At 43.9% G+C, this 253983-nt stretch overlaps 3 protein-coding genes and 1 pseudogene across 6 annotated transcripts in view; 2 read left to right on the top strand and 2 right to left on the bottom strand.

The window, feature by feature from the left end:
• Positions 1-30636: 30636 nt before the first annotated feature.
• PLG (plasminogen) lies at positions 30637-72407 on the top strand. 4 transcript variants are annotated; one of them, XM_072966346.1, is made up of 20 exons: positions 30637-30759; positions 35638-35773; positions 37182-37288; positions 41755-41869; positions 43262-43401; positions 44769-44889; positions 46377-46495; positions 47660-47822; positions 48654-48799; positions 49059-49064; positions 52209-52368; positions 54526-54707; positions 56306-56454; positions 57841-57934; positions 61735-61855; positions 63760-63834; positions 64404-64544; positions 66112-66218; positions 71372-71517; positions 71995-72407. In XM_072966346.1, the coding sequence occupies exons 1-20, from the start codon at positions 30645-30647 to the stop codon at positions 72154-72156; spliced, it is 2505 nt and encodes an 834-aa protein (XP_072822447.1). In that variant the 5' UTR covers positions 30637-30644; the 3' UTR covers positions 72157-72407. The 4 variants fall into 4 exon arrangements, with proteins under 4 accessions (XP_072822447.1, XP_072822446.1, XP_031535762.2 ...); XM_072966345.1 differs by lacking the exon at positions 49059-49064 and having other exon boundaries at positions 57841-57931; XM_031679902.2 differs by lacking the exon at positions 49059-49064.
• Positions 39698-41256, bottom strand: LOC116281653 (ubiquitin-conjugating enzyme E2 E1 pseudogene; annotated as a pseudogene).
• A 599-nt stretch (positions 72408-73006) lies between the features above and the next one.
• SLC22A3 (solute carrier family 22 member 3) lies at positions 73007-157699 on the bottom strand. Its single transcript, XM_072966130.1, has 11 exons — positions 157247-157699; positions 115301-115404; positions 112564-112718; positions 110641-110809; positions 109652-109769; positions 91083-91180; positions 90749-90963; positions 82788-82896; positions 81926-82038; positions 77937-78036; positions 73007-74574 (listed from the first exon to the last, which is right to left on the bottom strand). The coding sequence occupies exons 1-11, from the start codon at positions 157679-157681 to the stop codon at positions 74514-74516; spliced, it is 1677 nt and encodes a 558-aa protein (XP_072822231.1). The 5' UTR covers positions 157682-157699; the 3' UTR covers positions 73007-74513.
• Positions 157700-225249: 67550 nt separating this feature from the next.
• The window catches only part of SLC22A2 (solute carrier family 22 member 2), a 34989-nt gene continuing 6255 nt past the window's right edge, over positions 225250-253983 (top strand). The window contains exons 1-10 of the mRNA XM_072966344.1: positions 225250-226000; positions 227325-227428; positions 232840-232994; positions 235105-235273; positions 239194-239308; positions 240914-241020; positions 242300-242514; positions 243341-243449; positions 243956-244068; positions 247035-247134. Coding sequence (XP_072822445.1) covers positions 225590-226000; positions 227325-227428; positions 232840-232994; positions 235105-235273; positions 239194-239308; positions 240914-241020; positions 242300-242514; positions 243341-243449; positions 243956-244068; positions 247035-247134 — 1598 coding nt within the window. The 5' untranslated portion in view covers positions 225250-225589. The remainder of the gene's footprint in view (positions 226001-227324; positions 227429-232839; positions 232995-235104; positions 235274-239193; positions 239309-240913; positions 241021-242299; positions 242515-243340; positions 243450-243955; positions 244069-247034; positions 247135-253983) is intronic.

Below are 253983 nucleotides of genomic sequence, written 5' to 3'. Positions count from 1 at the left end.
GGGGGAGGCGGGGTGTGTGGCAAAGAACAAAAGCTTTTTTGTTCAAGAAGTACAACACTGGTCAAGGCAAATTTTCTGATCTAAAAATAATAGGAGGAGAGGGGCAATTGGGCTACCCAGAGTCCCTCTTCTTTCCCGATTCTAAGTCAGCAGAGACTTGAAGACTTTCACACCCAGTGTCAGTGCAGTGACATGGTTTTCCTAGGCTGTCTGCTATCTCAAAACCCAGTGGTTCATCCACACCCAACAGGAAAATGTAGCAGCAGGAAGCACTGAAAAGCTGAAGCGCAGAAATTAGATGTGATTTATGACCTGAGCAAATTATACCATAAAACAGTTATTAATCTTAATAAACTGATGATTGGTCATGGATTTAGGATACGGCTTTTCGAACTGGTTAGTGCCACGATCCTAACTCAGTGGAAACTATGAGCGTACAATCCATTTGTACAATCCAGAGCCAAGCCCTGCGCTGGTAGGACAGGCAAGTGGCGTAAGCAGAGAGTATTGAGCAGAGGAGGCTGACGACCCTGCCTTCAAGAACATAAGACTCAAAGTTAATGAAATGGAAAAGAAATCTCAAGACACTTTGGGTATTAATAAGTGACATTCAGAAGCGGCAATGCATCTAGAAAACAGTTACTCAGATGGCAAGGGGATAGAAACTCAGCTATAGAAAAAAAAAATGACTGAAAAAAAAAAAAGAGGGCTTCTGAAAACCAGAAGGCTGTGAAGGGCACAGTGCATGTGCACATGGGACTAGGATACGTGGGGGAGTGGAACGTGATTGCTGTTTTCAAATATTTGAAAGCATATGTGGAAAAGCCTTAATCTGTGGAAAAAGCCTTAGTCTGTGTTCCTGAGCCCAATGGGAGAATACGCAGCAGGAATCTACAGCAGGGTACTCTCGAGACCCTCCATTTGGTTCCCATCTTCTCCAATCCCTGCAGTTAGGCAGGACCATGTGACCAGCTCCAGCCAATGGGGTCTGGGGGGAAGTGACAGGCATCCCTTCCCAACGAGGCATAGAAGAGACATGGGCTGCTTATCACTGCAGCACAGCCATCACATCCTCACTGATCCAGAAATTATACGGAAGCAGATTTGAGACTGAATGCAAACTATAAGAACTGTTCAACAGGTTGTTAGCTAACTACATTGCTTTGTTCTACAAATGTTCAAGGAGAGGCTGAATTTGGAAAGTAGAGTAGAAGTCACTGACATGGGCGAGTAGATTTCATTACTTCTGGAGGAAAATAAAGGCAGGTTAAGGCCTTACCTTTAGCTATGCATAAAAATAAATAACTTTAAAACAGTTAAAACTTAGAAATCTTGAGTTATAAACTATATACATATACAGATGTATATTACTTTCAGATGGCAAAGAATTTTCTAAATTTAATAAAATGTTAAAATTTATAAATCATATAATGCCATTATAAAACCAAAATGCAAACAACTTGGGAAAATGTTTATCCCAATTATGACAAAATATCAATATTCTTACTGCATGAGTGGCTTTACCAAGTGACAAATAAAAATACATGATTCCAACATATTGATAAAAGACATGTACAAAATCTATATAAAGCCATAAAAAGCTCACGGGAAAAAGTGAACTTCACTGAAAAACCATTTTTACTGTATTGTCAAAAAAATTGAAAAATGACTGATACACAGTGTTGGTGAAACCACAATAAAACAAGCATTCCTCTTTTACAAAGCTGGTAGAAGCAAAAATCGGTACAGTCTTTCCATATGGACGTTTATAATGCGTATACACTTTTGAGCTTGTAACTTCAGTTCTGGGAGTTCATACTGAAGACTCAAAAGATGTACATCATGATGTATATACAAAGCATTATTTACTGAAAAATTGATATAAACATCCAGCAGTCAGGGAATAGTAAGCAAATTATAGCATATCCATGACATGAAATACTATGGGGTTGGTAAAGCCACGCATGGGAGTTATGATTAACGACATGGAAAATGCTTCATGAAGTAATGCCAAGTTAAGAAAGCAGATACTGTCCATATGGATGCCTACACTTTGTACCTATACACACACACACACACACACACACACATTTGACCTAGAAGTACCACCTGACTGACGGGATCCCACCTCCTACTTTATTCCCCAGCTTCCTGGACCCCACTCCCCACTCCCCTTCCCCTGGGTCACACCTTCCCACCCTCCTCAGCTGGTTCCTTGGCGTCCCCCAAACTGGACAATGTTGGAGTGCGAGGGGCTCTCTGACCTCAGATGCTGCCTTGCTTATACACACTCTCCAGATGATTCTACCCACTTTCATGGGTTTAAATAGCATCTCTGCACTGATGCATCCTGCTTGTCTCCAACCCAGACAGGCCCTGGGCTCTCGCAGACTCACGCCTGTCAACGTGCCTACAGGACCTCTTCACTTGGGTATCTTATCAACATCACATGCAACCAAACTGAACTCCTGCATCCTTCAAAAAAAAAAAAAAAAAGAAAGAAAGAAAGAAAGAAAGAAAGAAAAAGAAACAAAAATCAGAGCAGCGAAACCAACAAAATCCTGCTCTAGCTGCAATCTCTCCTTTTGGGGAAACAGCAACCCCATTCTTCCAGCGGTTTGAGCCAAAAGCTTGGAGTTCATTGTTAAGGTGTCTGTTTCCCTCAAACCCCACTTCCAATCTTTCAGCAAAATCTTTCAGTTTTACCTGCAAGATATATCCATCATTGAACCACTCTTCAACACGTCTGCTGCAATGCATCCGGACTCACCTGCCAACACCTCCCAGCTGGAGCTGTTGCAAGATCCACTCTCCCTGGCTCCTCCTCCTCCTTGCTTTCATCTACTCAACACAGCAGCAGCTTGATCACCCCTCTCCTAAAAACGCTCAAGGCTTCCCATTTCACTTGGAGTAAAAATCAAAGTCCTAGAAAACCAGCCAGGGCCTGACCTCTGCCCATTCTCTGACCACCTCTCCTACACCCTCGCACCTGCTCACCAAGTTCCAGCCACTCTGGCCTCCTTGTCATGCTTCCAATAGCCAAACATGGTCCTGCCCCAGGGCCTTTGCACTTGCCGCTCCCTTGTTGCAACTCTCCCCAGATATCTGCAAGGCTTGCTTCAGTCTCTGCCCAGATATCACCTCAGTGAGGTTTTACCTGATTTCCTGACATCAGGTAGCAACATCTGATGCCCCTCGCCCTGCTTCATGCTTCTGTACAGCAAAATTCACTACTTGGCATATTGCACATTTACTTGCCATTGGTTTAGTGTCTTTTTTCCTCCACTGTAATGTATGCTTCATGAGATTAGAGACATTGCTGTATTCCCAGTGCCTGGAACAGTGCCTGGGTGTACAGAGCAGTCAGACACTCATTGCATAAATTTTAAAAGGCTGTAAGTGGTTAAAAAAAAAAACACCCAAACCCAAACTAAACAAAACAAAAATCTCTGACCTGGAGCTTGGGACACCTTGTAGCCACAGGCAAATCATTTGGAACTTGGTACTGAGATTGAGGGTAGCTGCCCTACCTATTCCACAGGGCCACTATGGGGTATCGATAAATATGCAAGATGCCAAGACTTCAAAGGGATGAGGATGGAAATAATAAGTTGATGGAAGGAAGCGTGTGATTTATCCTGGGCGAGGGGAGCCAGCTGGTTTCCCTCCTAAGGGCATGTGGTTGCATAGCTTTCCTGCCTGCACTGCTCCAGTCTCCAGAGGGGTCCCGACAGGTGGCGGGCCACGGGTTTCCAGCAGGAAGTAGGCTCATTTGGTGGCTTTTTTAGAGGTCTTAGGTCATTGGGACAGCTGAGGCCGCCTCCAGGACGGCTCCAGAGAATGACATAAAGCTCATGCTTATTCCATTTGTGTGGCAGTCGTCAGCGTGGGCAAGGTACTTCACACACGTCATCTCTAACCCTCACAACGATGGCAGGTGTCGTTACGCACGTGCATCTGAGGCCACATCTGAGGACAAATGCACTGCTCCCTTTCTGCCACCTTCTGTTCCTCCCTAAGATTAGTCCTCGACATCATGATCCCTTTTGTTATAAACCATGTCCTTGCTCTCTGGATACAAACCACTTTAAAAGTATAGACATTGATAGACTTTACCCTTACTGTATCGGTTTAAATTATATAGGAAGGGGAGGGAAATAGCTCAGTGGTAGAACGCATGCTTAGCATACATGAGGTTCTGGGTTCAATCCCCAGTACTTCCAATTAAAAAGTAATAAAATCATGTAGGAAATAAAAATTTGACTCTATTTAGATTACATATGAAAAGTACCGAATTATTCATTCACTCATTCAGTAAGTATTTAGAGCCCTTACTGTGTGCTGGTGCCATGCCGGGCACTGGGGACACAGCAGCTAACAAAGCAGGAAACACTTCTGCCTTCACTCAGCTACCTTCCATTGATGAAGACGATGCATGATAAATAAGCAAATATAAGGCACGTTAGAGGGTGGTAAGGGCCCAAACCAGAGCAGGGAGAGAGGAGTCACAATAAATGGAACCATGGAAAAAGATGTCAAAGGTTCCTGCCAGCACTGAACACCTGCATCCACAAATGTCTCAAAAGTTTAAGGAATCTGCCTTCAGAGTTTTCTGGACAAAGAAGCCTCTGAGCTTACGTTCTTTTCTACGGAGTATAATGATGCTTTGCAAGAAGAGGAAACCATTTACAAGCAGAATCAGTGCAGGGCTTCTCAGGGACAGAGAGATACAGACGGCAAAAAAGAGTTTGCAGCCGTGCGAGGCTGCTGCAGGGGAAGTCGGGCACACGCTGCACACGCCGTGCATGGGGCCGTCTCATTTAACCAATTTCTTCTCCTGATCGACCACTGGAACCATAAGACCTTAGGACAATGGCAATGCCACACCAAAACACACAACAAACATCACTCTTCAGCTGATTTCCCTTTAATTTAATATGTCCACATACATCCCAAAAAATTGGAAATAGTGGAAAGTTTAATGGCAAGTATACTCAGAGTCTGGGCTTTTTGTTTTCCTGAGGGTTTTTTTCTTTTCTTCTGCTCAATAAAGTATTTAATGTATTCGTATTATTTTTCTCTTTTTGGCCAGTCCTATAAAATGTCTTCCTTTCCTGTAAAACACCTGGATTGGGCAGGACCTCAGGAACCATGCCTGCCCATATTCCTAACTACACTCATGAAGAAATGATACCCAGGAAGGGGGTGAGTCCCCTGCCCCACATCACAGACCTGGCAGGGGGTGGGACTGGGACTAGAAGCCAGGGTTACTGGTGGGACAGCTGCGGCTCTTTATCAAACACCTTCAGGGCTGTCATTAAAAAAAAAAAAAGACCATACAGAAAACTATCTGAAAATGTATGGCTGACTCCGAATTATGATCTGAAAACGGAACTCAGCCCTTTGATACGTATTTATTGATGGGCCAGGCAGCCTGCTCACATGGGAATGAATAACGAAGAAAGTAAACACAACCCCATTCCAAGGAGCTTACAGTTTAGTGAGGAAGACAGACAATTAGACACGCAATTAAGATGAAGTGCAGTGGTGTTTCTGTAGGAGAAGCACGGTGAGCTTACGGGAGCAAGAAAGAGAAGCTTAAATAGCATGTGTGTGGGGTCAACTGCAAGGTGACGGATGGTAACGAGGCTTTGGTGGTGATCACTGTGTAGTACCCACAGAGGTCAAATTATAATGCTGGGCACCTGAACTTACATAATAAAAAAGGTGTGTGTGTGTGAGAGAGACAGAGAGAGAGAGAGAAAGGTGGGGAGCGGTGTGTGCTGTGTGTGTTGGGGAGCAGGTAGAGGGAAAGTCTCACTCCAGGCAGACCCTGATTTACTCTCTATCTTGCCACCTTGCCATCCATCTGGTCTCCTGAGCTGGGGTCCTGGGAGTCACCCTTGACTCCTCTTGCTCCTCCATCACTCATACCCAATCGGTCATCACTTGCCGGCCATCCTATGCCGGTAATTCTCTAGGCTGTCTCCCCTCTCCTTTCCTAACACCCCCTCATCCATCTCACCACGACTATTGGCAGAGTCTCACAACCCTTCTCCTGGGGTTCAGTCTTGCTCTCTTCAATTCTCTTTCTCTGCAAATTGCTCTGCCTAAAATGCAATTCTGACCACGTGACTCCTCTGCTGAAAACCTTTGATGGCTCCCCACTGGCTAAGGATAAAGTCCAAGTTTATTGACACTGCCCTGAAGCCTCCACAAGTCAGTCTTACCTATTTTTCCGATGTCTTCCCTTGCTTCTGCCCGTCCCTCACTTTATATGTCAATAATGCCGGCTACTCATACTTCCTGGGTGTGCAGCAGGCTCTTTAAGGCATCTTTGTGGTCATTCCTGAGGCCCTGTCTCTGGTGTCACTGCCACCCCCTGCCCCTGTGCTGAGGCTCCTCCTTCTCTGACTCCCTCCATTCAGACATCCTCCCTCAGGAATCCTTCCCCAGTGCCCCTCCCACACCAGGTGAGTTACATGGTACCCTGCGCACATCCTAAAAGTTACCTGTTTCACATGAAAGGACCATCACTTGTTTCTGGCTCTATTGCCCTCCCCAGCATTTGACCTCAGGGAGGAAAAGGACCCCTTTGTGCATCTTTGCAAACTTAGCACCTCACACACTCGTGACCCTTAACAAGACGTCAGTGCATGTTTGTTCAGTGAAAGAATGGTCATCGCAGATACTACATGTGGGTAGTTCTCAACCCAGCAATTGAAAGTGGTATTATTATATGTGGAAGTAAAAGAACGGGGTTTTGCGTTCTCCAAAGTGGACCCCCCGAAAGGAAAAACTGATTTAAGTTTCCTGAAAGTGACTGGTTTGGGCTAGACAGATAATAATATCTCAACTTGTCTACATTTTCAAAGTACAATGGTTCACACTGTTGTGTTGCTAAAGAAATAGAAGCTCATTATATACCCTGGTGAATTATTTTAGGTGTTACAAAATAGCACGGCACTAGTCCTGAGTCATAGCCTAATTTGTTTCTAGAATAGTTTGAGGTAAACAAACTGGTAGGAGACCAGCACCTGGGCAGGGTTCCGTGCATGGCGTGACCTGGTGATGTCACCATTCAAAATAGCAAGTTACCAAGATCACAGGCATTTACCTTCAGATACCCTGGCCCCTCTCCTAGTAGATAGGCCTGTCTTCAAAATTAGTTACGATTCTGTAAACATTGATGGGAAGTTTAAGGAGGTCTTGGGGAGGAGAGAAGTCTCAGGAAGTGTTGGGACGGCAAGGAGAGGATAGCTGGGTTTTTGAATGATGACCATAGAGAGGAAAGCACCTATAGATGCTCTAGAACGTTTATAAATGAAAATTGACTGTACTTCTCCAACCATGTGTAACCTGAACTTCAAATTATAAACTATACAATCACTATGATGAAATTTGTGGAGTCTTTTTTGTTGTTGTTGTCATGAAAGCCACCAGCCCCTCCCTACAAATGCAAATATATATCCCACTTTTCTTAATATAGCGCACATGATTTAGTTTCAGCTCAGCGAGTGTTTGGAGGATTTTTTTTTCCCCAGTTGTGTTTATTTATAATACGGGTGTGGAGTAAAATATCACATCACAACACATTATATACTTCCATACAAGCCTCTCCTTTCTGCCCAGAGCTATTTCTACACCCTTTCTTAACCTCAAATTTAAAAAGTGTATCTTGTCAAATTGTGATAAATTGTTAACCTGAGTGGCAAAGAACTTGCTAACTAGAATAACCTCAGTCTTCTCAAAGTACATCCTTTATGTAACAAATTGAATCTACTCTTTGTACTCCTGTAACCTTGAAAAAAATGGGAGGGGGCTCAGCAAAACGGTTGGACTATTCCCAGGAACACTTGAACATATTTTCAAAAAATATTTTGAAGTGAAATATTGTTCCTAACTTAAAAAATGAAACGATATAGTTTGGCACAGAACTCATCAGAAAAGAGGTCTTTGGTGCAGCTTTCCACCCGTAGGACTAAGGCTGTGTGTTTATGTGTTTGTATGTTTGTTTGTACTTGCCCACGCGTGCCTGCATGTTGTACTGCATGGTTGGAAAATGGTGACTTGGGCTCAAGAAAAAAAAATTTTTTTTAAAAGAGGCCTTTGGTGAAGTTCTTCAACAAGAAATAAAATCTAAATATTTGTTGAAATGCTTTCAAGCAATTATACGCATAGTAAATAATCATTTTGTTTCATAAACTCAAAACTTCAAAGAGTATCCAAAACATAACCAAGCAAAGCGAATCTGACCTTTTATGTCTGGAATAAAAGACTGAAAAATGTTTTGTGAAACCTAAATACATGTTCTCTTTCAATTACTGATTATCTTTTGCTCTTTTGAATCTAACTCTGGTTTCAAGATCTTCCTTTGCTGTTTTGTTTCCACTTGTCGAAAGTTTTGCTTTGGGGTGGGACGGTCCTTTCATTTTAAGGACAAGGGGGGAAAACCCAGGTAAATATATGTGTTGCAGCAGTAGCAGGAGATGAGAGGATGAACGGGCCTTTTCAGTATTTAATGTGCTTATTTGTTGGTTACTTTGGCAAGATCGTTAAATTACAAAAATAAACATTTATGTGATTTTGTTAGTGTATTTCTTTCAAACAAAATACACAAAGAGCTAAGGGGCAAAAGATGGAAGGCTTAAGGATCTGCCACTGTAGGTATAATGACAGCATAACTGGAGACCTTTCTTACTTGCCTAACAAAAAGAATAGCCCATGATAATCCATAAATATGCCTTTCCAGGTTACTGAGTGCTATAGCTTGTGAATCAACGTTCTTCCTGAAATTAAGACACCTCTTAGTAATAATGTAATTGGCCAGAAGACCATCATCCAAAGCAACTGTAGAAGTATCTCTTAGATTTAACTAATCATTTTCAAAATCTGGCCAAAAAGCTTACTTATTTATCCCATAACTACTAAGCAATAACTATTCAACTCATTAGGGTAAAAACTGGGAAAATTGTGAAATTTTAAGATGTCTAGATTCCTAACTCAAAAGGTAAAGGAACCTTTGAGGTAGTTTCAACATGTGACATTGGACCCTCTCTCTTATTGACTAGAAAAAAAAATTGGTGATGAAAGGGGAAGTGGTTTCATAAAAGACAAAGAAGAAATGAAAACATCCTGTTATTTGACTTGTATTAGAAATACAGGTATTCGTGTATTAGAAATACTGATAAAAAATTGTCACCTTTCCCCTGGATATGGTATGTTGACACAGGTATAAGCAATCTGTGATCTGTAGGCTTTACAAAGTAAGAAATGATCTGCACACAGACTAGTCTCCCTTTGCTTTGGGAAATGCATTTGTCAGAAATCTGATAGATTACATATAGTTTTAACAGTTGCTCAAATACATACGGAGGTCACAGAAAATTTTGGTATTCAAAACATACTGATAGTTATATTGACCCAAACAGGCAAAGTGCTCAATAGCAAATAGTTCATGGTAATGCCTCAAATCTCTCTGACCCAGAAGCCTAGGAACTGTTTTCCAGTGGCATTTTCTATGAACTTTCAGAGAATCTGCTGCCCCCCATTTTCTTACTGAAAAAGTGGAAGGCCAACTCATTATAGAGTATATTTTAGTCTCTTTAAATTTTTTAAAAATTTTAACTTCTTTTGTTATTGTTGTTGGGGGTAAGGTAATTAGGTTTTATTTAATTATTTTTAATGCAGGCACTGGGGACTGAACCCAGGACCTCATGCATGCTAGGCATGTGCTCTACCACTGAGCTATACCTTCCCTCCTAGTCTCTTTTTATTTATGATCAAAACCTTCCCTTTAATAATACAGGGGGAACTGGGTCAAAATAGAGGTAGCAAAACAAAAATCTACAAAGAAACCGGAGCCTGTATTGAGCACACATAGGAAGAAAATCTTGACAGAATTACTCAAAAAGCTGCATGGAAAGGAGCCCCGTGATGATAAAAGCCATGTAAATGACATCGAAATAAGCAGCTCGCCTGAGGAGTGGCTCAAGGTCTGATGGTAAAAGAACATGGAACCAACAAGAACAGGTAATCCAGGGGAGCAGGCACAAAGCCGTCACTCAGAGGTGGTTCCGTAGAAAGCAAACTGGAGCTTTGCTGAAGAAGTAGGGGAAGGACAAACACCGTTATCCTTTGTTACACCTTCTAAGTCTAATGCAAGTGCTCTTACACTGGCTGCAGAGAGGAGGCACCTCAGAGGGAGAGCTGTAAGATGAGGAGGAAAATGAGCAAATACATTACAACTGGGAAAAAAGGGACTGGGTAAGGACGGGGTGGCTTCTGAGTCAACTCAGAAATCCTCTTTTAACTGGCTGGGGGCAAAGTGATGCTGACTAATACAGCACGACAAATAATTAGAGATGTACTGGATCCAAGAAACAAACAAGCAGTCCATCAGCAGATGGCTGGATGAAGAAGATGTGGTATCTGTATACAATGGAATATTACTGAGCGATAAAAAAGAATGACATAATGCCACTTACAGCAACATGAATGGACCTAGAGATTACCATATTGAGTGAAGTAAGTCAGATAGAGAAAGACAAATATCATATGATATCACTTACATGTGGAATCTAAAAAAAATAATACAAATTCTATTTATAAACCAAAAACAGACTCACAGATAGAAAGCAAACTATGGTTACCAAAGGGGAAAGGGTGAGGAGGGATAAATTAGGGGTTAGGGATTAACAGACACACATTACTATATATGAAAGAGATAAACAACAAGGACCTACTGTATAGCACAGGGAACAAAATATTCAATTTCTTATATAGCAGAAAAGAATCTGAAAATAAAAAATATATGTATGTATATGTATAACTGAATCAGTTTGCTGTACACCTGAAATTAACATTTTAAATCAACTATACTTCAACAATTTTTTTTTTTAAAAGAAACAAGCAAGCAAAAGTAGACAAAAGTTAGGGTCAACACTTACCCAATGAACTGACTGTTTCTAGGTTGATTTCCTTTTCAACTTCCAGAGCTGATTTAAAGCAGTTAGCTAAATGGCTACAAGGCTGGCCCATTTAGATGATATAATTATGATATAATTTCATAACTTTTCTAATAGAATTGCTACCAAAATCCTTGGTGGCAGACTTCAGACATTCAACCCAAATTTCCCGGATTCTCTCAGTCATGAGACCCATGGTTTGACCCAGCGTGCCTCCCACATGCAACAGCTGAACCCCCAAAAATTTATTCCACAAGGATCTCAGGTGGGGTTCCCAATCCTCTGGGGTGAGCCAAGATGTCCACCCATGGAGGTCTGTCTCTGGGCCCACCCTCTCCGCAGAGATGAACCTCCTGTCTCCTGCCTGGGGAGGGGGCAGGATGCCAGGGAATCTGTGGCAAGGAGCGAGTGCAGGAAGGACTGTTTCCTACACAGACTTTCAGTGACTCCCTTCTTGATCCTGGGCCATCCTTGGCTGGAGCTCTGCAGAATTCCCAGGCTCCCCCTTCTCCCGCGTCCCTGCCTTGCAGTCAACAGAAGCTATGCCCTCTTTCTTCTTCCTGCCACTGGACTATCTCTCCCACCCACGGTTTCCCCTCACACTCATCCTTGTGAAATGAAGCTTTTTATAAAAAGTCTTTACGACTCTTTTGGGGGCCTCTCTCAGGGCTGCAGTGGGGGGCTACACGAGTGTGGATGATCAGAGATTTTAAACAAAAGTTTCACAGTTATTAACACTTTCATATCTATAATTAATACACTGTTTTGGTCACTGATGCCATTACTTCTGTGTTTTGCTTTGTCAAACAGATGGTAAGTTCTCAAGCCGGGGCTAAGGATAAATCTTTACACCCACAGTGCTAGACAAGAAAGCACTTGGTCTGTTTTTGAATCTCAGAAAGAACATAAATTGTCTGCACAAATATGTGCAACCACACCCCTGTGTGTTGTTGGACCTGTAGCATCGTATTCTACTCATTTTGTCCCTAAAGGCCTGGCCATTCCTCCAGTGTCACCTCTTTTCCTGAACCTCCCGTCCCCTTGATGTTGCTGCTCCTCGGAGATGGTGCCCTGGCCTCTCTTCTCCCTCCACGTGGACACTCTCACCCACTCCCTTGTCCTCAAGAAACCTCCCATGCTAATGACATCCATGCTTCTATTCCTCAGACTCGATTTGCACCTGATATTTATCTACTGGTTTTGACTTGGATGTCTTACTAGCCCCTCAAATTTCACACGGTCCCCACCCATCTATGGCTCTTCCAGGTTCCTTACATCAGTGAGCACCCGTCACCCAAGTCAGAAACCTAGGCTGTGTGCCCCGCCTCTTCCCATTCCTCACCCACCTCACCCCATCCCCTAACCCAACCATCCAAGTCTATCCTCAGCCACCCACTTTCTCCGTGCCTGCCACCACTGTCCTGGCTCAGGCCACTGTCATCCTGCACCTGCAGTATTTCAACAGCCTCCTAACCAATCTCTTCCTGAAGCATCACACCACTGATGTGTAAATCCAGGATGTCACTCCCTGGTATTTTGTAAAGACCTTCACCATCTGACCCTGCTTTACTTCTCCAGCCTCACTTCCGGGCAATCCCCACCACGTACGTACAATGAGTTGTGTTTCTTCCTTCAGTGAACGTGGTTTTCCATTAGTTCTGGACCTTTGCTCATACTCTTCCCTTTGTTTAGCAGGTTATCCTTCTCATGTCCATGCCCCCCATTCACTATCGCTCATGTTCTTCCTTCAGATCTCGCCAAGAGATCTGGAATCTGGAAATGACTCAAGAAGTCTCTCTGACCACCTTACCCTCCACCAGTCCGGGTTCAATACCACCTATGAGCACCTGTAACACCCTAGGCTTCCCCGTCATGGGTGTCATCACAGAGGTGTGTGACTGCCTCCTTTCTCATCTGTATCCCCACTGACTTGTAAGCTCAGGGCGGGCAATGGCCACTCTTGCCTGTTCATCGTTTTCATTTCATCCCAGGGCTTAACACCTGGTAAACAATCCATATATATTCGTTCAACAATACATGAAACAATAACCAATATTTTATTGCTTTAAATGAAAATCTTTACTTTCCCAATGACTTTTGATTTCTAACACAAAGTATTTATCATGTAAAGCTTTCAAAAGGCAAAATTTACCAAGATTAGTTAATATCTTTTAAAAATGTTGGATGTTGGCATCTGTATTTATTCCATCATATCCCATTCATTCCTTAGGCGACTAAACCAAGGAAGAGAGCTGCCCTAACCAGTGAAGCCCCAGAGAGGTCCAAGAAGAGCTTCCAGGGCTTTCTCAGGTGACCCCCCATGAGGAGATGCCACCAGGTACAGAGACGATCTGGGAGCTTGCCGTCCCTCAAGTGAGGCATCTAGATGAGGTGTAGATTCCAGCCCACTGGCTGGCGTTCCTTGTACAAAACAATGTTTGTATTTTCCAAAGGTAAAGAAAGTGTGAAAGGTAAAGAAAGGTATGAAAGAGATTCCTACCTAATGAGCTTTTTCTTTTTTTTACTATCAGATAACTATGCACAAAAGTAATAAGTTGGTTCTCCCTTACCTTCAAGATTGTGTGTGTGTGTGTATGTGTGTGTGTGTGTGTTGGGTGGGAAGACAATTAAAATCTTTTGTTTATAATTTAAAAAAAAACCTATACACTCCACTATTCAAGATTCTTCATTATTTCTAATTGACTGTTATTTTAAGTCATGGGCTGAAACTGATGCCTATGTAGATTTCAGGAGAAAGTTTCCTAAAGGCATGATAGGTAGAAACCATTCACTAATTAATTCTGATGATTCAGTTTACTAACACTAATGACGTTAAGAATTGGGCTGTTAAATGCCTTATTGAGGATTTAGAAGGAAAGAGGCGATTGCTCAGAAAAAGTCAGGGCTAACTGATCATGAGTGGCACTGGGAAGTGGTGGAAGGAGAATGGCTTCTGGAATCAGATAAAACTGTGATCTAAACTAGCTCCTTGGTCGCTCTGAGCTTCATTCCTCTAATCTTTAAAATTGTGGTAATAATAGTCTATTTTAGCGGGTGCTGTGAGCACTAGAGATATTGCAGGAAAATGCATGGTGCCTTGCAGCCACGCAGTAAATGGTAGCCATTATTTCCTTTCTCAGTCTGATGATTTAGCAGGTAGTTGAGAAGCATGCTACAGGGTAATCCATATCCGTTTCCCAATAAGGCATTTCACAAAGATGCTCATACTAGCCTTAGGCAAAAACAGAAACATGAAGTGAAATTATAGCACATTAAGTCACTGAATCTGAAAATTCTGCATGGATAGATGACTGTCCACCCTAAGATGGGTTTCCAGGGGCATGTCACAAGGCCCTGTCATTGGCTCAGTTCTATTCAGTACTTTTATCAATGCCTTGAAAGAAGAAAAACATTGGGAGGTAGAAGTAATATTTTTACAAGCAAGTCAGAATATAAAAGTTCTCAATAAACTATTAAGAAGAAATCTCGCAGAAATTATGTCAAATCCCTGTTAATCAGGAAAATCAAATTTGAATAACAATGAGAAAAAGTGCATGTGTGTGTGTAATAAGAAACACAACAATCAAATGTCATATATGATCATTGATTAGCCCTGAAAATTAGCAACAACTGTAGAATAAATTTTGAGGACAATTATGGATGTTATTTTTAATTTTTAAAAGTATGTTCAAATATTACATTATGATTATGTAAAAGCATATCCTTACGTTCTGAGGTAAAATGTCAAAATATATATACACATAAAATATGTATGCATATATAATTTGTTCATACACATAAATATAGACATTATAACATTTCAGTGATATATAGTGCTGATCATATACATGTGAACATATTTGTGTGTCCTATTTCGAAAGTAAAATAATATTTGTACATGTGCATGTATAATGAAGACCAAGAAAAATTCCCAGAACTGAAGGACATGGCTTTGTATGTTGAAACGGCCTGCTCAGAACACAAACCCACGTGAATGGCATCATAACAAAGTATTCAAATACTGCGGATAAAGAAAATATTCTGCAAATTACCAGAGAGAAAACACAGGCTACATGTAAAGCATAATGAATAAGAATGAAATCAAACAACCAAACAGCAACGCTGGGAGATAGAAAACAACTCTGGGGAAAAAATGAATGCTTTTACCCAGCCAAACTGTCGAGTAGGTGTAAAGATAGAGTTAAGACATTTTTAGACACAGAAGATGTTAAAAGATCTATTTGCGTCAATTGATTTTCAACAAGCAAGCCAAGTCCATTCAATGGGGAAAGAACAGTGTCTTTAACAAACGGTGCTGGGACACGTGGACATCCACTTGCAAAAGGATGAAACTGGACTCCTACGTCACACAGTACACAAAAATTAACTCCCAATGTACAAACAAGCCAAATATAAGACCTAACACCATAAAACTTTTAGAAAAAAACATAAAGGTAAATCTTCATGACCTGAGTTTGACAAAAAATTCTTAGCTATGACACTAAAAGCACAAGCAACAAAAGAAAAACAGATAAATTGAACCTCGTCAAAATTAAAAACTGTTGTGCATCAAAGGATGTGTCCAACAGTAAAAAGCAACCCACAGAATGGGAGAAAGTATGTGCAAATCAGATATCTGTTAAAGATCTAGTATCCAGAATACATAAAGAACTTTCACAACTCACCATCAAAAAGACAAACAACCTGACTAAAAATGGGCCCAGAATTTGAATAGATATTTCCCCAAAGAAGATATACAAATGACTCACAAGTACATGAAATGAAGCCCAACATCATTAGTCATGAAGGAAATACAAATCAAAAGCACAATGAAACACTATTTCACGCCCATTAAGAGATGTGTAATTGAAGAAAATGGAAAATAACAAGTGTTAGTGAGGATATGGAGCAATTGCAACTATTCATTGCTGGTAGGAATATAAAATGTTTCAACTGCCATGGAAAACAGTCAGTTCCTCAAAACATCAAGTATAGAATTACCATATGACGTTGCCCAAGGAATTGACAACAGATACTCAAATACTTATTGTACACAAGTGTTCATAGCAGCACTATTACAATAGTCAAAATGTGGAGGCAATCCAAGTGTTCATCAGTGGATAAGTAAAGAAACATTGTAGTGAATACACACAGTGGAATATTACTCAGCCATTAAAGGTAATGAAATATGGATACACGCTACTACCTGGTTGAACCTGGAAAACTTTGTGCTAAGTGGTTGCCAGAGGCTGGGGGAGGGGAAAATGGAGAGTAACTGCTAAATGCGTATGGAATTTAATTTGGGGGTGATGAAAATGTCTTGAAACTAGACAGAGGTGGTGGTTACACAACATTAGGAATGTATTAAATGATAATGAATTGCTCACTTTAAGGTGATTAATCTCATTGTGTGAATTTAACCTCAACTCTTCAATTTGAAAAAAAGCTCCACATACCTTTTCTAAGGATGATACTGGAAGATTTGCTCCAACAAAATGAGGAAGTGATAAGTAAAGAAGAGGAAGATGTGGCATCCAAGAAACAAGGGATCAAATATCAAAGAGGCAAAGGGACCTGCTGATGACCGTAGATGGAGATCACATGGCAACTGTGCAGCACACCTAAGACACGCCCACCCAGCCCGGGCTGGAGCGGGGCGGGAGCTTCCAGAGGAATGTTCTCCAAGAAGAGAAGACCATTAGACTACCTAATGGATTTGGACGTATATAAAAAAGATTTGTCAACCTGGTGTAGAATTTGGAATGGAATTAGTGAAAACAAATAAAAACGCTTTCAAAAACAGCAATTATTACTTCCAGGGAAAAATGTAAAAGTATACCATATGACTCAGCTGTAAATAGCATTTCACAGTCATTAAAATATGAACACAATATTTATGTAACCAAAATTACAATGTAATTATATAAATACACTGGGAACCAACAGGAAAAGGACACATACGTGTATGTGTTGGTGGCGGGGAGGTGATTTTAGCAGGTGCATCAAAGAGAGTTAAATCCTAATATTCCAGATGGGAAGTCAACAGATAACAATTAAAACTGAAAAAACTCAAGAAGCAATAGGATCAGAATGTTGTTTAGAGACTTGAAGGGAAATACCAATAGGATCAGTTTAAGGGGTTCGAAGAGGTGGCCTCTGGCAAGAGAGGAACACAGGTGCTTCACTGAACTTTTTGACTCTATAAACTATGCGCAGAGGTTGATTTAAAAAACTAAATTAAGTCAAAAGAATTTTAGAATGCCAAAACAGATTGGAGGGGTACACCTTAGACACTGTGGGGGCTCGGGTTAGGGGCTGGGGAGAACAGAGAAGATTTCATCCTTTTTTTCTTTACAAGAATGATGTTAAAAGGATGAAGTGTTCACAATTGTTAATTCCAGGTTGTAGGAAAGCTGGTAAATTTGAACAAATTTCAGTGGTTGTTCAATCTGCCCTTTTCCGTATAGATAACATTTCTTAAATTAACATAATGTAATGAACTATACAACCAGTGACACAGCTGAGTTCGTGGAGAGCTAGCTTCAGGGCTGTTTACACACAGGACAGCCAGCTACCAGCTCAAAATGAATGGTCTTGTAGCAAATGACTGTAGAATTAATAGAAATAGGGCACCCGGATCAAGGGATGCATATCAATAGACCCACAGGGCTCCGTTTCCGTTCTCTGGACCACACCTGGAGAATACAGCAGGGTCCTCTCTAAGGGTGTCACATTTCCTCAGGATATCGCCGAGGGACAAGAGAAGACCTGCAGCCCCCGGCGATGCCGGGTCTGGGAACGCGGGCGCTGGCTGCAGAAACCTGCGGGACTGTCACCTAGAAGAGGGACGGGGTGAGCGATGACTGGCCCAGCCCAAGTGATTGTCATTGAAATCAGGGCGCTGCGAGTGATTAAATTTCTACTTTCCTAAATCCAGTTTTGTATACTTGTTTTCCACTTTTGTGAGAAAGACAAACAACAACAACCAGTAATCTATTCAATAGAGCAATTTCCAAGGTATGACATCCACAGAATTCACTTGATCTTAGCCAAAAGGCCGAGAAGCGATCACAGAATTCAGATCTAGGTTTTTACATTTTCCAGCAATTTAATTGGACTATGATGATCACTGGTAACTACAACTTAATGCACCAATGGCATATGTTGCTACTTTTGGGGGGTTTTTTGGTTTGTTTTCTGTAACCACAAAAACAAAAGGTTTTTGTTCTTGTTGCTTTTTTCACAGGTCTATATAACCCACTTTTTAAACTTAAAAGAGGTCTTAGTGAAGGGCAGGAAAAGTAAAAACTCAGTACAAAGTATAATATAGCTTTTTCTCATAAAGATACTTATTTACCTATTTATACACACAAACGCATGTATGTCAGATGGGTCAAATGACTAAATAGAATAGAATTTTTAGAAATTGGAATTTTTCTGATTATTAACCATATTAGCTAGTTTTTGAGTGTTAATTTCACTGTACTTATATTCATTTATTGCAGCTTAAACTTCAGACTAGTGGAGGGTAAATGTCAAACTGATCTAAGCAAAATGGATTCTCCTTTATCCCTTCTTCTGCAAATAAGGGGAGGCTCAAAAGTACAGGTATTAGAGCTCTTTGACCGTCTCTTCACCTGCCTTCACGAGAAAGGTGTTTAAGCAGGGAAACGCAGGAAGCTGCACTCCTCCAAAACATCGCCCCTGGCCAGTTTCGAAATTCGAGGTTCGGTGGCTGAGGCACTGGGGCTCTGCAGCACCGCTCGTGGAAAGTGAAAACCCCCCTCACTGAAAACTCCATTCCTCCTCTTCCACACACATCGCTGTGCTCCGACGCGGAGCCAGCTGTTGGACCGAGGGGGCCTCCCCCGCCCCCCGAGGACCAGGCGGGCCACGCGCGAGAAAACCCGGCCCAGCCGCGCGGCGGAGGCGTCTCCTACCTTTGCTGCCGGCCTGCGCATCCTTCCGCCGGGCGGGCCCTGGCTCCCGCCGCCCGGGCACAGGCGGCGAGGCCGCTGGCGCCGCCCCGTGACTTTGCCGGAATTCAGGCAGCTGCTGCCTTGGCCCGCAGCTCCAGTTTTCCAGAGTAGCTTCCGCCTCCCCATCAGAGGCATAAATTGTCCACAGGAATTGGCCACGTGCCGACACCAGCTCCCATCCCTGCCTTGGAATTCTCTCCCTTTCAGCCTGAGTCTGCAGCCTCAGAAGCGAATTAACCCATCTGCTGGTGGAGTCACTGAGGATAAAACCTGCGACAGGTTGAGCGACCTGGGGACTCCTACCTGGGGGCGCGGGCGCTCCGCCGCCGCTGCGGAAAAAGCTGGGGTCTGCTGCCCCCTGCCGGCCCTTGTCGGCTTACGCGTCTGTTGCACTTGCCCCTAAGTGTTCCGGCCAGTAGAGCGCTTCAAAGAGAATAAAGGTTGTTTGCGCTTCTGTGGGTTGGAGTGAAGTCTTAACTGCGTCAGAGCGATTGCCTCGAGGCGCTGGGATCGCCCAAGGGGAGGCAGTTTCAGTGTTTCGGAATCTCCAAGCTCTTGCATGAAGCCAACTTTCCACATTAAGCATGTAACATAATCTACCTTATCTCCTATGGTTTGCCCAGCTCTCCAAAGGAGCAAGTCTCTGCAGAATTAGACTCACGAAATTTTTTTAGGAGAAGAAATCGTTGGGTGTCCTGATTCCTGGGTGTGGACTACATCGAAAGCTGATGCCCTTAAAGGCATTTATGGCTGAACAATCAATAAGGGAAAAGACTCAAAAGGGTAGGTTTCATTCAATTTCATTTACTCGAGCACCAACACCCCCTCTGCAGGTTTGGGAACATAAGACGGAAACACAATGTGCAGAGCAAGTTTAACTTCTGCTTCGTGATGTTCATCCTACAAACAGAAAGCAAACAGAACCCTGCATAATTAAGTGCCAAGCTCAATACAAGACACTGAAATGCGCAAACCCAGGCAGATGGTCCCCGGGCAGCATCCCCAGGGTGAACATCCCTCCCAGGCTGGTCCAGGCAACACACTCCAGGCCTTAAAGGCATTTATGGATGAACAATCAATAAGAAAAGAGACCAAAAAGGGAAGGTTTCATTCAGTTTCCAGGACTCTGCCTTGAATTCTGCTCTTTCTACTAGTGCTGGGCTTTGCTTCATTGCTGGGGCTTCCAGGGAGGTCATAGTCCTGCAAATGCGGTAGGTGCTCAATAAATGCTGATTCTGGGTTCTGCGATTGATGACTATGGCAATGACAGGAAGCCAGAGAGCCGAAAGGTCTGGCTCTGGCATTTGATGCCCCGTCAATCCCTGCCCCATCCAGCCTCACTATCAGCGTGACACCCAGCCAGTTACTGAACCTCTCCTCCTTTCTTTATCAGTAAAATGTGAATGATAACAACAGTATGTCCCTCTTGGGGTCAGGCGGAGGAGGAAATGAAATAATTTACCTGAAGTGCTTGGGACGCAGCCATTCGTCAAGCAAGTGTAGCTGATGCTATTGTCGTGCTGCTGCTGTTCCCTCTTCCCAGAGGGAATTTACAAGGCAGCGGTTAAAAGCAGTCACTTGAGATCCAGGGACTGGGGATACTTTCCATCAGCATAACTTTGGGCAAGTGAGTTTCAATTTCCTGATTTATAAAATGGTAAAAAATAATAATAGAGAAAAGGCTGCTATGGGGTTTTACTGTCTGTCCTCAATTCATCATGGTGTTTGCGCCCGGCACAGAGCGGACAAGCCTACAATAAAAGGTATTTGGAAGTAAAATGTGTTTAAAACGATGTGTTTATACGAGCCACCTGTGATTAATTGTCCCTGAGCAATCCATGCCTTTATCTTATTTCACTTCTCCGCTAATTTGTGTCTCAAAAGGCCAGTTCTCAGTGAATCGCCTGTGTCTGCACCTGTGACTCCTTCCCAGCAAAGGCAGGAATGTCTGTAGGACTTTCTTTCAATGGTTTCCCTGCAGTGTCTGACGTGCAGACATTTCCAAAGAAGGGCCTCCAGGACTTTCCATGGGATTACTGCTCATTTTGGCCTGGGCAGGTGGAAAGGCTTCTTGAGAAACCAAATGCAATGACCCTTTAGCTTCCATAGTTAATCAGGTGGTGGAACTTGGTTTTGTAAAGTAGGTCAAATGAAACTGAACAACGTTTGCAATAATCCGTTGCTCCCTGAGTGACAGGGGAGGGCTCTGGGAGAAATCGGGCTAGAGGACCCCTGCAGGAGGCTGGCAGGGAGATGCAGGTTAGCCATCCCTTGACTGTGTATCCTTTAAGAACAATATCCGTTCAACTTATTGAACTGAAATCTCAACTTAGTGGATTTCTTTTTCTCTCTGGCCATTCTTAGGGGACAAGGAAACCAGGTGGGGATGATTCAGAAAAGGGTTTTTTAAAATCCCGGGAACTACTTCCTGCTGCCATGCTCTAAGACTAAGAGCCAGAGCAATTCTATTCTTTCATGAAGGTCAAATGACCTTAGAAAACGAAAACCTCCTTTTATGCATAACGTCAGCTTTTGCTTTTCCGAGGAGCCTGGAGCTCCTCAGTCTGGGGTACTCTCCGCCCTTAGCGGCATATCATGCTCTTTAGGTTAAAATCCACAATACTTGACAAGCAATCAACCCTTTCCCCCGAGCCCCCAGTCATCTGGCGCCAGTCTCATTTTCCTCTCTTATCCCTCCACCCCCAAAGCTCCTCACTTGCTTCTTCTGGTCCAGTTCTAGTCCAGTTCTGGTCCAAGGGGTTTTAAACTCAGATGCCTCCAAGGGCCAGGCAGGTGAGATGAATTCTTGGTGAGAGAGACAAATAGAATTTTTAAAACCACAGCCATTAGCAAACAGAATCACTGTCACGCCTCAGTGTGAGTCCTGCAGCCATACAAAGCCACGCTCACTGTCGCTCTCTCCTCCGAGCCCCCTCCACTCCCCCTCCTCCGCCGGATTTGGCCAGAGCAGCCCAAGCACCCAGTACTCAGCCAGGTGAGGCCAGTGTCCTTCCAACCATCAGAGACAGTCAGTATTTCCAGCGAGGAGGAAGGCACTGGAAGCCAAATAATTGGCCTGTCCTCTGGGATGGGGCGCCAATGAGAACACGATCACACCAGGTCACGCCTCACCTTCCCAGAGGCTGGCGGGTCCAGACCACATCTCCGGGCAGCCGTCCCCTGGTGTTCTGCTCCCTCCCTCTGTGAGTCTCTTCAGGTGCAGCTTCAAGACTGCCCTACTTCCTCGTCTCTGGTACCCAACCTGCCCGAAATGCCGATGAACACACGGTCTGCTGTGGGGAGGAAATGGACCCTGAAGGAAACTCCCTGCATTTCCCGCCTGGCGGGGGGGGGGCGCAAACTTCCTGCAGCCAGATGGAGACTCTCCTTCTTCTGGGGCTTCCCTCCCTCGCCCCTGCCCTCGCCCTCCCCTCATTTACCAGCAGGTGGGCGCTCCCCTTGTCACCCTGCGGTGTGGCCTCGACCGCAGGGCTCCCTCCAGCTCTGGCTCTCCCTCTTCTCTCTGCCTTCATTGCCATTCCCGGGAGACCGCCCACATGCATTCCTTCCACGTCATGTTCCACCAGCTCTGTCCCTGTGGCCTGTCTCCTCCTCCCACCAGGATGCTGACCCCCCCACCGTTGCTAAGTTCAAGGAACATTTTCAGGCCTTACCTTTATAAAGGAGCATTTTGATTGCGTAGAAACAGGCGCTCAGACAGCGCTGATGAATGAACGGAGCCGGGGTGTTCCCCTCCAGATGCTCATTTGGGGCTTGAACGCTGTTGGGAGTTGGGAGGTCCCTCCTAACACTCTCTTCACACACCCCCTCGTTGACTGGGGGTGGGGGAGCTGCCTGGGAGGAAAATACTGGGATGCTGGTACTGCAATGCCTATTGAAGTCCAAGGATAGAAAGAGGTGACTCTGGGCTAAGGGGTGACCAACTTGTTGAAAAACACCCAGACTTTCTGAGAGAGAATGTGCCATTAAGGTGAAAAGGCCCTGCAACCCTGCAGGGGTTGACCTAACACCATGATGTCAGGTTGGAGGGACTATTGGCTTGAGAGAGAATATGGGGTTAATTCAAGAAACCCACTCCAGCCAAAACGCACACGTGGGTCTGCTTTGTGGATGAAGGACTGATGATCATGACAATCAAAGACTGAAGCACTTTGGACCCCCAAGCAGCTTTGTGGTGGTACAGCCCTGACCCACATAAGGGGGAGGGTCTCCTCCCCCTCAGCGAGTCTCCTTTTCCAGGTACAATGACAGATCGGAGTTTATGGGTGGGGGGCCACCCAGAATAGAAAGTCCCTTTACCTAGCAAAGACACAACGATGGTGGAGAATTCTGACACCACCAGCAGGGATCAGAGGGGAGGACACATTTCTGGCTGGACCTTCAGTAGAAGCAGATGTGCTTGAAGCTACTTGGGCAAACTCCAAGGATTTGATCTGTGTCAAGGTGGGAGAAGGAAGAGTTCCAGGGGAGTGCTGGTGAGAAGCTATGGAGGGGCTGAGTTAGGGACCACAAGTGAACAGATCCAGATTTACAGTGAAAAGACTGAAGCTTAAGCTGCAAGGCCCTTCCTTCCATGGGTCCCATGGCAGATGGTGCTTTCCAAGATGGCAGCAACAGGACTGCCCTTCATAAATGTTCCTCTTACAGTGAGGTTGACACTCTGTATTTTCCCCTTGAGTCTGGGCAGGCCTGTGAATATGGTGGGGGTGATGTCTGTGACTTTCCAGGATAGGTCATAAAAGAGATGTAACTTCTACCTGATTCTCTTGGAACCCAGCTGCCATGCTGCCAGGAAGCCCAGGATCCAAGGAGAGGATGCAGGTGCCCTGGACCACGGTTCCAGCTCAGGTCCCCAGTGACAGGCAGGATCCACCCTGAGACGCGAGCATGAGGAAACCTTTGAGAAGATCCCAGCCCTGACCACCATCTGCCTGAAACCTCAGAGGGACCAACGGTGAGAGAACCACCTGGCTGAGCCCAGTCAACCTCCAGAATTGTGAGACCATAAAAAGATTGCTCTTATTTTAAGTCACCATGTTCTGGGGTGACTCATTCCACAGCAATAGGTGACTTCAGTGCACCCTCTGAGTCTCTGGAAGGGTCCTAGTGATGCATTCATGTAGTCATATGCTTTTGTAAAATTCACAAAATAAAATATTTTAGACGCAGTTGGTTACAATTGCTGTCTCTCTCCCCACTCACTTTCCCTCCATCTCTTTATGTTAAATGGCATCAGAGTGGGTGTGGCACTTTGGGGATTCAGCGAAAGGTGAGTCGAGTTTGGGTTCCGAGGGACGCATTTCTGTGGCATGGAGCCACTTCTGTGGAAGTCACTGTTAGCTGTCCCAGTGTAAAAGGGCTTCCAGAACATTCCAAACATCTGCTATGCTGACTTACCCAACGGTGCAACAAGAACGTGCCGGACCATGGATTAGATCACGATTATGTAAACTGATGTGTGGCTTTGAGACGTCCCAAGCTAGAAGAGAGTCCTGGGAAGTTTTCCAGAATCTTACAGCTCAAACATAAAAAGAGTTTGATGGAGGCGTCCCTAAATTTGACAACAATCCTGAAAAGTTGTCTTTCATTATCAATAAGAAGTCATGATGCTGCAAGTTTGAAGATCTATGGATAAGAAATTCTAGAGAAGGGGTGAATTATTTTTCTATTCTCTCACAGTGTTTGATGTTACAAAATCATCACTATAGGGAGAGTCGGTCAAAGTATACGCAGTGCAACAGGTTCGGGCAAGAGCGTTACAGAGATAGGTCAGGAATTCGCTTAACAAAATACTCTGCTTTCCTGGCTTTCGTTTGTATTTGGTGGTAGTGGTGGGCAGAGTCGACTTCGCCGGGAGCCTGAGATTTGGCTGAGCAAGGTGTCGTGACCTCTGTTGTTCTCTGCCGTCGGGACACACAGGGTACATCTTCCTTGAATTCTCAGAAGCATCTGGCTCCATCGACCACTCCCACCTTCAAAAAATTTTCACTTCCCTTGGCTTCTCCGAAGCCCCACTGTCAGTTCTCTCCAGCTAACTGTTTATCACCGCAGAAGACTTCCCTTTTCCACCCCAGGTCCTCCCTTCCTCTCTTGGGGTAATCTCATCCACTTCCCCTTGTTTTAGTGTTATGTGTACCTGCCTCCACATCTCCAGCCCAGGCCTCTTTCCTGGGCCTGAGACCAGGAATCGGCAGACAGTTCCCGCGAAGAGCCAGGTAGTAAACACCGCGCAGGCTCGCTGGCCAGCGGAGCCTCCGTCTCAGTTGCTCACACGCCCTCGTCGCGCAAACGCAGCCACGGCCAGCAGCAAAGGGACAGGCCTGGCTGAGCCCTACGACTTTATTTACAAACACAGGAGGGTGTCCCAGAGGCTACCCTTTGCCAGCGCCTGCTCTAGACCCAAGCAGTAAGCTGCTGTTCACGAGGTCCCAAATATAACGTGTCTCCAAACAAGCTCACCTTTTTCTTTGCCCTGTGTTCCTGCTCCGTGGAGAAACCACTATCCACCAGGGAGCCAAGACAGAAATGCGGGCTCCAGCCTTGATTCAGTCAGCCACAAAATCCTGTCAGTTCTGCTTTCTGATGTCTCCCTGATCCAGGCCTGTCTCTCCACCGCCTTTCAGAGCCCTCTCGTCTCCCACCGCCTTCCTCCATGCTCACCACACTGCAGGCCGAAGGATGAGGCCTCTCTTCCATTTTGGACCCCTTCCAGGGTCGCTGCTGTCTGTGTTGACTGTGTCAAGAGGCCTGGTGGCTTCTCCACCATTTCCAGTCGCAGCCTAAATTACTTTCAGTTGCCTGGATGGAACTTTTGCCTCTGTGACTTTGCACATTGATTCTTTCTGCTTAGAACACGCTGCTCCTGTTTCTCATTCCTCCTGCTTGTCTCCATCTCAACTTGATGTCCCTTCCTCCAGCTGAGCGCACGTCCCTCCGGGGCTCCGCGGAGGCTCCAGCTTAAACCCGCACGGCCCCCACCCGGTTAGCTGGAGAACTCCCCGAAGCTGGGTTAGTATCTCCCCTTGTCTGCCCAGCGCTAAGCACGGGGCCGCAGACACTGACAGAGGCATTGACTGCAGAGTGGTGCCCACCTCAGTGCTTCCTATTCTGAAACCCTGCTCCCGCCCCAAGTCCACGCTTCCCTCAGGGACCTTCAGACACCTTGGCTGGACTGTGCAGCTGGTGGGGGTGGGCAGGAGATGAGGGAGGGATCATTACTTGGGGTCCAGTTGTGATGCGGGGGCTTCGCTTTAGCTGGTGTTTTATATCCGTGCAGAGATGGTAGGTCTCCGCTGAGCACCTGAGGGGCCGGAGCAGGCCTGGGCTCCTCCAGCCTCTGGATTCCAGGTCCAAGTGCGGAGCCGCTGCTGCTCAGGTGACATCAATCCGGCCTTAATAGTCTGGGCAGGGGAGGCGGGGCGCAGTGGCGGGGGAGGGGACCTCTCCCATTGGACCCACACTTCTGAGCTCTCAGAAATCAGCCAAAGTTCGGGTGCAGCTCCCTAATTTAAAAATTCTATAACTTTAGATTCTCCCTTCGCAAGTTTCTGTCCTTTGGGAGTTCTCTTTAATGTTACAGAAGCATTTACGTTATCCTGGGTCCTCTTAAATATATATCCAAATACATACATATGAGCCAAATATATACACATATAGTAAATACAAATGCACATATCTAAATACATATACCTAAATATATACATAAAGCTCCAAATATAAATGCACATATCCAAATATATACATATAGATCCAAAAATATACACAAATCAAATATAAACACATTTATCCAAATATATACACACATATAAAATATGAATAGACACATCAAGTTATACACATATGTACCTAAATATATACATATATCCAAACATATACACATGTATCAAATATAAACACACATATCCAAATATGTACATATATATCCAAATATGCACATATGCCCAAATATATACACATTTAGCAAATACAAACACATATATTTAAATACATATACCTAAATATATATGTATCACTCCAAATATATACACATATATTCAAACATATATATACATATCCAAATATATACGTATGTACAGATATAAAAACATATATCCAAATATATTTTAATATACTTATATTAAATGCAGATATATGTGTTCTTACTTTTATTTTGAAATAATTATAAACACACAGGAAGTTACAAGAATAGCGCCGAGAGGTCTGGTGTAAACCATCACCCAGCCACGCAGCCTCATCCAAAGTTAGCACCTTGCATAACTGTAGTTCACTATCAATACCAGGAAATCGCCATTGGCACAATGTAACGAACAAGTCTGCAGACCTGGCTCAGATTTCACCAGCTTTTATATGTATTCATTATTTTTTCCTTAAAAGATGTCAATGTTCTCTATATGTCTTGTCTCTCTCTCTCTCCCCCAAATACTGTGAAAAAAAGATCTTTGTCATAATTAGCTTAGAGAATAATGAGTTTTAGGGGCGGGAAGGATGATTTGTTTCCTCTCTTTGTTTTGTCCATAGTGAATCTGGACGTCAGAGCACACACCTGCCTCGTGCTGACTCAGAGCTGGTAAATTATCAGAGTTACTGTCTTCTTTTCTGCTGATATTTTTCATAAGCATTTAGTAAGTCTAAGGAGATGTCCGATGAAAACCGCTTTTTTTCAAAAACGAATAAACATCTTGATTTTTGTAAGCACAGCTCAATTAAGGAAATACCCCCTTGCTGGACACTGAGTTGCTCGGTCAGGTCTTGCTTAGAAACTGCTCCTGGGAGGGTTACATTTTAACTCCAGTGCTGGCTGAGCAAGCCTGCTATCTCTTCACGAGGCCTCAGGGCTGATAAGTATCTCATCCCATGGTCCCAGGGACTGAGGCACAAAGGCGAACAAACAGGAGGGAAAGGTCGAGTAAAGAGAGAAGAGCCACCTTCAGATGGATGAGAACGTGGTTCCTAGGTCTTACGCCCTAATAAACTAACACAGTGAGAGCAACCTGCAAACTGGCGTGAGGGGCAAAGATAAACTTCCTAAGAACCTTCGCAGCCGGGAAAGCATACTTTGAGCCCTTAATAGAGTAATTATTTTGTGTAGTTTTTGCTTTGCAATGACATGGTTTTTTGGGGGGGAGATTCAAGACGTCCCTGGTAAAGAAATGGGCTGCCTTAGAACAACAGTTCCCAGATGGCAGTGCCCGGGCTAGGAGGAGCCGACCTGGGGCTGGAGGAAGGTGGGCTGTTGGTGAGGGGGGAGGGAGAAGGTGACAGGTGCGGACATTGGGTCAGCGTCGCAAGGGCCACACAGGCTCACCTGGGATGATGTCACCTGGCCACCGCTCCCACCTCGAGCAGAGTGGGTGCAAGTGAGACCACCGGGGGCTCTACCCAACTCCCCCGATGAGGTCGGCTGTCCCTCGTGTTCATCACTTTTCTCGTAAGGTGCTTGCAAGGAGTTCACCATTTTCATGCCAGGATGGGAGAAAGTAGCTCAGTCTTCCCTTCCTAAGGGAACCAGCGTGGATCTTGGGTGCCAGCCCCTTGCTGGGCAGCGCCTCCTTCTTGTTTTTATGTCCTTACCCCTGGCTACAAGTACAGTCGTGTCCTCCGCAAGTCTCAGGTGCAGAAGTTTCCTGGGGTCCCTTTAGGCGGAGGCTGCAGCGGGGAGGGGCCAGTAGAGACTGTGACGTGTACCTTTTATATAATCCTAGAAGAATCTAACCCCTACGTGGCCAATAAACACTGAATGAACTGAACTCAGTGAGAACACACATCTCGGAATTTACTCAACCTGCCGATGCTCTACACAGAGGGCCTCTATCTCTTTCCTCAGTTTCTGCCATTTTTCAAATGGAAAATGACTTACATTGAATGAATCATCTTTACAGTCTTGGGCAAAACCACTGCCCAACATCCCTCTAACAGCCGGTATGGGATTCCCATGCAGGATCTAGGAGAGTCTGTGGCTACATGCCTACCCTGTGCCTGTGAGGCTGAACCACTTAGAGCCGTGCTGAGGTGGAAATTCTACGGACCCACACCGTCTGCTCCCAAGCCACGCATCCCCCTTTGTTCTTCTCTTGTCACAGGACAGAACAGGGCGCACAATAGCCGAACTGTGCTTCGTTGTTTACCTGTGTCCTCGTGACGCTCATGCGTCATGAAGGAGTGAAGGACACATAGAAGGACATCGCAGGGCAACTTCATTTACAAAATAACATTTGTAGAACCAGATATATTCCAGAAGCTTCCAAGAGGAAAGAAGGCAAAAGGCATACCACCACCACCCATATTAAAACAATAAACAGGAAAAGGACATTTACGTGGATGTAGATTTTCTGACAACATTGTTCCCAAGGTGCCGTATCCATGAGGCGGTGTAGAAGTATTTTAAGTGGAAATAAATGCATAGTGGAAACATCATGTGTTACTAGAGTCTGTTTTGCTTTTTTTTTTTTCCCCAAAGGACTTTCTCAAACATACTGGCATAATCCCCCTAAGAGATATTTCGGGTATTTTAAGAGAAGCGTCTTCCTGGGGCTGATTTCTCAACTTGCTTCCATCTTGAGTCCCCTTTAATAAACTGGGCCACTAGGAGGGAAGAGGAGGGAAAAGCCAGGACGCAGTGGGAAACCAGGAAACGGGCCAGGGCATCCTGGTCCTTCACGGTGGTGCTGCCTTCTTGCTCTCGGGCACGTTTTGTTATTGAGAATTCTGCGCACACGGTACTTCAGTCCCGGGCAATTCTAGAGGAAGTTCCACCCAGGACGATTGGTACCCACCTCTACATTTTGCTGGTTACTTTATAGAAAGGGATTTCACAGCCTGGAGGAAGGAGTGTTTTTAGTTCTTATTTCACGATTAAAATAGAGTCCATTCCTGAATATTACTGAACACTCATGTAGGAGTTTTAAAAGATGGACTAGTTGGTCATTCTAGCCTTAAGCCAGGGAACATGCAGAACCAACATTTAAAATGGAGACATTCTTTAAACTTAGTTTAACCACTCTTGCTTTATTTCCTGAGGATGAGAATGTGACACCCTGGGACTTCATTTGGGGGAAAAGATCAACAAACATAATTTATAATCATGGTAAACATATGAGTCCACTGGACGTAAAGAAATTTTGATAACAGTGGAATATTTTAACTCACGCAGTGATTTCTACAGTTTGGTAGGATGTGGGGATGGTAACAGGGATGCTCTGGCTTCAGGTTGTCACCTGAGGCCTAAGTAGACTGTGTCCATTCTCTGCACCCCTGGTGAACTAAGGGACCTTGGGAAAGATACGCTTTCCCAGCCTGAGCCACCCTCTCTGAAGCGGGGATGATAATAATGATGTTGCTTGCTTTGGAGGTTTTTTGAAACAAGGCAGAGGGTCTGACATAGGAAAGTTCTCAGCAAGTGTTAGTTATCAGTGAGAAAAAGAAGGAAGGAAAGATGAGTAAGGGGGAGATGATGGGCTAGGGGTGTACGCAGACGCAGAGAGAGGCGGGAGAAACGCCGCGGGGGCGGGGCCGCTCCACCGCTTCCCAGCATCTATTGCAGACTCCGCTCTCAAACATTTTGTAAGATCCTCCAGTCAAGGTAATGTTTGAACCCTTCGGAGCACAGTGGCAATGGGCAGGCAGCTAAGAGAATAATTAACCACGTGGGATTATCTTCTTTGAGGGTGCGTTTCCTGTCATGCAAGTCAATGACATCTTGGGATTGGGACATACTGTTTTCCGGACACTGCTGTCCAGTCCCAAAATGGAGCATAAGGAGGTGGTCCTTCTACTTCTTTTATTCCTGAAATCAGGTAAGATTTAAAGATTTTTTTCCACTTTAATCAATATTTTTTCCCTAGCAATATATTAAAAATAGGTACATGATGGTTTTAGGTGCCAATTGTTGCATTTCTCTTTTTGACTCATGAAATCTAAGACTGAGGAATTCTTCAAGACATAAATTTAGTTTCTCTTGTGTGAATATTGGAGACAAATGGGCGGGGAAAATAATAAATGACATTTTAAATCTAAAAGATGGAGCCCCGGTAATGGGTTATTTTAGTTGGAAAAAAATAGCCCATATAGCCAACAACCCCAAAAGTTGTGAGTCTCTTTGCCTGGTTCTCAGTTTGGTTAATTTAGACCATAAAAGGTACCGTACTCTTCTGATTTTCACAGGTGAACAATGAAATGTCTCTGACCACAGTCTTTGACCAGTCTGTGGTTGTGGTCACCAGTTCCCTGTTTGTTATGGCTTAAGGAAGGTTTTCCACACACATAACTTTGCTTCTGATGCTGGAGACATCGCATCGATTTGTAGGATGGTGCGCATGTTCAAGAAATCCCCACTGGGTGCTCACCGCCGGCCAGGCACGTTTTTATCCATACATGCATGTGTGTGTGTATGTGTATGTGTGTGTGTGTGTGTGTCCTTTACCAAACACCAGCTTATTTAGCTAGTGCACTAGGTATTGTCCCCATTTTATAGGTGAGGAAATCTGTCCTTAGGAAAATCACCATTATTTGCCTAATGACCGAACCCCCAAATCCAGGAAGTGAAGAAACCAGATCTTAAGCCAGGGCTCTCCGAGAAGGAATCTGGCGCTCTTCTCACTTTTTCAACGTTGTCCAAATCTTCTTTAAAATAGTCCAAGCAGGGGGGAGGGTATAGCTCAAGTGGTAGAGCGCTTGCTTAGCATGCACGAGGTCCTGGGTTCAAGTCCCAGTACCTCCTCTAAAAATAAATAAACCTAGTTACCTCCCCCCACCAAAATAAAATAATAATAATAATTAAATAAAAAATAAAACAGAAAGCTAAAAAAAAAAATAGTCCAAGCACATCTTTGTAGTCCCTTTTTATGGTCAGCTTTATGAGGTACAATTTACGTGCTATGCAATTCACCCATGAAAGCATACAGTCCAATGGTTCTCAGTATATTCAGAGCGGTGCAACCATCACAGCACTTTTTAGAACATTTTTAATCTCCTTCAGATAAGCTCCACACCCCTTCGCTGACACCTCCAACCGTCTTCTCCCCTCCCCCACCACCGCCATCCCCATCCAGCCCCTGGCCAGCACAAATCTACTTTCCGTCTCTGCCTTGCTTGTTTTAGATATTTCCTGTAAATAGAATCATACATTACGCCAGTAGTTCTTTATAATAAATAATGTATAGATATTTGAAATTTGATTTATAAATAGCCAGACAAAATTTTACAAGTTGTACTTGATTTAACTTTCCTTTTTTTTTTTTTTTTAAAAATGAAGTGTTTCATCTTTCCAGAGCACTGCAATGACGAGGGAGAGGAAAAATCTACTGAGGATTGAGCCCAGGACCTCAAGTGTGCTAGGCATGCACCCTACCCCTAGGCTATTTCCCTCCCGCCTGTGCTTTAGAGTCAAATACATTTGAATTTAGTGGAGACATACAAAGAAATATCAAAGGAAAAGACAGAGCAGAAGAGTGTATGAAGAGGTTTTTGTGGGAAATGGTAGTGTGGGGGTTCAGAGATGCACACTCTATTTTAGCCTCTGGAAAGCAGGACCTGGAACTTGGACTAATTCGGTGGGTCACACCCAGATGTGAGAACAAACTTCTCGGCAGCAGGATTAACATACGTCTTCGCCAGCTTCGGAGGAAGTAGTCTTTCATAAGCTCTTTTTGAAAAGAAGGCATTTACTCTGCCTTTCCGTGGAAGCGTTTCCTCTTTCCAGAGCGCTGCGATGACCAGGGGGAAGAGAAAGCTTCCTTTACAGCTGTCCTCAGTGAGAGGGAATAAATGGTTTACATTTCACAAACTGCTAATTCTTTTCTTTCAAACACACAAGCATGGGTGCACATATACACACCACAGTGATGAAACCAAACCCCACGTTATTATTATTTTTTTTAAATGGAGGTACAAGGGATGGAACCCAGGACCTTGTGCGTGGTAAGCACATGCCCTACCACTGAGCTACACCGTGCCCCCAAACCCCACATTATTAAAAAAGGGTCCTTGCTTTGGTAGCAATATACATCTACATTCAGCCTAGATTATAAAAGCACTTTTCTTTCTAAAAAGATTTGTTTCGTATTTCTGGGTCAATAAATAAACTGTATTATACCACATTGCCATATGCCTTGAAGTTAAAGAAAGAGAATATTGAGGGAAAGCTTTCCAAACTAAAAAGAAAAAAAAAATTCTTTTTTGGGATATTTCTTGGAGCTCCTAAGGTGAGTCTCAGTGGCTATATGCTGTGGAACATAATAACATCACATAAGCAAAGATAAATTAACTAAAGGGCGATAAAAATGGAAATGTTCTTGTTTTGATATCACTTCTACCCCTGACCTGCTCTGCTTTCTAAGAGCTCTTCCAAAGATGTAATGTTAATCTTTACAGGCTCCTATGCTTGTTTTTAAAATCACGTTTTGATCTATAGAATTTACCAAAGCACAACTCTTCCTGGAAACTAGAGCTCAAATTGGGAGAAGATGCTGGGCGAAGATGTGGGTATGGGCCTAAAACATCTGTTTCTCCATAATCTTTTGATATATGCAAAGGTGCTTTCTGGGTACTAAAGTTTGATGACATTAGTCAACTTCCTATTCAGAGGTAGAAATATCCACCCTTCCAGTTTGGAGAACCTTAAATTGAGGCAAGATGATGAGCAGATAGGGAAGGAGTAGACTCTGCAAGATGGCCTTGCTTCATCTTTGAGAACACGTCACCCCCGTGCAGGCTGAGTGTGCTCAGGGGGTCAGGGACGTCCTTTCTGAGAATGAGGATCTTACCCTTCATGAGCCTTCCTCCTGGATAATTGTCATCAGTATCCAAACACACTCTAGGAGATTTTATCTTTTTTAAAAATATATTTTAATTCAATTACAGTCAGTTTACAATATTATGTCAATTTCTGGTGTACAGGACAATGCCTCAGTCATATAGGAACATGCATACATTAGTTTTCATATTCTTTTTCACCATAGGTTACTACAAGATACTGAATATAGTTCCTTGTGCTGTACAGTATAAACTTGTTGTTTATCTATTTTATATATAGTAGTTAGTATTTGCAAATCTCGAACTCCCAATTTATCCCTTCTCACCCCCTTCCTTCCCTGGTAACCATATGTTTGTTTTCCACGTCTGTGAGTCTGTCTCTGTTTTGTAAACAAGTTCATTTGTGTCATTTTTTTTTTTTTAGATTCTGCCTATAAATGATATATGGTATTTTTCTTTCTCTTTCTGGCTTATTTCACTTAAAATGACAATCTCCAGGTCCATCTATGTTGCTGCAAATGGCATTATTTCATTATTTTTATCGCTGAGTAGAAGGTTCCATCTTGAAGAAACTTCTGAGACTGCATGTGCCCTCAAGGAAACGCTCCTTTCACAGCCAAGCTTCTGAAGAGAACTGCCCTCCCCCGCCGCTCCCACTGCCTGTCCTAGTCACTCTTTCAGCCACCCACTCTGGCTTTAGTCCCCACCTCCCCCCTCAAAGTGGTCAAGGTTACCAGGTTGCCTAATCCCATGTAGATAAACTTCAGGAAACACTGCTGTTTCCATTTTATTAACCTCTTTTGGCCTCTCACCCTATGAAAATGCCTAGTGTTCCGTCCCAGAAGGATGGAGGCCGACACCTCCAAGCTTGGAATAGAGCTGCCAGAGCGATCTCAAGGGGCATGTGGCGCCTTGGAACGGGGCGTACTCTCCGAGCCTTGTGCTGTGAACATGGCTAAGGCCCCCTCCACCACCCAGTGCAGTTGCAAGGGGGCAGAGCAAACTTCAGACAGAGTCTTTGCCTCAGATTTTATCTCAGAGGAAAACCAAAACCATGGTTTGTCCCAGGTTCTGCCCTTTCACAGTCTCCTCAGAGATGCCAGAAATCTGTCATCATCATCATGGAAAACATGATTTCCCTTAAAGAACTGGTGCGGTGTCACTGGACTAGGTTCAGTGTGAAAATGACCGTGTGTTGTGAGACCTGGTTCAGGCCCTTTTCATTCTCAGCATCATCAGCTCACCAGAAGTTTGTCTCCCTCGGTGGTACCATTCAGAGGATGCCCATCACATCAGTTTAAGTGACAGTGTCACAACCCAAGTTCATACCGGTGGAAGGAAAGCAGATTCTGTTTATACCTGGGAATGGACAAATCAGCATGGAAACCGCCACTGTTGGTCTCTTACTGTTGTGTCAGAACATGTGCTTATAAGCAACCAGATCAAATTCATTCTTGTTTCAGGTTTCATGCCCATTAACCCAGCAACGTGGAAGTTGTCAAACAGTTCTAGTCTATTAATCTATCAGTCCAGTTGGTCTTTTAATCCAGGGTGATCTATGAATGAAACAGATTTTCTTAAAAATATTGTTTTAATTGAATTACATCCAATTTACATGTGTTAATTTCTGGTATACAGCGTACTGATTCATTTATACATGTTTGTATATTCCTTTTCATATTCTTTTCCATTATATACAATGTACTGAATATAGTTCCCTGTGCTGTACAGTAGGACCTTGTTATTTATCTTAGAGCTAATTTTCAGACTCATCATTTTTATTCTTAGCCACCCATTCTGCTTCCAACAGAGCAGTAAGTTTTACTCGGTTGATGCAAAACAAGTTGTTTACACCTTCGTGATCATTAAACAATGGTGTTGATAGATGTATCCTCTGTCCCATTCTTATCTTCCATTTGTAGGTCTTGGAGACCCCTTGGAGGACTATGTGAATACCCAGGGCGCTTCCCTGTTTAGTTTGACCCGGAAGCAGCTGGGAGCAGGAAGTGTAGATGAATGTGCAAGAAAGTGTGAAGAGGAAACCAGCTTCATTTGCAGGTATTTTCATTATCACTGCGCTGACGCTGAAATCTGGCTGTTTGAGACACTATTACTTTGATCACGAGAAATTTGCTCGTGGATTTATCAACAAAAATGAGATTCAAGAGGAAGGAGGAGTTTCACGGGATCAGAGTTTGGAATCTGTATTTGCTCCTTGTGTCTGAAACCATGTAGTTTCTTGTTAAAGGTCATTCATGTCCCTTTAGAAAAATGTCCCCAAAGGAAGTTATTCACTTTTGCAGGTGACATCATCAGTTCATATTATGAACTCTAGTTTTTGACATCATTGTCAGTAAATATTTATTAAGGATTATGTGATGGAGGGGTCCTAGACCCTAAGGAGCAATGAAACACAGATCTAGTGACCCAGTTGATAGGCTATATATCAGGATGTATGGTAGATTTTTGTGTAGATACAAAAATCCAGTGTTTGCCCTTTTGCATTTATGGTGTAGTCACAGAAACCGGATAAAATGTAAAAATTAAAAAATATCTGTGAAGCTAACGTGAGGTATTGATAAGTGACATCATCAATATGTACTCTAGAAAGATTCCGAGGAAAGAACAATCCTAGACTAGGGGACTGAGTGGACTAGGGGAAACCTGGGGAGGAGTGGGGAACTGAGCTGGGCTGTGAAGGGTGAGATCTTGGTAAATATTGATGAGGCAGGAGGCATTCCAGGCAGAGGGAGCAGCATGGCCAGGCACCTGTGAGAGGCACAATGATGGACCAAGTCAGCTAAAGCAAAGGATTCACGTAGGAGATGGGGCTGGAAAGGAAGCCGTGGACGGCTCTGACGCTAGGCTGAACGTGAACGCAGGACCAGGTGCAGGGGCAGGGAGGTGTGAGGTGACGGGGGTAGAATGCAGAGGTGTGGTCAAGGGCAAGTTGCAGGAGTCCATGCGGACCGTCTTGGGAATGGGTTCAATGCCGTGGGTTGTTTCTTTCCAACACAAGGCAAATATTCTGGCACTTTGTTAAGAAAGTGAGTGAAGAAAGAGTCAAGCAGCTGAAACAGAAAGAAAATTTGGAGGAGGAGAAGGTAAAGGCAGAAGACAAGAATACCTACCATGTTGACGCACCCTTTCATGATGCTTCATTGATACTGTGCCGTATTGAATGGAAAGTAACGACTCTGAGCTCCTAGATTCATCAAGAGATAGTTGTCTTTAGAGTCTCTTACTTATTAATAAAAGTTTGCTTTCTTTATTTTTTTGATGGAGAGATAATTAGGCTTATTTTTATTTATTCATTTATTTTTAATGGAGGCACTGGGGATTGAACCCAGGACCTCATCTATACTAAGCACAAACTCTACCGCTGAGCTATTAGCCTCCTCCTAAAAAGTTTGCTTTTCTTAAACAAAGGAAAACATTTGTTGTGTTTCCTGACTCCCTTCTGCAGGGCATTCCAGTATCACAGTAAAGAGCAACAGTGTGTGATCATGGCTGAAAACAGCAAGTCTTCCCCAATCCTCAGGATGAGAGACGTCGTTTTATTTGAGAAGAGAAGTGAGTACAACGTTTTCTTCTTTCTCTTCCTGTTCTTCCCCTTCCTTTCCCCCTCCCCTGGTTGTATATCTGTAACTTATCAGACCAGAGAATGGAAGCGCTGTGGCGTCACGGAACTGAATTTCGAGTCAGAGGATTTGACCACTAACCCACTATGTCAACTTGAGTGCATTACTTCCCCTTTTAGGTTTCATTTTTCTTGATTTAAAAATGATGGGATTGGATTTACAAAGTCACTTCTACCTCTATGACTCAGAAAATAAGATATTCAAAATCGTATTTTGTTTTCAAGGAGAAGAGGGAGAGTCTGTTTCTCATGATGTTGGATTTTTGTTCTGCTGGGATCATGATCTGTGGTCTGAAGCCTAGAGAAATAGAAAAACTGAGATGTTTTCAGTCTGCAGCAACATTTGAATAGAGGCAATATCCTTATTTTTATTCTTAAAAGTTTCCCCTTTTTTTTCAGGCATGGTCTGTATTTCCCTTAGATTCTGAAATGTTGTCTTTTGAAAATGCAAGAGTTGCAGTTCTTTTTCCATAGTTGTCTTGAAAATTCTGGATCTCTCACTGTTTAGGGTCATGGGTGGCCTAGACTCCTGCGGAAATTGCATGTCTTCTTAGATATGAGAAAGTTCATTAAACATGTTCGAAGATTTAAGTGAATGTGTGATGCTTTTAAAGCTACCTCCTATTCTCTGTTGTTGGCTAGATATTAAGACCATTTGGATTACAGTTTTGCTCTCCAAATATTCTGTATCACAGGTGTTAAAAACAACCAGAAACATCCTATTTCATGTATTTTTTGATGATGACTTATTCTCTCTAGTCTTCCCACAAAACTCTAAATAAGATTTTGAGAAGCATCTCTTTAGGTAAGGATTCTATTTACGTGTTGGTTCACCTTCTCAGGTTTAATTAGCGGAGTGTCTGCTACTCACTTCCTGTCCACTGTGTAGCTCTAATTCTTGAGACTAAAGGGCAGATTAAATCTAAAGTTTATCTATTGAAGTTACTAGTTCTTACAAATAGTGAATAAAGGAAGATATAAGATTCCCCACTATCCATCCGTTTTCTTTTTTAATAAAAAGGCTGGTGGGATTCTCCCTGCAAAATGCTAACATTTAAACAAGTCGTTTGTAAATTGTTAACCAGAAGGATCACAGGGGTGACTGCTAGGCTCAGTATGGATGGTTGGACAGTGGCTTGTTTTCAAGGTGACGGAAGGAAGCAAAAGGTTATATACACTTTGGAGGGTACATACAAACAAAAGAGAGGTAAAAAGTCAAAAGTCAGTCATTTTTGGGTGCTTGTTTCCTTACTGTGGAATATTGACCTGCCGCTAAATTACCTGCCAGGGTTTTTCTGGGAACAGCCAGTGTCAGATTACAGACCTTTCTCCACTTGTCGCCACGGCCACTGCCCCACTTGGGTCTAAGCCGCCATCATCACTGGCTGGGCCATGGCAGCGGCTGGTCTGTAACTTCCCTGCTTCGAACCCTTTGTGCCCTTAGAATGAAATCCAAATACTCACCGTTTGCTACAGGGCGCTGCGTTAAGACTGCCTCGTGCGCTTCACTCAGTAGCTGCTCTACACTGGGCTTCTCTCTGCTCTGCCAGCTGCCAAGCGCACACCCCTACTGCCCGGGACCCTCCTCGGTTCTTCCAGCTCCTTCTCATCTCCCTAGTCTCAGCTCAAGCATCACCTCCTTTGAAAAGTCTCCCTTCAACCCTGGCCTCCAAAGTTCCTTGAGTTTACATTTTTGATGAGTGTAACGTGTCTACCGTAATAACATATCTCAATGAAGATATGTCCGCAATCTTTATACACAGTGCTGGGTTTAAAGCAGAAGTTGCTGTAGCTGTGTTAGAAATACTTTCCCCGGATAATTTATCAATTACTTTTTTAAAAATGCCTTCAGGAGCATGTTTATTGTGTTTGAGGTGATACATCAGGTGCTCTCTGAGCTGCAAAGGGAAAAAGGAAATCCTTTCATTACAAACTGACAAAGGTAAAAGGTAAAACATTTTTCACCACAGCATGAGCCACATATTCAGAAACAGATCTGGGTTTAATGCAAATGACCATAATTCTTAGTCATCTCCAGCTACTTTTATAACTTCATACAGATAATGAATTGGGCTGAAATGCACTATAATATTTGGTAGACTTCAGGACCAATATCCTTAGTACATCACAAAATACATTTTGATACACCAAAGAAGCAAGACTTGCAAGTAGGCATTTGTTTGTTTGTTTGTTTGTTTGTTTTAACGGAGGTACTGGGGATTGAGCTCAGGACCCTGTGCATGTTAAGCATGTGCTCTACCGCTGAGCTAAACCCACCCCCTGCAAGTGGACGTTTTAAAAATAACTAATCTATAGCTACAAAGTCCTACTCTTGATAGCATTTACCTTTTTGGAGAGCTTCCCAGTCTCCAAAGGATGAAAGCAGAGAGTGGAATCAGTATAACACATACACAGAAGTCCGTATTGCAAAGGCTATAAAGATTCGCAGCGCAGTGAGAAGATGCCTTCTGCTCCGTCACACTGCATACAAACGATGTGAATGACGCGTATCTCTTGGTCCACCGTCTGGCTATCCTATGATGTTCTCCTCTCTTGGTCAAATAGTGAGTGGCTATGCTTCCAACCAGAGGATCCACAGGGTTGCACTCCATCAAAAGAGAACAAACTGACAGCTTTGAGAAAGTCAAAGCAGGACTCCAGTTGTCTTTAAGGATGTCCAGGCAGGTGACTCCCTGACTGCTGATGTTGCAGGGACAGATTCTGGTGTGGAAAGTAACCTTTAGTGGCTTAAAAGGATAAGCAGTGAAAATGTGGTGTTCAGAAAAAACACACCACCTGCATATACAGAACCTGGTGGACCAAGTGTGGTCAATCTCCAGTCACAAATGTTACCTCCTGTAGACCCAGTCGGCCGTTAGGAGGAAGATCAAGGGTTATTTCAGCTAGTTCCTTCTGAATTCTGTTAATCAATCAATTACTTCAAAAACTTGGCTTCAGTGGGGAACCATGAAAGATGATAAAAATATTCCTTAAATTTTTTATATTTTCATTGAAAACGCAAGTTTATGTTGGCACCTTTTGATGTAAAGCAGAGGCTTTTTTTCTTTGAATCTGGGGCCACCAGCAGGAGTTATCTGGTTCATTTCTTGCATAAACCACAATCCAGTGAATCGTCTATGATAATCAGAGTCCTTCTCTTTGAAGTCGAGCAGGCCTAGAGGCATCCATCCATCACTCTGACTCTATAGTACCTTTATATTTGTATGATGCCCCTTCCTTCAAACTCATATCAACTCTGAGTGGATTGCACTCAGTGGATTTGATAACAGCTTTTAAAACTGTTCAACTCTTTCAAGTCCTTGAAAATTCAACTTAGTATATAAAAAGCTGTTTTTTATCCGTATTCATTTCTCAGTTTTGATCATTTTCAATCAAACAGAGCCATATAGAAAGTTTTGGAAATAAAAATAAATGACTTGGTAAGCATATAACCAAATCGATGGAAACAGAGTAGAAGGGAGCACCAGGCCACAGGCGGGCACCTGACAGCATATTTTAAAGACAGGATGAGGCCCACTGGCTAGTCAGTGAGTTAAAGTGAAGGCTGGTTGACAGCATTCACTGTAAACATTGAAAGTAGACCACAATTGTATCGCCCTGTTTAGCACTTTTTCATATTTGAAATACTACTGGGCGCTCCCAAAGTAGAAATGGCTTGGATAACTTTCAACCTCTGGAGCCTGCTGCCACCCTGTGGAGAAGCCCCCACCCCTTTCCCATCCACTCTCTCATGACGCCATTTATTTCCTGTTACACCTGTCGCCACGAGGTTCTCTCTTTCACAATCTGCGTCCTTGATTACTTCCTGTAACCAGCCCCCCTGACTCCACTGGACTGTAAGCTCCATGAGGCAGGGCCTCTGCCTGTCTCTACTCCACATGTCCCCAGTGTCCCCAGTGATGCCCAGCACACGGAGGGTCTGTAGCTTTGAAGAAATGAATCCATGCCCCAAATGGCTTAGCTAACTGTAACTCTTACCTAGATGCAAAAGGCTGTCTTATTTTTTTAACTTTTTTTTGAATTGAAGTATAGTCTGTTTACAATGTTGTGTCAATTTCTGTTGTACAGCACAATGCTTCAGTCATACATATGCACACATATATGCGTTTTCATATTCTTTTTCATTATAGGTTACTATAAGATATTGAATATAGTTCCCTGTGCCATACAGAAGAAACTTGTTGCTTGTCTATTTTATATATAGTAGTATCTGCAAATCTCGGACTCCAAATTTATCCAAGGCTGTCTTTTTAGATAGTGCGCAATGGCGTTGCCTGGTTTACAAGTCCTTTCTCTCAACATGTCCGAACGGTGCAGGGCTTCTTCATGGTTTGTTTTGTTGTGGAAGGGTTTGACCACTGTTTGAAATTCATTGCAGTATATCTTTCGGAGTGCAAGACTGGAAATGGAAAGAACTACCGGGGGACCATGTCCAAAACGAAAAGCGGTGTTACCTGTCAGAAATGGAGCGACAATTCTCCGCACATACCCAAGTAAGACTTCCTCTCTCATTTCTGTGCTCACCCCTTATGCTTAGAATGATTCCACTACTTCTGACCCAAACCAGAATTTGCGACTAGCAGGTACAGGGAGAACCTTACTGATTACTGGCATGGAGTGGTTCCATTATTTATGGCATAGGAGTAGAAAATGGTTGCTTTCCATTCATTCTTGTGTATATACTTTTCTGGAAGACTTAGAACCATACAAAAGGACAATGAGTCTATGCGTTCTAGGCTGAGTCTGAGCAAAGACCAAAGATGACTCCTTTTAGAACTGAATTAGTCCAAAGAGAACACAGTACGTGTTAACCTCAACAGTGTAGAACAGAGGAGTAAATAAAATATAAATGAAAAACAGATTCTCTTGCAACTTGCCTATTATTCACTTTAGTGTCATTCTCTTGGTGCTTTGCCCGGTATGGTCTTAGGTGGCGCTAAGTTTTCATTAACAGTGTTACCACTGTTGTTGTCTTTTACCCTCCCCCGACAACCCCCAAACAGATGGCCTTTAAGTATCCCGATGAGGTGGGCAGTTCTCATATGAGGGCTCGTCGAGGTTAAACGATTAAGCCAGTGGCCAAATCATGGATTGTTCAGGGCCTTAGAGATAATCTAGGCCATTCCTGTCCTAACGGATGTGGAGACTGAGGTCCTGAGAGGACCAAGTCTACCAAGAACAGGGACCAAGAAGAACCCAAAATCAAATCTGCCATTTTAGATTCTGAGTCTTGGGCTTTTGATCTGCAACTCACCTCTGAAAATGAGCCTAACTCCAGCCTCCCACTCCCATTCACTCTGGATGCAGCTCAGAGAGGACACGGAGTTTGGAGTCAGGCAGATCTGACTTTAGACTCTTGAGATGCTACTTATGAGTGGCTCAAGCTTAGGCAAGATTTGACTTGTTTTACATTGCTGGGCCTCTGTTTTCTCATCTGTAAAATGGAGTTTATAATAGCACTTTCCTGATAGGGGTTTTTATTAGGACTAAGTCAGAGAATGTATGGACAGATTTTAGCATAATGCCTCGTGCAGCGTTCACACAGACAAAATGGAGAACTTCCGTTATTTTTACGGAAAGGAGGGTGCCTGACAAAAGCAGGTGTTTGGAATGCATCGTGAACATGGCAGGCTTTTGAGGGCTTGTGCATAAAAACAATGGCTCAACTTCTAAGACTTGACTGTCCACACAGTGATAATGGTAATATTAGCTACTCCTCTGAAACTCGCTTATCACTAGAGAAACTGAACTTTAGACAACACAAATGTTGTAGCCGAGACGCATTTGGATGACAGATGGGAAAGAGAGGGCATTTTATTCTGCCTTGCTGATAACATGCTGACTTTAAAAATATAATCAAAGTGATTCTTTTCCATCCTCCACAGCTATTCACCTGAAAAGTTACCTCAAGCAGGCCTGGAGGAGAACTACTGCAGAAACCCAGACAATGATGAGAAGGGGCCCTGGTGCTACACCACAGACCCCAACACTAGATTCGACTACTGCAACATCCCCGAGTGCGAAGGTTGGGCACAGCTCTAGAAAATGTTTTCCTGTCTGCTCTTTGTCTGCGGAGTAATTCGCTGTAAATCGATTCCCTCCAGGAATATTAATAATCAATCAGTGCCATATGTGACAAAATCGAGTAATGTATGACGTCTTGGAAAGGACTGATTTTGCCACAGTTTCCATTATTGGCCTGAATTATTTTTATTAAAATGTACTTCAACATGTGCAAATATGAAGCCAGATATAAACTTTAGATACAAACTTCTTATGCTTAAAGCTCTGACACAGTATAAAGCTGAAAACATATTTGCTACTAAATTGTTAAAATAAGACTACAAAATCAACAAAATTCAAATATGCAATATTTATTTAACATGGTAGATTTTGCTGTTTCCTTGAAACCAAGCGGGAACCAGTTTTTAAGTCAGCAATCTATTATTTGAATAGACCAATCAATTAAATGGAGCACCTCAAAAGTCAATGCTAAAAAATGTAAAACACACTATTGAAAAATGTTCTTCATTTCATAGTTCCTGCTACATTTACTGATGCAAGAGGGGAAGGGAGGAAGGTGGGGTTTGTGCAACCACCGTGTGACACGTACCATGTACGTACCGTGTGACAGCTCAGCGCCCCCATCGCTTGGTCTGTTTCAACCATAGGGATCGTTTATTTGTACACTATGTTATGAGGTCACTGGGCCCTTAATTGACATGAAACTATCATTTTCGTACCAAGTTTGCTTCTGTCTTCCTTATTATCGCATAAAAGTTAAAGTCTTATAGTACTCTGCTGCACTATGTTATTTCAAGAATTCCAAATCGAAGTTTCAGATTTTAAGTGATGTGAGGGTGAGAAAATCAATCCGTCATGCTTCTCAGTAATACAAAAAGAGAAACACTGTCATTGCAGGTGAATATTGTTCTCGGTGAGATCACCAACACGCAAAAACCAGCACTAAAATCCTGAGAGAGTGTCAACTTATTTAGCAGTCATCCCTACAATCAGAATAATTTCAATGATTTTTAAATATCATTATTGAAACGAAAACCCCAAATATTAAAACATTCTAGTAGAGGACTTACAGACTTCTGAGGTTATGTGCAACCTTCTCGTCCAGCCCCCGAAACCACCCACCCAGGGCCACGCATCCCAGTTTGAGGATATAGCATTACAGAGTTTCTGGATTTGGTCATGACTTGAGAAGATATGGACCAAAATTTTACCATTTGAGAAAAAGAATGACATTTTAGACTGTGTTAGAAAATTAAGTCTTTGTTGCCAAGTGATTTTTGGGAAGTACAGATTACCAAGTGACAAAGGGATTTGAGACATTTGTAGTGAATTCATTTCAGTTTCTGTCTTCCTTTTTTCTCCATCCAGATGAATGTATGCATTGCAGCGGAGAAAATTATGAGGGTAAAATTTCCAAGACCATGTCTGGACTTGTTTGCCAGTTCTGGAACTCTCAGAGCCCACATGCTCATGGATACATCCCTGCCAAGTACGTCTCACTGGGAGCACCATGGCTAATTAAATGTTCTTTAGTTATTTCAGCATTCCTCAGCAAGTGACCATACCTATGTTTTTGAATTTTAAAGTTCGCATCTTCCCACGTGACTGCAAATGAAGTATGCATTCTTACTACTCAAAATGTGGTCCACGGAAGAGTGATACTATCTGAGAGTTTGTTAGAAATGCAGACTTTCAGACCCTCTGATTCTGAATTTGCATTATAACCCAATTCCTGACTGATTCGTATGTGAATTAAAATTCAAGAAATACAGACACACCTTGCTTGTGTATTTTCCAAATATTTCCCTCATCTTTGTATTCCTTTCCTCTTCCTTCAGATTGATGAGGTTCAAGGCTTCCTAACAATCCATGGACGGGCTTTAGTATTTTGTGAATCCCTCAACAGCTTATGTGTATTTATATCAGTGCATTTCTCTGGGGATTCCTAACTTTCACTAGATTCTCAAAGGGGGATCATGAGTTTGTAACAGAGTCCCTGACCTGGAAAGTAACGGTAATTTTTAGAGTCTTCTATTTCACATTAATTGTACTGTAAAACACCTCCCTCTCTGTAGCTGCTTCTGGTCTTTTTCTTCATTCCATGACAACTGTAGGGTTATAACAAGGCTTAGAAAAACCTATAAGAAATGAGACTAAGTCGCAGACTTCAATGTGGAAAACAGCTCCACTGCATTTCTGTCCCTCCCGTTCCAAATAGCTCTGTAAAACACAGTTTTTGCTCTTTTCCTTTCCCTACTGTATTCCAAAGAAGAAATACAGAAAAAGCCTCAAGTCCCAGAACTGAGTTAAGTTTACTTTCAGGAAACTGGAAGAAGGGGATGGCTTAAGCCACTGCTAGCTTCTCTGTCCATCCTGACTAAGCATTTATAGTCTCAGGAAGAGACGTGCAGTTCGCTCAGAGGGGCACAAGGTGTAGTGTGCATTTCACAGTTGTAGCCACCGCTCCCTGCTGAGGGGGGCTCACTGGCCTGGTGCTTGCAGGAGCATAGCTTATCCCTCTCAGTTTCTACAAACTTAGAAGATAGCAGGACCAGAACCTGGTAGACCAGAAGGACCATTCCTTTAAACTATGATGACGCTGACTTCCAGGCTTTACTGCTTACTAGATGACTGTCTCTAGCCGGTGAGCACTTTGTGTTTTAAAAATTGATATTATTTGCAGTTGAATTACTGGCATTGGCTTACATCAATTTTCCAGATGGCTAAAGTGATAAAGTTGGTCCTGTTCCATAATTTTTGCACGTGTAAACTCTTAGAAACACAGTTCTTAGAATACTTGGCTAATCTTTCTTGTGAGATTGTCATCACTTTTTTGGATAGCCTTCATCCAGCCACCTCCTTGGCTGACTGCCTGTGCCTAGCATAGAGCAGGTGCTCAATATTTGCTCATTCGGTATGATTCTCAACCATGAATGTAAATGTTCAGTGCTGTTAAAAATCTTCTTGCACATTCAGATTTCCAAACAAGAATTTGAAGATGAATTACTGTCGCAACCCTGATGGAGAGCCCCGTCCATGGTGCTTCACCACGGATCCCAACAAACGCTGGGAATACTGTAACATCCCAAGATGTAGTAAGTATGGCTCATGCTTAGTCCTCAGGGATCGTCACTTGTTCTCTTGGAATCAAGAGTGCTGTGCGTGAGTGCGGTGCTGAAAAAGTTCCCTACAAGTCTTGTGGGATATGATTGCTCTTTTAAAATAATTTATTGGTTACGGTAGGTAATTGACCAGAGCATCTACTTATATACATATTTTTCCTCCCATATCAGAGACTTCTGCCTCCTCTGAGTATAGCTGGATGTAGCCTTTGGGGAGGTATCTCTGCTTCCTACTTTTCTCTAGTGCTAAAGGTAAATCAGACCCCTGCCTTCTGGTGCATGGATTTCACTACCAACCAGAAGTTCTTTCTGATTGTTTCTTTGTAAGCAAAGAGGTGTATCTGAATGTCGTGTTTTCCAGTACGCCCAACTTGTGAGGGAACAGCAGGAGAAGAGAAGTTAGGAGGAGACGATGGAATGGCAGTCCTAGTAGGAATGACTTGGAAGAAACAATTTTATTATATTTTTTTTCTGTGAGAATTTGAAGCAAGGACTGAACAAAGACCTCTGAGACTGTCAGAAAGACTTGGCGGGCCATGAGGCTGGCTGCCCGCTCTTTGCTCCGACGGCCACCCTCCGGGCTGCTGAGCTGCCTCAGTACTCTTCTTGAGGAGCACCAGTCCTCTTTCTGTCATCTTCTTTCCTTAAGACCTTCTTGATTTCTGGCTGCACACGCTTTTCCTTGGAGACACTGTTTTCCTTTTCCCCATGGACTCTCTTTGTTGCTTGGGTTTGTGGAATACTGGGTGCCATTCAGTTATGTTTACTTAATGAACAATTTATTCTTCACAAAGGATGTTGGATGGTTGGTATATGTGAAGATTTGAGGTGGGATGTGACACCTGCTGATCCTCACCACATGTGATGGACTGAGAGTAGAGAAATAAGAGAGTATTTCTTATTCTACTCCACGGGGCTTGACCTGGGAGGAGTTCCTCATAAGATGGGCTTGTAAACATCAATTCTGCCACGTTCACTTCTGAAAAATGACAAACAACTTTCAAAAGCCAGATTCTAAGAGGATGAGCAGAAAAGAAGATAGACTGATGCTCCCTGCATCCATCCCCCCAAAACATCCATCTGTAGATTTTTTTATTTAAAGAAAATATTCATTATAATGTATTTTCCCCATTTAAGCAACACCCCCACCACCTTCTGGGCCAACATACCAGTGTCTGAAGGGAAGAGGTGAGAACTATCGAGGGTTGGTGGCCGTCACTGTATCTGGGCATACCTGTCAACGCTGGAGTGAGCAGTCCCCCCATAAGCACAACAGGACCCCAGAAAACTTCCCCTGCAAGTGAGTCTGCTCTGGTTTCATTCCCTGTCAGCTGGATGGAAAGTGAAATCCTACTGACTTGACTTTAGTTTTAGTGACTATGGGAACCTAGGTTTAAAGTATCTGGGCTTGGGTGGGAGATGGAGCTCAGCGGTAGTTTGTGTGCTCAGCACGTGCAAGGTCCTGGGTTCAATTCCCCGTACCTCCATTAAAAGTAAGTAAATAAATAAAAACATAATTACCTCCCCCAAAAGAAATTTTTAAAAAATAAACTATTTGGGCTTGAAAACTGGTCAAGTCACACACAAGGGAAGTGAAACTTAGCACTGATTTTTGTATTACATTAGTTCTCAAAGGCATCATCAAGAATTTGTTAGAAACGCAAATTCTTGGACCCTATTCTAGATCTACTAAATCAGTAACTCAGAGTGGGTTTCAGCAATATGTTTTAGCATTTGCACTAAATGTAAAGTTCGAGAACAGTTAAATTCCAGGACTGTGACACTTAAATTTCAGGGCTATAATATATACTTTTTTGAGGCAAGAACAGTGTAAAACAATACCCATTGTGTTTTCAGCATTTATCACCGTGCCCAACACATAGCAAAGGACCTATTTTGCTTCATTCTACACAATCAAGGAATATATTTTAATCATTTATCCAAGAGAAGCAACTGTACTGTAGTTCTCGGGAGTTCTGCTCTGCTTAAGTGTCCATCCGTCATTCTGTTTTGTGTAATTCTAGAGAAGTAGCTGGACACACATCCAACGTCACCACTAACAAGCAAGTGTGCACTGTGTTGTTCCTTTAGCCTGTCTGGAAAGGCTAACGCACAGTCACTGCTTTTTCAGAAACCTGGATGAAAACTACTGCCGTAACCCTGACGGAGAGACGAGTCCCTGGTGCTACACAACCAACAAGGAAGTGAGGTGGGAACACTGCAATATACCACCCTGCGGGTCCTCCCCGGTATCCACAGAGCACCTGGATGCCCCGGGTAAGAAAGGGCAGCGGGAGCTTACTGCGGGCTCCCAATGCTGCCTGGGTTTTTCTACTCCAGCAGAATCACAGTACGCAGCAGCTTTGTTTATAGTTTGATTGTGCTGTTGTCAGAGAACATGATTTCATTTATTTTAAATTTGTTGAGGCTTGTATTATGGTTCAGAATATGGTCTTCTTGGTGAACATTTTGTATGCTCTTTTTTTTTTAATTGAAGTATATAGTCAGTTACAACATGTCAATTTCTGGTGCACAGCTTCATGTTTCAGTCATACGTATACATATATATATTTGTTTTCATATTCTCTTTCATTAGAGGTTACTACATTATAGGTTACTACATTATTGAATGTAGTTCCCTGTGCTATACAGAAGAGATTTGGGGTTTTTATCCAATTTACATATAGTAGTTAATGCTTCATTCCATGTGCTCTGGAAAAGAATCTGGCTCCTGCTGTTGCCGGGTAGAGTGGTCTATAAAAGCCGATTAGGTCAAGTTCATTAGTATTTAGCTCTTCTGAATGCTTGATGATGCTCAATCTCCTGTTCTACCAATTACTGAGAGATGAACGGTGACATCTGCAGCATTAGCTTTTCATCTATTTAGTACTCATCTATTTCTTTTCGGTTTTATGTTTGTTTTGTATGTTCTGGAGCTCTTTGTCAGGCACAGATATGCTTAGCATTATTAAGCCTTCCTGAAGAAATGAACCCTTTATCATTAGGTAAATGTTCCTCCTTGTCTCTGGAAATATTCCTTGTTCTAAAGTCTACTTTTGCTGATGTTAATACGTTCCTTGCTTCTTGATTTTCACTAGTGTTTGTATGATATCTTTTTTCTCAGCCTTTTAATTGAGATGTTTAGACCATCTGCACTTAATGTAATTGTTAATATAGTTAGATTCAAATCTACTATTAATATAGTTGGATTCAAATCTACCATCAACTTATTTCTACTTGTTCTATTTGAATTTTGTCTCTTTTCCCCATGTTTTTCTGCCTTTGCATTAATTATTTTTGATTGTCTTCTATCAGCACTGATTTTAGTATTTAAAAAAAGTTTACATATACATCTTTAACTTATCACATTCCACCTACAAATGATATTATTTTACTTGAGGCATAATATAGGAACCTTATAACATTGCCCTATTGTTCTCGAAGAGTTTACTTCCATTATGTTATATATCTCACACTAAATTGACACTGTTTTTGCCCTGAACAGTCATATTTTAAAGCAATTATAAACAAAAATATCTTTTATATTTACATTTATTTATTTAGTTCCACCATTTCTGCTGTGCTTCACTTCTTTTTTGTAGATTCTCCAGTTCCCATCTGCTGTCTTATTCCTCCTGTTAAAAACTTAACTTTTAATATTTTTCATAGTACAAGTCTGTCAGTGATGAAGTCTTTCAGCTTTTGCATGTTAGAAAGAATCATTATGTTACCTTCAGTTTTAAAAAAGAATTTTTGTTGGGTATAGAATTCTGGGTGGACAATTTTTTCCCTCTTTTACCACTTTCAAGAAGTTATTCCATTATCTTCTGTTCTGAATAGTGTCTGACTGGAAATCTTATTTGTGTTTCTCTGTACTTAATATTTCTTTTTTCTCTGGCTGCCTTTAAGACTTTCTTTGGTTTTCAGCAGTTTGATTATGGTGCATCTAGGTGAGTCTATCTGTTTGTTGCTTATTTATTTATGGTATTTTTCCTGCTTGAAGTTCTCTGAGCTTCTTGTGTTGGTGATTATTGATGTTCATTACTTTTGTAAAATTATCAGCCATTACTGCTCAAATACTTCTTTCTCTTCTCTTTCTCTCTCTCTGTCTGTCCACTTTCTTTTTGAGGGGCCCCGACTGCCCAAGTGTTAGACCGTTTCACATTGCCTCACACCCCATATGCTAGTTTCACTTTTCTTCCCCACTCTTTTTCTCTCTTTGTGTGTCAGTTTGGATAGCATCTATTAACTTATTTTCAAGTTCACTGATTCTTTCCTCAGTTCTGTTTAGTTCTCTGATCAGCCCATTGAAGGAACTTTTCACCTCTGATAATGTGGTTTTTATTTTTAGCATTTGCATTTTATTCTTTTTTTTTTTTACAGTTCCCATCTCTGCTGAAATTCTTCATCTATCCATGCATACTGTTCACCATTACACGACTATAAATAAAACTCTTTAGTGTATTAATCATAGTCATCTTGCCATCACAGTCTGATAGTCTCCACATCTCAGTCTGGCTGATTCTGAGTCTGTTAATTGTTCATCACTCAGCAGTGGCTTTTTTTCCATGGCTTTTTTTGGTATTTCTTGTAATTTCTTTTCAAATGCCGGACATAGTTGTAGAAGAACAATAGATACTAAAGTAAATATTAGTTACACTTTGAAATGGGCGTCCTTCTTTTATCAGTATGTTATGTGGGTAATTGAATCAACACAGTTAGCAGATGAACTGAATTTGGGTTCTGTTGTTGCTGCTTTATTGTAAGTGGTTTCAAACCCCCCGGTGGCAGGGTGTAGTTATCTTGTACTTAGAGAAGGGTCTGGAGTGTGGAAGAGTTCCCTCAGTATTCTCAATCCCTCCTCAGTTTTTAGCAATCACTGCATGCCTGTGCCACAGAGAGCGTTGCTCCATGCTTTTAACCTAACCCTAGTGATGGACGACTATTTCTTGATACCCAGTGCCAAACTTTTAGTGGAGGTAGGCATTTTCTATCTTCCTGGTCCACCCTCAGCCTTAGACAGACTCTATGCACCTGGGCTTTGAAGGTAACACTTCTCAGTACTCTTGCCCCTTTTTCCCATGGAGCTAAACCCTAGCTTGTATCTGTGGGGAGTCTTGGGTAGGAGAGCAGCAGACCCCCACTTTGTGTTGGTGAAGTATCCTGGAACAAGAGGACTTCCTGCACCCCCACCAGGGTAACGGGCTTTCTGCCTCTATCCCTCCCTGAGAAGCAACGGACTTCTGCTTAAGGTTTTGGCTTTGCATAAGGAGAGTCTGGGGGAGATGCACAAGGTTTTCATGTATTCCTCGCTGGCAACCAGTCACCACCTGCAGCCCACACCAATGAGTGTGTCTCTCTCTGGAGGCCTGCCTAGTTGTTCTCATGAATACTCAGTGAAGAGCCATAAAAGAGAGCTTTCACATGACCGCAACTTCCAATTATAAGCACTCTTCCTGGCTTATTTTTATCTGTGTTCTTAATTAAATAGTTACCAAAAAGTTAGGGCATTGACATTTTAGAATGTTATAGATCTACTGTTTTCTTTGCATGTCCACCTGCCTGCCAACATGTAAAAGAGTACAGTGTTAGTTCCAGAGATGACTCTTCTATTTGTGTCGTGAATTATTTCACACATTCCTCGGTTCTAGTCATTGTGCACTGATTTCTTCTATTTCAATTTCAGTACCACCCGAACAAACCCCGGTGGTCCAGGACTGCTACAATGGAGACGGGCAGAGCTACCGGGGCACATCATCCACCACTCTCACAGGGAGGAAGTGTCAGTCCTGGTCATCTATGACACCGCACCGGCATCAGAAGACCCCAGAAAACTACCCAAATGCGTATGTCTTTGACTTTTAACCATTGGAGGAGCAACAGCCAACTTAAATGTCTGTTGAAAGGGCCATGCTTGAAACTTACTTCTTAGGACCAAATTTCCCTTGGCTCCAGAACGTGAGACAAAATGTCTCCACACCTTACTTTTGAGCAAAGTTTCTGAAAGTTGGGAAGCTAGAGGCTTCCATCGTTCCCGGGTAGCCTTGCGGAAGCAGGGTATATGGAAGTGCTGAGGTCGTGCTAGCAGAAAGCTCGGAACAAATGGCTAAAGGCTTAGAAATAGTATCGTTCCGCAGCGTCTGCTAGAGATCAGTGCAGTCTTTCAGCTGTGGGGTTTTACCATTTCACCCTCCAGCTCCCGAAGTGAGGCTTGTGTTCGTCTGTGTAGACACACTGGGTCCTGACACTGGTGTTCCAATGTGAGTTACCAGAACATTAGGAGCAAAAGCAGGGAGGAAGATGAGATCAGAAAGTATGCAGATACTGATGGGCAAAATAGACAGACAGATGCACAAAGACGAGGTCTGACCAGACCAGCTTTTCTGCCATAAATGGCCGTAAGATGTATGAAAAAAAACCCCCTATTTTCACTTGATAGACAATAGACAGCACAGGACTTAGACTTTCCAGAAGGAAAAATAAATTCGATCGAACTTACAATGACCCTGTTTTTCTTTTTGGAGACATTTCCTGGACTGCAGTGCAAGGAGACGGAACCAAAGCAGGCCACAGCGGCCTGGCTGAACTGGGGAGACGGAGACGGGGGCTGGGGCTTCCTGAGGCGGCTGGGGTTGGGCAGACTAGGTGCTAATGAGAAAGGACCTGTGCAGAGAAGGGGCTCCAGAAACATGTGCAGGGTTCTCCTTCAGTATTGGCTGTTGTGCTTCTAACCTGATGATGCCTTCAAGAACCAGTGGGACATGAAGGTCAGTGCAGCAGAAGTTGACCAGTGAGCCCAGGGAGCTTTGTGGGGCACGATGGACATGCTCCCCATCACAATAGGGCCATGGATTATATAGCATGTGTGTTTATCAGAACTCATCAAAACGTTTGAAAAAAGAAAAAAAGAGCAGGAGCCTGTTCCATATGATGAAGCTTTTAACACATCCAACTGCTCAGAGACCTGCTGAGCAGTTTCCCCAGGTGCTGGGCCCACGCCCGAGGCTGGCCCTTGTCTGCAGGCCCACAGGTACAATGCTAGGGTCCCATAATACGTTGTTTCAAGTGATCTCAGACAGCCATGGGTCCTGGGTCTAAACTGTAAGAAGGATTCCAAGGATGAGCGTTCTGAGAGGTTGGGGCAAAGTTCTGGGAAGGCCTCAGGGATCCAAGTCGCTCCGTGAGCCCCAGACTCCTTGTCTGCTGTGTCTTTACCCAGTCTCCTGGCTCCGCTCCTTCAGGGCCCTTCGTCTGTGCGGCTGTCTCCTTTCTCCCCCTTCCCTCCGTCCTCAGCTGCAGCTAAAGGGTGTGCTGCTTCTCCCCGTCTCCCCCAGAGTATATCCCCTAGGAACCCCACCCTACCTGGGAGCTGGTTTTCCAGGACAGCTTCCACGAGCCTTTCAAATCCTGAACCCAAACCCACTTGATCTACATATGATACTTACAGTCTTACTGTCATGATTTCTTCCATTGTAAATATACAGCATTTTAGCTATCACATGAGGTAACAGACTAAGGGGGCTGGCCCGGGACTGTCATCTCCTTGTAAGTATCTTCCCTGGGAAAACACGTTTCAGTTCCAGCGTACACGGCCCCACGTATTCCCACAGAGAAAGTCAGAGATACAGGTATAGTTGTATGTGCATAGAAAACAAGTCTAAAATACATGCTTCAGAATCCATATCGGTTATCCCTGGGGAATGTCTTTAACACTCCCATGGAAAGGAGGACGGTCTGATTCTCTCATACATTTATATACTATCTGTTTTTACATGCAGTATATATTACTTTTGAGTTTTAGAAGTAAAAGTTATAACCAATTTTGTACGACTTACCCCAGCTGTTTAGAAGTTGAGGCCCCTCTGTGTTTGTGACGTTATAATAACAATTGGAAATATTTCAGTCACTTGTTAACACTTCGTTGTAACAAAATTCAGAGGGTGTTGGGGGACCCCTGAAGATTCTCCCACCTGTCGTGACCTGTGTTGCTGTGGAATTTACAGGGGCTTGACCATGAACTACTGCCGGAATCCAGATGCTGACAAAAGCCCTTGGTGTTACACCACTGATCCGAGCGTCAGATGGGAGTACTGTAACCTGAGGAAATGCTCCAGCACGGAAGTGCTTGTCACACACTCTCCGGCTGTTGGCCAAGTTCCAAACGCAGAGGCTCCTTCTGAGGCAGGTAAGAAGTCGAAGACCAGACATCTATATCCTCGGGCACTGGGGGGAAAAGAGATGGGAAATCCTGCGGAGGCAGGGGCTTCCCTGCCCGAGGGAGCGCGAGTGCTGCTGCGTCTGCGCTGTGGAAGGAGGCCTCAGCACATCACCTGGGGAAGCCGGAGCTGCTCTCGCTGGTGTCACGTGGGTGGGCGGTCCCTCTAGGACTTGAAAACTAATCAGTTGTGAGGGGAAGATAACATTTTTGAGCCTGGGTGGATTACAGGTTGCTGGTGGTGGCTTTGGCCGAGATGGGACATTCTAGAAAAGCAAGTCTGACTTCTCCGTGGAGGAATAGAAATGATTTGACTTGGTTTTGAATGTACTGAGCTCAGCGTGCTCGTAGGTCTGTCAGGTGATGATCTTCAGCAAACACTTGGAGAAGCAGCCATGTAGCTCTGAGGGTTTGCGGTCTGAGCATGAGAACGTGCTTGCCATCTGTGGTGGGAGGGAAAATAATCACACGCCTCTCTGCTTCCCTGGCCCTTCGCCCGTGTGTCTCTCTAAGTGCTTAGCCCCTGGTCCCGTGGCTGTCAGGTGGCAGGACGTGCTCTGCCCACGCCCAGGGTGAGGAAACAGAGGGGCTGGCTCCCCACTGCCCCGACATGAGACTCATTGGTCCCACGGCTGGTCCGATAATCCAAAATCCTCTAAACAGAAATGATTACGATGAGACCTTGGTTTCAAGTTGAGACCCCTCTCCTTCTGGACCTGGGCTTGCCTGCCCGGCGATGTGGGAGAATCTTGTCTACTGTCCCCTACTGGACACTGGACACCTGCTGGACAGGGCGAGCTCATCTCCCCTCCCTCGTTCTTGGTGAGACTGGGGCTTTGTGCTCCAGCTGGATGCCCCTCTTAGAGAAGACCTGACGTGGCCTCGCATGGTCCTCCCATGCGTGATGCCCCACATTTGGTGCATGGGGAACTCACACAGCCTGGTCCTGGCAAACACCGGCAGTACAGGCTGCCAGAACAACCTAGCTTCTTGGCTGAGAAATCAGCTGGCCCAGCTTTTGCTCTGTGGGTTTTCCGAGTGGCCATCAGAGCACTGTGCACTGGGCCCCTCATCAAGTTCTTTTAGGGGTCCCACTGAAGCCCCCATCCCCAACGCCTGAGATGATAGACAAGCTTGGGTAAGGGGTCTCTAGTCATCTCTTTATTATACTCCTCATCCCAAAACCCACAGCACAGCTCTGGCCAAAATAGTATTTCTTCTAAAATCTTTTTCAATCTGCTCTCTTTTTCTCCATCCTTGTTGAGACTGAGGTGTTCAGGAGTCATCGAACAGTTTCCAGCTGCGTCTGTCTGACCGCTCAGCTCGTTACAGAATCGATGACGTTAGTGTCCTAGCCAAAGTTCCCCTTCTGACATCTCGGTGTGCGATTATTTCTGAGCAGTGTTTCTGCTAACTTGTTAAAATAGGCAGCGCCCTCTGAAGTCTTCCGCGTGCCAGTGCTCCGAGGGAGTGACAGTCTGCCACCAGAGAGACCTAGCACTGCGCTTATTCCTTGTGGTCCCGGGTCTGGGCGGTGCCCCGTGACTGCCGTTTTCTCCTCCCCACAGATTGCATGATCGGGAATGGGAAGGGATACCGGGGCAAGAAGGCAACCACGGTGGCCGGCGTCCCCTGCCAGGAGTGGGCTGCCCAGGAGCCCCACAGACACCGCATCTTCACTCCAGAGACAAACCCACGGGCAGGCCTGGAAAAAAATGTAAGCCGCTTTGGTTTGGGCTCAGTTTCGTCTTTTGTTGACCAGTCTTTGCAAACCGAATTGATCCTGTGTTGCAGGACGTCAGCCTGCTGAGCTTTCTGTTGAATAGTCAGTTTACAGTGTGTGTTAATTTGTGATGTATGGCATCCTGACTCAGTTATACTTATATATGCCTTTTCATATTCTTTTCCATTATAGGTTATTATAAGATATTGAATAGAGTTCATGTGCTATACAGTAGGACCTCGTTGCTTATCTATTTTATATACAGTAGTTTGTATCTGCAAATCCCAAACTTCTAATTTATCCCTCCACTCACTCTTTCCCCTTAGTAACCACAGTTTGTTTTCTATGTATGTCAGTCTGTTTCTGTTTTGTAAATAAGTTCATTTTTTTTTAGTTTTTTTTTTTTTTAGGGAGGGGAAGTAATTAGGTTTATTTATTTATTTTTAGAGGAGGGACTGGCGATTGAACCCAGGACCTTGTGCATGCTCAGCATGAGATCTACCACTTGAGTTATATCTTGCCCCTTGTGTCTGTCTTTTTGATTCCACATATAAGTGATATCGTATGGTAGTTGTCTTTCTCTTTTTCAGCCTGACTAAGCTTTGGTGTGGGGCTGGGGGAAGACACTCAGGAGTTTTGAGAACCGACCATCTGACCTCCATTTCTTCTCAGTTCCGTCTGCAACATTTCCTGCTGGCTTTTATTATTAGGTGCTGTTTATAGTTCCCAGTGTTTGTCCTCCAGGTTCTGATGATCAAAGATGACCTTCACGACATTTTAGTTGGATTTTTCTAGTAAAACATTGGAAGGGCCATTAGGGCTCCATACAGTAGGGTTTCCCCTAGTCTCACACTCTCTCTGGGACAGTTTCCTTTGGGAGTGGGGATGTTTAGGGAAGGAAAAAGGAGACATGGTCTTTCCATGGTTGACCATGGAGGGTGCGCAGTCCAGCAGAATAAGCAATTCCGAAGCAACAGCAAAAGGCGCCGTTGAGTAGAAGACGGCAGCGAACCGGGGTGAGGTGAGTCAAGCATGCCCACAGCCCTCTGTTGCTGCGTCCCTAAGGTCTCCACTGACACAGCCTGCCTTTGCGCAGTCTCTACCTCAAGACCCTTCAGCGTCTTCACTCTTTCTCCAGCAGAGTAGCCTCCTGGTTGGGGCTCCTTTTGAACGAGCAGACGTGACTGATGGCATACACTGAGTCAGAGGCTGCATAAGCATCCTGGAAAATAACCCTGTCCCCCACCCCTGCTGAAGGGGCGCTACCTTTCATCTTCTAGGGACAGCAATGAAATAAATGTCTGTGCCTCAGGATACAGCCTCTCCCTCTACTGCCCCCGTGTGTGCCACCCCCTATACTATACCTGCCTCTTTTTTCAGTACTGCCGTAATCCTGATGGTGATGTCAATGGTCCCTGGTGCTACACGACAAATCCAGTAAAACTTTTTGACTACTGTGATGTCCCTCAGTGTGGTAAGTCACTTTCTTTTCTTCTCTTTCTTTCTTCCCTTTCTTCCTCTTCTTCTTTTTCCTCTTCCCCTTCTCCTCCTCCTCCTCCTTCTTTTTTTTTTTTTTGGAAAGAAATGACTTCTAAATAAATGCAACATCACCTCCTTAATATGGGTCTGCACGACAAGAGTCTGGGCTGAGTGCGTCTGGGCAGGAGAGGGCGCTCTCTCCCCCTGAGCCCCTTTTCATGCGCCTCTTGACTCTCTCCTACTCTCAGCTCTGTTGGTTAGGCTCTCCTCCTCCCTCCGTCACCTTAAATTAAATAGGACAACCTCCAAAAGAGCAAGATCAGAGATAATCTAATCAGTCTCCCGCGGTTCCACTGAGCTCTCCGATGCCTGGCATGGGGTGCGCGAAGACCAAACTTAGAGTCACCCAGACAGGATGGCTTTCTCTTTCAGGAGCTGAGAAGTAAGAAAGCAAATACAAATAGCAGGAAAAAGCTAAACATGTAATGTGCGTTGTAAATGTGCACGTTGTTCTCCTGAGAATTTAATGAAAAGAAATGAAGCTCTTTCTTAAGCCCCAACTTCCCTTTGTCCTACGATGACAATTCATTAGCCAGACAACTCAGAGGGAGCTTATCTGGGCTCTCTCCTCATTTGTCTGAGACTTTTCTAGGGAACGAGAAGTTTGGCTCAGGGAAAGAGGAGTGGACATTAGTTCTAAAAAGTTGGGGATGACAAATCCATGGGTAGGTCTGTACAACAAAGCAAAGCACTGTGACTGGGTCCCTGTTTCGCTTCCTGCTGACCCATCTTGCAGACGGCGTCGGCCCTGGCTCCCCGTAATCAGCCTGGACTTCTCCTTTGCACAGTTTGAGGGTGTGCGCTGGGGTCTGACCCGTGGAGGCACAGAGCTGGAGGGGAGAGGCTGACTCTGCAGAGCCACTTAAGTCCACGTCTGGAGGTGGCTGGGGAGACAGTTTGGGGAAGGGGTTGTGAGCCTGGGGCCACACTCTTGAGTAAAGCAGGGGGTGGAGGGAGAAGCCAGGTGACAGGAAAGATGCTGCCTGGTTGTCGTTGCTGTATTCTCTGGCCTTCAGGTGAGTTTACAGCTGACTCGTTCTCCAGTGGGCGTTTTCTCTGTTCTGCAGGAGCTCCCTTGGTGGCCCTCCCTGGGTGGGGTTAGGGCCTCCCCGCTGCTCATCACTCCTGCTCTTCAGCTCTGCCCCTTCCCACCTGGACAGTCCACCCTGGATAGGCTGCCCGCTTGACCAGATTGCCTTTAAGTTGTCACAAAGCCTGATATTCTTGCCCCACGGCTGTGCCTGGGATTCACCCACCTTTGATTCCCGTGGAAGGGAAGTACAGGAAGGTCCCGGGTGCAGCCCTCACCTGCTGCTGGGCTCTGTGGGCTTCCCAAGTGTGAGTCAGGCCTGGGGCCCCACCTTCCCCAGGAAATGGTTTTCAAGATCAGACCAAGTGATCACACGCCCACATTGGGATGAAGTGGGTGACCTCATGGTCCACTGGGAAAAAAATCCTTCTTTCCATTCTTTCTTCTTTCTTCCATCAATAAGAACCTGATTCTTTCACATCCTTGACTTGGGTGAGGATGCTAGACTGTAGAAGAGGCCGCTTGCCTTGAAGTCTGCACGCAGGGGTTTGTCTTACACCTCCCCCCCCCCCCACCGCATCTCTGGGGCCTCAGCGGAATCCTCCAGTGCCACATCTTCTCACATCCCCACCCATTAGGATGTAAAGATTACAGACCTCAGCTGTTTCCTTCATTCTAGTGTTTAGAGCAATGTCTAAATAGAGACAGGCTCTCTATATATTTGAATACATATTTGCTGAATGAGTAAATTGAATGAAATCTCAAATCACAGTTCTTCATCACATCAGGTCAGGACTTAAAAGGTTAAGGGAATTACTGTGTGTGTACTTGCATGTTTTTTCTAATTTTATTCAGATTTTTCAGAATGTGGAATCTCTTCGAGGTCTGACTTTGTCTATTAAGGTAGTTTTCATTCTCTCTCTCTCTTTAATTATTGCTCACTCCCCGGGAGATTTTGGATTTCCTTTATTTAAGTGAGAAATTTCCTAATAGTAATTTTCTGAACTTTACATCATGCATAATTCACAAGGAAAATTCATCTTTAAAATGAAAAAGTACCATTGATTAACTTTTTAGTTCACACGTAAACTTATATAAGCAACTCACCTGAAAAATTTGTATAAACACCCTGTGTTATTAAAATAAATGGCACCATGCAAACTGCACACAAGTAGAAATACAAGAAAACAAACTGAAATCAGAAGCACATCCTCTTTAGGCCAGGGTTCTGTTGCTCAGTTTTACCAAGGGATGGTGTGGTTTTTCCCTTTAATACTAACTTTAAAAATTGAAAGAGGCCCACTTTAAACATCATTTTATTTATTTATTTATATTCATTTATTTAAAATTCTACATTTTTGTTAATTGATTGGATACCTCATTTCAATTCCACCAACACAATCAGTACAAATAATAAGTAATTTAAAAGAAATAGAACTTCAGTTTTGTTTTGAATAATAAGACCAGGGTCCTGTAATCTCTGTAGTTGTTCTTCTCTTAGTATATTTATGTTACGTCTACTCCATGTAAGGTACAGTAACAGAAATTAAGGTCAGAGTTAGTGATAGGATTTCATTATATTGTATGTTTCTTAAAAAAAAAAACTTCTATACATAAAGTCTAAGAGTAGGCTAAGACAAATGGAAAGGTATTAGGAAAATTCAGGTTCCAGATTCACTAGAGAATAGAATCTCTGGTTGATTAAGACCAAAAAGTTTCCCCTTGTAATACTGTTATTAACAATGACTGATGCTTCTACTTTTGAAGACCTTCAAGAGCTCCAGACAATGGAGAAGCACTCTGTGAACACCCTGTGTCGCCCCTGATTTTTTCTAGACGTTAGTGAGTGGTACCAAAGGTGGGGCACTAGCCCTAACCTCCAGAACCCTGCAGGCCAGGTGGAGAGGGCAAGCAGGTAGGAGGTGAATAGAGAGTAAAGGCAGGTGAGCGGACGTCATCTCCCTGGCATCGGGTTAGTCTCAGAAGGCTCCCCGGAAGAGCTGTTGTGAAGCCGGCTGAGAGAAGGCATTATTTCAGCTGAGTACTGTTATCCTTGCTACCCACATACACACACACACACACACACACAGAGATTCACACTTAAAAAGAATACTCTTAGTGCCTTTCAATGGGGCTGACAAGCATGGTGCTGAGCAAACTTTACAGGGTTCAGATGACGACCGTGACAATCATACAGTCTCTAGATATATTTTATTACTTTCTTTTTAAAGCATTTTTATTGATTTTTGGGGGGGAGTAATTAGATTTATTTATTTATTTTAATGGAGGTACAGTACTGGGTATTGAACCCAGGACCTTGTGCATGCTAGGCAGGGATTCCCCCGCTAAGCTATACCTCCCCCCTTCTAGATATATTACATCAAGTTAGAATAACAATTGTGTTGGTCAAGCTCCTCTCTGAAAAGCTTTCATTCTAATGCCTAACTTACCAATTCATTTAATCACTTCCCCAAGGAAACAGGTAAAAAAATACTCCTATTTTCTTGAAAGCAGAGGATTCTGTGTTGTTGACTACCACTTTTGAAACTTAGAAAAAATATTCCAAAAGATGCTTATGATTCTACTATTTCGTCTGGGCTTTGAGATGTCAAAAATTCAGTGCTTTGGCCACGAGCCATGAATTTATCATGAGTTGTTCTCTTTCACGTCTTCAAATGCAACTTTTTCCCCACTTTGTGCCACAGTGTCCTCTTCATTTGACTGTGGAAAGCCCAAGGTGGAGCCGAAGAAATGTTCTGGAAGGATCGTAGGCGGGTGTGTGTCCAACCCACATTCCTGGCCCTGGCAAGTCAGCCTTCGAACAAGGTAACACCGTTTCCAGAAACAATTTATCCATCCTTCTGTGGAAGCCCTGCAAAACTTTTCTACACTCACACTAAATATTCACAGTTCGGGTATCAGCACCTGCCTCTAAGTTCTGCTAAGGAGGAAGGAAAACTATAACATTAAACAAATGTTTTTCTATATTCTTCAGTTTGAAAATAGCCAGAATTAGAACCTTTTCCTTGATTTGGGCAACTATCATCAAAATTTGTAAATGTAGCCATTTACACTAAGTTCCAATATTGCAGGAAAATTATGGAAGCGGCCCCAGGGGTTTATGTAGCTCTTTACTGTTGCTTTGTAAAATGAAGAGAAAGGGATATTTTAGAAATGAGACACGTGTATGGAGGGCAGTAAAGGTAAATTTATCTGTAAAATTTCATAGATACAGAGTCATTTTTCTTTCTTTTTCAGTTTTGTGAATTACTGAATTTCACCAAAGGGTGCCCACGTGTTCGCAAACACGTCTCTTTCAGTGTAGGACAGCTCACGAGCGCCATCATTTAGGAATGATCAGTTCCAATGCTCTGGTACCCAGACGATTCGGATAACCGTTTCCGTGGCACTCGCCTTTAAGAAGTTCGGTTTTCCCGGGTATCCCATCCAAAGCACACACGGAGGGAAGCGGGCTCATCTGCTTCTTGGTGGTGCGTCCCCTCGCGGTTCCGCACCAGTGCGCATGCGCTCACTCTATCTCCGCGCTCAGTGGTCTTCCGCCCTGCGCTGGTGAGATGCCTCTGGTAGACTTGGTTCCAGTATATTTCATTCTGTGATTGAGCTGGCTTTTGTTTGCCTTGCCTTATTATTTAGTAACTCATTGCTATATAGCCTTTACCTTTCATGCATTTCAAATCCCCTCTTTCCAAGCTGCCCTGTGGTCTCTTTCCTGATTGATAATTGCCTGGCCAGCTACCCTTCACTCCACTGTTAGTGTCCCTTTCATTAAGATGGGCTTCCAAGTGGCTCACACAAGCTTTCTGAGCTACCACGTGACTAAGCTGTCCTATAAGGTAAATGGTTTAGGGAGTATCCCCCAAAACGAACTTTCTCAGGTAAACTAGCAGATGCCTGTCAATCACATTTGGCCCCATGAAGAATGACTCACCACAAAGAGAAATGGAAGGGACCTCATGGAGCTGGAGTCCAGGGCTAAGGGTCGAAGCTAGGGATATGGGCCTCCTGTTGGAGCCGCGTGGACTGGCCCTTCTGTGGCGAGGCCTCTCCTGAGCCGCAGCCGCCTTGCGGAGCCATGTGGGTGACCCCCCTGGTGCTCTGCCCGGGGTTCTTGGATTCCTTAGTCAATAGACATTGATACGAGGCCAGATGAGAACTTCAGGCAAGGCTTTCCTGGGACTCGTGCTGCAGCACAGGGAGTGAAAGCAAGCAACAGCTTCCCTAGCTGGCCCCTTAAATGGGATGAGGGGCGGGGCAGGCCCAGGGCGGGGCCGGAGGGCCGGCTTAGATAGTCTGCCCGTCCCCTCGGGGGTGCTGTATGCACAGGTCATGCACAGTGCCCTGCTTTTGCTCCCGACACCTCAGAAACGGCAGTTGGGTTTTTAGTGTTTTTGTATCTTGTTCATAACTTGCCCCAACTGCACATATATGGAGTTATTTTTAGTCCCTTATAGTTTCTTTGTATTCTGTTGCTCAAGGAAACTTTGTCCAGGTGCCAGCACTGCAGCCTGGGGTCCCAGGTGCCAGGTCCCAGCCTGTCTTAGTGGAGAATCTGGGAGCACAAGTTCAGGCCCCTGCCATCCTGGTGATAAGCTGGTAGCCTCGTCCTTGGGAACAACCGATGTTACCAAACAGAGTGAACTCTTCTTTCTGGCTTTCTGTGGACTAAGTAATCAGATTTGAACTAAAATCCTGGCCCTTTTTCCTTCTAGAATTCTAAAGCACTTCTGTGGAGGGACTTTAATATCCCCAGAGTGGGTGTTGACGGCTACCCACTGCTTGGAGAGGTATGTTTAGGGGAGACCAGACCCCAAGACTTACTTGCCTTGAAGATTTTCTGCCTCCTCCCTCCCTCCCTTTTTTCTTTCTTCTCCCCTCCCTTCCCTTCCTCTTCCCTTTCCTTCCTTCCTTCCATGGCAGTGACACTAGGGACCAAGGAGTGGATGTGAAGGAGCTGAGGCAGAATTGCCAGGGCCATTGGATTACAGCCAAGGGGGTGTTTCTAGAGAGAATGAAGAAGACAGACCCAGTTCTGGGGGTTGCAGACCTGGGCAGCTGGCAGGACAGAGCCATTCACCCTCACGGGCACTGGCCTCCCCAGGCTGCCCAGGGTGGGTGTCTGTCCTTGTGCTGACCTCAGTGTTGGTATCATCCTCCCCTGTGCTCAGGCCAAAAGCAGCCCCGAGAACATTCCTGACAGCCAGGTTCAGGTAAACTGTGAACTTGGTGTTTTGCCACTGAGAGGTCTCTGATTGTCAGTAGTCGAGCGGGGAGAAGACACCCATTTATGGCCCAGAGAGCACACCTGACAAAGGGCTGGCCCGTGTTCTGCTCCGAATGTCATCATCTCCTCTAGGTCCTTAAGGCCGACATCATACAAGGTCATCCTGGGCGCACACCAAGAATTCAACCTTGAAGCGGACGTTCAGGAACTGGAAGTGTCCAAGCTGTTCCGAGGGCCCCAGGGGGCGGACATCGCCTTGCTGAAGCTGAGCAGGTACTGGCTCATCGGTGGTCTCCACCCTAAGAGGTGGGGCTTTGGGAAGAATATTGACCTTCCAGTGAGAAAATCTGGCTCAGCCCCGTCTGCCTCCTACTGGTTGTGGTCGTAACAGAGGCCCCAGGACTCAGTTTCCTCATGTGGAAGAAGAGTGAGTTGAGAAAGAGTGAGGTGCAAGGGTTCCCCCGACAACTCTCTCACTGCGTGTTCCCCAGTCAGTTAACGCACACCCATAGCAGAGACTCATTCAGTTATTCTAGGTTGATGTTCTCTTTTCAGCACAACAATGTATTTGGGGGAATCAAATGAGATTATGTATTTCAAAGCACTTGAAAAAAGGCAGTGTAGACACACACACTCACAAGAGCAAATTCATCTTCGTCTTATCTTTCATTTTATGTTTCCTGATGAAATGGCATTTTATTATTCGGCCTGATGAAATGATACATTTATTTATGGCACTTAAAGTTAATGGTACATGGAAATAGGTCTGGATGGAGACCACTATTAAACAGACGGCTGCTTTGAGAACAGGCACACTCGGGACAGTCAACAAGGCACATGGAGGACATCAGATGTGCCTGATGGGTTCCAGATGACAGGGATGCAGCCGACAGTGATGAGCTGGCCAGGCCAGCAGCACAAGGCCGGCCGTCAGGAGTCCAAGTAGGGCTCTGCTGGGTTTGGTTGGAAACACTTCCCAAGTTTTCTGGGTCCGTAAACTGAGAAGTGACTCCCTCGGGTATTTGGATATTCTAGAAAGGAAAGAAAGGGCTTTTTCATTATAGATTATTACAAGATATTGAATGTAGTTCCCTGAGCTATATATTAGGACCTTGTTGTTTATCTGTTTTATATGTAATAGTTTGTATCTGCTAATCCTAAACTTCTAATTTATCCCTTTTTCTCTTTCCGTTTTGGAAACTGTAACTTTTTCTATGTCTGTGAGTCTCTTTCTGTTTTGTAAAGAATTTCATTTGTATCTTTTTTTTTCGATTTCATATATAAGTGATATCATATGGTATTTGTCTTTCTTTTTCTGACTTACTTCACTTAATATGATAATCTCTAGGTCCATCCATGTTGCTGCAAATGGCATTATTTCATTCTTTTTTATGGCTGAGTAGTATTCCATTGTATAAATACATCACAATTTCTTTATTCAGCTATCTGTTGATGGACGTTTAGGTTGTTTCCATGTCTTGGCTATTGTAAATAGTGCTGCTATGAACATTGGGGTGCATGTGTCTTTTCAAATTAGAGTTTTCTCTGGATATATGCCCAGGAATGAGGTTGCTGGATCTTATGGTAGTTCCAGTTTTAGTTTTTTAAGGAACCTCCATACTGTTTTCCATAGTGGCTGAACCAAACTATATTCCCACCGATGGTGTAGGAAGGTTCCCTTTTCTCCACACCCTCTCCAGCATTTATTATTTGTGGACTTTTTGAAAATGGCCATTCTGACCAGTGTGAGGTGATATCTCACTGCAGTTTTGATTCGCATTTCTCTGATAATTAGTGATGCTGAGCATCTCAAATGTACCTTTTGATGTTTTCCTTTCAGCCCTGCCATTATCACTGACAAGGTAATCCCAGCTTGTCTGCCTTCCCCAAATTACGTGGTTGCTGACCAGACGGTGTGTTACATCACTGGCTGGGGAGAAACCCAAGGTAAGAGAAGTTCTGTGACTCACATAGTGAATTGGTTTTGACCCGCAGTCTATATGAGAAAATGAGCATTTGTACAAAGTTCTATCAGTGAATGAGGTACATCCCCTCCTGACTATGTCTGGGCACCTGCCTGTGTCTCCACAATCAATGACCAAGGGGCACAGATTGGGGAGGGGCACTGTTTCTCTGAGACTCTTAGCCCATAAATTCAATGTTAATATTGTGGCCGTAGGTAAGCCAGGTTTTGACACAAGCTACAAATTAACGGGGTTAGATTATTTTTTATGTGCAGTTAACCAAGCAGAGTTCCCAAACATGGTGCAAAACAGCAACAAAAGTTGTAGTTAAAGTGGTCTCCCCAAGTACCACTTGTCTGGTGTCTGTGTGGACACGCTTTGGCGGTGGGCAGACAGACAGCTGGGGGAAAGAAGAAAAGGTCCTGGTTCTAGGATGGGATTTGGCCCTGGTCGATGGGGTGAGGGTGAGGGAGGAAACATTCATGCAGGGTCCCATATCAGCACCTGCGCTACATTGTGAGAATCCAGTCTTCTCTTTGCAGTATGGCCCGCATTATATTGTCAGCATCATGATAACTGTATCCTTCAGACTCAGTCCTAGGAACATTGAAAGAATGTCCCAGATCTCTGCCTCACTTTCTTGGAAGTGTCAGGGAGGGCACCGGAGTGGGGGTCAGGAGCCCTGGAAAATAGTTCCGGCTCTCCACTAGCGGGGCAGACCGGATGAGTCACCTCACCTTTTTGTGCCACTTGGCATCTAAGCCCTCGCTGGTGAAATCAGAGTTTTCAAATTGTGTTCTCGCATTAGTCTTTTGCATAAGCTTTCATTTTAAGAAAGGTTTTGTGGCTTAAAGAAAAGGTTAAAAACTATTAGTCTTGTTCATTTCAAAACTGTCTTCCTTCTTTCTGCACTTCACCTACTATTTTTGAAACCTCACCTCCTGGGTTTCCCACGGTCCCCCTTTCTGCACTTGGAGTCTGTGAGCCTTGAGGGAAAGGAAGGGGGAACTTGGCAAAGGACGCGTCCCTGGGGATGTGCCGGGCTGCTCCAGAGTTTTGCATTTAAAAAAATTTAAATGCCACAAACCCTTGTGAGTTGGATATTTTTTCCCCCAGTTTTGCAAATGAGGAATCTGAGGCTCAGAGAAGGTGCAGAGCAGTAGCAGCAGGGACCGCGGGCCCCGCCGCCGGTCGAGGGGCAGATGGGCCTGAATCAGAGCCCCGACTCCCACTGAGGAACTGCAGATCCAGAGAAAAGTCACAAACTCTCTCCGAACCTGTTTCCTCAGCTGGAAAGCGGGCTGCAAGGCTGTGTGAGGGAAACGATGCCAATGTGTGCAGTAGGCACCGCGTGCAGCTAAGCCTTGTTAACGATGGGCTACACTCTTTCCTGCACGGCTCTGCAAGTGGCAGAAAATCCAATGCGGGAGGAGGGTGGAGCTTGGTGGTAGAGCACGTGCTTAGCATGCACGAGATCCACAATCCCCAGTATCTCCATTAACAAATAAATAAGTAAAAAACCTAATTTCTCCCCCCTCAAAGATCTCAAACATGTTTAAAAAAAAAGATGAAAGAAAATCCAATACATAAAGGGAAAATCCTTGGTAAGCTGCAAATTCTGCTGGCACTTACGACGTCCCCAGGTCCACGTCCTCTCCTACCCCGCAGAAGGCGCCATTCATGGGCACAAAAGGCACATCCTTGGCGGCTCAGGTACCACTGCTCTACAAAGAGGAATAAAGGCGGCTGCTCCCCAGGAGCTGGCAAAGTCCGCCCAGCTCTGATAGGTCTGATGGGTCACTCCCCGCCCCCGAACCAATCCGTGACTGCTCAAACCTGTGTCACCTGCGCCCGAGAGAACCACACACCCCCACAAGGTTGGATCCCTCCACAGGATGTTGGGATGTAGGTGAAAGGCTACTCGAGAGCCAGAAAACCAACAGATGTTCTCTACAGTATCTAACTGATTAAAGCACGAACTTAAAATTATACAGATTTGGGTATGAGTCCTGGCTCTACCATGGACACTGGGAAATTAGTTTTCTCATCTGTACCACCCTATAAGTTCACTGTGAGGATATAGACAATGTATATGAAGTGCTCAGTGCTTTGGAGATGGTATTTTAGCAGCTCCTGTGCTTCTTATACAACCACAAGCACCATTACCATCATTAACATCACTACCACCATCTCAGCATCATCTTCATCATCACCATCATCACCACGATTACCATCATCACCATCACCACCACCATCTCAGCATCATCTTCACCATCACCATCATCACCATCACCAACACCATCATCACCATCACCACCACCCTCTCAGCATCATCTTCACCATCACCATCATCACCACCATCATCACATCACCACCATCACCACCACCCTCTCAGCATCATCTTCACCATCACCATCATCACCACCATCATCACATCACCACCATCACCACCACCCTCTCAGCATCATCTTCACCATCACCATCATCACCATTGCCATCATCACCATTGCCATCATCACCATCACCATCATCACCACCACCATCATCACCATCATCTTCACCATCATCACCATTATCATTTTCACAACCATCATCATCACCATCACCATCATGATTAACCCCCAACCCTCCCCATCATCACCACTATCACTATCATCAATAAACATCACATGGCCTGTGTGTAGCTGAGCCCCAGTGGAACCCAGGCCTGCCAGACTCCAAGGCCCATTCACTGCTTTCCTGTCTCACCCACCACCCACCACCCACCACCCACCACCACACTTTTCTAACCACCATCCTGCACTGGGCTCCCCTGTCTTTCCAGGCCTCCTTTGAATGTCTAACTGAGAGAATGATTCTCAGTGTATTCATTGGACTAAGAATCACCAAACATGAGCCAGATCTGTTTACCAATTTTCTATATGTCAATAATGACATCAAATAAGAGTTCTCAGCCTCTCCGTGTGAGGTCAGGTTCTCCCCTTCAGTCTCAAGACTTTCCCTGACTTCCATGTGCAAACGCAAGTTGTTGATGCCAAGGGGGTCATTCAGGCCAGCCGCTCATCAGCAATCGTGGGGCGCTTTCAGGGACCTGCTTCTTTCTCCCCGGGCCCCATCGGGTCCCTAGGTCCCCCTCAGCCTCAGACCCTCAAAAAAAGTGCCATCTGTTCTGTGGCCACAGGGTGGCAGCACCTCTGCACAGACGACAACCACTTCCCTTCGTCAGCAGTGGATTTGTCCCCAGCATCAGAATATCTGCCTGGCTCAGAAAGCAGATTAAGTACAGGACACTTGAATAAATTAATTTTAGCAAACATTTTTGAGAACGCTGCTCCCTCCACATATCTACTCAATTTAAGTAATGCACCCACCACCCAGTTCTTCTGTGGTCAGGAACTTCCTCCGCGGTGGCTCTGCCCGGCCAGGACAGGGACAAGCCCCTCCTTCCCCATGGTGGTCCTCTTAGGTGCTCCTGTCCGCTCCAGATCAAGTGTAAGTCTTCTGAGCTCAAGACAATTTCCCAAGTGTACTCAAAGTCTTTGGCGAAGAAATAATTCTTTATTTCTTGGCTGTGCCAGACTGGCAAAGCAAAGATTTTGCAAAACTCATGAAAGCTGGGCTTACAAAATTGGAAAACTGGATTCCTTGTGAAAACACTGAGATATGCCTGGGGGTGTCCATCTGGGGAACATCATTTCTTCTTGAAATTTTGTAAGGATTCTATTTCAATTTACCAAAATAAAAAAGCAGGGTTTTTCCCCCCACGAAAAAGGAAACACAGTGAGTAAAGCAAAAATGTGGGAGAATGTTTACTGACCCTAATTGGAAAAGAAATGTAAACTAGAAAATGAATTAGGACAATACCACCTATTACATTAGTAAATATTTAAAAAATATTAGAAACCACACACTTAGAATGGTGTGTTGTGGCGAGTTTTTTTCTTGTGACATTTTGCGCTGTCACAGACGTTTAGAATATATTTGCCAATGTTATTGGGAGCCATAAATATGTCTATATAATTCCTGGGAACTTAGACTTGAGAAAATAAGGGATAGGAATAAACTGTATGAATAAAGGTGTGATACATTGAGAGCAACTCTAGAAGCCAGTGAGCATGGTGGTGAAGAATTTGGGCAATGACGTTGCAGATCTGGGTTCAAATCCCAGCTCTGCCACTTACTTGCTGGGTGATCTTGGGCCAGCTACACACCCTTCCTGAGCCTCAGTCTCCTTAATTGAACAAGAGGAATGACAAAAGTGCTTATGTCACAGGACAGTTGTAAGGATTAAATAAGATACACCACATAATGAGCTTGTGCCTGAAAATGTTAATTCTCAGTAAATGATAGTTCTTCTTTTTTTTATACTGTGGTAAAATATATATAACATAAAATTACTCTTTTAACTAGTTTGAAGAGTATATAGTTCAGGGGTATTTCATACAATCACAACATTGTGCAATGATCACCGCTCTTTACAGAATGCTTTCCTTACCCCAAAAGGAATCCCAAACTCAGCAAGCAGTCAGTCCCCACTAAAATACTGATTATAAAGATTGCAGTATTAGAGAAGCCCTTAAGCTATAACATTGTGTGAAAAAAATCTATGATATGATATAAGTAGTAAAAAAAATCCTATAAAAATCCTGAAAGACAATAATATATCAAATGGTAGCAGTAAAATTAATCTCTCTTTCTGGATTAAAAATACATTTCTTCGGAGGGGGATGGGGTATAGCTCAAATGGTAGAGCACATGCTAGCATGCATAAGGTCCTAGCTTCAATTCCCAGTCCCCCGATTAAAAAAAAAAAACTAATAATAAATAAATAAATAGACATACTGACCTCCTCTCCAAAGTAAAATAAAATAAATTTTTAAAAATTTCTTTATAGTTTTAAAAAACGAACCTCAAACTCTCCCCAAAGAAGCCCAGATTAATTAAGTCTAGGTCATGGGAACAGGAGATCTTATATAATGTTTACACTTTCAAGGATGAAAAAGAAAGAAAGAGCTCTCCATCCAACCTCACAGACAAACAAGAGATCTGTCATTGCTGCCCTGTTGTTCTAGAGGTTTCCTTGGGGACGTGTTTTTCATCCAGTAACCATTTCTTTAATCTTTTTATTAAACACAGGCACTTCCAGGCCTGGCCTGCTCAAGGAAGCCCAGGTCCCTGTGATTGAGAACAAAGTGTGTAATCGCTATGAGTATCTGGGCGGGAGAGTCACATCCAGTGAGCTCTGTGCAGGGCACCTGGCTGGAGGCACCGACAGTTGCCAGGTAAGAAGAGACTAAAGCGACCGAAGTTCATCTCCTGTTGGCCTGGGTTCCAGACTGGTGGTGAGGGAGTAGTTAGGTCCCATCCCAGCCACGGCCCACAGGTCTCTGACAGGGCGCTGGCGGTGCGACCCCAGTGGTGGCCTTTCCAGTGGGGAGGAGAGGTTGGCAGCTGCACTTCCTTTACGAGTGCTCTTGGGGTCACTGTGCCTACGAGAAACCCCAAGGCAGGAAGGGGTGAGTACAGTTTTCACAAGGGGTCCCCCCCCCAGGAAGCACTAAATGGTTTTGTTGCATAGACTGTGCTAAGTGCTGAAGCACAGCAGATGTTCAAACGATATGTTAATAAGTTCCTTTCTGATGGGAATGGAATGTTCAAACACCAGGGAAACTGACATTTGGGTTATAGAAGGATGACACCCCATGATAAAAGGATGGACGCTTAATCCTCACTCGGCTTTTCCCCTCCCTCTGCAACAGGGTGACAGTGGAGGGCCTCTGGTTTGCTTCGAGAAGGACAAATACATTTTACAAGGAGTCACTTCTTGGGGTCTTGGCTGTGCACGCCCCAATAAGCCTGGTGTGTATGTTCGTGTTTCAAACTTTGTTCCTTGGATTGAAGAAATAATGAGAAATAATTAATTGAATGGGAGACAGAGTGAAGAATCCACACCTCTAGAAGCTGGAACATGGGTCGGGAATTTAGCATGCTCAGAAATAATTGACAGTAATCAAACTAAGACACTGTACTTAACTACCATCTTCTGCCAAACCTCAACGTTGTTTTGTATAGTTGTGGATAACTTTTTCCTGTCCAGGGACTGCTGGATTCCGTAATAATAAGGCAATACAGCTATGACATTTGCTGAAAATAAACTCTGTACTTCTTTTAATTTTTTGATTTTCATTGTTTTCACGTTCTTTGTTCATCCTACCAATTTTAAATGGTATAACTCTAACAGACTTATTGATTTTGTCCTTTCTTATAAGGAAGAGTTGCATAAAAGATGAAGATGCTGTAGGGTCATAGAGAGGTCCTAGTAAGTCACCCATATATTTACCTTGTCAGCGAAAGACGCCTTGACACACATCTTTAGTGTCTTCATTTCTGGCACTGAGATGGATGTTTTCAAAGCTGCAATGTGTGTGGGGAATCGTGAGAACAAATTCTATTCTTGGGCATGAAATCTGTAACTGACAACTTGACTTGAGCCCAGCACAGGGGACACTGGGCGGAGAGTTGTATATTGAGAAGTAAACCAGGCAATGGAAGAGTGACACAAGACCAGCAAAGGGTCTTGAATGTCTTTCAGGGTCACATACGAGTCTAGGAACAGCGCCAAGAGCCTGCAAAGGAACAACGAATATGTGTTGAAGGTGGACCTCTTAATTTCCATCAGTAGTTGGCTGTCTGGGTATGCAGCACACTGTTACGTGGGACAGTGTTTATCAGTGAGTGACACGTGTCCAAAAAGAAGAGAAAGAGTGAAAATTGATTTTTCTTGACAATTAAAATTTTTTTATTGTTACCAGAACCAAAATGTCAACTCAAAATACAATTCAAAGGTGATCATGTCAAGGAACCACAGTCATCTCACAGCAAAGAGCAGTGCCAAGAAAGCAAAAATGCGAGTGTGTGTGAATGAAAGGGGAATGCAGCAGTGCCTCCTCAAAGAACTGTGTTTATTTCATTGAGAAATAAAACATTCATATTCAATTCTGGTGAGCTTTAAGGATTGAAAACTTACTTTACAAAGAGCACACACATCGTACATATCATCACGTGCTCACATAGAAATTTTCTTCCTCATTGGCAAGACTTCCCTTTGGCGCCCATTTTGCCTGTCCACACACAAGAATCCATTAAACAGTTCTGCATAAGAGACATACTGAGTCTGAAAATATAACAAATATAACATACAAAGCAGAATATCATAAAGAGAGCATATTTGCATTTAAACTCCACATTTCAAAAGTCTCAATAACAAAAAAGATCAAATGCCTTATTAGTATCTATAAAGTCACTTATAAAGCTTCTGCTAATTCTTTTAAGCATGGATATGATTGCTGTTTCTTTTAAACTAAAATGTAAGCTTCTTCCCAAGACAAGTTAAAAGTGTCAAGATTGAATGAGATCTGTCCATCTTTTTCACTCTTGACCATGGGCACCATTATAGAAATGAACCTGCAAATGTAAGATCAATATCCCTTTATGATTAAAATCTGAAGACCCATGAAATCATGACCCCTGGCTTTCATCAGTAAAAAACTGAGTACGTGGCTCTGGGTACCACTAAAGGAGGACCAAAATTACCCTGAATCATTTCAGGACCAAACCTGATTTTCTACATCAGAGCCACATCCCCAAATTGTACAGCAGATTTATTCTTATTTATGAAGCAAGTCCTGGACGTGCCTGCAACCCCAGCTGCTGCAGGGGTTCGTGGAACTCAAGGGGAGAAGAAGCAGCAAAGGCTCAGAGCCATGTGGCCCGAGGTCCTTGGGCTTAGTCTCTTCATTGACAAGATTCCCAAATCTTCATCCTTCATCCTTCATCCTGCCTGGAATCTCCAGCACACTCAGTTGAGAGCCTTCGTTTCTTGATCTGTATACTTTCCCCAGATCCTTGATTTGCGCAGCCTGCATTCTTGATGGAGCTGTCGTGAGAACTGGGTGGGGCTTCTCTTGTCTGTCTCCAACCTAGTGGGTCAGAGACCCTGCCCCAATGTGAGGAAAAGCTTCCAGAGGAGCTGTGCACACAACAGGCTCTTTGCTAAACCAGCCACATATAACATGTTCCCAGGAACTTCGACAGCATGATAAACCCTAATTCATCCAACATTATATAAAAATACTCCGGATAGGCTGAAAGTCTGTGAAGTCTGAAGAACACTGGGAGCCGCACAGCTGAAACGGACACACGTGTGCCTCTGCGAGGCACGTCGGTTCCTCGGGGGGCCCCCCTGCAGAGCTCTGTCCCCGTGTCTTTGGCCGGGGCCTCAAAGGCGAGAGTTAGAAGCTTGGCTTTTCCTTTTCCTGCCACATTTATAGGAATGTGGACTAATAAAACAAAGGAGAAAAAAGAAAGTCCTTATGAAAGATTATACAGCCAGTTAGAAGGAAGGCTTTTTGCTGCAACTATGGAATATTATTGCTGGTTTTGATCGAATACACTCATGCATAAGAGCTCATAAAATCCCAGCTCAAAGGGAACAAAGATCACTGTCTTCAACCTCATGTTTCACCTGCTCTCAGATCCGAGGCAGTGGTTTATAAGCGTTATGGAATATATAAGTTCTTTATAAATTTCTACTCAGTAACAGATGATTTAGAAATGACCTGCTGATGTGAACAAAAAAAAGCAGAAATGATATAATGGTTAAGTGCCATTTTAGAAGGGATAATATGAATGGGTTTCAGTAACTTAGGGCTAAATCGTTTCTTCTCCAGAGTAAGTAACTAGAGGATGCAATTAATGTGCTTGACGTGCAGAACGGTAAATCGGACTTTTATCAGATGCTTTCTCAGGAGTAGGGGCTAGGCATAATTAATTAATCTACCCATTTTTTATTGTGAAAAGTTACAAACAGAAAAAAATTAGAAAAGATTGAGTAACTTGAATTTTTGTTGACATAATTCTCCCGGTTTGTATATTGGTTGGATATTAATTTTCCCTGCACACCGTTCACATGGCCCTCGTGCTTCCAAAAGCCATCACCTCCAGGTGTTTAACTCTCATTTTAATACGACTGAATTTGTAGAAGAGCCCTGGTCTCAGATCATTCTCAGATCTCTTCCTCTGCTTTTCCCTGATGACTTTGAACACCTGACCCCTGCCTGGCGTGGGGAGTAAGACGGAGTACGTCACTCTTGCTATTTAAGCAGAAGCCCACGCAGCAGAGAATGGAGCGGAGTCAAAAAGAAGAACCCAGCCCCCCACTGGAGTGTTGGCCCAGGGCACAGCCACAGGCTCGGGCAGCGACCGTGCAGGGCAGGGGCTCGGCACCACTGACAGCTGGACGTCCTGAAGCTCCAACGACACAGTCACGGTCACCAGTGGTCAGCACTGAGCTCCGTCTTACTTTGACCCTAAAGGCCTGGCCGGGATGCTCTGCTGGGTATCCCAGCCCCGAACAGGTCCGTCAGGACACGTTGGCCCATGAGAAGTTACCTGGCCGTCAGACTTGGAGACAGTCCTTTTCCCTTTCTCGCCACTTTCCCTGCTTCGTTTCACCTTGAATACGCCGCCTCCCTTCGTTCTGCTGGCCCGCTAGCGTTGCTGCCGTTGCGCTGACAGGACTGGGCACCTCTTACCCAATCAGGGACCCCCCACCCTGATACAAGCCAAGTTACTGTCTGTGACAGGACAGCCAGCAGGATGTTTATCCTTCCTGGATGGAGCGACACCCTGCCAGGTGTTAACACTCATGACGACTTCACATGGTTTTAATACTGTTTATAAATTGCCTCTTTCTGGTTTACAAAATGGCAGCGTCTCACAGAGAATCTCCACCTCGCCTCAGACTTCCTGAAGCATTGTTTTAGAGTCCAAAGTAGGCAGTTTTGGTTGAGGAAGAGCCTATGTTTACTTACAAACAGGCGTAGGAATCTGTTTGGGTTACTTCATGGGACGCACAGCCACCTGTCCTCTGACGGGCCAGTCCTGTTAGAGGTCAGCCACTGGGATGTGAGCTCGTGCTTTGGTTTTGAGGATATCGATAAGGCTTTCTCAGGGAAGTTCTGAGATGATTCATCAGTCTTACTTTTCAAAATAGCATCAAGACACAGGACAGTGAAATCACTGTATCGATTTTAAATATCTGGTAAAATGCTCATGAGATACTTAGCAATGCTTGCCCATCTCTGGGGAGAGGGATGATACCTCATTAAGAGGAGCTATGAAGAGAGAAATTTCTAATCCTACCAGGGAGAGGCTCACTATCAAAATACTGATAATCAAGTAGATACAGCACAAGGTAATAAAACTGCCCCGAACGACAGAGTCACACCTGCACACCGGATAATGCTAATCTCGGCCCTAGCGTGTAAAAGTTGTGAAGTCTTTCTGAGCATTGATCTCCTAGTATATAAATAAGTGAGGATAAGAACCTGGACAAAATCACTTTGACTATTAAATGAAATGACATATGTGAGTGAACCAATCGCTCATATATATAAGAATGGAAAAAAAAAGTCTCTTTTCACTCTCTTCCCAATTTACCAACTGAAGAATAAATCTGCCCTGAGGTTACTAACATTTCAGTCTTTTCATAGATATTTTTGATATATTTAAAAAAATTTAGAGATCCCTGCCCTTAATTTCCAAGTCGTTGTTTAGAAGAAGATTGATTTCTTATTTTTAAAATAGCTGTTAAATTATTGTTTTTAATTCACAAATAATACAAGACCACAGGTTGCAATTAAAAAAAAAATCAAACAGTTCAAAAGTCTGTAGAGTATAAAATTGATGTCTCATCTGCATTCTCTCCCCAAGCCATTTCTATTCCCAGAGGTTTATTTTACCACTTTAGATCTTTTCCTATGCATTCTCATTTCCAAATTCTCTCTTCCTATCTTTTTATTATGAAAGACTTCAAAAAGAGAGAGTTAGAAAGAGTTTGTGTAATGTGAATTTTTGTTTCTATAAAAAAATATATTTCATGTTTCTGTGTTGGTTGGATATTAACTTTACCTGCACACCACTTAGACACCCTTCCCTCAACTCAGTCTCTTTCGCTCTCTCCTTCCTCCATCTTCCTTCTGGCTGTCTACCCATAACGTCTCATCTGTCTGTCCATCTACCGTCATGGCTGTCATGTAGCTTCCCATCCAGCTGTCTGAGGGATTGCTCTGGGCTTTATTTTTTAATAAATACTATAACACTTTGTTCAGCAACTTTTCACTCTGTAATCAGTCTTGAAAATCTTACCATGCCACTCCATATAGATATATTTCAATTATTTTAATCTCTGTATAGTAATCTATGGATATATGATAATTTTCACAGTCAGTTGCCTACCAATGCCCATTTAAATGATTTCTACTTTGTGTGGCTGGGACACTGTGCTGTGCACTGGAAATCGACACATTATAAATGACTGCACTTCAATTAAAAATTTTTTAATAAATAAATTATTTCTACTTTGTCAAATCATCAATCCCTTTCCTTTAGACTCCCTGTGAGTTTTAACACCTTATTTGGAAATGTTTCCCTCTTCATAATCACATATAAAAAATCAAATATATTCTTTTAGGTTTTTTTATGTTAACCTTTTTCATCTACTTTGAATTCTTTTGCTTAGGATGTGAGAGGGATTCCATATTATTTTTTCCCCATGGATATTCAGTTTTCTCAACACCATCCTTTCCCAGTGGTTTGAAATGCTGCCTTTCTTCAGGAGGCGCTGAATTTCGGACCATACCTGGCAAGTTTTTCTACGTCGTCCACTGTCTCTGGCAGGGCAATACCCTTGGTTTCAGGCAAAAGCATCACGAGACCACCGCAGACAGATGCCAGGATACCTACGGGACAGGGGAAAGGCGTTGCGGTACTAGGACACACAGCCGGCCCCTCTCATCCCTCCCTCCCTCTGGAAGCCTCACTACCCTGAACCAGCCTCACCTGCAGCAGCTCTCTGGTCACTCTAACAGCCTTCCAGTGTTCCTTCATCGTGGTCTCAAGTGTTGTCTATGCCCCTCCAACCCTGGATGGTCCCATTGCCCCTGTGCACTTGTACATCTGTTCACTCACTCATTTGACAGCTGTTTATTGAGGGCCTATTAAGTGCCAAACACTCAGAGAAGCCCTCATCTCCTACTCACGGGGGAAAGAGAAGCTGCTAGAGGGGAGCCCCTCAGCTTCCTAGAGCCTCAGCACACCCCCCCCCCCACCTCGAGCTCCACTGCAAGACTTGTCCTGACATCTGCCCAAGGGCATCTTTTGGAGTCCTTTAGGGGTCCTCACTGGAGGGACACAGCCCCTCTCTCCAGTACCGTTAACCCACTTGTGGAAGCACCAAAACGTATTCAAGTCTCTCCTCTTTAAAGAGCCGTCCATCAACCTCTTCTTTTCTCTGGGCACCATCCTCCCTCCTTCTGTTCCTTAGAACTGAAACTCTTGAAACGCCATCCTCTCCTATTTTCTACGCATCTTCATATCCTAGTGGTGTGCCGGGAAAGGTGTAACAACAGGCTTTCCTGAAAATAAAGTCCTGATTGACAGTGTTTGCCTGTTTCTAGGGCTTAAATACACCCATCAGGGATGCACACCATTCAGACAAGCAGCCCAGGTTGCCTAGTGAGGTGCTGAGGAGACGGGGAGCAGTGCACCATCACCCAGTGTCTCCACCGCAGATGGAGCTACAGTAGATGCAGCTAACCTCACAGCCAGATATAGTAACATAGCGACGAATGAGGAACTGGGGAGTTTTGAGTATTTACTACTTCTGTTTTTAATCTATTAGATAGTCTATTTTTAATGATGGATGTGTCTAATAAGTAGGTCAGAAATTCTTGAAAACTTAACACTTGGCCATGGTGGGCTGGAGCCAGCACCACTGCGAGCACCCTCCACCTGCTCTAATCTGGCTTCTGCTCAATGTCCCCTCTGGCCTTGCTCCAGCCAAGTGGCCAGTTGCTGCCACTACCAGATCCACTGGATCTGCCTGACATGGCGGCAGAACCTACCCACAGTCCCCTGCACCCACACATTCCTGATTTCCCTCCTGCTCCCCCACATCCCTTCTCAACCCCCAGCCACCTCCTCTCATGCAGCTCATGTTGGATGCTCTGTGACTCCTCAGGTCTCCATCCGGACTCTGTTCTTCCCTCTCACTCCATCCTATTTTCTGTGGGCAGGGGTTTCGGTCACTCCCACAGTTTCAGTGGTTATCTACATCCAGTTAGCATCTAAACTTTTATCAGAAGGCCACACTTCTCTCCTGACTCAGCTCATCAAAGCCTCCCATCTTCTCACAATTTCAACTTGCATTTTTCAGAGGTGTCTCGTGCGACAAAGAGCCCTACAGAACCCCTCCATGTCCTCTGGCAGAACTGCCCCCTGGCTTCACTAGACTGTGGTCTGCACCGCCATGTGCGGTTCTCCCAACCAGGAGCCTGGGCCCCCATCTCCCCGCTCCCTCTGGTCCTTGCCCAGTCCATCTCTCCATCTTGCCAATATGACTTCTAATATATTTTGAGGGGTCCATCCACTCCTCAAAAGTCTCAGCGCCATCACCGTGAGCCCACTCTTCATGCTCTCTGGCCTGATTATACATTCTTTTCATCATCTCACACTAGTATGGTCCCCCTCCAACTCACTTGCATATCTGCCATCAGAGTCCTGTTTCTAAAATGCAAATCAAACACTGTCAGCCCCAGCTTAGAACCCTCCACAACTTCCTGCTGCTGTCTGGATGAAGAGCAGACCCTTTGTGCATCCGAGAATGTTAGAGTAGGCAGAAAGCTAGTTATAAACAGAGAAAGGGGGACACAGGCCAAATGGCAGGAAACCACACATCTTGTAAACAACGGGGTCCTTGGGCAGACAGAGAAAAGCAGGAACCTCTGGACTGACAGGAAATTCCACAATGTGGGGTGACAAGGGTCCTGGAGGCAGACAAAGAAAGGTGGCGAAAGGCAGGACTCTCTGGAGCCCAAATGTTACCTTTTGCTCATTATGACCTCATTACAATAAAATCAGCCTTGCAGATCAGAAGTACCCATCAGGCACCTACACTATGAAACTTCCGATCCAGACTAAATAAGAGCAAGAATCCCTCCTCTCCTCGGGGAGGTGTAGCTGGGATGAAGATCAGGGAATATGATCAACAAATCCCTCCCTCCCTGATGGGTATTCTGCCCATTCACTTTTATGCCCCATGTAACCAGCTTGCCAAAGAAACTCAGTGCAGCTGCTCACCTGAGTCTGCCTGCTCTCCCCTGAGAGTGTACTATCACTTAATACATCCTTGCTTTGCTTTCCTGGCTTCTGTGTCTTGTCTGAATGACCCTTCATCGTCTGGCCCCAGCTCGCCCCCACAGCAGCTTCACCTCTCTTTAGGCCTCACCTCACACACCGTGCTCTGTCCTTTAACTTCCTGGGGGTCAGAGAACACCTTCCTCTGCTTTCTCCAGGCCTTCCCGCTGCCTGGAGCCCGACACCCCTCCCGTGGGTAATTCCTATTCACCCTCAGACCTCAGCCGAGGCATGGCTTCCTTGCCCCCTGACCTTCTCCCCTTGTCTCTGGGGGTCGGTGAGCCCTGTTCTTTGCCGCAACAAGGATGTGTAGCATCCTTGTTGATCACGCTCTCAGGTGACTGGCTGTTTGGAAATGCAGCTGTCTCCCCTCCCCAGCCAGACTCTGAAGGGAGGGCCTGCACCGCAGCGCCAGTGCCAGCTTAGCCAGCCTGCCCATCTTGAGAGCCTGGGCCCTTAGACCACTCTGTCTCGGTGGAACAATGCCCCGTCTTTGCTTTCTCGTGCTAGCCGCAGAATCAATGCCACACTTGTTTATCAGATCCCATGAGATCATTTGAAATGATCCTTTATTGAAGTCACTGACATCAACGGTTAGAAGCTGACTTTCCAGTCCCAAACACTACTCAAGGACTTTTGCGTTGCTCAGGACGTATGCCCTCACGGACTTGATGTTTTCATTGGAGTTGAAACTGCTGAGCAATGAATGAAAATCACTCTTTGCCAGGAGTCAGGAGGGGGAGGCAAAGGAAAGGTAGGTGAGAAAAGGGCCAGCCTGCATCCTCTCTTGCTGAGAAGGGAAGAGGAGGGTATGACGAGGTCCAGGCAGAAAGGCTGGGACGGCACTCGAGAAGCGCCACCCTGAGTTACCCCAAGGTCCCTCCCTACACTATGGCTCTATCCCGTCTTGCCTTCTGCGAAGACTGAGGTGGGCAGGAGGGTATGATCTCAAGGCACATCAAAGAGACTATGGAGCGTGTGCAAGGGATTCTGTGTCCTCTGTTCTTTCAGCGCGGCGTGCTTAGCACCAAAGCAAATGAAGATAGGATTTGAGAGATGTAGAACGCTTAACAATACAATTAGTTTTGTGGCTTGTTTCTAAACATGCAGAAGGTCCTATTTGGTCCCCTGAAAATTATTGGCTATGAGCCACAATATCATACACGAGCTTCATTGTATTTGATTTTAACTCAGAACCTCCAATAAAGTTAAGTGAAACACTTTTCATCACAACCCTTTAATACAAAGTACATTTAAATGATGTACGGTCCACATTTCACTGTAATCAGAGTGGTTCCTCAGAACCAAAACAGTTGTCATAAAAAGAGTAAATAGATACCATTAATATCAAATCTGATCATCATCACAGGGTTCTGTTAAGGCAAAGAACGTGGATGAAAGCATTTAAGAACAGCATGCAGAGTGAGTTCTCACCAAAGATGATAAGAGGTAGTTCTAGCCAAATGGCCGCGAGCCGGAAGAGCAGAAACGGGGCTATGATTCCCCCAAAATCACATAAACCTGAACACAGTGAAACGCCGAAGTTTCTGCAGGATTAAAAAAAATGGGTTTAAACAAAAACTATTTAAATAAATTCAAGATAAGTACACTTTTCAGATATATAAGTAACACAGAGATTGTAACAATCCTTCTCACTTCCATAGCTTTTAACTTGGAAGATTCCTGCTCTCTCATACCCTAAGCAAAGCATTTTCAGTCCGCACCAGTTCACATCTGGGTAAGTGCTGAGCCGCAGTGAGGCTGGTGGGGGGTCTACAGTGTTGGCGGAAATCTTCCACCAGCAGCTCGCTACCCGGCCCGCTCTGTGGCGCTGCTGTCCCCTTGGCACCCGAGATTGACACTAAGGTATGTCCACGGATATAGCCCCAGGAAAGGCGGCCAACTTGCACTGGCTCTGCATATTGTTACGTCTGGCCCTTCAATAATTGGCTGCTCACAGCTGCAAGACAGGGAGTGTGGTCAGAACGGAGGCTGCAGCCTGCAAACCGGGCAAGGCTGATGAAGACAGCTTTAACTCGTGATGCAAGCACACCAGCCAGATTTTCTGATTTCCACTCTAGTGCCTTTCCACAAAAACCCGACTGTGTATAGAGATATTGACGATAATAATGCAAAAAGCAGCTACAACTCTAAACGGATCTTTTTCACTGGCTGAATTCAGCCCAGGCTGATATGTCGCCAAGGAAAGAAAACAATTTCATGGTTTTTAAGTCAACTTAAGACACGCGGCTGCAGAATTACTTAGGAGATACCGTGATATATATGTTGGAATTACCGTAATGTTGTTGGGTACAATTCTGAATTTACCAAATAAACAATTTCAAAGGCCATGGTTATTCCGAGTCTTCCCAGGGTAGCAACCATGGTCCTCAACCATAGTATTCCTGCAAACACAGAAAGTTTGGAAGCGCAGAGTTAGAGGTCTGCTCTCAATGCAACTTTACAAGATAACAAAAAGCATTTGCTTAGTGTTCTCCCAGCCCTAAGTCAGCTAATTTTAAGTGCAAATGATAGACACTGTCTAACACTGTAGCCAAGTGTCAAGAGCCACAACAGCCACCGGGGCGACAGGTAGTATTTTGTTCACTGGCTGCCCTCCTGAGCAGGGTTGGATTACAGAAATACAATTCAGGCTGTTTGTGGTGTAGCCACTACCTTGAAAACAATGCTCCAAGCGATGCCTTCCTAGAGGGTCTGAGCACACTGGCCTTCTGTCTGGAAGGTAGTCTTGGCTTGCGTCCTTGAAAACCATCACCATAGTCAGGTGCCCAGTTGTCCTCTTTCTGTTGATCCAGTGATAACACACAGAATTGCTTTTCCGAACAGACCAGGGAAAATCTGGACATGAAACTGACTTTGGTTTCTAGAGAGCAGCAAGGCTCCGAGGACCGGCATCTTTGGAAGGGGACAGCTATGCCGGGAGTTACCACTAGGGTGTGTGTCGGTCACTGTCTCCCTCACCCCAAATCTTGCACCTTTGCCTAAGACATCATCCAGAAGGAGCCAGATTCTTTACTGGTGGGTTCATTCATTTAAAAACAAACTGTTTTAAGGCTGCTTTGGTATGTGAGGAAACTCTCTTGTCCTTCGTAGTAACTAGTGGGAAATACCAAATGTTCCTCATTAAATATTTTCTTTTTTCTGTGCTTCAAGGGAAGAAGGAGCCAACCATTTTTGTCCTAAAAAGTTAGTGTTTTAATTTCTTAAGAGTTGTATCGTTTAAGACTTACGGGTGTAGAAAATAAACTACGGTTACCAAAGGGGAAAGGGCAGGGAGAAATAAATTAGGAGTTGGGGATTAACAGACACACATTACTACGTATGAAATAGATAAACAACGAGGACCTACTGTGTAGGGAACTATATTCAATTTTTTGAAATAACATATAATGCACCAGAAATTGACACATTGTAACTGACCACACTTCAATTAAAAAAAATATAATGGAAAAGAATCTGAAAAGAATATACATATACATATATATGTATATGTATAACTGAATCACTTTGCTATACACCCAAAACTAACATTGTATATCAACTACACTTTAATAAAAAAATTTTTAAGTGATTAAAAAAAAAGTTGTATAGTTTATGCCATCCTTTCTGAGCAGACTTGGGATGAGGACATACGACCGCATGAACGAGAGGTAATCTGCTCTCCAAAGCAAAGCCAAGGACGCTCAGCACGTGCCTGACTTATGTCTTTGAAAAGGAAAGCTTTCCGTTTTACACTCATACTTATTTATGCTCACTCAGCAATGAATAGTCCTCTGGTCTTCTAGAATTATTGCATTTTCCTGAATATATCATTTCTTAGTAGAAAAGTAGGCACGAATGAGAATGAAAGAAGAGAACCAAGCTCAGTAGATGTAATGTGTTCTCTTTAGAGAATATTCAACCAATTTTAAAACAGGCTAAAATTCATTAAATAAAACAATTCTCTAGGAGGGCAAGCAGAGAAAAAGAAGGTTCTTGAATCCGGATCACTGCTGGGAGGCTCCAGTTTATGGCATTGTGATTGCAAACTGGCCGAGGACGTCCTGGTGTCCTCCATGTTTTCCCAGATGAGAACACCTGTAGCTCTCGCATTAACAGTCACATCGGGGAGGGAGGAACATCAGAGATGTGCTGAGGCACTGGGCTGCCACCTGCTCTGGTACAGTTGTAAACATGTGTTTTATTTAGCCTGCACTTTTTCATTAAGGCCAGGGAGGGGGATGCGGAAATGCATTCCACCCCTTCCTTCAGTGAGCAGGTGGTGCAGTGCCAGGTGCCGGGCAGTGGAAAGTGGCAGCTGGTGCCCAGATTCCCTGGGTCCCAGCCCGACCTGCAACCTCTCGCTGCTCTCAGGCTGCAGAGGACGCCGCCTGCTCCCATGGAAATAATGTGATTATCCAGGTTAGGTTCTTCAGCTATAGCTTTTTCTCCTGAATCAAGACTCCTCTGCAAGTGAGTCCCACTGACAATGTCAGTGACAATTTAAATTTACAATTGATGGTTTGCTGGGAAAAAAAACAAAACAAGAACAAAGAAACCAAATTAAAACACACATGCACCATCAAAAAACATCTGTGGTTAGCTCAGTGAATACAGATTAACTAGTCAATTCGGTAAAATATTAAGAAAATGCTGTCACGTTTTCTTGAGAAAAACTCTCGACTCTGTCCAAACAGTAGAGGCCAGTATCAGACTGCATTGGGACAGAGATTTTACTGAAATGTGTAACAAAAGAGGAGTCCCACTACACTGCCCTGTTCATTTGAACTAAAGAGTATAATGAAAACAATTTGTAAGCAGTGTAAGTCATGTGTGACTATTACAGACACACACACAAAAATGGTCATCCCAGGGATAGGCCAAGTCCATCCTGGAGTGGCAGGAAACATCTTTTGGCAGCAATGGCAAAAAACTACAAGACAATTTAAGAATGAGGACTGAAGCTGAAAGCATCACCCATGGAGTCCTGAGAGCACAGAGAAGGGAGTCCATCTGATGGGGATTTGGTCAGGCTACTGGAGGTGACTGGGACTAAAATCTCAGGTTTTGAAGAAAATATGCAGGATTTTACTTATTTATTTATTTATTTATTGGTGGGATTAGGTTTACATATTTTTACATATTTATTTATTTTTTGAGACACATTTTTTATTTTGTATTATTATTAAAAAATTATTTTAGGGGAGGGGGTAACTAAGTTATTTATTTATTTAAGTTGAGGTACTGGGGATTGGACCCAGGACCTCGTGCATGCTCTACCTGTGCTCTACCACCAGGCTACACCCTCCCCCATAAAAGGATGCAGGATTTTAAACAAACACAATTTTACATCTCCTCTGAAGGCATCACGTGCTCTGAGTTATGAAATACAATGTACTGAAAATTCCGAGTAAGATAAACGGACTTTTTGCTTAAAGAGCAAAAAAAGTCAAAGACAACTTTTTCATTTCAAAAAGACTTACCAAAACTGCCCAGTTTGTAGCCATCTTAAGTAAACTGAAATTAAAGATGGCAGATGAGTATGAATTTTTTAAAAGCTCTTTACTTTTCAGGCTTTACTGAGAGTTCAAAAATTTGGGTCAAAAAACAGTGAGTCTTAGATGAGGATACAGCCTGAAGGACTTTCTTATCCACAGTTTCATTCATCAGACCATGAAAAGTCGCCCTAGTAGAGGGGAAACCAGCTAAATGGTTTTCTATGAGATGATTTTAGAGCTGATTCCTCTAAAAGACTAATCAGCATTCTGCTCAGGGGCAGTCATCCTGCTGATGACGGGGCAAGAACGGCTGAGAGGAAAAGTCTTTCTAATGTTAATTCGACAGTCCAAGTAACCAAGTCCAAAAGCTCCCTAAGTGGAAGTAAGGGCTGTCAACTCAAGTGAGGAGCGCCTGCTAATATTTGGTATTCACACCGGAGCATCAGGGAATCGCTGACCCTTGCTGATCAGCTATGACCAACGTGTGACTACAAAAGCAGCCGAATCTGCAGAACACACAAATAAAATGTGTCCAGAAGAAGAGCAATTTGTTTCATTGTTGCTAAGAAAAATAAGTTTTGCACAGCAAAGGAAACCATAAGCAAAACAAAATGACAATCTATGGAATGGGAGAAAATATTTGCCAATGATGCAACTGACAAAGGTTTAATTTCCAGTATATATAAACAGCTCATACAACTTAATAACAAAAAACAAACAACCCAATCCAGAAATAGGCAGAAGACCTCAACAAGCAATTCCCCAGTGAAGACATATAAATGGCCAATAGGCACATGAAAAAATGCTCAGTATCACTAATTATCAGAGAAATGCAAACTAAAACTACAATGAGGTATCATCTCACACCAGTCAGAATGGCCATCCTTCAAACGTCCACAAACGATAAATGCTGGAGAGGGTGTGGAGAAAAGGGAACCCTCCTACACTGTTGGTAGGAGTGTGATTTGGTGCAGCAGTTATGGAAAACAGTATGGAGATTCCTCAAAAGACTAAAAACAGACTTACCATATGATCCAGCAATCCCACTCCTGGGCATACATCTGGAGGGAATCTTAATTCAAAAAGACACACACACACCCCAGTGTTCACAACAGCACTATTTACAATAGCCAAGACATGGAAACAACCTAAATGTCCATTGACAGATGACTGGATAAAGCAGTTGTGGTATATTTATGCAGTGGAATACTACTCAGCCATAAAAAACAATAAAATAATGTCACTTGCAGCAATATGGATGGACCTAGAGATCGTCATTCTAAGTGAAGTAAGCTAGAAAGAGAAAGAAAAATACCATATGATATCACTCATATGTGAAATCTACAAAAAAAGGGAAAAAGAGGACACTAATGAACTCATCTACAAAACAGAAATAGACTTGCAGACATAGTAAACAAACTTACAGTTGCCAGGGAAGAAGGGTTGGGAAGGGATAAATTTGGGAGTTTGAGATTTGCAAATGTTAGCCACTATATATAAAAATAGATTAAAATAATTTCTTCTGTATAGCACAGGGAACTATATTCAATATCTTGTAATAACCTTTAATGGAAAGAATATGAAAATGAACATATGTATGCATATACATGACTGGGACATTGTGCTGTACACCAGAAATTGACACATTATAACTGATTATTCTTCAACTAAAAAAAAAAAAGCTCACATTGTGAAATTCTGTCTACAAAATAAAACTGATCAGACCAGACAGAAAAGTCTATTCTTTGCTTTATATTTTCTGATATATGAAAATGTTCTCTATGAAGTGGTTGCTTCCCACACACTTGGTTATTTCAATATTGGTTTGGACACATGATTTTCAGTGCTTTCTGGGATCATGCTGAACGCAACGCACATTAAAACCATCCCCATCAGTCTAGGGCCTGAGGAAATCTTTTAGGGGAGGTTACGTCATGAAAAGATGGGCCACACTTCAGTCGTTCATCTTGCTCCCCTCTTTCCTAATTTCGCATGCAATGAGTAAAAAATTAATATTTAATTCCTATTCCAATGCAATGAGAAGAGAAGGCCCTGTCTTAGGGAACTACATTTAAAAATTAAACCCAACACTATACAGGGCTGGAGTAGAAATGGAGGAGTGAAGTCTCAAATGTTCCTGATTTGTCAACTTGGACTACATTGTGCACAAAACCCGAGGACAGGAATGATGTCTGTCTCATTCACTGCACTATCTCCACTCCTAGCTTAGTGGAGGCAATGAATAGATATTAAATAGACGTGTATTAGCTGATATCTTCCCTGACTCTTATAATGTGTTAATTCAGTGTGGTAGTTTGAACAGTATTTTCCAAAGTTCATGTCCATCCAGAACCTCAGTATGTGACCTTATTTCAAAATAGGGTCTCTGCAGATAGAATGATTAAATTAAGGCACAGAGATGCAGAGAAGAGAGGGTCATGTGAAGATGGAGGCAGATATTGGAACGGTGTCAAGGAACGCCAAGGATGGCTGGCAAACACCAGAGCTGGGAAGAGGGAGCGGAAGCCTTCTCACCTGGAGCCTTCAGGGAGCGCATGGCCCTGCTCACACGTGGACTGGAGACTTCCAGCCTCCGAGAGTGTGAGAGAACGAACGTCTGTGTTGCAAGCTACCCAGTCTGTGCTCCTTTGTCACAGAGGCGCTAGGAAACTAATACGCTCAAGGAAAGTGAGATAAACGTAGCAGTGAGTTCTGTTTATCATCAACCATTCTAATGTGACAGGACTTCCCATTTTTTTCCCCTTCTGTTCTGAAGATGGGCATTTCTGTAATGTTATTTAAATAGGGTTTATCTGATGTTTGGATTTCATAAATTTTTATATAATTAGTACACTCCTCTGTAAATGTCTGTTTTGACTTCCACAATATTATCAGTTCTTTCCTGTTCTTCCGAGGAGTCTCAAATGAAAAGATAGCTTCTCCGGTGCTGACACAAAGGGCTACCAGAGAATCCAGCTCTCCCAGCAATCTCCTACCCCACACCCCCTGGAATGCGGAAATAATTAACTTGCCATAAACACACTTCCCCTGGGAGTTGGAAAGGCTTCCTCTGTCCAGCGCCCGCTGCGCTCTATGGCAGAGGTAAGTGGGGCTGTGTTAACAGTGCATCTGGAGTCACCCACAACCTCTGTGCCACGCACCAGTCCTCAAGCCCCCCCAAATCAAATTTAACTCCAAAACATCCCTGAGATCGCCCTGTCCCATCCAGGCATGGCTGCTGTGACCTTAATTCCTGCTCTCAGCATCTCTCCCTCCTCATTGCCATTGTCCAAACTGCAGCAGCTACGGGGAGGCCACCTGTCCTCCACTGGAAGCTCACAAGACCATGTCCAAGCTCTTGGCTTGGCTATGAGGCCATTGCCACTGGTGACAGGTGATTCCTCAGCTTCCGCCAGGATATTCAGGGGAAAACAAAGAACATTTGGCTCCTGAAACATCCAAAGTCATTCATACTTCTGAGAACCATGCTTTGCTTTGGAAAAATCACTCCTATTCTTCCCGACTGTATGCTCCTTTCTTTTCCTTCTTCATACATGCCTGGTTCTCACTTCTGGGAAGTTTTTCCTACCCAGTGACTATACCCATGGATTGATCACTCCTCATACCATTTTTCCTATTTCTAAATCTTGTAAGCAAATGTATTATTTCATGTATCACAGTTTGTTGTGAGAGCATTAAAGTGTCTCTACCCCTTACTAGGTTGTGAAATTTTGAAGTCAAGAAATATGTTTTTCTTCCTTTTGTAACCTCAGTGTTTTACGTGGGATTGGTGATACGGCAGATGGTCAGGAAGTGTGAAACACGGTTGATAATATCACAAAAGTAAGTCCAATAAAGGTGACCAAAATTAAACTGTATCAATTCCATGCCTGGTTGTATATAGAAAAAGGCCAAAAACATTAATTTGAAAATTATGTGCACCTCAATGTTCATAGTGGCATTGTTTACAATTGCCAAGATATGGAAGTAAACTAAGTGACCACCAACAGATAAATGGATAAAATAGATGTGGAATGTATATACAATGGAATACTACTCAGCCATAAAAAGAATGAAATGTTGCCATTTGCAGCAACATGGATAGACTTGGAGGGCACTATGCTATGATGAAGTAAGTCAGACAGAGACAGACAAACACTGTATGATGTTACTTATATGTGGAATCTAAAAAGTCCAACAAACTAGTGAATATAACAACAACAAAAAAGCAGACTCACAGATGTAGAGAGCACACTAGTGGTTCCCAGTGGGGACAGGGAAGAGGGGAGGGGCAATATAGGGGAAAGGCGTTAAGAGGTACAAACTATTATGTATAAAATAAGCTACAAGGATATATTGTACAATATGGGGACAACAGCCAATATTTTATAATAACTATAAATGGAGTATAAACTTTAAAAATGGCAAATCACTACATTGTACACCTGTAACTTATATAATATTGTACATCAACTATGCTTTAATAAAATTTTTAAAAAATAAAGTACATCACTACAAGCTAGATTTCACACATGTATTTCATCCATAAATGAACCTAAAAACGGAGAAAAGAGAAAAATCTATAGAACCACTCTCTTATACTCCAAGTTGTCATGCTGATTAGGCAGAGAACAGCGTGACCTCACTAGAGTGGGCCCAGCACTAAGATTTTGATACATTTTCTAAAGACCCTCATTCACGATTACTTTAATATTTTTTTCAAGTTCTTGACGGCCAAATAGACTTGGGGGACAATTACCTTCTGGTAAGAATGCAGTGACAAGGCATGCCACGCCTGCCACTATATTGCTTGCTGCAAAGGGTAGGCGTCGACCAAAACGTTCAATGGTTAGTAAGATCAGGACGGCTCCAGGCAGTTCCACAATTCCTGAGATGAAAAAGTCTATGTAGAGGTTGCCTCCTATAATTCCCAGGCGCATGACGAGTCCTTGATAAACCACTGCACTCGTGAACCTGGAGCAACACGGGAAGGCAGCAGAGAACAAGTAAGGGATAACTTCAACCTGACTGGAAGAAAGAGATGCGTTGTAAACTTGACACAAGCTTGTGAATCCATCACAAGCCAAACTTACCAAGCAAACATCAGTATAAGTGTGCACTTCCTCATTTGGGGAGTTCTCACCAGATCTAAAAAGGATGGATTACTAATTTCCTCATCTGTAACAGTGATCTACATAAAAGAAGCAGATTTCAGTAGTGATACACAGCATATTATAGGTTTGTCATTGACCCGATTCAAAGCTACCAAATAATCTTGAACTGAACTGACCAGGGTCTGTCTTTATTATATCTTAAAACCTGAGAAGAAAAAGGTTGGTTCTCTAGCCTTTGGAATAGGTCAAAATTCACAAAGATCTGGTTGCTGCACGGAGAATCTATTCCTAGGCTGACAGCAGCAGCCCTGTCAGCTAAACTGTTCTGAGTGAACAAGGAACAATGGTGTGTTCTAAAGTAAAAACATTTGTGCGTTTATTAAATTGGAGAAAACAAGCATTAAAATGATGAAAGCAGGTGGCACCCGAACAAGTTCCTTTCTCTATTAAATCCTCAGACCTTGTGCTGCCACATAGGCTAGAGTGATGGTAAATTCAAGAGCAAGCTATCCTTTTGCGACTGTCCATTTACTGGAATCTAGCATCTTTCTGAGCCAGGAAAAGTCCGCTCTTCTCTATCTGGCCGTGTGAGAAGTTGGTCTTTTCTTTGATTCAGTTAGATGAATACTGCTGTTTGCTTACTATGTATAAGGCACATAGCCTACTATGTCTGGTCTAGTGCATCAAAAAATTCATAACTCAATTCCCTGAGCGACAACTGTTTCACATTTCCGTGCTCTGGCATATTCCGTTACCTCTGCTTCAAGAGCCCTCGGATTGCCCTGGTCCTGAGTTTGCCTCCACTGGGAGGGCTTCCCGAAGCGCAGGTAGAACTGATCACCCCCAGTCTGTGCGTCTGCTTACCAGGCTTCAGTCATAGCACCACACAACTGCATGCCTTTATGGTCTACTTATGTCCCTCTCTCTGCGAGCTCTGGAGTTTCTGGAGGGCAGGGCCTGCACTGCAGCACCAAGCAAAGTGCTCGGCGTCCAGCCAATTTTTGGGATGAATGAATGCTGAAACAGGAAGTCAAGTGCCCTGACCACGTCTGTTCCCTCAGAGTGTTGCCCTCAGTCTTTGTCCTTCTGTTAGGTGAGAACCCTGGCTGGTAAAAACAGGGCCCTTACTGTCTGCTTACTCAACCCCAGATCTGGTCCAGATTGAGTGGAAATCTAGGCAAAATTTCCCCGAGCCTTTGAGTCAAAATCTTTCTACCTGCAATCACAGGAATTTGACTTCGAGTAAATCCATTGTGATGGTGTCTCGTCATCACCCGCTCTAAACAGAAGACTCTGAACAATTTCCTTCTGCTCAGGTCCATCCCATTGTCAACATCCCAGAGTTTAAGGGAAATCATATTTCACATATTTCAAGATCTCTTGTCAATTCAGATAGACAACTTGACATTTAAACATCTTTGTAGATTTCTTAATTCTGATAAAATAAATGAGCATCTCTTGCCTTCACGTTAGCTCTGCAGATATCACAGTTCTCTGATCAGATCTCCAGGCTAGTTAAGTTACTACACGACAGAGAATTATGACATGTTAGAGCTTGCCAAGACAAGAGAGGTCTGATGGTCTAACCCAGCAAACTTTTTCTGCAAATGGCCAGACAGTTAAGTACTTTGGGTTATCAGGCCTCTGCTGGAACTACTTAACTTTGCCATTGTAGCATGAAGCAGCTGTATATGGATACAGCAATGGATGACTGTGGCTGGATTCCAGTAAAATTTTATTTACAAAAATAGGCAGCGAGCCAGCACTGGCCTAGCCTACAGGCTGGAGATTGCCAACCTCTGAACTAGAGGATTAGTGCTGGAGGAACTTATACAGGTATTATTATTTTTATTATTTACATTACAAGGAGGAAGAAATTTTTAGGCCCAGGAAAGCTAAGTGGCTTACCCAATGAAGACACACAGATCACAAGAAGAAGAAACAGGAGGCTGATCCCCAAGTCTGTAGCGCTGACCATTATGCATAGTGTCGGCAGCAGGTAGAGTATAATACTTATTTGATTGTTTGAAAGTATGCTTGTATCCTTTCATTCATGGTTCTCACAGGGAAGTGGGACTATAGTGACTTTTACTTTCTTCTTTTCAGCTATAAATATTCTCTTAAAATTCAAATTTAAACCTATATTACTCTTGTAACAAGAAAAAACCCAGCTCACTTTTAAAGCAGTGGATATAAATTAGATATCAGTGCACCTTTTTTGTTGTTGACCCAATATCATTCTCCCTTTCTCTTAATAGAGCCCCCACCACCCCGCCCTCCTCTGCCAAATACACACGTCATCAATTCATGTTCTCAGGGAAGCTGACTCTGTTTCCAGTTGCAGATGGATGTCTGATTACCTAAGGGTAATTCTATCCTTTATGCCAACGACTGGGCATGTGACCCATTCTGAACCAATGAGAAAAGGGCTTCTGGGAAAATCCTTCATCACCCTTAATTCAGAGACTCCTGGAAGAATCGTCTCTCCCCTCCCCTGGGGAATTAATGAGGAAATGGTGAGCTCAAACAGATCTTAGCAGCCACCCTACTCCCAGGAGAGAACCAGCATGAAGATGAAGCCACCTCGTCAGCACAGTGGAGAAAGGGAGGAGGCATGGTTAATGTGAAGACCTGGTCTGGAGAACCCAGGTGCTGCTCTAACTCCAGAATTCTAGATCCCCAAGCCAGGAACTGTGCCTGTTGTCTAAGCCCATTTCAACTGGTTTTCTGTAACTTGTTGCCAAAAGCAATATTATATCTGTAGGATTCAGTCCAGAGCAATGCTTTGGCATTAATAACAGAATATTTCAGGCAAAATAATTTTGTATTAAAAAATGACAATATCTGCTTCAGGACTTCAATCTACTCTGTAAAAATATTTAGCCTTACTCTTAATTTCAAACTTCTAAGATTTAGAATCAAGCAGCCACCTGATCTCTGCTTTTCCAAAGCACAAGTTGAATGCCTAATATATATCCTATACCAAGAGATTATGAAATGCTGGTAACAACTGAAGGTAGTCAAGACCGTAAAACCAAGCTTCCCTGTGCAGAAAATGAAAAGATTAATAGTACTTCTAAGCAAGCATTTTGCCAATTTAAGAACAAATCCAGCTGGTCTTTGATTTACTAACATGTTCTCCACAGTGACGCAGATATTCTGAAAGATGACCCACTTTCTGGGTGTCCAAAGACCTTGAGAGACTAAAAGCCATATCTCGGCTGGAATTCATCCAGTGAAGTCTTGGCAAGTCGTGTGCGGTGACTGCCGCAGCCCTCATTCTTTTACAACAACCTCTAGCTCTGTATTTTGAAGTGAAACTTGCTTCTTTTCAATTGCCAAAGGGCTACCAAATTTTGCACAGTCTGAGTCAGATACAAAAGAATAGAAGTGCCATATCTAGTTATTACAGATAGATAGATTTAAAATTTGCTTTACTGAAATATAATTTATGTACAATAGGAGTCAGCAAATTTGTTACAATTCAGTGAATTTTGACAAATGTGTAGAGTCATATAACCACTGCTGCCATCATGACACAGAACATCTCTGTCACCTCCCAAATTTCCTCCTGGCTCTTTGCTGTCAATCCCTGCCCCAACCTTTGGCCTCTGACAAACCTTTACTGCTTTCTGTCATTACAGTTTGCTTTCTTAGAATTTCATATAAATGGAACCATACAGTATATTATCTTTTTTTTTATTTAAAAAAAATTGGGGGGCCAGTAATTAGGTTTATTTATTTGTCTTTAATGGCAGTGCTGGGGATTGAGCCCAGGACCTCATGAATGCTAAGCAGGTACTCTTCCACTGAGCTATACCCTCCCCCCAGTATGTTATCATTTGTATCTAGCTTGGCATTTTATTTTATCATATATTCATCCATCTAAGTGATGTCTGCCTGCTTTCATTTGGAGCAAAGGAAGATGAGAAATGCCTTTGGTAACATTTGCCTGTTTGGAGTCTGATTACCTAGTAATGTTACTCATTGAAGAAGGGGTTGCTCTCAGGTAAACCATACATGTTGCTTTCCTGGTATTTATTTACTGAGCTGATGGCAGGCTATTTGCTCCATTTGTCTCTTGATTGTCTTTTAATTCTGCCAAGACTTCTGCTTTACATCAACAGTGATGTTGCCTGTGTGTTAAAAGAGTACTTTATTCCTCTTTCTTTGATTAATCCAGCTCTCTTTACAATTCTTCCTGGTGCCTTTTCTGAAACATTTCTTGGAGTTGACATTTTAATTTAAATTGCCAAGGAGGAGAAAGACATTATAAATAGCGATCTGTTGTAAATATGGTGTTCAGAGCTCCCCTGACAGGGGACTGGTTTCTGCTCAAAAGACAACCAGCCAGGATCAGGCCAGAGACGGTGTATTTCACTCGGAACATTTTCTTACTGGCACATTATTTAAAATCTCATCAGTAGATGCGAAGAGAAACACTTCATTAGTATTTTGAAGATTCAGTTAGACTATGTATACATAATGGGTAAAGGAAGAGATTTAAATTGGAGTCGGGACGCCGTGAAGGGAGGCTTGCAGGCACATAGCCCACACCCCAGCTCACACAGGGAGGAAGAAAGATTCCCCCAGGCCTCAAGAACAGCAAAGTACCCGTCATTTGCCATCAACGTGAAGCCGCCACAACCCCAAACTCACTTTCTCCTCCAATGAACTTTTGTTCAAAACCTGCCTCCCCAGTTTTCTCCCAGAATCCCATAAAAGCCAGCCTTCCCTTGGTCTCCTCAGACTTGGAGCCTTTGCTTGTCCTAAATTGCAATTTCTCTGCAAATTCCCAAGTGAACTCATCCTTGCTAAATAATAATTGTTAGTTTTGTTTAAGGTCAGCAATGTATACCCCTGGCACCCAGTGAGTACTCAGAAATGGAAGCAGTCAATGTTAATATTATTTTTTACAAGATTTCAGAGGTAATTTACTCCCAGATAATAATTCATTTGGTACTTTTTTTTTAAAATCATTTTGGTTAGTAAACTGCAACATGCTGTAATGCACAAGCTAGGGAGCTACTTTTAAAGGTACTCTGACACAAATCCTTTTGTAAAGAGAACTGTCCTTGGGCATTAAAAAAAAACCTAATTTCTTTTTATATTAGATTTTCCTGTTTGCCAGGTACATTTAATGTTAATTTGGCACTGTTGATCTCCCAGGCCCTAGGCAGGGTCATTTTTCAAGAAAGTACACACAAGCAAGTGACACTTGTAGAACCTTCTGCTCAAAGTGTGGTCCATGAATCTGCAGCGTGGTCACCAGGGAGCTTGTTAACTGCGCTCTACCTCAGATGAGGCCATCAGAATCTGCATTCTAACAGCATGCGAGGAGACTTGTTTGAGAAGCACAAATGGTCCATGCCTCATATGCTGATTCCAAGTGTTTATTCTTCCTCGGCCGAGAAGAGGCGGGGGTCCCCTAGGTTTAGGTGGAAGGACATGGCCGATAAGCAGGGTCTGGCATGGGCAGGGGAGGGGACAGTGGCAGGTGTGGCGTTTCCAGGCTTGCGGTTTCACCTGGTTGTTCTCAGTGGGTGGATTTTTCAACCATTGCCATTTTTCATAAGGAAAGGTGAAGCCACTGATGAGAAGGGGGTTTATCTTCTTGAGTCTAACACTGATTTAGTCAGTAAACGTCATCGCAAATCCCCACCGTGCTCTGTTCTCTAGAGACTTGTACTCTTTCAGCAGTCTGTGTGAACAGGCTTGAGGATTTGGCACTCACTGGTCTGGAGAACCAGAAGCCACCCTCAAAAGTAAATGACCTGTAGGGGCTGGAGGACTTGGGTGGGTCCAGGAGGAAGGACACCAGCGACTGCCGTGGTGTTCCCCGGCCCCGACCCACCGCCTCATGGGCACCCCCATCAGTCAGAAGGCAGCCAGAACCAGCAGGTCCAGGAGTAAATGTTTAACATCATAGAACTCTGGCCGCCTTCTACGTGGCGACAGTGCTACCTGGAATCCATAAAAGGGAATTCGCCAAATTACCCACAGTGCTTTGGGAGAACAAGAGTAGATAAAATATTTACCACACAGAGTTCAGATGATAAAGAAATGTTCATAATTAAAATTATCATGACCTCTTGATGCTTATTGCAGTGGTTAAAAAACAAATCCCAGTCACCCAGATCAGCGCTGTCTGATAAAAATATAGGGGGGCGCGTATGCCAGTTTAAATTTTCTAGTCGAAACATTAAAAAGGTAAGAAGAAACAGGCAAAACTAACTTTAAGAATATGTTCCACTTAATCCACTCTATCCCCAATGCTATTGCTTCAACATGTAAGCAACATGAAATTACTGATGAGATGGCTCGGGTGCTTTATGTTGGTCTGCATCTTTGAAATGCACTGTGCAGCTCACCCTGCCATCACATCTCCGTTCAGATTAGCCACAGCTCAGGGCTCCACTGTCACATATGACCAGGGACTGCCGTCCTGGACCTCGGGCTCAGCTAGCCCTTTTGTGACGATGCGTTTTGGAGGAGATGTTTATTATGAGCGTTTGAGGCTGGGCCGAGAGAGCCCCTCCCCTGCCCTCCCCTCCATGACTGGGCTGGGTGCCTAGCACAGCAAGAGTGCATCTTTCTAGAGGTTCCCCCAGGAATCCAAAGTGCAGCCCTAATATCAGCAAAGGTTGACGGGCTGCAGCTGTGGGTCATGTGGTGGAACATTTTTTCATTTCTTAGAAACAAATCTGAGACTTTTGGGGGGGGAGGGAGGAGAGGTGTTAAAGTAAACGACGGGGGGGGGGAGGAGACTGCATTCTCAGTTCTAAAACTCTAACCCTAAAGACTCAGAACTTGGTGGGGGGCACCAAAACTCAGTGTGAGTGGATGGGATCAGACACGTCACTGAGCCCTCTGATAACACCGATAAATGTCACTCATCGTTGCTGAAGCAGAAAAGTTCTAAATATCTATCAAATGATAAAGAATGTCCAAAGTCTGAAGCCATAGGAGCGTGTTTGGATATACAAATTTTTAGTTCTCTAAATAGGCAAATTGAGTGTCTGTAAGTCACTAGTTAGCCAAGGATTTTTTTTTTTTTTGAAGAGGAGAAAGCTAGTGGGAATTAAAGCAAATTACCTGCTACGTCACAAAGGAAAGCCAGACCACATCCCCACCACCAGCATCCTGACCACCGCTTCCGTGCAGCCTTTGCAAGCTGTTTGAATAACACAGATAATAACAAACTGTCAGCTCCTGAGGTGGCCTTTCTCCTCACTAGCTGGGGGCTATTTTCCACTAGACTCACAATCTCCTTCTGCACTGATGGACATCTGCTCATACATGGTCACCTCCTTCTGAGAAGTATGGAGGGCAGGCACTACTCTCTCAGAGAACGAGCCTCGTTCCTTAAAGAATCTTGAGTATCTTGGGGGGATATTCGCAACTCTTCTGCCTTTGCATGACTGATGAGCAGGCTTTGAAGAGTATTTCTGCTTCCTTCCAGTGACGAGCAGTTAGACAGCAGAGTCCAGAGTCAGAAAGTGTGTTTTAGTGATGAGTATTTGGGCACTTGCTAACAAAAATGTATCTGTCTTGTAAGGCCAAGAGTGTGACGATGTCAATTAGGTAGTGGAATTCAAATCTGGGGTCTCACTGCTCTGACTAATTATCTAGTTCCTCACTGCATGGAGCTTCACAGGTGTGTGCCACCCACTGATGACACTGGCAACCAGCCTGCATCATCGCGCCAGTCTGCCACACAGGTGCACTTGTGTAAGCTACTAATTATTGGATTCCCTAAAAACAGTAGACAGGCTTCAGACTGAAAACTAATTTAGACTCAGAAAGGGGAACTTGGCAAAGGATGAATGTGCATATTAGCTGGTGCTCAGAAAACTGGCTCAGTATTGAGTCTAATAAAGGTGGACCCCTACCTACTTCATGGCGGAAATGGTGGCACAGTGCAGGGACATTCAGGCCTGAATATGATGATTACAGCCATAAGCTATAATCGGAACATATCTGTGTGGCTTTGGGGTGCAGTAGAGTATTTCTTAAACAAAACCCATAAATCAATCAATAGGCAAAAATATACTGATCTGACCATATCAAATTAGTTTAAGGATTTAAGAATTTTTGGTCAATGGGAAAAAAATAGGCAAAATTAATGAGGAGCTAAAACGTTGAGGGAAAGATACCTGCAGTGTCTAGAACCAACAATGAGGTAAAAACTATAAAAGGAGATCCTATAAACTGAAGGAGAAAAATCCAATCTGATACATCCAACAAATCCAGAAAACCTGTTAGGCAGTTAGAAATGAGCACAGGGCAGGGGGAGAGGAAGCGGAAAGGAACAACCTGGAAGATAAGTCAGGATAAGGCACTCCAGAAACTTTTACTTTCTCTAAATGAGGGCCAGCAAAAGAAGCCAGCTAAAATCAAAATGCTGCAGCTGCACAGAGAGAAGGACCCGGCGTAACTTGATACAGTGCTCATTGCAATTAACGTTATAGCTTGAGCCCCCTCAGGTAGGTTTCTCTGTGTCCTTCACGGGTAAGAACCTGCCCCAAAGGGGATGGGCGTGCCAGAGCACAAGGAACCCGAGCTGTCAGCCAACCTGAGCACAGGGAACCTGAGCTGTCAGTTGGTCTGATCACTCAAAGAACCTGAGCTGTCAATCAATCAATCAATCACAAAAAAACGCCCCTAAGCCAGGATATAAGATGGAAAACAAAGGAGCAGCGCCAATTCTTCCTCTCTTGGACTGGCCGACTCTCAGTCTCGGGAGCGTATTATCTTTTACTACCTTTTTACTTTACTAATAAAACCCTTGCTTGTATTATGCTTTCTGTCTCTCGTAGAAAATTCTTTTTTTTCCGGTGACTAAGAACCGAGGTAGTTCTTATTTCCCTTTTCCTGGTAACTAACCCAATACACTTGGGCAAGGATACAGAGAGGCCACCCACAGAGGAGGAACGCAAATAGCACAGCGATGCGCACAAAGACGTGTTGAACCTCGCTAGTAACCAGCGACGTGCAACTAAAAACACCCAGGAGGCTGGCCAAAATTAGAAAATTGGAAAGTCCCAAATGTGTTTGTGGGGCAAACGGGACACCAGTGGGTATACACAGAAAGCAGCCTGTCATTGCTCAGGGCAGGACCCCATAGTTCTACTTCTAGTCATTAAACTCCACAGGAAACCTCACAAAGGTACAACGGGGGCAGGTATCAAAACATTTATCATGATGATTGGAAGCAACCCTGATGCCCGTTATCAGGATGATGGAGACGTGAGATACAGCAGAGGATACTGACAAGAACCACACAGCACTCCCATGTGGGCAACGTGGGGAGACACCGAAAACATACAGCTCCGTGAACAAATGAGAAAGAAAACAAGTTCCAGGGCGGCACAGTGGTATTTATGTCACCCAAACCCTCACACACAGCAAGCTCTAGTCCACACGGCACACACACATCAGAGGGCGTACATCAAGCACATTCGACTGGGGGCCTGTCAGAGGCAGGTGGGGAGAGCAGATGAAGTGAACATCAAATCACACCAACGTGAGAGGGATCTGCCCAATGACTGCTGGGCCGTGCACAGAGAGGCCCGATTAACTCAACTCTGCGCTCAGAATACAATGACAACCACCCAGACCACCCCGTGGAGAGTTAACTGAAAGTCATCTCAGAATTTCCTCTGCTTTCAGTGCTTCCTAATTTGCCAACTATCTAAATTTTGCCTGCTTTCTGCACTTCAGAAAGCCTTTAGTTTCATGTTTATTCATGTGTGTTTGGGGACGCTGAGAAGTTTTCCAAAGAAAGTTAAGCCGAGTTGAGCAGTTAAAAGAGCAGTTGACATGTGCCCCAATAAATACATAGTCCTTGGTGTGTCCTAGAATTTGCAAACTGCTCCCTTCTCTGTTTCTGGATCTGAAAAAAAATTTTTTGCATGCCATTACTTATTGTTCATTGGTATGCCCTTGATTATTCAGGCAGAACCATCTTTAGAGGGAGATGAGATGCTTTTCTGTACAAGCCACGAGCAGGTGGCACACGCCGTGCCTGAAGTTCTGATTCTGGAAGTTTCTGATTGTGAAGCATGTTCAGTCTCCTGGCTTCAGGCTGGACCACAGTGATGTGCATTAATGCTCTATTGCGTTCACACTCTACCCTAACTTTGAAATGTGACTTGCTTGATTAGATTCCTATATATAGGTTAGTTTCCATCAAGAACAGATGTACTAACTGGGATCCAATTAGAATATCTTCCTATAAACAAATGCCTTCAAGTTTAAAACACACTGAAATGGTTTCCAAACACTACACATGAGATTTAAGCTGTTCTTCAGCTTTAAATGAGAGGGGAAATTTATATTTAGTTCTACTAAAGTTATCTGTATGATGAAAGTGAGTATATTTGAATAGGTAAGGAATGATTAGCTGGAGGGAGGGCCAGGAAACAACCCCAAATTAAAAAAAGAAAAGAAAAGAAAAGAAAGCAACTGTAGAGCATTGGAAAAAACATAAAGCACTTTGAAGGCACGTTGGGGGGCATTTTTGAAAGTGAATATTGCACAAAAGTTGTTCAAAAGTAGGTATTTTGAACGAGGAACTATTTGCTGACTAAATGGATGAACAAATGAAGATGGATTTGCGCTCTGTTGTCAGTGTACTTCTGTTTCTGGGACCAGCTCATGTCAGTTACATTCAAATGGTTTTTCTAAATATGTGGTGAACAAATAAAGTACTCCGTGATTCTGTTTGTAACGTGAAAAGTATTTTCACGGCAATAATGAATAATCGAGTTGAACTTCAGAGGCTGGTTATCCTTAGAAAACCAAGTGCACCATATAGTTTACAGAACTGTGGGGAGAAAGGAGAGCAGAAGAAATGCTGTGTGAAGTGAATCCTATATTTCACTCAATTGCCATCAAAAAGTCTGTCCCCTGCTCATGTTAGGGTAGCCTGTATAAATACAGCATGGAAACTCATGAATTGCGGAGTGAATACTTGAATTGTCTTTAGTAAAAATCTGTCCAACTCAGGTTTCAAAGAGAAGCGTTTAAGCCTGGAGACGACACCAGTGCTCAAAACATGCAGGTAAGTATTTAATCTCTCTTGCTCTCTGTGCCATAGAAATAATCGTGCTGAACAATCATTCAATAAGCCTTCCTCCATCTTCCTCAAAGTCTACACGGTGAGTGGTGTGTTGGCTCTGAAACACAAACAGGAAAAAAACAAGGATCCTTCTTTGAGACAGTAAGACAACTGTACCCCGAGTTCCTCAACACGTAGAACTTGTCCTTAAAGTGAAAGAGCAGAATATAAGGAACTTGAGTTTATTTTATCAAATCCAAAAAATGAACAGATCTTGGGTGTTGTCAAGAATTCTATGTTTGTCAAGACTGTGTCATCAGCTTCTCCTGAGACCACCATTAACTCTGGGTGCTCAGGCAACGGCTGTCCAGTGGATGGAGACTAACCGTATGTGTGCTCACTGATCGGTGACTCTTATCCTTACTGAGGATGAGAACTTCCGGTTAACGTCAAAGAATTTCATGGTTGCCCGCATGATAGGAATGGTGCTTTTAATTCTGTTCATTGAGAACACACAATAACACAAATTTACTATGAACTTAATAACGCCTTTCAATTCATTAGTAATTATTCATCACAATGGCATCTATGTTCATCTGAAAAAATAGTACATTTTTATCCAAGACATATTAATTCATTCTACAGGCAAGGCTTGGTTGCAAATGGTTTGTGGACTTTTGCAGTAACTTGATGGTCCCCAAGGATCAGTGGCCCACTGGGACAGACTGCCACATGATTCTTCCATCAACTCTGGGGCTGAGGTCATAGCTGCTGGGAGGCAGGGGTGTTAGCAAGAACGCTGCTCTCTGGTCACCCGCCACGCCCATTCCTAGAGAAGGTAATTTGCTTTTCTAGCATAAAAGTGTCCTTCGCTCAGGCCATTTTCCCCAACATTCCCTAAGTTCTCTTCCTTGGGAGGATATAAGGACTTCTTCACTCTTTGAGACTTTCTTTATGCAGCCACTGTGAGAAAGGTACTTTCACTTGTTGGAGAAGGGAGGCTTCCTCTTAATTAGATCTCCTTTCTGTACATTAAGTTATACTTCCTTCCTTCCAATGGCACTAGATTCAAAGGAAAATGAAAACAGCACAGGTCCGTATTATTTGTTCTAAACCAAGGAATCTAGCCATCTCTGGATTGCATGGACTTGGTCCTGTCTGTAGCTATACCCACGTGAAGAAGTGTCGCTATGGCAACACAGCCTGGATGGTCTTCATCCAGTCATCTGTTAGATGCATCTCAATTTTTCTTTTTCCAGGGAAGGGAAGATTTCACCCTGGAAAGTCTAGCACTGGATACCTTTTATACCATCTACCTGGACGGGACCTCTCGGGATTGAAACAAATGGACCCCAGTGTGTTTTCCTCATTATTATTTAGCACAATTTCCTCCTGGGCTTATCTGCATCAAAGGGGCATGTCTGTGTCCACCAGCAATCAACTTAGCCCTGGAGAACCGACATGATTTCACCGAGGCTCCATCTCTTGTCTTAGGATTGCTTCCTGAAGAAAGGCAGTTTTCCTGGTGGGCTGAAGATCCAGCAAGCAGCACTGCCATGGTAACAGCAGCTCTGGATTAGGAATAACAACCAGGAATTCCTGCCAGGGAGCTGGACGTGCAGGGTTCTGGGAGGCACCCATCACTGCCTCCACACAGGGAACACTGTCACAAAGGGCTAGTATTTTCTCATTTATTCCCAGTAGGGAGCGCAGGCATTTGGATTGCAGAAACTGGTTACGCCAAAAACACAAGAGTGGGCCAAATGGCACAGAAACAGAACACTTGAAAAAACTTTCGTCTTCCTCTCTCACACACACAGAAGGCGATGATTTCAAAGGCGGTCTTCGAGGCCCGTTCTCTTGGCAAATGTTCAAAAGAGAAAAAGAAAAAGCGAACTCACTCCCTATTCTCTTAGAGAGAGAGACCCAAAGTTAGAATAACTGCTTGAGGCCTTTTCACAATTCCCACAAAAAAAGAGCAACTGATATTAACAGAATAAAATAAGCCTGCCTGGCTTATTCATTTTGTTTTACATTTTAATTAATTTTGTTTTCAATGCCACCAGGGCTTGGGCTAGACCAGAAAAAAGCGAATGCTTCTCTGTATCACCGCCGGCGTGTTGGGCCTGGAAGGGAGGACTGTCGCTCTAAAGGGCAAGGATCAGCCTTTGAGAAGGAAGGAGGGAAGAGTCCCTGGTTCCCAGGTTACATGAGTAATGAATGACGCATTGGGATGACTTTAAATGTCACTATGTAAAGCTTGGAACTGTCCCCTGTGTCCGCAGTTTTGCCTGTGGGGTTGGCTGGAATCTCAGCATTAGGGAGAGCAGAGCAGGTGCAGATGGAAGTGCTTTGGCTCAGCGTCTGGACCAAGAATGTTCCTCCAGGTGGAGAGGCCAGTGGGGGAAAGGGGACACGTGGGTCTCCTGTGGGTAGCCCTGCCATCAGGTGTGGGACCCCCCTGGAGAATGGGTTCTCAGCAGCAGCAGCAGTCCCTAGAGGGAGCAGCAATTACCAGGAAGGGCTGCATCTAACTCTAGGACAATGCGTAAGTCAAGACATAAGCGACAGGGTCCCTTGTGAAGGAAAGGACAGGCAGCAAGCAAACAGGAGACCAGGGCTCTGGTCATACAGCTGAAGCTCTGGACCAGGTTAAGACTAGAGCAGAGCATATACAACAGATAAACAACAAGGACCTACTGTACAGCACAGGGAGCTAGATTCAATTTCTTGTAATAACCTACAATGGAAAAGAATCTGAAAAAAATATATACATGTATGTATATGTATAACTGAACCACTTCGCTGTACACCTGAAACTAAGATTGTAAATCCACTACACTTCAATAAAACGCAAAATTAAAAAGGAGACTAGAGTGGAAATTGGATATTGAGCAAGTTGTACATATTAAACGTGCACAGTTTTTTGCACATCAATCATACATCAATAAAGTGGGGGTTTTTAAAGGAATATTACTTCATGCTGGAGCTTCAGATAAAGGCCGTGAATGTTTTTTTAAAAAAAGAAACCAGAGATTGAGAAAGAAAGAGGAAGACTGGCGGGCACCGGGGGCTGGACAGCTTGCAGCTGACTTTGGGAAGCCCCGACCCCATCCTCTAGCCAGGCCAGGCATCCCCACAGGCACCAGGGTCCACAGTGGGCTGGGAGGGGCTTGTGAATCTGGAATATATAAATCTTTGGTGTCTTCCTCCAAGTATAGCTGGGAAGGTGAAGCTTGACCTGGTCTCAGGGTGACCAAGTCAACTCCAGTTGCCTGAGACTTTCTTTGGGTTTAGCTTTGAAACTTCAACATCCCAGAAGTCCTCTCAGTCCTGGGCAAACAGGGACAGCTGATCACACTACTGGTCGCCACCCGAGTCCATGTTGTCCCGGGTTCTGCAGATCCAATTGCTTGTTAGTATTATGATGTCATCAGACACCAGGACTGACTGATAAGATGGACCGCGTGGAGTTTATGAAACAGTGACGCTGAGCATTTTCCTTTCACATTTCTGATGACTACTTTTCAAGCTTTAACTTGTATTTAAATAAAAGTTAAGATTTTATCAAGAGTATATAGCCTAGCTATTTCAAGAGGGAGTCTGGGAGGTAAGAGTGAGGGAGCAGGAGACAAGGCCATTTAGGGTTCCTCACTCTAAATGCTGCTCTGCGGGGAGGCACCCTGAAAATCTGCTCCAATGCAGAAAATCTGTTCCTCATTCTTTAAGGAACACGTCGCTTGGGTTTCTAGTTCAGTTAAAGCCATATGATGCTCTGGAACATCCTCTCCTTAAGATGTGTACAGGATAAATAAGAGTCCACTGACCTGGAAGATTTTAGGTTGAATTTCCTCTAGTGGAAGACACTTACTATTTAATCACCCAGCTTGGGAAAGGAACTCACTCTGGATTCAAAAAAATATCAGTGCTGTTTTTATGGCTTTTTTTTTAAATAGTAGCATAAATTCTTTCCCCTTTTCATGCAATATTGTCCTATTTTCAAGAAGTTAAAGACATGGGAACTAATTAGAATAACCCATGAGAATATAGACCGCTTCTCGAACTCGGGCTACTTCCAAAGATGAGTTTCAGTCGGGCACTATGAAATTAATTCTCAGTTCCGAAGGTCCATTTTATATTTGGTATTTGAAGTGTCCCAACATTTGTTTTGCATTCAAGAATATTCTAAATTAGAGCTAAGGTACTAGGTGGCATGCTTATTGCAGGAATCACTCTAGTGTGTCATGTTAAGGATGACGGCTTTGCAGGTACAATCAACACCATTTATTCCGTGCAAAGTCAAAGAACAAAGATTTGCTCTTGTTAAAGGAAACTCATTTTCCAATTACAATCTTTTCCAATGTATTTGACTATTTTCTGGGTGTACATCTTTCCCGCTCTCGACACGGGCACTGCCTGGGCCTAAATTACTTTCTCTGGATCTTTTGAAGGTAATTCTATGCAGAGAGTTTTCAAGTTTCAAGTCTGAGACAAGAATTAAAGACACCAGCTAACACTTGGACTAAAATTCCACACCAGCCACATGGGAGTCATGCAAGCCAGCATCATGCTGTGGTTCCTCTTTCAGAAGAACAAAAATCATGTTTATAAAAATCCTCTTTTGAAAGGAAATGTCCGAAACAGACATTTTCAAAGCTGGAAAGTCTCTCTCTGTAGCAATATTGATGCTTGTGTGACAGTTCATTAAAATACTGAAAATACGGTAGCTATTAGGAGTTGGAAGTCTCTCTGGTAACTAAGGATGTCTAAAAATTAGCCTGACACTAACCTCTAATGAGGGTTTTAAATTTTCTGCTTCTGAAATACATCAAACAGTGGGATCATGTAAATTGATGCTGGTCCCTTGGGGATCAAAAAGCTCGAGTACCAGTTCTTGATGTCACCTAAACATGTTACCATGGGAACACCCATGCCTGTGTTTATGCATGAATAAGTATCAATTTAACATCTGGTGCTTACATTTTTAATAAGCTGTGATTAGCTATGAACAATGAACTCCACAGGCATATCATAAAAATAAGGAAATTACAAACAGGCCTTATAGGTTTTTGAGCCAACAGAGCATAACAGTATCACTAACAAATACAGACATATTCAGTTCTGTAGCATCAGAGGCTCTTTGTTAACTAGAGTTGTAACCTACTATTTTCCATGAGCATATCCTACACAAAGACGAAAGGGAGAGGGTTAGGGAGAGGAGAGGGAGCCTTAGGATAAGGGGCATCAAAATCCTCTTTCAAAAAAAATGAAACCAGAACTGCTGCCAGTGTTACTACCTATGTAGTTGAATAATCCAGGTCAGTAAGTGACAATGGCTATTTAATCCATGCATCAGCTGACTATTGGTAAATAATGCTGTGTAACCACCATTGTAATCACATAAAATAATAAATATTCATTTAGCTCACACACTTGTGGGCCAGCTGGGAAACTGCTGATCTCGGTTTAGGGAGGTTTGCTAGAGCAGCTTTCTTCCAAATGTCTCTCAGCCTCCTCTGTGGTCAGTAGGAGAGCCTGGAAATATTCTTCTCACAGTGATGGCTGAAGCCCCGAGACAAGTCCAATCACACAAGCAGACTTCATGACTCTACTGTGTCACATCTTGTCACCTACCATTGGCCAGAGCAACCCGAGTGGCCAAGGCCAAAATCAAAGGCCAGGTGATACATGCCACCCAGCATGAGGCCAGAGCAAGTGACACTGCTGTGCCCACCATCGGTGGAGCCAAGAAGTATTTTCATCCATTGGAAATGAGGGAGAAGATGTGACTATTTCAAACAATAACCTAATCTACCACAATCCAGTGTCATCTAGATGGTCAAAAACGTGCTAGATCACTAAACCCTGCTCTGGCAATTGAACCAGGACTGTCATGATCAGCCTCATCCGTGAGCTCTGGCCACAACCATGTAAAGAATTTAAGTACTTCCCTGCTAAATGATCTCTATCTTGCTCGTGAAACTGAAGCAGGTCAGCGGGTCTGTGGGCGCAGCGTGGAACTGGACACTCACAGGACGTGTAACCAGCTCCTGTTGGGAATCACCCTCTGGCCTCTCAGCAACACTCATTATAAGACACGACGTGCCTGGTTAATGCGGCATTTTCTTTCTTAAGCCATCAGCATATGCTATTTTTGTGTGTGTTCTTAAAACCTTGATTTAGATCTTATACGAGCTTAGCTCTGAGACTACATGGGCAATGTTTTCAGGACACTGCGGAACGAATAGCAAAAAGATTCATCTGGCTATTAAAACTGAGTTCGAAGTCTCATGTATTTGATCCTGCTCTGCAAACCAAGGGCTCCTGTGATGAGGACACACTGAGAGGGCAGGATGTTTTTTCCCCCTAAAAGCACAGCTCAAATGTGCTCAAGGAATGACAAGGATCAACTCATCTTCGTGGTTGAAGCAGATCATGTTTTATCTTTACCGTATATTTCATGATGTGTAAACCTCAAGGTACACCATTCATCTACTTCCAAGGGTGACAACTGGTCAGTTGAAACCCTTGTAAACACAGAGACCACTGCTTTCTGCTCCGTGTGAGAGTGAAAGCGAGTAGAAATCCAGATATATCTGACCAGGCTCTGGGGAAAAGGAAAGAGTGGGTGACAATAAAACCAACCACACCCATTTTTCTTAGAACATTTTGACCAAAACAAGCTGAATGCAAAGGCAGAAACAATGTTAGCAATATTAATATTAAAATTTTAGAATCTTCTCTACTATTCCTTTTATAAGAGTCTTTCTGTTATTCTGCATCACTGAGTCTTTGGAGCTGAAGCACTGTCATATTTTTTTAGTATGCTACTCTTGAATTATTCAGGAGTTGTTTCAAATATATGTATATGTCTTCAACTGCAAATCAAATCTTCCAAAAGACAAAGAATGAGCTTTTCATATACCACCTCCCTTTTCTCTGAGTGCAATGATACAGAGGGGCCCAAAAAGCCTTTGCAGAAGGAAAGAAGGAATGATGGGAGGAAGGAATGCAAGAAGGATGGGAAGGAAAGCGGGAAGGAGGGAGGGAAAGCAGCCTGCGTGTGTGCACCTAACGGCTGAAATACTACATCACTGCTCTCTGGTTGGCATAAATAGTATTTCCAAGACAAAATTTAAAGTCAATACTTTAGACTAAAATTGAATGTCAAGAAAAGATTTATACTTTGTGCAATTAAAATGAATGAATGTTTAAATGCTACGGGGCCGACAGTAAGTAAAGTATAATGAGTCAAGTAACTTGGCACAGCTATTAAAACACGGACTAAACGACCAGTTCACCTCAGCTATGCTGCTAGTCACTCTGCAACGATGTCTAATACACATTGTGATGCTCCCCAAGGTGTATTTCTCTTTTTTAAATCCAAACTACAAATGATCAGTCAGGTGTTTGATGATACGTGTATAGGTGACAAATTAATTCACCTACTTTAACAATACCTGTTACTAGTAATATATGAGATTACCTCCGAGTAACTTGGCGAGAGATATTTCCCATTGCATTTGGCAATGCTCCTCAGAATTTTTAACGCTTTATCTCCTTTCTTCCGAGTAATCAGCCAGCGGGGAGATTCAGGAACCACCCTGGTGAAAAGAAGACTTTTTGGAGTTATGCCTACGAATTTCAAAACCGAAAAGTTTATGACTTGAGTTTCTCTATCAAAATGGATCTTGCAATTAGATGCATGTTTAGGAGATTCTGAGAATTTAGAATTGGCCCTCTGAAACATAGATTCTCTTTGCAAGTTTATAACAAAAGGGAAAAAATGCCCACTTGATAAGTGAATCACCGCTCGTGGTCAAAATAATCAGTATTACATTGTTTTTGCAAGAAGGCTATTTCAGAATAGAACATGCTCAGTTACACATATGAGAAGAACTGGGATTTAATGGGCATTTAGGAAAAGGTTAAGAGCCCAATTTATGTAAACTGATTTGCCCATATGTCAAAATTAAACTAGAGAAATGATTAAAATATGTTCACTCTAATAAGAATCATATGCATACACCTGTAGCTTTCTAATACATTTAACATTTCATTATTCCTCAGAGAATTCATGAGTAATATTAATTTGCTTCATAAAACATACAGAGAAGCAAACCCATTTTGTTGCATTTAATCTGCATGCTGAAGTACTGGCAGATATGGTGTGTTGCCTTGTAGTCTTCATAAAGATATTATAAAATACTACAAAATAATAAAACATGATTAATACTCTATTTAGAATTTTGTGTTTTGGAGTTTTATTAATTTATTTTAATAACAGCTATTAGTCAGCTAGCCAATAAATAATCTCTATAAATTCTCAAATTCCCTAGAAATTGTCAAAGCCCACAGCCATTCTGGAGATGTCAGGAAATCTCCATTGCTTTCATTCTCATGTTGGTTTAGAAGCACAGATTCTACATTTCTGTGGAATCAGAATAAATTTGATAATGACCAAAACCACATTACCAGTAATAAAGGAGGAAGAGAAAGTTGGGCAGCGTTATGGCTAGCTGGATCCCTTGCCAATTGGGGATAAAGTAGGCAATTCCTGGGAGAATTATGATTCCGAGGGTGAAGAACATTTGAATGGCTATTCCCACAATCCTCCTTTGCTTTGAACCCACTATTTCTGTCACTGAAGGAAAACAAACACAGAGGTTAGGGAAGCTCAAAATCAGCTCCAGAGCAAAGAAACAAACGAACAGAGAGGTGACACCTGTTCTATCCATCCGTCAGCACTGCTCGAACACTACAGGACCCCTGCGGAGGCCGCGGGCTCCGTCCGCGCTGACGTGGCGGCGCTGTGCCCCCCGAGTACCTCAGTGCCCCCCCTCCCTCTCCTCTCCGCCGGTCACCAGCAAGCGCTTGCCGCGCTCCTCCCGCGCACCCAGCCCAGCACTCTTCCTTCCGGGCGTACAAAGAATGTACGCGCTGGAAAGCTTGGGTGATGACGATTTTGAAAGGTATTAAGTGCTCAAAACGTAAGTGGAATAAACTGGCTGGATTTTATCACAGTGTCTAAAGATGTGTGTCTCACAGGCTCTTTAAAGCATTCATCATGAACATTAGATTCTACAGGTGGTTTTCTCACTCTCAGAAGATAGTTTCTATCAAATGATAATTCTCTTCACAGTGTTGGACTTTTATGTGATATTTCTGTAAAAATCATGTGGGGAACTTTAGTGCTGGCATCCTTCCCCTCCTCCCTCCTCTCCCACAAATTGGTTTCTATCTGTCACTAATTCTATTCTAATCGTTTTGGGATAAGCTACCTTATTGTTGCCCTAAGATTACAGCTCAGAAAATTTAAATGGACTTGGATCTCCTTTAAAAACACTTCATGGCGGTGGGTGGAGGGCAGGGTTGGTGGAGAGGTGCAAGGGAATAGCTCGGTGGTAGAGCCCGTGCTTAACATACACAAGGTCCTGGGTTCAATCCTCTGGACCTCCATTAAAAAATTAAAAAAACAAATCTTAGTCCAAAGTTACTCCTTCTGCCCCAGCTAATGCCGTCAGTTTGCCTAACTCTCTCTTTCCTTCCCCACCTGCAGAAAAGATCTTCAAAGGGTCCCCAAAAGGAAGCCTTCATGTTTCCCTGGTCACGAATCCACCATGACTCTGAGTAGGTGCTGATCCCGGACACTACTGGGAAGGTGGCAGCCAGGACCTACCCCAGGAATAGGAGCCAAGAGCAAAGCTTTTCTTTCTTTCATACTCAGAAGCCAAACTTTCTGGTTATGGAAGACAGCAAAGGCTTACAAATGAACTTCTCATTTAAGATCCTGTGCCCTGCATTGTACAAAGTTGTCCATTTGTCCGGAAGGAACAGAATTAAAGAAAAAAGATTTGACAACACAGGAATGTTATCTCAAACTGTATATTCTGTATATCATAGAAATACACAGAAGGTGCTTTTAAAAATGGTTCAAGGAACAAATACATTTTTTATAAAAATTAATCTCTGATAAAGCAAAGCAGGCAGCCATGTGATAACACTCTGGCAGTGCTAGAAAGCGGTTCACCCAGTACTGGATGATCTATATTTGGTTCCGAGGGAGGGTGGGGGCAGGGTATAGCTCAGTGGTAGCGCCCATGTTTAGCGTGCATGACGTCGTGGATTCAATCCCCGTTACCTTCATTTAATAAATAAATAAATAAATAAATAAATAAATAAATAAATAAACCTAATTACCACCCCCTCCCCCGAAATTTGGTTCCCAAAATAAGGTGAAGTTTTAATTTCTAGAATTAGAATCTTGCCCCTGCACCATCCTATTTGCAGAAGTAATGAAGCCTCTCCACGCATGCAGGAGGAAGGCTGACCAGCCGGCGCATGTCAGGCGTCTCCCCCAGGTTCTCAAACAGACAAGGAGGCGTAGCCATGGCTTACCAATCACGTAGCAAGTTATCCACGTCCCCTTTCCAAACACACCTTGTAGGAAGCGGAAGACCACGAACACGGGGAAATTGGGTGCAAATGCCACCACAACCCCAGTGACGCCAACACCGAAACAGGAGATTAAGTAAATGACTATTCGGCCGTACCTTTTCAAGAATGAGAGAGGAAGAGATCACATTAAACATTTTCTTTAATACGATGAGAAGACTGTCATTGTCAGGGTTGTTAAAAGAGATTTAAGAATAGAAATTTTGTCCTCTCTAACGTCATTACTACTATGTAAAAGACTGCTGGAATAATTATCCGCTTTGGCAAATAAAAACATATGCCTCTGAAATGACATCACAGTTTAAAGCATGGCATGTATCCTTTGGGGTGGCAGTTTCCAAAGAGATGGCTCCTCTCTAATACAACTGTTTTTTTCACAATCGCCCTGGTGGCACAGCTTGGACACTCCTAGCGTTTCTGTGATGGCATCAGAAGGAAGAAGGGAGAGGGAGAAGCAGCAAGGGTCATGACAGCCAGGAGATCTGCGGTCTCTGCTCAGCCACCCGCCAGTCATGCGCCACGCCTTTGGGGAAATTTCTTAAGCAATCCAGGACTCAGGTGTTGTTCGTTTGCTTGTGCGTGCATGTGTTTTTTCTTTTACTTTTTCTACAGTGAGGCTGTAGAGATTCAAGATGCTAATGTGAAAGCTCTTTACAAACTGTGAAGTTCACAGCGAAGGTGAGTTGTTCTCAAGTTCCGTGCTTGTCACCATTTACACAGCCGTTCGGAAAGCACTTTGGAAAAGACACAGGTCATCGTGGCGACGTTCGGAGAGCCTGACATTGGACGGTTCGGGACAGCTCTGCCGAACTGTTAATTGCGGAAGGCCTGTCATCGAGGATGGAGAGGTTGCTTCAAAGACATTTTCCTACAGAAATTTCCACCAAGTCCACACATCCAGCACCTTGCTTCGGTCAGCAGGGTGGAGACAGAAGTAACCTTTGTTTATCCAGGTTTTAAAATTCACCCTCTGCCCCTCCTAATGTCCTCTCATAGACATACGACCTGTTAAATTGTTTCTCTTCCTTTCCTTCAAGGATATAAAACAGAAGGAGGCGAAAGATGGTGGGCCCGGAGGTGAGGCGGCATTATTCACGGCTCACTCTTGTCTGGAGCAGCGGGTCATCTCTGAGGACAGATGCCCAGCCCCTCCGGGAACACTGGTGGGAAAAGCCCCCTCCTTTAGTCAAGTTACTTTAGTCTGAAGATATGTTTATTGGTTGTGAAAGAGAAACATGCAGAGGCAGCAAAACCTAAGGTGTAAATTAGGAAGAGGAACAACAGCATGAAAGACACACATATTGAAAATCTCTCACTCACTTCCGCACTGTATACAGTAGGAGAGAGAGTGATGGGTGGGGAGATTAAGGAAGGAAAGGTGAATTGAAGGGGCTGCTGGGAGAAGCAGTAGGAAAAGACACAGATAGAAGAGGAAAAGGAGGTGAGGGGTCTAGCTCAGTGTTAGAGTGTTGCCTACGCCAGGTCCTGGGTTCAATCCCCAGTAACTCCAATCTGAAAAAGAAAGAAAGAGAGAGAGAAAGGGGGAAGGACCACCAGACACAAAGGGTTAAGGAGAAAGTCACACGCAGAAGCGGGCTGGAGGGACAGCACAAGAAAAAGAAGACAGAGGAAGGGGCAGAAAAAGAAACCAAAGGTTCAAACCATTTTGAAGTCCTGGGCCAGTCAAACGCAGATCATCAGTTGCCTACAGGATTTGGGGTGTTTTGTCTTGAATTAGCTAATTCATGGCTGGCTGCAGCTCTCTAAGATGTGCCCTTGGCTCTGCCTACTGCAAGCGTGGTCACAAGGACCCAGCGAGGCTGGGCTGGAGGGACGCGAGCAATAGTAAGTCAGATACGGCCAAGGACCAAAGCTTTCCTATCTCTGTGCTAAAAGGGCAGAGAGAATTATTAAATTACTGCAAGCATGTTTATGCTTCGAATTGGGATAAAGGAACAGTTAAACAGGAACACAGTAACCAACATCAATAGTGTCTGAAACACAAATACTGGAATACAGAGCATGACAGTCTTGACTATAAACACTTGCTGTGTCTGCCAGTAACTGGCACACTTATGAATGTTCAATAATAGATAGAGGTCTTTTTTCAATGGAGGTGCTGAGGATTGAACCCAGGACCTCGTGCATGCTAAGCATGTGCTCTGACACCGAGCTATCCCCTCCCCCCAAGAAAATTCTTTTAATAGTTTTTGGAAAACTTTTTTTTTTTTTGCAGAGTTTTTACTTTGTAGAGTAAAATACAAAATTAAAAAAAAAAACTTAAGTGAAATGAATTTGTAAGGGGCTGACCTTATGACTAAACTAACCAAGCCACAAGCAGGGAGGTACTGAAGGTCGTGGAATCAACTCCGCAGCATCCAGCCAGCCATCGGCTCCACCACGAAGTCACTGCCTTGCTGGTCTGTGTTTCCTTTCAGATGCATTCAGACCCACTGGGAGGAGACCCAACAGTTCGTACAGTTCAAAGAGTAAGGAGACGCAGTTTAAGAAGGAAAGAATTAGTCCAACCGAACAAGCGTGAATTTTATGAGTGGAGGAATTAAGATTTTTTTCCCAATGTAGCAAGGACACTTTTCTAATCATAAACATGAAACCTCTTCCTCTCCACACGTATAACGTCATATTTGGGATGTAGAGTAGCTGTCGTACCCGTGCCTACCTGTCCGCTGCGTAGCCCAAGGTGAACGCCCCGGCCAGGAAGCCCAGGTTTAGGATGGCTTGTGTGAGGTCCAGCATCCAAGCATTGACACACACGAGGTCAAACTGGGAAAGCAAAGAAAACACACAGGAGATGTGCGGCAACACCCACCCTCAAGACACCTGGTCTCTTGTCTAGATCAGTGATCTATAAACATTTTTGCTCGTATACTCCTTAAATAAAAAATTTCAGTGTATCGCAACACATGTTTTTACAATGATATAGAGATATCTTCTTTATCGGTTTCAATATCTACCAAGGATGCAATTTCCAGTACATTATAGACACTGACATATCACTCTTTTGGCTGTATCCACTACAGTCCCTCAGCCAGGTGACACCTACCATCATCCAGTGAAAATTTGAATTCTTTGAATTCCTATTTTTGTTCCCACATACATATATCCCAAAGTTTTATGTAGAAAATATATTATTGTGTTTTGTGTTAATGTGTATTGTGTTAACAGAAAGGTAAATAAATACTTCTGCATGCAATAAATTATATCTATAAATTGACATTTAATTAAAATTTTTTCCATGACAATGTTTCTCAAAATTAGAATCTTTTCTGATTGGGTTATAATTACAGTTACTTTTAGAACATAACTGATAAAAACATAAGATATAATGAATCCTGAAAAAAAAAACTCTTTACACAGGAGTAAAATTTTTCGGAAATGCACCTCTGTTTCCAGAAAAGTGTTAAAAAGCCTGGGGCTTTCCAGTTAGTTCATGTAATCTGTGGATGAAGATTGTTTATTATTATAATTAGTTAGGGCACAACATCAATTCTATTCTTGTTTTTCATTTTTATAAAGTTATGAGCCAAGAAAACTTGTCTGTATAAATAAATTCATGAGAATGGAAGTTTTTTCAAACAATGTTACTTAATTCTTTTACTTCTTTCTCAACCATTTGCCAAGATTCCCATAGCAATCTATCATGAAATTATTTTGACTTTTTAATGTGCCATTAAAGTCCTTTTATGGTCTTGTTATGAGGAAAGAAATGGAAACCACCTGACTTACAAAAAGTGGTTTAATCAAATCATTAGGGTCATTATTTTCTTTCTTAGTTACTTAGTTACTTTCTTACCAATATTCCAAATTAGCCCACTGTTTGGTCTCCTACAGGTTCAAAACCACAGGTCAATACATCATAGTAAGATGGAAGCGTGGTAGAATTATTCTCACAAAGTGGGAGAAAGACATTAGGGAAAGCACGTGTGTCCTCGTCACATTCATATTCTTAGCCAGGTCCATTTTGGACATATATGAGTTGAGGCTCTGAAAAATGATTCCCTTCAAAGTATCCAGGCCCTCCACCCCTGTGACTGTCTTTGCAGACCTCCAGATGACATGCTTGCCCCAGCTGGAAGACCACTGCTCTAGACTGTAGCATGAAGAGAAAATTAATGTTGGAACAGGAATTGTGTGTCATTTTATAGACACACGTTCATAAGCAAACTGCAGTATTTCTCTGTAGAACCTGACTTCTTGTCTTGGTTCTACAGCTGATGACCTATTGACTAACATAGCTGGGGGAAAAAACCAAAACTGGGGGCAGGAGTACCTGGCCCACCTTGCAGAGCTGCTGAAAAGATTCTTGGAGATGAAAAAAGTAAGAAGACATACATGTTTGCATAGTAGTAGTAACTTCAAAGAGATTTATCATCAGTGTAGGTACTGGTTTCTCAAAGCACAACAACTTCATTTTAAGTAAACTTGTAGATGATTCTCTGAAATAATTTCCCATTGGAATTAAACATGGAAAGAATGCAACTAGAATTAAAGTACATAAAATCTCAGAAGTCAAACAGGTGATTTTACTGCCAGAGAAAACATTTTGATTCAGAAAAGTATCAGCCAGTATCAAATATAAACTCCCGAAGGGCAGGATCTGCTTCCGACACCTGGGTTAGCTGCAGATGCAGGAATGCTTTTCATACATGACCCAGCAAAGCCCAGCAAGAGCTATGTTTTTAATGCATGTGTTCAGCTGCTTTTGAATTGTGTGAATTAAGATGCCCCAAAATAGTCTTTAAACACACAAAATATTCTGTGATATAAAACCAACGGTCTTTTTCACTTTCCCATAAGACAAGTTGTCAAAAAGATTTTTTTCATACTTTGTATCAAAATAAAATTAATTTAAAATACATGTTTAAGTGGTTGAAGTGCCCGATAACTTGTTTCTAAAGAACCAAGATGCCATCTGGGCCGCATATTATGTGTCCTCTGTGCTTTGTTCTGCATCTCAGAGGCTGGAGGAGTGGAAACAACATTTCCCAGAATCCTTGCCAGGAGGGTAGGGGGTAGTCTGTTTAGGTTCTGCCAGTAGAGGGCGCCGATGCAAGACTGGAGGAAAGTAGTGGCTTAGCTGCAGCACCAGCTCTGTTCATGGCAGTGACAACAGTCAGTGCTTCTAACCACTCGTGGCCACATGAGGGCCAAGGGACAGGTCCCACAGCTCTGTAATGCTGTGGAGCAGGGCAGGGACTATCTGGGAACTGCCCTTCTTGACCTATCTGTACCTCCTTGCTTTTCTAACTCTTCTGAAATAGCTCAAATCCAAATCCTTTTATTCAATCCCTTCCTGCTTGAAATACCTAACCTGGTTTCTACTTTCATGGCTGGGAGCCTGCCATCTTTCAGAAGCACAGAATAAATTAATTTAAACAAATTATATACCTGTAAAGGAATGCGCGCGCGCACACACACACACACACACACACACACACACTCTCACCCACTCTTAGATTCCCAGTATGGGGAAACAAACGCTGCAGTCATGAGGATTCCAGGGCTTGGTCTGGACTCTTGCTCATACAGTCAGAGGGTAGACCCCTGCCTCCTGGGGCTAATGCTTCCTAATCTGGGGCTGGTGTCGCCAAAACAGCTATGTGACATGTTTTTGTGTCTAAAGAGTGGTCAGCAGGCACCAAAGCCAATGAGTGTTGTAGGCTAAGGACTTTTTCCTAAAATAAAATACTAAAAGCTTGTTGTAGTGCCTGGGGAGACCTAAAACCCACCTCTTGTCAAATTTACTTAAGTTTGAATCAAAGACACAAGCGTTTATGTCTTTGTCCTAAGGCAATCTATCAAGAACAAGGGAGGCTATTTTTAAATGCTCATAAATCCATGTGTACCCATCCTGTTAATTTTCTTTTAAAGTCACTTTTATTTAAATGTAAAGTCATTTTTATGCAAAGAGAATTCCTCCCCTTGGCATGAGCAGAAAGCCAATCTGATAAAAGTTTCAAACAACTGTTCATGTAATGCTGGAGGGACTGCACTGCCTCATTCTGCAGAAAGCACAACCCTCTCCTAATTAGATACATTTGAAGGGCTTCCAACCAAGTGCTTTTCTTAGCTTTTCCTAGTTGTTAAAATCCAAACAGACGTTATGTTCATTTAAGTTGTAATGATAAAATGCTGGAGCAAGCCATTACCTGATATATGCTAAAGTTTTGACTTCTAAATTATCCTGAGAACTCGTGCAACAGAGTATCTTCACTATACAAAGGTCAAAGGTAGGAAGGAAGGTAAAAATAAAAATGCAGATATGCAAAAGGTTTAGGAACTCAAGAGGGGGCTTGCCTGCTCCTTAAACCACTTGATGGTCTGGCAGCTGGCTTTTCCATAGACATCTCGTTTAGTTGTCTTGAATAAACCCTCACGTTAAGAGAGTCTAAGTTTAGAGGACATCACAGTATTTGACCTCAGTTGTGGCCGTGGGAAAAAGTACTCATTCATTGCTTCTATTGTTGTGGGAGGAAGGGAAGTCTCTGAAGTCCAATGATAAGCTCCAAGTGCCTCTGTTTTGATTTTGTAAGGATGGGTCGTAAACCCAGCCATTCCTAGTCAGGTCTCAGTTAGAACTCAGCAGCCGGTAAACTCTTCATCAGTGTTAAAAACAGAGCCTTGGGTGTGGGGGGCCCTGGCTACATTCAGCACTGGCCAATCACACAGCAACCTCTGTGGATAGGTTCCACTGCTAATCAACAAGCCACCGTAACAGAGCCTAACATAGGTTCAGAATACTGTAATCACATTGGACACTAAGTGAAGAAAGTCATTTATAAAAAGAAGCAGACTCAAAGACATAGAAAACAAACTTATGGTTGCCAGGGAGAGATAAATTAGGAGTTTGGGATTAGCAGATACAAACTATTATACATAAAATAGATAAACAACAAGGTCTTACTGTATAGCACAGGGAACTATATTCAATATCCTGTAATAAACCACAATGGAAAAGAATATGAAAAAGAATAAATGCATATGTGTAACAAATCACTATGCCGTACAGCAGAAACTAACACAACATTGTAAATTAATTATACTTCAATAAAAAATTAAACATTAAAAAATGTATAATCATAAAGGAAATAATTTGGGTTGGCGCTCCACGAGGGGAAAGGGTGTCATTATTAATTTGTTTTAATGAAAATTTCTTTAACATGATTTGATGGCATGATTTAGGTATCTTAATACCAAAAAGTGGATGCTCTTCTGATCTGTTTGAAGCATCACGATGAGCTGCAGGCATGAAAATTAATCATCGGGTATTCATAGCTTCCAGTGATGTGCTTGCATCACACAGATGCAGCCGGGAGAAATACCAGTGATGAGCATGCTTTATTTCTGCCTCTGTGAGGAGCTTATTCCATAGCTTGGAGAGCCAGGGTCAATTTATGGGAAGCAAATGCAGAGCAATTGAGATCTGAACTGAATGGGACTGACTATAAATGCAAGAGGGTCTCAGAGAAAGAAATGACTGCAGAGACCCAGAGCTGTCAGATTTATGAGGAAGGTGGAATGTAAGCAGATCCTTCAACTATGAGGTGTATTTAGAAGGGGGAAAAATATAATGAAAAGCAAGGTATTTGTGCAGGGTGGGGGACGCCGTAGGCACAGGAACAGGGACATGGGTGACTGTGGGGTTCAGATCTGCCTGCCATACGTGGGGGTGCCAGGCTCAGATGGTAAGCTGAGGAACCACTCGTCTCTGCCCCCAGTGAAGGAGGGAGAGCCGGTCCAGGCGGATGAGACGGTGAGTACCAGAGGCATCAAGAGGGCTCAGGACACGGGAGAGGAAGTTCTGAAGGACAGAAGAAGAGTCTGGAAGGCTTCAAATGGAAAGGCCTGGGCCTGGGACAGAGTGAGATTCCAAGGAAATGAGAGCAAGACCAAGAAACAAGAGACGGGAAACCCAAGAGTCTGCAACACTGACTTCACCGGGTGTGAAGAGGTACCACAGTGTGACGACAGGTTTATAGAGCATCATTGTCACATAAGCTGTTCCCCAAGGGGATAATAGCCATGCATTAATGTATAGTTAGACAAATAAACTTCGAAATATAATAGAGAAATGTCCCTTAAATGAACAGCTTTTTGTCTGAGCTTGTGAAGTGGAGAGAAATGAAAAAAACTAAATGTACTTTCCTAATCATAATGCCTTGTCATTTATTAACTTAAGACCTTCGTGACTCACTCTCAAATCTTAGAAGTCCAAGCTGTTTTAGTTCTTCATAGTGAAGACAAGCAGTTACTCATCTTAAAATGTTTACGACTTCTCTAAATAACTGAGACCATCTGAAGACGAGAGGAAGATGAAAGGCCCTGAATCTGTACAGACCTAAGGGCAGAGAGGAGCCGCCATTCCGGAGTCACACAGCCTGGTGTCTCCACCCGCCACTCCTAGCATCGCGTCCCCTGGTTACTTTCTTAACGTCTTTAACCCTCTATGTCCTATCTGTAAAATGAGGGTAAGAAGTGGATGGATGCTATCATTCAGGTAATATACGTAAAATACTTCGCCCAATGCCTGAGACATTAAATATCCAATAAACGGTACCAATTGTACTGCTGGGGGACAGTTAATTTTTGCATGTTGTGCTGGGTTTGAGTAGTGGCCCCCCACCCCTCACTCAATTTATGTCTATCTGGAAGCTCAGAATATGACCTCATTTGGAAACAGGGTGTTTGCAGATGTAATTAGTCAAGATGAGGTCACACTGGATCAGGGTGAGCCCTAATCCAAGGACTGGTGTCCTTATTGGAAGAGGAAGCAGAGACACAGGTGCACACGGGAAGACGTGGGCAGACACTGCAGTGATGCTCCTGCTAGCCAAGGTACTCTGAAGGCTGCAGGTGTGTAATTTTTTCACCTTTCACTTTCTCTTCTTTTTTTAAATTAAAGTATAGTCAATTTACAATGTTGTGTTAGTTTCTGGTGTACAGTATAGTTGATTGCTTATACATATATATAGTTGATTTGCTTATACATATATATATATAAGCATTCCTTTTCATATTCTTTTTTATTATAGGCTATTACAAGGTATTGAATATAGTTCCCTGGACTATACAGTAGGACCTTGTTGTTTATCTATTTTATACAGTATAAGTTTTATATATAGTATAAGTATACTTATAAAATAGTATGTTTTCTTTCTTTCTGTGAGTCTGTTTCTGTTCTGTAAATAAGTTTGTATCTTTTTTTTAGATTCTATATATAAATGATATCATATGGTATTTTTCTTTCTCTGTCTGACATACTGCACTTAGTATGACAATCTCCAGGTCCATTCATGTTGCTGCAAATGGCATTACCTTATCCTTTTTTATGGCCGAGTAGTATTCCATTGTGTATATATACCACATCTTCTTTATCCAATCATCTCTTGATGACATTTAAGTTGCTTCCATGTCTTGGCTATTGTAAATAGTGCTTCTATGAACACTGGGGTGTATATATCTTTTTGAACTAGAGTTTCGTCTGGATATATGCACGGGAGTGAGACTGCTGAATCATATGGTAAGTCTATTTTTAGTCTTTTAAGGAATCTCCATACTGTTTCCCACAATGGATTGCCTGTGTATTTACTTGCTAGGGCTGCCATGATGAAATATAGCTTAAACAACAGAGATGTATTTCCTCACAATTCTGCAGGCAAAAAGTCTAAGTCAAGGTGTCAACAGAGTTGGCTTCTGAAGCCTCTCTCCTTAGCTTGAAGGCTGTCTTCTTTCTGTGTCTTTATATGGTCTTCCTCTGTGTGTATCTACATTCTAATCTTCTAATAGGGTCACCAGTCATTTGGATTAGGGTTCATCCCAATGCACTCATTTTGACTTAATTTCCCCTTTAAAGAGTCTATGTCCAAATATAGTCACATTCTGAGGCACATATGAATTTGGAGGGAAGGATCTTAGCCCACAGCAGCCATCAACCCTGGAAGTTACTAGAGAGGCCTGGAGCAGATTCTCTCCTGGAGCACGGAAGAAGCAGGCCCTGCTGACACCCAGATTTCAGGCTTCTGGCCTCCAGAACCAGGAGAGAATGAATCTCTGCTGTTTTACACCACCCAGTTTGTAGTAAACTAAAACACTTATCAATTGGGATATTTTGAAAGTTTCTGTATAAAATGACATGCCTGTACTATTTACAATAGCCAAGACATGGAAACAACCTAAATGTCCATCAACAGATAGCTGGATAAAGAAGTTGTGGTGTATTTATACAATGGAATACTACTCAACCATAAAAAAGAATGAAATAATGCCATTTACAGCAACATGGATGGACCTGGAGATTGTCATATTGAATGAAATAAGTGAAACAGAGAAAGACAAATATCATATGATATCTCTTATATGTAGATTCTTTAAAAAAATGATAAAAATTCTATTTACCAACCAAAAACAGACTCACGGACATAGAAAACAAACGATGGTTACCAAGGGGAAAGGGCAGGAAGGGATAAATTAGGGGTTGGGGGTTAACAGACACATGTTACTGCATACAAAATAGATAAACAACAAGGACCTCCTGTATAGTACAGGAGATTATATTCAATTTCTTGGGGTTTTTTTTTTTTTGTCTTTTTAAAAAAAATTACTTCATTTTATTTTATGTTATTTATTTTGGAGGGAGGTAATTAGGTATACTTATTTATTTTTGGAAGAGGTACTGGGGATTGAACCCAGGACCTTGTGTATACTAAGCATGCACTCTACCACTTGGGCTATATTGTTCCCCCTCAATTTCTTGTAATAATATATAATGGAAAAGAATCTGAAAAGAAAAATATATATATATATATAACTGAATCACTTTGCTGTACCCTTGAAAGTAACATTGTAAATCAACTACACTTCAGTAAAAATTTTTTTTAAAAATGACATGGCTGTTCTGAGGTGCAGACAGTCCACACATCCTCCTAGGACACCCCAGAAGAGTGAGCATCAGAAGTATTGCTGTGAGGTGTGGACAGCATGGGGCCCCACCCCTTGATTTGCCCTCTCTCCTTCCCAACCTGTTCCCTTTTTCCCTTTCCTCTTCCTTCCTGAGGGTTGAAACTCCTGATAATGAATATGTCAGCTTTTGCCCCAGGCTCCGTTTTCAGGGAACCCAGGTTAAGGAATGCAAGTGGATCATAATCATTTCAATGAGCACCACTCTAGTTTTTCTTTATTCAACTATAGTCAGTTACAATGTGTCAATTTCTGGTGTAGAGCATAATGTCCCAGTTACGCATACACTCTATTTTAACCTTACAACTCTGTGTTTGGAGGAGTCTATTAAAAATTATTCATTTTGCAGTGCTGAGTCATCAGTTTAAAATTAACTGAAGAACACAAATACTGCCAATCAGAGCTCCTGCTTTCCATGAACTAACCATTCTGACTTAATCACCACTTTAATTTACTGCAACTCCATCTAACAGGAAAGACCCATCCAAAGTCTCATCCAGGAGCAGGTATTTGAGACCTCACTCTCCAGACACTGCCCACTTCTGTGCTGGAGCCAATTCCAAGCAGGTTCAAGAGTATATCCTCAGATCCCAGACCTTCTAGCAGGACCTGTGGCCACAAACCTGGTATTACCAAGGTTTGCTCCTTTCCAGAAAGGGGGCTCTGTATTAAACCAGGACATGACTGACGAACTGAGCCTTCAGCCTGGCCATCTGGATGTGAGCATCTTCACTGGGAGGAAGAATACGCTGAAAGAAACACATATCTTACCAGCTATAACTATGGGATGGGGGAGAGAAGCTTGACAGGATTCTAGACAAGGGCCAGGGACCCCACACAGGCCCAGCAACCCTGCTCGCTCCTCTAGTAACACCGCCCGACTGATTTTTAGGGAGTTGCCCCCCACACTGTGAGCAGGAGCAGGGGCTGTCAGTTGAAGGGTTCTGCCCTCCCTCCCTACGGCTCCCACATGGCCTTAGCTGCTTGAACTAGAATTAAATGACAGAATTAATATTTAACTGCTTGACACCCTGGACGATACACGTTTGTTCATTGATTGATTCAGTCAGTTGGTTATTCCAGAAAAATGGTACGAGACAATCAATATTAGTACAAGATTTAAACAAAATGGTTCATGACTGAGGATCAGTTGTACAGAACCAGGTCCCATGACTTCTTTATTTTTTCACCAGAAGAAAATGAGCTCTGTTTTATTATTATTATTATTATTATTATTATTATTATTATTATTATTATTATTATTATTATTATTACTATTACAGCATAGTTGATTTACAATATCATATTAGTTTCAGGCATACAACATAGTGATTTGGTATTTTTACAGATTATTCTCCATTTAAAGTTATCCCGTGTCTTCTTAATCAAGTGAGATTACCGGTCTACAATCTCAGATACTCATCATGTCAACCCTGACAATGAATGTTCTAGAAAGAGGAACAAAAGGACTGCTCAAGCCAGTGAGTATCTAATGCATTATTTGGGGGAAACAAACAGAGGTCATTGCTCCTTGGCTTGGGATGACTGACAGCCACTTCTCTGTAGCTCCGTTTTGCTGGATTCCTGTGATTTCTACTGCAGGTCTCATATCTTTACTGTTAAGACACCGTGGGCTTTGGAGTTATTCTTTCTTTTTCCCTCGGGTCTTCAGTAAATAACTGTAATCAGGTAACATCTTTAATGATGTTTATTCTGGTTGCAGGCCATTGTTGTTGACTTCTTAGACTATATTCCAAAATAACATACATGCACTTTCTGATAAAGCCAATTTCTAAGGAAACAAAAATTATGAATAACAGGAGTCATACTCCTCAAAGGGAAAAATGACTAAATTCAGAAGAATGCTGTAGAGAGACAACTAAATGGGGGATTAAACTCATAATGAAATACATCTCTAGGAGCATTTGACTAGAAAAAATTTTACTAGAAAAAAAAGCAAATTCTTGCAGTCCATCTCCAACCTGTTGAATCAGAAACTCTGAGACTGAAACCCAGAAACCTGTGCTTGAACAAACCTTCCAAAGGATTCTGCTGCATGTCCAAGTTTGAGAATCACAGAATCTAACAGTGTTACGTTTGTAATTTTTCAAGTTCAACACTCTGACATGGACTGTTGGCCCCCCTAAGGAAGCTGGAGGATATTACTGCAGGCTTCTTGAAAGAATGCATGGGCATCGTATTAGTTTTGTTTAGTGTATTAGTCCTCAACTGCTGTGTGACAAATGACCACAAACCTAGTGGCTGAGAACACCCCCTCCCCACTCATTATCTCACAGCTCAGCAGGTCAGAAGTCTGGGCAGGTGTGGCTGGGCTCCCCGCTCAGTATCTTACACGTGCTGTCGGCCGAGTTGGGCTCCCATCCAGAGGCTCGGGGAAGAATCTGTTTCCAAACTCATCCTAGCTGTTGGGAGAATCCAACTCCTTGCGGCTGTGAGATTGGGTCTCATTTTTTCCTGCTGGTTGAAGATCAAGAGTTGGTCTTGGTGGCTGGAGACAACTTGCAAGCCCTCTCCACCTTCAAAGCCAGCAATGGTGTCTCAAGCCCTTCTCGGGCTCGAGTCTCTGACTTCCTCACCCACTACCAGCCAGGGAAAACTCTCTGCTTTCACAGGGCTCATGCGGTTAGGAAAGCCTCCATGGGTACTCTTACTATCTTAAGGTAGACTGATTAGTCACCTCAATTACATCTGCAAAATCCCTTTTGCTCTGTTAAGTAGCATGGTAACAGGAGTAGCACTGCGGGCAAAGGCCAGGGGGGCTTCCTTAAAATTCTGCTCACCACTCCAGCTTAAATACTTCTTCTGATCTAGACATTAGAACTGTATTCACAATCAGAGTTTCCATGATTTGAAAATAATGCAGAAATGTTACATAATCTCAAAAGAAAATTGGAAATATCCTAGTTTAAAGCTCTTTATTAACGAGGACAAATTGCTTTACTTATTTACATCTCATTTTATCAATGGTTCATTTATATTTTAGGGGGTGTTAAGAGAGTAAAATACATGTCATAGAATGTAAATTACATGTTTTCCCTGTCTCCCTAGTGCAAACAATAAAGTATATGAAATATAAACTGGAGAGAAGTATGTAGGCTTTAATTTAAAAACTAAAATATTAATGAAGTAAGTATAAAACACACTTGAAAATTTACCCATAAACATCGAGGTTTAAAAATTGGATGATTGCTTACTATTACAATTGTATTAAAAATTCAAAATGGAAATACTCTAAGGGGATCTTTGTGTTACAGTCACACGTGATTTCCAAGGTGGGAAGGCATTTTGAAAGTTGGCTATCAAACCAAAGGCATTCTCTATTGACTGACCCTACTGCAAGCTTATGCACCACCCATGAAAATGTGTACATTTCAAAGTGAAGAGGGAGCTCCAGGGGTACTGTAGCAGGACTCACAGGGCTTCTGCTGAGCTGAGCTTCCTTCTCAGGGCACCCTGGTCTCCATCTCTGCAGCTCCAAAGCCAGTGGCCTCTGGCCCTGAGCAGCCTTGCCTGTCTATCCCAGTGCACCTTGTAAACATCACAGCAAGGAAAAGGTTGTGAAGCACTGTCCTAAAGAATATTAATTAATATTTCAGAAACAACTATTTGTTACATACAGGACTTCCCATAGATTTAAGTGAATCATTCACCTGGAAGAATTAAACGAGGAATATAGAAACACAGTCATGCCCATAATAAAAGGAATTAGAATCCATATTCAGAATTCACCCCAGGTGATGGACACTATGTCCAGGACGTGGATAAAATGTGCATGTTGTCTTGGAATGATGTTAGAAGACCTATTAACTGAGAACTTTTCTGAATGTTTTGTTCTGTTGTTTGCTTGCTTTTCCCTTGGAAAACACTGACAGCATTTCTGAAGACATGAAAATAAAGCTAGAAACGGTCAAAAAAGTTTGGAGCATCATAGCCTAAGATGAATTCCATGAACACGACTCCCATGAGGTCGTATTTGGGGTAAGATGGCCATGCATTAGTAAAATGCCCAAGATACACCTTCTGAATGAGACCTGGAATTTCCATGAGCGTGGTGAAGGCTCTGAGAAGTCCTGCAGTAAAGAAGTCTATTTGCATACGCCAAGATTGCCTACATTTGTTTCCTAGGGAACCCTAGGAAATGCATTCAGTGGACTGGAGATGCCCTATCTGTTAGACCCTTTGTGAAAATCTATTTCAGTTAGCTCCAAACGTTAAACATCCTAATTGTAACCACATACCCTGAATTTTCCAGAAAAGTCCCAATGCCATAATTTTTTTGATCTCTAAAGTAAACTTAGTACTTCTCAGACTACATGTCCCTGTTTTTTGGTTGATAAACTCATTTACTACAACATCATCATACTGTCTCATCAGATTAAAAATCTGAAAAAAAATAACAAATTATTTTTAAAGATCATTGCCCATAACTTTAAAAAATTATTTTTAGTTAAGCAACATAGTGACAATATATAAATTAGAAGAAAAAATACCCAATTATTATAATCTCCTGCAATTCTACTCTGATCTGAATATTCTTCTAGACTTTTATCCAGGCAAATATACATAAGTATATATTTTTTAAAAATAAGGTTATATTCCTTGTATTTTATAGAGTCTGCATGTGATTCATGAGTTTGTGAGTTTCTCTTCCATACTATTACTGTAAAAGTCTATTGCATATATGCTGGATAAAGGATTAGGTAGTTGTAATTTTTTTCACCATTATAGAAAAAGCCTTATTTTAAAAAGAACTGCTAAACCAATGACTTTTGAAATATAGTCAAATCATAGTAAGCAAAAATATATGCATTTTGGGGTGAAAAAATTATAATTTCAAAAAAATTATTCCAATCTTGTAATAACTTATGATGAAAAAGAATATGAAAATGAATATATGTATGTTCATGTACGATTGAAGTACTGTGCTGTACACCAGAAATTGACACACCATTGTAAACTGACTATAATTCAATAAAAAATATATATATATATACACCAAAAAAATTCCAGTTGTTTTGTTAACCTTCCTATATTCCAACTTATTACAAATTTTAAAAAAATATTATGTAAGCAGCTTCCTAATTTATGTAGGTTATAGATTCGTTTGTAAAACTCCTACATAGGCTTCCTAAAATAAATATACATGAGCATGTTCCATAGAAATCCATTTTTCCAACAGAGGTTTTCAACCCCAGTTTTTAAGAAAATAAAATGTAGGATCCATTTAGATTAGCCTCATTGTTAATTAAAGGGATCAGAGGTTCTTCCTGGAATTGATTTTGTATCCCTTACATGGTAACAATCCTCTGGAATAATTAGGAGATGTAGAGACGTTTAAAAGGGCATGATGAATATATGAAAATGACTCAACATTTTAGAAACAAGGCTGTCTAGACTAGACAATAGGAAAAAAAACAGTGACATAGTCTGCATGTATATTTCAGATAGATTTATCTGCATATGATTTGTGAGCACAGGTAACAAATGATGAGGTACAAGGTAGAGACAGCGACAAGTTCAGAGCTCCCTGATTTCTTAGGACTCTAACTGCAGTTACCCGTGGGGGTGGACTTGTATTTGAAACATACGATAATCAATGCAAAAAAATAGGCCTACTATTTCATAATTATAAATACTATAAGGAAAAACAGAGTTTATCCTGCCTTTATGATTCTTTGGTTTGGGAAAAGGAAGGTGCCAAATCAACCTAACATGAAGCAAGACCTGGGACTTTCACAGATACAAAGAGTAGTTCTATCGCCTCTAGTTGGCATTTGAAGACAGGGCCAGGAGCTATTTTGCGACTAAAACTGTTCCTCAAACACAGACAAAGTGATAGTTGGCAGCTTTCTAGGCTGTAAGACCCCATGGAACCTACAGGGAGCATGTTAGAAGCCATCTGATTGCAGGCTGGGTGAAAGCGGCAGAGGAAAACTATTGAAAAGAAAGTAACAGCAAGAATAGTAATAAATCCCACAGCGAGCCTAACCATGCCTCCTGGGAGCAGTAAACACACGATCCTCTCCGTCCTCTGGAGAGAAAGACTCCGCCCCCACTGCCTCCCATGGAAGGGCCCGGTGTAGAAATTTCAGGAGGCTGCCGTTCTGAGGTGTCAGGGACCTCCTGGTATCCGTGACTGTCCGTCAGGCCTTCCGTGAAGAGGCATTCTCGGGTGGAGGAGACCCGTCGCATCTCACCAGATCTCAGTTTCTGTGTTTCAAAATTACGGGTAACACGTTTTCCCCACTTGGAAACCACAGCTGCCAAAGATTTTCATAATCTAGTCAGAACATGGAGTACCATGTACACCTTTCAAAGACTGCCAAAGCCCATATTTTCTAATAGGACACAGGCAGCCAAGCTGAAGGAACATCATAAAAATGCCGCATAGAAATCGACCTCCCCGGAATACAGAAGCTGGCCTACGGGAGTTAAATGCTGTGCGCGTCTTCCCACTTGAACACGTGTCTTTCTTAATCTTCTAAAAAAACTTTGATTTTGATACAGGTATTAAAAAGCCTTACTCTAATCCCACTACACTTCCTGACTTTGACACAGCATTCTAGAGTTTTCTGAGCCTTACTTTTGTTCACCCATCAAAATTCGGGACACTGAACAGTCTTGAGGCCCCGTGCTTTCCTGTTTTGCTATTTTCTGTCCTGTGAACATGGAGTGAGTGTTAGACTCACCAGGTTACTCATATCAGCAAAATAATTACTCTTAGATTAGGAAAGAAACAACACGCAATGAAAAGTTTTAGAGGGGAAACAGAATATTACATAAACCAGTAAGAAAAGCAGAAGTTATTGTAAGCGTAAGTCAATAAATGGCCACAAAGTTTAAAAATGGTAAACTGATTCAAACAAACAAAAATCTTTGTGCCAAACCTAAGCTTTCTAGGCAGGTGGCCTCTTTCTCTGTTTCTGGCTTGTGTTCACTTTCTGTTTGTTTTTTGTTCTCTCAGTGGTTCGTATTTGAGAGCAGGAATAAGTTGGACTTGACAACAGAATTATTTTCATAACATTTCCAATCAGTTGGAATCAGAAAAAGAGGCTTGAGAAAACCTTTAAATTTAGGAGCATTTCGGCCAGGATTTTTGGTACAGTGCCTCAAGGAAGTCTGGGGACAATGGGGTTATTGACTAAACTCCACCTGGAGAACACGGCTTTGCAAGTGTTTCCCTGTTGTGACTGCAGGGTTCGTAATTCTTCGATCCAAAGCACAGAACAGACTTTGAAATCCATATTACTCTGAAAAGTGTTTTTAGCACATCCACCTCCCCTCAAACAGCGTATTTCCCAAAGCACGATTAGGGTGCCCAGAACTGCCCTTGCCCAGCTGTCAGGTATTTTAGAAGGAAGATCCTAAAGGCATCCCAGCTCCGTCCCAGGCCCGGGCTGCAGTCTGACCCACGGGCTCCAAGACATAGCGACATCTCCTCTGGGAAGGCCAGTCAAGTTCGTCATGGGACCCGACACACCATTACCACTAGTTATTCAAGGCCCCACGCTGAACATCTTTGCTGCTTTTTGCATCTTTAAAACAAATTGTTTTCCTTATGACTACTTGGGCTTATTGAAACAAGAAAATGTGGATGGACTTCAAGAAGACCCTGTTTTCAGGCCCCTTAAAGGAGATGTCAGTGAGGGTAGTTTCCTGAACACAAGTAAGTGGGACTCAGTGACGCAGCATCTCGGCAACCTGGCCGTGCACGTCCAGGTGCCCAAGGGATTAGATACACAGATGATGTCTTATTGTAAGAGCTCTGGCAGGCTTCACATATGGAATCCAGTGGCTGAAAACAATTTTTATTGACATCTAACATGGACTGAGTACTCTGCAGCCAGGCTTTTAGTTAGTTGTATACACGATCTCATTTAACACCCCCAGCCACCCTGTGTGGTAGACATGATTACTATCCTCATTTGACAGATGAAGAAACTGAGATTAGGGAGATCAGAAAGTCAGTCGGAGGTTGTACGCTAGTCAGCAGGTGGGGAGGAGGCTGAGCTGAGGTGTCTAACTCCTGGGTCCACCTGCTCTGACACCTTGATACACCCTGACCTGCTGCTACCTTCCCTCCCTACCCTTTTAGGCTCATACAAAGAAATGCAGTTCTTAAAAACTGCTGGAATATACATTTTTTATTTAAGTAGGTGCAAAAGATCATTCTTTAACTGCTTTTACTTAGATAGATGTATACAGCAGCAAATATCCAAAGCTGTCTTGTTTTGAGATTTTTTTGAAGACTCTTACCATTTTTCTTTAAATAAATGTGTTGATAATTACACAGACTTCATTAAGTTGTCTCCTGTTAGTAAGTGAGCTATTTCCATCACATTTTTCCCCCCGGAATATTGCCTGACAATTGCTGTAAAATTTTCTGTGACTGGTATAACGTTAAAAAAAAAAAGTTGGTAGCATTCCAGTCTAGTTTTTCATTCTCTTCAAACATTACTCTAGCAATTTCATACTGCTCTCAGAACCAGTTGTTCAGGGCAGAAGAAAAGTGCAGCTCTTGAGAACAAGTTATGTATCTTGGTCTTAAAACTGTTTGTTTGGAAAAGGGAGGAAGGTTCTGGAGTAGAGCGTCACCTTGGCTGGGTGTATCTTTGTGTTGGCTCAGACCAGGCTAAACAACAGGAAAACAGCCCACTGCTAAGACTGCTCTTCTTATGTTGAAGTGACAGGGCATATCTGAAGGGCACTGGTGCTGGCTTGATGCACTGACATGGGTCTGGCTGTGTGCAACCTCCCCCTTCACACCACATCAAAAAGCTTCAGCTCTGGTCTGGTAAGTTTCTGGAGAGAGACACTGCCACCAGGGTTGCAGGTGACCATGTGGTCTTTCTGGCTGTGCTGTCCACCTGCCCACTTGTGAGAGAGGCAGGTACCAGACTTCCAAAGCCAGACACTCAGCAGACGATGTGCACCCACTGTCTGTCCCTTCGAGCGCACCTGGGAGGCAGAGATGCTCCAGCACTGTCACTGCAGTGCTTACAAGTGAAGCTGGAGACAAGACACACATTCATTGATTTTAATTACTTCATGCTTAAACCGGAGGTTGGCACCCATCCTAGAAAAGGCCTGAATGGCCTCCCCATTGCCAAGTCTTTTCTCTTTCTTGTGGTTTTTCCCAATCCACATCTGCTCCAAACTGGAAAGTGCAGCCGCCACTGACAAGCCCTGTGGTGCTGGGATGGGGAGAGTCCCAGGAAACGCCCCTGTCAAAGGCCAGCGTCCCCTCACCAAACCTGGGTGACTTCGGGTATGGTGGGTGAGAGTTCTCTGTGCCACCAGATGTTGAAGGCACATCCAGGTCTTGTATTCTGCACCACCTGGGAGCAGCCAAGCAGCTGAGCATGGTGAGAAGACTTGGATAGTCTGCCCCTGGGTACAAGATGTGTTGTGGTGCGGTGAGAAGGGGTCAGGGCTGGGCTCTGGTCTGCTAGAAGCTCCCAGCTGAGCACCAGTGATGTAGGTCATGAAATAGGATACAAGGTGGAATGTGCTTAAATCCCACAAGAGAAACACAGAATGCTACGTACGCAAGCACAGAGCAGAGAGAGAGTTCCAGCAGGGGTGGGTGCCAGGGCCAGCTTTGGAGGAGGCAGTGTTGGAGCCCGGCCCTGAGGAACTGGTTGTATTTGGACACACAGAGAGGAGACGGAAGCGAAGAGAACAGGGGCACCAGAGAGATACGGGATTACGGGTCGGGCAGGACTGCGGCATGAAACAAGCTCACAGGAAAATCAGACTGAGTCTTAGTAGTCACTCGCATCTTAATAGCTCTAGACGGTTTCCAAAGCATTTTATTATCCACCATCTGATTTGATTTGTACAAAATAGCAACTTAAGCCTTCAGATTCTTATCATGTTTTCTTTTCACGAAGCTTCAGCTTAGGGAATAAACGTGCATGTGGTTTAAACACTGTAAAATGTGACAGTAAGACATGAGTACTTATAACTAATGATTGGACCATACCAGAGAGTGTAGCATAACCAAGTCAAAGGTACACACTGCTTTATCAACGCCAGCTCCCTTCTAAGCCAGTGTGATAAATAATGGACGGGCACTGCCAACACCTGGCTCCAAGGCTGCCTCCCCGTGGCTTTCTGGGATTAGTTTTTAAAAAGATAGAGACACGATGAGGTGGTATTCACCTGAATGCCCAGAGATGTAGGACGACTGTGAAACATGGACCACAAGGTCTCAGAGCCTCCCCATCTGAGGCCTCGCAACATGGAGCAGAGATGAGCAGTCCCTGCTGCATGTTCTGATTCCCTGACCCAAGGAATCTGCGAGTATGAAAAAGTGGTCGTTTTAAGTCATCAAGTTTTGGTGCGATTTCTTCGGCAATAGTAAGTGGAATTTCAGCTTGATCTGTAATGATTTATTTCTTTTAAAAAAATCTATAGTAAATACAACAAAATGCTAACATTTGTTCGTTTGGGGTGGTGAGTATGTGAATATTTGCTACATTTTTCTTTGAAGACTTGGTATTTTTTAATTAAAAAGTTTACATGAAATACAATTGTGTTTCTAACATAAGACACAAATTGTTGAAATTTCCAGTAAATTTCTAAGCACTAGTGTTAAAAAGAATAGAAAGCATTCCAAAAGACTCACAGGCAAAGCTATTTGTAATTCACTTTGTTGGTTTAAGGATTCAAAGATGGAGATGAACATACGATAAAGCAGCCAATGAGCATCAGAGGCACATGACACTGGAATCTGATAATAGTTCTACACAGCAGTAAATTCTAATATTGTTTTCCATCATAAGCACTTTACGGATATTGTGTTTTTTACACATTGAAGGTTGGTGTCAACCCTATATCAAGCAAATCTATCGGCACCCTTTTTCCAACAGCATAATTTTTTTCTTTTTATTGAAGTATAGTTGATTTATAATGTTCTGTTACTTTCTGGTGTATAGCACAGTAATTCAGTCATACATATATATCTTCTTCATTATAGGTTACTACAAGTTATTGAATATAGCTCCCTGTGCTGTACAGTAGGACCTTGTTGTTTATCCATTCCATATATAGTGGTGTGTGTATGTTCATCCAAAACTCCTAATTTATCCTCCCCTCCTTTCCCGTTTGGTAACCATAGGTTTGTTTTCTATGTCTGTGAGTGTCTTTCTGTTTTGTAAAGAATTTCATTTGTGTTATGTTTTTAGATTCCACATATAAGTAATATCCTATATTTTTCTCTGTTTGATTTATTTTGCTTAGTATGATAAGTGAATCTAAGTTCATACATGTTGCTGCAAATGGCATTATTTCATTCTTTTTTATGGCTGAGTAATTCCATTGTATATGTGTGTGTGTATATATGTATATATATCAGATCTTCTTTATCCAGTCAACTGTCAATGGTCATTTAGGTCGCTTCCATGTCTTGGCTATTGTAAATAGTGCTGCTATGAACATTGGGGTGCATGTATCTTTTTGAATTAGAGTTTTCTCTGGATATGTATTCAGGAGTGGGATTGCTGGATCATATGGTAACTCTATTTCTAGTTTTTTGAGGAATCTCCATACTGTTTTCCACAGTGGCTGCACCAAGTTACATTCCCACCAACAGCGTAAGAGGGTTCCTTTTTTGCCACACCCTCTCCAGCATGTATTGTTTGTGGACTTTTTAATTATGGCCATTCTGACTGGTGTGAATGATACCTCATTGTAGTTTTGATTTGCATTTCTCTGATAATTAGCAATATTGAGCATCTTTTCGTGTGCCTATTGGCCATCTGTATTTCTTCATTGAAGAAATGTCTGTTTAAGTCTTCTGCCCATTTTTTTGATTGGGTTATTTTTTGTTGTTATTGTTACTGATTAACAATCAGTAACTCTGGAAGTTAAGCCCTTGTCAGTTGCATTGTTTGTAAATATTTTCAAAACCAGACAAAGACACTATCAAAAAAAGAAAATTATAGGCCAGTATCTTTGATAAATATAATGCAAAAATTCTCAATAAAATATTAGCAAACCAAATCCAACAACATATAAAAAAGATCATACACTACAATCAAGTCAAATTCATTCCAGAGTCAAAAGGATGGTTCAACATACACAAATCAACCAATGTGATACACCACGTCAACAAAAGAAAGGACAAAAACCACATGATCATCTCAACAGGTATAGAAAAAGCATTTGATAAAATTCAACATCCATTCATGATAAAAACTCCTACCGAAGTGGGTATAGACAGAACATATCTCAAAATAATAAAAACCATATGTGACAGGCCCACAGCCAACATAATACTCTTTTTTTTTTTTTATGACTCCACACCTGTGGACAAAGAAAAGACTACTGGTATCTAGAAATCTAGTATTTGTGTCATACTTATCATAAGTTGCACTCATAATACTCAATGGTAAAAAGTTAAAAGTCTTCCCACTAAAATCTGGAACTAGACAAGGATGCCCTCTCTCACCACTTGCATTCAATGTAGTATTGGAAATCCTAGCCACAGCAATAAGACAAAAAGAAGAAATAAAGGGGATCCAAATTGGGAGGAAAGAGGTAAAACTGTCACTATATGCTGATAACATTATAATATGTATAGAAAACCCTAAAGATTCCACACAAAGACTAATAGAGCTGATACAAATTCAGCAAGGTAGCAGGTTACAAGATTAACATACAGAAATCTGTTGCATTTCTTTACACTAACAATGAAATGCCAGAAAAGGAAAGTCTAAAAAATTCCTTTTAAAATCTCATCCAAAGAAGAAAGTACTTGGGAATAAACCTGACCAAGGAGACGAAAGACTTATACACTGAGAGCCATAAAACATTGATAAAGGAAATTAAAGACGATTTAAAGAAATGGAAAAATATCCCATGCTTTTGGATTGGAAGAATTAATATTGTTAAAATGCATACTACCCAAAGCAATCTACAGATTTAATGCAATTCCTATCAGATTACAGGACATTTTTTCTCAGAAATAGAACAAATAATCCTATGACTCCATAAAATTTATATGGAATCACAAAAGACCCAGAATTGCCAAAACAATACTGAAGAAAAAGAATGAAACTGGAAGTATAAACCTTCCAGACTTCAGACGATACTACAAAGCTATAGCAATTAAAATAGCATGGTATTGGCACAAAAATGAACATATGGATCAGTAGAGCAGAATAGAGAGCCCAGAAATAAACCCACACTCCTACAGTTAATTAATCTTTGATAAAGGAGGCAAGAATATACAACAGAGAAAAGACAGTCTCTTTGGCAAGTGGTGTTGAGAAAAAAAGCATAATTTTTACGTAAGGTATATACATTATCTTTTTAGACATAATACTATTGCACACTTAATAAACTACAGTGTAGTGTGAACATAACTTTGACATTCACAGGGAGACCCCCCAAAAATGTGACTTGCTTTATTGAAATATTTGCTTTATTGCAGTGGTCTGGAGCTGAACCCACACTATCTCTAAGGTATCTGTGTTCCATAATAGCCTGGAGAATGTTAGCATACTACAGCAGCATTATTTACATGAATTTTGGAAACGTTAATGGACTCTGACCTGATTGGGGGGGTTTAACAAGTAAGTGTGGGCATTCAGGGGTGATTTATCAATACACTCTGTCAGGCTTTGAGGACTGAGTGTTTACAGATGGCGTGTCACTGCAGAAGAACAAAGGCAAAATGTAATCATCAAGGTGAAAATCTTCTAAGAGTGTCCACTTTCTAAGCAGGCATTTGGAAATCATGGCAATGGTGAAGATAATGAAATACATGATAGTTAACCTAAGTTCCTTCAACATTTTTGCAAAATAGAACATTTTCTGCAGACCGTCTCCAGATTTTGGATCCAGGGTTCCTGGAAGTATGCAGGAACCAGCAGATGTGGGCACGCCCAGCTGTGCCCATCTGTTTAAATGTGCTTGGCTCCAGCAGACATTGGACAGAGTGGGCAGAAGTGAAACAGGAGATGGGTTTGTGCCTTGGGAAGCACAAAATGAGCAGAACAGTGAAATACGAACTGGTGACTATGGCAGCAGGCTGAGTAAAGAGTATGAATCACCCTGGAGCAAAGGTGACACTCTGGTGTTCTACACAGGCCCAGGATTGAGGGGGGAGTGACAGCAGCTTGTAACCTCCAGAGACCATGATAAGAGCTACTTCAGTAGAGTGGTGGGGACAACAGGACAGCACTGAGAATACGGGGCAAAAAAAGGAGAAGACCCTTTAAAGAAACGTGCTTATGAGGGGGAAATATGGGTCCTCAGCTGAGGGGTGGGGTGATAGCAGGCGTCTACAGCGTTCTGTAGACAAGACACTTGAGCGTATTTAAATATGGGTGGGCAAAAATGCTAGGGAAGGGGACAAGGGTGAGAGTGGTGGGGGTGGTAATGGCCTGAGAAGTGGGCACCACCCCAGCATTGGGCGTGGGGGGAGGGTGTAGATAAACCTTCAGTGCAGCTGGGTGGTTGTGACTTCCATGGTGCTATGTCATCTCGAGGAAGGGCTGGGAGCGGATATGGGTGCGTTTCTTGTTTTGATGGAAGAAAAAGACATCTCCCAGGTCTTCTAGTTGTGGGAAACGTCAAGTGAGGGGATTTGCTGAGAGTGAGGGACGAGATGTGAGTGGGGAGGGCTGGTAGGCAGCCTGCAGAGAACAGAGACCGGGGAGAACGAGACTGAGAGGCGCTGAGGTCACTGGCAGGAAGGCCAGGCAGCACCAAGGGGCCTGTGGGCCGGGGAGGACGGAGCCCTGAGCCGCGGGGTGAGGGTCCCCAGGGAAGCCGGGGGCGGGGCGGGAAGGCAGCTGCACAACTGGACCTGGTATCTAAGCAGGACGGGATAGAAGAGTGAAGAAGGGTCCATAAAGGGGGCGCAGAGGCCTTCGGAGGGAGGGAAACCTTCAGCCAGCTGGAAGCGCAGGAGGTGGGAGGCCACCGCGGGAGGCTGAGATCTGCGGCTGCACAGGATTGCGTAGGCGCCTGTGCACCTCGCTCACCTGGCGCCCCAGTGCCCACGACCCACCTGGCCCGCACCTGGCACGCACCGGCCACTCCATAGGTACCGCCTCCGGAAGTCAGGTCGGCACATTCCAGGTGATGGCGTGGCTTCTGGGGTGACTGGTGGGTGGAGGGTGAGGAAGGCTCCAGCAGCCGCCAGCCTGACGGGGGCAGGGGGGACTCCGTGCAGAACCGAGGAAGGTTCGAATTCATTTGAACATCTGCATGTAGGGACATGAGATGAACGCCAGATCGAGGTACCTGAACTTCCTTCCAGTCTTGATTACTCTCCGAATAGAAAGTGCCATGACCAATGCGATGTTTTCCTAAGACCCATCTAGAGCCAGGTAGGCTGGATGGGAAGGGGCAACGCTGCTGGCAAAGAAAACCGGGCGATAAGCAGCAAGCCGCTGGGTTTCTGAGAAGAACCAAACCTCACGTGAACTTGACTCAAGAGTCCGCTTTGCCCTTCAGCGTGAGGCAAGCCAGTCATCATCACATCATCGTAATGGAGAAGTCATTAGCTAAAACAGACCTCCTTCTAGACCAGGTGGTTCTCACAGCGCGGTCCCGGGACTTCCAGCATCACCTAGGAACTTGGAAATGCCTGATCTCCGGCCTGACCCCAGACCCACAGACATGGAAGCTCTGGGGTGGGGCCCAGCAATCTGAGTTTTCAGAAGCCCTGCTGGTAACTCTAAACTCTGAAAGCCACAGCTCTGGAGGCAGACGGGTAGGGACAGGACACTAGTTTGGGGTAAGATTGGCCTCAGAACAAAACCAACTCTCACACTGTCCTGTCTTGGACACATCACACAGACACTCCCAGCTTCAATTCCTTCCTTTGGAAAATGGGAAAATAATAGCTACTTCCCTCATGAGGCTATTTTGAAGCTAGTGGTAATACACTCAAAGAACCTGGAACACATCTATTATGTTTTCATAACTGAAAATAAATTTGGTAATCAAAATAGCCACCAACAGTGCATAATCTCAGACAGGCAAATAAATTAATGGTTCATGAATCAAGTAAACGTATCTTGTCACATAGTAAAAAAAAAAATCACTAATATAAAATACAAACTGGATAAGGCAAAATATAATGTGGTCACTAACCAAGACGTTTAAATGGATTCTAACTATTAAAAGCTGGATCAGGTGAAATCTCTGTTCCTCCAAATAGAGCAATGGCCTTTTTCATTATCCAGACGAAGGGAGGCGATTATAGGTTTCACGTATCCATTTCACCCAGCTTTGTTTTCTGGTCCCACGTTGAGTGAAGACAAGTCCCCTCCTCATTGTATGACCATTTCCAGGCTGGCTGCGTTTGACGCCCGAGGCCTCATTCTCCCCTAAGCTATCTTCTCTGAATAGGCCCCCTCTTTCCTGAGAGTCTTTTATTCACATGAGCAACCAGGTAACTATTTTGGGTAAGAGATCGCCAGTAGCATTCTTTCTCTAACTGTAGGATTTCTCCGCCTCCATCCCTAGCGGGCCTTACTGAGAAGGATTGTGGTGCCTTTTCCTTTGCTGAAAACCCAATCTCATTTACATGCTTTAATCTGCAGGTTTGTCTTGTTTCTCAGCAATCCCATCAACTTGAACAAAATAACTACAGTTCATTTGAACAATCTGCATGCATTCTCATCAGTTCTTAATGCAGCACAATAATAAGTTAGCTCAGCTTTACAGCGACCTTAGCTCTGTCTTGGGCAAAAAAATGTCTCAATGAGTTAAGAAAAAAGTGTAAGCAGCATTACCTGAAAGCTCTCTCCTTCAAGACCTCTGCAAAGCCATCCCTACTTTCAACCACCAATTTGCTGGGCAGAGATTTAAAGTATATGATTGAAATCATGCAACATGCACACACTTACAGCCCAGCCTTTTGGTTCAACTCAATATTGTATCATAAATATTTCTACCTTATCTGTAAATATAGCTTTATCACCCCTCTTGTACTGTATCAAAGGGGCACATTGTGTTTATCTAACCATGTTCCCCTCAGTTACACATCTACATTGCTCACAACTCTTTACTATCATACATCTTATGAATCATTTTTCCTACTTGTGGAGTGCTCAGGGTGACCAGCTGTCCCAGTTTGCTTGGGCTTCTCCCAGGCTGAGCACAGAAAGTCCCAAGTCACAGGGAGCCCTCTCAATGCCAGGCAAACCTGTCACTTTGTCCTCCTAACTAGGAAGACGATAGGATCTTTGAAGACAAAAGCAATGCCTGAAACTCTGTATCTGAGAACACATAAAAGCATAATAAAAACTGTGGATTAAATAAAAGGCAATACCGGGAATGCACTACCAGACTTGACTGAAATATTACTTATTAATTGTCATTAACTTCATATTAGACTTTTTGAGATGGAAACTGAGAGACATCTTCCATGTAAAATGTTCAGGAAGGGCCGCCACCCAGGCCCCGGTCAGTGGTCTGCATCTGACGACACGGCGTCCCCACGTGGCACTGAAATCATCACCCACTGTCCTTTAGCAGAGCTGCCCCCGATGCTCGCAGGCAGACGGCGCTGGGGAAGTCTCAGGTCAGCGGCCGTAAGAGGATAAAGAAATCTGCGGTATCAGTACACGTAAGCTGTAGTTAGTCTGTAAGGTATAAGTCTACACGTAGACTGACCTTCAATGGTATGTTGTTGTACATTGAACTTTAACGGAATAAAGCCAAACAAGCATCCGGGTAAGAAGTTCCCAAGAAAATGTCCTGCATACAGTCACTTTTGGAGCTGACAGTCCAACCTCTGAGTTTTAAAACATTTTTGTTAAGTTGGTTATTTTGATTAAAACAGAATTCCAGATCTGGAAGGGACCCTGGGGAATATTGATCCTGTATCTTTTCAAACATTATTCTAGAGGCAGAACTCTGTTTCCCCTCTTAAAAAACAAATCAGAATCTTAACACCAAAATAAAACTGGTAGAAGTAGAATTACTCTGCTGAAGGAGGCAGGCATTGCAATGCCTAGGGCCGCCAAAATAGTTTGAAATCCACTGACCTAGATCCTGTCAACATTTCTAGGTTATCGGCCAATTCGTTCAATAGGCCAGGAGCTGGGTGATTTCTATGGCATCTTAGAAGACCCGTAAGTGTCTTTGGCAGAAAAATCCATTTCCTAATTTTTACCCCTTTGTCTCTTTTGAACCTCAAGGGCAGAAGGGTGAGTTAATTATAATGTGTTAGAATCACCGGTTATACAAGTCCCCTATCTTATTTTATTTACTTGTTCTATTTTGTCCCTATTCCTGTTCCCATCCCAGCCCACAAAGGAGCCATCCTGTGTGTTAGGGTCTATCTTTTGTTTGTATTCTTGCAGAATAGACATTGTTTTGTGTGCAAGTATTTTTAATTTTATGTGAATCAGGTCTTGTATCCTGTACCTCATTCTGTTCCTTACTTTTTCATTCGGCCCCGTGCCTAATGGGCCACTCACGACGCTCTGTCAACATCTAATCCCGCATTTCCAACTGCTGCTTGGGGCATTCCCACCACATTTGGCATTTCCTCTCTCCCAGACTGCCTCCAACTCCTGGCCACCCAAATAATGCTGCACGGAACATGCCTGCCTTCTGATAAACAGGTTTGAGATTCTCCTTTGGGATTTAATTATAGGCGTGGAATTGCTGTGTCATGGTGTATGTCTATGGACACTAATTTGTGTCAGTAGCTCCAGACTGATCTGGAGAATAGCCCCACACGCCCTCCGCAGGGCACCTGCAATCCGCCAACACCTGGTATCACCAGGCTTTTTAGTTTCTAACGAACCTGACACGTGTGAAGTGCTGTCTTGTTTGCATTTCCGTTTCTCTGGTGATGTGTGGATCTGTGTCGCTTCCTGTGCTAATCGGTCTTTTGGGCTTCCTTTCATGAAAACTGCATATATCCCTTGTCAATTCTTCTATAAGACTTGCTGTCTTTTCCTTGTTGATTTACAGAAGTCCCTTTCATACTCTAGAGAAATCAGTTAATGTCTTGTTAGTTTTGACATCAAACATCCCTTTCCCAGTTCTCCCATTCTGAAGCTCCAGACTTGGGGCAAGTTACTTAATCTCTCTGCCCTTTACTTTCCTTCCCTACAAAATCGGGATAACAGCCCGTGCCTCACAGCTTGGGTGAGGATTAAATGCGCTATTTACTATGTCTTACTGTTGTCTGGCAATTAAAGAAGAGTATCAGTTTTTAAGCAGGAAATGTATGCCAACACCCATAATAGTATATTACAGTGTGGCTTTTCGTCCCTGTTGGGCATTAAGCTGCTCTAACAGATTACATTTTAGTGTCCATCCAGTATCAAGAGAACTGGGTTGCTTAAGATGTAGAGCAGCTTAGCCCAAACCTACCTCAAGCTCGATCTGAATCTCAGTATTCATGACTCCTGCCCTGCCATCACTGCCCTGTATTCATCATACAGAGTCAGGGGGCAGAGTGGAGCCTTTTGGTCTTTACTCTGAGGCCAGATTCTCATGACACGACAAGCCAACTGTGATGTGATCTGGCCATTGCTAACTGCCCCCAAACAAGAAGCAAATTGGTCTCATTGACCCAACCAGACTATAGGTGTGAACCACGCTGGCACTTTTCTAACCACAACATCTTTAGGGAAGCTGTTGCCGTCAGATTCACTGAAGGATTTCTGGTGCTTGTGAATAAAACACGCCATGGAGAGAGTGTTATGTTAGAATGGTATTTTAGTTCTTTTCAGAAAATCCCTTGCTCAAAAGGGGCAGAGGAGAAAGCAGTGGGCAGAGTTGAGTGCCTGCTCTGGGCGACCGTGGGCAGAGACCCTGTCCAGATCCGCATGGGCCCAGGTGAGGTGGGGATTAAAGAAACGGAGGCTGGGAAACTGCCAACGCGCATGGCTCCGACTGTCTATCGTGGGTCCTAGTCTTTGTTACTGAGCCCAGCCACACCAGCTCCAGAGAGCGGGTCCCTGCCATGTCCCTTCGGGCTGGCATCCCGGAGCCCTGCCAACAAGAGCGTCCCCCGGGCTGAAGGGTCTGCCCCTGATTCCCAGACCCAAGCTGCTCTCTGGGTGGATCTCCTCCAGACCTGCAGGCAACAACTGCAGTACCGCCAGCCACGAGCGCTCCTGCGGGGCAGACCACACGACAAGCGCTTTGCACACATTATGTGCGTGGGCCTCCCGTCAACTCCACAAGACAGCTGCTACTCCCCTTAATAAGAACCTGAGCCCGGAGAAGCTCAGACTAAGAAGTCTGTCCATGTTTACACAGCCAGTAAGACTACGTTCTTAGCCACTTACTCGTCTTAGAGATAAGTGCACCAAGCCAGTTCAAATCTAAAATTTGGTCATTTCTTTCTTCCTTTTTTTTCTTTTTTTTAAATTGAAGTACAGTTAGTTTACAATGCTGTGTTAGCTTCTGGGGTACAGCATAGTGATTCAGTGATACATGTATGTATTCCATTTCATATTCTTTTTCATTATAAGCCATTACAAGGTACTGAATATAGTTCCCTGTGCTGTACAGTAGGACCTTGTTGTTTATCCTATATACAGTAGTGTGTATCTGCAAATCTCAAACTCCCAGTTTATCCCTCCACATCCCCTTTCCCCCCGGTAACCATAGGTTTGTTTTCTATGTCTGTGAGTCTCTTTCTGTTTTGTAAATGAGTTTATTTGTGTCCTTTTTTAAGATCCCACATACAAGTGATAGCATATGGTATTTTTCCTTCTCTGTCTGACTTAACTTCACTTAGTATGACAATCTCCAGGTCCATCCATGTTGCTGCCAATGGCATTATTTTATTCTCTTTTATAGCTGAGTAATATTCCATTGTATACATGTACCACATCTTCTTTATCCATTCATCTGTTGATGGACATTTTGGTTGCTTCCATGACTTGGTTAAAATTTGATCATTTCTTCACAGCATTTTGCCACAATAAATGGTCACTGTCTCACTTTCTACATAGCAGAGAAGTATAAAGGTAATTTTATTTCATCTTGTGATGTCTTTGGTTTGATTTCAAATCAAAATTCATCTGTGTGCCCTATACATACTGGATAGGGGACCATAGCAAACCAACAGGGATGCTGACTGGTGGGCAAAAGGGGGCTCCAGTGAAGGTGTTAGTACCATCATGACTAAGTCGCTGAGACACAGAAAGATCAAGAAGTCCTGTGGGAAAATTTGCTGGAATAATTTCCTTTACACTCCAGAAACTCTGAAATTCCTTTCTTATTTGATTTTTAATAAACTGAGGCCAAATTAATTTTTATTTGTTTCCATTTCATTTTCTCCTCTACCCTGGGTGTTTAATATTTTAAATTATCCATGTGACTTTCCTATGGGAGTGCTTGCTTTGAAACCCTCATTTGAGAACAATGAAAGGGCACCCATTTCTCAATAAATATCTCCAAAACATTGGTCTTAAATTATCCACGTCTTCTCCGCGATCCTTTAATTCCCATAAATGTGCTACAATCACTCTTCAGAATGAGCTCCTGGGCCTGGTCCCTTCTGTTTATGTCTGGGAGGCATCAGCTTACAGCATCCCTCCCCGGGGCCGAGAGACACACATGCTGCCTTTCATCTTGTGCTGTCGGCCACACTGTGCTTCCAGCTGGCAGAGCCGGCTGAAATCAGAGCCACCCTGTGCGTACGAGGGACATAAGCAACGGCTGGAAAAGGCATCTGAGACGCAAGACGCTGCTGGGCAGAGGATGAGGAGAGCGTGGACGCCGTGCCCCTGGGGGACGCCTTTACCGCACACCTGGGGGTGGGCCCACCGACTTCATGCAAGCTCTGTCTCTAGGAGGGCATGGTACCCTCCGCCTCCGGAGGGTGCAGGCTCCAGCCCCACAAACTCACAATACTAACAGCAAAAGCCTTCAAAGCCATCAGAAGTCACTGATACCCGCTGTCTCATAGGTCTCCTTGTCTTAAGAATCAGGACAATGTTGTCCTACCCTCTCCTATGGGTGGCAGGGCTCATTGAGGCTCCAGCTCCATCTAATTCTTCTAAAAGCCTTCCTTGGGTCTCCCTGGACACCGCTGTGTTGATGGCATTTCACAGAAAACCACCATTTTACCAAATCTGCCTCTGTGTTACACAAGCAGTAATAGAATAAACTTGTCACTTCATGGAAGATAAAACTGCATTCCATACTAGGATATGCTAAGTTAAGTCTTAGGTGTGAAACTCCTATTTCTGCATTATGAAACCAAGAAAAACTAAACAATTATATCCCAGCAACAGCTAAAATAGCTGACACCAACCCGAGAGAGGAACGTCTCCCCTCATTTGGGGAAGGGGAGCAAGATGGCTGGTCTGCTGTTCCCTGCACAGAAATAGGAAACACCCTCCAGGGGGCGTGTGTCTTACTTCTCACGTTATTTGAAGCCTCCAAATTTCATCTCTCAACTCTTTTCTAAGGAACGAAAAAAAAAGCACAATCTCCCACACTTATTTTTAGGTTTTATTACAAATAAATACAACGTAAGTTAACAACAAAACCCATCAAAGAAAGGCTAGATTCCTCCTAAACAGACACAATCTTGTCAGATTAACTTTCAAATACTTTACTTACATGTTTTAACACTTAAAGAAATGTTAAGTTTAACGTTAAAGTGTTAATAAGCAGATCATTGAGGCCAAGGACAGGACAGGCTTGTGAAGCTCTGCTTTGTTTTTCCATACGACAGTCTCAAATTTCTAGTCCCAGAGATGGCCACTAAAATGGAAAGCCAGAAGCAGGAGGGTATAGCTCAGTGGTAGAGCACGTGCCTAGCATGCATGAGGTCCCGGGTTCAATCCCCAGCACCTCCATTAAAAATAAATAAACAAGCAAATAAATAATAAATAAACCGAATTACCTCCCTTCCCAAAACTGGAAAGCCAGAGCCTCGCCTGTCACGTGGTCACCTCCCTGCTCTTGTCTATAATTATCCTGCAGGGAGCCTCCTGCCTCTAAGCACTGGTCTGACAGCAGAAAAACCACCTTCAATGGTGAAGCCCAAGCTTGGTCTCACCCCGCCTCCCTCAGTGGTTTCCATCGTGCGGACGCCAAATGGCGCAGCCCCCTCCTCGATTTCCCCACAGGCTCTAGGCCTAGAGCAGGTGTCAAAGGAGGCAGGATGGGCACCCGTCCGTCCCCCCACCCTGTCCTCTGTGGACATGGCTCAGGGCACAGCGTGTCCCCCAGGGAGAAGGTGTCCTGGGGAGAGGTCCATCCTGCTGTCCAGAAACTAACACCTCCAGCTTTTAAGTTAGATTCATCCCAAGCCATCTTCTCACCCTTGTATGAACAGGGCAACCCCTAGTTCAAAGTCAGGGGCCTGAAAATGATCTCGGCTGCAGAATGACAGAGACAGAGGAACCTTGAAAACCAACTAACAATTGGCTGCTCCACTCAGGTCAGGAAACAGTGGCCCGTGGATGCGGCGCGCGTGGCCTGCCGCCCCCTCCCCCCGCCCCACCCCCTCCCTCACAGTAACCGAACCAGGGCCCCCAAGTCTTGGATCAGCTCCTTTTCCACTGCGACGTCTGCCTCACTGATTAATTAGAGACTAGGATCCATGCTACTAGAAATTTTTCTTTTTTTGGACAATATTCAACCACAGTCACCACACTCATTTTCTGACTTTCATTTTTAATTTCCCTGAACATAGTTTTTAAAGTTAAGTTCTGAATCAGTCTTCCCCTTTGAAGGATGTGCTTAGCGGGGTCCATACTAGGCATACAGTCTAAGTGCAGGAATTGATTTTTTAATCACATTTATTTATTTACGTTCTGAGAAGCCCCTCCACTGCACCCCTCGTTGTTTTTCTCTGGTGTGACACGCGCACCAGCTCCAGAGTTACTCTGTCTTATTACAAGCACAGAAACGTGAGAGCACAGCGCTCTTTAAAAGCCGTGTCCCCGCGTCTCATCCAGACAAAGAGGCACTGACCATCATTTTCCATGCTCGTGTCACCGTCATTCTAGAAAGCTGCACCAAGTGCCTTTAGGAACGTGGCTTCTTCTCACAGACTAGAAATAAACATCCTTTCTTGGTTATGGTTTAAGAAAGAAAGACAAGGAGGAAGAATTGGAGAGGATTAATTTTGTTTTGAAAGGTAGACAGCGTTCTCCCCACCCACCCACCCATCGCCTTGGAGGGCTCAGCACCGCGTCCCTGAGCTGTTGTGAGTCAGGCCCCCATGCCCCCCTGCTGACCTGTGCCCTGCTGCTCCTGGGGCCCAGCTCGCCTGACGACACAGACGTGCCCCCAAAGCACCAGGACGGCTGAGAAAATCCTCTTCTGCACAATGGACGTCAGCACATAAAAATGACAGCCCCGTAGAGCCAGCTGTCCTATCCCCTCCCATCCCTTTCGTGCTCCAGGTCGCATCTCCCAATCAGGATTCTGAGGACGACAGAGCACCCCTGTGCAGACAGGGGCTGGGGGAGTGGCTGTCATTCCCCTGCTCCAGAGGCCCAGGGACACCCTCTGCAGAGCCGTGGCCTCCTGATGATTTGTCAGACCCCATGGGTGCAGGGAGGGGAAGACGAAAGCCTTCACTGGTCAAGTCATCAAGCAGCTCTGTGTGATGGCTTCAGTAAAACAGGTAACTAGGAACGAAACTAGTGAAATCTGTGGAAGAGCTTCATACTGCAATCCACCAAACATTGCTGAGAGCAACTGAATACTGCCTGAGAGAACGCTGCAATAGATCTTGTTCAAATCACATCAAATACATCACGTTTGATATAGTAGAATTGTTAAAATGTCCATTTTCTCTAAATTAACACATAGAATTAATGAAAAAAAAGGAGCAGCACTTTTGGGGAAAAGAGCTTATTTTAATCTATGAAGGGCAGTTTCAGGGTTGGCCTAGTCAAAATAATAAAAGAGGTCAAATCTGCCATTCAGTCCCTTTCTCGCTCATTGGTTAGTTTAATCACTGCATTTATTCAATGTCATGTTTTCATCACAAATATTTACTAATCGGTCTCCACCCTCAAGAAGCCTGCAGTCTGACAAGGGGTGGAGCAATCAGCACGCAGAGAGGGTGTCACATGCAGCACACAGCGCGGGGTTCGGCAGAGGAAAGAGACCAGACACCCCCAGGGCAGTGGTGAAGGGGGGTTGTGGAAGTATTCTGGAATAGGTAACTCTTAGCTGCATCTCTGGGTAAAAAATGAGACAGCCTCAAGGTATTTGGAGAGAAGGAAGCCGCACACTCAGAGCCCAGGGAGGACGCCGGGCCTGCCCCGGGGGGGGCTGGGGCAAGGCTGCCTGCCCAGGAGAGGGGCCTGCAGGGCTGCGGGTTCCCCCAGGCAAGGTCATGGCGGCCTTGCGTACAGACCAAGGGGAGGACTGTCTCGAAGGAACCAGCTTTCCTACCATCTTATCGGGTACCTGCAGCCTATGGGAAATACACGAAATTGAGTATCTGTCAGGGTAGGCTCACAGTCAGAACTCTAATAAAAAAAATACCCAATTCTTGGTAGTTTAACAGAAAAAAAAAGTTTATTTTTCATTAGTTTCACATTCCCATGCAGACAAGTTGGAGGGGAGGGAGATGGGGGCTCCCCCCCCAGGGCTTGCAGGGTTCTCCTTCCAGCTGAGGAAGGACTCTACCATCTTTTGGGGTTTCAGGATTCTCTGAGGGCAGGTGAGGGAAGAAAGGAAAAGAGAGGGCTTGCGAGGAGGAAGGTTATTCTAGCTCCGAGTGTGTCACTGCTCCCAACATCGCTGACCTGAACTCTGTCCCGGGACCCTACGAGCTACAAGGGAGGCTGGGAAATAGAACCGAGCTGTGTGTCCCAGAGGAAGAGTACAGGGTATTCTCTGTCTTAAGGAAATTAGTGCCCAAGAGATGCTGATTTCGTTTTTATATTTAAGGTAAGTTTATTAGTGACTTACTATGCTAGACCAGAGGCCAGCAAGCTACAGCTCCAGGGTAAAATCTGGCCCTTTCTTATTCCCTCTCTCCCTCCCCCAACCCCTCCATCCAGCTCAAGACTCTACACATGAACAGGAGCTATTTTTATTTGAGCATCACTTATGGCCAGGCACAATGACAGGTACTCTATGCACATGTCGGACAATCACTAAGGTAGGTGTTATTATGCCCATTCTAGAGCTGAGGAAACTGAGGCTCATGCAGGTTCTGTGACTTGCCCTTAGAACTGAAATACAGAGGAGCTGAGATCTCTCTGACCCCAAAGGACAGGTATGTTCTTCCCGCTGCACTAAACTGCCTCATGCCAAGAATCTTTAACCTACACATGAAAAAGCACAGACATGCATGTCATCTCTGTTGGGCATCCCATGTGGCTGCACCCCTGCCTTTGTCCAAAGCTCCACTCCAAGGTTTGCCAAGATTCCCAGGGAGTGTGGTTCAGCTGTGGGCACCTCACTTCAATCAGGTATAGGGTCTTACTGGTTGTTGCCCATCTCTGGAGAGCCCCAAGCTTCCTGCAAAGTAGCAGCATTTCACCAGGCAAACTCTGGGACTCCTGCCTTTAGTAAGAGGGTGGTGTTTCCACCCCAAGGTCTGCAGAGTGAGTCTGGGGGAAATGGCGCTTTCTTCAACCACACGTAGGCCGTTTCACGCACGATGACCTCGTCACACTCTTGTACAGAGCACCTGCATGGGCCCCAAGTGCTTGTGAGCCACAAGATTCCTGAGCCCCACCTTGATCTTTTGGTTCCACATCTCTGTGGGTGAGTCACAGGAATACATATCAGAGGGCCCCTGATAAATGGCTAGAAATAAATGAGGGTGAGAGAACATGGGAACAGAACATCTTTTTCCTCATATATTCCTCTTGGGCTCCTCCTGTCCTCTGAGGCTGAGGTCAAGGTCAGTGCACATTCTGCCCTGAGTCACCCCCAATGAATCAGAAGACTTTCCTTCACCACACTCGTCACCACTCGCATCATATTACTGTCTCGGGGCAAGTCTCCCTGCCAGGCCTTGAGCTCATGGGAGAAAGAATCTTACCCATCTTTGTATTACCAGCCTAGCCCAGTGCCTACCATATAATACATGCTAAATAAATTCCAACTGAACTGAGGTTGATAATCCAAAACATCAGCATCCAGAAAGGAGCAGGAGATGCCCTTTGATGTTCTCACTCTTTTGGCTCTGGGGTTCGTACACACATCATCACCGCATGGGTCTGCTTGGCCACCCTGCTGCCGACACCGAGCAGCAGACACCTAGTGGGGTCCCTGTTCACTCATTAGGGTCCTGCTTTCACTCCTTTAAGAAAACTGTTGAACTATTGATACACTTTTGTCATCAGCAGAAAGAACTAATCATTTGGGGGGACGCTTGCTAAAAAGTAAGATTCAGCACAAAATACAATCTTGGTGAAATTGTCAGGGTTTCAGAGAAGGGAAGATCCCACACCTCTAATAAAAACAAACAGCAATGACAGATTCAGCTGCTGTAGATGCATCAGGAAGCCTGGAAGTGAGGAAGTGATTCCAGATCAGTAGTGTCTGAGCTCAGAGAGAAGCAAGTGCAAATCCTCTCTGGAGGCAGCCAGGTTTCCCGCAGAGAAGCTCAACCAGCCGGGGGCTCACAACCAACAATAACAAACAAATGCCAGATGCACAGTAAACAGCAAGTGAGAGGTTCCAACACCCAGGGCTTCAGGTAGAGTAATTCACAGATACAAGTTATGGAGTGATCACGTGTAGGAAGTAGAAAGGAACTGAAAAATGGAAACACAAAGGTGACAAGGAATAAGAGACTACCAATAAATGACCAGGGATATCTGAATGACAACAAATACACTTTGACAAGTGAAAAAGTTAACTGCAAAAGTAAAAACTCCACTGAATGGATTAAATAGTAGATTTGATACTGCTGAACAGAAACGTTGTGATCTGGAAGATAGATCTGAAGAAATATCTAGATGATCATAAAGATACTGAAACGGGAACTATGTTAGAGAGGTCAAGAGTCTTGACGGCTAGAAAAGGAAGGTCCAACTTACGTCCAGTTAGAATCTCAGAAGGAACGAACAGAGATTAGAAAAGATAACATCGAAGAGATAATGGCTGAGAATTTTCCAGAACTTACCAAAAAAACAAAATTCACAGTTGAAGGAGACACAATTGGCTCATTTAACAGCTATTTAAATGTGTGCCTACTGTATGCCAGACACCTTTTAGAGGCAACGTATACCAAGCCAGACAAATAAAAGAAATACCCTTCTAGACACAACCCAAGAGAAAAGAACAATTGGACTGACCACAGACTTTTCAAAAGCACAGCTAACATCTTCAAAGGGCTAAGGAAAAGTAATTGGCAACACACAACTATTTACCTAGCAAGACTGTCTTCCAAGAATAGTGGAGAAATAGAGACATTTCCATGTAAACAGAATCTGAGAATAATTACCACCTAGAGGTAAGTGCTAAAGATCTACATCAAAAGGAAGGGGGAAAATGAGATGGTGTAAGGAGTGATGTGTAGACAAAGTGTAGTATGAACCCCAGCATACATGATTGACACAAAACCCACAAATTAACAATAAAAGAGCGGACTTAGAATATTGGCTACTGATGCTTGTAATACAGGAGGAGGAGTGACTGAATTACAGTGTTTAAGATCCTAAATTTAGGAGAAGGTTGCAGTATTGAATTTAGGCTCTGCTAAGTAAACAGGAAAATTTCAAGGGTAAACCACTAAAAAAATTGAAATAAAGAGTCAAAATTCCAAACTAATAAAAGAAGAAACAAATAGAATAAAAAAAACAAATTAAAGAATCATTTTGAAAGGAAGGAGAAATGAGGGAAAAAAGCATAGAAAGGACACGACAAAGAAAAAAATCCATTATGACAAGCCCGAAATACCCGTGACCACGATAACTGGTACACAGACTAAGGAGAGCAGTTAAAAGCAAAAGCAAAAGCAAGTTACATGCACTTTATAAGAGACACATCTAAACTATTAGAACATGGTAAGTTTGATAGTAAAGGCTAATAAAGGACATAGCAGGCAAATACTAACTAAAAGGAAGCTGGAGTAAACTATATTAATATTATATAAAATAGACCTCAAGACAAGAGACATCATGGGTTTTAGATAGGGTCTCTGTACTATAATAAAAGGTTCAATTCAATATGTGAATTTTTTTAATTCAAAATTTTTGTATACATTCATCTAATAAAATTGCTTCATGTGTATAATTTAAAATCTGCTGGGAATATAGGGAGAAACTGACATACCAACATAATGGCAAATTTCAATATTCTTTATTCTTGATAGACAAAGCAGATGGAAAGTTAATTAAAATATAGACTATTTTAACAGCACAATCGACAAGTTTCAAATATTAGATATGTATAAAATCCCCCATCTAATAGCTAACGACTGTATATTATTCTCAAGAATGTATGGGATGTTTATAAAAATTGGCCTCCTAGAAGGCCAAAAAGAAAGTTTCAATAAAATTCAAAGAATTAGGGGTTGAGGTATAGCTCAGTGGTAGCATGCAGGCTTACTGTGAGTGAGGTCCTGGGTTCAATCCCCAGTACTTCCATAAAAAATTTAAAAATAAAATTTTAAAAAGCAATCTTGTTTAAAAAAAATTCAGAGAATCAATATCATACAGATCACATTCTCCCCAAAGCTAAATTAGAAGTCAACAATTAAAAGATTAAAAATATCAACACATGTTTAAAATTTAAAGTACCTAAATAAATCATGGGTCAAAGAGGAAATAATAATGGAAATTAAAAATACTGAGAATGAAACAATAATTAAAACCTGCATTTCAAAACTTGTTGGGAGCAGTCTAAAAAAGTACATAGAAGGAAATCTCTAGCTGTAAACATTTATACTAGAAAAGAAGAAAAGCAGGAAATAATTGAGCCAAGCACCTAATTTAAATTGAGAAAAAAAGCATACCAAAAGTAAATGCAAAAAACTAGAACAAATAATAGAGAGGAGAAACTAATGAAATAAAAAGGGGACAATGCCATCACTTGTTCTTTGAAATAATAAAACAGATGCTCTCCCAGTGAGGTTGATTCAGCAAAAAACAGGGAAGGTACAAATAATACTAGAAATAGAAACAATCTAAAAATAAGATCTTTCTAAAGTGCCTGGAGCAAATCAGAGATTCAGCCCAGACTAAAACTTGGGCCTGACTAAACTCCTCTCTACAGTATTCACAACAGTATGTTTCCAGGCTTAACAAATAGTGAGGACCGGCTGCTGGGGGCGGGGATGTCTAGGGTTGGCCTCTTGTTGTTGGATGGATGTGCAGAAAGCAAAGCTGAGATGCAGGAAGCGCTGGGACAGCCCCAGGGATCAAAGCAGCCTCCTCTTCCCTCAAATGGACTTTCCTTTTCCGTGTGTGGGAGAAAAATGATCCAGAAAGGAAAAACAAGGGCCATCGGGTCTATTTGTCATGATGCTCTGAAGCCTGGTTTCTAGTGGGGGAGGAGCTCTCTATTTTTTTCCTCCATCCACGGCACCCGAACAAGCATTTAAAAATCCTCACATCAACTTCAAAGACTCACTCCCTGGGCAATGAATCAAAATACCTGGGTGGTGGGGGCTCTGACTTCTGCACCTTACATCACGCTTCCTTCTACCCCACATCTTACAACCAGACAGGGCTGAGATTGAGCTGCTAGAAAAGTCTGCACTGAGGACGTTAAACGTAGGTGAGAAATCCCCGCCTTGCCTTGAGCAAGAGAAACAAGTTGGGGAGCTGGACTGAAATGTCCCTGCACTTGGCACTGACTTCTGTCTTAACTCCTGGGAACTGTTTCGCTTTGTAAAATGCAAAGAGGGTGGCTGAGGTTTAAGTGTGCATTTTGCCACGTTCACACCAAGAGTACAGAGAGCCATTCCCATGATTTGAAAGCACAGCCTCCCCATCTCCAGCTGACTGTGTTTCCAACACCATGAAATGAAACAAAGTGACACATTGGCCAGAGGACCAGATAGTAACTAAGTAAACAAGAGGGTTCAACAAGATTTCTTGCAGGTTCTAAAGTGTCAGTGATCTGGGTTCCATGTTGCCTGGACTTGTTTCCAGACTCAAAGCACTGCCTGGGGAAAGGGGACTAATTTACAATCAAGACCCCTGGATCCAATCGAGACTCCAAACTCAGCTACATAAAACGTCTGGGGCTCTGGCAGGTCCTTTCACATCTTCCGCCTCAGGTTCCTCGTCTATAAAGCCAGGCCAATGATCTCGCCCCCGGCAGTGGTGCAAGGATTAAATATAACAGTCATATGGAGCCATTCTGGAATCTGGTCAGCCTTTCCACCTTCTAAACTCTCCCAACTCACCCACTTTCCATGATTAAAATGTTAGATTTCAGGTCTGTGAAAACACACTGGGTACACGGTGTGAGCCAGAGCTAGAACTGCAGTTCCTTTCATCACTCCGACAGAGTAAGAAAGAACAAAAACTAATATTGGATCATATGCAAAACCAAAGACAGCAGTATATTAGCTGAGCAGAACTCTGAGAGGGGGAGAATGTTCTGGATGGCTGAACTTCCTGAGTAGATGGGGTGGGGGATTGGTTTCCTCTTAAGAATCAAAACATTAAAACAACAGACCAGAAGATGCAAACCATTTAGGATAAAAAAAAAAAACCTCTCCAATATACTTCAAAAAACATAAGGGGGGACTCCAAATATGATTCTTCTTTTCCTTGAAAATTTTTATGACTGTTCTGAGCACACTGAGAACAGCCATCCAGCGATGACACTGATGGTGTTTGTTGGGCTGTAAAGGGTTTAATCCAATCCCTAAGAGTACAGATGAGAAAGCTAAGCCCAGAGAGGTAAAGCAATCCACACGAGTCACACAGCTAGCTGGAGACAGGGCCAGAACCAGGTCTCCAGAAATTTCAGCTTCCACACTGCCTTTTAGATCCTCACAAGATGAACTGCCCATCCTTGAAATAAATCCAGAATGCTCGAAACAACCCTGGAACCCCAGAATGCTTCCAGGGTATCTCTCTGGGCACTAACTTAGAGATTTTTATGTCTCCCTTCTCTGATATTCATCATGTTTGCTCATGGAAACGCTGCTCGAGTGTGTGTGCATTTTGCTTTTAAGGCTCATTTTATTCATTTGAGGTTTAAATGTCTTCAAAAACCAGGTGTCTGCTCTCCAAGCAGCATCTTCTGGTTTGCCTGGGAAGTAAGCACTACACAGCCGTGCTAAATGGAACGGAATCAGCCACCTAATGGATGTGACTCCAAGGAATTACCAATGATAACACCCTCTCCTACCTGAGCCCACAGCCTATCCATTTCAGCAGTGAAATCCCTAACTGCAAGACCACATTTAAAGCAGTCCCCATCATTAACCATGCTTTAGGCAGAAAGCACACACACACGGCTTGGCTGGGCTGCCATGGGGTTAGGGTATACAGCATAGGACCATACACAGTGTGCTAACACACCTACACACAGCATCATAAAACATGCATAACCTCAAAGATCTGCACTCCTAAACCCAGAGAGATGAGGGCACCAGACCACAGAACACCATTCACTGTGGCAGAAGAGGCACCCCATTATTCGAGTAGGTGTTTAAAAAATTCTTTATGACAATAAATAAAATGAAAAAAATTCTTTCATAATTTGTCTGAACACACTTAATCATTTGTTAGAAATTAAATTGAGCTAAGATTGCAGACAAAGTTCAATAAAACTGCTCATCCCTGCCACCCAAGCTCAATGGATCAAACATCATGGTTAGAATTCACCAAGATGAAGATGCAAACTGCCTTCCCAGGCAGGTGCAGAAACAGTCCTGCCACCAAGGGTGAGGGCCACCTAACCCTCAGTGCACGGCCTGCTGTTACATACCCAAGGAACCGTGGGGGCTGTCCCCACTGGCCCCCAGCAGCCACCCCGGGTAAATGAGGTGTCCACTTTGTACGCATTGTAGCCTCTTCTGCTATGTGCCTGTCACTCATTAGCAGGAAAAAATAAATAAATAAAACTCTTACTCAAAACTTAAGCTTTCCCAACTTCTCTCAAATGTTGCTCTTTGCCCCAAAGCAGTTTTACCAAAATCATTTTTCCCGGGGAAAGCCTCGACCTTTGTCCTTTTGTGGTTCAGATAGTCATTTGGGCAACTAGAGAAAGTTGGCGCTGCCTTCAAACATTGGTTTCTCCTTTCCCTTGCCCCCTGGAGACCAAGCCAGCGCGGACCTACTCAGCGTCGCTCGCCCCAAACAGCGCAGTTCTCTCCCCGCATCTACCCATCATTTCCAATTATTGAGCAAACACATCTCAGATATAACGCACATCGTACTGGATGCTTCGATTCCTGGGGAGATGTGGTCCAAGCATCTTAGAACTTGGGCTTCTAGGAGAGTTTGCGTTCACGCCTGGAACCAAAGCACCAACGCAGGTTAACTCACTAGCAGAGGAAAACAGAGAAAAGGCATTGCCTGGGCCGTTACGACGCAGCGCTTCCAAGTGCGGGACGCACCTGGCCGGTCCCCGAAGGTAACCGACAGGTCCCAGCCTCCGCGGACCTTCCGGGCGGCCGGCTTCACCGACTTCCCGCGTCGGCGCGGGGCTCCGAGCCCCGTCCTCTCCCGGCCGGCTGTGCCCGGCGGGGCGGGCGCGGCGGGCGCAGACCCCGGGCCCTTACCTCGCTGACGATGGTCGAGTGCGCCTGGGCGTAGCGCCAGCCGCCCCGGCACGGCACGAGGGGCGCCGAGCGGTTGGGGAAGGCGGCGAGCGGGTCGGCGCAGCTGAGCGCGCCCGGGGCGGCGGCGCTGGCGTTGGCCGCCTCCAGGAGGTAGCGCTGGCAGCGGCCGTCGCCGCGGCGCTCGGGGGGCGCGGGGCCGCGGCGGGCGGGCGCCGTGCGGTTCCACTCCTCCTCCGGGCTCCAGCCGCAGCGCTCGGCCAGCGCGGCGGCGCTCGGCCCGCGGCACCAGTAGTGGTCGGGCCGGCTGCCCAGGAAGACCACGCCGACGAAGAGGAAGGCGAAGGTGACGCCCGTCAGGCACAGCAGCAGGAACACGCGCCGCTGGAAGCGCCCGAACTCGCCGGCCTGCTGCAGCGCCTCGTCGAAGGAGGGCATGGTGCGCGCCGCCCGCCCGCCCGCCCGCCCGCTCGCTCGCTCGCGGGCCCGACTCCCCGAGCGCGTCCTGCCGCCCGCCGCCCGGGCCTCCGAGTGACCCGCGGGCGGGCCGGCCGCCTCCTCTCCCCCCGCCGCCTCCCCCGCTCCCCCCGCCTCACGCCCCTGGGCGCCGCGCCAGCCGCGGCCGCTCCTCCGGCCCCGAGGTCCCCGCCCGCCGCCCCCGCCTCTGTCCAGGGGGCGCCCGCGGCGCCCCGGGCCGCGCTCCCCAGGGGCACCGCCTCGGGGTCGGGGTGGGCCCCCGGCGGGCCCCGGGTCGGCGCGGCCTGGCCGAGCGCTGCCGCGCGCCGGGGACCCGGCCCGGGACTGCGAGTGACGCGCGCTGCCTCTGGCCTGCCGCGGAGCTCCATTCGGTCCCTGCCAGCAGCCTGTCCTGCGGTCGGTCCCGGGTTGGGCTCCAAAGAAGAAAGTTCCAGGGCCACCCAACGACTCCGAGGCTCCTCGGACTTGGGCTCTGGGCGGTCCCGCGCGCAGCCCGGGGGACTGACGACGCGCGCTCCGGGTCCCGCGCTTGTGACCCGGGGTCTCCCGCCGGTCCTCATCTCCTCGGTGCGCAAAGGCCGCGGCCCCGCACACCCCTGGGCCCGGGCAGCCAGTTCCTAGAACAGTGAACCGAGTGCAGAGCTAGAATCACACGGGATCAGATTTTGACTACATCTCAGAGATCGTCCAACGTTTTCAAAAGGGCAACTGGGCAACCCACAGAGGTTAAGCGTCTTGTTCGGAGTCCTGAAGTTCAAAGTGAGAAGGGACTTAAGTCCGTTACACTTTTCCTTCCCCAGGGCCTTCCCACCTGCTCTTGGCCCGAAATCGCCCGGAAAGGGTGATTATCGGTTGGTTTGAATCATTTTTAACTTCCTCATTCGCTCCCGAAGATCTGCGGAGCTGTGTTGGATCTGGCGTCCTGGCCTCTGCTCCGCGTCCCGGCCGCTGTGTCGGTGTCCGCGCTCAGATGCCTTCCCCGGGGCTGGGCTACCAGCCATTTTTAGGCTGCAGCCTTCTGCGGTGCCGACCACCCCGCACTGCTGACAGCGCCCTCCCTGCCCTGACCTAGCCTTCCCCCTTGAGACGCATTTTCTGAGAATTTCTCCAGCTCTTCTTCCCAGATCATCCACCCTTAGCCTGCTTTTCTCAGAGGCCAGAGAGCCTGGTAGAGCACAGACTTAGGGTTGCTCCTTCCAGAGCAAGGTCTGGAGCAAGGTTTGCCTCTGTTCACGAGGCTTCATCCCTTCGCCAGCTTGTGACCTCGGGCACCTTAATCAGCCAGCACAGTCTTCCCATCTGTTAAACCAGGCTGATACCCTCCTGGGGTCACTGTGAGGACTGAATGATTTAATATACATTAAGTGCCAGACCAGTACCTGACGCACAATATGCCTTTTCACGTGTTAGCTCTCATTACTGTTCTTATTTGTTGCTGAGCTGGCGCTACCCACCAGCCATGATGCCCCAAGGATTCTGGATCCTGGGTAGGACAAAACAATAAAACATCTGGTAGCTGGTGGGCACATGCAGGGGCTCATGGAATGACAGGTGGTCGTTATTGCTCTCTCATTCCTTGTTCTCAGCTACTGAATCACATCTTCCACCTAGTTAGCCATGACTTCTGCGTGTACCTGTCTCACACTCCAGGGTGCCGTCCATATTTTCACTGCCCTCTGGACCCCAGACTCAATCTGTCCTCCCACGCAGCTCCTCCTCCCGCCCTCCCTCTTTGTGTAACCAAGGCCCCTCTCCAGGCTCAGAATCTCAGTATCATCTCAGCATCCCTCACTCCCCAGCTCTTTACTCAACCATTGGCTCAGCTCCTTCCCTCCTTGCCATGCAAACTCCTCCCCCAAGACACATGTACGCATACACGGGCAATCCTCCCTTTTCATGAAATTGGGAGTTCTGTCTGTTTTGTTCATTTCTGTATTGCTACCACCCAGAGCAGAGCCTGATTCAGAGTAGGTGCACAGTAAATATTTGTGGAACAAATGGATGCTTCCTGACACTGTCACCCGTCCCCCTCCAACACACAGGTGTAGCCTTCGCTCCTCCTCCATCTTTGTTGGCCACAGTGGCCGGTGTCCTGTGGGCCAGCCTGCTTTCCTCACTGTCATCCCACATGCAACTCAGAGATGCTTCCTTCAGGAGCTTGCCTTGCTATCCAGATAACTCATTTCTCACCCTCCCTTTCAAAATCCTAACCTGTGTTCCTCACCAAGTTGACCCTTCACGTTACAGCCAAGCACAAGGACTTGCTAACGCTCAAATCCTTCTTTGACTTTCCCAAATCCGTGCCTGCCCACATGAAGTTTCCTCTTCCTGGCATTTCATGCTCCTGCCCCTCCCAGCCCACTCAGGAAGGCCTGGGCTGGATGTCGGTCGGGTCGACATCCTCTTCTCAAAGCCCCTTTCCGACCAATGCGACTGCCTTCCTTCCTGAGTGATGCCTGTCATCTTTGTCTGTGCCCCAACACATCCAAGGAATTTCACTGCATTTTTCTTTGTATTGCAGTTGTCAGTCTATTTCAATTTTAATCACTTTTTTTTAATTAAGCAATCTGAGCATATGGACAAGTAGACCTAGAGTGATTGCTAAGATCATGGACTTTGGAGCCAGACCTACTGTGTTCAAATTCCCTTCTCCTCCTTATGGTGAGTGGCCTTGGACAAATGATTTAGCCTTCTTCTGTAAAACTGAGTTGTATGGAACCTTTTCATTTTTTATGCAAATCACTTAGAACAGTACTTGAAACATGGTAAGTGCTATATATAAGTCAGCTATTAATAAACAAAGCAATAAAAAATACCACCCTCCCTCGAATTAGCAAAGGTCATGTTAATATGTTTTAGGTGTATCGTTATAAAGAAGTAACGTTCACAGACACAGCTGAAGCCTCCTTCATATCCTGTCCCCTCCCTTCCTCCCCAGGGCAGCTACCAGACCCTTTCTTTAGTAGGCGGCCTGGGAAAAGGACCACACGGGCTCAGGAGGAGGAGGGCTCAGGACCACTGGGCAGCAAATTCTGGTGTCCCAGCTCCCAGTTGGTGGGGGGGGGGCAAGAAGGGGGATGGGCTTCAGGTGGGGACAATCCCTTGGCCCTGGAGGGAGGGGAGCCGACAGAGGAAGACTGGAGTGGGACCCCCTGATGAAGGCTCAGCGCCTCTCCGGCCCAGGTACAGCTGTCATAAACTTGTTACTATTTATCTCACCATGTTTTAGTCCTTTTTTTAAATTGAAGTATATAGCTGATTTACAATGTTGTGTTAGTTTCCAGTGTACAGCATAGGGATTCAGTTATACATATATAATCCTTTTAATACCTAGGTAATACACACAAACAACATACAGGGGTCCCTGGCTTTTCGAAACTTTGCTTTACACCACTTTACTTTTATGAGAGACCCACATTAGCACCTGCTTTTCCTAACCGAAAGGAATAGAAGAAGATTATCACTTTTGAAATAAAAGGAGAAAAGCCAAAATATCACTCTGCATTTGTTTTGCAACAAGCTGTTACAGAGCAGAGTGATGCCGCCAGCCTGCTTCCCGGGGAACTACACTCAGCACCTCAGCTTCAAGCCGGCATAGCTTTGAACTGTTTGTGAACATCTGTGCTCCATCGCAATTTATTTTCTGCATCCATTAAGGTAACTGCTTCTTTGCTATTTGCCATTTTGACTTATGAAAGATTTCCCAGGAATGCTCTATTTTCAGAGAGCTGGGGTGGGGGGTCCTGTACAAACCTGTGCAGTACTTGGGGTGCTTTGAAATTTACACAAATGGTACCATATTCTACATATTTTTCTCTCACTTCTCTTTTTTACTCCACATTATATTTTGAGGCCTGTTAGCCTCGATAAATATGGATCATTTACTCTAACTTCTATGTATCATTCTATTGAACAGCCAGACTGCAATTTATTTGAGAGACACTCGGCTCATTTTTAGTTTTTCACAATTATAAGTAATACTGTAGTGAACCTATTGTGTATGTCCCCTTGTGCAGGAAGTGATCTGAGGTAAGTGCCCACAAGTAGATTGGCAGGACCACAGTGTGTGCCTGTTTCGAGCTTCACCAGACAGCATCACATTGCTTTCAGAGGCTGGCCAAATTTGCAGCCCACCAGCAACATGTGAGTCTAACCACATCCACGTTAATGCGTGGCTTGTTACACTCAGATGCGTCAGCAGACCCTTTGGGTATAAAATGCGGTGTCATTGTTCTGTGTAAATTCTCACCCCCGGTTTGGTCATCTTCTGTGAGCCGCTTCCTCCTAACCTCTGCCCATGCCCTCTTTGTTTTTGCTCACTGAAGTCTTGGGAAGTCACTTGTACATTTGTTTATTCTGCTGCTTTGTCAGCTGTGTATGTTCCGTCTCCTCAGTCGGTGGCTGGTCCTTTAACTGTGTTTATAGTGTCTCAGTGACTACAGAAAGTTAAATTCTGAGTAGTAACATGTACCAATTTTCTTCATAGCTTCTGCTTTTTGCATCTCCCCCTCAAAAAAATCCTGCCTGAATGCGTTTCTGGGCTCTTCATTCTGTTCTGTTCTATTTGTGTATCTCCATGCCAATGGTTTACTATTAATCATGATAGTTCTGTAATAATTCTTAGTATTTGGTAGGACAAGTCTTACCTCCTCTCTCCTCTCACCTTGGTCTTCCTCAGAATTATCTTGGCAATTCTGGGGCTTTTTTCTTCCATATAAATTTTATCCTGTATTAGATTCCATAGAAAATTTTTAAATTTTTTTATTGAAGTGTAGTTGATTTACAATGTTAGTTTCAGGTGTACAGCAAAGTGATTCAGTTATACATATACATACATATATATTTTTCTTTTCAGATTCTTTTCCATTATATGTTCTTAGGATCTATAGAAATTTGATTGGGATTTTGATGTAAAATTATGTATGTATTTTATTTCTGCCATTACTCTGTAGATTTTCAGGAGAAAAGCCAAATCTTGTTCACCTTTCTATCTTAAAACATTGATATCATACTGTCCAATAAAGGATCATTAGCCACAAATTTAAATTAATTAAAATTAAGTGAAATGAAAAATTCTGTTCCTCATAAGCCCCATTTCAAGTGCTACATAACCACCCATGGCTGGTGGCTACCATATTGGACTATGCAGATACAGGACATTTCCATCATCACAGGAAGTTCTGTTGGACAGTGCTGGTCCAGGCATAGTAACCAATAAATATTTGTTGAATAGGAACAATAAGACTCAATTGGTCCACAACCTTTGGCTTTTGTAAAACATACTGACTTTAAGCCTTTTTGAAAAGGTAATTGCTTGGGTTTGTTCATCTGAAACTCAAGAGTTGGTATTTTTTATAGCATTTAGGGAAGGATGTACCGGGTATTAGGGTTTATTCACCACATACTGAGTTACCAAAATACATCATAATGACATTTGTGTTGCTTGTAAAGCACAAAAAAAGATTTAGTTTCCTTGGGAATACTATAATAAACCTTGAAATAAAACTTGAAAACAATCCACTGAGAGAACATTTGGCAAATGGATCAGCGCCTGTACCCAGGCCTAAGGGAAAAATACTAGGAATCTCATTTTCTTTTAACAAATGGGTAAGAATATTTGAAAGGCTCTCATTCTTTCCTTCTTAGTCACCCAATAGCTATTTTTTACCTTAGTATGTGAATGCAGTAGAAACTAGAGAGCACTTCCATCATTAAGTGGCCGAGCACTAGACCCTAATGCTGCTTTAGACTGACCATAGCTGTCTCTGACCCACTCTCTTGCTAGTTAATTACAAAATGGACTTCCCTAGAGGAACGTTTCTGGTTTGAGCACTTGAAACATGACTTATGAGATACCATTCTCCTTTTGAAATAGATGCTCTTTTATAGTAGGATCTTAGACTTGAAGTCATCGTTGGAGAAGATGGTAGCCATGAAGAAAAATGCTAAATAGCTCTGAAACATTCCAGAGTTGGATTTTGGCAAGGTAGAAGAATCGCATCAAGCCGAAGAGACTTGAGAGTTCCTATTTACTCTCTGAATGTACGCAACAGCAAGTCCTTGGCCACTTTCCTTTCAGCACTTGCGGTTTTGAGCCATTGTAACAGGTGCAGGGGGAAACACACTTTACAACTCTCGAAAACCTTTCATCACAAATGGTTTAGGCCAAGAACAGTAAATGGGGTTCTCATGCCCCACTCCTGTGATTGTCATTGGCAGGAGCTATCTAGTGTGGAGGATAACTTTAAGGTGGAGTGGAAAACAGGCCACGACTGATTAGCAATGTCAGGTAGAGGAAAGAGGGGCAGGTGTATGAAGGCAAAAGAGTGGTCACCTTTCTATTGGTCAGTGCAGCCTGCAAAGTGCCAAACTGATGCCATACTCCCTGTGGGTCTTCAAAACGCTTAGAACACCTATTACTTTGGGGATTTGTGAATGTCTCCGTGAAGAGGCCACTATGCTATCAATTGCTAAAATATGGCCCAGAAGTTTCTGCTGTTGAACTTCATAATGGATAAAATTGTCTTTTAGTGAGTTACCTTCAACAGTGGGGTAGTGGTCCCCCTGGGCAGAGCATTCAAGTGTGATCCGCTGTTTCTGAATCTAAATGCTGTTGTACACAAATCGCAGGTATGCAGTCTTCGAATGGGAGAAAGCAGTCTCAGGAGATTTGCATGCACCAATTAAAACTGGAATTTTAGCTCTCAACTAATCAAACTTAAAAACTAAAGACTAACACATTCATTGAAAATGATGTTATAGGGACATAGTTATGGAAATGAAGTGATGCTCACAACATGTTCTGTAAAAGAAACAGCTTTCAAAGACTGTGTTCAATCCATATCGATGCTTCTCAATCCGTTGGTGGTAAAGGAGACATGTTTACTTGTTTGTCTATCCATTTCTGCAGACCAATATGTGGTCTCACTGGGCACGAATAGTTCACAGCTCACAACACATACAACCCGGAAATGAATTCAACAACGCTGGAACTGATCTACATCTAATTCAAGGAGACTCGTCCACCAGTCACACATGTGGATGTCATGGCGATACCAAATTGGCATAAATATTTCTAAAAGGCTTAATCCCAATTTCTGCACTTATCTGATTGCTGACAGGGGATGACAGACCAGCTCTAGTAGTGCATTCTAAGCAATCCATTTTTTGTAAAATAACAAATGTTTCCATAAGAATTCTTTATTGTGCCCAGACACAGGTAGATTCTGTAACACTGCAGATACTCAACAAGTACTTATGGAATGGATGACATTTCCAGGGTCTATCTTTACAAGAAGATGGTCTGGAGAGATGAGCTACATGTTAGCAAAGTCACACCAAAAGGATTTGAGTGCTTCTACTTGTAAATTACTTTCCTTTTGGAATTAATTTTTGTTTCATTTTTTTCCTCAAATAACAGATGTTTACTTTCCCAGTCTATATTGGAGTCAAAAAGTAGTTTCTAGTTCTGGTTGGGCCAATAAATAACATTTCTAAAAGTACAACGAAGTTAAGATCATTAGACCACTTCCTGGTTGTGAAATGCAGTAAGTTCAAGCTCTCTTTTGCTTTAAATGCAAAGACAAAGTGCGTAAGTTGCAGAAATCCAGCTCATTTTTAGTGCAGGTTGTACATCTATATTAACACCGGGTTTCTAATGTAGGTTGTAGAAGGCTGGTAGGTGGGATATTAGATTTTGTAAGATTTTCAAGCTATGTCTTAAATGTGAAAAGATGAATGCTCTCTGAAAAATTCAAAGCAAAAAATTTTAAACATGTGGCCCAATGGAATAGTATAATGAAAACAAGGATATCCACCAGGAAATTTTGATGCAAATAACAATTTTATAGGCTGATGGACAGGAGTACATACAAATATTTCTGTTTTAATTTTTTCTTTTTATTGAATTAATTGTGGTCTAGATGATTTTACCGCTTATCTTGAGTCCAGCAATCGCAAGGCTATGTTTGAGACATCGCTATAAATAGTAGGAGAGAAGGCCAGACAGAAGAGAAGGCATTTGTAGATAAGAAGCTAGTTTGAGCAGCAAGATGGGAAGAGAATAATAAATTTTTGTTTCATTTTCATATTAAGATGTTTTAGACTGTGGAATCCAAAATTGAAATTCTTTTTTTTTTTAAATTTGGGGCAGATAATTAGGTTTTTAAAGTTTATTGTTTAATGGAGGGCCTGGGGATTGAACCCAGGACCTCATGCATGCTAAGTACGCACTCTGCCACTGAGCTATACCCTCCCCTCAACAAGAGTCAAAATTCTAATCGAAATCTACAGTGAGATAAAAAGTGTGTGGGACATACTACTTTTCCTAAAACAGAATAGAGTGCTCCCTACTTAGTGTTACTCATTTCCGCCAGTTCCGTTCAACCCCCTGCTGAGACCGGAGGTCTCTCTTCCTCATCATGGAGAAAGCCTCTTCACCTTTCTCAGCTCACAGGCACTTGGGGAGGGGGAGCCAAGGGTGACAACCACATTTAAGTCCCAAAACATTATCTCTCCGAGAGATGTCTCAGGGACCAGAGGCTCCCGCCTAAGCAACCGCGCTATCAAAGGCAGGCAGACGCCCGCTCCCTTCGTCTCATCCAAGCCCACGTCCGCCCCACTCCCACCCGCACCAGACACTCGGTCTTCATTAACATTCATGGAGCAGGTACGTGCAGTCCACCTGTCATATCCCTTTTACTCCTTAGAACCACACTATCAGGGTACATCATCCTTTTAGTGATGGAGAAATGAAGCTTGGAAAGGTCAACATCCTTTGTCCAAATGTCGCACAAGTTTTAGCGGCTTATGGAGACTTCAGACCAGGCCTGCTGTTCTGGACCACCTGTGGGCCCGTGTCCTCATCCTCCACAGAGATGCTACCCTCAGATTTCCTTTTGTCCTTTTCCCATGACTTTTATGTGAGTACAAGATATTTTTCCTTTTTGCTTTAGCTCTAAGGTTTGGTTTTTGTTTTGTTTGCTTGTTTTTAATAAAATCATCTTACACTTTCTATAACAATCTGTATATAATACTTTTGATGTGGGGGTACCACAGGGGTTTTTTTAACTGAGAAAAAATTTCAGAAGTCATGCAGTCTAGTTTCCTTATTTTGCAATCGAGTTATTAAGGGACAAAGAGATCAAGTAACTCATCTACATTGGCTTCATTTGGTTTATACCACCAGTAGGACTAGGATCCATGTCCACGTACATTTTTTTCATTGAAGTGTAGTTGGTTTACAATGTTGTGTCAGTTTCTGGTGTACAGCATAATGTTTCAGCCATTCCTCTTCATATTCTTTTTCACTATAGGTTACCAAAAGATATTGAATATAGTTCCCTGTGCTATACAGTAAAAACTTGTTGTTTATTTATGTTATATATAGTAGTTAGTATCTGCAAATCTCTAACTTCTAATTTATCTCTCCACCCTGCTTCCCCCACTGGTAACCGTAAGTTTGTTTTCTATGTCTGTGAATCTGCCTCTGTTTTGTAAATAAGTTCATTTGTGTCTTCTTTTTAGATTCCACATATAAGTGATATCATATGCCCACACAATTTTATAAAATGCTGACTGATTTTTAAAGTCGTCATTTCATGAATTATTCTTCTAGCTACAAATATACTATAATGCAGAAATTTAAATGTCTTTGCCTTTTGATATTAAAATCAACATGATTTATATGAGTATAAAACCTTCTCAGTCTTCGCTCAAATAACATCGTCAGTTAAATATTTCATAGTAAAGAATGGAAGATTTTGTTGCAAAAATTAAGATTTTTAGCGTTGTAACACTGGAAAAATAAAATGAGCTAATAATTCCAAAGAACTATATCAGTTTAGGGGGGAAAAGCTAACTGGTGGAACTCAAGCTCTACCTGAGTTGAGAGTATCTTGCCAATGTCAGTTTTCTGGTTTTAACACTAGTCTATGATTATGCAGGACATGATTATTAAGGAAAGTGGGTGAAAGTTACACAGAAACTCTGTACTGTTTGTGCAATGTCTCGTGAGTCCTAAATTGTCACCAAAAAAAGTTATTTAAAAAAATCAAAGTAATGCTATATTGCTGCAACAACAAGTCCTGAAAAACTGGTGCCCAAAACGACTGTGCCACTGAGCCCTTCCTTTCAAGGACATGACAGTCCCCGACTCCAAGTCCAGCCCCACCTCCCTGGCCCTGCTCCATCCTCAGTCTCACGGTTGTACAGAGGCGGCTCTTGGAACCAGCTTCAGAACTCAAGGGGTTCAATAGAGTTTTACAGGCTGGCCTGAGAGTCGATGGAGAAATGCTCCTGTGTCCCAGAGAACCAGTTTACAGGGAGCTCTTGGAGTCCCACCCATCTGTAAAGTAGGGCTTGTCTGTATGCATGCTGTCTTGAGTGTGACCTTGCATTTAACACAGAGAACAAGCAAAACTGAAGCCATAAGCTGTGAATTTCTTCTGCTTTGAAGTGACCATCAATCTTTAGATGAGCAAAGAAGAGTTTTTGCTAATACAGGGATCAATCATATTTCCTCAAGCCGAAGTCTGATAAGAAAGCTATGACCAGTAAACAAGTTTCAACTGTAGAGCACTGGAAGCTATATCCAGTATCCTGTAATGAAAAAGAATATGAAAAAGAATATACATGCATATATGTATAACTGAATCACTATGCTGTACACCAGAAACTAACACAGCATTGTAAATCAACTAGACTTCAATAAAAAAAAGGCTATGACCAAAAAAAAAAAAGGATATGTGTTTCTTCTACTCTTTTATTGCTTTAGTTACTGGTGTTTGTGTGTCAATGACCTTACTGCAAAAGTACTTGCTTTGCTTTTTTTGCTTAATGAATTACACACGGTGTATGGGGTTTTGTGTGCACATTCCAGAACACACCTAAAGACACACCAGAACAGCTGGTATTTGATAACCCAGCTCTTCTGGGCAGCCCCAGCCTGTGCTCACAGATGCAGCCGCTTGGAGATCCGTGTGTGCATCTTCGCAGCTCTCCATCCCCGCTCTGCTCCTGCGGGAAGTCCTCCCCCGCACCCCCTCCCCAGCCCAGGCTCCTCATCCCCGAGTATTTCTGGGAATGCCCAGGGCTGTCCTTTCTGGGTGCCCCACATGCCATTTTGACAGTTTTCGGCACTTCTCCCTCTTGTACCTTCTACGAACCTCTAAGGCCAAGGTGGGTGGGGGTCTCAGGTGTACTGTGGAATTACGTCTTATTTAAGTGTTAAGTTCTCAAGTCAGAGTACACAGAGAAAAAAGGTGTGATCCAGAATCTTCCTTCCAAATCTTCTCAGTGGTCCAGAACTAGCACAGACCATCGTTTCTCTGGGCAGAGACCAGATCAAGTGAAGAATATGAACCAGAGGATCATCTTGTTTGAAATGACACAGTGAGAATGGTGATTCAAACACATGGGGGGCTTGCAAATCCCAGGGAAGAGTAGGTTCACGGCCACTGGTTCACACTCACTAGGGCTTCTTTATGGAGTGGGTGTCAAGGGGAAGTGGGGGGTCTCCCTTACCCTCAGCCCACAGGTTTCCATCGCTTCACACATCCAGTGACCCTCAAATACAGTCAGGGTTCAAGCTCTCTCCCACAGATTTCTTGGGCTACAGCCACATCGAGAGACAGGCCTGGGCAGTCCCCCTAAATATTCTTTCTGTGTCTCCAAAGCACAGAGACACATTATGGCAGTCACCCACTTGGCTAGTCCGTCCACACCTGAATCTCAGCTCCAAACCAGCCAGTCACATCCTAACACTGACCTGCCCCCTGGGGTCTTCCATCACTCACCTCCTGTCTTCTAACCGCCCCGCCAAGGTAAGCCCTTCCTTCCAGTTGGTCTGGTGTCTTCATCAACCTCTTCAAACCCATGCCAATCCTTACTTCTATACTTAATCCTTCTCTCTTATCAGAAATGCTGCCTTATGACTGTCTTCTGCCTACACCACATCTAACACGCACGAGCACATTTATATCCATATTTCTATCTATACCAGTGTCTTTTACGACAACACAGCTCGCTACTGTAGCAAGGTGGTTAAGTGGCCTGGAAGCCACTCAGGAATCCCACCTCCGTCACTTGTTTGCTGTGCGTCTTAGACACATTCTTCACACCCATTAAGTCTCTGTTCTCATCAGTAAAATGGGGATAAATAACAGTATTAAACCCATAGGCTTGTGAAGGACAATAAATGAAATGCTGTAAGTTGATTGCCTAGCATAGTATTGGACAAAAAGAAGAGTTCAATCAGTGTTAACAATTTTCAGAATTCTTTCCATTCCCCAGCTGCACTCAATCCCGCCTCCCCTATGCCTCTTTCCCAAACTCCACTTGTGTCTCTTAACTACTAAGTGTTTGTGCCGACGTCAAGCCACTTAACCCTCCGCACACACCGCTCAGCAGTATGTACGCTTTTCCAATTGTGTCAGACCAGTTATTATCGTCTTCTTTGTTTGTTGGTTTGTTTTTATTGAAGTACAGCCAGTTTACAATGTATCAGTTTCTGGTGTACGGCATAATGCTTCAGGCATACATATACGCACATATGTTCCTTTTCCTCTTCTTTTTCATTATTGGTTACCGTAAGGTATTGAATACAGGTAGTTGCCTGTGCTCTACAGAAGGACTGCTGTCACTCTGTCTTCCCAGGCATCTTGTTGATGGCCAAGACTACATTGCGTTATTTTTCTTGTAGGTATTTCCCAACGTAATGCTGGGCATTTTTCTAGTCTGCAGTACCCATTAGCTCTCTAACTCATTTTAGGGAAACTCAGTGACTCATTTGGTGATCAGTTTAGAATATTCATATTTTCTGAACCTTTTTTTTCTTAATGCTTTGGTTCAATAATGCCTTCCCCCATATACAAGTGGGAAAAATGATTTAGGTCCTCTGTGGTTTCCAAAAACCATTCTTTCCTGTTCATCCAAGAGCAAGAAAGCCATGATCTCACATTATCAAAATGGGCCCAGACGCCTGACGCAGTTACTAATTATTGCTCCGCTGACGTTTTCTGATGTGCTTCTGATGTGCTTGTCATGAGCTGGTGATGCCAACACAAGTTCACAAAGGAAACTTGGCAGGACAGTGGGAGAGCTATGCCTTATTGCCCTTGCGGGTGTAATATAGACACGATCTAAAGACGCTCAGTTCGTGCCATTGGCAGGCATTTATTCCATGAAGTGCATTTTATACACCAGACACAGTGATAGACTGATCTTTTAAAAAGTCTTTCCACTTGGATATTTTACAACTGTGAAATCCCCATTAGAGAACATCAAACAACATTTTGCAGATGTGATGTCTGAGGCTATTAGCATAATCCTCACCCAGATGCAAAATGACGCAAATTGCCCAGAATCATAATTCTAAGTATGATTTTTCAGATGGCAAGCCCTTTCTTCGTAGTCTTAATGAATCCAAATATTTAGGAAATTTGACTTGGAAAAAATGTGAAGTTGAGCTTTTAAATACCAGCTCTGCAATAGGACTTAAGATCAGTATTATCTTTTCAGGAAAAGCAATTTTCATGAACATGGATAGTAGAAACTGTTCTAAATGTCACAAGCATTAACTGCTGGTCAGTGCTGCCTACTCACACAACAGCCCCTGAAACTATCCAAAGTGCTCTGATTTAAAGAAGTATCATTTAACATGATTCAAACTCAGCTGTAGAAATCAACAAGGCAGTGGCTTTTTTTCATGATGAAGTGTCATCGATTTCTTTTTTAATTAGAATTTAAGCATGCTTAGGTCTCTTTAGTCAACGAAGGAAAAGAAGGGAGGAAGACAGGAAGGAATGAGGGAAGAGAATAAAAGGAAAGAAAGAAAAGGAAAGAGGAAGAAGGCACACCTTCCTACAACCGCTGTCCCCTCCAGGGACCACCCACTCCTGCTCAGCAATCCGCGTCCTCTGCAGGGGAGCAGGTACTCACCCCTCCACTAAACCTGCCCTGACACGATCATTACAGACCCCTTATTGGCTAACTTCAACTGATAAGACAGTTCTCCTCTGACTCTCCCTCCTTCTGGAAGCACTTTCTTCCCTTGGCTTCTGGAGGCTCCAAAGCCCACTCCTCAAACCTCTGGGTGGGTCCTTTTCTTCCATCCACCCCCTCCTCGCGGGCATTCCATTTGGTTGTGCCCCAGCCACTCTCGTCTACAAACTCTCCTTGAGCAATCTCAGAGCTGATGGGGCTTGTTTTTATCTTTCAAGGAGCAACTCAGAGCCTTCTCACCTCCTGGCCCCGAAGTTGCCCATCCCTCTCCGCGCCATCCTTCCCAACTCCCTCCCTCTTTTCCCCCACCTCTGTTGGTAAGCAGAATTTCTTTTTAACCTCTTCACCTCTTACCTCTTTCAGTGGAATAGAAATTAGAATGTCCCGGACACTTTCAAACAGGCCATCTCATTTCATCTGTCATGCCCACTTTTACTAGAGAAAACCAACGTTGGGAGAGTGTTAACTCCCACAGAATGACAAGGACAGAATTCACATTCAATCTGTCAGATTCTAAAGCTGATGGTTTTCCCGCCTGGTCACACCGCTTTTTTTCTCTTTCAGGGAGACTAAAGTTCAGACAAGAATAAACAGACCATTACTAAGAGACCGAGGTGGGATTCAGACCCAGGTTTTTGAGCCCCAAACCAGGATTCTAAGTCCTTTCTATATTTGTCTATTTCATGTCTTTATCAGCTTCGTGATGAATTTCCTCAGTTCCTGACTCTGCATTTGCAAATCACTTAACATTTGCCAGAGACTTGGGCAGGACCTTCAGGAACTCTTAGGGGTCACTGTGGACACTATCCAGACTCTTTTTGGTCCCCACATCTGTCCTAGAAAAAGGCCTTCCTTATCGCTTTAGATGGTATGTGGCTACTGCCTGAAATCTTGAATCAACATGGTCAAGGTTATAGAAAAGAGCATTTCCACCCCAAAGTGTTGGATGATGGATGGCCCCTTGCATTTCTGAGCACAGGCTTCTCCAGGACCTTGTGAAAAGGCTCACTACTTTCTGTCTGTGACGGGCACAGGTCCAGAGCCCCCAGGGAATGAAAGCCGCCTCCCCAAACCCATCTTTGAAATGAATTCTAAATGAAAATAGGAGAGAGGGAGAGAAAACTGGATGGAACTGAATGGAAATGACTCCTCTATCCTTACTCTTTTCTAAATAAATGTAAAAGCCCCCCTGACTCCAAAATTACCCAGAACCTTCTGGGTGTCTTGCAAGCCCACGAATGCTGGCAGCACGCCCTGTCACTTGCCACAGATGTTAATGCTGGTGGTACCTTCCACATGAAACCAGGAGCGGTTCTGTGTCACCCGATTAGCTGCTCCCGGATAAAAATCATCCCAGATGATTTCAGGGCTGCTCTTGTCAATCTTTTAATTCCCCTGTTATTCTGTCTTCACAGATTTGTGACCTAAGCCCAGGCTTGGCACAGGAGCACCCCAGTGATGCCAGAGGTGAGTTTATGAAGCATGGGCCCTCAGGCCCAAGTACAACCAGGGATCTATGACACGAAGACCATCCGACAACTCCAGGGCTCATTACAAGTTGTCCTTCCCAGGGGGGAAGCTGACACCCAGGGCGGGAGAGAGGGCCTCCGGGGTCCCGATTCCACACTGTACTGTCTCCCCTGTCCTTCTTCACTGCCCCCCAACTTCATCCTGGAAGCATACCTTCCTGTGGGTTATTTTATTTTAAAAATTAAAAAAATAATACACACACTTGAAAAAAAAAGATACTGAAGGGAATGTGGAAAAACAAGCATTGCCCGAAGGCCCTCCCACAGCCCTGGAGCCACTCCCCACACAGTAACGGGGAGTAATGGTTCCCATTTTCCGTCCTGCTGGAAGTTATTTCCGTTTCTTGTTTAGTGACTCTTGATAGTATTTACTGACTCTTCCACAAGCATAAGCATTCCTTTCCCATAATCTTCCAAGTATTTTATAATGATAGAATTTTTAGTTCTTTTAAAAGATAAGGTTATTCCTCCTTATTTCTTGTTTTAGAAACATAGACCGAGTCTCCTGACTCAGCCCTAGAAGAACACAGTCACCCCTTGTCCCTCATTTTCCATTCTTTCTACCTCCTTCTGTCAAAAGTGGTAAGACTTCCAAGGTGGACGATGAAACGGGTGGTTCCTGAGTCATGTAATAGATTTGCTGACTTTCGGGTCCCCCCTCTCACAAGTCCATCGCCAATCCAGTCTTTCTACCGTTGGCTGCTAGCGTTCAAGAACAGTGAGAGTTCTTGAGCTTCACGCCTCCGGTTACTGTCATTGCAATGTCTGACTTCTGTATCGGTCTGCTCTGAGGGACAGTCACAGGTTAAAATATCAGAAAGCTGGTAGCCATCTCCTGAACTGACAGTGACAGAAAGAGGAGTGGAGAGTGAAGGTTGAAAGGAGGGGACCCAGCTCCTGTAACTGCGTGTATCAGTTTCCTATGGCTGCTGTGACAAGTTACTACAAACTGGGGGGCTCAAAACAGCAGTGTTGGGGGAGAGTATAGTTCAGTGGTAGAGCACATGTTTAGCATGCACAAGGTCCTGGGTTCAGTCCTCAGTACCTCCATTAAAACAAATAAATAAACCTAATCCACCCCCCCAAAATAATTAATTAATTAATTTTAAAACTCTTTTAAAAAAAAAAACCAGCAGACATTTATTCGCCCATGGTTGTGGAGACCAGAAGTCCAAGATGAAGGTGTGGGCAGGGCTGTGCACACTCCTGAGGCTCCAGGGGAGAATCCACTCCTTACCTCTTCCATCTTCTGGGGCTGCAGGCATCCCGTGGCTGTGACAGCACCACTCCGATCTCTGCCTCCATCTTCACGTGGCCTCCTCCTCTGGTCCCTGTGTCTCTCTTCTGTGTGTCTCTCATAAGGACACTTGTCGTCGGATTTAGAGCCCACCCAGGTCACCCTGGATGATCACATCTCCAGATCCTTTCCTTACTTACATCTGTAAAGACTTTTTTTCCAAATAAGGTCACATTCACAACTTCTAGGGGTTAGGACACATCTTTGGGGTGGGGGTAGGTGTACTATTCATCCCACTACATTGTACGCTGTACCTGGAAAAACACATTTTCATATAAAGGTGAAGGGACGGTCCTTTTTCTCCCTTGTTCTCTAAAGATAGGCTAGGGGAGATGCCTTCCCATGGCAAACACAGGCTCTCTGGCCCAAGCCAGGGCTCAGCTGAGTTGTTGGTCCTGATTTTTTGTGTTGAGAATTTTTTTAAGGTTGGAGTTGGGAGACTGGGGGCACAGGGGATTAGCCTCATGGAACTCTGCTTTCTCTGATCCCAGGGAGACACTGGGGATTTGGGGGTCCACAAGGAGAACCCTTTAAAAGAAGCCCCTAAACTCCACTCTGACATAGGTTTCTTTTGAGGTACATTCTGGCTTTTTTTTTTTTCTTTAATGAAAATAGTTGTCTTCCACCTTGGCAGAGTCTCTTAGATGAGCCCACACGGTTGTTTCTGGTGTGAGGGTATAGACTGAATGTTCTAGGCCTCACCAGCCTTTGGGAGCAAATGACATCGCTTGGCATTTCTGCGTGAACTGTAGAGGCTTTGAGATCATGTGTCTCTCACCTGCTAAGTCAGGCCCTGGGCGCTGCCTCCCAGCCCTCCAGAGGCCTCCACTGCTGAGGGGCCTCCCTGCCTCAGAAGCAAGCCTGCTGACTGGCTGTGCTCTGGCTCACGAGGCATTTCCCCATCGCCCCAGCTGCACGCACCCTCGTGAGCAGGGGTCTCCACTCGCCATCCCGGGAGTGGAGTGCTGGGAGCGAGCATCCGGCTGGCCCTGGGGCTCCGGGGTGGAGGGAGGGTGAGGCTGGCCTCCATGTGGCTCCGGGTTGTCTGGGCCATGAAACTCCTGCTCAGAGTCTCAGTCTTTCCAAGCAGAGGATCTTTAGCTTTCGGTCCACCCTTTTCTTCACTGCAGCTCCAAATCTCAGGTTTGTAGTGGGACAGGCACCATCCCTAACTCTGGTACCGCTCACATCTTCCTGCCTCTTTTGGAGCCTCTAACACACTCACTTTCTCAGAATCCTCCTCTCGTAGCCAAAAAGTGCAGCCCCGTGAACTCCACAAACATAAATCCAGCCTGGGACGTGCTGGGCCATCCAGCTGCAGGGGAGGAGACTGGGGACACCGGCACCAGGTTTCTTGGCCACACTGAGAGCCTGAGTCTGGTACCCAGATGACTCCTTCCACCCTTTACCCCTATTTTTAAAAATGTCAAGCCTGAAATTGTACCCTCTTTCTCCCTTTCTAACCCCAGGAGGATTAGCAATTTATTTTCTCCTGAGAGTCTTTCCAGTTCCATGTGGGTCTGCATTTCTCATTTTTCACTGGGAATATAACTCCCAAAATACCCTGAGAAAGGTTGCTTTTTGTGGTGTTGCCAACCTGCACGGGAGGAGGGTTAATTATAAATTCCACAACTGGAGATTCCCAGCCCTGTGTGGTAAAGTAGGGTGATCTCGACCTTCAATTCAGGATGTCATTTACTTTATTATTTATTGTGACTTTGAAAAACCTCATTAATGGGCACAGACAGCCCATATGTACATGGAGAGTTCCCAAGGATAGACTGGAATGCTTGACCTGAAGTTTTGTTTGTCCTTTTTCTTCCCTGTGTTTGCTTTATAAGCAAGAGACCTGAGCCAGATGGCAGAGAGGACAGCCACAGGCCTTGGAGTGGACTGGAGTCCCAAGGTGGTGCTGACGCAGCCCCGAGGACAGTCCTGTCAGTCTTCTATTGCTGCAGTAATACATGCCACAAGCATAGAGACTTAGAGTCAGACTCATCTGTTAGGTCACAGTGTCTGTAGGTCAGAAATCTGGGCACGTGCGACTCATTTGGATTCTCAGCTTAGGGTCTCACAAGACAGATGTCAAGGAGTCAGCTGGCCTTGGCTCTTAGCTGGAGAATCCTCTTCTAGGCTCATTTGCATTGTTGGCCAAGGTTGACTAAGGTCCTCGTTTCTGTCCTTGCTGGCTGTCAGCTGAGAGTCGGTCTCAGTTTCTGGAGGTGGCCCACATTCCCCGGTTTGTGGCCCCCTCCATCTTCAAAGACAGAAATGGTACATTGACTATTCTTCCTGCTTGGAGCATCTCTTACTTTCCCTTCTGCTTTTAAAGGACTCCTGTGATTGCACTGGAACCGTCTGGTATTGCAGGATAATCTTTTCTGAAAGTCAAGCGATTCCTAACCTTAACTGCACCTGCAAAGTCCTTCACAGCGGCATCCAGACCAGTGTCTGATTGAATAACCAGCGGGTAGGAAGCTTGGGGCATCTCTAGGATTCTGCTGACCGTAGCAACGCTGAACCTGAAGCCCCCTTAGAGTCCTGGCTCGGTGACCTTCTAGCTCTGTCTTAAGCTCAGCAGCTGGGTCTGTGGGCTTGTTTTGTTTGTTGTTTTTATTTGGTTACAAGCCATTAAAATTAAGTGCTCATAATCAAATTGTCGGCTATACATCTCGGACTATTATTGGCGACAAGTAATGGAAACCAACTCAGAGATTATTGGTTCCAAGTAATAGATTATTTTGTTTGTAAAAACAGAAACTCACTCAAATTAGCTGGAGCTGAAAGGAGATTTTTATCAGAAGAAAGAGGAGTTGCTCACAGAGGCCAAGGGCAAGTGGAATGCTAGGGCCAGATGCAAGATGGGAACTGGACACTGTAAAGCCTGGAGCCAGACATCGTAAAGCCATCAGCAACCAAACTGCCCATTCATTCTGTTTCTCTAACTGGAAGATGTGGAGTTTCTGCTGATCATTGCATGTCTGCTCATTCTTTTCTCACCTTCTGGAGACCTGCTTTGTTCTCTTTATCCACAGGGCAAATGTGTCTGCTTAACCTATAAGCCCTTCTAAACCAAGAAATCGAAGAAGCTTGATGGGTCTGAGTTCTAATTTCAAATTCATAGAAAAGAGAATCTGCGAATCATTAGTCAGGTGCCCATGCGCAGTCCAGATGTTTGTGGTCCAGCAGGCAAGGCGTATGGCCTGGCGTCCAGTCAGCAAGGCCAGGGAGCTGACTCTCAGGGACCGGGCGACAGGCAGGCACACTACAGGGTAGACAAAGATGGAAAGAGTCCCCACGACTTCTAGTTTTCTGGGAAATAATATGTTTCAGGATTAACCAAGGGGGATTTCTTAGGCTTGGAATTTCATGGACTATTACATGTAACTGTGAATGAAAAATATTGCCAGCCGTATCAGTAAACAAAGCATGCTGTGCCATCAAGTCATTGGCCGCTAGCGCACCCCCCTACCAACAGTGAGCGGAGGGAACTCAGGATGCAGACAAGCAGGCAGCCTGGCCTCTGCAGCCGCCCCCAGCAGTGCCCGCTGAGGGGACTCAGGATGTAGAAGAACAGGACGCTGGCCCTTGACAGCTAGGTGCACATCAAAGAAGCGATTTCAGTGAGCCCAGACCTTTGCACCTTCCCACACATAGAAAAGTGCTAAATTCCTTAACTTGAGATATCTAATTTTCCTTCATTAACAGTAATCTTTTGATGTTCCGACTGCCTGGTCTTTATTGTGAAGAACGTATATCCTGGCTTCTGCTTTGCCACTTCAGAGCCGCTTCTTAGAGCCCCCCGAGATGCTGTGCCCCAGGCTCGGGTCCTAAGGAAACCCACTGAATAAAACGTGACTCTCAGCTTTTAGATTGTGCGTTTTCTTTCAACTGACACAGCAAAATTCTCGTTATGCTTCCTGGTAATGTTTTCATCTTGATGGTCATCTTTGTAATAGATCTTAAAATACGTTTGTAAGTGAACCCAATATTTCTGCTCTGTTTCGACAAAAGCAAAGGACAGCCTCTATTCTTACCTAGACACCACAGCCACTGAACTTCCCTGTGTTCCTGGGTATAGTTGATGGAAGTTGATACCCTTGTGGGTAATGGGGAACCTTTGCAGAGGGACCCCAAAGGTGAGACATACAAGTGGAAGGGAAAATTCAGCTGAAAAACCTGGGGGTAGGTGGGTGGAGAAGTCACAAGGAAGCAAGTTAGCAGGGTAATAAGAATAAAATTTGTAAGTGTGTTTAGCCAAGCCTCATGTAAGGAATTGGTTTAACCACATTAAACCTGTGGTCTGCTTCCCTAAAGCCGGCATTTCTCTGCATTTTCTACTTTCTTTCCCTTTATGTCCTCCTGCTTGTTTTTCTTGAAGTGTTTTATTAAAAGTTGCTTGTTTCTTTTTTAGCTTCTTTGTGAGGTAGTCACAAAAATAGAATTAAGAGGAAAATACACTTTGACCGTTTGCTAAAAAAAAAAAAAATGCTTTATACAAACAGCTGGAGCTTTTAAACCAGATAGAGAACAGACCTGCCCAGAGCCCTAAGACCTGGTGACACCACGTGCACACAGATCTAAGGGAGGCTCTGCACAGCCAAGGCTGGTTCCTGCAGGAGACGTGGGGGCTTATTTCTTCACATCACCATCAAGAATGTGCTTAAGACATCGCCTCAGTGATGATATCTGAGCACACTTTCTGATGGAATTTATTCTTCCAGTAGGGCATGGGTGTGATAGAAGTCTTCTCTAGTATATGCTGTTTCCCTTCCAATAAAGCATGAGGTATCTAGACTTTCCTCCCTATCACAAGGAAAGGAGAAGGAGGAAAGAAAGAAGGGAGGGAGGGACATAGAGAGGGAAGAGAGAGTGTTTTAAGGACTACAATCGACCTCAATCCTCACTAAAGCCAGAGGTTGATTGTTTAATAAAATAATGCAATTAACAGGGAGTCAAAGTGATTCTAAACACAGAATACATGCAAATTCCTGCACATAGCTCCAAAACAAATTTATGCATGCTTGCAGCCAAAAATTACAGTCATAAGTCATGTCATGCTGAAGATCATTAGTGCACATTTAATAGTAAGAGACTTCAGTCTCTTACTGGAGGATAGTCTATGAGCTTGTCTTCAACGGTTCTGACGGGGCTCCTCTCCACTCACCGCGGTCAGTCTGGCTGAGTGCACCCAGTCTGCACTTCCTACACGAAGCTGCTATCTTTTCGACAGTTTCATCATCATATGAAATAACCAAGAAAGTATGCTTTTTCAATAAGTTCAGCATTGCCAATTATCTGGATCATCCAAACAGTGCCTACAAGTTTTGTTCCGACGTTAATTTGATGTTGGTATGTAGCCAAAGTGAAATACAATCTCATTTTACACGCAAACCCTTCCCTTTTGTAAATCAGCAGCTGATCTTAGTATCGGGAAATTCATTCTCTGGAATAACAACCAAACAGAAATCTCCTGTGCTAAGTGCTGTGCCTGAACCTTGCCTAGGGGCCTGAGAAGAAGGTACGTCCCCTTTTTAGCATTTTATAATAAGCACACCAGATGAACAGCATCTGTGAAGGCTCCTACAAAGTGTGCCTCCGCTATTCAGACGCTGTTTGTCTTGTTTATGGAGAAATAAAACTCAGTTGCCACACTTGGCGTCAACCAAATGGATTCTCATTAAGTCTCTGTTTGGGAGAGCCGTTAAAATATCCGTATCTGGCATCTTTAAAGATATTTAATTATTCAAAGAAAATTTTAAACATTCAATGAATATTTAATTATTTCAAAATAGCCGTAATCTAATCTTTAATTATTAATTTAATTATGTATTCAAAGGATATTTAATTATTTGAAAATAGCCATGATATTAATGTTTGGTTAAAAAGTATCCGTACATCAAGCTGTATCTAGAATTTAATCTCCAAAATATCTCTTCTTCTGAAAGTGCTTTATTTGGAAACAAAGGTGTTCTCTATAATTCTCCTCATGGCTTAAGCATAAATCGCGGAGAAACATAGTTTATAAACTGTTCATACTAAGTGATTGCAAACAGTGGTCTTTCCCGAGGATGCATTTTGATCACAGTGAAAATATCATGACTTTGCATGCCTGGAAGTGGGGAAGAAAAGACAGAGGGAGGGACATCGTCTTGAGGAAGGGAGGTTAGTGGTGCTGAAAACCAGCTTCACTCGCTTCAGAAGTACTGGGAACCTCCGCCTGAAACTCGGAGGTAACTGGCTTTAGCAATAGGAAATATAGATAGAATCAGGCTGTTGTAATTTCTGTCAAAGTTCAGAAACAGAATTAAAACCAATGAATCGCCGAAGTCATAATTAGAAAAGGTTCACTGTGCACAAACCAAAAAGACAGTTTGCAAACCGGGAGCACTCACACCAGAACATGGACTGAGGCTCCGGGCTAAACTGCAATAAAGTAGTCGATACAGTGAGAAGGCAGTGACTGTTTATGCTTCCCAGTGATTAGTGACAATACTAGAGTTTTCTTAAAGGATAGGGATTGGTCAGTGGTTACCTCATATTAATTTCGGGAAACAGTTTAAAGTCTGCTTATGATTTCCAGGGTCATGAGTGAGAACGCACCCTGATCAAGTCAGTCTTTCAAAATAAGCTAAACTAAGCTTTGTCTGTATGACTAAACTGGTTTTGTTTGCTCAGGGAATTTTCAAAGCTGGTTTCATTTGTTTTTAATTTTAACACTTCAGATATATATATATTTTTTTAACTGAAGACAGCCTACCCTTGATTGTATTCTGTCATTGCAACCCTTCCTTTATTTAAAGGGAATGGGTTAAGTACCCTAATTAGAAGGAAACTCTCAGTTCAGATTGGATCGAAACTGAACTGTGCTCAGCATATACTTCTGAAACGAGGTGAAACTATGCATTTGAAAATAAAATATACCACATGCTAACAATATCTTTTAATACATAAACATCTTTTTAAAAGTTTTTAAAAATCTTTTTTTGGGGAAGGATATAGCTCAGTTGGAGAGTGCATGCTTAGCATGCATGAGGTCCTGGGTTCAATCCTCAGTACCTCCATTAATTAATAAACAAACAAACAAGAAAACAAATAAACCTAATTACCCCCTAACTTTTTTTTAAATAAAATAAAATTTCCTTCATCCTTGGGAAATCATAGTTACATAATCAAACTGAGGATAATTCATAATTGGAAATGATGTTTTATATCTTCTTCAAATGTAAATTAAATAAATTTGGAATGTTTTTAGCTAAATGTATTTTTTCACTTATATTAAACGTTTTTGTTCATAGCAGCCAATGTCTTTAAGATAATGTATCAGAGTATTCAGTTAGTTATGAGACAATAAATATTTTTTGAGCACCTACCATGCTAGACACTGGGATAAGATGATAAGAGAAAAAAGAAGACAGTTGCTCTCAACCTTCAAAGAACCTTTAGACTAGTGGGAAATTGATAATTATCACATGGGAAAAAAAGAAAAATTACACTGGGATAAGTGTTCCAAAGAACGGACTAAAATACCAGAAAGATGTACGTAACCTCTTATTGGGGAAGGAAGGTGGCGAGGTCAGTAGTAAGCATTCTGCTGGCTGGCTGTGCTCTTTGATCTCCGTCATCCAAGCTGGAGGAAGGCCAAGGTGTGTGCTGCTGCCTGGAGGCCAAGGCAGGGAACGGGGCAGGGAAGGGCTGGTCCAGCACATGCGTGGGTCACCAAGAGTTTCCAGTCATTCCTTACTGTGGCCCAGAGGCAATTGTGGAAGTTGGGGATTGGATTCTTTGCGCCATATACCATTCGTGGCACTTGCTCTGAGCCCACAGCCAACTCACAGAAGGTGGGATGTCCTAATTCTGGATTTGGGGGGCCCTCCCCCTCGCACTGCCGTCCCCCCTCTCAGATCCTTAAGTCACTTCATTCTTTCCTGGTCCCCAAGATCTCATCTCTTTTTGTGTGGCCTCCTGCGTGGATTGGTGCTTGTTCATTTCCCACTGGGCTCTGCTACTGGAAGGAAGGGGTTGTGAGGTGCAGACCCTGAGGCTGAGACAGAGGAGGAAGGCGCCCCCACAATGGCTCCTCCTCCAGGTGCGCCATCTATAGACCAGTCAGATTCCCAGCTCTGCGGAGATCAGCCTGCCTCTGGCACATCTCCCGTACTTTCACCGGGTGGAAAGATTGTCAGTCTCCTTCCTGGCTTGGAATTGCAAAAAGGTCCTGCTACTATTTTAAACCTCCAAGGGGCCAGGCTCCAGAAAGAACAGAGGGAGGAGGGAAAACTCACCTTCCCACAGGTGTAACGATTAAGCCCGGCCCAAGAGGATGGGCAGGAAGAGACCCCGGAGGAAATGCCCTGTGAGCTGAGAGCTCAGAGCCTGGGATGAGCAGTGGGGGAGGGGAGGGGAGGATCCTCCCGAGGGAGGGGGAGGGGACACTGAGCAGGGGCTCTCCCGCAGGGAGGTGCGCAGGCTCAGAAGGAGCAGAAAGGAGCCAATGAGGCTGGACTTCGGAGCATGAGGGGAGCCTTCACGGTCCAGGACGAGACTGAAGAGGCAGTGGGGCTGCAGGGGCCAGCTGTGGCTTTATAGCCCCGTGTTAAGGATTTTGGTCTTTGTCTTAAGAGCAATGGGAAACCATCAAATGCTTTTTATTGGGGGAGTAAGAGGAAAATTCTGACCGTTGTTGGTGATGGTAGGTAAGTAGGGGAAAGAGAGGAAGGCATAAAGATGGCTTCTGGATTCCTGGTTTGTGGAATTAGGTGCACGGTGGTGCTATTAACTGAGAGGGCAAAGTTTCAGGAAAACATTTGTTATAGGGCGAATTATGTTTCCCAAAATGTGTGTATTGAAGCCCTAACCCCCAGCACCTCAGAACATGACTGTATTTGGAGACACAGCTTTTAAAGAGGTAAATAAGTTAAAATGAGGTCATATGGGTGCATCCTGATCCAGTATGACTGATGTGCTTGTAAGAGGAGATTAGGATGCAGACACATGCAGAGGGAAGACTGTGTAAAGACACAACGAGGAGATGGTCATCCACAGGCCAAGGAGCAAGGTCTCAAAAGAAACTATCCCTGCCAACACCTTGATCTTGGACTTCTTAGCCTTCAGAATTATGAGGATATAAATTTGTTTGAGCCACTTGGTCTGTGGGACTTTGTTATAGCAGCTGTGGCTGACTAATACTGACATCCAACTGCAGATGTCAAATAGGCTGTCAGATTGGTCCAGAGCTCTAAGTCAAAGGCAAAGCTGAGTAATGTCCATACCCATGTTAATTAATGCTACAGACAATGATGAGATTACAAGGAAGGGAGTACACAGTGCAAAGAGAAAGAGCCTGGAATTCAGGAACTCTCATTTGCAATGTCTGGGCTGAGAGAAAAGAGCTTCAAAACAGACACAGATGAAGGAGGAAATTCAAGGGTGTAGCATTGGAGAAACCAAAAAAAGACAGTGTTTCCAGAAGGAAAAAGAAGTGCTTAAGAGCATTTAACAGCCCTGAAAGGCCACATAAGATGAGGTCTAGAAGGCGTCCATTCGATTTGGTGACGTGGACGTCATCATTGTTCGTAGCTATTGATAGAGAAATGGAAAGAAGTAGAACTGAAGTGTAATGAGTTTTATTTTAAGGTGAAAGACTTGAACGTGTTTAAATATTAATAGAAAGGATACTGTCTGAAGAAAGAGATTGAATGTAAACTAAACCTAGAAAAGGAAGAAGATGGATCATCAGTTCCCAGGAGGCCCAGAGGGGTTGGCATCTACAGCACAGAATAAAGATTCAGGGTTGGGTGGTCTTGGCTTGTGATTTTCGGGAATATTAAGAAAATCTCTCTTTTCTGTGTTGGCCTACCACCGTCTTTATGACAATGTTAGGACTGATCTTCAGTTTCCAGGGGCCCCATGAATTGAGGTAGAGTCCCTTGAGCTAGGAAGTGTTCCTATAAAGCAATCTCTCCAAACACGGGAGCAACCATTATTTTGTTCACAATCAGTCTATCCTGTGGTGAGAGCTTTGGGAAGTGCCGGGAAAGCTTAGAAGTTGTGTCACATGTTGATAACCCCTCAAAGGAGCCAAAGACTGGAAGAGGAAATAAATAATCTGCATAAGTAACCATTGTGTGGGGGAGAAATTATTAAGCTCTGTACAGCAAATTCGGTTTCAGCCCCAGAAGGAAGACAAACAAAAGCTGGGGAACTGATCCAGAGGAAAGGAGACGAAAGAGACACGACACTTAAGGGCAGGGCATGGTCCTGGACTGGAAAAATAGCTACAAAGGATGTTATCTGGATAACTGATGACTTTGGGGTGGGGACTTAGGGTTAGATACTCTAGTATTGCATCAGTGTTACATTTCCTCATTGTGATCGTTGCCCTGTGCTTGTAAAGAAAATGTCCTTGCTCTTAGGAAATACACACAGAAATATTTAAGGGACAGGAGGCACTGTGCCCCCACATCCTTTCATGCGATTCACAAAAAATGTGTTTGTGTGTGTGTGGACAGAAGACGAGGAGAGAAACTAGGGCAAAATATAAGTGATTGATAAATCTGGAAAAGGGAACACAGACTTTTTCTTATTACTCTAGCAACTTTTCTGTATGTGTGGAATTGTATCAATAGAAAAACATACACAACAGTATTATAAGTGTTGAGTGGAAAGAGTCCAATTTTCAAGTCAGGGACATAGAAATAGTGCCATTTTACTGGGTCACCTGTGGGTTCTTGGAGGAGGAGGAGAAAAGTGCAGGGAGAAGCATCAGCAAGATTGTGGAGGTTGGAAATTACATGGACAAATTTAGAGAATGGAGAATATTTTAACTGAAGCAGAGAAAACAGGTGCAAAGAGGTCAGCACTAGAACAGGAAGGGCTTGGGGGGCCAGGTTCACGGTGTCAGATTCCTTCTGCAGGTCAGCTGCGTCTGAAGAGCACAGGGCAGGCGGGATGGAGGAGGACAGAGTTGGGGAGACCCCATAGGGGCCACGGCAACAGCACGGATGAAAGTAATGAAGACCCAAACCAACAGTGGGCTGTGGGCATAGGAGATAGCGCAAGTTTGGGCAATGTTAGGGGGTTAATGTGGCAGGACCTGGAAGCTGCCTGCATCTCCAAGGCAGCAGGAAATTCCACTGCAGCATCTGTCATTCTGTCCCTCTTTTCAAGGACTGTATCAGTTATTTGTGCCTTCTTTTATTCTTGTCAATTTTTATTAGATTCTTCAAAGATTTTGTTTTAGCTTAGTTGATCATCTCTATTCTCTGCATATTTTATATTCAGTTAATACTAATATCTTCAAGTTTATTGAAGAATTACCATTTTTAGAAATCTATCAATAGCTCCTAAGAAATGAGATAAACTCAGGAAAAACTAAAATTCGCAGTGAGTTCTAATAACTGGAGTAATGACTGCATCCCCTACTTCCTCTGCAGAGATGTATGGCCACGTGACCCAGTCCTGCCCAGGAAGAGACTAGTAGATCAGGTGGGACTTGAGTGAGAATTCACGTGGCCTTCTTCCCTCTTTTCCTTCTTGCTGCCTGGATCGCAGACATGGCGGCAGCAACTGGGACAACGGAGTGACTCTGAGGAAGGAAGCCATCAGCTGAGGGTGGTGGGGCAGGTTGTACTCTTGGCAGCAGCTGTAGATTGGCAGCCATCGGGCTTCTGTGCCCACGTCCCCATCCCTGCCACCATAGCCTTCTCGCTCGGGTCCCCAGTGGGCTGGCACTGTGGTGCCAATGACAGAGCCCGGCTGCTAACCGTTATTTCATCTACTCGGTTGTTCAGTCCTCTTCGGCCATGGATACTTTCTGTTGAGCATAAAACACACAATACAAGATACCCACACTTCTGATAAGTGCATGCACACAGCTCAGCCTCAGATCTTTGTCCTCAGTCCTCTAATCTTTCTTTTTTCAGGCCACTGATCCGTCAGCCGAGTTATTCACTGCTGCCCGTGTGTCTGTTTGTGTTCTAATTCAGGCCACTTCTTGTTCTACACAAATCGGATGACACAAATAGAAACGGAAAATCCCATGCTGTATTCCTGGTACCACTGCAGAGGGAGCGCAACAGACTTCATTCACAAAGAATTGTAACTGTTTCGATTCTCTGCTGGATCCCTGGGAGACCAGCTCAAAAGGCTGGGCTTTGTGGCATCTAAGTTGGAACACCCAACTTAGGGCTGAAGCTACTATCTTGGAAGATTCATGAGGAATACTTACGAGCCAAAGTAAATAAAAAAAACAATGAGTTAATAAATGAGTTCAGAAAATTGACCTCAGGATACGAGATCAACATGCAAACATCAGCTGTATTTCTATACACTAACAATGAACAATCTAAAAATGAAGTTTAAGAAATTCTATTTACAACAGCAGCAAAAAGAATAAAATATTTAGAAACAAACCTAATCAAGGAAATGCAAGACTTGTACACTGAAGACTACAAAGCATTATGGAAATAGATTAAAAAAATGAAAAGACAACTCATTTCATAGATTGGAAGGCTTAATACTGTTAGGATGGCAATATTCCCCAAGTTGATCTGCAGATTCCACTCTTTCATTATCAAAATTTCATTGTTTTCACAGAAATGGACAAGATGATCTTAAAATTCATATGGAAATACAAAAGACCCCAAATAGCCAAAACAATTTTGAAAAAGAAAGAGAAAGTAGGAGGACTTTCAAAATATATTTTCAGAATGTATTATAAAGTTACAACATTCAAAACAATACGGTACTGACATATGGAGAGCTGTATAAACCAGTGGAACAGAATTAAAAGACCAGAAATAAGCCATGGTCAATTGATTCTTGTTAAGGGTGCCAAGACCATTCAATGTAGAAAGGAGTAGTCTTTCAACAAATGGTGCTGGAACAACTGAATATCCACATACAGAAGAATACATTTGGATCCCCACTCCACACAATATACAAAAATTAACTCAAAATGAATCAAAGACCTGAATGTCAGAGCTAGAACTGTAACATTCTTGGAAGGAAGCATAGTGTAAATCTAAGTTACCTGACCCATGGGTGAACCTAGAAGACTTTAGGGTAAGTGACAGAAGCCAGATACAGAATGCCACACATTGTAAGATTCTAGTCCTATGAAATGTCCAGAATAGGCACATTTGAAGAGACCAAAACTAAATTAGTGGTTTCCAGGGCATGGGAGGAAGAGGGAACTGGGAGTTACATGGTTTTTTTGAGGGATGGTGGCAACAGCCTGGAATTAGCTAGTGGTGGTGTTTGCACAACATTTTGAATATACTAAAAACCACTGAATTGCAGACTTTAAAATCATTATGATGCTGAATTTTATCTCCAACAAATAAAACAATATTTATTTGGAAGACCATCGAGCCTGTTGACCCCATTCCATGAGTCCTGGTCATATTCTTTCCCATAAGGGCCCAACTCTGGCATTACAGACCTGCCTTGGTTGGCATTTAAGCTTCTTTGGAGCTTGACAACTCTAACGGTCAAGCCTGGGCCTCATTCTCAGTTATGTCTTCCCTCCCACTGCAGGAAAGGAGAGCATCTTTAAATGCCACCAGATGCCTTCACTTGCTGGTTACTCAATCTCAGGCTTTAGTTTTCTCTTAAATACCTGATATGTCCCATCTGCTGTATCACATCACATCTTTTGCCCTGTTAGGCCATCCCAGGTCACCACCAGAGAAAGTTGAAACCATTAGGCTACTGCCTTGCACCAGGAGCCTCCTCCGCCTGTCACCAATGGTGGGGTCCTTGTTACCAGGTGGACAAGTGGGCGTGTCAGCTCCAAAACTCCATGTCACCTGCTACCTAGCTTTGCAGATTGGGTTCCCTAGGAAAGTCTCCAAGATGGAATTCAGCACTCACCATGGTTGTTCAAGGTGTGGCCTTGAGAGCAAAGCCTGAGGACGGGGAGAAAGGAGAATGGGGCAGGGGGAGAAGTTAAGCTGAACTTTAATTGTTCCTATGGGGATTATGATAAGAATCCTTAATTTATCACAACCTACTCAGAGTTAATGTGCCACTTCTCAGAAAATGTAAGAACCTTACAGCAACAGCGTTCCCCTCCCCACCATCAGTTGTTTTCACATGTATCACACGCACATAATTTATAACCCCCAATGCAGTGTTACACAACACTGTGTCTTTTAAAGAAATTAAGAGAATAAAATACTATGTAATCTTTGATATTTGCCTACATATTTACTATCCTGGTGCCCACTCCCCTTTTTCTATAGGTCTAAATTTCCATTTGGAGTCAATTATCTTCAGCTGAAAGAATATCTTTATTTCTTATAATGTGGATCTACTGGTAACTGATTCTCTCAATTTTATTTTACTTTTTTAATGTTTTTATTGATTTGTAATCATTTTACAATGTTGTGTCAAATTCCAGTGTTCAGCACAATTTTTCAGTCATACACGGACATATACATACTCATTGTCACATTTTTTTCTCTGTGAGCTACCGTAACATTTCATGTATATTTCCCTGTGCTATACAGTATAATCTTGTTTATCCATTCTACAATTCTGAAATCCCAGTCTATCCCTTCCCACCCTCCACCCCCCTGGCAACCACAAGTCTGTATTCTCTATGAGTCTATTTCTGTCCTGTATTTATGCTTTGTTTTTGTTTGTTTTTGTTTTTTGTTTTTTTAGATTCCACATATGAGCGCTCTCATATGGTATTTTTCTTTCTCTTTCTGGCTTACTTCACTTAAAATGACATTCTCCAGGAGCATCCATGTTGCTGCAAATGGCATTATGTTGTCGGTTTTTATGGCTGAGTAGTATTGCATTGTATAAATATACCACATCTTCTTTATCCAGTCACCTGTTGATGGACATTTAGGCTGTTTCCACGTTTTGGCTATTGTAAACAGTGCTGCTATGAACATTGGGGTGCAGGTGTCATCCTGAAGTAGATTTCCTTCTGGGTACAAGCCCAGGAGTGGGATTCCTGAGTTATATGGTAAGTCTATTCCTAGTCTTTCGAGGAATCTCCACACTGTTTTCCATAGTGGCTGCACCAAACTGCATTCCCACCAGCAGTGTAGGAAGGTTCCCCTTTCTCCACAGCCTCTCCAGCATTTGTCATTTGTGGATTTTTGAATGACGGCCTTTCTGACTGGTGTGAGGTGATACCTCATTGAAGTTTTGATTTGCATTTCTCTGATAATTAGTGATATTGAACATTTTTTCATGTGCTTTTTGATCATTTGTATGTCTTCCTTGGAGAGTTGCTTGTTTAGGTCTTCTGCCCATTTTTGGATTGGGTTGTTTATTTTTTTCTTATTGAGTCATATGCACTGCTTATATATTCTGGAGATCAAGACTTTGTCAGTTTCATTTGCAAAAATTTTCTCCCATTCTGTAGGTTGTCTTCTTGTTTTACTTATGGTTTCCTTTGCTGTGCAGAAGCTTGTAAGTTTCATTAGGTCCCATTTGTTTATTCTTGCTTTTATTTCTTCTAGGAGAAAATTTTTGAAATGTATGTCAGATAATGTTTTGCCTATGTTTTCATCTAGGAGGTTTATTGTACCTTGTCTTATGTTTAAGTCTTTGATCCCTTTTGAGTTGATTTTTGTATATGGTGTAAGGGGGTGTTCTAGCTTCATTGTTTTACATGCTGCTGTCCAGTTTTCCCAACACCATTTGCTGAAGAGACTGTCTTTATTCCATTGTATATTCTTGCCTCCTTTGTCAAAGATTAGTTGATCAAAAGTTTGTGGGTTCATTTCTGGGCTCTCTATTCTGTTCCATTGGTCTATATGTCTGTTTTTGTACCAATACCATGCTGTCTTGATGACTGTAGCTCTATAGTATTGTCTGAAGTCTGGGAGAGTTATTCCTCCAGCTTCTTTCTTTCTCTTCAGTAATGCTATGGCAATTCTAGGTCTTTGATGGTTCCATATAAATTTTATTATGATTTGTTCTAGTTCTGTGAAATATGTCCTGGTTAATTTGATAGGGATTGCATTAAATCAATTCTCTCAATTTTAAGACATCTGAAAAGGTCTTCCCCTTCATTTTTGAAGGATATTTTTGCTGGGCATGGAATTCTGGATTACCTCAATTAAAATTTTTTTAAAGAAATAAATAAGAAGTCTGAGTCAGCAGGTATTTTCTTTCTGTGCACTAAAGCTAGTACTCCACTGTATTCTCACCTCTTTTTTTCTGATGTGAAGTCAGTCATTATTCTTATTGTTGCTTTCTGGATAGTGATTGTGGCTTTTTTTGTTTTTATTTTTGTTTTTCCGTTTTCAAAATTTACTCTTTATCTTTGATTTTCAGCAGTTTGGCATGCCAAGGCAAGTTTCTTTGTATTTATCTTGCATATGTTTTCTGAACTATTTGGGTTGATGGCTATATGGTTATGGTTTTTCATCAAAATTGGGAAATCTTAAATCATTATTTCTTAAAATAATTTTTTGCCCAATTTTCCTCTTTGTACTTCTTCTGGGATTTCAATTACACAATTTTAGATTGCTTGAGCTTGTCTTACAAGTCAATATCTTTTCAATCTGTTTCTCTTTGTTTTTCAGAATTTATCATGATCATTAATCAGTCTGCAAGTTTACTGATCATTTATTTTGTCACATGTAATCTGCTATTACACCCATCCAATTAATTTTTCACTTTGGATACTTCCTTTTTATTTCTAAAAATTCCATTTGGCTCTTTTTTAATAGTTTCCATTATACTGAAATACCATAACTGTCTTTTTATTATAAGCATGTTTTCCTGGAATTCCTTGAAAACATTTATAATGGCTTTTGAGGTTACCTCCTTCTAGTTACCGCACTTGCATTATGTCAGAATACTGTTCTGTTGACCTTCCCCCCCTTGGTTATGGGCCACATTTTCCTGCTTATCCTGCGTCCATCAGTTTATGACTTGATGCTATAACTGTGAACGCTACATTACTAAGAGTCTATATTTTGATGTCTTCTTCCAGAAACCATCTATCTTTGTGCCAACAGGCAGTTAATTTACTGGTGGGTCAGCTTGGTTCTTCTGAGGTTGTTTTTTTAACTTTGTTGTGATGAGTCTAAAGTAGCACTTACTCTAGCCAGAGCAGCCTGACTTCTGGTGTCAACTGAAAGCTAATGACAAGCAATGTTCAGTAGGGTCTCTGCTCTGGCTGGCTAGACCCCCCAGGACTCTCGGCTCCGGACGACCTCCACTAAGCTCAACAGCTCGGGATTTTCTGCTCAGCCGAGACCCACAGACTCCACTCTGTTCGTGTGCAAATTATTGTTCAGCCAAAGATTCTACAACTCCATGAGAGTGTGGACTATGCCACATTCATCTCTGCTTCCTGAGGGTCCACCCAGAGCCCGGCACACAGTAGACTTCTGGGAGAGGTTTACTGGATGAACAGCTTTGATTTACATCCATCAGTTCGATAGTTGGTGCTGACCCAGTTCAGTTACCAAGTGTTTTCCTCACCTGCTTTAAACATCTCCTTCCCTTCTTCCTTCCCCTCTCTCCTCACATTTCTCGAGTGCTAGAACAAATTTCTGTACCGTGCAATGACTTCTGAAAGAATACTATCTAAAATTAAAATGAAGAGGTTAATAAGGAGTCTTTTTTTTTTTTTGACTCAAACCAACAAGTCAAAACTCTGATTGAATCGTCTTGTTGCCAGGGACCACTGACATTGATAGTTGGCTGCAGAATCTCTTCTTCTCTGCCAGCAAGGCCACTGAGGGAGGGGAGGGCAGCAGGACAGTTCTGGGGTGATGTGATGTGCACCCCAGGCTCCCACAGCCTTCTCATCCCATCATCTTGCCCTCCCCCTCAACATTCTTCTGAGGCCAATGCCGGGCAGAATGAGGGAGATTCAGGCATCAGCAAGATGGAAAACTTCTAGAAAGCACCCAGGGTGGACCTTAGAGGCAGCCTTAGTTGTACTCCTGCCAGGGACCCGGCATGGCGGCCCAGAAATGAGTGAGTGTCTCTCCGGGATAACTTCTTCACCCCCAGCAACTGTCCTGGATCATCGTGGAGCTCAAGCGAGAAGGCAGAGATGATGGTGTCTGGTACGGCCCGGATGCTTTCCAGGCACCAGGCAGGACTGCTATTTTTAAAGCTTTCCTTTTTTTAAAGGCAGGGCTTCCTTGAGCAGCATGTGGCATGAGTAACGATTGCCTGTCCTTGGGAGCCCTCGAATGGTGCTCCTGCGTCCTGTTCTAGCGGAAGCTGAAGTGACCCAGCCACACAGCAGAGCGGGTGAGCCCGGCCGCACAAAGAGCGTCCAGGCTTCCTCACACCCCTCACCTTAATCCTCAGCCAACCCTGTTAGAAAGTGAGTGTAGCACATTGATACTTCGAGAAGTTTCCCTTAGAGTTCTTCCACAGGTATCCATGTGCTGTGCAAACAATTGATCTGACATGTTCCTGTGACCTGAAAACTGGGTTCGCCTCTTGGTGGGCGTGGAGCCCAAATCCACAAGCACAGCCACAGTGCAGGAGGGAAGGATTTATTACTTGCCCAGGTTAGGAGAACACCGAGGATCTTTCCCAAAGCAGTGTCTCCCTGAACAGCAAAACTGGGGAAGTTTTAAGCCATGGGCACATGCATATTCACGGAGGAGCTTGGGCAGCCCCAGAGTCCAAGCTTTAGTTGACTGAAGTCACAAGGGCCAGAAAATGTCAGCATCCTCCTGCCTGAGGATCCGGTTGATCTGGTGGTTGAGCCCGTCAGGCTGATCTTTGTCACTGAAACAGAACAGGGAGTCTCTGCAGCTGGTCTGTTATCCTTGCTGTTGTTACTGCTCTTGCCTGACAACAGGCAACGTTCCTGCCTTCTTTTGTTCCTTAAGATCATTAATTACTGAGACCTGTTCAAGGCCAAGTGCTGTAGCCACACTTAGATCTCAAAATGGCTTAGGCCAAAAATGGCTTCTCTTATCTCAAGAAAGCCATGCCTGGTTCTCTTTCTCTGGAGACCCCCTACCTTACCTGTTTACAGACACGTCCTTTTATTTTCAGAGATCTTGCCAAAGTGCTCTGTTAAATGAAGAACCCATGGAGGTTAACATATGTCATGATTCTGTCTCCCAGGGGTCAATTTCTCTCTCGATGAAATGGGTTAGTTAGATTATGGTGCTGGTCAGTGACAGCTTTTGCTGATTTGTGTTCAAATGGGGAAGGGATGAGAGAACAATGTCATTTAATTTTTTTACAGCTACATTTGTTCTATTTCTAAATCCGGAGATGATTCCAACAATTTCTGGTAGCCACATGTTCTTTTTCTTAAGTCATAGGAATAGAAGATGATTTTGTTGTTGTTTCTTTGGTTTGTTTTTTGAGTATCTTGCTGGCTACACTATGTAAGTCATTGTAGTTCTGATATTTATTTTCCTGATCCATGAAGTACAACCAACTGAAACAGATAGACCAGCAAATTTCTTATTCAAGTTCACTGTTTCTATTTCCAGTAAGTCTCCGTGGTCTCTGTTTTAGCAAGTTAAAGCATTTTTACCATGACCTTAGCCTCTCAGTCTTCCTCTTGTTACCCAAACCCTAGCCCCCACTCTCCATTCCACCCACTGCTCCTCAAGCCACCAGATAAGCTGCTCCCTGCCTGGCACATCCCTCCCATTCCAGGTCAGGCTCCTCCCTTCCCTCTAAATTCAAGACTTGCCCATTTTACAAACCTTTCCTGAATTGTTCCACCCTGTTCCAGTCACTGTAATCTAAGTGATTACAGCCCGATAGCGTGAACTCAGAGAGATGATTCCAACACGTGTTAGGGAACGCAGACGGTGTTGAATGTGTGTTTCTCTTTTTCTCATCAACAGAGACTTTCTTTACCTAATACTCTGTAGCTACCACCAAAAAAAAAAAAATCATAGATCAGAGCATTTGGGACTAGAAGAAGTCTTGGAGGCCAAGTGACCTGCAAGGTCACAGAACTGGTTCCAGGAAGAACAGCCTCCTGGCCCTTCCTGCCAAGTTGGTGACATTGGCCACACCTCTTTCCTGTCACAAATTCCTGGGAGAATCTCCGCTGGTTTTAATACCAAACTTGACCCCTACTAGGTGATTCCGAAATCCGACCAGGAGACATTTACCACTCAGACAAAGAGTCCTCTTAGGGATGGTCTACTAAGAGTCTCCTAGGCATCGCCTCTGCCCAGAATTGATCAAAGCTCCAGAGCTGGCCACTTCCAAGGCAGCTGCTTGGCTGGGACCTTGAAATCACCACCCTCCCAACTTCTCAGCTAATTGTCTGCCTCGGGGATGGAATAGGACTTCAAAGTCCAGTCATTTCTGAAAGCTCATTAATCCATCTGAGCAGACCTGTGCTCTTCTTTCCAACCACAGTGCCTCTGTGCCCGGGTTTCTTACTGGAAACACCTTACTCCTTAGCATGCTGTGACCTCCACCACCGAACATGCCTTTTATTTTAGTTATTTCAATAGTTTTGTTATCTCAATTTGATATAAAGTGCAACTTTTGTTTAGATTGTAAAATACCGACCCCCAAAAAATGGCCTTTAGTGATGAGCTTTAATGACGAATGTACTCTTTCAAAGGCAAGACCTCAAAAACGCCAGGGTGATTCTGTCTCAGAGTGCCAGTGGGTCTCAGCTGTCCTCATCCAACGCTGGCACGGGGTGGTCAGCAGCTGGTCGAGTGCTGGGAGCTCGGCCACTGCCCCCACAGCACAGGGAAGGCACTGGAATCCGCAGGAGCCCAGCAGTGGGTTGCTCGCGACCCCTCTTTCCTCCACTCACAAGACCAGCCCAGCCCATTTAACCAGCTCCAGGTCGACCTGAGCACTCCCCGAGCCAAATGCTTAAGCTAAATCCCTCAGAGCATGCAAGACGTAGGGTTTACTCTGCTGGCCAACATCTTGTCTCCTTGTACATTGATGGGAAGAGAAAACATGCAGGAAATCTCCTCCCCTCGTCCCATGGGTGCAGTAGTGCTTACCTTTACCCCTGCCCTCCTTTGGTCAGAAAGCTGGACCCTGGGTTACTTTGTAAATAACCAAAAATAGGAGGAGGATTTGGCTTGTGCATCCACATTTCCAGGAAAGCCCCAGGAGGGTGTGAAGGATTTTCTGAGGCTGTTCCTCCTCTCTGCTGAGCCCCTTCTGTACACAGTATGACCTGGCCCCTAGCAAGCTGCAGTCTAGTGCGGGGAGCAGGAAACCCCAAACCCACTTCCCAGCACAAGATTAGATGCTGAGACAAGCGTTTCTGGTGATGAGTGCTGCAGGGATTTGATAAACACGAGGTGCTGGGCACTGGGCTGGTGGTTCCGGGGGCAGGAGTGAGCGATAAGCGTGGCTGCAGCTGCCAGGGAAGGCTCCACCCACCAGGCGAAGGCTCCACCCACCAGGCGAAGGCTCCACCCACCAGGCGAAGGCAGGGGAGCAGTGAAAGCAGGAGGCTGGGCGGAGCCTGCTGCGTTTGCGGGGTGGTGACGAGCTGGTGCCAGACGGAGGTGTGGAGGCCCCGGAACCGCAGGGGAGGGTGTGCACTCCGAGTCCCCACCTGGGTCACACTCCCTGTCACCTGTTTCCTTTGTGGGACATGCCCTGCCTCTCCTTTGCTGGCACCTACCCGACCTTCAGGACCAGGGTCACAGGTCACTCCTCTGGGAAGCCCTTGCTGCCCACCCTGCCTGCCTCTGTGTGTGAATTACCCCATCCTGTGTCCCCGGGGCCCTCAGCCCGTGCGGTGATGATTGGCTTGCTGGTCGACTTCTCCACTAGGCGGTGAGCGCTGTCGGGCTGAACCTGGTGCCTGGCCCGTGCCTGGCAGAGTCAGCACTCACATCACAGTCCGCTGAACGCGGATGAGGAGGGAGGAGAGGGTAAATTCTGAAAGCTGGGGAAACGAAGGTCCACTCTGCCCCCTGATGGGGACCTACATGGGATAAAAGGGAGTACCCTTGCCTGGCATGGCTACTGGAGAAAGTCCACCATCTCCGGGCTTGTGCATCTGCCTTCCCTGAGCCCAGCTGATACCTGCCAAGCATCCATGGGTACCAAGGGCACCAGACACCTCTTAGCACCTCAGTTTCCCCAGGTGAAGAAACAAACACTCAGTTTCTCCAGGATTGTCACAGGATTGGCAGACATTATTTAAATCTTTGCTTTTGACCCAGCAACCCTACCCCTGGAACTCTGTTCCATAAAAGTAAAAATAAAGCCCAGTCCATAGGCATATCCGAGGCTGTTCACTGCAGCTCTGTCTGTGGTGGTAAAACACGGAACAAAGGGATGCATCTGGGCTGTTGGGACGCCCCCACACCACGCGAGAGGCCAAGCACCCCCAAGCGGGTGAGGACAAGCGGGGGGACGCCCACCCCCATGAAGCGAAGCGGAATGATTTGCCTGGTGTCCCGCCCAGTGAGGGTAGTAGCTGTGTCTCCCCTCCCTTGCCCTTCTCTTCCTTTCCAGAGCATCAGCCGCTGTGTGTGAGCAGCGCAGGCAGCCGCACCCGGGCTGCTGGGCTGGTCGGGGTGAGGAGGGCAGATTCTGAGCAGGGCGTGGAGGGGTCCACACCTGGGGAACCCCAAGCAGGGTGAAGGGGGTGAAATGTAGGAGGAGGCCCAAAAGGAGTGTCAGGGTGTGGGGAGGGGGAAGGTGAGGATGGCGTCTGCTTAGAGGGGCTGCCGGGTGAGTGGTGTCGGGGGCCTAGAGGAGAGAGGAGGGTCCCGTAGGGGGGCCTGGCTGGGGTCACAGAGCCCTGGCAGGTGAGGGAAGAAGTCCAGTGGGGCTGAGAGGGACTCCACCTGGGGGGACAGCCCAGATCCCTCACAGTCAGAGGTAGGAGGCACAGACAAGGACAATTTGGAACTTGAATAAAGCTTGTGGTGCTAAATTGGAAGTGGGCATATGGGTGTGAATTCATGGTCATCATACACATAGTAAGTAGATTCAAATGTGTGTGCACAGATGCATGTTAGTGTGTGTGTGCACGTGTGTGTGGATGTATATACACAGGTGTATATAAATGTCTATGTGTATGCATGTGTGGTGGGTGGGTGCGTATACAGATGTGTGTGTACGTGTCTATATTATCTCTAACTCCACTGACTGCAAGCAGCCCCCTTTCCCGAGGTGAAGAGTGTAGCTAGTGCCTGGATCTTGGCTCTTAAAGACCATTCTCTGCAAAAGGAAGAGAGGCTCCTCAGAGAAATGGCCAGTTCCCAGGCTGGGGCAGGGACAGCACAAGAGAGCCTGAAACATTTTATCTCAAAAAGCAAGAAAGTGTTCAAATAATGAGGGGGTCATGTCCAAAGGGCACAGATATGGGCAAATAAGACATGGCAGTTAACAAAGTATAACCTATTACACACAAAAGGTAGCTATGAGTCCATCTGATAGAAATAAATAAGTTTTAAGTTTGGTGAGGAACAAGATATTGACATAGTGCCGACTATTTACTAAGTACAAAGGGGAAAGGAGGGACTGTGAGCTGAAGCAAGTACTGGCAGCACCAGCTTGACCAAGCAGTCAGAGTGCAGGTCGTCAGCACTGGTGCACAGACACCGAGCATCGCCGATAGGGTCCGACCGGAAGAGCCCGGCCTCCTTTCTGTAACATTCCTGCTGAAAGGGACAAGGAAACACACGCCAAAGTGCTCAGAGCGGGAGGCGCATCATGTCAGCCACTTAGTCGCAACAGAATCAAGGGTTCAAAAAAACCCAAGCAGATATTTCGTATTGGACTTGCAACTTTTCCGTAAGTTTGCAATTATTTCAAAATTTAAAAGATGTCCTGTATAGCACAGGGAAATATACACAAAATGTTATGATAACTCACAGAGAAAAAAATGTGACAATGAGTGTGTATATGTCCATGAATGACTGAAAAATTATGCTGAACACTGGAATTTGACACAACATTGTAAAATGATTATAAATCAATAAAAAAATGTTAAAAAAATAAATAAAAGATGTGATGATTAATGCAAAACAAAATATGGAAAAGCCCGTGAAGTACGGTCCTAACTGTGTAAACCAGTGATCGCCCCTCACCTCTGTGTGTGTGTCTCTCTGATTACACAGGTGTGGGTTCTGTCCAGCAGAAGTCCCACCGAGATGGAATGAATGATTCGAGACTCTGTGGAAAGTCAAGAGAACGAGAGGGAGTCAGAGACCAACTCCTCGAGCCTCTCAAACACTCTCATATTTATTGTGCACGATCAAAGAAAAGATCACAAACAATTGTGTCATGGAATGCAGGAGCTTAAGGAAAAACAGGATAGGGTAGAGATTATCAAATCCCCAATGAATGCAAAGGCTTAATTTATCTTCAGGGCAGTCATGGAGGGAGGGGAACAAGGTACATTCTTCAGATGTAAGAACTTGATTACGAAACAGACCACCAGGCCAGCCAGTTCCTTGTCTTGGGGGTTACAGACTATCTAAATAGCAGAAAGCACGCCCAGCATTTACAGCTGAGGGCATGGGTCGTCGCTTTGCAACGAGCAGAGTAAACCCTGAACTATGGACCTTTGCTTAAAACAAGCCGTGTCCTGTGTTTATAGCAAGGGACACACAATGGCTTTGCCCCTGGAAGCAGCCCTAAGCTAGAACCTCAACTATGCAAGCAATGCTTTGTCTCTGCTTTTTAAGGCCCGTGCGCCTGCAAGCAAAGCACATTTGTTCTTAAAGGTCACAAGCCGCTGGGGTCTATTACAATTTATTAACCCAATCATGGGCTCCCACACACGGGTACACAGAGAAGTGTGGACTCCTACGTGACAAACTGCACACAGTGACCTTGGGTGGAGGCAGAAGCAAAGAGAGAAAGAGTCAAGCAGAAGGAGAATAAGGAAAAGACTCGCTTAAAGACAAAAATCCTGCAATGTAAACCATCATTTATCTTGCACTTCATGTAAAATCATGTGTGCATTGGTCGGCTAGGGCTGCCCAAACCGAACTCCACAGACTGGGTAGCTTAAACGACACCTGGGGGGCTAGAAGTCCAAGATCAAGGTATGGGCAGGGCTGGCTTTATCCTGACACCTCTCCTGGGCTTGCAGACAGCTGCCTCCTCTCTGGGTCCTCCCTCTCGGGGTCTTCCCTCTTGCCTCTTTATGAGTAAACATTTCCTCTTCTTCTGAGAATGTTACCAAACAAATTTCATGTGCCCGATGCAGTGGGGCCAAACAAACTGAAATGTAGGAGTTTAGAGCAGAGAAAGGTTTTTTGTTTGTTTGTATGTATATATTATATGTATATAATATATATATGTTTTTTTATTGACGTATAGTCAGTTTACATGGAAACAACCTAAATGTCCATTGACGGATGACTGGATAAAGTAGTTGTGGTACATTTATACAATGGAATTCTATTCAGCCATAAAAAGTAATAAAATAATGCCATTTGCAGCAACATGGATGGACCTGGAGATTGTCATTCTAAGTGAAATAAATCAGAAAGAGAAAGAAAAATATCATATGATATCACTTATATGTGGAATCTAGGGGAAAAAAGACCAACTTATTTGCAAAACAGAAACAGACTCAGACATAGAGAAAGGTTTTTTGCAGAGCCAAGCAAGAAAGCCTGGAGGCTCATGCTTAAAAAACCTGAATACCCGATGGTTTTCAAGGGGAAGTTTTTATAGGCAAAATTTGGGGTGGGGGCTGCAGGGTGTGACTTTCTTCTGATCGGTTGGTGGTGAGGTAACAGGGTGATGCTCCAGGAATCTTGTGCTCAGCCTGAAGCTACCACCCTCCGCCTGGGCAGGGGCCTTGGTTTCCACAGAAAAACTCAGATATGTTGCTATGTCTATTCCTTGAGGAGGAACCAGGACCCCGCCCCATGGCTGCACTATTATTTCTCAACTGTTCCTCCCTTGTCTCTGCCTCCCCTCCCTTCCCTGATGAGCAACTGTTTGAGTCTTCCCTTTGGAACTCAGGGAAGGTCCAGGAGGCTGAATGAAGCCTGTGTCCAACTTACCATAAATGGGAGACATGGAAAGGATTTGTACCAGGAAGGGCCCCGCAGGGTCCTGCTCCACTTCAAGAACACTGTTCATACAGGATTAAGGCCCACCTAACAGCCTCACTCTAAGTCAATTGCTTCTCTAAAGGCTCTACCTCCAGATACAGTCACTCCTGAGGTATAAGGGCTAGGACTTACAGTTATGAATTTGGGGGGGACGGGATCCAGCCACGTGAGTGTGAACACACGTGTGTGTATGCACATGTGTGTCTGTATGTTCGTGGGCATGCATGGAGAAGCCTTGACTGATCATGCCGTGTGCTCCCAGTCATAGCAAACATCCATTGTGATCTGTTCCAGACTTCTTGTTGAAGAATATTTGGTGGCTTTTGTCCTTTAAGAAAATATTTTTATAGGATTGTGTGTTTCCTGAGTTTTCTTTATTCCAGTCAAAAGCAACAGCGATTCTGTTGCTTCATTTGGGTGAACCCAGTCTTAGGAAATGACGTAGGTTCGGGTAATCCTTCCTGATGACAGGATGTTTATGAACGCCACTTGGAATCCTCTTCCCTCTGGGGTCAACGATCAGAGACCAAACTGGCTTCTCAGGACAGCTCCGCTTCTCATGCTGTTTGTACCTTTGTCTTACATATTGCTCTGTGGCCTCCCCTCCCGCCCCGGACTAATTTTTCTTTCCCCTGCATTTTTCAGTTTCAGCTGATTCAGCCTGTGTATTTGGAACTGTCTTCTCCCATGACAAAGTCCCACATACCTGTACTGAACGAACCGTCCAACACCATCTCCAAAGCCTGATTTAGAAAAAGAACCACCTGTTGTCTTTGGCACATTTGGTATTGTGGCTTCTCAGTTCCCCTGTTGTCATGCTCACAGAGATGTGGGAAGGGTTTTGCTTCCTCTAGACATGCCTGGAATAAAGCTTCAGATCTCTTCTTTTTCCTATTTCCAATCACTCTAGATGGGCTGTCAAACCACGAAGTGGATGGAAGTACGCCCCACTGCATGGGTTGCTAATTAGAGCAAGTTGTGCCAGTTACACGTCGTACCATCCCTCAGATCAAACGCTGGGATTGCAAGGACCGAACAGCAGGAGCGATGGCTTCTGACAGGTTAGCCTCCCTGGGGAGCGCATAGCGCGCTGGCCTCAGTCCGTTCCCCTTCCGCTGTTTACTTGCTGGGGGACCTCCCCTGTCCACCATCTCACCTGTGTCACCGACAAGAGCACCCCTCTTCTGTCTTCGCTGGATGGTCAGCTGGGCTCCAGATCACACACAGATGTGTGAAGAGTCCCATGTAAGCGGAAGGGAAGAGGCAGCGCTTGTGTTGTAGAGATGAGAGGGGTGGCTAGGGCGCGAGAAATCTGGGTGAGGTGTCTCCCTTGGTGCTTTCCTCTGAATCTCAGCTCACTCACTGGGGAAACCGGTCCTTGAGCCAAGCTCATGGCGGGCTGTTCCACAGCTGCACCATCCAGGGGCGTTTAGAAGGTGTTTCCCAGAATGTCTTAAGGTCCCAGGGAGTAAGAAGGTCGCCTCCCTGGGGATGCTGCTTTGTGGGCGGGTCAGGCGAGCAGAGCCCACCGTGCCTGGGAGGCTTGGAGCCCGGCTTCTGGAGCCCACAGATTCTCCTCGGGGCCCCCCCAACCCCCAGCCCCTCCTTGGGAGCCTTCCTGCCCCTGAACTACACACCTGAACGGCCAGCTCTGCGCTGCCGCCTCACAGCTGTCTTCCTGTCGGGTCAGGTATGTGAGGACTGCAGGCACCACAAGGTGGAGTCAGCGACTCAGTCTCCCTCGGGGAGAGGATGACTTCGGAGCTCTGCGCCTGATCCAGGGCCACCTCCCTGCCAAGTGTGATGATCTCACTCACGCACACTCCAGAAAGTGAGGTGCTAGGGAGCCGTGACCCCCCACTCACCCATCAACCCAGACCAAGCTGCAAAGCTCTGGTTTAAGGTTTACAAAACAAGCAGCCTGTTGTCTTCGCAAGCACCCAGCGGACGGGGAGTGTGCTGTGTACTTCCTCGGTGTTCTTCTCATGCTGCGGGCTCGCTCACTCAGTCATCCACACTTTTACTGAAACCTATGCTACTCCCAGCACAGGGCTGGGGACAGAGCTCCCACAGACAAAGGAGACATTGTCCTTGCCCTGAGGGTATCTGTGGTCCAGTGAGAGGGGAGCACACAGAAGGCACGGGCGTCCAACAAACTCCTGACCGGTGTGCAAATCTGAGACTGCAGCCCACACTGCATCCCCTCCCTGTTAATGTGGAATATTGACCCATTCATTAAAAGAAAAATTCGGAGGCTACAGACTGTCGCCATGGAGAAATCCAGGCTAATGGACCTAAATGAGGAACTAATCCTTGAACTTGATCCCTTGAGGCCAGGTTTCTGCTAATTCATGAGACAAGTTACTGAAGTTTTAAAACTTGTAAGTAGGAAGGCTGAATACTGGTTGTGCCTGAAAGTCACACATTGGGTTCTTCTTCTTTTTTTTTTTTTTTTTTTTTTTGGAAAATACTTTTTCCCTCCTGCTCAACAATTGAAGCCAGGGATGGCACAGATGACCACATACCTGTGTATCTTTACAGGGGATCTGTTAGCCTGATGCTAATGTAATAAATCCATCACCAGGACACCAACCCCGTCTTGGGCTGCTACCCACAAAGGAAAGCAGAAAGACTCCTGGTTAGAGTCTACGTCTCAGGGATCCTGCTGGCTGTGCCCGCTTTCAGCTACTCCAGAAACCACCTCTTCCTGCACATCCTGCTGGGCCATTCTTCTTCCATAACCTGTCAGGACACCTTCTCGTGCTTGCCTGTGGTTTATTCACGCCATGAGTGTTCCAGATCACATGAGTGATAGGAGAGTCCAGCCTCGGTGTTGTGATACATCTCATTATTTTTATAACTTCATGATAAATACAAGGGCCACTGTGCTCAGGACAATACACTGCCTGCAAACTACTGTACATGCTTCATAGCCCGCGCAGGGCCTGACGCTCGCGGGTGGAAATAACAAAGACTGTAATTGAACTTGGGTGCCTGTCCCTGCTGGCTGCCCACGCTTAGGCAATGCTCTCCTCAATGCTGAGACCAGGTCTTCTGCATCCTTCATAACTCAAAGTCTTGGGAACCCAAAAAAACTCCCTCTGTACTTGTTCAGTACGTTCATGAATGCTTTCTATGTAACTGGAGATTTGGTCCCCATCCCTTTTTATGTGAACTTTGGAGGTGATGCTGTGAAAATGAGTTGTCTTCAGCCATCTGGAGAATGTGGCCACACCTGACCTTGGGGTCAAGATCATTTCTCCCTCCAAGGAATTACTCTCAAAGGGCTTTCCAGCCACCGTGGGAGCAAAGATGGCAGGAGGAGAGGCAAGAGTACTCCAGGCTGGTGGCAAACGATGAGAAAATTCTGCATTTTCTGTCTCTAATCTCAGGGTTGCATCAGCCACTTTGCAAGGCTGGCTCCCTCCAGGGGATTTGGATAACAGCCCATCTTCCAAGGCAAATAAATGATGTGTGCTGCCCTGAGTTCCAGGCACCGCTGTGTCGCTCCAGCACATGTGACCCTGGAACAGTGAGTTTCATTCGGAGGTTCACAGGTTGTTTGTATTGGCCATTCCACTTCCTGAGACGCAGCATGTCCCACCACTTGCTGTGTGCTTAGGAACCAGCTTAGAAAAAAAGTCTTGGGGAGCAGGTTAAACCTTCATTTCTGCCTCTGGTCTGATATAAAATGCACTGTTTTGAAACAAAAAGGGGCTATGCTGAGATCACTTATGGGGAAAATTACAGGCAATGAAAGTGTAGCACTACCAGAATATACTGGAATTTTGATGACTGCTTATTAGAATGTGGACCCTAACGTTTTCTTCTCCCCAGCATCTAGCACTTTGACAGCTACGTGTCAGAGTCCATTTCATTCTCTGTAAAGGAAAGAATTAGATTTCCTACACCTAGAGTTCTACTCGCCTCTAAGGAATTCTAGAATTTTATAGCAAAATACATCACATAGTGAGGATGTCTTAGAAGTTCAGGGTTAATATTCTTCCCCTTCCAACTCAGTGTTTCACAGAGTTTCCTGATATTCATTAAACAGAACCATAATCAAGACTATGATTAAGAGCTTCATGTGAGTTATTGATTAAAGGAAACACCATACAAAACCAACCAAAAACTACGGGAAACATTTAAAGGAGACCGATGAACAATGTGGAGACAATCAATATCTTTTCCATCATCCAGCAAAAATCAGTTATAAAGCCCGGTGCCCCCAGCCACAATATCAGTAACAACACAAGCAAATAGCTTGGGGAAAATCTAATTAAAAATTCATAGGGAATATACGTCTGTCTTAGTAAATATCTATATATTTACTGAGTGACATACTGATTGCATAAATGGAGAGGAGAAAATATATCCGGGTGGTAAAATTGAGAAGACTGAAGTGCTGTAAAAATGGCGAGTCTTCCTCCAAAGAATTGAGATGTTCTATTTAATCCAAAAGAAAATTTTAATGGTGGGGGTTTTTTTTGAAATTGAAAAAGTTAACATAAAGTTTATCTGGAAGATAGATTGAATGAATCCGAGTCAGTGAGAGGAATTTGACACAACATTGTAAAATGACTATAACTCAATAAAAAAAATACTAAAAAAAAAGAGTCAGTGAGTGGGAATAATGTAGGTCTCATCCAGAGAAGACCCTTTAATGAATTAGACTAGGATTACAGAAGTATAAAAAGAAGACGAAACAGAAAAGCTCTAATGACCCGTGAACAGAACTTAGTACATATAGTGTACATTTTATAAAAGCGTCATCGCAAATCAGTGGTGATGAATATTATTTAAAGTAATGGTACAGGCAAAATTTCTTGACATTTTGGAAAATATGCTATTGGTTTCTTATCTCACATTCCTAATAAATTAAATACAAGTTAAATAATAATACACAGATGATACCCTCATAAAAATAATATATGTTAAAAGCTTACACCCTCTTGGTAACGGAAGTCAAGGCATACAAGCAATGGAAGAAGCAAAAGAAAACAAATCTATTTAAATTTTGAACACCTTTGTAGGTTAATACTCCCTGAAGTAAAAAGGTCAAAAATCAGCCAGGAAAAAATTGTTGGCACAAATTTCCAGCTTTCTAAGATGACCTGGCTTCGCCTTGGCTCTCCATTCCGAGAGAGAACAGGCTGTTTCTGTGCCGGTGTGGACTGCCCTGCTCTTATTTTTGCTTTCAAGACCTCAGTACCCATGCATCAGAGACGTGGGAACACCACGTGTGGAAATGTCGCCACTTCCTTTCTGAACAGCTATGTGAAATGTCTAACTGTTTCCATGCCTGAGAACCTCATCATGGTGAGTGTCTTTTTAGAAGTGTGTTACTTTAGGTTTTGATTTTAACCCTGGAAACATGATAAGGTCCTTTTAAGAGAAGTTAGTTCTTAAAATTCTCAGGAAGACAAAAACTGGGATTTGAAGGCGTGAACTCAACCGAATTGCTAAGTGGATACTTGATGGGAGCAAAGGACTTCACTGAGAAGGGGACAAGACTCCCTTGATGGGACAAGAGGTCCCTGAATGCACCTCAGTGACAGGCAGGTGAGTGCACTAGGGCAGGCTGCTCTGACTTCATCAGCACCTGGCAGGTGTGACTTACATAGCAAACAAAATCCATGAATTATCCATCTGTTCAGGTCCAATATGAAACTAGGATCAATTTTACTTACAGCAAATATCTAATAAATGTGTGTAATCTAAACGCATAGCCACATGCATACATGCTTCTTAGAAGGAAATAAAATCTAGTTAATTTGTAACTTCTGCTTCTGATCAAGATGGAGTAACAGAGACCAGATTTACCCTCCTTCCTGAAACAATCACAGAAACCAAATGAAACACACCAAACAGCCATTTTCAAGGCACTGGACATCAGGCAGTGAAGAACAGTAATCCTAAGGGATGGGAGACAGAAGAGATGAACCCTCTGATGACCCCAACTCACTGCCAGGGAAGAATTTCCAGGTCATGGTGTAGGGACAGGAGTCCAGATGGTAACCAGTGGACTTTCTTAGTAAACAGAGCTCTGTTGAATAAACAGAGCTGAGAGTGTGTGAGAACAAGATGCCTAGAGTTTGCAGAACAGAGTACCAGAGAAGAATCACATGGAGGGAGAACTCCTGAGATCTGTGGAGGGTCCCCTCAAGAATTCAGCAGAGCACTGATAGGCACAGATCAGGGAAAGAGCTGTCTGAGAGGATCAGTGGGAGGAGTGCCTACCACTCATGCAGGGCCAGAAAAAGTGCCTGTCCCCAAAGCAAGACAGGAAAGCATCATAACTAATGGGTCGTTGGGTAAGGCACTCGAAGTCATATTTTGTCAGTAATGTGGAATAGTTATCAGCCTGAGGCTATTCCTGTCCTGTTCCGACTAAACTCTTAAAAGCAAGATCCAAAAGGATCAAACATTTTCCAAGTGATCTAACTGCATCCCAAACAAAGCTTATGAATATTTTAGATATAGAAAAATATTCAGCACCAAACAAACTAAAATTCACCAAGCACGCAAAGAAATGGAAATATCTATGCGGAGAAAAATCAACCAATCAAGACCAGCCCAGGACGGATCAAATATTAGGATTAGCAAACAAGGATGTGAAACAGTTACTACAACTGTATAAGTGTATTCTAGGTGTTCAAGAACTTAAATAGACCCAAATCAAAATCTCAAAATGAAGACTACAAAGTATTAGATAAAAACATACAGGATGTGATTAACAGATTAGATGTTGCAGAATAAAAGGTAATGACTTTGAAAACATAGCAATAAAAACTATCTAAATTAAAATACAAACAAACAAAAAAAAATTAAAAAGATGATAAAATCATCAGCTAACTATTGAACAACTTCAAATAATCTGATATTTGTATATTTGGAGTCCCTAAAGAAGAGTAGGAAGGGGGACACCAGAAAGACTATTTTAAAGAAATAATGAGTGAAATTTTTCCAAAGTTGGTGGAGTATAAAATAACAGATCCAAGATGCTTAGCTAACCCTGAGCACCAAAAACATCAAAAATTCCTTTATAACTAAATAACACAGATATAGTTATAAATAAAATTATAGCAAAAGAAGAAAAGCAAAAAAGATCACACCGAGTTAATTCATAATCAACTTTCATAAGCCAGTGAAAAAGAAGAAATCAGAAAAGCAGCCAAAGAAAAAAGACGCAATAACTATGGAGGAACAAAGCTAAGAATGACAGCAGATTTCTTTGGGGAACAGTGCAGGCAAGAAGATAGTGGAGTAACATCTTCAAAATACAGGCATATCTTGGAGATATTGCTGATTCGGTTCCAGACCACTACAATACAGCAAATATCACAATAATGCAAGTTACACAGGTTTTTTGGTTTCCCAGGGCATATAAATGTTATGTTTATATTACACTGTAATCTATTAAGTGTGTAACAGCAATAATCTAAAGAAACAATATACATACATTAATTTAAAAATACTTTATTGCTAAAACAGACTAACCTTCATCTAAGCCTCCAGTGAGTTGTAATCTTTTTGCAATAGTAACATCAAAGATCATTGACCACAGATCCCTATAACCAATACAATAATAACAAAGAAGGTTTAATGTATCATGAGAATTATCCAAATATGACACAGAGACATGAAGACAGGAAATGCTGTTGGAAAAATGACACCAATAGACTTGCTTGACATAGAATTGCCACAAACTTTCAATTTGTGAAAAAAATTCTATATCCGCAAAGTGCAGTAAAGCTCAGTGCAATGGAACAGCGTGTGCCTGGACTACTGATAGAAGGAGGAAAAGCTCAAGCTAAAATTCTATCCCCCCCCCCAAAAAAATCTTTCATAAATGAAGACAAAATGAAAATTCTAAACTCTAAAAGCGTTGAAAAAATTTACCACCTTCAGAGCCACATTACAAGAAAGTTTAATGGAAACTCATCAGGCAAAAGGAAAGTGAAACCAAATGGAAACATAGATTCACACCGGTGTTTTCCCAAGCTGGAGACCATTGACAATTGGAGCTGGATAATTCTTGGTTGTGGGGGAGCTGTCCTGTGCACTGCAGGACATTTGTCAGCATCCCTGGCCTCTATCCTCTAGATGTTTAATAGTGCCCTCCCTCAGTTGTCATAACCAAAACATTGTGTCCAGACATTGCCCAATGCCCCCGAGGGGCAAGATCACACCCAGCAGAGAACCAGTGATCTACACAAAGGAATAAAAAGTACCAAGAATAATATTGCATTGGTAAATGTGTAAAATTGTCTTCTTCTTATTTAAATCTGTGTAAAAGATAATGGATTTTTTAGGAAAAATAATGTTTTTAACTTCTTAACTTTTAAAACGAAAAAAAACCTTTTTAACTTTTAAAACTTTAAAACAAACAAAAAAGATTTAAGAAACCAAATATTTAATAAATAAATGATAATTCTACCCAGACTTTTCCAGAAATCTAAAAAGAAAGGCGTGCTTCTCAATCTATCCCGTAAGACCGGCACTACCCTAATACCAAAACATACAACAATATCACAAGGAAAGAAAACAATAGGTCAATATGCCATGTGAACATAGATTCAAAAATTCTAAACAAAATTTTAATAAACAAAATTCAACCATCCTGCAAAAAGATAATACATCATGACCAAGCGGGAGTCATTTAAGGAATTCTTGGTTGGCTTAATATTCAAAACTCAATCGGTGTCATTTACCTTGTTAACAAAATAAAATTGAAGAACCTATGATTATCTCAGTAGAGGTAGAAAATTGCTTAACAAAATTCAACGTCCATTTGTGATTTAAAAGAAAAAACTTTCTTAGCAAACTTGTAATAGAAGGGAACTTTCTTAATATGATAATGAGGACCTTGAATAACCTACAGTTAACATAATTAATTGTGATGTATTCAGTGCTTTACCCCTAAGATTAGTAGCAAAACAAGATGTCTCCTCTCCCCACTTCTATTCAGAATTGTACTGGAGGTTCTGTGCAGCTCAGACAAGCAAGAAAAAGAAACAGAAGCCATCCAGGCTGGAAAGGGAAAAGCAAACTGCTTTTATTTGCAGATGAATTGATTATCTATGTAGAATATCTGATAGAATCCACACACACAAAAAAGCTGCTAAAACTAATAAGTGATTTTATCAATATCACAAGATACAGAATAAATATGCAAAATATATTTATATACTAGCAACAATTGAAATTAAATATCATTTAAAATAGCACCAAAAAAAAGAAATACTTATAGAAAAATTCAATGAAAGGTACGCAAAGCGTCTATATTGAAAACTTAGAAAAGATTAATGAGAAAAATTTAAAGAGACCTAAGAGGTTTAAGCCATTTTCATGCATTGGAACACTCAATACTGCTAAAATTTTAACTTGTGGTAATTGATCTATAGATTCAACACAATATCTATCAAAATTCCAGATGGCTTTTCTGTAAAATTTCACAGGTAAGTTCTAATATTCGTACAGAAATGCAAAGGACGAGAATAAGAAAGAACTTGGAAAACAAAATTGGAGAACTAATTCCACTCGATTTTAAGACTTATTATAAAGCTAATCAAGGCAATGTGGTATTGGCATAGAGATAGCCAAGCAGACCAATGGAAGAGTCCACAGTCCAGAAATAGACCCACAGATTTACGGACAACAGATTCTGATGAAGATGTAAAGGCATTTCAGTGGAGAAAGCATAAACTTTTCAACAAATGATGTTGGAACAGTAATATATGTCCATTTGCCAAGAAATTGACTTTGATACATACCTCACACTGCATATAAAAACTAGCTCAAGCCAGGGAGTGTATGGCTCAGTGGCAGAGTGCATGCTTAGCATGCATGTGGCCCTCGGTTCAATCTCTAGTACCTCCATTAAGTAAATAAATAAATAAAACTAATCACCCCCCCAAGAAAAGGTAGTAAAAAATTTTTAAAACACATTTAAAAAACTAGCTCAAAAGGAATCATAGATTCTCTCTCTATACATATATAACCATACAGCATATATGTGACAAAAATGTATAATTATAAGTTATAGAAGAAATCATAAGAGAAAATCTTGGTGATCTTGGGTTGGGCAAATATTTCTTGACTATGACATCAAAATCACCATCTCTAAAAGAACAACATAAATTGGATTTTATTGAAAATAAGAATTGCTGCTCTTTAAAAGATAGTATTAAGGGAATGAGAAGATAGACAGGGAGAAAGGATTTGCAAACCATTGCTGATAAAGAACTTGTATCCAGAATAAACAAGGAACGATCAAAACCGAACAATAAGAAAACAAATGATAAAAGATGGGCAAAATACTTGAACAGACCCTTCACAAAAGAAGAGAGATAGATGGCAAATTAGCAAATAAAAAGATGTACAGGATTAAATTGTTCATTTTAACTGTGTACAGTTTATTGTCTGTCAATTATACCACAAAAAGCTGTTAATCATTAGAGAAATGCATATTTAAAGCACAATGAAAACAGACTTACCATATGATCCAGCAATCCCACTCCTGGGCATATATCCAGAGAAAACTGTAATTCAAAAAAAAACATTCACCCCAATGTTCATAGCAGCACTGTTTACAATAGCCAAGACATGGAAACAACCTAAATGTCCATCAACAGATGACTGGATAAAGAAGATGTACACATGCACACACACATATACATATACATACACAATGGAATATTATTCAACCACAAAAAAGAATAAAATAATGCCATTTGCAGCAACATAGATGGACCTAGAGATTATCATATTGAGTAAAGTAAGTCAGACAGAGAAAGACTAATATCATATGATATCATTTATATGTGGAATCTTTTTACAAAATGATATAAATTCTGTTTGTAAATCAAAACTAGACTCACAGACATAGAAAACAAACTATGAGTACCAAAGGGGAAAGGGTGGGAAGAGATAAATTAGGGGTTGGGGATTAACAGATACACATTACTGTATATAAAATAGATAAACAACACGGACCTACTGTATAACACAGGGAACTATATTCAATTTCTTGTAATAACATGTAATGGAAAAGAATCGGAAAAGAAAATATACATATGTATGTATATGTATAACTGAATCACTTTGCTGTACACCTGAAACTAACATTGTAAATCAACTACACTTCAATAAAAAAAGTAAAACAAGGTACAATAAGATACTACTACAAAGCTACTTGAATGACTAAAATTAAAAAGACTCACCATATCAAGTGTTGAAGAGGATGTGGAGGAACTGGGATTCTCAACCATTGTTGGTGGGAAAGTAAAATAATATAAAGCTGCTTTGAAAAACAGCTTGGCAATTTCTTAAAAAGTTAAATGTATACCTGCCAGATGATCCAGCCATTCCCCTCCTAGGTGTTCACCCAAAAGAAATCAAAGCACTTGTCCACACAAAGACTAGTCCACACATGTTCAGAGCAGCTTTGTTAGTAATAGCTCCAATCTGGAAATAACCCAGCGTCCATCAATGTGAGTGGATAAATGTACAGTACTTCTCAGCAATAAAAAGGAGCAAACCGCTGATATGCACAACATGGAAAGTTCTCAAAATAATCATGCCAAGTGAATGAAGCGGGGGGGAAATGTACATCATGGAGGATTCCATTTACATAAAATTCTCGAAAATCTAGACTAATCTGTATGACAGCAGATCAGTGGTCGTAGGGTGGAGGCGAAGGGCAGAGGCCAAGAGAGACAATTACAAAGGGCGTGAGGAAGTTTGGGGAGATGTTGGATATATTCATTACCTTGACTATGGTAACAATTTCACATGGGTAAACATGTCAAAACTTATCAGATTTTACACTCAATATATGTGCAGCTTAGTGTACATCAATTATACCTCAAAACACTGTTTAAAAAAAAAAATCTGAGAACCAGCCTCAATGGTTGTAGGCCTTTTGCAGAATGAGGCATGTGGCCCAAGCTAAGAGCTGAATTATGTCTCTGTGTTAGGGACAGTCGTTTCAAAGTCAGCCAGTTTTTACACCAAAATTCAGAATGTTGGGCACTGCCCTGGAGAAGATTCAATCATGACATCATTTAAACAATCATAAGGGCCTCCAAAGGGCTGGGCCCTCCACTAGGCAAAGAACGCACAGCAGGGACCAGGGACCCAAACCCCTGTCCTCGGGAACATACACTATAATGTGAGAGATTAAAAGGAAACACAATAACTATGTAAAATATGCTTTAAAGAATGAACGCTAAAAAGGAAAACTGAAACATGGACTGTGTATCTGCGTTGTGCATTGGAGTGGGAAGATGTGCCTTCAGGCAGAAGAGTCTGGACAGCCCTGCGGAGGTGAGCAGTGACTAGCACGGCCTTGCCATTAACCCAGGGCTCAGCGGTCTTAGCTTGCAAGCTTGCTTCGAAATTCCTTTCAGGAAGTGGAAAATCTAAGCCCGTTTTTAAAAGGCTGTCAAGCTTAAAAATAAAATGACTTCATTTACTACTTGATTCATTGTCTGATTGGACATTGGTAGCAGCCAAACAAGTCTAAGAAAAAAAATCGCTAGGGAAAAAGGTTGAAAATGAGAAGCTCTCTTCTGGTCATTCACAGAGAAGTGGGTGAGAGAGAGTCTGGTTTCAGCTGCAGCTAAGATGGATCCAGTTTGGGCAAAAACAGAGCTTTTAGGGAGTATACTTTGAGAAACTTTGCGTTGTATAATTTAATATTCATTCACTCATGGCTTCTGTTGCTCACGTAAAATTGTTCAGCAGAGATGCAGAGAAAAACTAGCTGGAGCATCTCTGGGTCCTGACACGAGCAGCTCAGAGAGGGAGCGTGGAGGTAAGGGCACCATCTTCCGGGGGGAAGATGCAAGGACTTGACTCCCAAGAGGCAGGGTGCTTGGCCAGGTGCTCCAGGGCTGCTGGTGCTCAGCCTCTCTTCAGGGGATGGGAGGAAAAGGGTCCGGGAGCAAACTCCCTGCCTGACAAGGATTAGTAAGAGATGATGAGCTTTGCTCCTCTCCAACCCAAACTTCCCTAAACTTCAGAGCATGAATGGAATCCAGACCTTTATTTTTTTTAATTAAAGTATAGTTGATTTACAATGTGTTCATTTCCAGTGTACAGCACAGTGATTCAGTTATACATATGTATATAATCCTTTTCCTTTTCCTTTTCATCACAGCTTATTACAAGCCATTGAATATAGTTCCCTGTGCTGTACAGTAGGACCTTATTGTTTATTTTATAGTTGGTAGTTAGTATCTGCAAATCCCGAATCAAATCCAGATCTTTAGACTCACCTTGGTCAGTGCTCTTTCCGCTCTCCCACATCGCCACATCTGACACCGTGCTGCGCAAGAAAAGGGACCAGGAGACAGTCCTTGCCTACCTGGACTTAATCACAACATGATTCAGTTCACAATGCAGAAGATGTAGTAACTCGGGGGAAAGAGATCGGTGGTCCGTGGGGCCTCCAGGCATCCTGACTGTGCAGGACTGACCCGATTTTTTTCCACCCCCAGTCTTCAATTTGACTCTGGATATTTCTGGGTTCTGCACAAAGCCAGCTCAAAATTCGTCATCTGGTGCAATGAGGACATCTCACAATACGGACACACAGTCCTCTCACCGGCTGGCAGAGCGGTAGCGTAAGCAGGTGAGGGTGCTGAGCCCCCGGATGGCGTCAGCAGCATTCCTGAGCTATCTCCCAGAGCTCTGGGTAGTCTCAACAACAAGCGAGAAGCCGCACCTGCTGTGGCCGCTGGCACCGGCTGGCAGAGAGGATTTGCCCCATCAGACACTCAGCAATGCCGAGGGAGACTCGTGAATTTCGTCACTGGCACACTGACATAAATTGGAGTTGAGGTTGAAGGTCACTGGCCATTTGCTGGCTCAGGTGGTCTTTTTCAACCACAAGCTGCTAGATTTCAGTGACCACACAGCTCTGCAGTGTCAGAATCCAAGCCAGGCCTGCCAAGTGACCCCGATCAACCTGAGAGTGAGTGAGCCCCTACCAGCCAGGGAGGGCTGGTTCACAGTGGTACAGCCCCCAGGGAAGAACGTTCTGGGGCCTGGTTTCACTCACCCTCTGCTGTCTCCCTTACTGATTTGCCAACATGGTGAATAAGAGGCGAATAACAGGACCACAAGCTTTCAAATGTGAAATATCTGGGTGTGTTTTTTTAACCCCAGGTGTCTAAATATACCCACCAGAAGAAAAGATCCCAGATAAAACCAGATGTTTTCATGAAGTGAACTTTACCTCTGCATATATCACCCCCAATTATCAAATGAACAAAAGCTGTGTGCGGCTTTATTTACTGTTTGGCAAGCGTACCGTCACCCAGTCGCCAGCATCGTGGAAAATGATCAGCACACAGTTCTCTGGGCCTGGCTCAAGGCGTTTGTTTTTTCCCAAGTGAAGGAGATGGAGGGAGAAACAGATACTTTCTCAAAAAGAAAATGTGAGCTTGGAAGGAACATTTTGGTTACTTAGTATCAACTCAATGAGTATCATTGAAATTTCACAAAAAATCTTTGGTGCTTAAGTACACTGGAGACAACTCAAATAGTACAAGCTTGCCAAGCCTGAGATGGTCAACAGAAGCTCCGTTATTTTGAGGGTCTGAGCCCAGGCCTCTGTCGCAAATAGGACTGAGCAGTTAACTAATAACTAGCCTGGGGGTTTGCAGCTTCTGAGCCCGAGAAGAGGCCACAGAAGCCCAGCGATGCTCTTCCAGGGTCTGCCTCTAACTAGCTGTGTCGCATAACGTCACTTACCCTCTGGGCTTCCACTTCTCATCGCTAAAGGAAAGGACGTGGACCAGTAGTTCTCAGCCCGGGGACATTTAGCAACATCGGGGACATTTGGTCATGACTTGCGGTGGGAGGGGTGTTACTGACACCTAGTGAGTAGAGACCAGGGAGGCTGCTAGGTGCGAAACCTGGGCTCACCTAGATTGGACCGGATTTCCAACAAGGTAATATCCAACTCAAACATCCTGTGGGTCTATGGACAGTTTGATATATTTCTTCCATTCCAGATCCCTTATTTTTACATTGTCTGTCTCAGATTATTTATCTTCAAAAAAGTAATAATGTTCATATATTACCAAAAATATATAGATAAGTAGCACTTTTTTAAATATTTTTTTAACAATAGAATAAAACCTCCTAAGTCATTGGAAAAACCTCCTTATAAAACACTTTCAGCGGCAGTTGGCAGTGGTTCCAAGTCTTTCAGGGAATAATCTATGTCCCAGCAGTAAAATCAGTCTTTTGAGAAGCTACCTTAATAGCTGTTTGGATGATGTTTGTTGAATCGATGATTCATCAAATAATATCTTTGATGTTGAAAGAAGCATGAAACTTGCAAAAGTCCAGGACCGTGGGAACCAGGGAGGCTGGGACTTCTGTGTGTAGTAGTGGTTGTCGGGCCCACACAGAGATTTTTTAAAATAAAGTAAAGCTAAAACCCTTTTCCCTACAAACCACTCTTTTGCATTCATCTTTTCCAGTAGAGTCTTTGTTTAGAAGAATATGCTTTTTTTTTTCTGACTCCCACTCTTCCCCGAAGGCCTGAGTCAGACGCCCGCCACCCACCAGGCTTACGTAGAGCCCCATGTAGCAATGAACTTCTTATATTTTATTATAAGTGTTTCATTTGTCTGTCTGGCTTCTGGACTCTTAAGTTCCCTGAAGAAGAAGCCTGTGCCTCGTTCGTGTCTCATCCCAGCACCCAGCCACAGCAGGTGGACAGCAGGCATATCGTAAATATTAGTTGACACTGGTAAGTGTGGCAGACTTAGCAGATGTTCCCTGCGATGCTCCTCGCCCAGGGAAATGCTGGATAGAATCATTGGATAGAAAACCAAGCTTAAATGCAAGAAAAGGATCTCCCTAGAGGCTCGAGTTACAGAAGGGACTCGAAATCAGAGGTGGTTCTTGACTTTCAGCATGAGTTGAGCCCACGGGGTGCCGTGACCCCTGGGCGCTGGGGTTTAATGCTGAGGAAGAACAGAAGCCGTGGATTCCAGCCCTGGAGGTGATGAGCAGCTGAAACTGAGCTTCCCAAGTAAAGCTAAGGGCGGGAGAAAATTCACTCCCAGAAACACAAAAATAGGGAAATCTGAAAAGTATTTTTTAAATTAGTCTGTTTTAAAAGTTTGAATACGTAAAGGAAGTATTTCAATGTATGATGCAAGAATACAAAATTACGTTTTAAAAAAGCAAGGAGATTAAAAAAGGCACCAAGCAGAAATTCAGCCATTAAAATAAAATGCAAATTAAACGGCAGAATGAACACAGCAGAGGAGAAACACATCTGAGAACATAACGTAGACCTCAACACAGAGAAGCAAAGAGATGGGAAATGTGGACAAAAGTGAAAAGAAATGGAGGAAAGAATGAAAAACTCCAGCTTGTTATGAAAGGATTCCACCCGAGAGACAGTTGAGAGAATGGAGCAGAAATATATTTGAAGGGAAAACAGGGACTTTTACAGAATGAGAATCCCCACCAGGCTTCCCCCCTTACATGGGTGGAGCTGTTTTTCTCTGATTCGCCAGTTGAGTCTGGTGGCATCACTGCCATCTCAGAGACCTAGTCTAGGAGAGTCTAGAAGAGGGTGGTCTCCATGCCGGCGCTCTGCTCTGAGACCACGGCCCCAGACATGACCTCACGTCTTAGCATCTCTGGGACTGTTTCTCCATCACACTGAGGTATCTCCCCAACCAAAGCTGGTTTGGTTTCTTTGCATAGAGTAGTTAAAGCTTCTTCTGACAAATGACTAGCTTGTGAGAGATGGAACAGACTGATAATGACCAGACTGGGTGTAAAGACAGAAGTCTGCGGCCATTCATCCAGGAGGCCAAACAACAGCCTGGAGCAATCGAATTGAAATTGCCAGAACTTGATTAACAGTGGACAGCATCTCTGATTTTTGTCCCCGCTTCCAATTCAGGACCCATCAGAGAAAACAAAATATGCACCCACTAACTGATCACATGGGTGCCCTGAATCTGGTTAGCTGCCCGGAGATTCCCCGTGCCCGCGCCTCCTTCAGGGCACACCTGAGGCTGCCCCTTTCTTCACCAAGAAGCCTGCCGGCTCCTCCGCCTGCCCTCGAGTCTCTGCCAGTCACGGTGATGGTGGCTGATCCCTTGTTACAGCAAGTTCTGGATAGAGAGCTTTTGCTTGTCCTCAGTCACATGGTTTTTGTTCATTTCCACACTTGCTTGTTTTAGCTTTTAGCACAAATTAATTTTTTCCTCTAATAAATGAATGATTTCATCATCTAGAATTAATATGAAGAAAAAAGTTACATTTTTAAATTCAATTCTCAGTTATACACTGTTTTCTTCCCATTGTGATCCTTTCTGGCTTGCTCTGGATAAATGATATGGCTTGTAGGTCCCCCAATTTACTCCCAGTCCTGTGAAAACCATGACCGTAGGCTGCCTGTTCTCTCTGTTCTTGAATCAAAGAAACCTAAACTCAGAGACTCGCTCTTGAGGAAATCTCAGATATAAACAAGACACTTTGACCACTTTCCATCATCTCTCATTTCAACCAGAAGTCTACATGTCTTTCTCTCCACTTCTACTTGAATTTGTCTTTCTTAGGCAGATGAAAAATTTCTAGAGGAATTAATTATGTTGGTGATATTCTTGATAATTTGTCTCTTAATAAATGAGGGTGGTGATCTAAAGAGATGAAGAGAACGTAGGTAGCGGCTGCTCTGGGAAGCATCCACCCCACCCGACGCAGCATGGCTCTACCTGTATTACAGTGGAAGTTTGAAAGAATGAGGAGAGTATTTATAGTATATTATTTATGCTATGATCGTAGCTCCGGAGCATACTAAGTTGTTATGAAGGTCTTTATCTGTGTGTGACATAGAAGACTTTGGATTTACCACTAGCAAATCACTAAGTTCTTAAATTATTTTTTTAATTGAAGCATAGTTGATTTACAATGTTGTGTTAGTTTTTAGTGTACAGCACAGAGATTCAGTGATACACATACATTTTCTTTTTTATATTCTTTTTCACTATAGGTTATTACAAGCTATTTTGCTATACATTAGGTCCTTGTTATTTATTTTATATATAGCAATTTATATCTACAAATCCCAAACTCTCGATTTATCTCTCCCCACTACCACCTTTTCCTCCTGGTAACTTTGTTTCCTATGTCTATGAGTCTCTTTCTGTTTTGTAAATAAGTTCATTTGGATCATTTTTTTAGATTCCACATATGAATGATATCATACAATATTTTTCTTTCTCTTTCTGGCTTACTTCACTTAGAATGACGATCTCCAAGTCCATCCATGTTTCTGCAGCTGGCATTATGTTGTCACTTTTATGGCTAAATAGTATTCCATTGTATGAATATACCACATCTTCTTTATCCAGTCATCTGTCAATGGACATTTAGGCTGTTTCCATGTCTTGGTTATTGTAAATAGTGCTGCTATGAACATTGGGGTGCAGGTGTCTTTTTGAATTAGAGTTCCCGCCAGATATATGCCCAGGAATAGGATTGCTGAATCATATGGTAAGTCTATTTTTAGTTTTTTAAGGAATCTCAATACTGTTTTCCATAATGGCTGCACCAAACTACATTCCCAGCAACAGTGTAGGAGGGTTCCCTTTTCTCCACAACCTCTCCAGCATTTGTCTTTTGTGGACTTTTTAAAGATGGCCATTCTGACTAAGTCCTTAAATTATAATGTTTAAAGTTTCTTTAAAGATTTCGTTTATTCCCTTCTATTTACAGCTGAGGAAATTTAGGTGGTGTCAGCCTGACCCCTCCAATATGAAATTCCTCACCATCGTTTCACCTAATGAGTTTAGTGTCTATTGAAGATTGATGCCTAGATTCACTATTTCATGGGATTTTTTGAGTAAGTCATTATTGACTAATAGATTTTAACAATATACGTGTGTTTCAATCCTTTGCAGTTATTACTCTTTTTCGTGCCCAGATTGTCCCGTTGTAGGTCGATGGAACATCTTCAGGTGGCCCCTTTGTCCTGTCGACGTGAACAGTAGTCTCAGCTCTCTCGTTTTCCAGCCTGACCAGGTGTCCCAGCTCGTCATGTTGACTTGCTCCCCCTGATCTGGAATCAGCAATTTTTCCCAGGAGGTGCCCCTCCCTTCCCTCTGCTGCACCCCTGCTCTGAGCTGAAGTCACAAACTATTTAAAATGTCCTGGGCCCCTCCTCTCTAACCAGAGTTCTTTGACCTTTAGGCAACATACTTAGAGCTTAGCTGTGAATGAAAAGTTCTGTTTCTGACACCTGTTGTTTTTTTCTGTTTTTAATTGGCTTGGGATTAATTGATGTTAGTATTATTCATTCCCTTTGACTCTGGCACACACACCTGTGTAGAAATCCCTGCAGCATAAGCAGATGAGAGGATTACAGGCACTATTATCCTCAGTGCCCGGGGTAAACGGTCTTAAGAAATAATAACTTGGTCAAGGAGGAAACAGATTACTAATCCAAGCTTAAAAAAAAAAAAAGAAAATGGAGAGTTCTGGAAATGAAAGCCTTAAAGGAAAGATTCTTTACTCATTCTCCAGTGGCACCCGGGTAACATTTAAAGGGCATTCCAGGCCAGATTCACTGTCTCTTTGAAGAAGGCAGTGCAATCAGTTTGATTCGCTCCTGGGTTTTGAAGAGGTTAAATGCCCACGAAAGTTCTATTATATTTGGATATTAATAAGGTGTTGGCTTTGGCAAATAAAATCACATGATGTTCAAGCCGCCAGGTCAAAGAGCTCTGAAGACTGAAGGCCACGTGCCTGTCGGAGCCGCAGGTTCAACCTGACTTGGAAGCCAAAGGCCAAACCAAATACTCTGCACCTAATTTTACATAAAGAATTAATGATGTTTAAAGACAAGTGATCTCTGTGAAGAAGGAAACTTAGTTATTAGTTGTCTGGGTCCTTTAAGAATTACTTCTCCCTGCAGCTCTTCAAATTTAGCCCTGATGTTGGCCAGGTCGCCCTTGTGGTTTGGTGTCAGGCGTGAGACTTATATTTTACCGCTAGGGGTCCAGGCCTTTTGTGGCCCCCAGAGCTGCCTGTCCACCTGGGTGTGGAGGCTGAGCTAAGAGGGGAGACAAGATGCTGCAGGAGAGAGTGGCCTGGAAGCCTCTTTCCTGCCCCCCCTAACGAAGGCACTCTCATCTCACGGTCTAACTGCGCCTCCCCAGCTTGGAGGGAATAAGCACAGAACCATCATTTCATGGGGAAAACAGAGCAATAAAGATAAACAGGATAAGAGATTTCGTGGATTCAGGAAGCCCCAGGAGAGTTCCCAGCCACCCTCCCTCATCAGATGATGACTGCAGGGGGTTGACGGAGGGGTCGCGTCATCTGCTGATGTCATCCCGCCCCTGCTCGGCAAGGCAACTCCCAGCTCCCCAGGGCCCCGGGGTCCCCACCCGGAGTGGTGCTCGGGGTCCTGCACTCTGCACGTTACGGACTGTCCCTGGTGGGGAGGGGAGTAGACACCAGCCTCGCAGGGAACTGGGGCTGTTTACTCTGGAAGAGAGAAGAGTCTGAGGTCAAAGGAAGCCATCTTCCAATATCTGAAGTTCTCTGTAGGAAGATTTCAACCCAAGCGATCTGACCTCAAAAGAAGGAATAATGTCCGAGTGTGTGGAAGGTTGTGGAAGACGAGTCAGCAACGCCAAACTGCGGGGACGCTCACCTGACACAGGGACCGTTTGTGTGTAGCCGGGGGGGGGGGGGACAGATGTTTTTGAGGAATTGAAGCGTCAGGCGGTGCCGTTCTGATGTCTTCTGAGGTCCTTCCATCCAGAGGCTCCACGATCCTAGATCAAGGCAGGTCTCCTGCCACCACGGCCAGTGTCTGCAGTGAAGCGGACAGAGGCACGTGCAGGCTGGGGAGGGGACGGGGTCGGGGGAGGGAGAAGAGTGTCTTGTGGTTGGGACTAGCGGTGTGAGCCACTGCGCTGGGGATCGGACTGTTCCTGCTCATGGGCTTTCTGACTCGGGTACAGTCACCAATTTGCGAGGTAGGAGCCAGCCCAGGGGACACCGATGCTCTAGGGCAAGGCTGGGCACAGTCCGGCGGTGTGGGCTCTCCCCTCCTGGTCCCGCACAGCCTGCTGCCATTCCCCGATGAGGCGCCTGGAGAACACAACCCACGTCGCCTCAAGACAGTCCTTTCTCAGTCATCCTGCTCTCAAGTGGACTCTACCTTCCCTAAGGGGCAGCACTGACCGAGGCCGCATCGTGCCTTCTCACTGCATCTCATATCTACCACCTAAACACTGGCTTGTCACGGGGTGGGACTCAGTCCTAACTGCCCACCTGTCCTCTGGTGGGGAGAGCTCAGACAGTCAGCCTGGGCACAGCCGACCTTCCTCGGTGCCTCTGGAAGGTGGCGTCTGGGGGTAATGTTTAATTGCATTAGCGATGAACCTGATAAGAGATTGAGGAACACTTCCAACACTCATTACAGTGAATTATCCGATTATGTGGGTTAAGTGATTGTTCAGCATTGGATCAGATTAGCCTCTTGTCACACCTCTGAGTGTGCAAGCACCCCCACAAGGAAGAGGTAGTACACAGGGGACCAGACTCAAGTTGTAGGTGTGGCGTTAGCCCCTTCGCTCCGTTCCCTCCCGCTCTGTGTTTTTTCCTGCTCACCGCCCACGTGGCTTTGCAGGGCGTCAGTCTGTCACCTCAGGAGGGTGGGTTTATGGTGGTCGTACTGTGGGCTTTGCTTACGTGCTGAGTCACTGGGAAAGTGTCAAGTCACCGGCAACCAATTGCTGTAAGTGATCTGAGGTCTTGCCTCCTCCTTATCTGATCGTTCACAGTAAGTAATTCCCAGAGAATTTCAACATCATTTCTCCTTGGCAAATGAGGCCCTTCTTGCCTCTCACCTGGTGCCCTCTTGCTCTCGGCATGAAGATCTGGTGCCTTGAAATGGACCGTGTCTAAGAGTCAAATCTAGGGTGCAGGTGTTCGTACCATTTCCTAGTTAGAAGGCAGTCAGGACCACCTCTGGGTCCCTGGGATTGGAGTCGAGTTTAAGGACCTTGATCACTTTTTAACCTGCTCCTTCCCACATCACTTCCGGTGAATGACAGAAGGCTGGGGAGGTGTGGGGACACCATTGCTTTGGGTCTGACTCATCCTTAACTGGCTGGCTAACACCAAGGAAGTCCCTAAACTACTCTGACCCTCAGCATTCTCTTCTGTAAAATAGGAGCACTCACATCCGCCCCACAGGGATGGTCTCTGGATTACAGGAGAGAAGTGATGCAGACGTGGCTCCTCAAAGGCCACCTGCAGCAGAGCACACCCTCAGCAGATACGAGCCTCCTTCTTTCCTCCGCTCCTCCCCATCAAGCTATCTGCCACAGGGAGGGACACCTGCTGGTCCTCCTCTGGGTTCTGCCATCGGCACCTGGGGTCAGAGAAGAGGCTGGAGGTGGAGGTCGGGCAGTAAGACCAAAGCCACAGCTGGCCATGCTTGACTGCTGGGAGAAACCATAGACCGTCTCAGTCTCCCTGCATCAGCCATGGCGATGCACAAATCTCTGTTGTGTGATGGGGTGCCACCTCGAAGAGGAAGGAGCCTTGTTCTGGTGGCTCTGGAGGTGAGAACTGGGCCAGTAAGTAGAGAGCAGATGGACAGGCACTGGTGTTTATAGAAGATGGAAATCAGAAATGTCAGGCAGTGAAGCTGGCAGGCTCCGAGGTTGAGTGGCTGTGTGTCGAGGATCTTGTCGAAGGATCCATGCATTTGCCCAGGTGACAGCTGTTCCCTGCCGGTTGTTCCCAACTGGGGGATGTTGTCCAGGGTGTTCAGCACCCTTATTCAGATGATTAAATCACACTGCAGTATTGCAGACAGCACCTCTTAAAGCAGTGTTTTGTTTCACAGAGTTTGGGGATTAAGAGACAATGATGATTTGTGGCTAACAAAAGACAGATTTTTAAAAAAAACTTAGAGGAAAAGAGGAATGAGAAGTCCACAGGCGTCATGGAAAAGCTGTACCATATTTCTGGGAACCTAGAGAGAGCAGGCTTCTGCTGGGGCTTTTGATGGTATTATGTTGGGACTACTGGTTTTTCTGGCTTGCTGCTTCTCCAGCGCCCAGACTGGCTTATATGACAAGAAAAACTCACCACCATGTCACTCCTTGGGCCCAGAGGTCCCTACCCAGGCTGCCTTCTCCCCACTGTTCGGAGCCTCCTGGCGATTGTTTCATGTACAGCGTCCAGGGTTCTGAGTTGTGCTGAGCAGGAAGAATGAGGAAAAGTCCATTTCTTCCTGGAAGATGGAAGCGCCTCCTTTTCCTGGAAGCGGAGGCTAAAGGTGCATTTTTCTGGTCTGACTTCGCCTTACCTTTTGCTGGTTGGCATTATTTATCTGCCCTTTATGTTATTAATGACTTTTCATCTTTATTTGAAAAATCTTTCTGCCTCTGAAGGGGTCCTGAGCAAAGAACTAGAACGCAGGTCCAGACTCATCTCTCCGGAAATCCTTCCCCTTATCCGTTATCCAAAATGGCGCAGAACAAAGCACAGCTTTCCGGGTTGGTGTTTTCAGTCGGTGACTGTTTATTACCTACTCATCACAGCCTACCCTTGGCCGTGGCCAGTCACAGGACAACCAGCAACTTAATCTAGTTCTCTTGTTTTGTCCCCTTGAATAGTCAGTGGGTATAACTGCCTGGATGAGCTTTGAAACTATAATTTTGTGCCAGAAACATTACCCCTAGCTCTTGGTTCTACCAAGTCTGAACCCACTCACTCAAACTGGAGCTGGCTGGGGCACAGTCGCCATCAGGCAGAGCCTCTCTGGGAGCCCAACAAAGGTGCAGAAGAGGTCGACAGGGTCTCCACAGGTGCCCTGGTTCTTGCTTTTTTAAGAAAACAAGAAGTTTGCAGCTGTAGTGGGTAGGACATCTGAGGGTCACTCCTCTTAGACCCATGCTGTTATACCCTCAGAAAAACAGAACCCAGGAGGAGAAAGAAAGAAAGAGCGAGAAAGAAAAAAATAGAGAGAAAGAAAGAATGAAAGCAAGAAAGCAAACAAGCAAGAAAGACTGTATTCAAGAAATTTCTGGTATTTTAATATGCAGATATATCAACTGGCCACCTTCCTGGCGTAGCAGCTGCCCGTGGCAGTGAGGATCCTCTCCCTACCAGGAAAGATGTTTGCCCGTTTCCCTTGCATTCAGATGCACCCAGCACCATCCTAAAGAGGCCCCCCTGACCACAGGAAGAAATATCTAGGACAAAAAGACAGCAGAATGAAAACACTCCTGCCTGTGTTCACACTTGACCTAGATGTGTGGAGAACATTGCATTCTTGCCTCACAAGTGGGTCAAGGGGTCTCAGGGTTCAAAGACAAGAATGCCAGATTGTCATTCTTCAAAGGGGAGAATTAGAAAGTCCGGGAAAAATCAAAACAAGCCACAGCAGGTATCCTGAGTGCACTTGCTGCTGTTTGGAGAATGAGCCCAGTGATAGAATTGGCAAAGCACCTCGCGTCTCTGGCCGGAGACTGTGATTCACCACGCACCCGGCGAGCAAGGCCAGGATCGCGTGCGTTTCCCTGCAACCTTGGAGAAAAGGTTGGCTGTGTGGGTGAGATGGGAATATATTGATTTCCTGGACACTCAGTTTACTAGAGAAAGATTAACAGGTTCGTGATATGTGAAAGCGCTCGGGTTTCTCACCGGGCGGTACAGAGGAGGGATTGTTTGTGGGGCCGCACGAGGCAGCAACAAACTCAAGGAGCGACACTGCAGTAAACACGCCTCGCCCTGTGAGCGCTGGGGAGTTTCAGGAGAGCAGCCGGATGCACCCCGCACAGCTGGAAGCTAGCCCGGCCCACAGAGTTCTGGACCAAAGGCTGGTCGCCTTCTAGAGAATACTAATGCTCACCCTTTGACTTTTGGTCGAGAGAGTCGTGCTGAGCTGGCCGCCGCCTGCCTCATTGGCCTTTGCAACAGCGCAGGGAAAAGCATCGGGGCTCCTCCTGCCTGGGGAAGAATGCCGACGGTGGATGACATCCTAGAGCACATAGGGGAGTTCAACTTTTTCCAGAAACAAACATTTTTCTTCCTAGCGCTGCTGTCTGCCGCGTTCACCCCCATCTACGTGGGCATCGTCTTCCTGGGCTTCATCCCGGACCACCGCTGCCGGAGCCCCGGCGTGGCCGAGCTGAGCCGGCGATGCGGCTGGAGCCTGGAGGAGGAGCTGAACTACACGGTGCCGGGCCCGGGGCCGGCGGGCCAGGCCTTCCCCCAGCAGTGCCTCCGCTACGAGGTGGACTGGAACCAGAGCACCCTTGGCTGCGTGGACCCGCTGGCCGGCCTGGCCGCCAACCGGAGCCACCTGCCGCTGGGCCCCTGTCAGCACGGCTGGGTGTACGACACGCCCGGCTCCTCCATCGTGACCGAGGTGAGTGAGCGTGGGACTTAAGAGGGACGGGAAGGCAGAGAGTGTGGCTTTTCTTAGGGAAGATCCCAGGGATGCCCAGACGTGCTCCTTGGACGCAAAGTACCTTATAAAATTCTACTTTCCAACCAAAGCATGCAGCCTTTTACTTGTCTGGACTATGAGTAGGTTAAACTCCATCAAATTCGGACAGTGATGGCTGTAGTTTACGCACGTCTCAGTGGTAGGAAACAAGCATATCAGATTTCCTGGAAATAACGCCAGGAAAGGGGAAATTGTCACGTCTCCTCTTCTTCTGGAAGCTCTATCCACCCTCCCCCACTCTGCCATCACGCAGGTGGATGCCTGACAGCTCACAGAGCGTACCTGAACCGTGCCGTACTGCCGTAACTGCCTCTCGATGGCAAACTTTTTCTCTTTCACTTGCTCCAAGTGTCCATATCAAACCACTTGGGGGTGGAGTTTATGCTATGATACTACTGTTTTATTAAAATCTATACTTGGCTTAACATCTAATTGTGAAATGTTTTTTCAGTAAATGGAAAAAAATAGACACTTGCTTTTATTGGAAGCAAAGCAAAGTGGGGGGAGGGGGTATGAAGTGATTCTGGAAAGACAAAGAAAGCCAGTTGTCTGGCTTAATTAAAAGGACTTCTGGGATAATGTGAAGATGCTCTGTATGAACAGGTGTTTAGGTAGAGGGGCCTTTTTGAAGGCTCTAAAGTGGTCTGGTAGTTCCATGAAATGTGGAGGATTGTAGATTTAACACTATACAACTTTAAGAGGCTTTACAGCGTGGCTGATCTCGCCTGTTCATACAGAGATGAGAAAGCTGAGGTCCAGAGCAGAGAAAAGTTTTGCCCAAGACCACAGAGTGAAAGTTAGTTGTTAGCCCTAGAAACCAGATCTCCTAACCTCCAGGCCAGCACCTGTGCCTCCTTCAACACTGCCTCTTGTTCCAAATGACAGCAAACGGAACAGCCATTAGCAAGATGCTCCTAATCTAAAGGCACTGAACAGCCCAGCTTCCTCGGAGCAACACTTGTATCGTGTCTGCACACCTATTTGACTTTATGTAGAAAGGGAAGTGTCCACAGATGGAGTAATTACCCAGTTTCAGCTAAACAGAGTTTAGCCTGACAACATAGCGCCAGATGGGATGCTAAGAAGACTGTGGACAGATCTTTCGGTTGTGTGAAGAGAGTGCGTGTAAGCAAGAGAACGCTGCGATGCCCTGCAGCCTCATCAGCTCAGCACAAGGACTGTCTGCTGAGTCTCTGGGCTGAGTCATGCCTAACAGGGTTCTGGTTTCTTTCCCGCCTCGCAGTTTAACCTAGTGTGCGGCAACTCCTGGATGCTGGACCTGTTTCAGTCAGCTGTGAATGTGGGATTTTTTGTCGGTTCTATGTGTATCGGCTACATAGCAGACAGGTAGGTGCAGCGCAGATGTGGGGGAATTTAAACAGTCCGTGGGAAGAACTTGGATTCACCTGCCCCTGCTCGAATACCATCCTTTCCCAGAGCGCACAGACCACATTTTCCTGGCTTAAGGTGACTGTCGTGACAGTCTTAGAGTTCTGCTGCTGCTTCCATAAGCATGACCAATGTCTTTATTTTGAATTCTCTGGGGTCGTAGAGGGATGTTTCGGTGCCAGGCAGCAGCATTTCCCTGTGGGTCACCCAGACGCTTAGGGTTAGAAGGAAGGGTCATAGATGCTTTGATCCCCTCTGTAATTCCCAATTCATTCTTTGGCCTCCTAGCCATCTGCCTGGCCACGCTCCTTCAGGGCCTCTGAGCTCCCTCTGGTCCTCCGCTTGCATCTGCTGTACCTGGACCAGTGTAGACCCTCCCTATTGTTCTAGCCTTAGCCCGTGGGATTGCAGGATTCCTCAGCTGGGGCGCTGGGGCCGGATGTAATTATATGGACCGAACCTTGGATATAATTTGGTAAAAGAGAAACAAGGTGTCCCCACTGGCAGAGGTAAATATCCGCTTCTGTAATGTCATGTCCCCACAGAGAGATGGGGAAAGACCTCTCCACGTGGAGCGTACAGCAAGTGGCCCTCTCAGATGTGTCCGTGTCTCCACGACCTAGTTTTCAGTGCTTGTACTAATTCAGCTAGTCCTATGCCCTTTATTTATCCATCTTTTTGCAATCCCAGATTAACTGTGCTGAGAGTTCCTCGTAGCATGCATCTTTACTCTGCTGATGACCAATTAGATATTTTTAAGTGTCCCCAAAACAGAAAGGAACAGGAAAATTGGCTTTATACTTGATATGCGCCTTAGATAATTTGGCCTTCTGGGCTAATTATTTAATATTCGTAGTCACATTATCTACTGTTTACTGAGTATTTTCCATGTGCCAGGCACTGTGTGCAATATTTTGGACAGTACCATTCTCTTTAATCATTAGTCACCTAGGAAGAAAGTGCTTTCTAACTATATCATGAATGTATAATCTTATACTTTATTATAAACCATGACTACCCATATTTAATTCTGGAATAAATCATAAAGAAAACTTACTTTATGCTTGTCACTGTCCTCAACTATACCTTTGATCCAGAAAAACCCAAACCTGTGAGTTTCATATTAAATGGGGACAGAACATTTTCCTTGATGATACTCTGTTGTCAGTCTGGATTAAAACCTGCAAATGTGTGAAAGATTAATAAGGATGATTTAGTCGATCACACCTCCAGAGGCATCTGAATTTTCATGGCCAGGGCCCCTTGTGGCCTCCAGGGGGAGGGAAGATGACCATTGAAGCTCAGGGTCACAAGACAGCCCCAGGCATCACATGACTTCAGTAACTGTCTGCTCAGCCTCCGTTCAAAGGCTCTTCCTGGGACTGAGTGTGAAGAGGCTTGCAAGGTGAAGAGGAAGGTCATTTGCTTTTCCCTTTATTCCACGGAGCTGAGGACAGTGGTTTGGAGATGACCCCTGAGGTCAGGAGACACACCAACAAGGTGCGGTCAGAGTCGGCCCTGCTCCAGTGTATGCCTGTCCAGCCCCGCTGGCCCCGGCCTCCCTCTCCTCTCCCTCCTTCACTGTTAAAGTGCAGAGACTAACGCTCAACTCGACGGAAGTGAGCGAGTAGATGCCTGAACCTCCCAGCTGGTTAAATAAATGAGTTAATTATTCTCATCCCACTCAAAGAGTAAGAGATGGTTCTAATTCTCCACTGACAGCGCATTCCTGACTTATAACCCCCAGCTAGCCACCGTCTTAGATGACCTCATTATTTTGCTCTCACTGTTGAAATCGCCTGTGTGAAGCTGATCACTCACTATTCTTCCCCCCGAAGCTGTGTGTGTCCTTCTAGTTCTTTTCCTTACACTGTCAGAGTCTTGTTGGTTTTGGTTGTTGGCCCCTTTTCTTCTATTTGTATATGCGTGTTGGGGGGGTGTAATAAGACAACAGGGGTCAAAAGGGGGCACTTTATCTTTTGCAGATTTAATGCTTAGCTTTGAACCATTGTGAGGTTTACACAATGGGGCAAGAATCACGTGAAAACCCATTTTATGCTATAGATTAAACCAACACAAAATAAACTAGATTGTCTGCTATGAGGAATTTTAAAAATATGATCTAACAGCTGATTAGGGTGTCTTTTCGATGAAAACCAGGAGGACATTATGAGCAGGTTGTAAGTAAGAAGACTGAGTCTTACACCAAATCAACTTGATGAAGGTCAGTTTTGCAAATGGAAGGAAGGACGGATAAAAGGGAGAGAGGGAGGGTGTATGCTAGAGAATTTTAAATTAAACCTTTTATACGATGTCTAATTTGCTTCATCACTCAAACCTCCCAAAGAATGATTTTGCATCACCTGACACCAAAAAAGGAATCCCTCACATTTCAGGTTTTTTACTTAATGATCAGTAATAGTAAATGCTATATTCAGTGGCAGGCTTATAAAAGTTTAACATCTGACTCTCTGAAGAAAAAAGCCCCAGTTTGTAGCGTTTGGTGGTCTCTGTGGTGTAAATACCCCCACAGTAGTCCATTTCAAGCTACCAAGTTCCCTGAGATCACTGAACACAGAGTTGGCTAGAAATACACACCATTATGTGGTATGTCCACCACACAAATACATCAAATGGACGTAAAAAACCTCACAAGCATAGATAATGGTCAAACAGTAAAATAATGGAAGAGATAAGTTTTGCCTATTTATCACACTTGATCTTAATATAACTTTATTGTAAGTGTAGAATTTCATTTTTAATCACGGCTGTGTTTAACAGTCAGCTCACAAATTTTCTGAAAGTCTGTCCATCAGCTCTCGAGCGCCAGCACTGCTCTGTCCAGAATTCACAGTGGAGCTAGATCGAAGCAGCGTCCAAGTCCCAGGGGGTCGCAGTCAAACTTACCCAACCCTGTGAGCTCTTCCAGGGCAAGCCCTCCCCTACCTACCATGTGCCAGCTGTTGTCCTGGGGACCCCTCCGTGTTAGATTTCATTTAGGATCCTAACTGCCTTGAAAAGGAGCCTCTATTACCCCCCAGATGCAGAGGAGGAGACTGGGGCTCAAGGAAATGAAATCAGTGCTTCCCCCAAGTTAATGTGCACATTAACCACTTGGGGAATTTGCTAGAATTGTGATTCAGAACCAGTGGGTCTGGAGTGGGCCTGAGAGTCTGCATTTCTAATGACTCACAGGTGATGCTAATAGCCCTAGGCCACATTCCCGGCAACAAGCAGCTGAAGGACTTTGAAGCCCGCAGTACTGGAGTCCACTCAGTCTCCTGTGTTCCCTGCTTTCCATTTAATGCCTTATGTTCTGTTATGAGAGGGGAGGAAGGAGGGGAGGCTTCTCAAACCACCTCCCCAGCAATCCAGAATTTCTTCTGGCCCTGCCTTATTGTTTTAATAGCGCTGTGCCCTTGTGTGGAACTTGCTCCCTAGTGAAGTTTTCCTGCATTCGTAGGTTTGGTTTTCTGAAGGTTTCCGTGCTCCAAGTTTCAGATGGTGAGTGTTCCCTCTTGTCAGCCGCGGGATTCTGTCCGTCTGTGGAAGCGTGGTTGTGGTACTTCACAGTATGCCTGAGTCAACTTCGGAATTTGTACAATTATTACTTGAGCAAATACTTATGAAGTCTTTGAGGGCAAAGGAAGGGGTTCAGGAAGGAGGAAGTGGGAAGAAAGTCTAAAATGTCACGCTGAGACGTGACTCTGAAAGGCTGGGGATGAAAGGTCGAGGGGCTATATATTTACAAAAGGGAACTGTTAACTGAGACTTAAGAAATGGTGCGGTCAAAACAGAGTTTTAAGAAGCTTAGCAGTTTACATTAATAATTAATGAGACTGCTTGATCTTTAAATTTCATATTTAAAGCATTAATAGTCTCAAGTAATTATTAATGCTGCAGATTATTTTCAAATGGTCAGTTGGTGTTGAAATGGTCACTAGAACATACTTGCCTAAAAGAAGAGCAGCAATTAAGAAATGTCCACTGTATGAGGCCCCGGGTTCAATCCCCAGCATTTCCACCAAGAAAAAAAAAGTTGTCCAGCCACACTGAATGTCCACTTCTAACGATGTGGGTACCCTAGGGACATCCAGTTTGAAGTGGATAAACAAAGATTAAATAAAATACTGCTTTCTACGAAGAGTTTTTCAAATACCCTCTGACAGCTGATTAGGGCATCGTTTGGAACAAAACCAGGAGGACATGATGAAATGTGAAAGTAAGAGACTGAAACTCAAGTCAGCTTTCTGGGAGCCAGCGCTGCGAAGGGAGGGAGGAGGGAGGGCTGCGTGCCGAGCTCTTTACACGTGTTACCACGCTGAATTCTCTGATCAGCTGGGTCAGGTAGGTCTTCTCCAGATGAAGAAGCTGAGAAAGGTGGAATAACTCGCCTGACATCACAGTAAGTGGTAAGGTGGTTAAACGCAGCATCCCAAGTTTTCCGCTACTCTGTGTTCTGAGACCTCTCCTGGTCCCTAAACTGATAAAACCCAAGGCCCTCAAATAACACATGGAAGCTAGCCTGCTAGGGTCCCCCAGAGCAAAGGCCCTGTGGGACGGCCACATGGGAAGCGATGACAGCGCCACACAACAGACCGTCTCCAAGGAGACAGACAAATACCAGAGTTCAAAAGTGGTGTTGCAAATAGATGGGGAAGCATATTGAACACTGAGTTTTGTTGTTTATAGGGGAGAGGGGATAGCTCAGTGGTATAGCCCATGCTTAGCATGCAAGAGGTCCTGTATTCAGTCCTCAGTACCTCCGTTAAAACAAACAGACAAGTAAATAAACCCAGTTACCCTCCTCCCCAAAAAATAATAAAAATGTTTTAAAAAAATCTCAGGCCAAAAAATCTTAAGCCACATGAATGTGCCTGCACCAGAGACTGGTTAAATCCATCCAGGGGGCGGCCAGTCAGTGGAATTATCTCCAAAGAGAAAAAGAACAAAGAAGCTGTTTTTCCGAAAGCAAATGCTCCCAGGTGGGCAGTTTGCTGAGACTGTCGGTGCAAAGACCCGGCTCAAGTGATGACGGAAGCCCCAGACGGGCCCCGGGGGCGTTCAGCACTGGTGGCCCGAGGAGCGGCCCTCTCCCTGCGCACCCTCCAAGCTGTGGATCTGAGAGGGGCTCTAGCCTGGGGTGAATGGGTCCCTGTGCTTCCAGCGTACACGCCAGCGCCCTGATGAAAAGCCCTGGCGGGACTGGCCTGAAGTCAGGGGCTCTCTTGGTGGATGTCAATCCGCACCTCCTGACCTCCGTGATTCAGAGTTAGCCTCCACTTTAGATTTCCGTAACTTCCGTGAACTTTCTACAGCCTCATGAATCTGATCTCATTCTGTTCCCTTTCTTCGTTTTCTCCTGGCAGGTTTGGCCGTAAGCTCTGTCTCTTGATTACAATCCTCATAAACGCGGCGTCTGGAGTGCTCATGGCCGTTTCCCCGACCTACACGTGGATGCTAATTTTTCGCTTGATCCAAGGACTGGTCAGCAAGGCAGGCTGGTTAATAGGCTACATCCTGAGTAAGAACGCTTGCAATTGCAGCCTTGGGGCGAAAGGGACGTTGCTGCAAAAATATAGTTGGGGGGGGGGGGCAGCTGCCCAGAAAAATGGACTCAGCTTCAAGACAATGTTGATTTCTTTTTTCTGTATCAGAAGAACTTCTAAATTCTTTTCAGTCAACTCATTTTGCATTCCTCTTGTAAAGAAAACAATGAAGCAGAAATGAGGGTAAACATCGTGCCTTCCAAATTCTCATGTAACACTTCAGGAATTTTTGTTTTCTGTACCCTGGGGAGTTACATAGAGAGAAAAGTCCAGGCTACCAGGCTACAACAGAGAGAAAATTCAATGATGAGAAATATGTTAGATTTATAAGGGACTTGATTACTTTGAATATATTCAGTCTAGAAACCACAGTGATCTTCAATTTATATGCAAGGAGACTGAGGATGCAGGTGCTGTGGTCAGTCTCAGCCCCTCAGCTAGCCATTTATAGGACCAGGAGTATCACTGACATCCTACTTGTTAGGAATCAGAGTTACGCTTAAGCTCCACGGATTATAGGAGAATTTTGAATTATGCCAGCACGGCATCTTTAAAATAGTTATTAAGAAGAATTCCCACCATAATTAGATGTTGAGAATTTACTCCATCCTTACCTTCCCTTCAGCCACATTCTAATAGCATCATACAAAGGGAAAAGGACACTGAAATTGAAATAACATTAGCAAATCGCTCATTTCACACGAGACAACTAGCATATATGTGCTTAAAATATTAAAATATTACCTGGTAAAGTTAATCTGGGGAGTCCTGTGAGACAAAGAGGAGATGGTGCTTAACACTCCCACGTGCCTGCCGGGGTAGTCACCTGATCTGTGTCTGGACAACAAAGGAATTCATGTACACAGTTATCCGATGAGAACTTTGGTTTCTAGAACACATGACTTGTAGAAATACGTAGAGTTTGATTGTATAAATTTGAATCTTAGCTTTCTCCCATTAACGTCTCTCCAGTCCTTCTGAATGCCCCGAAGGTGTACCTGCCATGCCCCCTCTGTCTACCCGCCGCCCCCAGACCTCACCCGTGACCCCAACCACTTTGAAAGACAGACTTTTCTATTTATTGAGCATGTACATAATTTCCCTTAACTCTCTTTTTAAATACTTTTGGATAATTCACAGTAATTTATAGAAATAATTTTAGAGTGCATTTCTATTTGGCTTACAGATCGCTGAAGTCTTTAACATGATTTCCAGACATTTAAGGCAAAAACTCTGTGGTTCATTGAATATCTGGAATCTCAATTCTAGTGTCTGTGATAGCGAAATGACTATTTTCTGAATCCATGTACCACAGACTGCATGCATCTGTCGTGACGTAGTCATGGGATGGAGAAGGCTGATTATTATGCCATGTGCAGTGTTATGCCAGTAAGCCAGCTCTTGGCAAATAAAAAGCCCTCATTCATAGTGTTTTCCAGTTTCTAAGTTGTGAATACTCCCACCACTACTGATTTTAAGATACCAATGGGTTAAAAACCAGCTTGCAAAATTTGTTATTCTCAGAAATTTTGCAAGCTGGTTTTTAAATCAGCTTTTGCAAGCCAGTACTAACCATCTCCAGTCAGCTTGGAAACCTGTCACTAGGTTTTTGTACACATTTACACATATTAACAGGATTGCCAAGAAAATGTTTAACTCGTGGAAGAGAACAAGTTATATCGAGCTGTTCATTTGCATGAAAACCATCTACAATCTAAATTCAGTGTTTCAGTTACTCATCTTGAATTATCACTGCTTTTTTTGCCCTAAATCAAAATTTTGCATGTATCTGAAATACAATTGCATTTGCCCTTGAGATTATTCTGTAAATCAGATGGTTTGCTCATGTTGGCAGGACCTTCACCCCATTTAATGTGGGATTATAAGATTTTACATTACTTAACACAACAGCAATAATTATAACAAAATAGGCCCCAAAGAACATTTTAAAATTTTCAGAGAGCTGTGTAGAAAATTCTAGAATTTGGACTACTTTTCTGAGGTTGGCATTCTGGTTTCCCCATAGCTGGATGGCCAACCCACTGTTGGACTGACTTGCACTGACCGTTTGGGGTCTCTCTGCAGTTACAGAGTTTGTCGGGCTGAGCTATCGGAGAACAGTGGGGATTTTTTACCAAGTGGCCTTCACCATTGGGCTCCTGGTACTTGCTGGGGTGGCGTACGGGCTTCCGCACTGGAGGTGGCTTCAGCTGACGGTGACTCTGCCCAACTTCTGCTTCTTGCTGTATTACTGGTAAGTCCATGTGGAACAAAAAGGAAATAAGCTGACATGTTTATGTCACTAAAAAGGCTGTTTTCCCCAACACACATCATCCTTCCAGCCTAAGGTCTTCTTCGCTCTTCTGTGTCACAGGAGACCCAGGTCCATGTTTCAGAGATAAAGATCACAAGCTTCAACCTGTCTTCCCCTCTGGAATCAAATGTCCTTTCACTCGGAGCTTCAGAGTTTTATGACCTGCATCTCATACATTCACATTATTTATGTGGTGTTTAAATTAGCTTCTAGTGGCCATGAAACCCTTTGAAGGGATTGACAATATTACTGTTCTGATTCTGCCCCTCACAACAAGCTTCAGGATCGACAGAGAAGGTGAAGTATGATACTTTTGTCACCACTTCCCACATCCATGCCCAACGCAGACATCCCCAATCAATCACAGCAGCCTTCATCCCAGATAAGGCCAGCACGGCACCCCAGACAGACCACACCAATCAATCAGAGTTACCAGGGCAACTGAAATATGTCTGTCACCCCTGCCCAAGGGAAACGTGGAAAGCAGTAGAAACAGCAGACACTGTCAGAAACCCCTACCGCAAGTTTACCTGAAAACGAAGCAAGACAGATGCTGGATAATCAACCAAATCCCTCTCCTATGCAAAAATCCACTCATTCCGTTCCTGGATATATACCTACCTGTCCTCCCCAGAGCTGTCTTGTCTGAGAACTGAACATCTCAGCCTTTCCCAGGAAGCCTGTTTCTCCTCCAAAAGCCAGTAAATTCTGAGGGTCATCTGTAACTCCACCCCTGTATCCTTTCTACCTTCTATACATCTCTGAATCCACCTCCCTTTTTTCCCTATTCTCATTAGGAATTCATTATTTCTTGCCTCGATCACTGGGATAGGCCATAACTGGTCTCTTTGGCATTGACTTTACCATCTAACCCACGCCTCACTGCATTGTAAACATCCACTTCTGCCATGTTGCTCTCCAGAATAAGTCTTCCAATAGTTTTACTCTCCTCAGAATGAAAACCTAGTGCTTTAGCATGGCAGAAAAGGTCCACCTGTTATCCAAGTTCTGACCACTCGGAAGCACCTTCCTGCCACTTTCACGCAGGAGAGTCAAATTTGATTTTCTTACATTTCTACAAGCTCCCCTCAATGGGACTGCATTTTCCAAAGATCGCTCAAGGTGAAGAGTAGAAAACAACTGTTTTAGGGGAAGAATGGAGGCAAAGAGATCAGATAGGAGACTGTTGTCATCATCCTTGCCAGAGGGGACCAGGGCCTGAATTTAGACAGAAGTTGTGGGTGTGATGAGGAAAAGTTATAAACAACTTTAATAAGGTGTCAATGGCAGAGCTTGGTGATAGACTAAATGTGGAGGTTTACAGGGAGGAGGTGCCTAGTGGATGGCACCCAGAGGTTAGGCTTGGGCATCTGTGTGTTGTTCAGAAATAAAGACCAGAGAAGGAGGAGCGGGTTTGGAAGGAAAGATGATGGGAGATTGGACATGGTGGATCTGAGATGCTGGAAGGGCATCAACGTGCAGACATCCAGATGTAATCAAACTGAAAGACGAGGAAATCAAGTACAGTTCATGTCTGTTGTCACTATGGGATGGCTAAGATCACTCAGAGGAAGTGAATGGGGCCAGGAGAGGAAGGGGATTGGGCAGAACACCAGAAAACAAGTTTTTGAAAGCCAAGCTGAGGACGAGGAACTGAGATGGAAGAAGAGTGAGGTGGAACCAGTGGCGAGAAAGGAGGAGTTACAGGGGCCGAGGGGCGTGGAAGTCACAGGAGGAGGGACCTGTGCAAGCCCCACCCTCTTTGAAGCTGACTCTGGTCAGCCTGTCCAGGCAGGGCCTCTGTCCCCTGCCCGGTGGCATTGTGCACAAACCTCTATAATCTCACCTTTCACTGTTTGTTGGGGTCAACTCTTCATTTGACATTGCATGACTGGACTGTCTGTCCCGGTGGGCTGTCAGCTCTTAGAGGTCAGATAACATTAGGGATCCTCTGGACCAGTTTCCTGTCTGGGACAGGAGTCCCACAGCAAGGGCCCCAGTGGGTGACTGTCCAGCCTCTGCTCGAACACTCATGGATAACACTTTATCATCAAGCAAACCATTTCTCTCTAGAACCCAAAGCTCAGGATCAAGAGACTGTTCACTGAGCAAGAGTTCACATCCCCATCAAGTTTATCCAGATTTCCTAATTCTGCATGTACGGCCTCAAAAAATTACCTTAATTTCTATTCTGCCAGGCAGTTCTTTAACTGTTTGGATATGCCTCCAAGAGTCCCTCGAGACTTTCCACTCTCAGCTAACCAACTCCACTTCCTAACTTTTCTGACTTGCTCCCAAGTCCTTCACCTTCTTGGCCCTTCAGCTCAGGTAACAGTTCATGGCCAGACTGATGCCGCTTCCTGAAGTGTGGGCACCAAGTGTGAACTAGAAAAATTGCCCTGCAACGTCACAGGGAGAGATTCCATGTAGTGAGCTGGGGACTGACTGCCTCTGAGCACCACACACTTCTGTTCCTGATGTGGAGTCTTTTTTTTTTAATTTTTTTAAATTGATGCATAGTCAGTTACAACATGTCAGTTTCTGGTGTACAGCACAATGTCCTTGTCACGCATAAGATGTCGAGTCTTAACAGAGGAATTGTTCTTTATTCTTCTCTCCGTTGCAAGCACCCCCACAAAATATCCATCCTGAGTTTCTCCTGAGCCCCACCTCTCAAAGCAACCCTTCTCTTCCAGGGGGATGACCCCAACTGGGGCCTTTCTGACTCTTCTTCAGAACTACCAGCAGAGCAGTGCCACCACCTCCTTCCCAAAAGTCCCCTCCTCCCATCCACCCCAAAACCCGGCTTCTCAAAGCAAGTTACTATAGTCCTGCTCAAGGATGCTCAGGGGCTCCCCATGTCCTGCTAGATCAAGTTTAATCTATGCAGGCTGGCTTTTAAATACTAGTACCATCCGATCTCAAACTGTTACCTCATTCCTTTGGGAGATCAGGTCTCAGAATTTTATATGTATATATTATAATGGACTGGAGCATCCCGGGATTTGGGTATCCACAGGAATTCCTGGAACTAATTCCTCCATGGATACTGAGGGAGATAGTTACATATATATGTATATGTGTATACACATCTTCTTTATTCATTCATCTATTGATGGACACTTGGGCTGCTTCCATATATTGGTTATTGTAAAAAAAATTGCTATAGTGAGCAAGGGTGAGCATATATATTTTCAAGTCCTTATTTTTGGTTTTTTTTTTTGGATAAATAACAAGGAATGGAATTTCTGGATCGTATAGTAGTTCTATTTTTACTTTTTTAAAGGCATCTCCATACTGTTTTTCACTGTGGCTGTACCAATTTACATTTGCACCCACAGTGCAACCCTTTTCTCCACATCCTCGCCAACACTTGTTATTTCTTGTCTTTTTGATAATAGCCATTCTGACATGCGTGAGATGATATCTCATTGTGATTTTAATTTGCTTTTCCCTGGTAATTAGTGATGTCAAGCATCTTTTCATGTGCCTGTTGGCCCTCTGTATGTCTTTTTTTTTTTTAAGTGCCTAGTCAGATACTCTGCCCATTTTTAAATTGAATTGTTTGGGGAGTGTTTTGCTATTGAGTTGAATGAGTTATTTATATATTTTGGATATTAACTCCTTCTCAGAACTATGATTTGCAAATACCCTCTCCCGTTCAGTAAGCTGCCTTTTCATTCTGTTGATGGTTTCCATTGTGGTCAAGCCCCTTCAGGCTTCTATTTCTTTACGGATTCAAGCGAACCTCACTGGGTAAGATCCTTCCCAGAAGTCTGACTATGACCATTCGGGGGAAGGGGTTCCACAGGGGTTCCCCACCACCTGACAGCACTGATAACACTTGTTCTCTGCCCTAGGTGTGTACCTGAGTCTCCGAGGTGGCTGATCTCCCAGAAGAAAAGTGCTAAAGCCATGAGAATCATTAAGCACATTGCAAAGAAAAATGGAAAATCCCTGCCTGCCTCGCTCCAGGTGAGCCAGCGGCTGAAGCATCAACTCAGGGGACAGTGAAGAAGAGGATTTGGGAAGCCCACTCCCTCTGAACAATAGGAGATTCCTGTTGTACTGAGATGTGTGGTTCCCTGGTAGAATATTTTAAGCTGATGGAACACATAAAACTAAAAGGAAACCGAAGACCACTTAGACATCAAGTGAGGAGCTTCTGCCTTGCTCTCCTCGAGACTGTGCTGGTCCTCACGCGCTAGTCCCCGGCATCCTGTTTGCCTGTGTTTGTCGGCATCCGCGGGGAGGGACATCTTCCCCAGAGGGAAGACTCTTCAGACACAAATCATTTCTTAGAATGCTAAAAATTTGGGACAGAGATTATCCCAAAATATTTTAAGCAATCCCCTGCCGCCTTCTTTATTTTTTCCTAATTGAAGTACCATCAGTTACAATGTGCCAGTTTCTGGTGACCAGCACACTGTCCCAGTCATGCATGTACATGCATATATTCATTTTCATATTCTTTTTCATTGAAGGTTATTACAAGATACTGAACATAGTTCCCTGGCCTATACAGAAGAAAATTTTTGAATCCATTTTTATGTATAGTAGCCATAGAAGAAATTACCGCCGTTTCCGTTTTTTCTGCATTTAGTGTTTTGCCTTTTGCAGAACTCAGCACTTTCAGTTTAAACCTTTCGTCTGGCAGGACCTGGAAAAGAGAAAATCAAGCTTATTAGGAAATTCTGTAGAAATAAGAGCAAACCATTTCTGATGAGGCTCTAAGACAGGAGACCTGTAAGAATTTGAGATTCACATGACGTTTAGAATGAGGATTCGGGAACTCAGAGGCCTCTTTTCTTCACTTCCTCTGGTTTCTGGGTGATTGGAATACGTAGTTTTTCCCACGAACAATTGGCATAGCACTGATCTGAGGTTTTAGATCCTCTCAAACTGGCCAGGGACCAAAGCACATGAGGGTCACTGTCTCACCCAAGTTCAGAGTTCGTGTGATGGCAGCAAGTCTGGTCATTGCTGGTCTTCTGGGGATTTCTGCCCCTGGTTCCCTGACCTTCTCACACTGCCAAGTGTTGCTTTAGAAGGAGGCAGAGTGGAGCGGTTCTCAAAAGGGCTCTGCTTTCAGAGCCATCGAGATGGAATATTCACCTTCTGTGTTCTTCTAGAGCGGGCTTCTCAATTCTGCACCCAGGACTCGCCTTGTGTACATGCAGATTCGGGTTCAGTCTGGCTGATGCTGGCCTGAGTCCCGGGGTCTCAGAGCACAGCCTCCTGACCGTTGAACCACACACGGTCCGAGTGGGCAGAGGAGGCGTGTCAGTGTCAACCCTCCGGGCTGTTGGGCTGGCTCCCCCCCCCCGTGCTTTATCAACGGTGCGTGAGTTACCTCCCTTCTCTGTGGCGCAGCTTCCTCTTCTGTGAAATGGGGTGGAAAGACAGAACCTAACTTGTGGGGTTGCTGGAACAACGAGGTGAGCAGATGTGTGTGAAGGGCTTAGCTCGTCCTGGACGTGCAATACTCACTCAGCACTTGTGAGGCATCCTCGTCGTCCCTGGGTGACGGGGACACCAACAGTAAATATACAAAGCCCTTCCTGTTGTTTCTATTCTTAGAGCCTCCGACCCGATGAGGAAGTTGGCGAGAAGTTGAACCCTTCATTTCTTGACTTGGTCAGAACCCCTCAGATAAGGAAACACACTTTGATCTTGATGTATAACTGGTGAGGAATACTTTTCACTTTAAAATCGCTCCAAATTCTTTTCACTCCAATTATCGACATAAAGGGAGGAACCAAGGGTAACTTCAAAGCCCAGCCTGTGTCCAGTTAGCATCAGTGGTGGACGGCAAGGGGGCTCGCTGATAGCAGGTTTTCCGGAAATCATTTTTCTCGGGAGAGTGTTGAATTCAGCCTACAATCCCAACATATACATCACTACATTCTCAACCCTGGCTTTGTCTTAGAATCACGTAGGAGATTATAAAATACCAAAGCTTCCCCACAAGGATACGGTTTAATTGGTCAAGAGAAGGGCCCAGGAACCAATACTTTTTCAATTCTCCAGGTGATTCTATACATAGCCCAAACAAAGTGAATGATTATGAGTGTAGCTAGATCTCTCCTGATGGTGCTAGGCTGGCAAAGAAATGGCTTTTTCTTTTTCTTTTCCTCCTGGAGAAAATGAATAAACATCCGAACAAGAATAAACCGTAAGAATAATCCACTGGCTTCACAGCCCAGTAACTAAAGCTTGTCCTCACCGTGTGCAGGCTGCCCTGCGAGCTCCCACCAGCCCTCTTCGGTGGAGCACACTTCCTCTCCGTCTGCAGCATCTCTGGGATGACTCACGCCAGCCAAAGGGAGAGCCACAATCACTCACAAAAGCAAAGCTCGTCAGGGATTAATTTAGCAGCCTCCGCAACATTACGTGTGAAATGCATCAGTGAAGTTCCACCTCATTATCCTTCCTTCCTTTTCTGGATAACTGTGACTCTTGCTGATTATCCCCATCTTCTCCATTACAATGAACACTTTTAGTCAACAAAACTAGAAACATCATCAAAATGTTGTTTGTATCACGTCGGAAGACAAGTCATCAGGAAGTGGAGGCTCTACTCATTTGGGAATATGGCGCCCGTCTGGTCTCCCAGTTTCCTAAAATTTGGATTGAAGAGTCAGTCCTTGTGATTTTGATGGTACTGGAAGATCACAGAGAGGAATTATTAACAACCACTAATAACCTGATTCACTTTTATTCAATAAGTCACTCTAGTAAGACGCCCCTTCTTGCCTTTCGGTTTTGCCAGGGAATGTAGTCCTGCCTCTTCCCCTTTCCTGGGCCCAGGGTCACAGCCAACCACCAGAGTGGGTCAGGGAGAATGAAAGCAGTGAAATCGAGGGGAGAGCAACGAGGAGATGACAGAGAGAGGCGGCCTGCGATCAGCCGCTCGGGGCCTTGCTCGTGGTGCTTGGCTTGACCCGAGCTCTCCTCTCTGCTCAGGTTCACCAGCTCTGTTCTCTACCAGGGCCTCATCATGCACATGGGCCTCGCCGGGAGCGATATCTACCTGGATTTCTTCTACTCTGCCCTGGTTGAGTTCCCAGCCGCCTTCATCATCATCCTCACCATTGACCGCATAGGTCGCCGGTATCCGTGGGCTGCAGCAAATATGGTGGCAGGGGCAGCCTGTCTAGCCTCGGTTTTTATCCCTGAGGGTAAGAATGGGATCCTGTCTTCCAAGGCCCTGAGCAGCCGGGGTGTCACGGCCCTCTGATAGGAGGACCATGTAACTTACCATCCAAGTCGATTTGGAAAGAACGGATGCAGTATCTGGGGCCTTCCTGAGCCAACCCATACGGCCACTCTGCCTTTAAGAACAGTCACGCCCAGTGGTTGCCTGATGTAATATACTCACGCCCGCTGCTTCTCTGATGTAACGTAACAAGACAGCCTGGGCAGACCCGGGCTGCAGCCCACCAAGGTGGCCCAGAGCAGACAGCACGGGCTTGGGGGCAGGCAGCCCCAGCACGATAATCTTATTCCATCATTTCCTTGACCTCCCTGCAGAATAAAGGAGAAAACTGAGATAAATGCTGTCAATGAATGACTCTTCAGTTCCTTTCTTTCCTCTTAAAATGCTTTCTCAATGAAGGGGAGCAAAAACCTGTATAACAGAATCCTATTACCAACATGGGGCTTTTTTTAATCTTTCAATTATTAGCAAATAGTTTTAACATGTCTGTATTTTGCTATTTCTTTGGGTGACCTCTGTAGACTAAAGTGGGCCCCACTTTGGAAGCTGGGATAATTCTGCTGTCATTCATGACTGAGGTCTAAAGTGCAGAGTGTCAGAACTGCGTCTGAGGTTAAAACAGACGTGGGGAACTCTGCTGAATTTTCTTGAGTCTCTAGAGGAACCGATTGTGCATTCTTGTTCCCTTCTGGAGGGCACACGTTCTCCTTGCGAAGCCCTCTCTGGAGCCCCGTTCCGAGACCAGGGGGCGTGCACAGCATGTGTAAGTGATGTGTTTCTCCTCTCAGATCTACCATGGCTGAGAGTTACAGCCGCGTGCTTGGGGCGGATGGGAATTACAATGGCCTATGAGATGGTTTGCCTGGTCAACGCCGAGCTGTACCCCACGTTCATCAGGTGAGCACCTTTTCCTCAGCGTGAAGAGGGCAGTTGGGATGTTTCTTTACTGATGAGAACAACCCCAGGTGCCAGCAGAAGACCCCTGCCTTTTCAAAAGACAGGATAAGGGAGGATGAGAACATTTCACGGCAGCAGCCAGTCGCACCTCACACTTGCAGGCTGGGATAAAACACAGAAGCCGTGTGATGAGAACAGAAGAGATGGAATTGCCAGAGAGGGCTTACCAACTGGCCATGGGAGGGAGCGGTCAGAAGCGACCCAAACACAGAACGGAGCAGGGGAGCCAGGCCATGGCAGTAGAAAGTGAAAATGCCCCCAATTAAAAGTCTTCAAGAAAGTTAACATAAAACAAGTGCAACAGAACGTGGATGGAATTAACATGAACGTTTTCTCTCCATTCACACACATTTTAATGATTTGGGGGAGTATTTATTCACGGCGGGGTGGGAGGTAACCACTGTACTGTGACAAGTAAAAAGTTACACTAGTTTCCCGCATTTCAGGAACCTTGGGGTCCTCGTCTGCTCCTCCATGTGTGACATCGGTGGCATCATCACACCTTTCCTGGTGTACCGGCTCACTGACATCTGGCATGAGCTCCCGCTGGTGGTTTTTGGTAAGAAAACCTCAGAGATGCCTTTGAATGATAACCTATTTTTCTAGGGGCTCCATTTTTCTACCTCAAAGTAGGCTTCATGCCTATAAGTAACTAGTAAATATGACCAGTAATCGGTCCTATTACTAGTGTATTACTAATAGTGTTAGCAGCCAGTGGTACTCAGTTATGGGAACCCACTAGGACTCATGCCCATTGAGGTGCAAAGTCAACGGAGAGGGAGATGAGGCTCCCCCTGAGGAAGCTCCTCTCTTCTCACTGATTTCCGCCCTCCTAGGGTCTCTTTGTCCAAGACTTAACTCTTCCTGCCTCTTCTGCGAGGAAACATTCAAACTCTTTTACTTCATCACTTCAAAGAAAGGTGGTTAAAATTTTGCAAAGGGCAATTTCAAAACCCAGGGTAAATGAAGATCCAGATTAAGAAAGTGCATTAGCACAACGGGAACAGCCGGGCTGGCGTGGGGCATCCCCATGCTCAGAGTCCTCAGCAGTTAGATTTGAGGAGCTGGAGCACAGCGCCTTCCTCTGACCCTCAAGGACGTGGCAATGCTGAGCCCGCCCCTCCCTGACCAGGCTGCAGGATAGAAGATGGGGGACAAATCTAATGATGAACACGTGCTGGATGCGAAGTCTGCAGGCTGTGGATGGGGACTGGGTGTCCTGGGCACTTCCGGTCTCCCAGCATCCATTCCTTTCCCCACGTGGTAGACCAGAGGACAGAGCCTCTCCTCCGCATCCACATGGACACATCTCCAGATTCACACACACAACAGCCACCTTCTCAACATTCGCCCAGATCCTTGATGCACCCATTTCAGTCTTCTCTAGGACTCATTCTGAGCCTTTCTTTTAATTTGACAAAAAAGTAATACTTTTCCCCGTGGGCATACCAGACTTGCTTTACGTTGGGGGAGGGTGGGGAGGAAAAGCCTCTCTCAGACGCATGCCTGCCAGGGGGACAGCAGATGGCTGTGCTCCTGGTACTGTGCATTGTCATACACAAGTGTCTCTGCTCTTTCCTTCTTCACAAGGGATTTGTGAGGGGGATGTCTTTCCACTGCTGTAGGTCTGCCGGCCAAAGTTCCAAACCGTTGACAGAACTCACCCTCAAGACAGACCCAGTGACTTTCTCCACATTCCAACTTAAGAACAACAAGAAAGCCAGAGCTGATAGATCACGAGCTCTTTATCTTGAGATGATCACGCTTTGGCCACAGTGGCTGGCACGGCCCCAGATTCCTTCCTTCCTCGCCCAGCGCTGGCTGAGGGGCCTGACCCCAGGGCCCCCTTTCCATCTTGGGACGCGCCGTCCCCCTTCCACCTCAGTCTCTGCCGCGCCCCTAGGTGGGCAGTGAGTGACTCATGGCTCAGCGGGCTATTTCTGGGTAGAGTACAGATACTCCGTGTTTCTCTAAGTACCATTTGACAAAGAAATGCACAGGCCAGACCCAGAGGAACCAGTGCTGTCCCTTTCTCGGGTCTTACGTCCCCTTGAGAAGATAAAGAATTTTACCTGCATTTCAACGTTTGACGTAAACTCAAAGACAATTCCCAATTTTATATTTACTGACAGTCGCATCTTCTTCTCTCCCCAGCCTTTAATCTGAGTAGGTAATAGGAGGCTAAACTAACAATTTTACACCTTAACTTCTTTCCCTTTCTTTTCACACAGTAATAACGTGCTAATTGTGCTCTTGAAATAGCCAGAAACAGTCCTCTAGTAGCCTGAAAATCAACAAATCAACACGTTGGAAAATCCTGATTGAAAGGGTACTGGAAAAATTAACAAGAAACATCCTAGTTAATTAGGCCCATCGTTGCAAATATAAAATACTAAACAGATTATAGTTTGATAATATATTTTTTCCCAAACACTTGCTTCAGAGAATCAAAGCCAGTTGAATATGTTTCTTGTTGGCATGAGTTACAACCACGTGAGTCTTTAGAGGGTGGGAAGCTCTTGAGAGGTTCGCTATTTAGTTCCTCCCAAGTACCAGGCACTTTTCTAAGCCCTTAACAAATGTGAATTCATTTCAGCCTCATGACGAGTCTTTGAGGCGGAGACATCACCCTGCTTTCTGTAGGGGAGTCTGGAGCAGCAGGGAGGTCACAGGACTTCTCAGGGCTCTGAGACCAGCATGCAGGGTATCAGGACCAGACTCAGGTGCCCAGAGTTCTAGCCAGTGCCCTGAACCGCTGTGTGCCGTGGCCTGTATTGCTACCAGTTTTAAGGGTGCAAAAATGGAGTCCAGCATGTATTTTTCAAAACCCCAAAAAGAGTGAAGAACCCACATCCTGCTTCCTGTATCCTTTTATAGAAAAACATATAAATCTCAAAACTGAATGGGAATTTAGAGAAAGAAAAACCTTACAATCTCAAAACTTTCATGGGAATTTAGAGAAACAAAAACACCCTAATGTTTACTATTATACACCCTCCTCCCTGACATATGCAAAAAAATCACAGCTGGAGACACAGAAAAAAGGAATTTATCCAACACCTGAATCAGAACTAAAAACCTGGCTCACCTATTTAATGCTGTTGTGCAGTAACACGTGATTCATTGCTTTTTTTAACTGATTATGATCCAAGTTTCAGGCCCATTTTCATTGCTAAGTGCTTGATATTGGCAGGGTTATATTCTTCCTTTTCTTAGCATTGAGGTTTTTTTCAGAGTTATTTTCTAACTCCGAAGGATCTTAATATTGTGGTAATGTCCTCTAGCCGAGAATAACTGTGACTCAAAATGTTAAGTATTTCATTTCCCTATAAGGAATTGCAATCCATCGGACTTGGGAATGGGCAAAATATTTATGATGGAGAATAGGGCAGTCAGCGATGGCAAAGGAATCTGAAAGTATAGGAGATCACCAAAAAAAAATTTTTTTTAAGAAATAAGGGGGGTTCTAATTTTAGAGTCAGCATGCTTCATTTCGGAATGTGATTTGTGTCTGTTTGGCTTCAGCGGTGGTTGGCTTGGTTGCCGGAGTGCTGGTGCTGTTGCTTCCAGAGACCAAAGGGAAGGCTTTGCCAGAGACCATTGAAGAAGCTGAAAACATGCAGAGGTAGGCAGTTGGGGTTCCTAAGTGAGCTGTTCAATCCATGTTTTGGGAAAACTCTGCAGCCAGTTGGAAAGAAAAATGAGGTTCAACCTATATCCTACACCATACACTGAGCTCAATTCAAATGAAATCAAAGTGAATCTAACATGTCCAAAAAAAGAACCAGTAAAATAATGAATACTATGGGAGAATACCTTTATCCTTTCATAGTGAAGACGGTCGTTAAAATTTGACCCCCAGTGTCCAGGACTCATGAAAAAAAAGTTTGCCTTCATAAAAATTTAAATTTCTTCATTGAAAAACTATCATAAGTTTAAAAAAAAACAAACAAAAACTAATTTAGAGAAAATATTTACTCCTCCATAAAGAGCTAACTTTCCCAACATATAAAGAGTGCTAACAAATTCACAAGTGCAACTGCTCAGTAGAAAAAATGTGGGCAAAGGACTTGAACAGATAATTTAGCAAAAGAAAAAAGATTAAAACAGGTTTCTAATATATTAAAATATGCTCAATCTCCTTCATAGTAAGAGAAGTGCAAATTAACACCACATTAATACCCACTAGGATTGTCAAAGAGCACACTCCTTGGTAACGTAGAGTTGACCCTTGAAGAACGCAGGGGTTAGGGGCGCTGCCCCCCAGTGCAGTCAGGAATCCATATATAACTTTCAACTCCTCACAAACCTAACTGCCAATACCCTGCTGTTGACCAGAAGCTCACATATAGCATAAAGTCGATTAACACACATTTTATATGTTAAATGTACTATATACTGTATTCTTGCAATTAAGTAAGCTAGAGAAAAGAAAATATTACTAAGAAAATCATAAGGAAGAGGAAATACATTTATAGCACTATCCTCTATTTACTAATTCCAGAAGTTTATGTCATCAGTTTAGAAGATGAATTGTCTGTTGGTACCTACAGTAATATTGCCTTACATGCTATAAAACACTGTAGATGTTACATGTATTACTGACACTTGACATCAAAAATGAAAAGATAATGTGAAAAAGAAATTCATATCTATTTACAGATATAATGATCCACATGTTGATAACGAAATGACAATAAGATTGCTTTATGGTCACCTGGTGTAATTGATACAATTGCTTCACAGTAGCCTGGCCTAGACAGTAATGAATGAATTGTTATGAAATTTTTATGGCATAGAGTGTTACAACCATAGTCATAACATAGTGTTGGAAACATCGTTACATTTTTTTAAAACCCATGTACGTATGATGATAGTCTGATATGCAGTTTCTTCAGTACAGGGGAGAGAGGCATACTGTGTGGTAACGTAACTCTCTGAGAGCAAAGTTACAACACAGTAAGAAAATGAACACATTATTAATTTTATATTCTATATCACTCACCTTAAGCCCATGTAACGATAGACTAATATCTACATCTACTTTATGCATTCATGACATACTTCACTTTTGCTCAATTTTTTCAATGTCTCTAGGCTACATGGTTCATCTGCAAGTTTTTTCAAACTGTTACAATTCTCCAAAATTTTTTCTAATATATTAACTGGAAAAAGCCCACATGTAAGCGGGCCTGGGCAGTTCAAATGTGTGTTGTTCAAGGGTCCACTGCAACATGTGGGGAACTAATTGGGGAAACAATTGGGGGAACAGGTGGTCTGCATTGCCAGGAGGACAGATTTAAAACCCCTCTGAAGGGCAATGTGACAACAGTATCCAAATTATAAATGTGCACATCTTTTTACCTAGCATTTCCACACTACTAGGAATTTGCATGTGCAAAATGGCGTATGTCCAGGATTATTCAGGGAAAGCAACTTTTTATGTAATGAAAGATTGGAAACAACACAAATGTCTATCGTTGGGAGACCAGTTATATCAAGTATGGTATCTCATTCCATAGCCATTAAAAAGAATGAGGCAGCTTGATGCACGCTGGTAAGTTTTCCTAGATATATTATTAATGGGGAGAAAAGCAAAACAGAGGAAGGTACATATTCTATCATTTGTGTACAAAGAGCAAAAAAATATGCATTAAATATACATACAATTTTCTTGTATCTCTGGAAGAACATGCACAACATTATTGTCTACGGAATTGGGTGACGATGGGATACAGGTGGGAGGACAACTTTTCAGCGCCTACCTTTTTGTACTTTCTGAATACATATGCACCTATTCAATAAGCAACCTCAAAAATTCTAAATAAAGAGAAATAAATACATGTGACACACTCCTCATAAATTTGTTTATGTGGTACACTTGGATGTTTCTATTTATTTTATCCATTCTCCTCCATTTTCGGCCCACTGGTTTCGTGAACTGAGCTGAATTGTATTCACGCTACAAACCCTTCTCACTGAACATAATCAGTACTTGGGCAAACGTCATGGCAGAAGAATCACAAGGGCCTGAGGCTTTTCCTAAACTTGCAGCTTAGAGTTGGAAGAGGCTTTGAATTCAGCCAGAGGTCACACACTGGCAGCCCACAGGACACCAGGATTTCAAGGGCTGTGCTTGGCCCACATGCTGCTTTTTTAAAGTGGGAAATTCCACATAAATTGAATTTCCAGAATCTGTTTTTAAAAGGAAAAAAGTCAGAGAACTGGGTAACACTGAGCAGGCACCTCCTCCTGCTGACAATTTACAGGAGCTGAGCCATCCCTCGGCTCTTTGAAGGACACGCCCGCTGGAAGTGGTCACAAGCTCGCCTTCCCTACGTCCTCTGCCTGGTACCCATCCGCTCAGTGCACATAGACACTTGAGTCTGAGATCCTTGACCTCGATCAACCCCATGCCGCCACCTCATTTCAGCTTCCCATGTGTGTGCGTGCCTCGCCTTGAGGGCAGAGACTCCAGCCCCTTTACAGAAGTACCGGGCCCACACAGAGCAGGAGCTCACCAGAGAGCTGTGGGATAAACACAGCGTTCCTTCCACAGCATCACTGAGGGAGTTTCCCCTGGGGTCTTCCCAGTCAGCCCCAAACACAGGAAGGCAGTAGTACCTGGGGGCGAGGAGCAAGGGCTGCAGAGTCTGACAGGCCGAGTCCTCACTTTTCCTACCCTGTGGCCCTAACTCCTCTAAGCCTCCAGTTTTTCATCTGTAAATGGGGACCACAGTTCCTTGTCATTGAATTTTTGCAATGATTAAATGAGATCATGTGTCTGGTGCTTAATAAATGTCCAGTAAACACTGAGATTATTAATGAAGTTTTCACAGCTGTTCTGGAAAACAGGAAAATATGAACTCAGGTGATTCATTGGGAATCAGATTTTTAAACATATGCTGGCTGGTTTTGAAAGAAGGAAGTGCAGCTCAGGGACATATGCCTATACTTGAAAGAGTTTTTCATTTTCAACAAGCTGGTTCAAAGTAGGCGAAAGAGATATTTTAAAAGATTATTCCTATTGTTATTTTATATTCTTGCTGTTTATGCGATCTGCAAAACTTCTATGAAGATTTGCACGTTTCAGTTTTCTGTACCATGTAAGCCAGTTCACTTTTCAAAGACAGAAGACAGATCTGTAAGGCTTAGGGCATGGCAGGAGGAGGGTGTAGGAAGATGGGGACCCAGGCAGAGCTGGGCACAGGCTCCCCCTGCAGAGGAGATGAGGAGGGGCAGCCCACAGGAGGCAGAAGGGCCTGGAGCAGAGCAGACTGACCGAAGTTGGCACCTGGGGTCAGGCTGGCTGTCTCGGGCAGCAGAGCTGCTCCAGGCATAGCGTCCCAGACACTGAGGGAGCCTGCAAGACAGGGAGGGTGGGAGGCCCCACCACCGCCCATGTCTTTCTTGAGCCCATCCTAGTTACAAAGAGTCTTTTGACTTCCTGATGTACCGCTCAGCCTGTTTCCTTTTTTGCAAAATCAGGTAACAATAGCTAAGATGTCCTAAGAGCTTTCAGTTAGTGCTTTCCGGGCTCTTTCATGCATCACCTCATTGAATCCTTGCAGCAGCCCTGTGGAATAGGTAGTGTTATTAACCCCATTTGACAACTGAAAACAAACCAAAGCAAGAGAGATTAAAGGACTTGCCCAAAGTCACACGGCCAGTACGTGACAAGCCAAGGTTCTAGTCCTGGGACCCAGAGGCCAGGGCCATGGGCACGCCTTGCCTCAGATGGCTGCCTCCTGGGAGGTGCCGGGCAGGGCTGCCTTTGGGGACCAGTCAGCCCGGCTGCTGTGCGTCCGCTGTTCTGTTTCTGTTGTTCTTGTTGGCGTTATTGTTATTGATGCTGTTGTTGCGGCTGTTGTTGTCGTTGCTGCTGCTGCTCTTGCTGCTGCTGTGTTGCAGCTGTTGTTGCCATGGCTGTTGTTGCCATTGTTACTGTTGTTGCTGTTTCTGTTGCTGCTGCTGTTGTTGCTGTTGCTGTGACTGCTGTTGTTGCTGTTGTTGCTGTTGTTGCTGTTGCTGCTGCTATTGTTCCTGTTGCTGTTGTTGCTTATGCTGCTATTGCAGCTGCTGTAGTTGCCATTACTGTTGTTGCCATTGCTGTTGTTGCTGTTGTTGCTGTTGCTGCTGCTGTTGCCATTGTTGTTGTTGCTATTGCTGCTGCTGCTGTTGTTGCCATTGCTTTTGTTGCTGTTGCAAATGCTATTGTTGCAGCTGTTGTTGCCATTGCTGTTGTTGCTGCTGTTGCTGTAGCTGCTGTTATTGCTGTTGTTGCTGTTGCTGATGCTGCTGTTGTTGCTGTTGCTGTTGTTGCTGCTATTGTTCCTGTTGCAGTTGTTGTTGCTGCTGCTATCGCTGCTGCTATTGTTGCCATTGCTTTTGTTGCTGTTGCAGCTGCTATTGTTGCGGCTGTTGTTGCCATTGCTGTTGTTGCTGTTGCTGATGCTGCTGTTGTTGCCATTGTTTTTGTTGCTGTTGCTGATGCTGCTGTTGTTGCTGCTGTTGTTGCCATTGCTTTTGTTGCTATTGCAACTGCTATTGTTGCAGCTGTTGTTGCCATTGCTGTTGTTGCTGTTGCTGATGCTGCTGTTGTTGCCATTGTTGCTGTTGCTGTTGCTGCTGCTGCTGTTGTTGCCATTGCTGTTGTTGTGGCTGTTGTTGTTGCTGCTGCTATTGTTCCTGTTGCTGTTGTAGTTTCTGCTGCTGTTGTTGCCATTGCTGTTGCTGCTGCTGTTGTTGTGGCTGTTGTTGCCATTGCTGTTGTGGCCGTTGTTGCTGTTGTTACTGTTGCTGTTGCTGCTGTTGCTGCTGCTGTTGTTGCTGTTGCTGTTGTTGCTGCTGCTTTTGTTGCTGTTGCTGCTGCTATTGCCGTTGTTGCTGTTGCTATTGCTGCTGCTGCTATTGTTGCCATTGCTGTTGTTGTGGCTGTTGTTGCTGCTGCTGCTGCTATTGTTTCTGTTGCTGTTGTTGCTCCTGCTGCTGTTGTTGCCATTGCTGTTGCTGCTGTTGCTGTGGCTGTTGTTGCAGCTGTTGTTGCTGCTGTTGCGGCTGTTGTTGCCATTGCTATTGTTGCCATTGTTGTTGTTGTTGCTGTTGCTGTTGCTGTTGCCATTGATGCTGGTATTGTTCCTGTTGCTGTTGTTGTTTCTGCTGCTGTTGCTGCTGTTGCTGTTGCTGCTGTTGTTGCAGCTGTTGTTGCCATTGTTATTGTTGCCATTGTTGCTGTTGTTGCTGTTGCTGTTGCCATTGATGCTGGTATTGTTCCTGTTGCTGTTGTTGTTTCTGCTGTTGTTGTTGCTGTTGCTGCTGTTGCTATTGCTGCTGTTGCTGCTCTTACTGCTGCTGCTGTTGTTGCTGTTGTTGCTGCTATTGTTTATGTTGCTGTTGTTGCTTCTGCTGCTATTGCAGCTACTGTAGTTGCCATTACTGTTGTTGCCATTGCTGTTGCTATTGTTCCTGTTGCTGTTGTTGTTGCTGCTATTGCTGCTGCTGCTGTTGCCATTACTATTGTTGCTGTTGTTGCTGTTGTTGCTGCTGTTGTTCCTGTTGCTGTTGTTGTTGCTGCTGCTGTCGCTGCTGCTATTGTTGCCATTGCTTTTGTTGCTGTTGCAGCTGCTATTGTTGTGGCTGTTGTTGCCATTGCTGTTGCTGCTGTTGTTGCTGCTGTTGCCATTGCTATTGTTCCTGTTGCAGTTGTTGTTGCTGCTACTATTGCTGCTGCTGCTGTTGTTGTTGCCATTGCTGTTGTTGCTGGTGCTGCTGTTGTTGCCATTGCTGTTGCTGCTGCTGTTGTTGTTGCTGTTGTTGCTGCTGCTATTGCTGCTGCTGCTGCTGTTGTTGCCATTGCTGTTGTTCCTGTTGCTGCTGTTGTTGCTGCTATTGCTGCTGCTGTTGTTGCCATTGCTGCTGCTGTTGTTGCAGCTGTTGTTGCCATTGCTGTTGCTGCTGTTGTTGCTGCTGTTGTTGCTGTTGTTGCTGTTGCTGCTGCTATTGTTCCTGTTGCTGTTGTTGCTTATGCTGCTATTGCAGCTGCTGTAGTTGCCATTACTGTTGTTGCCATTGCTGTTGTTGCTGTTGTTGCTGTTGCTGCTGCTGTTGCCATTGTTGTTGTTGCTATTGCTGCTGCTGCTGTTGTTGCCATTGCTTTTGTTGCTGTTGCAAATGCTATTGTTGCAGCTGTTGTTGCCATTGCTGTTGTTGCTGCTGTTGCTGTAGCTGCTGTTATTGCTGTTGTTGCTGTTGCTGATGCTGCTGTTGTTGCTGTTGCTGTTGTTGCTGCTATTGTTCCTGTTGCAGTTGTTGTTGCTGCTGCTATCGCTGCTGCTATTGTTGCCATTGCTTTTGTTGCTGTTGCAGCTGCTATTGTTGCGGCTGTTGTTGCCATTGCTGTTGTTGCTGTTGCTGATGCTGCTGTTGTTGCCATTGTTTTTGTTGCTGTTGCTGATGCTGCTGTTGTTGCTGCTGT

Source organism: Vicugna pacos, chromosome 8 (assembly GCF_048564905.1).
Source record: "Vicugna pacos chromosome 8, VicPac4, whole genome shotgun sequence".
Taxonomy (NCBI): domain Eukaryota; kingdom Metazoa; phylum Chordata; class Mammalia; order Artiodactyla; family Camelidae; genus Vicugna; species Vicugna pacos.
The sequence above is the reverse complement of the archived record's forward strand: the minus strand, read 5'-3'. Positions and strand labels throughout refer to the sequence as shown.

Coding starts and splice junctions, on each gene's coding strand:
- PLG (XM_072966346.1), top strand. CDS start 30,645: ATGCAAGTCAATGACATCTTGGGATTGGGACATACTGTTTTCCGGACA. Junction 43,402..44,768: donor CAACATCCCCGAGTGCGAAG/GTTGGGCACAGC, acceptor TTCTCCATCCAG/ATGAATGTATGCATTGCAGC. Junction 61,856..63,759: donor CAAGTCAGCCTTCGAACAAG/GTAACACCGTTT, acceptor TTTTCCTTCTAG/AATTCTAAAGCACTTCTGTG.
- SLC22A3 (XM_072966130.1), bottom strand. CDS start 157,681: ATGCCCTCCTTCGACGAGGCGCTGCAGCAGGCCGGCGAGTTCGGGCGC. Junction 82,039..82,787: donor TTGTACCCAACAACATTACG/GTAATTCCAACA, acceptor TTAATCCTGCAG/AAACTTCGGCGTTTCACTGT. Junction 74,575..77,936: donor GACGTAGAAAAACTTGCCAG/GTATGGTCCGAA, acceptor TTGTTTTATTAG/TCCACATTCCTATAAATGTG.